This window comes from Mytilus edulis, chromosome 3 (genome assembly GCF_963676685.1).
Source record: "Mytilus edulis chromosome 3, xbMytEdul2.2, whole genome shotgun sequence".
Lineage (NCBI taxonomy): Eukaryota > Metazoa > Mollusca > Bivalvia > Mytilida > Mytilidae > Mytilus > Mytilus edulis.
The window spans coordinates 82,566,754-82,847,417 of record NC_092346.1 but is presented as its reverse complement, the minus strand read 5'-3'; the positions used below and the strand labels follow the sequence as shown (position 1 = coordinate 82,847,417).

Genomic DNA, 280,664 nt, shown 5'->3' with positions numbered 1-280,664 from the left:
AACAAAGAAATAACATGATGGGTGCCGTATACAGTGAAGGAAATTCTTACCCTTCCAGACCACCTGATTTCACTCCCAGTTTTTAGAGGACTTCGTGTTGTTTAATTAATATTTATAACTGCTGATGTAAATGTCTTTTGGTTTTGTGAGTCTTTGTTCATGTTGTTTAGGCCATAATAAATAATAGGTTTGTTTGCCTAAACGCTACCTACCCAGAAAAAAGCTGCCTACTCAAATTCTTTTATTGTCCTGATTTGAAGAAGTTTTTTTTAATCAAATAGGCATGAAGACTAATAAACATCTGATACGTAAATTTCTTTTTTTGAAAAGAAAAAAAGAAAATGCCTACCTACCTAGCCACTGTCTCAACCTTAGGGTAGGGTTTGGGCAAACCAAAATATTTTTAAGTGTGGCCTTACTTCTTGGTTTTGATTGTTATTCAATTCTTACATGTACATCCACTCATTTAAACTTTGGTGAATTATAAGCTGTCTCATTTACTAGGAATCATATCTCCTTATTTTATATTGGTGTTACAAAGAATTGTAGAAATATGAGCTGAGGCTCAGTGGCGGATTCAGCCATTTAAAAAAGGGGGGTTCCAACCACATGTCCCCATTCAAATACATTGATCGTCCAACAAAAAGCGGGGTTACAACCCTGTAACCCCAACCCCCCTGGATCTGCCACTGGAGCTTGTATGACCATTTGATTCTGACAATGTCTGATGGCAGATTCTGGAAATAAATATTCTGTCCCCCATTATAAGCAATTAGCAAATGTTAAGTTTGAAAGAAATAATCTTGTCTTATCACAAATGAAAATAATAAGTATTCTGGCCACAAAAAAGAAAAAATTATAAAATAGTTGTCTCTGTCTGCTTGCCATATATGCATATAATATTCACACTTATTACTATCATGATTAATAGAATAGTAGAATAGAATACAAAGAGAATGTGTTCATATAACACGGATGCCGCAATCGCACTATCATTTTCTATGTTAAGTGGACAGTAATATTGGGGTCAAAACTCTAATTTGGCATTTAAATTAGAAAGATCATATCATAGGGAACATGTATATTAAGTTTCAAGTTAATTGGACTTCAATTTCATCAAAAACTACCTTGACCAAAAACTTTAACCTGAAGTGGGAAAGACGAACGAACAAACAGGCAGAACGACGAACAGACCCTAAGACCAGAAAACATAATGCCCCTCAACTATCGTAGGTGGGGCATAAAAAATGAATTGCTAATCACAGCATCCAACAGTCCAAAGCTTTCAGAGCTGAATAATTAAATTAAGGAGGCTCAAGGGTATAAAAATTTCAGAAAAAAATTAAACATTTGTTTTTCATTACAAATTTTATTTATTACCTTTTGTAGTTGTTACTTTATCATATGGTACAAAAATCATTCAAAACAATTCATTTGTGTTGGCCCCAAATGACTTTTAAAATGTAAACATCATTGAAAAAAATCCAAATTATCTCCCTTTGATGGAAAAATGTCATTGTTTGGCTTTAAAATTGAAATTTCATATCTTTTTTAACTCATCCTGTGACCTATATTTTTTAATATAATTTCCATATATGCTGAGCTACTTAAACTAAATTATTGTAAAATGTGAGCAATATCTGTAATAAATTTCTTTTTTTATTTTGATATTACCTTTATGTCTCCTATTATCATGATTATTTCAACAGAAAAAAAACACCATGCTTCTTTAGAAAGCAGATTGTGAGTGCAAATGAACGGTGACCCCATTTTTTTATTTTCTTTTTCTTTAAACCGCAAACAAGAGGCGGATTTAGGGGGGACCCCAGGCCCACTCCTTTTGAGAAAAAAATTTGGTTGCTTATATAGGGAATCACTGTCACTGAAGCCCGACTAAATCGGGCCCCCTCTAAGGCAGCCAGTGGGCCCCCACTTGTGAAAATTTCTGAATCCATCACTGCGAACCCCCTTCCTAAATTTAAATGCAATGATTACAATGATTGTTTTTAAAAACAATTGCAGAAATAAAAACTAAATCAAATCATTTATCAAACTATTCAATTAAGACCAGCATTGGCAGCAATAGCAACCAGAATAAAACATTATTACCTCAACAAAATTAACATCACGCCCCTTTTTTCCACTCAGGTAATCCCCTATTTTTAAAACTTTATCCTACCAAAGTTTGATATCAGTGGCAGATCCAGAAATGTTCATAAAGGGGGGGGGGTACTGACTGCCCAAAAGGGGCCTGCTCCAGTCTTGCTACAGTGATTCTCTAACCAATTTGTTTTATGAAAAGGGGGCCCCTGCCCCAACCTCAATCCGTCCGTGGATCTGTACTATGCAAGCTGGGATTTTACAAGGGTACGACCATTTGGGGGGAGAGGGTTGCAGATTTTATGTCACTTTTTAGAGTAGCAGAAAATAAATACGCTGGTCCTGGTCTGGCCACCTTCAGTTGGAAATAAATATTCTGACACTCAATGACCATGTTTCTACATTCTCAATCTGTCTTTAATTTCTGATATTTGTGCAAACTAGAAAAAAACCTGCTAAATAAAAAATGCCACTTAATAAAAATAACTATGTTCCCAAAGGAGATCACACCTTTGCATACTTATCAGATTAATATTTTTTGTTTGTTTGGCCTCACCTGAATATTTTCGTCTGCACGATTTTTTGTCAAACTACGTCATACCGGAAGTGAAAGTTACAGCAACACTTGTGAAGAAGGAAAATGTTACCAGTGGCAGTGGAAACGCATCTTGACCATTTTCCAGAGTTAGATAAGGATATATATGATAGCATCGTGGAGAAGAACGAAGAAAAGGTAATTTCTTTACAGATAGAGATATTTTATTACCACCTTTCAATAATGTCATGCAGATAGAATCCATGTATAACAGCTCGCCCCATTGGAAGTCGCCCCACTTTTTCACCAACTCGTCTAGTCCGAGATTACAACTCGCCCAACCTTCTAACACATCACCCCTCTCTTGCACACCAACTCGCCCCATAAAGAGTGGAAAATGCGATTGCAAATAGTTCTGACAACTCATTAAACAATGTTAAATGGGTTACGTAAGGTTCATCACAAACGGACAAAAGTGGCTGTATTCACACTGTTTTACACCTCAAAAACTCTTCTGTGTACAGACTTATCTGTGCAGTTTGAAAGGTTTTAAGGCCTTGCATCCATAATTTAGATATTAAAAAGTTAAATGCATTTTGTGTTTCAGAAAGATATAAAAAGTGATATGGCATGACTGAGACTATATAGTAGTCTCAGGGCATGGTATGAGACCAAATGGCGCTAAATAAGAAAGTATAGGTCACTGTCAGTGGCGGATCCAGGAAATTTCATAAGTGGGGGCCCACTGACTGACCTAAGAGGGGGCCTGCTCCAGTCACGCTTCAGTGATTCCCTATATAAGCAACCAAATTTTCTCCAAAAAAGGGGGGCCCAGGCCCCCCTAAATCCGCCTCTGACTGTCAGGCCTTCAACAATACACCTTATCGCTTATCCCGGCTGACCTGGCGGCTTGAACTTTTGACGCATACAACAATCACTTTTCCATTGTGGCGTCAGATATGTTTTATGACGTCAAAATATTATGGGAATCTGTGTGATATCCAGTAATGGCGGACAAATAGCGTTAAGGTGTTTGAGGACCTGTGTTCAAGTTTGGTTGCTTCTGCAGGCTTCAAATTGATTTATTTGTGCTATTAACCATGATTTATAGGTTCCTCGATCCTGTAAGACCCTTTAAAAAAAAATGATGTTTTCATCTCAAAATTTACTATCAGTAATACATTGTACAAGCTATAAAAAAGAAGATTGATTGATTGCAATGAGACAACTGTCCGCAAGAGTCCAAAATGACACAGACATTAACTTCTAAAGGTCACCTATTAATCTGGAAAACTCTTAAGGCATTACATGTATTACATGCCATACATGCATGGAATAGATATATATATATGTTGTGTACAAGATGTAAGTTTGTACAAATTATAATTTGTACAGGGCAGTCAGGGGTACTACTTGTACAAGTGTATTTTATTTACTTGAAGAAGTAAAAAAAAATATACATGTATAAGTAAATAAATAATGTTTGAATAATCTCCCCTTAATTTTCTAAAAAATTTACTTGTATAAGTAAATTTTTCTTACAATCCCACAAAAATCCTCAAGTTTTGAGATGTAAAATCATGCCTTTAATGATTTTTCCCAGGTTTGCTCAAATTTTTTCATTAAAGTTCAATGTTTCATCTCATTAATTCATCAAAGAAACTGATTGAGCAAAGATCTTGTATATTTGCGCAAGGCAATCAAAAATTGCTCCTTTGGGGCTTGTAAATAAGCAGTGTTATGAAGATAACAGACAAATAGGATTTTCATTGTCCATGAAATTACACTTAAATGATTAGTAAAGACATCTGTAAAGGGTACACAATTTAAAATTCTATTAGAGCAAAGAAATCTTAAGAATTCAAGAAAAGAAGAAAGGATGATTTTTTTACTTATACAAGTAAAAAAATCTGAATGCCTAAGGGACATAACTAAGCCATTTTTTTTTTACCTATACAAGTAAATAAAATTCACTTGTATAAGTATCCTATAAATTTACTTATATGTGTATATTTTTTTTTACTTCTTCAAGTAAATAAAATACACTTGTACAAGTAGTACCCCTGACTGCAGGGTTTTTGTACAAGTTATAAGATTTTTGACACCTACCTTCTTGCAACAGGTGATACAGGTTTAACTAATTATGTACCAGCATGACCAGTGTAATGTTTTAAATTCTAAAAAATATACGTCAACCTAACATTTAGTGCTATTCTCCTTGCCTTCAAACTGGAAATGAGGATACCTGAATGGTTTAAATTCTAATTTTATTTTTTTCCTTATACCATATTCATATCTACATGTATACAAAATCTTTGTGAGGTCTAATAATGTTTTTGTATCAATGCTCAGTATTAGACTGTATCATGAAGTTGTGAAAAATTTACAGAAATATGCGGAGCAAAAGACTGTGCTTGCATCATCCATTTTTGTTCAGCAGGTCATAAAACACTGATAACTTGTACAAAAACAAATTGTAATTTGTACAACATTACAACTTGTACACAACATATATAAAAATAAAATTAAATGTGTATTTTTATTTTTAGAAAATTAAAAACTTAAACCCAGCAATTTTAGCCCCCCCTTTTTTTTACAGTGCTGCAACATATTAGGTTACTGTTAATGCATAGAATATTTTACATGTTCTACTCTAACATGTCCAAACATTGCCTAGTTTCGTAGGCCTCAGGACCCTCTTTTTGGAAAATCTTGGATCTGCATCTTGAATATATACTTTAAATACATGTAAGTTTTAAATACATGCAAGTTGACATCTTGTGGTTAAACATGATATCATTTGATGCTGATATGTTATTGGAAGTATGTAATATATATATACTTTAATAAAGAATTTTTCTTAAAAATAGTTGTTTAAAATTCAAAAATACAATTAAGTTTCCTAGAATCCGGGTCTGTTCATGCCCAATCACCTTTGTGCCCACTCATGTTCGCCCTCTTTCGCATTCGCACCCTACATGTTGTCGCCCCTTTTTTTTTTTTTTTTGTGTTTTTATTTGTTATTGAGTTTTGGTAAACGTGGTAAACATGGTAAATGTATTGCTATAAACATACCTTTTTTCATAGTTTCCAAATAAAGTGAGATTCTGATAAAAAAAATTGTGTCATGGTATTTTAAATTTATTGCTTTAAACATGATAAACATTTGTTTTTTTTATTGTTTTTAAATAAAAGTGAGATTTACATTTATAATTAACATTTAATAATTATGACATCAAATTAATTTAAAAAAATCTTTATTATAATTCCTCACATTTTATTTAAGAAAATATGATTATTTGGTATAAACATATAGCTGAAATGAGAATAAAAATTGGGCGTGAACGTGTAGGGTGCGAACAGACTTCGGGGGCGAACATGTGAGGTGCGAACGTGAAGGATGCGAACAGACCTGATACCAGTTTCCTTGCTGAACAAAAATCAACATACATTTGTAATCAATGAACATGATTGGAAAATATTTGCGACAGATAAATTCATTATAAATGATAATTGATTTTACTTATTAATAGGAATAATTAAAGGAATTATAGAAGGGAACACACAACTATTATTTTAATATTTCATTTCTACTAGGATTCACAAGAAATGAAACATTTGGCAAATTGCCCCAGGACTGGAAAGGCTAAAGGAGTAAAATGAAATACACAAGAAATAAGAATTTAGACATGTGCTGCAGCTAGAAACAGATATGTAAGTATTTATAAATAAAAATTATCAGTGTTCCCAACATGCCCAAAGTTGGGATTGGGGGTGAAGGTTTACTGCTTATCCTGCTACATTTTTGTACCTTAAATAAATGTTAAGAAGAAAAATTGCTTACTCTTTATGTTAATAACTGTATAATAAATTTGCTGTTAATAAAGAATCTTGATTTTGTTATTTGCTTTTAATTAGTCCCCTACCAATGAAGTTGATGTGGAATTAAGTTTGCCCTCCGTCTGTCTGTCTGTCTGTCAATTCTCAGTCAGGCAAATCAGTTTTCCACACTTTTTTCTTCCTTCTTGAAGATATTGATTTAATGTTAGTTATAAAGTTGTATCATGACACAAGTTATAGATCAAGTTTGAATGGTATTTTGGTCTGATGATTATGTCCAGAGTTATGGTCCAAAAAAAATTTGATATCTATAGCTATAACATTATTAGTTTGGGTGAAAATACCATGATTACCAAACAATGTTGGGACATTTTTTAGCTCACCTGTCCCGAAGGGACAAGTGAGCTTATGCCATCACTTGGCGTCCGTCGTCGTCTGTCGTCCGTCGTCGTCGTCTGTCGTCGTAAACTATTTCAAGAATCTTCTCCTCTGAAACTACTGGGCCAAATACTTTCAAACTTTAACTGAATGTTCCTTAGGGTATCTTATTTATAAATTGTATCCGAAGTTTTGATCTATCAACAAACATGGTCGCCATTGCTAAAAATAGAACATAGGGGTCAAATGCAGTTTTTGGCTTATAACTCAAAAACCAAAGCATTTAGAGCAAATCTGACATGGGGTAATATTGTTTATCAGGTCAAGATCTATCTGCCCTGAAATTTTCAGATGAATCAGACAACCCGTTGTTGGGTTGCTGCCCCTGAATTTGTAATTTTAAGGAAATTTTGCTGTTTTTGGTTATCTTGAATATTATTATAGATAGAGATAAACTGTAAACAGGAATAATGTTCAGCAAAGTAAGATTTACAAATAAGTCAACATGACGGAAATGGTCAGTTGACCCTTTTAGGAGTTATTGCCCTTTATAGTCAATTTTTAACCATTTTTTCGTAAATCTTAGTAATCTTTTACAAAAATCTTCTCTGAAACTACTGGGCCAAATACTTCCAAACTTTAATTGAATGTTCCTTAGGGTATCTAGTTTGTAAATTGTATCCGAAGTTATGATCTATCAACAAACATGGTCGCCATTGCTAAAAATAGAACATAGGGGTCAAATGCAGTTTTTGGCTTATAACTCAAAAACCAAAGCATTTAGAGCAAATCTGACATGGGGTAATATTGTTTATCAGGTCAAGATCTATCTGCCCTGAAATTTTCAGATGAATCAGACAACCTGTTGTTGGGTTGCTGCCCCTGAATTGATAATTTTAAGGAAATTTTGCTGTTTTTGTTTATTATCTTGAATATAATTATAGATAGAAATAAACTGTAAACAGCAATAATGTTCAGCAAAGTAAGATCTTCAATTAAGTCAATTTGACCAAAATTGTCAGTTGACCCCTTAAGGAGTGATTGCCCTTTAAAGACTTTTTTCACAATTTGTTCATCATGTTGACTTACTTTAAAAAATCTTCTCCTTTGAAACTGCTGTATCAATTTCAGCCAAACTTAGGCTAAATGAGTTTCAGAGTATCTAGTATAAATTTTATATTTTATTTCCTTGTATGTCAAGAAACATAGCTCCTATGGCTAAAATAGAACATAGGAGAAAATGATTATTTTTTTGGCTTTTGAAGAAAATAGGACGATCCAAAAAACATTTAAATAAATTGAAAAGCCAAAATAATCATTGATGAGAGATTTAACCAAAAGAATTAAGGTGAGCGATTCAGGCTCTTGAGAGCCTCTTGTTCTGACGTACATTGTATGTTTTTCTATATAGAATGCTTTATAATATTTGTGCATTTTAGCTGGATTTACTATATTGGAAATACAATTCAGTACCAATTAAAATGTACTTATTTATGCATTACTACTATATGACATGTACAACAAACTACAATATATATATATGTATAGCAATTGCAAAATTTCTTCTCAACTAACTAATTCAGTAAAGTCATTGAGTTCCAGCTGGCAAAAACATGTAGTACATGTATGCACTGGAAGTTGGTATCCCTGAGATTAATAAAATAGTTTTTGTACATGTACACAAAATATATATTTATTGTGAAAGAAATGAAACTTTTCTGCAGAATAGTATCCTCTTGGTCAAAGTACATGTACATGTATTTATAATAAACATTAATAAGTAATGCAATACATTTGTTTTCAATGTCATTGAGTTATTCAACAACATATTAGTATGCATGATCACATGAATGAGAAATCATATATTTTTTTTTTCAGGGGAATATTTTGCATATAAAATCCAGAGAATGAATCAATGGCAATTGGACATATCTTATTTACTAGAAAGTGTTTCCTGACATGCCTGAGGAACAAGCCTGTGTGTTTAAGGTATAAAGACTTAACCATGTTAACAATTAACATATATCTAAATAGATATACATGCCCCTTGGAAACAATCATTATATGGAAAACTGCCTTACACATGTTACAAGTGCTCTAATGTGTACAATTTTTACCAGATTTTTGTCGAGCCTGCAACTTTTGTCGCAGAAAGCTGGACATAGTGATAGTGATACAGTGCCCTGGTGTTGGCAGCGGCAGCTAACTCTCAAAAGCTTCATATTTTAGAGGGTTGAAGACTTGGATGCATCATACTTTGTATAGATGCCTCATGTTATGAAGTTTCCATCAGTCACATGTCCAATGTCTTTGACCTCATTTTCTTGTATATTCAGTGTATGGAAGGACTGTAAGGTGTACATGTCCAACTGGCAGGTGTCATGTGACCTTGACCTAATTTTTATGGTTCAGCTGTAATAGTTAAGTTTTTGTTGAGCCTGCAACTTTTGTTGCAGAATGCTCGACATAGGGATAGTGATCTGGCGGCGGCGGCAGTGTTAGCTAACTTTTTAAAAGCTTTATATTTTAGAAGGTGGAAGACCTGGATGCTTCATACTTTGTATATAGATGCCTCATGTTACGAAGTTTCCTTCAGTCACATGTCTAATGTCCTTGACCTCATTTTCATGGTTCAATGACCACTTGAAAAAAAATTTCAGATTTTTTGTAATGTTGAATTCTCTCTTATTATAAGTAATAGGATAACTATATTTGATATGTGCGTACCTTACAAGGTCCTCATGTCTGTCAGACAGTTTTCACTAGACCTCAACCTCATTTCATGGATCAGTGACTGTGAACAAGGTTAAGTTTTGGTGGTCAAGTCCGTATCTCAGATACTATAAGCAATAGGGCTTGTATATTCGGTGTATGGAAGGACTGTAAGGTGTACATGTCCAACTGGCAGGTGTCATCTGACCTTGACCTCATTTTCATGGTTCAGTGGTTATAGTTAAATTTTTGTGTTTTGGTCTGTTTTTTTCATACTATATGCAATAGGTCTACTGTATTTGTTGTATGGAATGATTGTAAGGTGTACATGTCTAGCAGGCAGATGTCATGTGACCTTGACCTCATTTTCATGGTTCAGTGGTTATAGTTAAATTTTTGTGTTTTGGTCTGTTTTTTTCATACTATATGCAATAGGTCTACTATATTTGTTTTATGGAATGATTGTAAGGTGTACATGTCTAGCGGGCAGATGTCATGTGACCTTGACCTCATTTTCATGGTTCAGTAGTCAAAGTTAAGTTTTTGAGTTTTGGTCTATTTATCTTATACTATATGCCATAGGTCAACTATATTTGGTGTATGGAAATATTTTATGATCTTTATGTCAGTAGCGCAGGTTTCTTTTGACCATGACCTCATTTTCACGGTTCATTGCACAGTGTTAATTTTTTGTGTTTTGGTCTATTTTTCTTAAACTATAAGTAATAGGTCGACTATATATGTTGTATAGAAGCATTGTTAGCTGTACATGTCTGCCTGGCATGGTTCATCTGACCTTGACCTCATTTTCATGTTTCATTGGTCTTTGTTTAGTCATGTTAGTTATCTTGGTTAATGTTAAGTTTATGAGACAGTTGTAATAAAGCTTTATACTTAGGAATATCAACATAATATCAGAGACATATATAGCAAATGATTAGTATAGAAGGCGAGACATTTCAGCGTGTGCACTCTTGTTGTGTTTTGGTCTGTTTTTCTTATACTGTATGCAATAGGTCTACTATAATTGGTGTATGGAATGATGATAAGGTGTACATGTCTAGCTGGTAGGTGTCATCTGACCTTGACCTCATTTTTATGGTTCAGTGGTCAAAGGTAAATTTTTAAGTTTTGGTCTTTTTAAAAACTATATGGTCAACTTTTTTATAGCTTTTTGTTCGGTGTGAGCCAAGGCTCCATGTTGATGGCTGTACATTGACCTATAATGGTTTACTTTTATAAATTGTTATTTGGATGGAGAGTTGTCTCATTGGCACTCACACCACATACTCCTATATCTAATAATTATTTGGTGTATGGAAATATTGTATGAACTATATGTTAGTCACACAGGTTTTATTTGACCTTGACCTCAATTGGTAAATGTTAAGTCATTGTGACAGTTATATTTAGGACCATCAACATAATATCAATGATTAGTAAAGAAGTAGAGACATTTCAGTGTGTGCACTCTTGTTATGAAATTTATGTTAAGTTTTATGTCATCAATATTTTAGACAAGTTTGAAAATCATTGCAGAACAAATATTTTTAAAAGAATTGTTTCCTTGAATGTCCCAAATATAAAAAAAGAAGATGTGGTATGATTGCCAATGAGACAACTCTCCACAAGAGACCAAATGACAAAGAAATTAACAACTATCATCTGACATGATCATGACTATAGTTAATCGTACAACCTTCAACAATGAGCAAAGCCCATACCATACAGTCAGCTATAAAAGGCCGTGAAATGACAAATGTAAAACATTTCAAACAGGAAAACAAACCACCTAATTTAAGTACAAAAAATTAACGAAAAAAAATAATATGTAACACCATGAACACATCAACAAACATTAACAACTGAATAACAGGCTCCTGACAGGCACATTTGTACAGAATGTGTGGGAGTGGGGTTCAACATGTAAGCGAGATCCAAACCCTCCCTCTAACTTGGGACAGTGGTGTGAAAGTACAACATAAGAATAAACTATAAAAATCAGTTGAAAAAGGCTTAACTCATCAAATGATACAAATAGAAATACAACACAGAGTAGACATGGCTGGGTACTTGTTTATTTATCCCAACAACAAAAAGACAGCTAAGTGCAGATCTGAGAGTACTCACAGCTACTGGCAGCTAGTTTAAAGCCACTATCATCTAATGAAAAAATCTCGATCTTGGACTAAATTATCAATCCGTACACATCCAACATCCAATGGATTTAGTGTAAAGAAGTAATTTAAACAGTCAGAGGAAAACATGACTGTATATATAATGCCAAGATACAAGTTTAGACAGATTATAGATCTTTGAATCTGTATATGTATATAACAGTTATATTTAGTTTGCTTTTAATTTTCTGATAACAAAATCAATATTAATACCAGGAAAAACAATATTCAATGATCAAAATTGGTTTCCAATCTCTAACTTTAGTTTTGAATAACTTGACCAAATGTTATAAAAACATATACAAAATGCTTAATAGCACAAAACGTGCGTCAAGATTGAATTTTGGTGGCGTCATTTTAATCGTTTTAGAGTTATGCCCCTTTACAAATGGAAAAACTGCTGAATTTTCAGTTTTCTGTTTTCTAACTTAAGTTAGCTTCAACCAAAAGTAATGAAACTTGTACACAATTCTTATTACCGCAAAAAAAAGAGCAAGATTGAATTTGGGTGGTGTCACTTTTAATAAAAATGTTTTCTGATTTTTTTTACATAAATTAGACTGTTGTTTTACCCTTTTGAATGGTTTATCACTAGTCATTTTTGGGGCCCTTTATAGCCTACTGTTCTGTGGGAGCTAAGGCTCTATGTTGAAACCCATACTTTGACCAATAATGTTTTTTTCTTTTTCAAATTGTGACTTGGAGTGAGAGTTGTCTCATTTGCACTCATACCACATCTTCTTGTAATATATCTTTTATCTTTCCCTTTAAAAAAAATGGAAAAATTGCTGAGTTTTTCCTTTTAGTTCACTACCTTGAGTTTGCCTTCGCAAAATGGTATGAAACTTATACACCATACTTTTTACCACAAAACTCTGATCAAGTACAAATTTGGGGAGCATCACATTTACATGTTCTTCAGTTATATGTCCCTTTATAACTTTATATGATATTTGTGTCACATGAACACATTCACCATTCATTCAGTTATTGCCTTTGTGTTTAATAGATAAGATATGTGCAACATGGGGAACATTTGAATGCATTTATTGTGTTATTGCCCTTGTATTTAATAGATAAGATATGTGCAATTCTGTTCTTTTATTGATTTTCAATTTTGCTTTAGTTCAGTTATGCAAAGATACTACAGTGTAATACTATATGTTGGAATTCCTATCAAGAACAGATAATACACCTATGAGTAGATACTGTTGTGAATTTTTAGCTCACCTGGCCCATAAGGGCCAAGTGAGCTTTTCCCATCACTTGGCGTCCGTCGTCGTTGTCCGTCGTCGTCGTTGTCCATCGTCGTCGTCCGTCGTTGTTAGCTTTTACCAAAATCTTCTCCTCTGAAACTGACTGGGCCAAATTAAACCAAACTTGGCCACAATCATTATTGGGGTATCAGTTTAAAAATGTGTGGCATGACCCGGTCAACCAACCAAGATGGCCGTCACGGCTAAAAATAGAACATAGGGGTAAAATGTAGTTTTTGGCTTATAACTCAAAAACCAAAGCATTTAGAGCAAATCTGACAGGGTTATAATTGTTTATCAGGTTAATATCTATCTGCCCTGAAATTTTCAGACGAATCAGACAACCCTTTGTTGGGGTGCTGCCCCTGAATTTGTAATTTTAAGGAAATTTTGTTGTTTTTGGTTATTATCTTGAATATTTTTATAGATAGAGATAAACTGTAAACAGCAATAATGTTCAGCGAAGTAAGATTTACAAATAAGTCAACTTGACCGAAATGGTCAGTTGACCCTTTTAGGAGTTATTGCCCTTTATAGTCAATTTATAACCATTTTTCGTAAATCTTAGTTATCTTTTACAAAAGTCTTCTCCTCTGAAACTACTGGTCCAAATTAATCCAAACTTGGCAACAATCATCTTTGGGGTATCTGGTTTAAAAAATGTGTCCGGTGACCTGGCCATCAAATCAAGATGGCCACCACAGCTAAAAATAGAACATAGGGGTAAAATGCAGTTTTTGGCTTATAACTCAAAAACCAAAGCATTAAGAGCAAATCTGACATGGGGTATAATTGTTTATCAGATCAAGATCTATCTGCCCTGTAATTTTCAGATGAATCTGACAACCCTTTGTTGGGTTGCTGCCCCTGAATCAGTAATTTTAAGGAAATTTTGCTGTTTTTGGTTGTTATCTTGAATATTATTATAGATAAAGATAAACTGTACACAGCAATCATGTTCAGCAAAGTAAGATTTACAAATAAGTCAACATGACCGAAATGGTCAATTGACCCCCTAAGGAGTTATTGTCCTTTATAGTCAATTTTTAACAATTTTTATAAAATTTGTAAATTTTTATTAACATTTCCACTGAAACTACTGGGCCAAGCTCATTATAGATAGAGATAATTGTAAGCAGCAAGACTGTTTAGTAAAGTAAGATTTACAAACACATCACTATCACCAAAACACAACTTTGTCATGAATCCATCTGCTTCCTTTGTTTAATATTCACATAGACCAAGGTGAGCGACACAGGCTCTTTAGAGCCTCTAGTTTTTAAAGCTGAAATTATCAATAAACAAACTCATAAATGCCATGTAAATTAATATTTTATTTCAATCTATATTTACAGATAAGAAAACAACTTCAGCATGCAAGAAAGAAGATACATAGTTTGGAATCAAATATTTGACATTAATTCAATTCATTTTTGTTGCTTATACAATTCTATTTATTTGAAAATTAAAGTTGACTAAAACATAACTGAAATGTTTGTCATCTGTGAATATTTGTGAGGGGAGAGAAACATTTATTTTGGAAGGTATATGGCTTTGAAAACATATTACAACTAAAGTCATGGAAGTGTTCATATATTTTCGATAATGATCAATACTAGTTTAAATGCATGAACCACTGTATCAGGTTGGGGTGAAGGTTAGTGCCAGATAAAATGTTTAAACCCAGTGCATTTGTTTGCACCTTCCCTATGTCAAGAACCTGATGTTCAGTGGGCTTATTATGTGTTTAATAATTGTTTCTCAATTTTAATATACATGTATCTTAGACCATTGGTTTTCCTGTCTGAAAGAGGTTAGACTGGAAATTTTTGAGGCCCTTTATTGCCTGCTGACTGTTTGGTGTGAGGTTAGGCTCTGTTGAAGGCTGTACTTTGACCTTTAATGGTTTACCTTTACCAATTGTGCCATTTAAAAATCATGAGGGTTTAGTGAAAAGGGAGAGACATTTTGCCTTGCAAAAGGCCACCTACGAAATTCCTTATGTTGCAATGGTTCTTAACATGCAGAGGGTGTCACTGTCTCTACACAAGTAATGGAATTAAAAATCCCATTCTGTCTGCCTGCTTGTACATCCTGCACAGTCAAACAGATGGCTCACTTTGGCGATGGTTTTACTGCTGGTACAAAGAAGACCAAGAGTAACCATACTTCTATTCTCAAAGTCACTACTGGAGGTTCAATAGGATATGATCATGATCTAGGACCAATGTTTTCTAGAGATGTTAACTTTGAATGGATTATTTGTGCAATGTGGAGCAACATCCAATTATCTCTTCAGCAAAGTATACCAAATGCAATCCTCCATGACATGTTTTGACCCAGAACATCAGAGGAACTTTGAATTCTAGTTTTACCTTAAAAAAACATTAATCTGGAAGCATTGTTGATCTCAGAAGAAGTGAAAAATCATCAATTTTATTTAAAAAAAATTACAATGTCATAAAAAAAAGTTTTTGCCATTATTCACAATTACCTTAAATTATCTTCTGTCAGTTAGATGTCTTCTTACAAAAACCATTTTGCATATAAAAACGTTTAACAGGCTATTATTTGAACTTGAAATTATTTTTAATTATGGAATTTGCATAATTTCTTGTGTTTAAAATTTTTAACAAATTCCAGGTTTATTTGGTATTACAATCTTTTGAGCGGTGAATAACACTTTCCATAAAATGTATTTTGGTTAGATAGTGTTGTGCGCGGCACAGTACATTCTATTGAAAATAAACTATTTTCTTTGTAATAGAAAGTGTTGTGCGCAGCACAGAACATTTCAGTACAGAATAAACATGGAATTTGTAAAAAATTTCAACAACAAAACAAGCAAATTCCATAATTAAAAATAATTCCAAGTTTTTTATGTGTTTAGAATATATTTTATGGGCCACTGGTATTTTTTTGTTTCAATGTCTTCAAGACACCAACATTTTTTTTCAAGACGTCTTGGATGAGAGGATACAATTTTTGAAGTTTCAAAAATGTCTTCAAGATACATGTCTTAAGACATATATTCCATGTCTCAAGACACATCTTCAATGGTTTCATGTCTTAAGACGTATGCTCTATGTCTCAAGACATAATGTGTATGTCTCAAGACTGTCTCGAGACGTCTTAAGACAATGAGGTTCATTTGCTATGTAGTTCTATACATGTTTTGTGATGCCAGATGTTACAGTCATCACAGCATACTCCTTCGCAGTTCCATGTGACTGGGTGTTCACAAAGTCCACATGGGTAGATACTTTGTTGTTTTGTTCTTGGTCCCGGGTTTTGCTCTATGTCCCCTGCAAGGAGGAGAATTAGTATTGCCATTGAATAGTTCTTATTTGGCTTAACAGGTAATGTCATTGGTTTACGGCCTGCTGATGACCATTTGTTGTTTAATAGATTTGTAAGTAAGTGACGATGGTCCCATGATTTTTCATTGAAGATGGATTGCCCAATATTATATATCAGAGTCACTGCTATTATCAAAGTAAATATTTTCATCTTGTAGATTTTTCTATGAGTATCAAGCTTTTGTAAATGTTGGGTTACAGTTGAGGTCTTCAGTTTAGCTCAGAAGAGCCCGTGCTGACTGAAACAACAACAGCAATTACCAACAGTTAATTTGTGCTTGCTCAGCGATCTTCTTTAACCAGGTTTTTGCTAAAAGGTTGTCTGGGTGGATTCCGTCAGCGTATAGGTTATAGTTGTATTGTGTCCTGGTTGTTGATGTTCTGTGGTCTCCTTTTTTAAATTTAGATTTTGTCTGTAAATCGTTTGAAAATTTTGGAGAGTGACTATTTATGTTGGTATTTAGTTCTTTGATTTTGAAGTTTAATCTGATGACTTGATCTGTAAGTATATTGTCCTGTTCTTTAAATTCTTCAGGTGTTTTGTGTTTACGGTGGCAGTTCCAGCGGTAGATTGAGTATACTGGTGTTTCAAGTATTGTTATTTTGCAGCTATCGTATTGTTGGACTAATTCAATAATTTTATTGTAGTAATCTATCAGATGATCTATAGTTTCATCAGTGTAGGTGTTGATTGAAATATATTTCTTGTTATAAGATGTTAGGTCGCAAGTGCCTAGCCAGACATATATCCATATAGCTCCTAATTCTCTAGTCTTAATATTTAGGGTTGTTTGTAGCCATTTAAGTCTGTCATGCAGCTATTTTGGCGCCACTCTTACACCACCAGATAATTTCTTTTTCTACTGAGTGTGATCTATTTACGTGGTTTTTGAGCCAATTTCCTTTACTGTCCGAAAATACTACAGGTGTAGTTTCATAGTATTACAGCTTAATATATATACTTTTCATACACTCACTTTTACCATTGACAGCCATTTCTAAAAGAATGAAAATTCAATTTCATCCCTTTCTATGTAGACAGAATACAAGATTTGCACATTTAAGGAAACCTTGTTAATTACCAAGCATTGTTTCAATTATAATCCATACTTTGAAAAAAACATATTTATTGCAATGTTTGAGTGAATTGTTAATTTCAAATGTTATACATTCATATTGCTGATCATTGCTAAATAAACACCTATAGAATTGAAAAGGCTGATTATTGTTACATAAACAAATCTGCATTCTAATCTGAATAATTACTTACTAATTAGTGACAGTACATATACATGTACATCATTTAAATGTAATTTTTCTACATGTAAATGTTAATTCTTAATAGGAGTTAAATTTATTTAAAAAAAAATAATTTTGTTTTATATTTACAGTTTTACCAATCCAGACAAACAAAAAAAGGTTATATATATATCTTAAATGTATAACAATGGTGTTTGATCATTGGATCCTATATAAAATTCAGACCAGTATTTTATATTACCCAGTATTACATGCCCAGTATATTACCCAGTAAAACCCGGTTTTCCCAGTATTTCCCACTGGGCTGGGCAATACTCATAAAACCCAGGTTTTTGCCAACCCTGGCTGGAATCAATTTATTACATTTTGGTCTGTTTTTGAAATTGCCATTTATAACCAATCATTCATCATTATTTTGTGTATGCCAGTAAATTGTATATTCACTGGTGGTAAGCGGATGGTCGTAACTTAAAGTTACGACCATCCGAAGATGGGAGACAACTCTAGTAATAAAGTTTCCTTTTCCGATTTTCGTGCAGTAAAAAAAATGTTTCAGTCAAACCGCTTGTCTCATACATACTAATCGTCAGTGTGTTGATATTGAAACAAAATTTGATACATAAAAACATTCCAATTTTCGTAAAATGATCATTCAATAATTCGAGCATGATGGTCGTAACTAAAAAATCAAAAATTGTTCAGGATGGTCGAAACTTAAAATTGTGATGGTCGTAACTCTTTATTAAATAGGACCGAATAAGACAAGTCAAGAGTTTTAAATGTGTCTATTGTTTTATGAATATATTATATGATATATTTGTGAAGTTGATTTCACTAAATGATAAAAACTAAAAGGGATGAAGAGAGGATACCTGTAAAGTGCGAAAGGAAAGAAAATTGGAATGAATCGGAAAAAAACCCAATACAAAATGAAATGACCAATCACTGTTTCTTAAAATATAATGTATAAAATCGACCAAGAGGCAACTAATTATAAGCGGTTAAGTTTAATAACAATATAAATTTCTCAAAAAGGGAGAATTCATTTTAAAACACAGCTCTGGTTATGATCATTCTTAGTTACGAATTAAGAAAAGGCGCTTTTAACAAATTTGACATCACATGAAATAACAGTATCCTGATTTATTTTCTTTATATTTTGCATGTATTGAAAAGATAAACTTTTAAAAAACTAGTATGTACTTACTAGACGGAATTCAAAAGAAAAATCTACAATTTAAAATTGATACTTTTTAAGTCGAGATAGCATAAGTAAGGAATCAAAATAATGTAATGGAGGTCGTTATCGAGACAAGACCATATCCGCGAATTCGCAGGTCCATTATCGAATTAATTAAAAGTCGTATTGTCTTTGGTATATTGTCAAGCTGATTATAAGGTGCAATTTCGAAGTTCAGGTATAATTATTACCCGTGGTTTTAGAAAGTTCTGAATACGCCATGCTATCCGCTATACATCTTTGTGTTTCTTATGGAAAATACCATGAACCCTGGACCACAGGTTTTTTATTCCAAATTCACAAAGGGAATGATGCATCCGATCTTAATAACCATCGAGGAATTACAATTACTGATTCATTGGGGAAGCTTTTTTAATAAGATACATGTCTTTGTAAATTCTTAAATAAATATTATATCATTGGTGATAGCCAAATTGGGTTTATCAACAACAAAAAACACGACCATCTGACCATATGTTCATTCTAAAAACTATTATTAATAAGTATTGTAATACAAAAGAAGGTAGAGTGTTTGCCTGCTTTATTGATTTCCAGAAGGCTTTTGATACTGTCATTCTCCCAGGGACAAAACTTAAGCTATTGAATATAGTTAAAGAGTATGATAAGAGATCTCTTTAGAACTAAAGTTGGAGTAAAACAAGGAGACAATTTGACTCCAAATTTGTTTAAAATTTGTATAAACGAACTTCCTGATTGTATTAAAAGTTCCCCTGCTCAAGCTGTTGTTTATTCACGACCAGTTTATTCTTTACTATATATATGCTGATGATATTGCCATTTTTTCAACCTCAGCAAAAGGACTTCAAAGTAAACTTGATGGATTAAGATCGGTGTTTGAAAATGAATCCCATTGAAACCAAGGTGCTTGTATTTAACAAGACAGGCAGACATATCAAACATGATTTTTATTTTAATAAAAGACTCATTGATTGTGCTCAACATTGTAAATATTAAGGAATAACTTTTAGTGCATCTGGATTTTTTTCCTTCACTCAGAGAGAATTATATAATAAGGCGTTAAAAGCCTACTATAAGCTACGCAAGGACATTCTGTCACTGAATCCAACTTTAAAAAACAGTCTTCATGTTTTTGAGCATACAATAAAACCTATTCTCTTATATAGTACTAAAATTTGGGGATATTTCAACCCTTTCAAAAAAAAAAAAATAATCTATGACTACAAATGTAGATCAGGCTTATCCTAAGATTCTTTCAGAAAGACTACGCATGAAATTTTGTGAACATTTACTTGGTGTTACAAAAGAGAAACACATTTTGCCAATCTTTCTTAACTCGGTAGATTCACTCTGTATTTTGACATTGCAAAGTTTATGATCATATACTAGCACAGGCTTGACAATTTGGGATCATCTTTCCACTACTAGAGGAGCCATATTTAGAGTCAAAATAACTACACAATTAAAAAAAATCCTTCACTATATGAATCCTTAATCTTCTTTCTAAAGAATATCAAAGGGGTTAGCAATTTACATTGTTTGCTATATGCTGATGATAATGTATTTTTTTGAATTTCAGCAAACAGTATTCATACATAGCTTGTAGCCAGGATAATATTTAAAATATAGAACTTTATGCTTCAACTCAGCGTGCTGGTCTTTTAAATCTAAGGACATTCATACAATATAAACATATAACATAAACATTATTTTCAACCTGCATATGTATGTGATAGTTGCCGCAGTACATTTAGTTCTACCTTGTAATATTATCCTAGCTACAAGGCTGGCTATAAACTACTAATATGTGATCTAATTCTTAAATTCAAAGCGTGTAGCATTGTAAAATATTTACCTGCATATGTATGTAATATTTGCCGCAGTACATTTAGTTCTACCTTGTAATAGTATCCTGGCTACAAGCCTGTCTATAAACTACTAGTATTTGATCTTACTCTTAAATTCTTTTTATTCTAAACCAATACTTAGAACAAATATCAATGATGTACCGCAAGATTGTCATGCAATCGATAAAAAATAAAGACAACACGTTAAAAATACCAGGCATTTGTGGATTTTCATTAATCATGATTCACCAAAAGCCGAATATTTGAAAGCCAATGGTTTATAAAAACTGCAATAGCTAATTAAAAATTAAAGAAGATTGTTCAAAATTGTACGTTCAATAATTTCATCTGCCGACATGATTGCAGGTAATAAAAAGTCGTAAATAACAAAAATCTGAAAGCAAATATTCAACAATGTTATGCCTTAACGTACAGTAAAAATATATATTAATACTCAACCCTAACATACTATTTGGCTTAATGCGAGTTGATTAGTTTTCAATGTTTCTCCTAAATGGTGGTCGTTTGGAACATATCAAAAATGTAATGTTTGATAATTCTTTAACTTAATTTCTGCATACCATTATCAGAGTAACAATTGAAAATATTTTTTGTAGTAAACTTTATATAACAACTGAGTTTATTAACATGGTTATGCATGTGTACAGTACTTTTAAAATAATTTGATAAAAGTTCGTCTAAATACTTGAGTTACGGTCATCTTTCAAAGTTACGACCATCTTTTGTCGGTTACGACCATCATCCAAAATACTATAGTTGACATTACGACCATCACAAGTTAAAGTTACGACCATCATGCTCGAATTTTTGAATGACTATTTTACGAAAATTGGAATGATTTTATGCGTCAAATTTGGTTTCAAAATCAACACACCCACGATATGGGTATGTGACACAAGCGGTTTGACTCAAATTAACCTTTTACTGCACGAAAATCGGAAAAGAAAAACTTATCCTTAGAGTTGTCTCCCATATTCAGATGGTCGTAACTTAAAGTTACAGTTACGACCATCCGAAGATGGGAGACAACTCTAGTAATAAAGTTTCCTTTTCCGATTTTCGTGCATTAAAAAAAATGTTTCAGTCAAACCGCTTGTCTCATACATACTAATCGTCATTGTGTTGATATTGAAACAAAATTTGATACATAAAAACATTCCAATTTTCGTAAAATGATCATTCAATAATTCGAGCATGATGGTCGTAACTAAAAAATCAAAAATGTTCAGGATGGTCGTAACTTAAAATTGTGATGGTCGTAACTCTTTATTAAATAGGACCGAATAAGGCAAGTCAAGAGTTTTAAATGTGTCTATTGTTTTATGAATATATTATATGATATATTTGTGAAGTTGATTTCACTAAATGATAAAAACTAAAAGGGATGAAGAGAGGGATACCTGTAAAGTGCGAAAGGAAAGAAAATTGGAATGAATCGGAAAAAAACCCAATACAAAATGAAATGACCAATCACTGTTTCTTAAAATATAATGTATAAAATCGACCAAGAGGCAACTAATTATAAGCGGTTAAGTTTAATAACAATATAAATTTCTCAAAAAGGGAGAATTCATTTTAAAACACAGCTCTGGTTATGATCATTCTTAGTTACGAATTAAGAAAAGGCGCTTTTAACAAATTTGACATCACATGAAATAACAGTATCCTGATTTATTTTCTTTATATTTTGCATGTATTGAAAAGATAAACTTTTAAAAAACTAGTATGTACTTACTAGACGGAATTCAAAAGAAAAATCTACAATTTAAAATTGATACTTTTTAAGTCGAGATAGCATAAGTAAGGAATCAAAATAATGTAATGGAGGTCGTTATCGAGACAAGACCATATCCGCGAATTCGCAGGTCCATTATCGAATTAATTAAAAGTCGTATTGTCTTTGGTATATTGTCAAGCTGATTATAAGGTGCAATTTCGAAGTTCAGGTATAATTATTACCCGTGGTTTTAGAAAGTTCTGAATACGCCATGCTATCCGCTATACATCTTTGTGTTTCTTATGGAAAATACCATGAACCCTGGACCACAGGTTTTTTATTCCAAATTCACAAAGGGAATGATGCATCCGATCTTAATAACCATCGAGGAATTACAATTACTGATTCATTGGGGAAGCTTTTTTAATAAGATACACGTCTTTGTAAATTCTTAAATAAATATTATATCATTGGTGATAGCCAAATTGGGTTTATCAAAAAAAAAACACACGACCATCTGACCATATGTTCATTCTAAAAACTATTATTAATAAGTATTGTAATACAAAAGAAGGTAGAGTGTTTGCCTGCTTTATTGATTTCCAGAAGGCTTTTGATACTGTCATTCTCCCAGGGACAAAACTTAAGCTATTGAATATAGTTAAAGAGTATGATAAGAGATCTCTTTAGAACTAAAGTTGGAGTAAAACAAGGAGACAATTTGACTCCAAATTTGTTTAAAATTTGTATAAACGAACTTCCTGATTGTATTAAAAGTTCCCCTGCTCAAGCTGTTGTTTATTCACGACCAGTTTATTCTTTACTATATATATGCTGATGATATTGCCATTTTTTCAACCTCAGCAAAAGGACTTCAAAGTAAACTTGATGGATTAAGATCGGTGTTTGAAAATGAATCCCATTGAAACCAAGGTGCTTGTATTTAACAAGACAGACAGACATATCAAACATGATTTTTATTTTAATAAAAGACTCATTGATTGTGCTCAACATTGTAAATATTAAGGAATAACTTTTAGTGCATCTGGATTTTTTTCCTTCGCTCAGAGAGAATTTTATAATAAGGCGTTAAAAGCCTACTATAAGCTACGCAAGGACATTCTGTCACTGAATCCAACTTTAAAAAACAGTCTTCATGTTTTTGAGCATACAATAAAACCTATTCTCTTATATAGTACTAAAATTTGGGGATATTTCAACCCTTTCAAAAAAAAAAAAATAATCTATGACTACAAATGTAGATCAGGCTTATCCTAAGATTCTTTCAGAAAGACTACGCATGAAATTTTGTGAACATTTACTTGGTGTTACAAAAGAGAAACACATTTTGCCAATCTTTCTTAACTCGGTAGATTCACTCTGTATTTTGACATTGCAAAGTTTATGATCATATACTAGCACAGGCTTGACAATTTGGGATCATCTTTCCACTACTAGAGGAGCCATATTTAGAGTCAAAATAACTACACAATTAAAAAAAATCCTTCACTATATGAATCCTTAATCTTCTTTCTAAAGAATATCAAAGGGGTTAGCAATTTACATTGTTTGCTATATGCTGATGATAATGTATTTTTTTGAATTTCAGCAAACAGTATTCATACATAGCTTGTAGCCAGGATAATATTTAAAATATAGAACTTTATGCTTCAACTCAGCGTGCTGGTCTTTTAAATCTAAGGACATTCATACAATATAAACATATAACATAAACATTATTTTCAACCTGCATATGTATGTGATAGTTGCCGCAGTACATTTAGTTCTACCTTGTAATATTATCCTAGCTACAAGGCTGGCTATAAACTACTAATATTTGATCTAATTCTTAAATTCAAAGCGTGTAGCATTGTAAAATATTTACCTGCATATGTATGTAATATTTGCCGCAGTACACTTAGTTCTACCTTGTAATAGTATCCTGGCTACAAGCCTGTCTATAAACTACTAATATTTGATCTTACTTTTAAATTCTTTTTATTCTAAACCAATACTTAGAACAAATATCAATGATGTACCGCAAGATCGTCATGCAATCGATAAAAAATAAAGACAACACGTTAAAAATACCAGGCATTTGTGGATTTTCATTAATCATGATTCACCAAAAGCCGAATATTTGAAAGCCAATGGTTTATAAAAACTGCAATAGCTAATTAAAAATTAAAGAAGATTGTTCAAAATTGTACGTTCAATAATTTCATCTGCCGACATGATTGCAGGTAATAAAAAGTCGTAAATAACAAAAATCTGAAAGCAAATATTCAACAATGTTATGCCTTAACGTACAGTAAAAATATATTAATACTCAACCCTAACATACTATTTGGCTTAATGCGAGTTGATTAGTTTTCAATGTTTCTCCTAAATGGTGGTCGTTTGGAACATATCAAAAATGTAATGTTTGATAATTCTTTAACTTAATTTCTGCATACCATTATCAGAGTAACAATTGAAAATATTTTTTGTAGTAAACTTTATATAACAACTGAGTTTATTAACATGGTTATGCATGTGTACAGTACTTTTAAAATAATTTGATAAAAGTTCGTCTAAATACTTGAGTTACGGTCATCTTTCAAAGTTACGACCATCTTTTGTCGGTTACGACCATCATCCAAAATACTATAGTTGACATTACGACCATCACAAGTTAAAGTTACGACCATCATGCTCGAATTTTTGAATGACTATTTTACGAAAATTGGAATGATTTTATGCGTCAAATTTGGTTTCAAAATCAACACACCCACGATATGGGTATGTGACACAAGCGGTTTGACTCAAATTAACCTTTTACTGCACGAAAATCGGAAAAGAAAAACTTATCCTTAGAGTTGTCTCCCATATTCAGATGGTCGTAACTTTTAGTTACGACCATCCGCTTACCACCAGTGTATATTGTAGTTGAATTGATTGTACATTTCTGTCTGTCACTATAATCTGACCTTGACATCAATCTGTCAAGTATAATCTGACCTTGACCTCATTTTCATGTGTCATTGGTCAATAATTCTTATTTAATTTTGCATATCAGGGAACATGTATATATATACACTATTGGCCTGTATTGGGGGGCTTCTGGTAGTCGCTCTTGAAGTTATAACTTTTTCAATAGATGACATCACGTTGATAGTAAAATTGAGAATGGAAATGGGGAATGTGTCAAAGAGACAACAACCCGACCAAATAAAAAACAACTGCAGAGGGTCACCAACAGGTCTTCAATGTAGCGAGAAATACCCGCACCCGGAGGCGTCCTTCAGCTGGCCCCTAAACAAAAATATACTAGTCCAGTGATAATGAACGCCATACTAATTTCCAAATTGTACACAAGAAACTAAAATTAAAATAATACAAGACTAAGAAAGGCCAGAGGCTCCTGACTTGGGACAGGCGCAAGAATGCGGCGGGGTTAAACATGTTTGTGAGATCTCAACCCTCCCCCTATACCTCTAACTAATGTAGAAAAGTAAACGCATAACTATACGCACATTAAAATTCAGTTCAAGAGAAGTCCGAGTCTGATGTCAGAAGATGTAACCAAAGAAATAAAACAAAATGACAATAATACATCAATAACAACAGACTACTAGCAGTTAACTGACATGCCAGCTCCAGACTTCATTTAAACTGACTGAAAGATTATGATTTCATCATATGAACATACTTTCTGTAACAAATGTTAACATGATAGCAGCCAGCTGAACGTTTAGTTTTTCTTTTACTTCACGTTTGTCAAGGATTTGTATAGTCTCACTTGTAGTGTAAAAAACAGATAGGGAATAAGGGTTTAAACAGAAAGATTTTGAAAGCAGAGAACAATGTACAATAATCAGCACGACTTTAAAAGATTTAAAAAAAAGATGCAGATACTTAGAATCAGTGACAAACCTTTGTGTCGCAGTTGTGTTCTAGTTGGATGAATAGTTTTGATTTTTGCACTTTTTTTTCGGTACACACACGTTTATTTTGATATTGTGGTTATTAACTATGACCAACAACACCATGTATTTTAACAATAATCATGATAAAGAATCTAGACATGAAGTGAAAAAATGGGATATATTCATAACAACTTAACAAAAATAGTAAGTATAAATTCTCTTAAAACCAGAAGTGAAATATTTGTTTCTGTGAAAAATACATTTTCATACCCTTACTAATCAAGCATTTGATTTCTTTTTCAGAATGAAGTTTTCATCTACTGCAGGTAATGGGGATGACGTAAAGGTTTCTCCTTATCCTGGATTTGACTTAGATGGTGATTACAATACACCTAGAGCTCCACCCAGAGTTAAACCAGAGGCACAGGAGTATGCTGATAAGAATAAAGGATCACTTCAGCTGTTTGGCAGTGGTACTCCAAGACCAATTGTTCAAACACCAAGACCTGAACCAAAATGTCCATCAACTGAAGGTATGAGAAACTATGAACTTGGACGGCATGGAACAGTCTCAAATTTATTAAATGGTTCTGCCACACCTAGACCAGATCCAGCACCTGCCCCTAAAATGCGTCCTGAAGCAATGGGGATCGCTGGAGGTCATAATGGACAATCAACATCTAATCTGTTTACTCAGTATGGTAAACTCCCTATGAGTGCAAGGGCTGCTCCTAGAATTAAGCCAGAGGCAGAGGGGGCTTATGAACCTCACAAAGGAAATAATATGAAATGTCTTCTTCATGATCCAAAAAAGTTGCCTGCATCAGCTCGAGCAGTTCCTAGAGTCAAGCCAGAGGCTGCAGGTATTGCTTGCAAGGAAGGAAGAGGAATGATGAAAAATCAGTACAAGTTTGCTTCTGGTGCCTTGTCTGATAGACCTGAACCCCGTGTCAAACCAGAGGCATCTGGAAATGCAGAGAAAGGAAAAGGAAATGCAATGAAAGCTTTACAGTATGATTATGGTCACCAGCGAGCATCTCCAAGACCAGAACCAAGGGTTAAAGAAGAGGCATCAGGAACTGCAAATCTTGATAAAGGAGGGCGTATGTCTCGGCTCATGCATGAAGGAAGTAAAATGCGAAAATCTCCTAGACCACCACCAAGAGCGACAACAACTGAAGCTAAAAATATTCTTAGAAAATCTCAAGGTCAGATGTCTCAAATATTTGCAAGCTCAGCTAAAATGACACTTGTTCCTAAAGCTGGAAGATGATTTGTCATATGATATTATACCATTACATGTCCACATGAATTTGTTGTCGTGTACAGTTTCAAATATTGTTTAAGGATAAACAGAAAACAAGGCAGACACTTTACATTGTATGATTTAGTCAGGAAATACGTATTTAATGTAACTTTTTTCAGAAAATGTTTGAACAAAAGCAGCACACTAGATTGTCCATTGTTCATAAGACGTAACTGATATATTTAACAGCTACGTTATTTGCATAAGTTACATCCCTTTAATGTCAGGCTCTCATTTTCTTATTCTATCATGGTTGTGGATAAATTAAATAGAAACCATTAGGTATTGCATATATTATAAGAAAATTAACATGAAAAAAATGCATATAATCTTAGTAAGGACCATTAAAAATGTTTGTAGTTGATCTAAGATATACTAGTATTGCACTTAGTTTTAGCTAAATATAATAACTTAAATAAGCTTGAACAAAATATTCTTTGACATATATATATATATATATATACCCTTTCACAGTTTTTGAAATATTTTAAATCATTATTTTCACATATATCCACAATAGGTCTTCATTTCAGACATATTTATTGACCACAAGACAAGCCATCTGAATCCATCATAGGTTTCAAATTTATGTATAAGCAACCAAGAATAAGATTATTAGCACTGCTATCTTAATCAGGCAACATTATTTTAGCCAAAAAATTATTGATAGTGTACTTACTGATAATTCACCATTTAACATATTTTCCATTGTCAGATTATATTACAAAATGTATTACTTCCATCATAAAGCTACAGATTTGTCTGATGTGTTTTGTGTTTAAGGCCTAACTTTCAGATTCAAAATTTTGACAGATATATTTTCTGAGATTTGTAAATACTAAAGTTCAATACTGGCTGTTCTTTCTTTAAATTAATTCATTCAAAGAGAAAGAGTCACATGATAAGTCTGAAATATAATTTGTAATTTGTTTTCATTTTGAATGAACAACATTCTGTATAGTAGAATTATTGTGGTGCTTTATTTTTACACTTGCCTGTATTTAGAAGTGTCATTTGTCACATGTTTTTATTCTAATAAAATATTTTTAAGTTATAGAACTGATAATTGTAATTTACTAAAGTTACAGATTATTTTATAAAGTAATTGTCATTAACATAATCATTTATTCTTTTTGTTTTGAATAGTAAAAATAACTATACATTTGCCAAAATAGGTTTCATGGTATTTGCTCAAATGTTATGGGTAATTATTATATGTATGAGTAGTTTTAGAATTATTCTATAAAAACTGACTTTGTATGAACAATTATGTACAGTATATGTTATTTGTTTCCTAATAAATACAAAGTTTTTAACATTGCCTTATAATTTTGTCACTCTTTTTATTGACAAACTGGTTTGTTGAAATTCAATCACTATTGTTGTAAAAATCAAGTCATTTTTGGCAATACCAATCAAGTGTTAGTTTAAAAATCAGTCTCATAATGAAGCTTTTACTGTCATACTTTTAACAAACATTATTTGTCTAAAACAAATTACTCAGACTGAAAAACTGATAAAATAATGAAGTTTTTAACTTGTATGGGATAAAGGGACATAACTCAATGTGAATTTACTCTGATTATCTCAAAAATATCATATTCCTATATACATGTAGGTGCAATAATATTTTCTATTTATTTTATGAAATAAATAAACATGTCCATAGTTATTTTTAGTACCAATTTATTTATATTTTTTCTACAATTTTTTTTATAACAACTATATATTATTGTGTAAATCTATTTTGTGATATTAATTGTCTGTGATGTTCTTGTATTTTTTGTTTTATTTTTATACACACATTCAGTAGAGTAATTTGCTTACCTGTAAATGTTTTGCGACATACACATTACGGTATATTATTAAAATAAATTATCATTTCTCTTCTACATTTTTTTGTAATTCATATTTGTTTAAAACATAACTTGTTTAGAAAATGTTAAATACTCCTTTGTTGAATAACTTATATTTTTGTGACATTTTTTATGTTTTAAAACATAATTTTATCAGTTTTTCTTTTCAAAAGTTAACAACGTTGATGTTTTTTAAAAATTTACAGATTTACAATTATTCTCGTGGTCAATATACATGATATAAGCAATTGAAATCCTGTGTCTTCTAGGAATTGAACGGAACAGAATGTTTTGACTCACTTGGTATATATTTTAATTAACCATCATAATTTATATAAAGTTTTAAGTAAGAAAGAGTAGTAATTTGTTTAGGCATTCAGGTATGTGTATGTAAATTCTTGTAATGTCTAATAACATCTAAGATATCTGTAATGGTAGTAAAATATACATTGTAACCTCCCTTTAGAACACTAGTTACTATTAGAACACATTTTGAGTCAATTTGATGTTTTTTGTAGTCTCTGGTTCCTGCAGACACTTATCAGTTTTGACAACTAGAATAAATTGCAATATAATGGTTATTCTAGAAAACAAATTTCAAAATCATTACAAAACTTTTCATTGAACTCATGAACCTGACTAAAATTGGAGCACTATTTAAGTGTTTAAACACTGTAAATTTTCCTATAATATTTTAGGTTTATATGACTAGGTTAAATGATCATATTGGCCACAAATATGACTGGATTTATCAGATGGCAAATGCATATTTATAAAAAAAACAACTTAAGTGGTTTTATTTGTCTATTACAATTTTGCAATGTGTAAACCAGTTTGGCTGCTTGGCAAGGAAAATAACTTGCCTCAAATAAAATTTTCGATGTCAAAATCATGCTTCTAGAAACAGATTTTGATAATGGCTGTACTGATTCCCTGTATCATGTTAAGATAATTGTCACTAGGATCAACTTTTAAAGGTCAAATCTTAAAGAAAACTTACTTCACATCCATTTAAGAAGTTTTATAAATTTGTTGTTATGTTGATTTTAAACAATGTTTTTTATTGTTTATTGTTTGTTTTATTATTATATCTGTAAACGAGAGAAATAAAAACATTAAAATACTTTTTATTCTTTCAGTTCAAACAAAACTTCCGTTTTTAATATAAAAACCCAAAGTTGAAGACCATTATCACCAATGGGCCTTCCTGTGAATTGAATATACCTACATTCCTTCTACATATATCTGTGTCAGAGTATCTGTATCTACTCAGTAAGAAAAGTGCCAAGTGATCTTAACATCAGGTGTACCTATCTGGTTACTTCATTGTATTTGATTAACTGTTATATTGTATTTGCAAGTTTTGTCCATTACAGAACTATTAATATCTTGAGGTAAATTAAGGTTACATGGTATAATTATTGCCAACCATAAGGTATTGTGCCACAAATAAGATTGGAATGTCTGCTTGCAAGATTAAGTTCAGTCAAACTTCCCAAATTGTCAATTTTACATGCTCAAATTGGTAACTGATTTATTCCCACATACACAAAGAGGTAACTGGTTATCCTCTCTGACATACACAAATGGGTAACTGGTTATCCCCTCTGACATACACAAAAGGGGACTGGTTTATCCTCGCATGCACAAAAGGGTGACTGGTTTATCCCTGCATACGCAAAGTGGTTACTAGTTTATCCCTGCATACACAAAGGGGTAACTGGATTAACTCTGCATACACAAAGGAGTAACTGGTTTATCCCTGCATACACAAAGGGGTGACTGGTTTATCCCAGTATACACAAAGGGATAACTGGTTTATTCCTGCATATGCAAAGTGGTTACTAGTTTATCCCCACATACATAACCTGGTTTATCCTAGGATACACAAAGGGGTATCTGGTTTATCCCAGCATACACAAAGGGGTAAGTTCAACTCGTTTATTCTCGCATACACAAAGGGATAACTGTTTTGTTCCTGCATACGCAAAGTGGTTACTAAGTTTATCCCCACATACACAAACCTGGTTTATCCCTGCATACACAAAGGTGAAACTGGTTTTTCCCTGCATACACAAAGGGAAATACTTCCCAAATCTTTTAATAATAAAAGTATAAATATTATTTAAATATACTTGAAATGTCTGAAAATGGGTTTCATTTTACTTGAGGTATATTGTCTCAGGAACACTTGCCTCACTTTTATTACAAGACAGTAACGCCTCATGTAGGAAATCTTAAAACGAAAAGCTTAGTGTCTGGCAAGAAGCAAGTTTTGTTCTCCCTCGGACGTAGCCACTGTATTTTTTCTGGATCAAGATTTCTTATTTATTTGTATTTTGTTCAGTGATCGCCCTTCTGTATTTTGTTGGTATTGCATTCATTACAAGACAGTAACGCCTCATGTAGGAAATCTTAAAACGAAAAGCTTAGTGTCTGGCAAGAAGCAAGTTTTGTTCTCCCTCGGACGTAGCCACTGTATTTTTTCTGGATCAAGATTTCTTATTTATTTGTATTTTGTTCAGTGATCGCCCTTCTGTATTTTGTTGGTATTGCATTCCTTTTGTAATTTAGTAATTTTGTTATTAACTTGATCATGAGTTTAAAAAAAAAACAATCAGCCACATACCTAACTATGTGAATTTGTCCTACATATTGGTTGTTTTATGTTGTGACTAAAACTTGTCTTATACTGAATCTACACAATTTGCCTTGAGACCAAAATATTATCAAACTAGAGGCTCTAAAGAGCCTGTGTCGCTCACCTTGGTATATGTGCATATTAAACAAAGGACACAGATAGATTCATGACAATTTGTGTTTAGGTGATGGTGATGTGTATGTAGATCTTACTTTACTGAACATTCTTGCTGCCTACAATTATCTCTATCTTTAATGAACTTGGCCCAGTAGTTACAGTGGAAAATATTTTGTAAAAATTTACAAAAATTTACAAAATTTATGAAAATTGTTAAAAATTGACTCTAAAGGGCTATAATTCCTTAACGGGTCAACTGACCATTTTGATCACATGACTTATTTGTAGGTCTTACTTTGCTGAACATTGTTGCTGGTCACAGTTTATCTTTAACTATACATGTAGTTAGATTCAAGATGAATCGATAACCAAAAGCTGCAAAATTTTCTTAAAATTACCAATTCAGGGGCAGCAACCAAACAACAGGTTGCCTGATTAGTCTGTAAATTTCAGGGCAGATAGATTTTGAACTAATGAACAATTTAATTCTGTCAGATTTGCTCTAAATGCTTTAGTTTCAGATATATGAGCCAAAAATTGTACGTTACCCTATGTACTATTTTTAGTCATGTCAGCCATCTTGGTTCACGGGAGGGTCATCGGACACATTTTTTAAACTAGATACCCTAATGATGATTATGGACAAGTTCGTCTTAGTAGTTTTAGAGTAGAAGATTTTTGTAAAAGATTACAAACATTTATCAAACATTGTTAAAAATTGACTATAAAGTTCAATAATTCCTTAAGGGGTCAACTGACCATTTTGGTCATTTGACTTATTTGTAGATCTTACTTTGCTTAACATTACTACTGTTTACAGTTTATCTCTATCTATAATAATATTCAAGATAATAACCAAAAAACTGCAAAATTTCCTTAAAATTACCAATTCAGGGGCAGCAACCCAACAACGGGTTGTCAAACTCATCTGAAAATTTCAGGGCAGATAGATATTGACCTGATAAACAATTTTACCCCATGCCAGGTTTGCTCTAAATGCTTTGGTTTCAGAGATATAAGCCAAAACCTACAAATTATCCCTGTGTTCTATTTTTAGCCATGGCAGCCATCTTGGTTCGTTGGCCGGGTCATCGAACTCATTTTAAAACTAAACATCACAATGATGATTGTGGCCAAGTTTGGTTAAATTTGGCCCTGTAGTTTCAGAGGAGAAGATTTTTGTAAAAGTTTACGGTCGACGGACGACGGATGCCAAGTGATGAAAAAAGCTCACCTGGCCTTTCGGGCCAGGTGAGCTAAAAATGATTAAAACAGAACTTCAGATAAGAGAGGGTCTGGGAAACTCTCAGAAAGCATGATTTTGCATCATTTGTTCTATAGCTTCTTGGGCCCTTCAGTGGCTCCAAAACCCCTCAAAATAAATTTTGCACCGCTCCACTCGGCATACAATTGTGCAATACTTTTAAAATAATCTATATATATTATAGTTACAACCAAACTTTAATACCATGTATATATTCAATACATGTCTATGCAGTTGGGAATTCAGAAGATTCATTTCAACAGAGGATGATGATTAATTCTGATTAAATGGTACAATGACTTGATTATACATGTATTATTTATATAAAAAAATTAATTCAAAAATTGTATGCTTGCTTCAACAGTGCAGAAAATAATAAATAATCTGTCCTCTTAATTTACACAAGAGTGCACACACTGATATGTCTCACCTTCTTTATTATAATCATTGATATTATGTTGATAGTCCTAAGTATAAAGCTTTATTACAACTGTCACATAAACTTAACATTAACCAAGATAGCTAAACAAAGACCAATGAACCATGAAAATGAGGTCAAGGTCAGATGAACCATGCCAGGCAGACATGTACAGCTAACAAAGCTTCCATACAACAAATATAGTTGACCTATTACTTATAGTTTAAGAAAAATAGACCAAAACACAAAAACTTAACACTGTGCAATGAACCATGCAATTGAGGTCACGGTCAAATAAAACCTGCGGGACTGACATATAGATCATAATATATTTCCATACACCAAATATAGTTAACCTTTGGCATATAAAATTAGATAAAAAGACCATAACTTAAAAACTTAACTTTGACCACTGAACCATGAAAATGAGGTCAAGGTCAGATGACATCTGCCCGCTAGACATGTACACCTTACAATCATGCCATACAACAAATATAGTAGACCTATTGCATAAAGTATGAGAAAAACAGACCAAAACACAAAAACTTAACTATAACCACTGAAACATGAAAATGAGGTCAAGGTCAGATGACACCTGCCAGTTGGACATGTACACCTTGCAGTCCTTCCATACACCAAATATATTAGCCCTATTGCTTATAGTATCTGAGATATGGACTTGACCACCAAAACTTAACCTTGTTCACTGATCCATGAAGTGAGGTCGAGGTCAAGTGAAAACTGTCTGACGGGCATGTGGACCTTGCAAGGTACGCACATACCAAATATAGTTATCCTATTACTTATTATAAGAGAGAATTCAACATTACGAATATTTTGAACTTGTTTTTCAAGTGGTCACTGAACCATGAAAATGAGGTCAAGGACATTGGACATGTGACTGACGGAAACTTCGTAACATGAGGCATCTATATACAAAGTATGAAGCATCCAGGTCTTTCATGATCTTTCATCTTCTAAAATATAAACCTTTTAAGAAGTTAGCTAACGCCGCCGCCGCCGCCGGATCACTATCCCTATGTCGAGCTTTCTGCAACAAAAGTTGTAGGCTCGACAAAAAATGAACAACCGATCCAAAACAAATCCTCCTGCCCCCCCCCCCCCCCTTTTTACAGAATATCAAATGGTCGTCCCCTTAGCTGACCTGGCTTGAACGTCAAAGTGAGCTTTTCTCATCACTTGGCGTCCGTCGTTCGTCGTTGTCATCCGTCCTCTTAACTTGTACAAAAATCTTCTCAGAAACTACTGGGCCAAATTTAACCAAATTGTCCACTTTCATCATTCGGGTATCTAGTTTTAAAATGTGTGCGATGAACCTGCTGCCAATCAAGATGAAATTGAGAATGGAAATGGGGAATGTGACAAAGAGACAACAAAACGACAAACGAGAAGAAAACAGTCGAAGGACACCAATGGGTCTTTGATACAGCGAGAAAATCCCACACCCGGAAGCGTGTTTCAGCTGGCTTCTAAACAAAAATGTGAACTACTTGTCTTCAGTGATATTGGAAGTCAAACTAAACTCCGAAAAATTTAAATGAAATAAAATTTTAAAAAATCATACAAGATTAACAAAGGCCAGATGCTCTTGATTTAGGACAGGCGAAAAAATTCGGCGGGGTTAAACATGTTTTTGAGATCTCAAAACTCCCCTTTACCTCTAGCCGATGTAGAAAAAACACACACACACAGCAATACGCAAAGTTAAACTCAGTTCAAAAGAGTATGGTTGACATTACTAAATAGATCATACAGGTAAAATGCAAGTTTTATCTTCTAAGGTGGCTCGTGGGTACAAAAATTTCAGCCAAAAATTAAACCTTTATTTTTTCATTATACATTTTATTTATTACACTATAAGTTATTACTTTATGATATGGTACAAAAATCAACCCAAAAACCGATTCGGTTTGGTCCCAGATGACTTTTAAAATGTTTATATCATTGAAAAAGCTCCAAATTATCTCCCTTTGGTGCAAAAATGCCATTTTTTGGCATTAAATTTGAAATATCTATTTTAACTCATCGGTGACCCATAATTTTTATTATTGTTTTCAAATAAACTGTACATAAAGTAAATAATTGTAAAATTTAAGCGATTTCTGTAATTAGGTTATTTTTTTATTTTGATATTAATACCTCTATTTCTCCTATTAGCTCAACAGAAAAAAAGGACAACAACAAAAATGTATGCTTCTTCCGGAGGCAGATTGTGAGTTAAATGAACGGTGACCCCATTTTTTTAATTTCATTTTTCTTTTAAGTATATGATAAAGTTCGTTTATAAAAAAATATAGCTCATTTTGACTAAATTTCACCTATCATCTATCAGTAGTGTTTTCAGACAGACATAGTGCATTCAATTATTCCAGATTTTGTCGACGATTGTTGTTGATCTCATGGGTTGGGTTTTTAAGTTTTGCAAAACCGTAGTCTTTTGGCTAAGCCAATTTTCCACTCACTAACGTTCATGATTTTATTTATGTTCTTATATGAAATTAGGTATTAAGAAAAAAAATCACTGCCGAAATTCGAATTCGAGTATTGACTTCTCTAGATGATTAATTTTGTGTAAATTGACATATCTTTATACCAGGCAGAAGATACTTTATTCTTATAAAATTGAAATATCCATTTGCTATTTTATTTCAAGCAATAAATTCGGCAGCTCAGAAAATATAAAAACAGTAAGCTAGTCTACAAACATTTATTTGTGTTTTAATTGACTTTTTTTCTGTTAAAATGTGGCGTAATTATATAAACATAAGGTTATAAAGAAAACAATAAGTTGTCTCTAATTGAAAGAATTGTACATGTAGAGACAAGCTAAAACACACTTAATTAAAATTGTTACGAAGTCGTAATGGTTTCAGCAGTGAAAATTGACCATAGGCTATACTGTCGTCAGAAACGTTACAGTTGGTAACCCCGCTATGTTGTTAAATAAAACAAACTGTCAAAAGGCGAGTTTTTTAACAAAAGGGGACTATTTTCTTTAATTTACAATTTACATGAACATTGTTTTTCGCCAGAAGGAAATATAAAGTCATAAACTCGTATCTACATCGACAATCTACGAGTTTGTCTTGTTATAAATTAGTTTTATGGATCTGTAATTTTTACTTTAATGGGTTTAATCCAATACTAAGAATATAAATGTTGATGTCTCAAGACTAACACTTGCATTGCTTCGAGGTAATTTGCTCTCTCCCTTATGTTTAATAAGGTTCTACATGTGTATGATCATAATTTGTCTACGGCAAACACTTTGAAGTTAAAAAATCTTTACGAATTGATAAAATTGATTATTATGATAAAAAAATCGTAAGGGTTCCGAAGTGGTTTATGAATCTAATAAATGTTTTTAAAACTTTAACTGCAATATTAACTGGGAGAAACACTAAGTCCGAAGTTTTTTTTAAGTAATTTATACGGAAAAACAGAAAATACATTTTTACAAATATTCCTTTTAGATGCTAGCTTTTGATAAATAGAAAAAAACATGCTTCTGTCCATGTTTTATACAAATCCATGATAGTTTTAGAAAGTAAATGAAGTTTTAAGCACAGAGTGAATGTAATGTTAACTGGCTGAACAACCAAGTCCATTTATAAGTAAAATACGAATAAACAGGATTATGTTTTTGGCAAAATTTACTTCTGGATACTATCTTATGATCCTAAACAAGCTTCTGTCCAAGTTTGGTAGAAATCCAGGATAGTATAAGAAAGTTATTATATATAAAATTTTGAAAAAAATAACGACTTAGTGAATATTTGTGGACGCCGCTTCCGACGACAACGATAGAATGCAGGCTCGTCAAAAAATATTCACATTCTTTTCGACTTCCATACCTTCGAACACTGCAAACATAACAGTTTTAAAATAAATTCTTAACTGCAAATGGTCTCAAACTGCATTTGTCAATTAGCTAAAAATCAGTGCCAATGTTCTTCATCATTGAAGATTCTGGAGTATATCTTTAATATTCTGTAATTACAATACAAGGTTTGAGAAAGTTAAACATGCATGTGTTGACCTGCTGATGTCTTTTGATATTTGAATCATTGGACCCATACCCCTTTTTGAATTTTTAGTTTTCTTTGCTCTCCCACTTCGATCACACTGGTGGCTGTTATGGTATGGGTTTTGCCTCACTATTTACCGGATTTGAAATAACATAAGAATCACGACTGGTGCCACATGTGGAGCAGGATCTGCTTACCCTTTTGTTGGTGTTCGTGTTGCTTAGTCTTTATTTTTCAATGTTGTGTCTTGTGTTCAATTATTTGTCTGTTTGTCTTTTTCGTATTTCGTATTTCGTATATTATCCATGGCGTTGTCAGTTTATTTTCGATCTATGAGTTTGACTGTCCGTCTGGTATCTTTCGCCCCTCTTTTAATGTATTGTGTTTATATCCTTGTTGATCTCTGGTCGATAGTTGTCTTATAGACAATAATTAAACATCAATTCTCCCTATTTTTAGACAAACATAAAACAAAATATTTGTAACGTGTTCTCTCTAACTATGTAATAAATGTAACTATGTTGCCACTTAAAATCTGACACATTTAGTTTATGGTTCCAATGTTTTCGTGTCTTTTTTTTTTTTTTTTTGTTGTTGTTGTAAGAGAGGTTACAGCAATCATAGTTGAACGTTATAGGCATACTGTCTTTATATATTTTTTAGATGAAAAAGATCAGAATATTAATATAAAGGTAGGTAAACTTGAAAGAGTAGAATGTGTCGTTTGTCTTGGAAAAATATCACGATCAATTCTGAAATGGTTCAATAGTTTTTGTACGGTTTATTTATTGAAAAGAAACTATCAATACTTCATTAGATAATCTTAGCCAAATTTAATCGAAAAATCATTTTACCAAAACGAAAATATTATTCATCTTGGTTTATTAGTTCTAAATATTTGTTTAGTTGACGTCACAAATTCGATTTATAAAAATTTGCTTTTTTGAAACACGTCTATTATCGTGTTTACATAATACTGTCTATTTAATCTTTCAGATGACTGATTTGTTTTTTTAGACCTTTCAATATCTTACATTTCCTTTAACAAGTGGCCGTTTCAAAGACATTCGTTTTCCTTTCATCTGCAACTAGCCTTCCCATCTTTCTTTTATTTTAAATAACATTTAGATTTTACCTTTGTATAAACAAGTTATATTCGGACAAAAATGCAAGAAATTACATTATTTGTTCGTCGGGAATCGTATCCGACCGGTGTGTTATTAGAGGAAGAAAAATGTCAATTTTGGTATATCTGATTTTATTCCTGTTTGTATTGCCTTTATAAATACGTTTAATATAGTATAGAAGTTCGAGATCCTAGTAGACTTTTAAATCCAAAACAAATTTTCATTCAAAAAAGCCGATTGTGGTGGGTGCAAATACATTTGGATAACTAGTAGACATAAGCATGAATATGCCAGAATAATAAAAGACTGATCTATCTAATGCATTTATTTGCATTTCTGCCTCCGGCAACCGAATGAAATTCCTATAAGTGGAATAATAATTTTACCGAATATAAAGTCTGGTACATTTTTACGTTAAGCGTGTTCGAGATGACTATTTGTCTTGTAAATGTTTGAAGCAGAAGTATTTGATACACTATCTCGCTTAAGGTTACATTTAAGCTATATTTTGATATATAATAACATTAAAAATATACAAAACCAAAACAAAAATGAAAAATATAATATGAGGCAAGTGAAGTACCTTTTTAATAAGTAAAAACAGCAGAGTACGTGCGTTTCAATATTCAGACAATATGCATACATAAATAACATTAAAACATTCTGTAAATACAAATTGTAAATTGAAAAGTAAGACTTGCTTCAATCAAATATGAAAAATAGACCCATAATTGACAACGACAGTTTGAATACAAATTGGTCAATGTTCAACTATCTCTCATTCTGTAAAGTATTTCATTATGATTATTACTTACAGACGGTGTAATTTTGCTTTTCTGTTGCCATATGGCAAATTTTTCTGTTGCCATATTCCTATGACTGCTCATCTGTCTCTGTCGCTCTCTGCCAGTGCTTTGGTGTCTTCAGATTGTTACAACATTCACCAGATGTGTCGACCCTCTCTCCTCACATTCATCCGGTTTTCGGGTCAGTAGAGATGGGCAAACCTCTACTCATCAGCACTCGGCTTTCAGTTCAGACCATCTCGACCATGCCATAACCAGCAAGATTAACGGTAAGCTGCCTCCTCTAACTGTCTAACTGTTGTATTCCTTGCCTTTCCGACAACTCAAATGGCCTGTAGCAAACTGACTGTATATAGGAACTCCTCTTCAAACGTCTTCTACAGAACATCCTCGCTTTACAACCTCTCTCTAAAAATGTTGTTATAAGCTCTGCATACGTCTCCTTTTTCCGCTGGTATGATTCTCCACGTCTCTCTTCCAAAGGTCCTGTTTGTTCTACTGCTAATATAATCTTTGGCTTCTGTGACCAAACTAAAATGTCTAGTCGTAGGGTTGTCTGCACGCATACACTGAACATACGCTTCTTGCCAATGTCAGCCCTCATCTGCTGTTGTTAGTCTTTTCTTCCTTCTCTCAACATCAAAGATCTCTGCCAGATGTTTTAGTACCTTGTCGTTCCTGTGACAGACAGTTAGAGTAGGCAGCACAACATCACAGCATGAAAGTATGTGTTTCATCGTACCTTTTTCTCATCATAACTTGCAACCTGGTTCTACTATCCTTCGATACGGATGTAAATTTGAAGGGGAACAAACTATATCGTAGACTGACCTAAGCGTTAATGAAATTCTCAATATGGTTCCATCCTCCTTAACTCTGCCCATGTGATCTTTCTTTCTGACAAGTTTAACTTCATCCATTCTACTTGACGGCTGAGCCCTACTGCTTTTGTCCTTCTTTGTTCTTCTACTCTGGTCAGTATTTCTGACTGTACTATACTGCTCTTCTCTCCTTGTTTTGCCATTGACCACTGTTGGAAATGTGTCATTCCTAAGTCGTGTCTACCAGTATGTCCTCTATGTCTTTATGATGAAGAATACTTTCTGCTTGATATATTGCTGTTCTCGCTGACCATTTTCACCAATTAAGTGTCTGGATTCCAGCCTTACTGATCTTGCTGTCCTTTGAGTCTCTGAAAGTCATTACAAGTCTACTCTTTGATTATTATTTTTGATTATAATTAATTTCTGACAAAATATGCATCATTGTTCGCGATCATTTAAAAAAAAAGTATAACTATTCATCTTTTTACCATATTAATCTAAGAAAACGATAGTCCTAACAATATGCCAAACTTTTGATTTTAGCACAAATATAATACATTGAAACATTTGTTCATTTGACTTAATTAACACATATTAAAGGTATCAAGTTAGATAGGTAAAGTTTGTTCTATAAAAATTTAAAAAATAAATGATGAACAAATAAATCGTAACAAAATGCTCATTATTATCTTTTTATTTATCAACAATAAATAACTTAGTTCACCTACTTATATATTTTTCTAAGTCATACAAAACGAGTGACTGGTGAAAAATAATGATTATCCAATTCTTGAACCAATGCATGTAGATATCATAAACATGTCTTCTGTGCACGATTTTATCATTTTTTACGCACCTATATCGTATAATCGTCAATTTATTTTCTCTGTCTGTTATGAGGTGAAAAAATGGCAACTACTTCATATAATAATTGTCGTATTTTGATGTCGTAGTTTACCAGTTGTCAATTGTCTATTGTCTCCTTATATCAAACAATCAAAAAAGAAGCATGGATATTGAGTTCGTGGAGATAAGCCCATGGATCGTTAAAATGAACTCAAAATGGACTTTCATAAAAAAAAAGATATATATATATTTAGGACATAGGTGGAGATGTTGAGTGATTGCCATTGAGTCAACTATCCACTTTCGTCGAAGGCGAGACAAAAACGAAAAAATAAAACCGTATAAAACACTATCTAGAATTCTAAAACTATTCAACATGAACCCTACCAGGGGTGGGGACTAAAACTATTCAACATGAACCCTACCAGGGGTGGGGATCTCAAATGCTACGGAAGATTCAGCAAGTCTATATGCCTTTTGGTGTTACTTCGAAAACTTGATTGTTGATCGTCTTTCATTTTTGAGGGCTAGGGAATCCTGCAATAGTGTATATCAGGAGATGATATCTAAAAGTGCCATACAAGGATATCAAGTTACAAACCAGGAGTCGGTTTCACAAAAAAACTTAAGATTAAGATTGATCATAAGTCATGAACAATTCAGTATACTTAGGATACTTAGGATAAATCTCAGTCGTAAGAGTGTAACCGACTGCAGGACTGCAGGACACAAAATTACTGCATGAACATGAAAAACAGAGCTGTTTTATTTGGTGTTCTTCATCTTAAAATCACAAATTAAATTGTTTGTTGTAGATGTCTATGTTGAACTTTTCTTCCAATATTGCCCTGTTCCTTTAACGATAACAAGCAAAGAAAAAAAAGTTTACCAACCAATACGGAAAAGAACATTAAAGCAAGAATTTGTCCCCAGTACACGGGTGCCCCATCCGCACTATCATTTTCTATGTTTAATGGACCATGAAAATTGGGAGAAATCTCTAATTTGGCATTAAAGTTATAAAATCATATCATAGGGAACATGCGTACTAAGTTTCAAATTGATTGGACTTGAACTTCATCAAAAACTACCTCGACCAAAAATTTTAACCTGAAGCGGAACGAACAGACGGACGGATGAACGGACCGACGCACAGACCAGAAAACGTAATGCCCATAAATGGGGCCATAAAAATTAAATTGAGTTTAAATATTCTACCAGTAAGTTTCCATTTCAGTTACATAATAGTTTTTCTCGGATATTATCTTTTCAAAAATAAAGTATTTTGCGCGAGATATGGGTTGCACTTTTTGGTGCAGTCAGTATATGCAACTGTGAATATTCGCGTTAAATGCGATGGATGACTTTCAGATGTTTTTTGTAATAATATTGGTGTAAAACAAGGCGAACCGTTGTCTCCTCTACTTTTCATATTTTTTATAAATGACATTGCTGATGATCTACGTATGAATGATAATAGAACTAGTGATTACATAAGCCTTAATGGATATTTGATATATTTGTTGTTATTCGCTGATGACACTGTGCTATTTGGAAAAACACCGGAAGCTCTCCAGTTTCTTTTAGATAAATTATTCGTCTACTGTACAAAATGGAAAATTGGGGTTAATAAGGATAAAACAGAAGTTGTAGTTTTTCGTAAAGGATGGCAAAGAGTAAAACATTCATGGCATTATGACAATACGGAACTAAAAGTAGTCGATCACTATGTATACCTTGGAGTTCTTCTACATTACAACGGTAAATTTCAACAAACTCAAAAACGCCTAGCGGGACAGGGAAGTAGAGCGCTTGCAGCATTGTTAAACTCATTCAGATCTACTTATATTTCATCAGAACAGCAATGTGCTATGTTTGACAGTCTAGTTATGTCTATTAAACTACGCCTCTGAAGTATGGGGTTTTCATCATGCAAAAGAAATTGAAACTGTACATAATAAATTTTGTAGATCTGTTTTAAAAGTACCCCAAAACACGCCTGTCTGTTGTATTATTGGCGATCTTGGTCATTTACCTATGTATGTTACTAGGAAACAAAAGTTGTTGAAATACTGGGTTAAAATTATAAACAAGAAACCAGATATTTTATATGAAATATATCAAGTTCTAGTTGCTGACTGTAATAATGGTAAAGAAAATTGGGCCACAAATGTTCGTAATTTACTTTTTCAACTTGGATTTAATTATTTATGGTACGCACAAGAGAATATTAATGTAAACTTTGATATTTTGAATGAACGTCTGTTAGATCAATTTTATCAGAGCTGGCGTGAGTCTGTAGAGAGCTCTGAAAAACTAATATTGTACAAAATGATAAAAACAGGTTTTAAGATGGAACAATATATATTGAAAAATATCAATGTTAAAATGTTGTCTTTATTAAGATTTGGTGTATTAAAACTAAATATGGAAACTGGCCGTTACATAAAACAACGAAGGGAGGATAGAATTTGTAAATGTTGTACTATGCAATATATAGAGAACGAATATCATTTTATTATGGTTTGTCCAGCATATAGACAGTATAAACTTAAATACTTCTCAAAACATTATCAAACATGGCCAAATATCAACAAACTGTATTCACTACAAGTTCAAACAAAAACTGTTATTTACAATTTGATGTGTTTTTTGCGTGAATGTTGGAAACTCAGAATTTTCATATTAACGTAGTTATATATATACATCTAATTGTCTTTTTCATTAACAAAATGTTCATATTGTTAAATTATGTTCTCTGCAGTTTTGTATACCTATGTATTAATATAAATTTCATGTTGCTTACACATGATAATGTTGTAATTTAAATGTGCTATAGCATAATTGTGCTTATTGCAATAAACGTATTTATTTATTATTTATTATTATTTTTGTATATACGCCCACACAGGGAGTCCCTGTCCCACATATCGTAGGTCAAGAACAGTACATGCATATTTTAGCCGAAACTATCAATTTCATTTGGAGCAACATGCTTTTTTTAGTAAAGCTATAGAAATCACGATTGTTAGACGTCATGAACTATTGGTTACGTCTGAAGTCTCTAGATGACCACTACTACAATGTTCTGGTCATGAACTACCACTTACGTCCAAATTTTACGATAATATTTTTGTTACTGGTTGATAAAATCTGACTAGAATAAAAATCATGTCAGTTTTAACTCAGGTTTGGTAGTGGCCAAATTTATTTGAAGTAACTGGCCAAAACTACGTGCGTGGTGGCGAGATATCCCTATGTTTTCACGGATATGTGATACGATCTTTATCTACAATTTAAAACTAAATCAAGCAAGCGAGAAATTCGTAATGAAATTAATAAAAGCCGATAACTGACCAGGCGAGAAATTGTCCGGAGGTAGCCACTATAAAAACGTATTTGTTTCGGACTGAACAACACTCAAGGAACAATTTACTACTGGAATAATCAAAAAGGTAAGTTTATATATGTAATTAAAGGTTATAAACATAAAACTGTATTTTCTAACCATTTTTTAAATATTCTTTAAAATTGAGAATGGAAATTGGGAATATGTCAAAGAAACAACAACCTGATCAAAGAGCACAAAACAGCAAAACGGACTATTAGGAATAAAACGTCTATTTTAAAACCGTATTATCAATGATTTCATTTTCTATTTTTCTTATATTCAATATTTCAAAATCAACAAATGTTCAATCATTTTACTATTGTAAGAGGTCTATTACTAGACCCATTACTAGTCTAGTAATGGACTTCTGCTATTATGTATTACTTTTCAAATTTACATCTATTATATTTGTCTTATAAAAAAGAAGATGTGGTATGATTGCCAATGAGACAACTATCCACAAGAGACCAAAATGACACAGACATTTTAACAACTATAGGTCGCCTTCAACAATGAGCAACGCCCATACCACATAGTCAGCTATAAAAGGTCCCGATATGACAATGTAAAACAATTCAAAAGAGAAAACTAACGGGCCTTATTAGTATAAAAAAAAAATGAACGAAAAACAAATATGTAACACATAAGAAAAACGACAACCACTGAATTACAGGCTCCTGACTTGGGACAGGCACATACATAAATAATGTGGCGGGGTTAAACATGGTAGCGGGATCCCAACCATCCCCTAACCTGGAACAGTGGTATAACAATACAACATAAGAACGAACTATAAAAATCATTTGAAAAAGGCTTCAACTCATCAGATGGACAAAAATACAAGTGGACGTGGCCGTGTACTTACACATCCCGACAACAAAAAGACATGAAACAGTAGCTTGCTACAGTAGATCGAGTTATATATAATACCTTTTCCGTTAGTCAAAGTCCCTTGCTGGCTAAACTAACGTAATGATTACATTCGTGATAAACAATCTTGAATCTTGCGCAGCACCGCATCAACACCATACTGGTTATGTTCTAATCTATAAATCCATACATGGACTTTTTGCGATTCCGTCGCTAATCGTAATACCAATCGATACTAGATCAAGTCAAGCACAAAATATCATTTCGGCAATATCTACCTTCAAAGTCAGTTATAAATGGTCAAATTCAAATTGTAAAAAAAATCAAACTCACACACTAGACATTTATAATTTATACAGTTGTTGGTATAGTGATTGTTTCCGGCAGTACCTGTTGTAGTTTTAACTTATAAAGGATTATAAGTTTACAACTTCTTAAATTTAAATTATATTTTTACAGATTTTGAGAATGATTGGAAGAATAAAACTGCTCGTGCTTTTATGCATTTTTGGTACAACTTTATCTTTACGTATACCATTCAACAAAAGACAGTACTCGAGTAAGACCAGTTTAAAAACATTTACTTTTACAATTGATTTCATCCTTTATCATTTCATGAATTCTCTGAATTTGATTTACCTAAGCATTCTATAACAATGAAAACAAATAATTAAATGATTGTATATACTCATTTGCTATTCCATGTTTGTTCTTATTAATACAGAATCCTACTTTGATTATTAATAGAAAATATTTTTTTCTGACAAATTTGCGATAGTTAGTAAAAACGGAAAGGTAAACACTTTCAATAAGTATAACACAACTACAAAAGTTACTTAACAATAGTACACCAGATTAAATGAACCCACAAATTATGTAAGTTATAAAATCTCATTATATCAAATTACATGGGCCCTTAATCGGGGAAAAAAAATCTTATCTTAAAAGTTGACATTGGATAACATCGTAAGTCTTGTTTCCAGTAATTTTTTCTTAGGTCAGTTTCGTAGTTTGCCTTGTTTTTTTTTGTCACAACCAAAGAATGTCATTACAATTGTTTAACACTCGAAGCCATTTCTTAAGCTTCTATTGTTCCATCTTTTATTGAAATTCAGAACAATGTTTTCTTTTCTCTAAAAAAAATAAAACGTCGAAAAGATTTGATTAAATTAATTTGATTTTGTATAAGCAATTTAATTATTTTAAATGATTGTTTTGATTCCAAATTGATCCGTATAAGTCCCAGGCAACAACTGCTTATGACAAAGGAAACATGATAAAAAAAAAGAATTAGATATGTAAATGAAAACGTATAACTGTCCTTTTTCCTCTTTTTATAACAATAGTATTTGAGTAGTCAACACATTATGGTGAATTTTCAATAAACGGCGTTAAAAAAAGTTTTTATTTTGGTATTCTGAACAAATGACTTACCCTTTTATAATAAGTGATGATTCAATAACAGGAATTTCTAAAGGGAATAAAAAATTGTGTCAAACTATTTACATTTGTGTCGAGCCTGCGAGATTTATTTCGCGAAAGTGAGATCCTAGATTCCGTCGTTGGTGTCGCCAACTTTCAGTCTGTGGTTAATTGTTTTTTTTAGACATCAATAACTTTGTCAAAACCTACATGAAAGTTTATGAAAATTAAACAGAAGGTTGTTTATGACAAAAATACAGAATTCAAAGCAAACTTTTTAAAATTTCCGTTTATTACCAATAAGTGGACTTATATTTTGTAAAGTTAAACATTCGGACTTGGTCGGAAGTTAAAAGTTTTTTCAAGACACCAATAACTTTTATGAATTTCCATGGAATCTTGACGGATTTTAGACAGAAGCTTGTTTATTACCAAATACAATATCCAGAACAAATGTTTAAAAATATTCATTTTCATTTTCAGCTTTTTTTTCTGATAAACGAACTTAGTCTTTTTACAGTTAACAAGTAGATACAGTCTGGTGTTAAAGTTTTTTACGCAATAATTACTTTGTCAAACCTTTACGGAACTTTATGAAACTTTGGCAGAAGCTTTTGATGATAAAGAGATAATGTCTAAATCAAAACTTGGGCATATTTTTCTTTCTACATTTTTAGTACCTTTCTGATAGATGAACTTTGTTTTTTACAGTTAGCATACTATTTTTTTGACATGATAAATTTGTAAACTTTCGTGGATTGTTATGAAACTTGGACAGAAGCTCATCTTCAACATCGAGAAGTATCATTCAAAGAAAATGTTTATTTCTTTTCAAATTCTGTATTTTTGCGGATAAATGGACTCACTTTTAAAGTCAGCATATATTTTTTTACACTAGCAGCAGCAAACTTAGGCGAGACACAGGGTTCCCTCTTACGAATTTTTCATTTAACATTGTCCTGCAGCTTACTGAAATAACTTACTGCTTAATGTCAGACGGTTACTAATTGAGGACAAATATTTAATTTTAAAAAATACTATAACAATTTTATCAGTTAAAGTATGAGTGATCAAATTACAGGTTACTTGAGATTTGTAGGCTTACAATCCACTTACCAAATTATTTAACGCACCTCTATTTCATAGCACGAACAATTCAAACGTATATATCATGCACTTAGCCACGTTCATTCCATCAAATATATCTCTCATGTGCTTCACCATCCACTAATTCTGTGTAGTTGATGAGAGAACAAAGAAGTGCTACAGATTATAAAAGTTATAAGCTGAGTGGGGACCAAAGAAGTACAAATGTTATATTGAAATAGGCATATTTCTATTTTGAAGCATGTGCAGACATAAGCATTACAACAGACGCGACAGGTGGTTATACAGTCTTATCCGACTATGGTATAACTATTGACGACTCGGAAAATATCAAAATTAAGTTGAGGATCAAGGCCAGTCATGATGCTGAAATCCTCCTTATGTCAACAGACAGTATCAACGACCCCCTGTATAAGATTATTTTAGGGGGATCAGACAACACTGTGTCAATGATCCAAGATGGTCAAAATGGGAAAATAAAAGCGGTATATTATGGACAAGTTTTAGAGAATGGATTTACCAAATTTATGATAACTTTGAAAAACGACAAGATCAAAGTCAAAGATGGAGATAAAAATAAAATCTTGAAATGGAAAGATAATAAAAATCCATTGAAAGTGGTTAACGTTGGTATTGCCACAAAAGACTCAAAGAGTGGAGTATGGTTGTTCCCTTGCAATCAAGGTAATACAAAATGTTATTTCCCTTCTGATTTTTAAAGCATGAATACAGTCCTGACGCATATTAACATTCTAACTAAATGCACAAACTGTTAGAGTTATCACATGTTTTTGGGTTGGTTTTTTTTTGGGGGGGGGGGGGGGGTAAAAATTCCAGTTGTACGTTTTGTTAAATGCGAATTTTTAAAGCATTGTTTTCATTTCTATCCCTGATGTCACCAAGGACAGTGTGATGTAGCAGCTGAATTTGAATGTAAAAAGGGTTCGACATGTATTCCTGTTAAAGAAAGATGTGATGGTATCGCCAATTGTTTGGACGGAAGTGACGAATGCGGATGTGATGATAGTGAGTTAACCAAAACTTTTGAATGCGAGTTCGATGATGAGTCAAACTTATATTTTGAATAGTTATATACGAATTCGCTATATATGAAAAAAGAAGATAGACACGTAAAACACGAGGTAATGAAATGAGATTTGGACTATCTGTCGCAAATACGAGGTTTGAAAGTTCATTTTATTCATTTATTATACACGGAGGACCATTTTCGAAAGTTCATTTTATTCATATATTATACATGGAGGGCCATTTTTTGAAAGTTCATTTTATGCATTTATATTCTTTTATTCACAATATATATATATATGTGTTTTTGGCTCTGATTCCGACCAATCCTTGAGAAGACTATTTGGATAGTCGCTAGTCTTTACGGATAGTTTTCTCGTTGACAGTCATACCACATCACCACCTTGTTTAAGTTTATATAACTTTTTGAATTCCCGTATCTCGTGTTTGAACTTTGTGTAATTCCTGTGATATTGGCGACTAGTTCCATTATATTTTAAAATGTTCGGAAATAGACAAAAGTAGACAAATTCTACTAAAGCATCATTTTGTAAACATACGAAATATTTTAAAATTTCAGGGTCTAATAAATAGCAACAACCCGTCGGAACTAAACAAGCAGTGCAAGTTTATAAGAATAATTATTAAATGCCTAGACTCTCCTGGGTAACCCCTTTATGTCTATACTTTACATTTATATTTACAATTTATACTATGTATATGTTAATTTATTTATTTCTCTATACAATTGCACTTTGATCTACTTTGGTTAACGAGAATAAAGATATATATATAATTTTTCCTACATAAATGACAGTGCATCATAAGCCTCTAAAGGCTGGTTGGTATAAATATCGTGACATGTTAATTGACTGCTTATATGTTTAAAATTGTAATATATTGTATTTCATGTATATGAACCAAGTTGTACTTTAATAAAAAAAAAAAAGAGAAGAAACTTCGGAACTGTAAGGAATGTCATGTTATTATGTTGATTTTCATATGTCTTTTGGCAGCATTTTATTTTGTGTTATGAATTATAAAAAAAACATATTCCATCCCTTCAATATTTTTTAGTACGACCAAGTGTTGGGTTTATAATAATTATTCTACAGCTATATATCTGTGATTTTTCCTTTCAGAACCGAATCCTAGCCCAAGCCCATCGACATGTACTGATAGTGACATAGCATGTGATAACGGCGAGGGATGTTACCCTTCGGAGTGGAAATGTGATGATATCCAAGACTGTGATGATAATTCTGATGAAGAGAATTGTGAAGGTAAATATATATAGCTACTCTTTCTTTTCTTAAAAGTACACATATATGTCAATCATGTCATATATATATATATATATACACACACTCTTTCGTTTAAAGGACATATAATATCCATACTCTTTCCTTAAAGATACACACACATATATGTATATATATATACTATCTTTCCTTAAAGGACACATAATATACATACTCTTTCCTTAAAAATACACACACATATATGTATAATATATACTCTATTTCCTTAAAGGTTTACTGTATTAGAATCATCTTTCGTTCAACCATGGTTACACATTGTTTATAATGAACTATGCTTAAATACACTACAGTATCACTAACTTACTGAATAGTTTGGTGCAATGGTATATTCGTGTATGACTTTTTCATTCTTTCTGTTTGAGACTCGAGGTTTGAGATTATAGAAAAGGGGCGGGAAGTGTATGGCTCTACGTACGGGAAGTATATGTACGCAGTCACGTCTGTCTGATACTAGATGTGCATGTGCATGTATTCAGACAAAAAAGTCATAAAGTCTCAACCACTGTTATGTGTACAAAGAACAGATACCTTCACATGATTGAGATGAATAATAACTTTTACATAAATTATTTATCCCAAATGAACAACTTTGTAGCTGAATCAATCTAAACCTTAAGAATGCATATAAATGCGTTATTCGCCATCTGTTTGCTACTATACTTATATACTCTCAAAGCGTGACTTGGTATTTTAAAAGCAACATAAACTCAAGACACTTTTCATTTAGACAAATCAACCCCAGCCCCAACCAGTGCTCCAGGAGGGTGTTCAAAGGGAGAATTTAAATGTGACACGACAGATGAATGTTATGAGAACTCTTGGAAGTGTGATGACATAACAGACTGTACTGATGGATCTGACGAACAAAACTGTGGAGATGACGATGGTAGGGGTTGTCTACAAAACTTCAAACACAACAAATAAAAACAATATACTTTCATCATCAGAAAATGTATAATTGACTTGTACTCGCTTTCCTGTATCTAAAACTCGGACACATTTGTTTTACAGCAATATTGTATATGCACAGAGTATATGGACTTGAATACATTTATCGAAAAAAAACTATTATTTTCACCGTTATATTAACGCAACAAACACATCATTTCATTTATAAAAATTCTAATTTGTAAATTTTAGGATTCAAATCGGATGAAAATCGCGGATGTCACAAAATCATGAAATATTTTTAAAAATCTTGTAGGATAGTTTTCAAAATATAGTGATATGGAGAATTTATTGTCTATACATTAGCCTCATCTCACTATCAACCAAAATGAATTAAGAAATAATTGATGCAAGCTATACTTTATTGAAGTTTTAACATGGGTAGGCATTATATTCGTGATTATTTTTGCCCGAGCGATAGAAAGGGATAACATATGTCTACCCATGTTAAAACTACAATAAAGTATAGCTTGCATCAATTATTTCTTAATTCATTTTGGTTGATAGTGAGATGAGGCTAATTTCGGAATGCAACACATTGCAATCATAATAAACGAATTAGTAGCAACCGGTGCATCATTTAAAAGTATAGAAGTGTTTTAAGTTAATGAAATATATTAAATGCATGCCAATTTAATAGAATTCACTATTCTGCATTAGTCAATATACGCATGTGCAAACACATTTTATTGGATTTAGAGCATGGCTTTGTTCACATTTTTAGCGAAAGAAGCACAGCATATTAGAATCCATAGTCAAGTTTTAACAAGACAAATTTTGAAGTGAAAAATATCAACATGGAGTCAAACTGTTTATGTAACTCAAGTTGAAGCCAAGTTATATGAATGTCGTAAATAAAACAATAAAACTAAAGACAATGAGCCTATATAATTGGTGTTTGATGTTTGTACTGTTTTAAATGTTTGAAGTCCCTCGTGAATCGAAAAGTAAAACACTCTTACATGGTCTAATTTCGTAAATGCCTTTCGAGGAATACGAGCCACATGGTGCCCTTTTTATTGGCTTCATCATCAAGTTCAATTTCTAAGGAAATGACCTTGATGACAAAATTACTTCTATAACCTTATTTGCGACATTTGATAATCTATAAAAATGCTTGAAAATTTTGGAGTACACGAATGATGATTATGAAAAGACATGAACAATATCATTTTAAACTCAAGACACTTTTCATTTAGACAAATCAACCCCAGCCCCAACCAGTGCTCCAGGAGGGTGTTCAGAGGGAGAATTTAAATGTGACACTACAGATGAATGTTATGACAACTCTTGGAAGTGTGATAAAATAACAGATTGTACTGATGGATCTGACGAACAAAACTGTGGAGATGACGGAGATGACGATGGTAGGTGTTTCTACAAAACGTCATATATTAAACACATCAAATAAAAAAATAAAACAATATACTTTCATCGACTATCTGACGAGGAAAACTGTGGATCTACGGAAAAAAATAATTTGATGGAAAGTGTGCAGGAGATAGTTGATTGTCGAAAATACGTACATATTGTTCAATTCCAGCAATTATAATTTTATGATTACTAGTATTTTTTAAACCAATAATCTTTTATATGCTTCCATTTTTTTGCTTGTGTAAAAGAGATAATATAAGTTTACTAGTCTTATACCATTATACAGATAAATACTGGGTGCCGCCAAACAAATGTCGTATCTATAGATTAGAACACATCGGTTTTTACCAATGGAGCAGGATCTACTGATCTTTTCGAGTCCGTTGTGCTCGCTAAATCTTCAATTCTCCGTCCAATGTTTCAAGACTCTTTGTTTGTTTGTCTGTTATTCGTTTCTCAGTTTTTTTTTTGGTGATAATCTTGACTTTCAAATTTGTATTGCCCCTTTGTTTATTGGTTTATTTGAACTGTATGCGAACTTGTTAAGATAAAGATGTAATTTAAAAAAAAAGCAGTTTAGAATTTATTAAACTTAGAATATGAGAGGCCTAAGTCTTGCTCAATCCTTTGAAAATCCAAAGTTTAAGAGGACGATCACTCCCTCTAAAATTTACATTATCATTCAAGTCAGTATAGCCTGTATTTCAGTGGTTGTCGTTTTTTGCTGTTTTTGTTTTTGTTTTTCGTTCATATGTTTTGTTCATAAGTTAGGCCGTTCTTTCTCGTTTAGATTGTTTTACATTTGTCATTTTGGGGCCTTTTATAGCTGACTCTGGTGTGGGGTTTGCTCATTGTAGAAGGCCGTACGTTTACCCATAGTTGTTAGTTGTCATTTGGTCTCTTGTGAAGAGTTGTTTCATTGGTAATCAGTAATTAACCACATTTTCAATGATTGATTTTTTAGTTCATTAACCGTTACTACAATTAGAAAATTTGATAGTTTCATTAAAATCTGACCAAAAAGATTTTTGAAAATGTGGACAAATTTCAACACCAAATAACATTTTTGGCAAGCCTTGCGTTGATCATTCAGAAACATTAACGGATAAGACGGGATAAATATCGCATAAAATTTGATCCAATGGTAAAATTTATATTTAAACATCTGTTCTCTTTTTTTCCCCCAGAAAAATCCACCCCAGCTCCAACGTCCGGACCTACTAGTGCTCCAGGAACATGCAGTGATGGAGAATTTAAATGTGAGACCGGAAATGAGTGCATTGTCAACTCATGGAAGTGTGACAAAATTAAAGACTGTCAAGACGGATCTGATGAAGAAAATTGTGACAGTGAGTTATTTGTCTTGGTTTTGTTGTTGATATATGTGTATTTTTTTTAAACCGCTTTGCCTAATGCAGGTACAACAGTTTAAATTATTATTATGTCTTATGAGTTTACAAAAACAAAATTAATTTGATAAGCCATTCTTAATGCAATAAATCGAATAACGAATTAGGTATACTTTGCCTTAAGATTTGAAAATGAGATGTTGTACGATTGCCAATGACATGAATGAGGCGGTATATTTCAAAACCAACTTGGACACATATCTGAACAATTACAGGTCACCGTCTTGCCTTAAAAATGAGTTAAACTCGTATAATAGTATAATAATATATAAAAGGCCCCCGGAAAACAATATAAAAAAACAATTCAAGCGAGGAGAAAAAACCTACGTCTGGATAATTTCTAGGTAAAATAAGTGATAAAGAATTATTAGATACATTGAAGTTGAATGTAAACCAACGTACAGATTTCATGACTTGTGACAGAAACGTGTTGTGGGGTTAAACATGTTTAGATTATGGAGTGCGTGTCCGAGCGAGACCTATTGGTGACCTTCGGCAGTTGTCTGTTATATGGTCGGGTTGTTGTCTCTTTGACACATTTCCCATTTCCATTCCCAATTTTATTGTGAGCACTCAATCATCCCCTAATATAACCTGGGAAAATGGGGTTATAATTTAAGATAGTATTATTGTTATTGAACATGATTTCACAATTCTGTTTTGTTTTACAGCTGCACCAGTTACTCAAGCACCAACAGGTAAGAAAACAAATATAAAACAAAGCACTTCATAGATTTTCCAACGTAAATAATGTTGAATCGAAAAACTATAAACTGATAGGACAGTTTATATTGAATTCTGACGTCCTATATATATAGGCACTAAGAAAAAGATATTACAACAGCCGCTGACCATCATAAAGTTCCCACTATATATTGAAATAAATTATTACATTACTGAATGCAATAACTGTACCAATCAGTGGCGTAGCCATGGTTGAAATGATGTGAAATTTTTTTTGGACCTTTTTATGAAAAATATTTTTTATTTAAGCACATGTACTCCCCCAGAATGATCAATCCGACACTAGTTAGATTTTTGTTTAAATTCAAAATACCCACCAATTCATATATTTTAACCAAATTTTATTGTTTCCTCGAAACTACCATTCATTCAATTCATAAATATTTGATGTACAAAGTTTCCCACCCAATCTTATATTTGACATATCAAAAACGGACCCCATTACAGCGGCACTTCTGTATAATTTAGGAACTTCGGAATATAGGAACTGAAGTGACTTCTCTTTCCAGGAATTTGAGTCTACAACCTTGGGTTTTTGATTTTTTATTACTGAGCTAAACGCGTTGCAGGAGACATAAAATACCGGGCGTCCGATCGTCTGGTCTTGTTAGCACTCTCATGTGTACAATTCTTGTTAGATTAAGTGAAACTCATATCATAAGCAATGTCTTTGACAATTTGGAAAATAAGTCTTAATCAAATATTTTTAACTAGTTATGACCCTTTGAAATATAAATTGTAATGGAAATCACATTTCATTTGCATGCTGTGAAGCTTTTATTTCTCTTAAGATATTGAAAAGAAAAAAGAAAAAGAAAAAAAGTGCTTTTTTAGTTATGCCTTGTTCCTTGCCCTTTGATAGATAAAATATGACATATAATGTGCATGGCGGGGAACATTGGATCTTTGTTCTTTACTGATTGATAATAAAATTAGTATTTGAACCTAGATAGAAACTGGAATTCATAAGCCTCGGACTTATCACGATCTATTACAAATTGATTTTATTTTTATCACGTCGTTTACCATGTCGCAAGAAACGATATCATGATATGGTGTTTTATTGCGTAAACCCCTGAGGGTTTACTCGGTATATATTGGACGAGTGATGTAGTCTTTCGGAACACCGGATGTTAGTCGGAACACTTCTGGTCTTTCTATGACCACCTTTCAAATACATGCGCAATAGCTATGACCACCTTTCAAAGGCATGCGCAATAGCTTACTAATCTGTTGACTATGCATTAGCATCTTAAGTTGCTATAGAGATATTTTACGTATGATCTGAAATTTATTATGATATAATATTTTCTTGCACACGATTACAAGCTGCTAATATTAACCTACATGCGTAGTATTTTAATTAGTCAAACGATGTAACCAGCTGTGTTTAGATATGAGATAAGATTTCATGTAAACAATTCGCTTTATATTCTGAACGAGAATAATTAAAAATAAAATCTTTAGAAAGAGTTTTAGTAGCATTTTATTTTAGATTTTACGTTTAGTGAAGATGTACATGTTGTAAAAAGCAAGCTATTTATTTTTTTATACTGAAATTAAAGGGAAGTCTTTCTTGCATATCATTAAATTACAGTTATTTTTTTTGGTTAAATATTGCAACTTTAATAAAAAAAAAAATGGTTATTAAAAATAAAATTAAATAGATATTGAATATGAAAAAATAAAATATTTTGAACGAGAACAATTAAAAATAATATCTTTAAAAAAAGTATTAGCACTTTTTGAAATTTTACGTCTAGGATAGACCAAGGACATGGAAATATAATCATAAATACGTGCCTCAAATAGGTGTAAAAACGAGGATTTAAAAAAAAAAATCGTTTATTGAAAATAACGTTAAAATTAATTATGAAAGTTATGTCCGTATTTATTTTCATTAATATTGCAAATTTAAAGTTATTTTCTTTGTTTAAATATTGCAACATTATTTACTTTTTTTAATAACCTCTGAATCCTTTTCGTCATTAAAATGCGACTGATAAGTATAGATATTCAATATGAAGGGGGAAAAATAACCGTGACTGAAATCTAAATCTAAAATTTATTTTAAAAAAATACACATTTGACCATGCAGATGTAAGAAATGATACTTCAAGCAATGAAACAACGAATTAAATGTGCCACTTTAATTACGACTGATAACCTAAAAATGAATCATGCATGCATTTTTGGCAGACTTAACCAGGTCGGCGATAAGATATCGAATATAAAAAAAGAAGATATCGGGTTTGGTGTCAATGAGACAACTATCTACAAGAAACCAAAATAACACAGAAATACAAACTATGGGCCACCGTACGGCCTTCAACAACAGACAAAGCACGTACCGCATAGTCGGCTATAAAAGGCCCCGAAATGACAATGTAAAACAATCAGTCAAAAAAGAAAATTAACAAAGTCCGTATCATCGTATGCGTAACTTAGTTGCTCACCAGAGGAACTCTACGCAAGCGTTTAAACACGCGTTCCATAAGTTTGAAGTACGTCGAAATGCAAAGGTATACGCTTGGTGAACGCTTTTACTTCAGGAAAATTTTAATGGAACATAAAAAAAATCATTCAGCTCAAGCGTTTGTCAAACGTATATACCTGTAAACTGCACGCACATAATATACACGCTACACGAGCGTTGAAAACGCTACAGATAAGTTTTAGACACGTTAAGGGTACATTGCATACAAAAATACTCGTCGCCTTAAAGCTTTCATTTAGGAAAAGAAGTCCGATACGGGTGAAACTTCATCAAACCTACAGAAGATATTACACCCTCTCCAACCATGCAACATGGGACTAGACATAGAAGTACAGGAACTACTCACATTAGTTTGAGCTGTACAAGATCTACAAAAATATCCCGCCTGCCTCAAAGGTGCATATAGGATCGACCATGGTCCAGCACTAATGATACAAATACCAACCAGAGTTACAATGACGTGGTAGTAAGTCTTTAAAGGCCACCGAGCGGCCTCCAAAAATGAAAAAAACACTATTTAGTCGGCTATTAAATGCCCCGACCATTAAGATTTAAAAACAAAAATCAAACAAAACTAAACAGCCTTATTGATAACAAAATAATTTACGAAAACAACTTGACCGACATGAATTATGAACAACAACCAGTGTACTACATGTTTCTGGCTTTAGAATGGACATTGGCACATAAACAATGTGGTGGCCATAAACCCAACCCTCCCAAATGAACCAAACCTTAAGGACAACACATCGCAAGAAAAAACTGTAAAATATCAGTTGCAATTCGCGTCCCTAAAATTATGGGTACGGTGCACAATAATCACTTACATAAAAACAATAGACACAAATCACTGAAATAATCGCACTTACCGAAAGCTATTTCAAAGCTAGTGAACATGTAGACGAACCAGTGGACATGCATAGACGGACTGGTAAACATGTAAACAGACGGGCGAATGTGACAGACTTATTGACAAACATTCACATATAGACAGACCTGCAGTTAGGAATGTAGGAAGACTAGGAGAAACGCTAAGGTACGCTTTACGCACACCCAATACACGCTTTAAGCTCGTTGTGCACACGATACAGATATGATTGACAGGTTGAATGCATCAAAATTACTAGCGTTTTGGTAGCGTGCATGATTTTTTTTACCTCGGCCGACGTACGTCGGATCTATACGTTGATGTGTGAAGCCGGTATTACATTATTTAAACCACTAAACAGGCAATGTCAGTTTCTTATTCTTATGCACAACAAAAGTAATATAAGACAATACATCTTTATTTAACAATTATCTAATATATATATAATGCCAAACAAGCATTTGGGTTTACGATTGCATTTCTTTTTTTAAAGAAAGCAACTTGTTTGTTAGTTGCTATAGTCAAATGAGAAGCCATCACTCCACTAGGTTCATGATTTTAGATGAAACATGTCCACGGGTCTGCGTATCAGTCCTTTCCGCTTGCCTTAGCCGATGACGTAGACCTTTTTACGAACAAAAGTTAACTTGGAACACTATTCTGCGATTCAACTATCTTGTTTACATAAACTAAATTATCCTAAATGAAAGACCAGACATACTGCTTCGAAAATGACTGGACGTTATACTCATATCCTCAGTCTTGTTACATTTGGATACTTTAACTTAAACTGCTGCTATTTTTATTTTATTTTTGTCAAAATGATGTGGATGCTTGAGCATCCGAGCATACATGCAAGCTACGCCACTGCCAATATTTCTTCATCAGATGCATTTTGACAAATACTTAATGTCTCTTCTGAGTGAAGAAGCTTCATGCCTAAATTCTGAAATTCCATGTTGAAGAGCTTTAAAAATAAAAATCAAACGCAACGTGGAATCAGATTTATTCATCATAACAGGGAACAGTATAATCTGTTCCTGATCATAAGGAAGTTATATTCCTTAGCTTGATAACAACAAACTTTAAGCATACAATATCCATATTATTTATGTCAATATCAAAGTACTTGCTACTGGGTTGTTGACTAACAGTCCACCAGCTGAAACTCGACACGGTGGTAGTAATATCAGTAACGGTACATATTTCTTCGGTACAAGATGTGCACTTCAACAATTAATGTCTTCAGTAATTACCAAACTATTTGAATATCCAAAACCAGTTACCTAATATAACCCTGACAAATAAAATGAGTGTAAGTCTGTACATACAATGTCATAACTGTTGTTGTTGTTGTTATAGATTGTACATCTGAAGCAGACAAATGTAATGGTTATGCAGACTGTGCTGATGGATCCGATGAAGACAGTACAATGTGTTCAAGTAGGTTTATACATTTAGGATTTGAATTGGGTATACCTGTCGTGTACAATATTAAGGATTTGGATTGGGTGGTACCTGTCATGCATGTATAACATTTAGGATTTGAATAGGGTATACCTGTCGTGAACAACATGTATGATTTGGGTGTACCTGTTGTGTACAACATGTACAATTTGGATTGGATGTACCTGTCATGTAAAAAATATAGGATTTGAATTGGGTATACCTGTCGTGTACAACATGTACAATTTGAATTGGGTGTATCTGTCATGTACAACATTTAGGATTTGAATTTGGTGTACCTGTCATGTACAACATGTAGAATTTGGATTGGGTATACCTGTCGTGTATAACATTAAAGATTTGAATTGGGTATACGTGTCATTCATAATATTTAGGATTTGAATTGGATGTATCTGTCATGTACAATATTAAGGCTTTGGATTGGGTAAAATACCTGTCGTGTATAACATTTAGTATTTGAATTTGATGTACCTGCCATGTACATTAATGATGATTTGAATTGAGTGTACTTGTCATGTATAACATGTAGGATTTGGATTAGATTTTTCTATCGTGTACAACATGCAGGATTTGGATTGGGTATACCTGTCGTGTACAACATGTAGGATTTGTTTCAATAATCTAAATGAAGACAATTTTGTAATGTTATAACTTATAGAGTTTATCTAACGTATAATTCTAAATTTACAGTAAGATGTGGTCTATTTGTACATACTGCTGTAAATTTTCATTGCTTTGTTTTGTTTCAACGCTGAAGATAATAAGAGAACTCATATTCTGTAAAATTTAAATCTTTCATTGCTATATTAAATTTCTACTGCATATTGTCTATACTCACTGAACACTCGTGTTTTTCTCTTCAGCATTCAATTGCCCTTCAGGTAGTAGCAAATGTAGTGACGGAGTGACATGTATTTCTGACTCGGCCAAGTGTGACGGGTATCAGGATTGTCCAGCTGGAGACGATGAAGCAAACTGTGCCGGTAAGTGTTCAAATAAAATATGGTTAACATGAATTCTTCTGATCTCATATAAACTTCTTATGACACACAAGTAAATGAAAAAAAAACAGGCAGATGTCTTTGTTCTTCTTACATTCTGAAAACATAAATTTTATTTATTTGCTTACTTTATATTACGGAAAACGCCATCACAATTTTACCGTGTAGATTTTAATGATGATGCTTTCTTTATAAATACAAACCGAGAATGGTTTATACACTGCTTTGATGTTTTTAGCTGCTACCTGCTCTAATAACCAGTTCAAGTGTCCTAACAGTTTCTGCCTTGCTAAAAGTGGTAAATGTAATGGAATTCCAGAATGTCCCAATGGTGAAGATGAGAATGGTTGCTCTGGTAAGTTTAGTTTTAAAACTAGTACAATGTATCAGCAGACGAACGTGTGACATAAAGTACATTGAAAAATTATAAATGTAAAATGTGTCATATTTTAATGCAAAAGAGGTGAAAATGTGATAGGAGCCATTGTTATTGTCATAAAATTGCTAACAATTTTTTAAGTGCCTTTTGTCAAGTTTGTAACATTTGGTCATGGAAAGGAGATTGAATGATCCTTCTATCTTTTGTCTTCAGTGGCTTCAACACCGTTAAGACTGATGTTTAATAAAAAAAATTAATATTAATTAATTTTTCAAACGTTCATTTGTTTTCTCCGTATTTTTGCTGTTATAAATCTCTTAAATATATTTTGAAAAAACTTTCGAATGAAAAATCTTCTCAACTTGTTGGTCACAGATTGTATCTAATATTTCATATCGAAGCTAATGGTATTTTTGCAGTTTTCATTGTGTTCAGTTCCGTTTCGGGGCTTTAATCAAATTGTATATGGGTCCTATGTCCAATAAATGTAACTAGTATATGATGCCTTATCCGATATTTTACTTTCTTGATACCAGTATATGTGACAGTGAGTGAGAAAAGCGCTTGGAACGCACTAAATTTACAAAGTGTCATTCTTATTTCTAATTGAATAAGAAAACATCTTATATTCTATGCATATTTTTTCTTGAACAGGATGTCCAAAAAACACACAAAAAAGATGTGATGACGGTTCAATGTGTATACTTAAATCTGAAAAATGCGATGGAATTACAGACTGTTCTGATAAATCAGATGAAGCTAAATGTCCAAGTAAGTTAATAATAATGCATAACATCTAGTTCTTATTTATTACCCTTTATTTAGCTGTCGAAAGCATTCTAGAGAATACTCCGATATGAATCAACAAAAGAACAAACCACAATTTATTAAATTATGCAGACAACAGCGGCGGATACAGCTATTTTTAAAAGGGCGTTCCAACCAAGGATAAAAAGGAGGGTGTTTAGATTAAAACATGACAATTTACTAAATTGATATATTTGGTCAGTAAATTTCTAGTTCATAAACGTTATGTAATTATTATAGAACTCAAATTGAAATATTTCCCGATACGAAAATAAGAAAATGTGATTTATGATTGTATGATTGCCAATGAATAAATTATCAACCAGAGTTAAATGACGTAGATCAAAGTAATTATAGTTATGCACCAATGAGAAAACCCATGCCATTTACTCAGCTATTTAAGTCAGCTCTGACTTGAATGTTAACCAATTCAAACAAGGAATACAACTGCCTAATTTGTAACAAATATGACCCGTCACCGATATGAACCAACGATAACCACGAAATTACGCAGGCTCCTTTTCAACACGTTATTTACGTGCCATGAATCAATGACGATTGTACATAGTATGAAATTCAAAACAGTGTAGCTGTGGCCATTGATTGACCCATCAAAATCATCCATTGACTGGGACAATTTACGTGAACGTTTGTCTGTAACAACCACTGTTCATGACGTAACTACGATAGACATTTAAACTGTGGGGTCAACAAAGGTTTCTTAACGCCTTTAATTATAAAATAATTCGAAAAAATAATCAGGAATAACCTTTGTGTTTTGATTTATATAATTGATATAAATCAAAATATCGTGTTATTTCTGATTAATTTTTCGAATTACTTTATTTAGGTGTTGAGAACCTTTGCTGACCCCATAGTTTAAGTGTCTTTAAAAAGTACATAGTGAGCATTGGTCGTTACATACAAACGTTCACCTAAATTGTCCCAGTCAATGAATGATTTTAATGTGTCAATCAATGGCCACAGCTACACTGTTTTGAATTTCATACTAAGAGGCAACAATAAATTAAGATACACGAATTTTAGATAAGTTAAAAATTGGACAAATAATCATAGTAATAAACCATTTTTAGGCAGAAGAACGACATTGACAAGATTCCAGAGACTTTTAGATCATTTGAGATCCAGAAATAAAAGATCACCAAATCACGAGACAATGGCACAAAAAGCTGTAAGAAAGATGGACCAAGTAAAGAGGAATTTCAGCGAGGCACTAAAACGAGTAAACAGTGATGAGGGTGTAAAGAGACACCAGAGAGCTATGAAGGCAAGACATGAGTCACTTCAGAGGCAGTTGGTCGAGAGACGGAGAAACCTAGCTATGACCAGTAGGCATTCTAAGGAGAGGCGTCATAGTCAGGGTTAATTTGAATCGATTTGATCTAATCACAAGTTAACGATTTCTGCTTCTTTTCTGTAACCTTATTATTAAAGATTATTATTTGAGTAGAATATTATTTTCCTTTTATTTGCCTGCAATTTACTTTTATATTATGTTATGGAATCAACACTTGCTGTAAGGGGTCATCAATAATTGTCAACCTTTTCCAAAGTGTGAAAATATCTAAGTTTTCTTACCACCATTCCCTCAAGAATTGTACCATTAATAATTTGTAGTCGTCCGGACTAGAACATGATCAATATACTAGTGGGGTTCTATTTCATTGTTTTAGATGCTGCATTTTAAAATATATGAATATCTTGTGGTTGACATAGATACTCATTTCAGATTAAAGATATTATCTTGAACCTGGAACTCCATATTCATGTATGGTATATCAAACTGAAACAAAACCCTAGTAAAATAAATTCCAAGATCATGGCAAAAGATGTTGTATTACAACTTATAGTATTTCATACTTGGTCTGATATCCACATAGGATCTCCATAGAGTTTTATATCTACAGACGATAAAGATTACCAAAAATACGATTAAATTAAACATACTTTTCTAAATTCAGCCATCTGACCTGATCCTAATAAATCAAACGTTGCAGTTTCATAGACTTTCACTTTTCATTTCTTTGATGATAATGATTTTCCTTTGGCTTCTTTTTATCAACAGTGTACATTTCTCAGTTGGTATAATAATTACGTGTCTAGGAGGGTGACTCTGCAAGTCACAATGAAGGTTAAAGACATTGATCAGACTTGACAACTCATAATTCATAAAAAACACTAACCGTCAATTTTTAGTAACCACACGTTAGAGATCAGTACGGCAAAATTTGAATCTCAGTAGCCAAAGTACCTTAAGCTTGCTATTTGTAGCTGTTACAGAATAAGAAGGTGTGCTAGAATTGTCAACAACTCCGATGAGTAGACTATGATCCACAAAAAAGACGAGAATGTAATTTTTCTGAACTAGTATACATTATTGTTTAGGGGCCACGTGGAGCCTGCTTCATTGATGGCCAGTTGTGCGGTTTCTGATCTTTAGGTGAGTTATTATCTCTTTGATACATTTTTTTGTTTCCATTCTCAATTCTAAAAGAACGTTTCCAAACTTTGTGTATGTGTCCTGTAGGAGATCTGTTATATACCTCAAACCCAAATAAAGAGAACAACGTACAGGTCTTAACAATAGACAGGTGTCTATACAATATTAGTAAGCTTAAATCGTCCTTAGTCTACAAATTTAATAAACGGATTGAGAAAAAAATCTACCATCATGTCCATTATAGAACCAGATTTACGTATGAAGTAAGTACTAAAAGTTTAGTCCCGTTTTTGATATCGTGATTAAATTGAGATTTGTTTTTTGTCCATGCGGAAAACGACACAAATAACCAAAAGACATGTAGACTTTTATCAGCATAAAGTTTCAACAATAGACATTTATCGGGAACTTTGCCAATGCTTTACTCATATATCTGCATATAATTTTTTTATTCATCTGATATTAACATAGCAGCATTATGGTATCTGTTAATTCTATTCTCAACTGTCTAAACTCTGGGATTAAGAGATAGACTTACCGTTCAGACTATTTTTCATTGCCGAAGACGATGTTGACATCGCTTTACAAAAAAGTATAGTACGAAAGACTTTGTGCAATTTTACTGTGCCAGACAGTCCGGATTCTAATTCGTCAAAATTATCTCCCCATTACGCCAGTTGATTTTCACAATCGTAAAAATGGAAGCCATTGTAGGGATGACGCGCTGCCAATTTTGCTCTTAAAAAACCGATAAATTTATCCGCATATCACTATTACGATCCTTATATGTCATTTGTATTTTAAAAGACAAATATGTATACTAGCTAATGAGCATCAGTTTATGATCTTGTCTGCATTGATTCAACTTAAAACTATTGTCTAATCGGTTGTCGGGTGGAATTTTTGAAAATTCATAAACATTTGAAAAAATTCTACTGATTAGATATTTCGTGGAAGGGCAGACTAGATTTTTTTTTTAGTGGTTGAAGACTATAAACCTTAGTTATCACACAAAATATGCATTTTCATCATCCAACTTGAGACTGTCGTCAAGTACTTTTAGTAAAACAATAGCTATTTGAACACACCTACTCTGTTTTTATGATTCATTAGAAAGGTATTTTACTTGACCCATATATTTCGTCTTTTAGTACTGTGATTTTTTTATGTTATAAAGTCCACTTGTAGCTTTAATATATAAAAATGATAGAATTTGAAGCTAGATGATTTATCAAATATTCATGCTTTGAACGTTTTCAAGACAAAATATTCAACTCAAACACACCCTAACATAAAAAGGTGCACTCGATTTTCTCTTTTGAAACAATTGTTTCCCATTTTTTAGAATTTTTTCTTGAGTCACTCACATAATGGAAGGGCAGACACGAAAATTACTGAACTAATAGATTAATATGTTCTTCGTCCGTGGTATTTTTTTTCAAAAAAATCGGAGGTTATGCATTTTCTACATCCAACTTGAAATATACCCATGTCGTCGACTTGATATCTAATTGTTCTGCTTAACTATGTAATAGATAAATTGAAACCTTATGCAAATGGTGTTTATAAAATAGAACACTTTGTAATTGTGAAGAAAATTGTCATTTTATTTGTTTCTATTAACTTTTATTTTTTGGTTACTATAGTAAACATTGGGCCATTCCAGTTAATATCTGTTAAAGGGGGTTGGATGGTCCCTTCTGAGGGGTGTAAAATTTATACATCTTAGGGGTGAAAGTTTTGTTTTTTTCATCTGACACGTTCACTTATACGCAAAAAACTTCTGAGGGTCTTGCAGCAGTAAATAATTTAAAATAATTACATCTTAGGGGTTACAAAAATGCCTATGTCAGATCTTATGGGTGCTTTTGAATGCACACAGTAACGTATCATGCATTATCTGGTATTGTATTTAAAATTCTGATGGGTACAATCCTTACAGTAAAAAAATTCTGATAGGTCATTTTTTCCCATGAGAGCCCATCCACACAATATGAACAGAAACTCTACATCTGATAGGTCTTAATTTTTAAATCTGATGGGTAGTTTTTCATGACGTTTTTTTCTGACACGTATAAAAAAATTCTCCCCATCCATCCCCACCTGTCAGAAACTAACTGGAATGGCCCATTACAGTAAGCATTTATCGCCTTCTCTAACAAAGAGCTTCGATTCTTTTGTTCTGTTTCAACCGGGTTTCCGCCTGCAAATGCTCATAATCCATTTCAATCATAAATTTCTCAAGATTGAAGGTAAAAATAAAACACTTATTACAAATTCATAGCTGATATAACTAACAAGGACAATAAAATACAAGGCAAAGCCGGACTACGAATCAGAACAATGCACGAAGGACTGAGACATTTCCGTAAGATATATGTCTAATATTTATAACAGCTAACTTCAATAAAATAAATAATTCCGAAATGTATGGATTAATACAGTTTATCTAAATAAATAGCTACACATGTATGACGTAAACTTTGTGATAGTGTTCCAAAAATGAAGTTTGTTTGTTTGTTATATTTGTAATATTTGTAATGTTTAAGAAAAATAAAGTTGTTGGAAATATGACGAAAATATTACCAGACTTAAAAAAGTTTTTTTTAACTGAAATGTTGCATAATATTTTGGAGCGACTGTCAATCGGCCATTCGCATATAAGTGCAAATGGTGACTATATATTATTAGCGGGAAGAAGAAACTGTGCGTTTAAGCAATAACATGTCGTAAATGTGTGCACTTCCACATGTAGCAAACGCCGACACCATTTAACATAATGATAAAACTATTCAAACGAGAAAACCATTGATTTACAAAACACTATACGACAAACAAATACAGAAACAAACAACAACTATTGAATTACAGATTGAAACTCCGTTCCTGACTTATTCGTATGATTATCATATATAATATTTAGCGCGGTTAAACATCAATTTAGAATTTCAATAACGAAACCATCACTCAAGGATTATTTGATTTGATAAATTTCTAAACTATTCTAAAGTTTCGAGCATATAAAAAAGAAGATGTGGTATGATTGCCAATGAGACAACTATCCACAAAAGACCAAAATGACACAAACATTAACAACTATAGGTCACCGTACGACCTTCAACAATGAGAAAAGCCCATACCGCATAGTCAGCTATAAAGGCCCCGATAAGACAATGTAAAACAATTCAAACGAGAAAACTAATGGCCTTATTTAAGTAAAAAAATGAACGAAAAACAAATATGTAACACATAAACAAACGACAACCACTGAATTACAGGCTCCTGACTTGGGACAGGCACAGATTTAAATAATGTGCCGGAGTTAAACATATTAGCGGGATCCCAACCCTCCCCCTAACCTGGGACAGTGGTATAACAGTACAACATAAGAACGAACTATAAAAATCAGTTGAAAAAGGCTTAACTCATCAGATAGACACAAATACAAGTGGACGTGGCCGGGTACTTATACATCCCGACACAAAAAGTCACAATGAACAGATCTGAGAGTACTCGCAGTTATCTGACAGCTATTTCAAAGCCACTAACAACTAATAAAAAGTCATGCCTCTGAGACTTAACGTTCGTTTAAGTCTTTGAATATCCCATGTATTCTACAAATTGGTGTACGTACACCATTGCTCACACGTTTGAGGATGACAGACTAACTTACGACCAGAATGAATAAGAATTAGTCTATATAACAAGATCTAAAATATTTCTAGTGTAAAAGACTCAACACTTGCTGTAAGGAGTCATCAATAATTGTCAAACTTTTCCAAAGTGTGAAAATATCTAAATTTCTTACCACCATTCCCTCAAGAATTGTACCATTAATAATTTGTAGTCGTCCGGACTGGAACATGATCAATATACTAGTGGGGTTCTATTTCATTGTTTTAGATGCTGCATTTTAAAATATATGAATATCTTGTGGTTGACATAGATACTCATTTCAGATTAAAGATATCATCTTGAACCTGGAACTCCATTTTCATGTATGGTATATCAAACTGAAAAAAATCCCTAGTAAAATAAATTCCAAGATCATGGCAAAAGATGTTGTATTACAACTTATAGTATTTCATACTTGGTCTGATATCCACATAGGATCTCCATTATATATAGTTTTATATCTACAGACGATAAAGATTACCAAGAAAACGATACAATTAAACATACCTTTCTAAATTCAGCCATCTGATCTGATCCTAATAAACCAAACGTTGCAGTTTAATAGACTTTCACTTTCCATTTCTTTGATGATAATGATTTTCCATTGGCTTCTTTTTATCAACAGTGTACATTTCTCAGTTGGTATAATAATTACGTGTCTAGGAGAGTGACTCTGCAAGTCACAATGAAGGTTAAAGACATTGATCAGACTTGACAACTCATAATTCATAAAAAAAAATTAACCGTCAATTTTTAGTAACCATACGTTAGAGATCAGTACGGCAAAATTTGAATCTCAGTAGCCAAAGCACCTTATGCTTGCTATCTGTAGCTGTTACAGAATAAGAAGGTGTGCTAGAATTGTCAACAACTCCGATGAGTAGACTATGATCCACAAAAAAGACGAGAATGTAATTTCGCTGAACTAGTATACCATATTGTTTAGGGGCCACATGGAGCCTGCTTCATTGATGGCCAGTTGTGCGGTTTCTGATCTTTAGTTGAGTTATTATCTCTTTGATATATTTTTTGTTTCCATTCTCAATTCTAAAAGAACGTTTCCAAACTTTGTGTATGTGTCCTGTAGGAGATCTGTTATATACCTCAAAACTAAATAAAGAGTACAACGTACAGTTCTAAACAATAGACGGGTGTCTATACAATATTATTCAGCTTAAATCATCCTTTGTCTACAAATTTAATAAACGGATTGAAAAAAATCTACCGTCATGTCCATTATAGAACCAGATTTACGTATGTAGTAAGACTAGTACTAAAAGTTTAGTCCTGTTTTTGATATCGTGAATAAATTGAGATTTGTTTGTTCTCCATGATGAGCAAAACGACACTAATAACCAAAAGACATATAGACTTTTATCAACATAAAGTTTCAAACGCATGACAAAATGAAAATATGAGGTTTTTAGATTTATTAAGATGTCTATCAACACCGGACAGCGTACACGCCGCCCAAAACAACATTCATACCCATTGACCGAATAAAAGGTAAATTTGAACTTAAGGGTCTGTAATAAGAACCATTTTAAAATTTAAATGTCACTTTTTTAGGCACATTCTCGTGCGGCAACTGATTTTGTAGGAGTTTAACTCCACGTACAACAGTAAATGATACATGTATCTTTTTGTTCAAGTATTCACCACAGCATAGCATTCTCCGATTTTCAATATTTTGATCAGTCGAATAAGAAAATTGCGATTTAGAAATGTATATACCTTTCGAAACGGTGACAATTACTCCACTCAAGCACAACCGGAAAATCCTCTCACGGTTTTCATTGCAGAACCAAATGTTCTGCGTGTGTAGATTACCAGCCGTGGAGATTGAAGGTCAAAAATAAAACACTTATTACAAATTCATAGCTGATATAACTAACAAGGACAATAAAACCCAAGGCACAGCCGGACTACGAATCAGAACAATGCACGAAGGACTGAGACATTTCCGTAAGATATATGTCTAATATTTATAACAGCTAATTTCAATAAAAACAATATCCGCGAATCAGAACAATGCCCGAGGGACTGAGACATTTCATTAAGATATATATGTCTAATATTTATAACGGCTAACTTCAAAAAAACAATATCCGTATTTTCACTCCAGTACTGTAATACTGACACATTGGGCTGACTAGTATTCCCCCGGGAATAGCTGTCTGATGACAGGTATCAACCCAAAGAGATTTTATCTTTCGGAAACACAAAATTTATTTAACGTTAATATATCTAGTGGATGCCAGGCATTAAAACTTTTCCAACTGCACAGGTAAGTCTGTACTCGAAGTAGTTTTTGGCATGTAAATACGACCATATTTGACCGTTTGTTATGATGAACATTAAAGTTGCATTGTAGTTGATGGCAAGTAAAATCAACATTTCTTAGAACTTTTTAACAATAATTTTAAAAGTACGCAAAAAAAAAAAATCAGCCTGATCAAATTACCGAACTTGTCAAAATTAATAACTTGAATTAACTGCATTCAGTGTTGTATACAAAAAGTATGATTTATACCAGGCATACGCTCACGTTCCAGAGGAAGGCAACTCCTGACTGGAAAACAAACAAAACGAACTGACCAAAATTTAATATAGCATTATTCATTCAAATGCATTTTAAGCCCAAAAAGTGTGAGAGTGGCTTTATTAAAGATCAACATTATGAAACAATAACGTTGACCAACAAAGACATAATCTTTAAATATTACCTTATTTGTTTATATATCTTTCAACTTTCATACACACTGACCATCAAACTGACAATTATCACCGAGTGTTATCTCAAAACTTGATACTATTATTTGTGCATAGTCTCAATCATAGACTTGTACATATTTATTTAAAAGCTTAAATACTAACTTTATGACCAAACTTAATTTAGTAACTTATCGAATATTAGTAGTTTAAAACTGTTCCGGGGTTAGAATCGGTTGGAATTTTCTTCTACCATGCACTGGAAAACAATAGCTCAACTTTATGTAATTCTGGTTGGAATAACAACAGCATCACGTTTGCCATATTACGGTAAGAACGCCATTAATTTTCATCCTAAAGTTATTGGTTTATTTTCATAAAGTCGTTTGTGATGGTACCTTTAATAACTATTGTTACATGAAAGACAATATTTTCTTCGATCTTCGAGTGAGGTAACGTCTTTTATTTATAGAGGAGTGCATTAGCTGAATATTTCACTATCGTTGAACGCTTATCAAATGTGAAGCGAAGAATAGGGGAGTGCATTAACTTATGTCTCAGAAGTTGTAATTGCTTTGTCCAACTCCGACTCCTTGGATTTGTAAGTAATGGAAGATAAAAACAAACAAAACTTTAAAATATCCTACAAATCCGAATAAAATTTGCAAACCAAGCACATTTAAAAAAATCGGAATGAGAGACAGGGGAGGAGGAGAGAGTGTCTTCAGAGAAACTCTTTCATAACACTTGTCACACTCCTATTACAATTAAAACATGATAACCAAAACCTGAGTCAAATGAATACGAGAAGGCGAGCTACAAAAACAAGTAAGATGAGCTATAACTGAAGAGGCGATCTGATAATTTTTTTTTATCAATAATTTCTACAAATGCCTAGTCTTAATACCGATAATTACGTCACACATACCTCATAATATTGTTAATGCGAAACTATATCCTCGTTTTTCTCACTTTCATGAAATACCCCGCTATATGCATTATTGTGTATTATCGTATAAGAATAAATATCCGAGAAATACAGGGGCTGATATAACCATTTTTTAAAGGGGGAGGGGGTGCACAACACAGGAGTAAACGGGGGGATTCAAACCATATATCCCCATTTAAATGCATTGATCGTCCAAAAATAGGAATTTTAAACCCCCGGACCCCCCCCCCCCCCCCTGGATCCGCCACTGATATATATACATGTTACTGGGGGTTCAGTAATTTCTTCCAATTTACAACAACAACAAAATATTGCTTGAATTGAACATGCTTAAGTCGATGGTTTCGCAATCAGTTAACCGATATTATCCCTACAGTGTACCTGTGACATTGGAAAACAATATCTTCACAAAATATGAATAAAAACGTTTTCTTTTTATCACTGCTCTTTTACACTTTTAAAACTTCACGTGTTTTTCAGGCTATGAAAGAAGGTATACATCTAATCAAATTTTGCATCTTTTCCCTTGAATAATTTTCGGGCCGGGAACATTATTCAATACCGGCAAATAAATCGCTTTTGGGTCTGGCCACCTCAATGTAGCTCACACAACAGTCGCGTGAATCTATTTACATACATTTATTTGAAATACAAATCCTACTGAAAACATTTTCTCCGTGCATTAATTTTCTGAAATCGAGAGATTTTTAAACAAAGTTTCATAGCGTAGTGAGCGCGCCACTATTTGACTGGCATATCAAATTCACGAAAAGCACAACAAAGCTGCATTGGTCAGAATGTCTCCTTTGGCATGTGCCAACGTGAGTTAAATATACCGGTAGCCATGACTAACTCATTTTCATATTTAACAAACTCATAACTACGCTTTTCGCACTTTAAATATTATAAATTGTAAAATGCGGGCTTAGTAGACTATATCAATAATTCTAATCGTATGGAATAGTAATATTATTTTATATATAATTCAATTTACTTTTTTGTTGGACAAAAACTTCTCAAACATCATTCAACCTTTCAATTAAATGGAATCATTTATTTCTGACTGTTTAAATTTCACATTGAGTAATGTAGAGTATTATCTAAATAATATACACTCTGGCTTTTTCTACTAGCTAAATCCTAGACCACTCTATACACTTTTAAGTTGAAATATGTTACTCTATTTACATCTATCTACATCTATTTCATCTAACAGAAACGTCCTGCAACCCATTCACAGAGTTTCGGTGTGATTTAAATTCTTGGAGCGGAACCTTCTGTTTACCTATCAGTCTAAGATGTAATGGGAAGTATGAATGCATTGATAGGAGTGACGAATATGGATGCCACGGTAAGCCGAAGAAGTAGTTCGAAGATATAATTTATAGATTATTACATGGTATTTTCCGTATCAAATTCTAAGTCAAGAGTAAGGGTATATTTTAAATGTAAGAAAAATATGTAGGCCTATACTTATTATAGTCCGGCGGCTACAAGCATATTTAAGACGAATTGTGCACATCCTGCTACAAGCATGAAATTTGTCATAGATCTTCCTCAACTATTACTCTTTCATTTCAGATAGGGAGGCATTTGAAAAGAATGTCTCACTTCCGGTAAAATCCAAAATGGCGGACATCATTCTTAAATCAGCCCTATATCGAAGGCTATTAAGTGAAAAGGTGTTATTATCATGCTACTAACATAATATTTGGTATCAACCTTTGTTTTGTACTACTTTTGGATATATGATATAGATCAGATGTCTTCAAAAACCCTACTTCCGGTAAAATCCAACATGGCGGATATAGTACTAGAATAAGCTTTTTTTTAGGGAGTGTAATTGAAATGTGTTTTAATGTATTGCTACTGTCATTACACTGGGCAGGAACCTTTCTTTTGTGCCTCTCATGGATACAATGTATAAGACATATCTCTTTAAAAACCTTACTTCCGGTAAAATTTAGACTGGCGGACATAGAAATATCAATTTTCTATTTTAATATTCAACTTTTTTCAAAATGAAAAGAAAATGTTTTTTGTTGGTTTTTTTTTTTGCTTGTCATTAAACTATTGGCTTCTAGTTTGCTCAAAACCACTAAATTTTTTCTAATGTAAATTTTTAAATCACACTTCCGGCATTAAAAAAACCCAATATGGTGGAAATTTCAAAAATGAGTCCTTAATACATATCTTTGATTTAGAGTTTTAGATAGATTGGTTAAAACAAAATAAAATTACTGAAGTACTAAAACATTTTTCAAATTATTACTATTTGACTGAAAATACATGTTTATTCACAGTCACCACCACATGTAAACAAAACGGTGCACGAGAGACCCGATTTTCCACATTAACAACGACCGCGACATCCTCTGTATCTGTATCTGTATGAATGCGTTGTCAATACCAATTCTGGCTTTAATATCACGGTTTGAGAGAGCACCGCCGATTTATTGACAAGGAGTAAGAGCAGATTTGACGCTCCATACGCTTGATGTGCGCACTACAGTGTCGTCTTGCTGATTCGACGCGATCACTGTCTTTACAAAGAATGAGTTTGAGTATTTTGGTGTTTTGCTTAGTGGAATGTCAAAACACTTAGAATGATTCTTTACTTGCTTTTCTACAATATTTGTTGCGTGGTATTCTTCGAATGTTTCTCTTAGGAAGTGCTTTTTGGAGATATTCGTCTGATTCAATAGCAGGAATCAGCTCCTAAACCACTTTGTACATAAATATCAACTTCTAGCTTGTTCGTCTTGCAGTTGTCTGGAGGTCTTGTAGTTCCAGTTTGTCAAGCATATTGGAGACACACCCGTCCTCTCCTGACTTGTAACCTATGGTGATAAATCTTGCCGCTTGACTTTGTACCCTTTCTAGCTTATTTATGTTTGTTATCATGTTGGGTCCATTGTTGATCAACGAGCGAGATGTAAGCTGTTTTTTGCAATCTTGTGGGCAGTATTTCAAGTTTTTTCTTTGAAAGCCTAGTGTTGAATTTACTTTCTTTGCCACGTTTAATATGTGGGTGGTCCATTTGAGGTCTTCCAAGATTAGGTACGGGTTATGCTCGACTTGTTGTAGTATGTGTCCAATTTAAACTGTAGATTTGATGGCTTTTGTTTCTGATGCTTATGATGTAGCATGTTTTGGCATTGAACCGCATTCCCAAGTACATTCAAAATGTACAAGCTTCTGACAAAATGATGAGGCCTTAGAAAGAGTTATTTAAAAGTTATCCTCTCTGTCCCTTCGCCATTCATAAGCACTTGAACTGGGTATCATAAGAGTCAATTCCAAGCTCGTCCCCCTAAACACCTGCCTTAGTATATTGCACGTTTTACTCTCAATTACTAGTCTTCCTTTTTGCGCAAAAGTTCTTTTCTTGATTCGTTAACCATGTTTACCCCATCTGATAAGTTTGTGTGATCTTACAGTTAAACCACGGTGATTTAGGCTGATCAATATTCATTCTTTATGTCAAAGTCACATCTTCAAATGCCATCAATGTCTCCCACGCAGTCTTATTTTCCTTTTCAAGCAATCAGAGAACCATATCACAACTGGTAAATACATGGAGCACAATAAGTGTGTGTAATAACTCATTGCCAGGTGCATTTGTAAATATATTTATCCAAAGCTTTTTGCCCTCCAAAACACAATCCATAGTTCGTCTACCCCTGTCACGGAATAGCGAAACAATATTCGTATCATGACTCGTGCAAGTTCGTGGTTCATTGCATCAAACACATGCACCATGATTATATTGTCAGCCTCTTAATGTGAACATGGTGATAAACTTGAAATACATCTCAAGGTAGATAAGATAGAATATCCTCGGCATTTGTTATAAAAAGCAAGAGCTACATTTAGGGGAAAGGGAATACACTGACGAATCAAGAGTCAAAACAAGATTACGACAATAAGAAAGATCTTTTAAGTTTTCATTCGCAACAGCTTGCTCAATAGATTTTGAGGGTGGTAGTTGTAGCAACAATTACTCAGGATGTTCTGTGCTATCCATCACATGGTGATGTTTCAAGCTTAGCATCATGTTCACGTAAAGAGGCTGACACATGAATCAAGATGCATGTGTCTGATGCAGTGAAACACAGACTTGACTGAGTCATGACTCGAACATTCGATACTGATGTTGCTGTCATTGCGGTTTCGCTTTTCAGTGACCTAGGGGCAGACACACTTTGGTTTGCATTTGGAAGTGGGAAAAGCTTCAGATATATATCTATCCATGACCTTTCAAATACACTAGGCATTGAGATATTACACGTTTGCTGGAAAAGGAACTGCGTTGGTGACATGGATGGTGTTTAAAGAATGATGATTGATCAACCAACATCACCGGATATGGATTTGACAATGTCATTGATAGAACGATACATGGTTTTGTTGTACGATCGAAGAAACTTATCAAATCGGTTAGCGAAGCAAGAAAAAATGTGTTTTTGGAAGAGGAAATACTTATTGAGGCTATTCCCACGACTCGGTCTTGTCTTTTTCAGCAAGTAAAACGTGTAGTATACCATGGCGGATGTGAATGAGTACCAAGCTTGGTATTGGTTCCTTTTCTAACTAGTCCATCCCTTATGAATGGCGAAGGGGAAAATATTATCCATGGCACCCTTTTCAACAACTCTTTTGTGAGGCCTCTTAAACTTATCAGGAGCTTGTACATTATAGATGTAGAAAAAAATACCACGATTTCTGTAAATTTGGAAAACAAGCTCTCCGATTGTGAGTAAACATGTATATGCGGCCATAAATAAGTCATTCTAAAGATGTTTAACAACTTTAGTGATTTTATTTTGTTTTAATCAATCTATCCAAAACTCTACATCGACTATGTGGATTGAGGACTCATCTTAGTAATTTTCGCCATATTGATTTTTTACCGGAAGTGTTAATTTTGTATTTAATCATATGCAATTGAATAGAATTAGTGGTTTTGAGGATGACTTAAAGCAAAAAGTTTAATGACAACCCCAAAAATTCATTTAATTTACAGTTTGAAAAAAGTTGAATATAAAAATGAAAAATATCAATATTTCTATGTCCGCCATATTGGATATTACCGGAAGTAAGGGTTTGAAAGACATATGTCTTATACATTGTATCCATGAGAAGCACCAAAGAAAGGTTCCTGCACAATATAATGATAGTAGCAATACTTTAAAACACATTTCAATTATCCTCCCTAAAAATAAGCTTATTGTAGTACTATATCCGCCATGTTTGATTTTACCGGAAGTAGGGTTTTTGAAGACATCTTATCTATATCACATATCCAAAAGTAGTACAAAACAAAGGTTAATACCAAATATTATGATAGTAGCATGTTAATAACACCTTTTCACATACTAGCCTTCGATATAGGGCTAATTTAAGTATGATATCCGCCATTTTGAATTTTACCGGAAGTGAGGCATTTTTTTCAAATGCCTCCCTATCTGAAATGAAAGAGAAATAGTTGAGTACGATCTATGCCAGATTTCATGCTTGTAGCAAGATGTGCACAATTTTTCACAAAGCCGCCGTACAATTATAACCTAACTGTTATTTAAAAGCATATCTAATTTTCAACATCCTTTCAAATCATCTGATTTAGAAAAGTCAGCATTGAACTAAAATGACTGGATACAAAACAAATGCTGTTTCTTTTTGTAAGATTTTGTAATTTTCCATTTATATTTTTATCTCATTACCAACGAGAAATTGTTCATATAAGCTTCATTACACCAATTATTAAATAGCAATTATTTATTAATACTAATATCGTTATATCCTTAAAGCTGTACTATTTTATATACTATTAGTTTCGATATTTATCACAGACCGGGTACGTGAAACTTCTCATTGTGGTGAAGAAGAGTTCCTGTGTGACAATGACAAATGTTACCCAGATTCGTGGAGATGTGACGGTATAATGGACTGCTATGACAATACAGACGAACAGAAATGTCAAGGTATACAATAGTATAGTCATGATTTACCACCGGAATGCTAATCAAGACAAGATGTCTTTCTCTTATCTTTGCACTGCTTAAATTCATATAATAGAAGAAAAGTCTCCAATGTGTGATAGTTTCGACCATTTTTCATAAAACTTAGTCTCTTAATTCAGACAATCAGTCAATGGGATAATTTAGGTCGTCAATCAATGACCACAGCCACACTATTTTGAATATGATTCTAGTCTCTCTGGCATCGCTTCCGCTTCTTTCTTTTACACAGGTCGTTCCGGGTATTTGCCATTAATCGCTGTGGGTCAGTGCCATGTAGACATGATAGGATCTATCGAAGAAGCTATTAAACCAGGTTTAATCCACCATTTTCATAATTTTTAAAATGTATGCTATAAATCATATCCGTATCTAAGTATTCGTTATAATTTGTTATATTTTTTTATATAAGAAAGTAACATCTTTGAAAGCGATTTTTAGGTACCACACTGAAAACAACTCCAACGACAACAACGACAACTTCTGCTCCGAAACTTTGTGCTAAAGGAGATTTTATGTGTGCTGATGGTGAGAGATGTTGTCCAAACACATGGAGATGTGACGATATCATCGATTGTAATGACGGGTCAGATGAACATCATTGCCGAGGTGAGTGTATATCAGTAAATAGGCACTGACAGGTTTTTTTTAGACTGTTGTTATGAGAAATATTTCATGATAATTAGAATGTGAAAGCATTGTAGGAATTAATTTTGAATTTTGTAACATTTCTCCATTTTTGTATCAACTCTATCTACAACATTTGTTTTTAAATCAGAGCATGAAAAAGTATGTGAATATATCAATGCGAGACAATTTTGTCTATAAACTTATGCTGCTTCTGCTTGTCTGGTATTACTAAAACTATCAATTCAGCTTATTAAGATTTACTATTCTCCTACTACATTGGTAGAAGCAAGAAAACACAATCATGCTAATATTTGAAGACTAAACATTATAACACCCAAAATCCCATACATGAACACTATAAAGCCATATAATTTAATCTAGCATTTAGTGTATGTATATAGTTTCAATATAAAACACAAACTCACATAGTTTGCGTATGAATACATCAAATGGTATAAAATTTGATAAATTTTAAGTTATTGTTGAGAAGAATAACACGCATTTGTTTATAAAACCAAAATGTTTACATAACGATTAGTCAAATAACAACCCGAAACTAACATCACTCCCGTCACTCCCATCACTGTCATTGCCATCATCTTTGTCATTAGGCTTTTCTTTATCTTCTCTAGACACTTCTGAAAGAAAAATGAAATCTATTTACAATATCTGTCTTCGTCATTATCATGCATTATTGTAATACCCGCAATGCATGTTTTTATTTAAATACTATCATCTATCTCATTGACCAGCATAATGTAATAGAAGATGTTTTTTCTCACTAAATTAAACACTACATTTAAACCATTGTATTTTTGTATTTGTCCTTTGTATTTCCGCTGACAAACAACCCATCACTTCTGCATTTTTAATAGGTACCGGTTACAATTACACACAAAAAAGTAGCAACAAGAAATCATTTATGTTACTTAATGAAGCCAACCGTATACCGGTGTTTGAAACACATAAATCCCTAGACTTTTTTTAGGTAGTTACCCGATTTCACACGAATATGGCATGTAAAAATATGGTGTTTTTTTTTATTGTGACCGTTATATTTGCAATTTAAGTCTTTTGTTTTATGTGTAGCATTGGGATACTATGAACTGTCTTCGTGTCATTACCTCTCATTCGTTTTTTTTTATATATTTCAACGCATTTATGTGAATTCCATTTGTTTTAATGAACATAGAGGTATGATTTGAAAGCCCGTTAAAACAAATTTTAAATTGTTTTCACAGACCATGAATTGGACATCATTCTCATTAGTACCAATATTTTAGAATTATAGTGAATTGATCACCTATGACAAAAATGAAAGTCATATTGGTCAACGCATCTGGAAGCCAAACCAGGTTACCAGAGTTGAAACCTTTATGTTTAACTAAAGCTTGTTTTGTTGAAGGTCTTGTCGATTTGTTTTTCCTTTCTGTTTGATTAATTGCCGAACCTCAGGTTTTTCCGTCTGTTATTTTCTTAATTGAATTCACAATAAAATGTATTCCTTACAAGGATTGTGTTTTGTAAACATAGAAATGATACATTTGGTCTGACTTTCGTAGGTTGTTCCACTCTAAATGAGAGGAAGATATGCATAACTGATTCGGAACTTCCTGTTTATATAAAAAATATACAATAAACGATGACCGATTGAGTATACCTGAAGACCGTATCTTCATTATGTATAAAAAAAGAAGATGTGGTATGATTGCAAGTGAGACAACTCATCACAAGAGACCAAAATGACACAGAAATTAAAAACTATAGGTCACCGTACGACCTTCATCAATGAGCAAAGCCCATACCGCGTATACTTCTATATGTGTCTAGTTTTTCATGGCTTAATTTCCAGTTTTTATCGGTTATTCCTTTATTATCATTTGATATTAAGAACTACTTAAATAAAATATACCTTTTACTTGAGGTGTACCTGTCTGATTACAAGTTGATTCTGACCCGCCACATACAGATGCCAGAAGACCTTGACCTGTAATTGATAGCAGAATTAAATGCTGTGGAAATTTATTCGAAATGAAAGCGAAAGTATTTGCCAAAATGTTATGGCCACTTCCTTTCATTTCGTATAACTTTTGAAATCAGCTGCATTCAATTCAATATTTGAAGAAGACGTTACTAAGAAGATGTGGTATGAGTGCCAATGAGACAACTCTCCATCCAAGTCACAATCTGTAAACGTAAACCATTATAGGTCAAAGTACGGTCTCCAACACGGAGACTTGGCTCACACCGAGCTATATAAAGGGCCCCAGAAATGACTAGTGTAAAACCATTCAAATGGGGAAACCAACGGTGTAATTTATTAGATTTTAATCTATATTAATAAAATGACTCACGATACTTAGTAAAGATATGATAGTTTTCGCACTTACTTAAAGCCAGTCAAAGACAATAATAACTAATAATGTGTGATATGTGCACAATTTTGTTGAACAATCTTCTACATCTGGTACTTTTTGTGAGTTTAAACGAAATATTCTGAATCATTAATACTGAAATTGCACTAGTTGTCGTCAACTTTCATTGTTTTTACTTCATTCGTAAAATAAATTTCTATTGGAATTGAGTTTATCAATTAAAAAACGTATGTTTCAAACATATCTTGCAGAATTGTTTCTGTCATTGTAAACAACGCTGAGTGTTAACAGTTAAGAATTCGAAATAAATCTTTAACAGTAGGTTATTTCTTTAATAGAATTGTAGAAGCCAAACTCTAAAAGTAAATCTCTAGAGAAATATACTCACAAGAGATAGTGCCAAAAATATCATACCGAAAGTTCTACCCTCCAAAATCAAGTGAAGACAGAGAAAATACAACATACAAAAACATACACAGTCACAAAAATTGAAGCTATTTGGTTGAAATACTTACTTTTCAAAACCAATTCTTCTATGTTCTTTCCTTTTAACTTAGATATTACAAGATTTATCTTCTCGTTATCCGAATCAATCCCGACACTTCCAATAATCCTCTTCAAATCGTCGACTGATGGGTTTTCAATGCCACCCATCACAGCCAACATGTATGCTGCTACATATCTCATGCTGTGGGAAAAATGTGAAATTCCAATATTTTATACATAATTCAATGCAACTTCATTTCATTTTTTCGTATAAAAATACATAACAATAGCAATAGTTGAAAAATACTAATTCAATGCAACTTCATTTCATTTTTTCGTATAAAAATACATAACAATAGCAATAGTTGAAAAATACTATTTTTTTGGTTTCATTAGTTATGCTGTCATGTGGATTTACCATTGCAACCTTTGATAATGATTTCTTAATTTTACCAGAGGCTGCATGTTGCAGAGTGACCTTTGAAAGTTTTTGCTTATGAAAAAAAAAGCCATTTACTTATCTAAAACCAGAATTATTGATATTTTTATTTTCTGTAAATTTACTGTTGATAAAATATGGAATAGTTTGAAACATTAAGGGATTTCTATACTCCTATGTATATATTGCCTTATTTGGATTTATATTTTTGATGCTCTTCAAATTCGTTTTTGAAAGTGAACTTTAACTGTTTGGATTCGAGCGCAATGATTTAAAAATATGTTGAAAAAAGTACCAAATTATAACCCTGGTATCTTTGATGTATTGTCATGGTCTAAGGGTGTGGTAAATGTCATCCAAACTAAGAAAACTCATCTTCAATTGTATTCAACCGAAAATGTGACCATGTTTTTGAATGATAACATCAATATTTGAACATTTCCCACATTTTTTTTTATCAGAAACGGGACAACATCATTAACTTAATTATTAAATATAAAATAGATATTAAATATATAAAAGAAAAGTAAAAATTATAAATTACCCGGACTCAAACGAAAATTCAATTCAGAAAGTCCCTTCTATTGACAAAATCAATCACCCAAACACACCAAACGAATGGACAACTGTTATATTCCTGACTTAAAGTTTATAAGTTGTAATACATACTTTTTATTATAATTATACTGCTGTTTTTCAAATGTTGCATATCTTAATCATATTTTAATCAATTAGTTTGCAATAAGACACACATGGCTTTATTTTATTTCTTGTTGATATTATGTACAAATTTACTTTGAGAACTTGAGGACAGTTCAAGAATCTCATCAATTTTGTCCTCTCTCCCTTTTTGTTATCTCTTTAGTTACATACACTACCGTAAGGACACCCCATTACCAAATTTCATTTTCATTAATGTTGACAACAAATTATTATAGTACTTGATAGTTCTTACACGACTTTAGTGAACCATGGAAGTTTTATGTCGACGTTAATATTGCCATTGATATTACTCCCATGTGTAGACCAATTAGATTTTGAGTTTCACATGGTTCATTGGTATTCTTATGTTTTTGGAAGACAGAATAGTTATCAATGGTTCCAGGATTATAATTTAGTACGCCAGGCGCGCGTTTCGTCTACATAAGACTCATCAGTGACGCTCATATCAAAATATGTAGAAAGCCAAACAATTGCAAATTTGAAGAGCATTGAGAATTTTAACTTTTAAATGTTACTGATAATAATCTTCACATTTTGTACTTTATCTAGAAGTGGTAAACAAGCTAAATACGGTGTGTACTATCAACTTCAAGAACTTTTTTTATTTGTCAAAAGTAAAATAACAAAAATACCGAACTCAACGGAAAATTCAAAACTAAAAGGAACTTATCAAACTGCAAAATCAAAAGCTTAAACACATCAAACGAATGGAAGACAGCTGTCATATTTCTGGTTTGGTACAGGCATTTCCTTGTGTAAATAATGTTGGATGAAGCATAGTTTTGTTGCTTAATATTAAAACCTCAGCCTTTTGTACCAGTCGTATACAATTCAATTATCTACACAAAAATGTGTGAACAAAACAAACAGACATAATTAGTACAAATATCCAAAATAGTAGTACAGCAGTCAACATTGTGTTATAATCTTAATCACTATAGATAAAGAAAACAGTAGTATGCCGGTGTTCAAAAATCATAAATCGATCGAAAGAAACAATTCCGGGTTACAAACTAAAACCGAGGAAACACATCAACTATAAAACAAAGGAACAACAGGAACACTGAAGTGCAACAAAAGCAAACGCCATCATACATAGAAACGAACTATAGGATACAATATATAGAATACAAACAAACATGTTAAAGTAAAAAACAAAATGGCATCAACTACTTAAACTTTTTTATGTGCGTCTCTGTTAGATTTATTTGTACTTTTGTTTGAATTTTTGATCAGTTGTTGTGCATGTTAATTTAGTTTTGGCTGCTGCTTCCCAATAATAGTTGTTGTTTCTGATGGTTGCAATGATTTGTATAGTAACACTATAGAGGTAACAGTAGTATACCGCTGTTCGAAAGTTATAAATCGATTGAGAGGAAAAAAAATCTGGGTTACAAACTAAAACCAAGTGAAACACATCAATTATAAGAGGAAAACAACGAAACAACAGAAACACTAAATAAACTCATCATAGATACCAGGATTGAAGAATGGAAGTTTTATATTTGCGCCAGACGCGCGTTTCGTCTACAAAATACTCATTAGTGACGCTTGAATAAAAAAAATATGTTAAAAGTCAAATAAATTACGAAGTTAAAGAGCATTGAGGACCAAAATCCCTAAAGGTTTTGCCAAATACAGCTAAGGTTATCTATTCCTGAGATAGAAAAGCCTTATTATTATTTCAAAAATTCAGAGTTTTGTAAACATTAAAGTCCTACAAAAATCCAAACGACAATGTAAAACTCAGAGAAACGAACTATAAGATAACAACTGCCATTTTCCTGACTTGGTACAGGACATTTTAAGAAAACATTGTGGATTGAACCTGGTCCTTCTCGTCTAATTTTGTCGATATTGGAACTATAGACAACTAGTATACAAATGGGAGGTTAAACTATATAAAGGTATAACCCACCAATGTCGTCGGGAAATGCCAATTTCAAGTCAGGAATATGACAGCTGTTTTCACTCAAATGACTGTACCAAGTCAGGAATATGACAGTTGTTTTCACTCAAATGACTGTACCAAGTCAGGAATATGACAGTTGTTTCCACTGAAATGACTGTACCAAGCCAGGAATATGACAGTTGTTTTCGCTGAAATGACTGTACCAAGCCAGGAATATGACAGTTGTTTTCACTCAAATGACTGTACAAAGTCAGGAATATGACAGTTGTTTTCACTCAAATGACTGTACCAAGCCAGGAATATGACAGTTGTATTCACTCAAATTCTGTACCAAGTCAGGAATATGACAGTTGTTTTCACTCAAATGACTGTACCAAGCCAGGAATATGACAGTTGTTTTCACTCAAATTCTGTACCAAGTCAGGAATATGACAGTTGTTTTCACTCAAATGACTGTACCAAGTCAGGAATATGACAGTTGTTTTCACTCAAATGACTGTACCAAGCTAGGAATATGACAGTTGTTTTCACTCGTTCCGTTAATTCATGTGATTAATAACATTTGATGTTGTCAGTTTTTATTGACTTCCCCCTATTTATCTTGGACATCGGTATTTTGTTTTATACATTTCTACCTCACGTGAATATTATGGGGTTGTAAAGACGGTCTATAAAAATATCATTGCCAAAATTCTAGTTGAAGACTTTATTAATGTAAGATATAGTTGTATATTACCATATAGTAAATAGTTATCGCATATGTGCATCAATGCGTTTGAACTAATTAACTACCTCTGTTTAAAGAGACGATAAACATGCAGTAGCTGATACCCTATTTCGATATAAGACACATAATTATTAAAATGTGATTGTTTATGCTTGGCGGTTAGTATTCAAAATGTAAAAAAAAAATCAGAAAAAAACAAGACCTTTCATCCAATTAATAAAATGTTATCAATAAAACGAAAGTAGAAATACTAGTTTTGTATGAAGCAGTCAAGCTAATGCCATTAGAATATCCATTCAATCATATTTATCTATATACATTGTGTAAATGTAAACTAGATGAACAATTCTTTTCATGCTATTTCTAATTAAGAAAAGGGATGTTCAATTTTATCATATATCTAAATCTGTTATTATTAGGACATACACTTGCTGTTCATTTTATTTATAAAGTGTAATTCTAATTTATAATATAATCTTCATATTCCGTTAAATTATACTTACTTTGGTAAAGCGTCTTCTTCTTGAAATTGTCTTTAAAATGGTATATTTCACAACATGAAGAAAATTCGATATTAATTCCAGGTAGTTTAAACCTATAATATTGATTGCAATATTTTATGCAATGTTCATTGTTTCCCTTATGACGTGTTTGTTTATTTTATCATTTAAAATTTGAACACGTTAAAAAAAAAAATAGTTTTCTATCCTCTTTGAAAATTCACCAAAAAAAAAATCCAAAATAAACCGCATTAGTTGGAGGCAAATTCAACAGGAAAACTGTAGATGAAAACTATTTTGCCAAAAAAAACAACAACTTTAAAACGTTTATCTTTATCATTTTTTTTGTTAAACAATACATGAGATAGAAAAAGAAAAAAAAAGATGAAAAAGGGTTAAACTATGTTATTCATAATAGACACTTGGTAAGAAACATATGAACACACAGCATTTCATTTTTTTTTTATTGTTTTCACTTGTTCTGTTGATTCGTGTGATTGATAACATTTGATTTTGTCAGTTTTTATTCGACATCCTCTTTCTTAATTTACCTTTGAAATCGGTATTTTGTTTTATACATTTCTTACTCACATGAATATTATCGGATTATAAAGACTGTGTATAGTGTAAAGACTTAGGTCAGAAGAGTATGTGTAACGTATTTACGGACTTCCTAAAGCCAGAATTTTTAGTAAATTTATGATTATGCAACTGAAAAGATGAAAGCAATTGCTTTCTCATAATCAAGATATTAGAGGTGGGGTTTTTGTGCTTTCTTGTAAATGATTGTATTTTTGAAATTGTAACACAGTGACTGATGACTGATGTACCAATATTTTGACTTTTATTTATTATGTCTGTTTTGTTCATGCATCGTTGTAAATATAACGGAATTTGATGCGACTGTCATATAAGTGAGAGGTTTAGCGCTATAAAACCAGGTTCAATCCACCATTTTCTACATTTCAAAATGCATGTACAAAGTCAGGAATATGAAAGTTGTTGTCCATTCGTTTGATGTGTTTTGTCATTTGATTTTGCCATTTGAATAGGGACTTTACGATTGAATTTTCCTCGGAGTTCAGTACTTTTGTGATTTTTCTTTAACAAAAATTTCCAGGACCTTTTTCATGTAAAACGTGATACACTTTAAAAATTTCCTAAATAAAATAATGAGACAATGTTTCCACCTTCGTAAATTAGAACTGTGAACCTACGACCCGATGCTGCTCGGACAATACAAGGAACATTATTACACAGACATATGAATAATCGAGTTTACAACACGCTGATTTTCCATATTGTATTGTTTTATATAGCTATAGGTTTTCTGTTCCCCTTTTCCTGGAAAAATATTTGAAAATTTGAAAATTATTTCCAACTCTGTGGCTGTAGCGTTTCCCTCATTAATGTCGCATTTCTACCACATTCCAGTGTTCAGTTTCACAAATAATCTTACGACTAGAGTATATAGAATTGTTCAACTTTAGATGTAAGACTTTTTGTGAAACTGATCACTAGTCTACCCCCTTTATGTAGCAGTAGGCGAATCATTTCTGCAAATAATACTGAAGTTCCAGTGCCAACACACGTCTGCATTGCTAATATGAGAAAATTCCAGCATCAGCCCCTTTACTCAAGTTACGAATAACCACGGGTTTGATTGTTAATATTATCATCTGAAATTATACCATATTTCATGGTTTATACATCAAGGTTCTGGTAGAAAGGTACTTTTTTCTTTTTAGAATATGAATGTGAAAGCAAATTTTTCATTGAATGGTTCGTGCAAGTTGATAGAGATACTTTACCCGACCATAAACGCTGGATTCACAATTGTTTGTAGAGAAATCAAGTTTGAACAAGCCACGATGTGATTTTTAAATGTTAATATACAATATGTGAAATATAAAATAAAAAGAATGGCCATCAAAAGATGATCAATATATAAGTACTAATAATAATTTCAAATTTCTAAGAAAATAAAATAAAAGCACAAATGCTAAAATATAGATGTACCCTTTCCAAAAAAAAAGAAGACTTGAGATGACTAGTATAGTATATGATAATAAAAAAAAATGAATACTGTTTATTTTAAAAAGTTTTTACCATCTACAGTCATTTAAAAGTTTACTTACGTAATATAATGATATGATGTCTTAATTCTGTATCAATGTTTATGTTACAGTTACAACTAAAGCACCAGTAATACGCATACAGTGTGCCACAGGTATGGTCTCATGTGATCATGGAAAGAAGTGTGTGTATACAGCATGGATATGTGATCGTATTGTAGACTGTTCGGATGGTTCTGATGAAAGTGATTGTCAAGGTACTATAACTGTACTTTGTCTAGTATCTCGCCCTTTCGATTGGAGCTCGGATGTATTTGTAATGGTTTAGCTTTTGCGAATTTTTGTCACCAGAGGAGCTCGTATTTTGTTGCTGAATTAATTGTTATTTAAAAATAATGTTTATCAAAAAATTAATTGTCCAGTAATGTTTTCAAAATTCCAATTTTCATGTAGAAGTAATATTTTGGTTTACAAATATGTGCTGTTGATCTTTTCTTGGCAACTATTATTTTGGTCTTCTGAATTTTAATCTTAGATCAAGCTTTTTCTATAATTTAATTAAATACATTGTCTTTGACCCATGAGATGATTGATGTCTAGTAGAGTAAATAAGATGTTCTTTGCCATGACGCAAATGCCAATCTGATGAATGCGTTTTCAATTTTCGGTCTATCATATTTACTTTTCTTTCTTACTCTCTTTTTAATCTTTAACCGTGTATAGCATATATTGGGCTCTTTAATTTAGTTGCTTTGTTTATCATAATGAAGAATAGAAAAAAATACGAATAGGCTTAACTCTGCCAAAATGTTAATCATCAAGTCCGGAACCATCAGCAAAATAAAACAAAAACAAACAAACAAACGAATCGTATGACTTCACAACAGTTACTGCTATGATCTACTTTTACTTTCAAAGCTTGCTATTTTCACATACTTTCTGATGATCTCTGATGGCACTAATTTACTTTATCAACTATTTATTTGTCTGTAACAGCGCATTGATACATGTTGTGTAAAGAAACATGTTACTTTAGTGATGTCGTAATTTAATACATTACTTATTTTAGAATTATCCTTTGTTGACCTAATAAAAATACCATCAGATTGAAAGACACTTTTGTGAAACGAGCTCTCGATATATGCACGTAACTAACTTTTGTAGGTTAAATATTTTTCAGGCCATGTTCCGAAAACGGGTAAGTTTTAGGCATGATGTATTGCATTTTACTAGAATGATCATACACATATTTAAAAGTTCAGAATTATCATAATATCATAATATGATAAAAGTTGTATAAGTTAAAAGCCAATTAAAGATGTTGCCTTTCCCAGACCAGACACACATTAAGACATTTTAGGATTCCAATCTGCAATACTGCAGGTCAACATTAAAATAATGAGAATAACACTTTTTTTTATTAACGATTACCAGGCATGCTTGTAGCCAAATTCTTGAAATTCAATTAAGAATGTATAAAAACCGAAATAATTGGAGAGCTTTAGATATCTGTAACAGAAATCACTATACTTTTTATTTTTTTTTAATGAAAAGCGGTGTATTCAAACCATCCATGTTACAGTGCACCACTTTTAGTCAAAGTTCTTCGAATTGATGTATATACAAATACAGTTCGAGTGGTTCAAATAAACATCTTTACAATAGTTTATTGATGTTTAAAACTAAATAATAATGCAAATAGCATTTTAGATAATGAACAAATTTATGTTACAGACAAAACAATAGTGATGTCATTTGAAGATCTCTTACATAGACACAAACAAGAAACAAGAAACAAACGATCAGTAGAACTGTCTAATAGACCTAGATTATCTAATGTCAATGGAAACAATGAAACGGAGGATAGTGAACACTGAAATGAGCAACAATAGAGAAGATTCAAATAGTGAAAATAGAGATAAAAAGACAAATTAATCATTTTTTTTTATATTTTATATATATTGATATAAACCTTAAAATTTCAAAGAAATTGTTGGTGGAAAATATTAAAAAAATGTATAAGCTTATCGATATGCGTATGAATACAATTGTATAAATATTAAAGATTTTAGTGGAATTTGACAAGTGAGTGCAACATTACACAAAACGACTTATTCGTATGAGGCATCTTACGAGAATCAAATATTGAGATTTTGCTAACCATTACTTGCTCTATATAAAAAAAAAGAGTGTAAATTTTAAAAGTGACGCCTAAAGATCTGTCATTTACACAAGGTTTTTTCGGGAGCAACACTAAAATATTCTCTAGGACAATGTTGAAAGAATTTCATGACTTGGAATATTCACATGATGGAGGGTTAATTATGTAGGTACATTAGAGGGTAGGTAGGCTTTCTTTATTATACTGATTCACAGCGAAATCTGGTTTTGGCTCATTTATATTTTTCAAGTGGGACATGAAAAAAGATATAGCAACACCAAGACTGTCTTCATTTGAATTTGTTTCTTGTTCATTAGTATAAAATTGCCAATGTTTTTTGGCTTTTCGAAAATTTTAGTTTGAATTTCACCTGAGAGTCTTATCATATACAAACGAAACGCGTATCTGAAAAACTATGTTAGAATCCTGCAATATTTGATTAGTTTTTAACACTGGGTCGATTCGATTGGAGGTGGACATATTTTTCCAGTGAAACATAAGCCCATTAGTCCGCGTTTGTGATGGCATGACATTATTTGATATCTTTGATTAAGTATATAGAACAAGATGATATTTTGGTCAGTGGTGGCTTGACTGATTCAGAATATATACATGTATTATAAATGATTGGCACTCATTCATACCTCTTAAAATAGATGAGAAAGCAGACTCTTACAACTTATAAATAAGTCGTTCTTTACTTGTCTACCTTTCATCTCCATATTCCGTTGATATTCCTACTTTCTCATTCCTGGTGATGTCCACGTCAAGCCGATTTGGTAATCGTTTTGTGTGACCATCCTCAGGATGTCACCTATCGGACTCTATCTCCTGGTCTAATTAGTGTTGGTAATGCTGCACATATTGGCTCTTTGCAGCAGTTCTGAGTTTGAAAATATAGCTGGCCAAATATCCTGACTATTTTCCAGTTGCTAGTGTTAAAGGTGTTATATATTTCTCCATTTCTCTTGCTTATATTCCAACATTCTGTCCAATGTAATAACACTGATATTAAATTGATTTTATAAATTTTCTTTTTGATATTTCTACTGTGTAGGTTTGATGCCCATATTTTTCTTAACTTGTAGTATGCTGCTCTTGCTATTTTTTCAATTCCATTTGCTATGTCGGTTGTTGCATTGTCGTTGGTATCTATAACAGCTCCAATGTATATTTAAACTGCCTACCATCTCTATTTCGTCATTGTCCGGTGTAATAGGCAACATGGTGTATTACATCTATGCTTATACACATTGTTTTACTTTTCTTCTTTTATGATATCTGCTTTGGCTGGCAAATGTGTTCTTGATTGACAGAAGAACATTAGCATCTGCAAAATCAAAATCTGGTAATACTCCTAATCTTCCCAGTTGATACATCACATTTCCGTCATCCATTTTTTTTATTCTTGTCTATCGTCTTTTTGTTAATTTTGTTTTATCAAACATCAAAAGGGTAACCAGTTTAGCGTCTGACCGTCACTGATGAGTCTTATTTAGACGAAATGCGCGTCTGGTGAATCCAATGATAAGCCTGGTACATTTGATAACTATATGCACCTGTCGTGTTGATCAATCTCGTAAACATTCAATAATGAGTCACTTTCGGTAACGTCACAATCAAGGATCAGATGGGGAAGGGATTATGAGTATGATAGGTGGAATATTTCGGTAGTCATATATAAAACATATACTAATAGTCCATAGTGGTTAACCAAATCATAGTGAGGTCCATGAAACTTTCGAGGGGATGACTTACACTATTGTACTTGAAAGTGCTTTAATTTTATGACCAAACAAAGAAAAACGTTTCAGGTTTTCCCCCTTATCACCCTTGCTGCAATATCTTCATTGTAGTCATCTTCCATTAAGCTCGGACATCATGATTGTCAGGCCCTGGAATAATGTAGCAACTATGAGATGAAAACCCCGTATACGGGCACTGTAGGAATGTTACTACATATGAAGGCGTAAAAAATAAAATCACAAAAATACCAAAGTCCGAGGAAAATTCAAAATATAAAGTCCCAAAACAAATGACAAAATTAAATTAAGAAAATTGTGGATTAACCCTGGTGTAATATATAGCATGCTCGAGGTCAAACTATGTGATAATTTAAAGCTAAAATAGCCTTTTAAATACCGTAATAATCATGATAATTATTTGGACTAGTATTGGGAAAATAATAATTAATTTTTCTTATCTCCTTCCAATTAACTGTACGTCTCAAAAATACATCACTGTTTGTGGAGTCCAGTGTTGTCTTTATTGGGATATGTTCGTTTTTATTCTGTGGGTTTCATGTTACTAATGTACTATTTCACTATTTATTTATGCGTTTTTCTGTATTCTTGCGTTTGTTTGTACTGTATTCCTGTCACGTGGCGTTGTTATTTTAGTGTCAGAATCAACATTGCCGTGAAAGCAGAAAGTTTGGCTAGCCGTAAAACCAGGTTCAACCCGACAAAATATCCTGTACCAAGTCAGAAATATGGCAATTGTTATCAAATAGTCTGTTTCTATGTGTGTTTGCGTTTGGTGTTATTGCACTTCAGTGTTCTGGTGTTCCGTTGTTTTCCTCTTATAGTTGCTGTGTTTCCCTCGGTTTTACTTTGTAACCTCGATTTGTTTTCTCTCAATCGATTTATGACTTTTGAACAGCGATATACTGCTGTTGGCGATGTTCCTTTAATTCCACCATACGGTGTTTATATACACTTTGAATAAACTCGTTCGTCATGCCCGTCTGTGTAGTGATGTCATAGATTTTAACGAACGTAGTCAATGCATCACTGGTAAATTAATAAGTCGTGGATTTCGTTACCATATAAAATTAGATTTGATTAGTAAATGTGGTTGTACCTGTAGAAAACTTATTAAAAAACGGTATTTCTGAATTACGGTGGTTGAGTACTAAACGCGCGGAAATCACTGTGATCCGTGTAAAACTCATCGAACCTTTAAACAAACTTATTAATAAAGGTTATCCTGCAAATTTTGAAATAAGATCTTTGAATAAACTTTACATTGGCACACCAGTCGATTTTGTCATCAGAAAATTAAAACATAACTAAATTTGGTTTTTTTCGCGATGGCTTTGTAATGCAATTGCCTTTTTTCATTTTTTTTTAACAATTTAAAGTTTTAGGACGGAGCGCTTCTCCGTTTCCTCTTTAATAATGCCCACTGATCTAAACAGTATGCGATGGACAATATCATTGATAATAGATGTAAGTTTAAATTAAATACAGCAGACATTTGTGACAGGGGTTGTTCCTATCATATGTATGTTTTGTATTATTACGATTTTATTGAGCAGTTCTTAATACAATATTTATGTTTTATGAATATTCATTTGCTGGTTTTTATCGGCAGCATTCCAGGGTATGCTTTATTATTACTTTATTTTGATAACCTGAACAAGGATATCCTACACACACCCAGTCTATGGAAGAAGCGTATCGATAAAAACTTTTCTTATATCACATAGCGATATTGTCTAATATCAATTGTAAATATGCAGACATTCCAGGCGGAAAATGTTGTTTTCGGCAACGAAAAATTAAGAAAATACTAATTTTAAAACTTATTGTTCAAATATAAACAACAATTGAGTCTAAATATACATGCAGAAGTTAGTTAGAAGCTTAAGTTTATGTCAGTGTAAAATTTGAAGTGCTGTGTTTTTCTTATATACATAAATAAACAATGCGATACTTTTAAAATATCAATGCGATACTTTTAAAATATCATAGCGGTGTTTTTGTTATATCAATTTTAGTACCGATTAGTATTAATATTAGACTGCTGTACCAATATTTTGACAATTTTACCTAGTATGTCTGTTTTGTTCACGCATCGTTGTAAATATTACAGAATTTGATGAGACTGTCATACACGTGAGAGGTGAAGTGCTATAAAACCAGGTTCAATCCACCATTTTCAAAATTTGAAAATGCCAGTACCGAGTCAGAAATATGACAGTTGTTATCCATTCGTTTGATGTGTTTTATCATTTGATTATACCATTTGATAAGGGACTTTCTGATTTGAATTTTCCTCGGAGTTCAGCATTTTTTAAATTTTACTTCTTAGTAGTATTGTATGTAAATAAGCAGTTTTAAGACCATTGCTTTAATTCGAATTGTTTTTGGTAACATCTTACAAATTTCTCAATTGGTTTTGGAAGCAAATCTAATCAAATAAGAGTTTAATAAACAATGCCGTAATCAAATAATCAAATAGCTAAGTATCAAAATGATTGACCTGTACTTTTGAATCTTCTTTTTTTTTTTTTTTTTTTTTAATTAGACCGTTGGTTTTCCTGTTTGAATGGTTTAACACTAGCAATGTTTTTGTTCCTATATAGCGTGGTGTTCGCTGTGAGCCAAGGCTCCGTGTTTAAGGACCTACTTTGATCTATAATGGTTTACTTTAAACAAATTATTACTTTGATGGAAAGTTGTCTCATTCGAACTCATGCACCATCTTCTTATATCTATAAATCTTTAAAATTTCCCCTTATAAATAACTGCTTTCCAGTCCTCCAACTGAACAATCTAAATTTATGAATATAGAAAAGAAATATAGATATAGGAAGATGTGGTGTGAGTGCCAATGAGACAACTCTCCATCCAAATAACAATTTTTAAAAAAAGTAAACCATGATTATAGGTCAATGTACGGCCTTCAACACGGAGCCTTGGCTCACACCGAACAACAAGCTATAAAGGGCCCCAAAATTACTAGTGTAAACCCATTCAAACGGGAAAACCAACGGTCTAATCTATATAAAAAACGAGAAACGAGAAACACGTATATATTACATAAACAAACGACGACTACTGTACATCAGATTCCTGACTTTGAACAGGTGCAAACATTTGCAGCGGGATTAAACGTTTTAATGGATCGAAAGCTTCTCCCTTTTTCTGAAACAATAGCATAACATCACAACATAGAAAAACACACGATAAAATATCAATTGGCAGACTTAACTCAATCAAAAAACGTAAATTAATACACAATGAACGAATGAACGAATATACACATTTCTAACGTGAAAAGACATTTACATCTTATTTATTTGTGTTCTAAACATTTTTAGCTCACCTGGCCCGAAGGGCCAAGTAAGCTTTTCTCACCACTTGGCGTCCGTCGTCCGTCGTCGTCGTCGTTAACAATTTACATTTTGAACTTCTTCTAGAGAACCACTGAATGGAATGAAACCAAACATGGCATGAATGTTAGTTTAACATAGGACCCTATGGGAAATGCATACAAATGACTTCTTTTAGAGAACCACTGAATGGAATGAAATCAAACATGGCATGAATGTTCCTAATGTGGTGCTGACCAAGTGTTGTTACTTTGTAGCCGATCCATTATCCAAGATGGCCGCCAGCAGGGACTTAGTTTAACATAGGACCCTATTGGAAATGCATACAAATGACTTCTTTTAGAGAACCACTGAATGGAATAAAACTAAACATTGCATGAATGTTCCTTATGAGGTGCTGACCAAGTGTTGTTACTTTGTAGCAGATCCATCATCCAAGATGGCCGCCAGCAGGGGACTTAGTTTAACATAGGACCCTATGGGAAATGCATACAAATGACTTCTTTTAGAGAACCACTGAATGGAATAAAACCAAACATGGCATGAATGTTCCTTATGAGGTGCTGACCAAGTGTTGTTACTTTGTAGCCGATCCGCCATCCAAGATGGCCGCCAGTGGGGGACTTTTGAATGAAATTAAACATGTTCCAAATTCCTTATCAATGAGGTTGTGTTGTCACTTTTAGCCAAATTTTATATTTTTTCATATGATTTCAAAAACCCAAGTAGAATCAGGTGAGCGATACAGGCTCTTGAGAGCCTCTAGTATTTAGTACTCATTGAAGAAATGAATTTATAACAAGCGATACGGATTGTTATTTTGTACTAAGAAAAGTTCGCGTATTTATACGATCGGTTACTAGCCAAAAACGAAAGTCAAATCTCTGTGGCAACAATATATTGGAATACCCTCACGGTCATCGCGATGTAAAAGAGTGTCCACGCGGCGAGCTGATTATGTTCATAGAGATATCGATTTACCAACGGGGAAAAGTCTTTGATATCCAAAAAGAACTGTCTTCCTTCTCAATATCTTTTGCTATGTTAATAATAAATATATTTTCTGTTTGACAAGATTTTTGATTTTCGTTGTATCTGAAGTTGTCCAATTTATAGTCTGAGGCTACTCAGTTGGTATCTTCAAAGAGCGGGACACCAGCATTTGTACATTTTAATTTGTTTGGATTATTGATTTTACCATTTGAATATTCATTGTAATTTGGAGCTGTATCGGATTGGATTGTTTGAATGAATGTTTCTTTTAAGTAATGATATTTTTTGTCTATTTCGATATTACCAAGGTGGGTAGACTATAGCAGTGTGACCAGTAAATTAGAATCTAATAGGTCGCTATATTAGAAAACTTTAGCAGTTATATTAGAAAAGTATCGCATTCATAAATTTTTGATATTAAAAAATCATCGCTATGTTATAAGACAAATATCGCATTGATATTTTAAAATATAGCAGTATCGTTGACTTATAGGTGATTTTGGCGTAGCAAACAATTGAATTCATCTCAATTGCATTCCACTGAATTTGCTACATGATATTTATAGAATGTGTACATCTACAAATGATAAATCGTGCATTTATGTTTCATTTATTCAATAATTCAATTTTCTCGTTTAAATACACCTTACTTGTTATTACATAAAATAACTCATGAAAATTATACACCAGACGTATGTCATGTTAAATGTCACCCTGTTTTCAGAAAAGAATCATTACTTTATACCGAGAAATATGCCTTTCTTCGTACAAATGCTAACATTCGTCTGAAATTTCCCACAATGCAACTCGTTGATATAAGACAATATCGCTCGTTGATTTAAGAAAAGCTTTTATCGAATCGCTTCTTCCATAGACTGACACCGAGATGATGATTTTCATAGCCATGTGTGAGGGTTTGGATGGGGTTAAATGATTAAAGAATAATGCCCTTAAAAAATGAAGATTAGAGAATAATGAGCCAAAAAATAGAAGATTAGAGAATAAAAGGGTTAATTTTTGGAAGATTAGAGAAAAAAGGGGTTAATTTTTTAAAGATTAGAGAAAAATGGGGTGAATATTAAATGTTTACAGAATAACAGGCCCCCCCATCCATACCCTCATGTGTTTCATAGACAATAATCTCAACAACAAAAATATTACATGTGACTCGATAGAACTTCTCCAAGTTGACGTACAAAGGGAGATAAACAAAGCTTTATTGATTTGGTATTGTTCTCCCTGCTCATGTTACTAATGTACGTACAGTTAAAGTCAATGACTTTTATATATGTCTGGAATGACTTATATACATATGTTGTAACGATCCAGCTCCCTTGTAAGAAAGATAGTTGTCTCGTTTTGTATATAGATTAGATCGCTAGTTGAATTGTTTTACACAAGATATTATTGGGCCCTTTATAACTTGCTGTTTGGTGTGAGCCAGGGCTAAAGTGTTGAAGATCATACTTTGAACTATTAAAGGGAAATTCCGCGATTTTTTACTTATCATCTAATTATGTTCATCTTAACATAAAAAACACATTTGCAAAGTTTTAAATTTATATTCCTTCTAATAACGGAGAAAATCAAGTATTTGTAACTTTTTTGGTTGAATTCTCGAGTGGGTCGTGACGTATTAGCCCGATTTATTGAATTCTGGGAAAAAATAAAATCTGTTTAACTCTTATAGCTTATCGACAATATACGTAATTAAAAGCGCACAGCTGACGAATGGTCGAAGTTATTAACCACAATATAAGAATGAACGAAAATGAATATGCATATACCGTTTTGTATTGATTGAATTAAACTCCTATAAAATTATCTCTAGTAAATGTTTTTGAATAAATTTAATTAATTATTGTTGAGATTTTTTTCATAAAATATTTATTGAACATTTTTACTGATATTGAACTAAAAATATTTCAGTTCTATTTACCGTTATTGTTTTGATAATCATTTCAATGCAACTAATGTGTGAGCAGAGTGTGTATATTATTTTGTAAAGGTCACTGTATATTTCCCGGCTTGAGGTCAATTCGTTTACCTTGTAGCTATTTAGCCGCAGGTGTGAGTTCAAGCGTACACAGGTATAAATGTTGTTATTTGGAAAGGATAAACAGAAAGGATTAGAAAGAGTATGCTGTCACCATGTTAATACACTAAGATTTAATACACGATGAGAATAAAGATACAATAATTAAATTGTGTAAATTAATTGAAAATAAAATTCAGATTCGTGTAATTCCGAAAGTGTATAAAAATAAAAGGAAACAATTTTTGATTACTTTCTTAGCGGCAATTGGCGTAAAGATTCAAATATGAAGCAAAAAATAGTAGTTTTAATCTTTAATAAAAACTAAATGCAATACTACCCAATTTGATATACCATTGTACATCTGTTTGATATCATTGACTTAACCGGAATTTCTTAACTTGTATTCAAATCTGACTGTGTTTAAATGCTAATAAAACTATTGCAATTTTAAAGTTTTTAATTGACAAAAAAATACAACATACAACATGCATGATTTTTTTTAGTTTCTTTTTAACATTTTATTCTTACATAATTAAATTCATTTGACAATCATTTACACGAACTTTTTGTGAAAAGAATATCAATTATCTAAGCTAAGGCATTATTTCTTTTGAGGATTTTTGAGGATTTTTTTAAAAATTCTATGATAATATTTGTGCAATGTTGAACATGATAGCCGTCATTAATCCAAATAAGTAATACAGTAGTTGTAATAAAAGTTATATTTTAGTCATGCATAACTGATATTGACGAATTTATAATAGTTCGTCCATACATCGTTGTTCTTGAAACAATCATTATTAGTATACATGTAAGTTTCCTGACGTATAAGAGCCATTGAGGATGAGCTCCAGAAAAATCAGACTAGTGGCGTTTCGTTCGTTTGTTTGTTGGGAAAGGAGAGGAAATGCAACCGCTTGTACAGATAAACGACAGAATTACCATACAAGCATTTATAGTCAACACAATCAGAAAGAGTTCCCATCGTTAGACGGGGAATATGAAGGCTTCCAAGAATGAACAAGTGACATGTCTAACTCTGAACAGTTAGAAAACAGACTATCGACATCGACCGCTTGTTCTTAATATTTGAAACTGTATGCATATATATACGTATACGTTTATGATATATATAGTGATGAGTTCTTGCGTCTGACAAAAACTAAATTCCTTCATGGTTATATCTTGCCATACGTTTATATTGGTTTGTAAGGTGATTACTCAAAATCGTTATTTGAAAATCCTGTTTGTGAGATGTAGATTCATTTCAATACAGAAATTTCGTCTATATATTTCACAAGTGTATAACACGGAGAAGCTCTGAAGGTCCATTACTCCCATTTTGTTTGGGTGTGAACCATCGATGTTTACAGCAATATCACAGAATATGATGATGATGGTAGAAAGAACTATGGGCGTCATGTGGCAAATATTACATGCATATCGGACAATGAGTTGTCAATCTGTATGAAAAGATTTCCAATACAACCATATTATTGAGAAGGAATGTTTACATGCTATACTCTCGTACTAGTATTACAGGGTTCTTGTGGCGTTCACCTTAGACACACATCTTTTTAACGATGTTTAAAAAAAAAAAGACAGAACCAATTTAATGTCATATTTCCCTATTTTTTAAATATAACTAAAAGTCTTTTATCTGACAAGAATACCCCTATTTAGCGGACAAGTAATTTATTCTTTTTTCTGTTATTGAATACCAAGAAAGAAAATAAATCCCGAAATTAATTTGAAACTTTGATACTCAAAAGTTTCCCAGCAAAATATTCACATCCCCTGGGGATAATTAGTGTTCGTCCAGTGGCATATATAACCATATTTTGGAAATTGAAAGGGGTAGATACAAAAATATAAAAAGGGAAGAACGTTTATGTCAACATTGTTGTCTAAATAAAATAGATGATGAAGAACATTTTTTATTTACATGTATTAAAAATAAAGATTTGAGACTTCAATTTTTGCAGAAAGTTAGAAATACCTATTCTGATATAGATAATATGGATGGTGTGGATAAATTGGTTTTATGTCTTTCGTGTCCATCAATTATGCAGTATACGGCTCCATTTGTTAAAAAGTCATGGTCACTGAGGAGAGTGGACTCAACAACTGCATGATAGATACTTATATGTATATAATGTTTGTTCTTTTGTTGTTATTTTTGTATGATGTATTGTGTTCATTTATATATGCCTTCAACCCCATTGGGGTATAAATGTGCATTTATTCAATAAACAAACATTTATAACAATTGTGATGACGAATTCCTTCCTTTGTTCGAGAACAATCTTATTGAAATATCAATCTGTGATTTTACTAGGTCCACAGCTTCAATGAACCAAAGCAAAAGTTATACATCGACCTGTATTTAAATCAAATTGGTTCTCTTCTTCTTCTTCTTCTTCTGGTATATCTTCGACATTCGATGATTACATACTGTTGGCATACGTGGACTAGTCTATTTACAACACTTTTACCCCTATTTATTCAAAATATATGTTTTTTTCTTATGTTCAATGTATACATGTATATATTTTAAATTGCGCTATAGTCCCGCAACTTTCTATCCAGTCGTATAAACGAATCGTCGGCAAGTGCGTACATTTTTTTAAATCAATATTTCTGGTCTGTTCCAATCTGTCCTTCACTATTGACAATGACTATATATTACATTTTCCCAAATTCACCCTTGGAAAAAATATTTAAATAGATTTTAATTTCATCAAATCTTATTTTTTGGGTATTATTTATATGTTTATGAATTATATTCTTTACACCAGAAATGTTATTTATAAACAAGCGTATGAGTTTAGTAATGACAAGTAAGACAGAGTTGTATATTATTCATCTGATAGTTCGAAATGGAAAGTTATAAGTTATAAGTTATCAGCCGTGTACACTGATCAATACCTGCAGAAGTGAAACGATGCATGAACTTGCAAGCCCGACAGGAAATCGCTTGAATACCTGGACGTGTCACCTCACACCCCTCACAATACCTTTGGAAGTAATACCTTTAGCCATGCTGGTGATCAGATGAGGGAAGATCAAAATATATTTGAAAATTTTTTATTACTTTAAAGAATTATGAACAAATTAGATTTTCGAAAACAATTTTCACGGAACACTTATTTATGATTTCAACTTTGACTGTTCACCTAATTCCAATATCAACAGTTTAAAAACAACAGACCATGGTAATTTAAAAAAAGTAAGAATATTTTTCGTATCAAGTTAGTTAGTCGGATAAAACAACCGTACGATTGACAAGATATCGACACGCAATTACGACTACATCAGTTACTGTAGTTTTGTTTCTTTGTGGTTTATAGACATATCGTTTTTATTAATCGGGAAAGAAGACAAAATGGCGGATCGCACAGAATTGATACTCTAAATTTAAAATCGATGGTGATCGCTTATCTAGCGGAATAAAACTTTAATATCTATGAATTTGAGCATTTTTATACAGAATGAACATAATATCAATTTTTGATTTTTTTGCGAAGTTTCCCTTTAAGAGGGTGTCTATGGGAAAACCAGGCAGTGGGTGGCACATGACATATTTTGTTTTCAAATTTTGTTCATCTATTTCATATCACAAATTCATTCTATCTCAAAATTAGATTTTGTTTTTTTTATTAACTGCAACAAATAAAAAGCAAAAAATACATAGAAAGGACTGAAAATTCATTGAAAAGGGGAGATAACTCTTCATTTTGTACAAAATTTTGTTATTGTTAGTGAACTTTAAAATCATTTTCTGAGCCATCCACTGTTGATTTAAAAATATCTTTGACACATATATATCCTTTGTATGATATAAACATTGCATTGGAACCAAAAATTCAGTGGGAAAAAAATATGTTGTGCCACCCATACCATAGGATTTGCCTGTTATTTACTTGGACAGCTTTTTAATTGTTTACTTTTTAAACATTGTGACTTAGATGGAGAGTTGTCTCATTGGCACTCATACCACATCTTCTTATTTCTATTGATATATAAAGGTAAAAGAAGGCCCGGGTTAAATTCGTATCTAACTATAGTTTAACCAGATAACATTGTGTTCTTGCAATTAGTAAGGCTAAAAGGACTATGTTATATATAGTAACTCCTTTAAAGGATAATCTTTATATATGATTTATATTGATATCACTTTCTTTTTTGTTCTTGTGACAAGTCAGTGAGAAGGTTAGGTCTAAGAGTAAAATGCTGAGTTTATCGTCCGATTCAAACTAGAGTTTGCTAATTGGACCGGTTGTGGGCTCATAAAGCATTATAAACAAGAAACATATATAATTGATAAAATCGAGAAAGTACAAAAAAGGGACCAAAACCAATCAATGATTAAAAATAACTTGTTGTGAAACCGGCTGTCGTCATAACTGAGTCAAGAAAACCAACCAACATTAAGCTAACTTGAAGATTAATGGAAGATTATGAATGATAATGTATTGTGTATTGTTGTCATTATGTCCCATCAGTGACCCTTAATTGGAAAATAAAGAAATTTGAACTTTGAACTTATAACAGTGAGCAAAGGGATAAACAAAATCATAAGTCGAAAATAGGTGACAAAATGATGATGCCATGGGAAAACAGGAAAAAGGAAGAAAAAACAAACAACAGTTCACAAAACACAATATAGAAAACTAAGCACCTGAGATCATCCCTATGTTTTGGTTGGGTTCGTGTTGCTTAGTCTAACTCGTGTTGTTCAGTCTAACTTCAGTTTTCTATGTTGTGTTTTGTGTAGTTATTGTTTGTCTGTTTGTCCTTTTCTTTTTTAGTAATGGCGTTGTCATTTTTTTCAAGTCGACTCATGAGTTTGAAAGTCGCTCTGGTATCTTTCGCCTCTCTTTTAAAGACTCAACAACACGAACCCATGCATTCTAAATTCGTGGGTGATCTCAATTGCTTCGAAAGGTTAAGCAGATCCAACACCACATTTAGTAAGTACAAAATCGGTGATAAGTTAACTCGGTAGGTCACATTTGATGTCAAATTGCCATGGTTGTGGTTACGACAGTTGGAACACTTTCGCCGTCATCTTTGAAACAGGGGTGTCATAACGGTCAACCAACCGTCTTGATAGCGTCAATCTGGCACTTGGAACTCTTGGTTCAGTAGCTTCCTTGCATGAAAGCAATCCTAAAAGGAACTGCAAGCTCTGGAATATCGTATTAACTTGGAGATTCAGTATACTTCATATGCAGGCACTGCCTAGATTGTTGCTACATAAAAATGGAAGGTTTACAAACGGGGAAGATGAAATCATCTCTTTTGTGGTAAAGCTTTGTTCTCAACCAGCCCCCATTGTCAATTTCTAGATATAAGATAAGATATGGGCATACTTAACTTTATATGGTGTATGCTCTATATTTAGTGGGAGGACATGAATAACTATATAGCAGAACGTGAACAAGTCACAGGCACTCATCTCAGAAAAAAATTGCTTTATACCTTGTTATATAAAGGTATATAGCAATTTTTTTCTGAGACGAGTGCCTGTGGAACAAGTCCAAATAATAATTATTTAAACTAAACGTGACTACTTAAATGTAAACTTTTGAAAAAAATATGGGAACTTTGATACAGAAACAGCATCACATAATCAGTATATGCATAGGAAAATGACTAAAGTTAAGGTACATCACAAGAACTTGACAAACTATAACCCTACACATGGCAAGAATAGTCTACAGAATAGTAGGGGAAAAAAACACACTCAGAAAAAAAGTTTTGAAAAATGCAATAATTTCGGGAAAGTACGGATTACTAACGGTCTTGATTCCGAAGTTGTAAATGTTTTAATAGTTTGCATTGCAATCTCCCGCGGGAAATTCAGACTCTTCTTTGATAAAGTTATAAAAACAGATCAAAGTTTACCTGTATAACGAAAAAACGATATCTTAGACAGAAATTGAAATTTTGAGTGATTTAAACCCTTTTCAGTATAAGTCATGAATTAAACTTTGAGATCGTCCCCAAAATCAATAATGAAGTGCCTCAGGTGAAACTCTCAATTATAACTTCAGTATTTACGCGGAAATGGCGAGTGCAAGTTCGTTTACAAAATACAGAAGTTGGAGTACTGTGTCGGATGATCCTAATGATGTAGGGAGAATTTATACACCTGAAACTCCAGCCCAAAAGAAACTTAAAAGAACTTTTAGCACATGGGCATTTTCTTTGATTATTTTGAGCTTAAGTGTTATGTTTTTAGTTGGATTAATGGTTGGATATTTTTTGAAAGAATCTCATGAAGATGAAAGCAGTTTTGGAAAAAGAAGGGATAAAATTGACACTCACATGCTCCATTCTGTACATGAAAACATCATGTATTTTATTTCAAATGACAATGTTCGAAAAATATCAAGGTGAGTTTTTGAATATTTGAAGATGAAAAAGCAAATCATTCAACACAATCCCTTAAAAAGAAAATAACTATCCCAAATAAGTGACTTCATTGGATGATTTGTATATACATGTATAGTATATGATACAGTATTCTATTTAAGTAATACTAATATCAGAGACATATGTCTGCTAATATTTATTATGGACCCAGCTTCAAATTTAAGATACATCTTTTGTAAATTTTAACTCTAGATCTGCCAAACAGGTCCTCAAACATTATTATGGATATTTTTCTAACTTGTGTTTACAATTTTTAATAAAATTGAGAATGGAAATGGGGAATGTGTCAAAGCGACAACAACCTGACCATAGAGCAGACAACAGCCGAAGGCCACCAATGGGCCTTCAATGTAGCGAGAAACTCCTGAACCAGGAGGCGTCCTTCAGCTGGCTTAACAAATGTGCATACTAGTTCAGTGATAATGGATATTGCATGGTAATAGTGTCACAATGCATAAAAATGCCATTGTGACACTATTCCTGCGCCATAGTTGCGTAAATGTAAAGATATTTTTGCGTTCGCATAAATAGATTTATACCATCGCATAAATAGATTTATGCAATCGCATAAATAATAATGCAAGTCCAGAAATACAATTATTTAATAAATAGATTTATGCCATCGCATAATTCATTTATGCAATGGCATAAAAACGCCATTGTGACACTATTCCTGCGCCATAAATGGACAGCATACTAGACTCCGAATTGTACACAAGAAACTAAAATTAAAAATCATACCGGACTAACAAAGGCCAGAGGCATTTTAATCCATATTTTATATACTTCAAATGGCACATATTTATTAAAAATGCAGCAAAAATTTTCTAAATAAATAGGTGGATCACTGTATTTAATTGTGTGACATGTATGTACTGAGAAGATACATTTGTACAAGTCTAAGAAAAGTTTGATGAAAAAAAAGTTTAAAAAGGCGACTAACTTTAGATTGAAAAATCAAAATAGCAATATATACATTGTACATTTTTTGTACATGTAGTTAATAAGAAAAAAACATAAGAGTCTAAAACAACTTTAAATATTTTTTTTTATACAATTGTGGATAAATGTTGTACATTGTACATGTATATGATTCATAGATACATGTACAATGTATATTATATGCCATTTATAATTATAGATAAATTTGTACATGTGCATTGGTTTTCCCGTTTAAATGGCTTTACACTAGTAATATTTTGGGGCCCTTTATAGTTTGCTGTTTGATGTGAGTCAAGGCTCTGTGTTGAAGGCAGTTTTTTTTTTTACCTACAATGGTTTACTTTTGTAAATTGTGACTTGGATGAAGAGTTGTCTCAATGGCACTCATACCTCATCTTCTTATATCTATTTATCTTACAATGAATGTAATTGAAGGATAGATTTTGATATTGTATTTTCATTTCAAGATTATATTATAGAAAATTTATTACAAATCTCGAAATGCAAAAAATTTCAAGATTTACAGAACAGAATCTATAGCATAATCAGACATTAAAGTAAGTCTAAAAATTTCATTACAACTTTGTAAAAAATGCATATGACTTGCTCCAGCTTAAATGAGGGTGGTAAAGGGTTATTTTCGTGCAACATGTTATGCCATTTTTATTTCACACACAGCCATGAAAAAGGTTCATTATTCACCATGTTTCCTGAAATCTGTAAAAAAATCAACGTGCAAGAAATTTTTAATTGTTTGTTCATAGTGAAATGAAAATTTTATTTCTCGTTCTTCTTCGCAGATACTCCTCCTTAACGCCCCTCTTAAAGTAAGCCTTCCAAGATTCAGAATTGGTTTATCAGTCTTGTCAGAGCTCTAACTTATACATGTTATACATTATTCAGCATGTACAGTAAAATTGCTAAATGGATTTTAACTGTCAAAATTTGAAAACTTTAAACAATCCTTACATGCCTCAGATTACATGATAATATTTTAATTGTTTAAATATTAGTTATTACACTTGTCAATTTTCAAGACGAAATAATCAATCCTAATTCTGAATAGGATTTATGATTTCTTTCATGTGTCAGTATATATATAAACTGTCTCATAGATCAGTGAATAATGAAACTAATTTTTATTGAGAAATGAATTTAACAACAATGAGTTAAATGAAGGCAATCAGTATGAATTAGAAAATTATTATCTCATACCATTCACCAAATTAACAAAACCAACATGACCAATGGTAAGGCTCAGGTTTACAGAAGAACAAATCATTCAGCCAGATAATGAATAAAATAAACTGAGTTATCTCCTCTACTGGAATTTAAGTTTTAAGTGTGATAAAAGAACTATTGTGCAACTTTCTACTATTTGAGAATCACTTGTGTTATTAGAAATTAAAAGAAAATATTTATTAAGAGATAACATGAGACACTTCAAACTTAGACAACATTGTAAGCCTTTGACAGAGATTTTAAGGGTGGATTTAGAAATTCTTTTGACTTGAAATACGAGGTTTATGTTGTCTTCTCAAATTCATGACTATTTCGTAAATTTGTTGAATACAATATTTACAAGTACTCTTAAAGGATCATACAAAACTTTGAATTGAGTAATAAAAACCTTGATTAATATCATGAAATTGAACAATAGGTATAGATAACCCTAGCTGAAAATATTTTGTTCCGTCATGAAATACTATGTACATGTACATATAGTTATAATGAACATGGTTTACCAATCATTTATTATTAATTAATTTTGATTTTTTCTTCTTCAAAAAACATCTTCCCAGACATTTTAAAAGTTCTCAGGCCTGTCAGGGCTGCACTGTTATTTGAACAAATAATTAAAAAAATGTTTATTAAAATATATATATCATGTATATATATATATAAATAACTTTTAATTTATTATATATTGTACTCTAAATTAAGTAATTTACAAAAAATAAAAATACACAATAGCAACTTCATTTATGCATAATGGAATATAAATAAGAATAAGAAAACACGTTGTGCATATACATCCATCAGTAAAAAATACTTAAAAGATGTATACATTTTGTGGGTTCAGGTTCACATGTTAGAAAGTTTCATTTATGTTCAATATATAGTACATGTAGATATGATATATAAACTTCTATAGTGAATATATACATTAATTGTACATGGATATTAACATACATGAACATGTACATAACATGATCAACATGTACATGTACAAATTATAATAAAAAAAATTGAAGAAAAGAATGCTTTTATATCTGTTAAGCCTCCAAGGTACAATTTATACAATGTATCTTTAACTGGTAAATGTACTTTTGACCATCAAACCGCAGAAAATAAGATTAATTATTTTAAGACGTATACCAGTGGTGCTTCCTTTGATCTTAGGTTAAAGCTTGGAGTCTATACTGTTACTTCCTTTCACATGTTTCACTAAGTTTCATAGGTGAAGATTTTAAAATTTATAAAGTCATTCATGACTTGTAAATGTATTCATATGAATGTCCTCTCTTCATGCTGAGAGTTATTCCCAACTGTGTATAAAATAAGATTAAAGATGTAGTGACCATGTAAGGGTCAGTATACGTAGATCATCACTATACAATCGAAATGGACAGCTGTTCCTATGTTATTGATAGGGGATAAATTGGAGGGATTTTAGGCTACTTTCTCCTATCTTCAATAGTGAAATGAGTTCAGAGATTTAAAATGAAAAAGTTGAGGACAAAACCTTGATGTGAAGTCAACTGTTGTCTTGCTGGCTTTATTCAAAGTAACATTAGCATACTTACAATACAAGCAAGCTTTCTCTGCAGGACAGCATTCATAACAATAATTATATGGAAAAATCTATTCAAAACGCAACCACTTTTCTTGTTTATACTTTAACCATTTTCTAACATACCTTGTAATTTGTATAAAAATACAAAAATTCATTATGTGCTCAGTGAAAATGACTTTTATGTGATGAAACAGAAACCTGTTAAGTTCTTTTCAATGATAAAAGCTGTAACGATTAAAGATAATTTTTAGAAAGCTGTGTTCATCTAATTTATGTGGACCATTTACCACACATAATGCCATTGAGATCACATTTTGTTTAGACAGAGATTTCATTTAAATGTCACTTTGATCACTAAAAAGTTGTAAAAACAAGTTTATTATGGGTTATAATTGTTAACAGTTAAGAAAAATTATCAGGGCAGTTATCATGGTTATAATTAACTTGTCTAAAAACTGATTTACAAATAGAGATACACAAGATATGGCGCGCTTATAATTATTAACAACTAATAGTTGATGTACTGGATGCTTTTGTTATTTATTATCTTATACATGTAAATGTAAGAAAGTTAAGTCGCTCTAATTCAAATCATAATAAACTCTCTGTTTAAATTCTTACCACCCAGTTTTGGTGAAGTACATGTAAAGTAAAATTCTTCAATACATTTAAAAATTATTTTTATTTATCAATGAAGTTTTATATCAAATGCAAGATTTAGTTTGAAGTCCTGTCAATTACCATTTTAATACAAATTCGACAGAATAACTCCTCCCTAAAATGTATGAACTTTTTAAGAATGCTATTTTTACAAATATGTAACAATATATACTAAATGAATTTCAATTCAATGGACCTAAAAACATGGTCTTACAATTCTTTCTTCTTTAGTATAATGGTTTAACATGTAGTGCAGTCATAAACGGTAGCATCTATTTTGTGTAGTTTACAGGGGCAGATACAGCCATTTTGAAAAGGGGGGGGGGATCTAAAACAAGGATTAAAAAGGGGGGGGGTTCAACCATATGACATCCTCATTCAAATGCACTGATTGTCCTTAAAAACCCAAGACCCCCCTTTATCTGCCACTGGTTTAGTTGTATGTGTACCCTACCCATGATGGAAATGAGGATACATGTACATTAACCTGTTATTTGTCTTCAACTCTCATCCCTGGAAACTTTGCAGAATGTGGACACCTTTTATTTTAAAAGTTTGAGCTATCTTGAGTCATCTCTTATCAAAATGCTAAATACAACCTACGTGCACATTTGTTATTTGTATATCAATTTCTACAATCTGCTGTTTTAACTGTTCATACTATTGTACTAGTATACATGTACATCATGTACATGCGTATATGCGTACCTTTTAATTCTTTATAAATACTTTTTCAAATAATTGACTATCAATTTCATGTAGAGTAAATGTTATTTAATTAAGATATATAAATCTTGGTCTAATAGGATTAGGAAAAGAATGTGTAAACTTGACTTGATTTAACAATGTTTGAATAATACATTTACTTCTTTGAGATCACCCCTTTAAAAGTTTATGCAAAGGATTAAAGGTACCTTCTGTGGTTTAATGTATGTGTAACACCCACAGGACAAATATGGTATATTTACTCTATAATGAACCCAGTGATATTTGTATTAATGCTTTGATTTTTATTACTTGCATTTTTTGGAAAATTAAAGGTGATTTTCTACAACAAACCAGTTCTTCTTTGTGATACTTTGTGATAAAATTGTAGGTTAAGAAATAATCGCTTATTATATTGGACAGTGACAACAATAATATACAAATTATCTGTATAGGATTTAATAACTGGGTTGATGTCTCATGCTTTGAGATAGTTCTTCTCTATACATTAATATTTCTTAAGAAATAATTGTTTGATCTTTTCAAATTATAAATTGAACCTTATTAAAATATTATAAAATTTTGCCTTGGTGAGAAATTATAATGATATTTACTTGACAATACTTGAGTTGATTTAAAATAAAATTATCAATTTTTGTATGGTTGAATTTAAAAATAAATTATGTATATATATTGATAAAATATAAACTTTGTTTTCATTTTGAATCACATAAATTAAATTTTAATTTTTATAAGAGTATATTTTTTTTATAAGATTTAATTGTAAAGAATTCGAAAATAATTTCAAAATTTATCAAGTTTGACATAAATTGCCTGTCAAAATTATAAAATTTAATCTTTTTTTTTTTATCAAAATTATATTCTGATACAACAACAATTAAATATTTGTATGATAATGTAACTAGCACCAGTGATAAATTTAATTTTCAGATAATCATTACTACATCAAGCAATTTTCTTCAATTTATTTGGTACAGAAAATACCATGTACTCGGTATTATGATGTTGATCATGTTGATATATATCTGCTATGATCTGAGTGCATTGACTAATTTGTTGTTTTTGTTACACAGAATAGTGTCATTCTGTGCTTATTTGTGAAATTAAAAAAAAATTACAAACTTAAGTCTAAGATAATGTTCTGGTTTAATACATTTCTTTTGTTACTTTAAATTTATTGAAATTTTTCAGCACTTTATAAAATCAAAATTCATGATCTCAAATTGATTTAAAGAAGGGATGAAGGGTGCTCAAAGATGATAAAATTTTTGAATATATTTTTGTCAATAAACTTTGAAAAATAATGTTATGGTGAAATGGATGTTTAGAAACTACTAGCCAGCAGTTTTTGAGAATCCAGAAAACCCAAAAGAGATGGATGATTGATTGTTGGTTGTAAACACCATATAACTTACAGCATCCTTGATTACAGTGTATTTTGAGGCGGTCAGTTTAATTGGTAGAGGAAGCAGGAGAACTTAGAGAGAACCACTGACCTTCGGAAGGAAAACTGAGACATAATTTGATGATGATGATGTTTAATGTCCAGCAGTAATTAAATGCATATTCAGGAAGAGAACATGAGCTTTGCTCATTGTTGAAGGCCATACAGTGACCTTTAGTTGTTACTCATTTGGTATGTGTCATTGACAAATTTTTGAGATGAGAACCCTTGCAAGAAAACTGTTCATTGTAGGTATGGTTATTTGAATATAGGTGAGGATTTAATTGTGTTCATTGTAGGTATGGTTATTTGTATATAGGTGAGTATTTAATTGTGTTCATTGAAAAAACAAACACAATCTTTGAAGGAACTTAATGCAGGGGTTAATATTCAAAAACCTGACCCCCTGAGAAATATCTATGCAAATTGTCATTCCTTGCCAAAGTACATTAAACCTGTTTCTATTCACTATTACAGAGATTTGAAGTTACTGAAAGATGTAAGACAAACAGAATATGTGAAGAAAGAACTACAGACATATGGATTGGACAGAGTAGAAGTCCAGGAATATGATGTAGTGGTAACATACCCCGATCCAGATAGACCAAATCAGCTTGTAGTCATTAATTCCTCCGGCCGGGTGGTGAAGAATGTGACCCTGAGTAAATCCAAGGTCACCAATAAAGTAGAAGAAATAATTGAGGATGGGAGAGGAGGAGATGTTACAAGGCTTTCACCAAATGAAGTTGAGGTATTACAGAAAAAACAGTAAAATAGTTGATACCAGTAGATAAAAGTCTTGACCAATGTTTGTATAAATATACATCCCATGCATAAGTCACGATTTTCAAAATATGAAGTTTTTGAACTTGACAACGTACAAGAAACATATATGTACAAATAGCTTGATTTCTAATGCGTAGAAATCCTACATTTTTTCACCATTGTCTCCTGGTCTGTTTATTGGGCCATTATACTAGTATAATGTGGCCAGTTTGTTTTGATGAAAAGATATACCTTAGGCAATAAACATTCAATTAATTTACAACACATCTAAAGTTAATTCAATAAACAAATAATGATTATTTCACAACTGCCCTGTCTATTTATTTCAATTATCTCAGGTACTTAAAATTAAGAGAAAGTGGTCTTTTACCATGTTTACATATCAAAACTATTATACATTAATTCACATACAGGTGGTAACTGATTTTTGATTCCTGTTTTATTGTACCTGTAATTAACCTGTAGAATGCCTGAGGTATATCCTTTGATCCTACAGGTGTTCAGAGGTAGGCTAGACCGCTGTCATAATAAAGATATTATCATATGGTCAGGTGTAGGTCAACCCTAAGTGGACAAATGTTAATCTCTAATGAACAATAAATTTTTTTAATTCAGTGACTGACTTTGAAATTTCAATTTAAAAAAACATTTTTATCTAGAACGATTTATTCAGATTAATTTTAACTGTGGTACACAAATACCAACATTAAACTGTGTCTTAATTGGTACTTAAATGCTAATCTGTGTGGATATAGATCAGTTTATTTGTAATAAGCTGTTTATTTACTCTAATAATGAATAATATACAAATGGATTACATTGATATAGTCATCATGATAGTCATGATAGTAGTAATTAAAGTGTAATGCTCGCTTCTTTTCTATTTCCCATCCCTCAATATTCCTTCTGACTTAAAATTTTACAAATATATGACACAGTACTGCAATGTACTGCCATACTGTTAACTCCTGCTGACTGAAAGATTGACATAGAACTGCAATGTACTGCCATACTGATTACTCCTGCTGACTAAACGATTGGCATATTACTGCAATGTACTGCCATACTGATTACTCTTGTGACTGAAAGGTTGACATAGTACTGCAATGTTCTGCTTCTGCCATACTGTTTACTCCTGCTGACTGAAAGATTGATATAGAACTGCAATGTACTGCCATACTGATAACTCCTGCCGACTGAAAGATTGACATATTATAAATACTTCAATGTACTCGCGGACTTTTACAAAAAACGTATTACTCCTGATGATAGAAAAAGATTGACATAGTACTGCAATATACTGACAGACTCATTACAGCTGTTGACGCAAGCAATGACATAACACTTTGATATACTAACATACTTATAAAAGCTGTTGAATTAAATATTGACATAATATTGCAATGTACTAAGATACATGTACATATTACTCCTGCTGAATCAAAGATTGACATAGTATTTCATTTTATTGACGTACTAACATACTCATTATATTATTGCTTGTTTGCTGAAAAGTCACATTATTGCTGTTTGCTCAAAAGTTGACATTGTACTTCATTTATTGACATACTCATTATTGATGCAAAAGTTGACATAGTACTTCATTTACTGACATATTCATTATTGCTTGTTTGCTCAAAAGTTGACACATAGCTATATATAGTACTTCATTTACTGACATACTCATTATTGCTGTTTGCTCAAATATTGACATAGTACTTCATTTACTGACATACTCATTATTGCTGTTTGGTCAAATATTGACATAGTACTTCATTTACTGACATACTCATTATTGCTTGTTTGCTCAAATATTGACATAGTACTTCATTTCCTGACATACTCATCATTGCTGTTTGCTCAAATGTTTACATAGTACTTCATTCACTGACATACTCATTATTGCTGTTTGCTCAAATGTTGACATAGTACTTCATTCACTGACATACTCATTATTGCTGTTTGCTCAAATGTTGACATAGTACTTCATTTACTGACATACTCATTGCTTGTTTGCTCAAAAGTTGACATAGTACTTCATTTACTGACATACTCATAATTGTTGCAAAAGTTGACATAGTACTTCATTTACTGACATACTCATAATTGCTGCAAAAGTTGACATAGTACTTCATTTACTGACATACTCATAATTGCTGTTGATATATAGCTGTTAGCATTCAAGTTTATTTGTGGGAGGCTTGCATTCAAATTTATTTTCAGCAGACTTGGGTATGAACCTTTCTAATATATAGTTTTGCTTATTCTTATTGAAAAATATCCAAATCTGTGCTTTTGTTCAATAGATTTGTTTGCTGACTAGGATTTATAAGAATAAGTTCAAGAGGACTCCTTTCTCTCCCCTCAGTCACTAATGAACAATGGTGAAATGAATTTTAAATTAAATTTAGACAGAACAAAATATACATTTAAAAATAAATGAGACAGCGAGGAAGATCTCCTGTGTATATAAGTGGACTTTTATAGACCTTTTTTTATTAGAAGTTTAAAAATTATTTTGTTATTTAATGCAAAATATGTAAATTATGACATGCTTTTGTGTTGAGAAATAGACATGTTATCCCATGGTCACATTTCATTGTACAGAAACTTGATATTCTATTGAAATATAAATCATTATCTACAAAATTGTTTGAATTAAATTTGAAATGAATTCTGTTTAAATGGTATGATTTATGGCAAGCTGTCTTGACAATAAAGAGACAATGATTATGCTTGAAAAGATAATTTGAGGTGTTAATTTGTTCTTAATTTTGTAAAATTCAACAACGATTTACAACTTAAATATTTTAAGAATCTAAACTTTATTTGTTAAAAAGATATTGTCATCATGTCAATTTTTAAGACTAAGTAAAATTACAGACTTTTTGCAAATGAAGCTGTTACAATAAACTTGCTGTTATAGCTTATATAAACAAGGATTCCTGTAACAGTTAAAACTGTAAGAAAGGTAGAACGCTTTGTAATAAAACTTGGTTTAACTTAGCTATATAGGTAAAAAAATAAGATTTAACAGCAACTATAACTGCTTTTCTAACCAGGGTCTGTTAATAAATTGAGAATAGAAATTGGGAATGTGTCAAAGAGACAACAGCCACTAATGGTCTTCAACACAACAAGAAAATCCTGCACCCAGATTATGGCTTCAGCTGGCCCCTAAACAAAAATGTGTACTACATTTTGTAGCTAAGTAAAAATGAATGTCACATTAAACTCAGAAAATTAGAAATGAACTAAAATTTATAAAACATACAGGACTAACAAAGGCCAGAAGTTCCTGATTTGGGACAGGCGCAAACATTTGGCCTGGTTAAACATGTTTTGTGAGATTTCAACCCTCCCCCTTTACCTCTAGCCAATGTGGAATAAACAAAAGCACAACAATATGTACAGTTAAAGAGTATTACAGAATTTCTTTTATGAAAATTTTACATACAGAAACTTAACTGGACATGCTCTGAGGCTCTCTCATTATTGAGAGGATCTTACTTCTGAAAATACCTTGTTAATAAAACAGTAAAAATTTATCTTTACGTTTTTAACTCTCGAAATTTTGAAATCACAACAACCTTCTTAGAAAAATCAATTTTGTCTGTTTTCACTAGAGTTTATTTAAAGCTTCAATCAGTATTGACAGAAGAATGGTGTGATGACATGCACATTTAACACCTTTTTATCAAAGGAAAGATAATGCACTTTCCATTAATGTAATAGATTGATTACATAGACATAGATATTGTCAGGTCTATTGCTTATGTTACCTGGTGAAATAAAAATGCTACAGGGTCTAACATGGAAATGTCAAGTATATTATGAAGAAATCAAACTAAGTGATGTGGGGGACCTATATGTTTATAAAAATGCATTGATTTTCATGTTTCTCAATAGTAGTCCATGGTTGACTTCACTTTACCATATATCTGTTGTGTATGGGAGACCTTAAAAGTTCTTATCTTTTAGCTAATGCATATATTTTTCTAGAAGTTATTCATGACTCAGGACATGCAGGAGTACTGCCATTAACATTATATACATTTATGAAGCCAAAGATATTATAAAGTTACTTCTGCATATCACGGTCTCATTTATGTTAAGAAGATATTCTAATATTTGTGGTTCTTATGGCTCACTGCCTCAATTGTTTTGGATAGTTTCTGTTAAGCTTACTCCCAATTTTATTAGACTTAACAAATTGTATAGACACTTTGTTTAAGACTGTGTGTTGACCTTAATATATCTTTTGGTTATTTGTTCCATTAGGCTGCTGTAACATTGGTATATACCCATATCTCATTAATTCACATCTCATGTACCGGTACTGTAAAATTAGATGCACTCACTGAAACTAACTTAGACTTCACATAAAACATGAGTGGGATGTTGCAAGGACAAATTTCTGCTCCTTTCCAATATCCCTTGTTTTCCACTGCAGTCCAATTTCCTCCCTTCATATTAGTTGACCTACCTTTGGAAACATACTTATTGTAATGATGTTTTATTTGTTCTTGTCCTGAATTCATGGCCATGGAATACTTCAGGGGACATAAGGCAAGTAACAACAATCTGTCAATCATTGACATATTAAGACACCTTGGTTATTGGTTCCATCAGGCTGCTGTTAAATTGTATATACAGTGGCGGATCCAGAACTTTTTATAAGAGGGTTCCCGCTACAGTCATGTCTCAATGATTCCCTATATTATCAACGAAATCCCCCACCCCCCACCTAAAGAAAGGGCATGCAGCAACAATATTGTTTTCAAGTTTGTGATTAGTTTAGTTTAAGGGGAACCATAATACAGGTTTATTTGGTATTATATTCACACTGGCACATCTCTATTCCATGGATATTATTTTTATCTGCACCTAAGTCTTGCTCCATTGTCTTTGAAACTGTGGCATAGTTTGCATTTTAAATTGTTGCCCTTAAAAAAAACACATTTGCATAACACTATCAAAATTACATAAAGGCGAGAAGTCTCTTAACACCTTATTGTCTATATATTGCTAACTGTTTTGCTAATTTTTCCACATCCAGGGAGAGCTAGTATATGGTGATTATGGTAGAAGTATTGACTTAGTGAGGAAGAATAGATCTATGTCTCTCCAGGGCAAGGTGTTGATGATCCGACAAGGAGAAGTATCCATAAAGGAAAAGGTATGTATCATTGACAATTTGTACTAACAGGCTAATTAGCCAGGCAACTTTCATTAAGACACTATTTTACCCACAATAAAGTTATAACCAGAACAGATTATGCTTTCAATAATCAAAATAATCGACACAATGTATTACATGAAAGTCATTTTAACTTATTATATTTGTTCAGTTTTTAGTCAACTACAGGGTAATCATATGAGAATTTATATATATATGTAATTAGGATTCTTTTCATTGATCAAATTGTTTTCCTTTCTCCAGCTTTAATAGCATTCTAATCTATCCATATATGATAAAATAGAGAATGGAAATGGGGAATGTGTCAAAGAGACAACAACCCAACCATAGAGCAGACAACAGCCGAAGGCCAACAAGGGGTGGTCAATGCAGCGAGAATCTTCCCACCTGGAGGTGTGCTTCAGTTGGCCCCTACCCAAAAATGTATACCAGTTCAGTGATAATGGACGTCATACTAAACTCCGAATTATACACAAGAAACTAAAATTAAAAATTATACAAGACTAACAAAGGCCAGAGGCTCCTGACTTGGGACAGGTGCAAAAATGAGTTTGGACCCCTAAAAATAATTTACATCATGACTACCAAACAACCAATGCAAATAAAAAAAACCCCAAAACATTCTATTTACACAAAATGTGCAGCAGCATCAAATTTTATTATAACAAATCTTTGAAACATAACACAAAATAGCAGGAATTATCATATACTGGAACTACTAACAACTTCTTTATTTCAAAAGAAACAGTATATTGTATACAGAGAAAATAGGCTAATTTTGTGTAGAATTAAAAATGAAATAGGGTTAAATCTAGTTTTGTGGGGTTTAGTATGAAGATTGAAGATTTTTGCCATATAAATGATCCTAAACAAGATTTTAATCCTTGGATTGACTTGTTTTCATAATACCATTTAAATCAATTTTGAACCTGACAAAACAATCTTATGTCATTGATACATGTTTTTAGAACCAGATTTTATTTTAAACAAATACTAGATCATTATTTAATGCCTGAAACTACAGATATTAATAATTTTACAAGAACCCTTAGGAGAACGAAATGACACAAGTTTATGAACATTTTCCTGTTGTGTTTGCCTGTAGCCTTTGCTTTTTAAATTTTCATATAGAAATTGTTTGATGTACATTTACTTAACGCTTATGCTTGACTACAGTAGTGGTTGAATTAAAAAAAAAATCTGTGTTTCTGAATGTAAAGCATTCTTGGTCATGTTGGTAATGATTTATAAAGTATATATAAACACACAGAAGTTATGATAAGTTTACACATGTATCTTGATAATAGCCAATGTTATAGTATTTTTATGTTTGTAAGGGACATTTGTGTATTTTTTCATAAATGTTTTATTGTAATAATGCAAGGATAAATTTTGAAGAGGTTTGAAATTAGTTGTCCACAACCTTGGCAAGGAATAGGGGGGGGGGGGGTCAGGGGATTTGTACACTCTCTCCCCTTGAAAACAAATAAGCACTGTTAAAGTCGACAATCTGTTGAATTGTAACTGTTAAAGTTGAGTTCCCAATTCCATGTATTAAACCCCTCCTTGGAAATTCCTGGCTACGGAACTGTGGTCCAAGTAAATACAATCATGTTTCTGCTAAATGAAGGAAACAAAAACAAGAAAAAAAGAATCAAGAAAGGAAGGCATAATGGCTAGTAATGGTTGACAGGTACTTCATTTCACCATGGTTAAACATTTGAGCATGCAATGTTTCTAATTTGTTGAATGTGAAGAAAATCCTTAATTCTATACTATAACAGAATGACTCAATGTTTTGAGTGACAAACTACTTTGATAAGTAAATAAAACCCTATGGAATTCTCAAGGATCTTCTATCAGACCATAAAGTTTATTGAATTTAAGTTTATTATGACTTTATTCTTGAGCATCCTTGTTGAGTCGACTTCATTCTTCACACTTTTTAAACACTATTTTATAGGTTGGTTTTGTATTTGCAGACCACGCCAAATATGCTCAACTATTTAAAAAGAATTTGACGTTTAATATAAAACAAATATCTTTGCGTATCTCCCTACTTTTTACAATACAGAATTATTGTTAGACAACTCTTTATGGCAATGATAACTATAATCCTTTATTATTTCCCTTAACAGAGGAAAGTAAACATGGATATTTACATTGTACGGTAATATAAGTCGTATTTCTGACGTCAGAGATAGCAATATTTATGTTGAATTTTCAATGGAATTCAGACTCAGTAGACATAAACTGTGATAAGTTTTTGGTGGTTTGTCATTATATTTTGCTAATTGGTATTAATTTAGATGTAAAAAGCATAATAGCAAAAGTGAGGAAAAATAGAAAAAGTATGGTGTAGTTCATTCTAAGATTTGACAGATGTAAAAGAATATATAGCTTTATACCAGTGAGGTAAACACTTGAAAACAGACAAAACCAAAAAAATTGTGGAATCTAATTACAAATCTTATAAAATTGTTCGCACTAATTCATATTTGCATAGACTTTCCATTATTTGAATAATTATGCCCCAGCCATAACAGTGGGGGCATTAAGTTTTACCCTTGTTTTATTTCTATATTAAAAAAAATACTAAGCATTCAAGTTGTCATAGATGATCTTTTGCAGAAAAATGATTAAAATATTAAAAGTGTCAGCGTTATTAAATCATTATTATATATAAATTGTCAAGATATTTTATGATTTTGAATTGCATATGACATCATACAATGTTACTACAAACTATGCTGAAAAAATCTTGCCTTAATTTCTTGAACCCGTTGACAAATAAAAAATAGGTATTGTATAGATTTGTAGCAACAAGTGTCTTTTTGATGTTTCAGTGACACTTTGACTATTGTAAGAGTTGCTTTTGAAGTTAAATTGGATTACATATTTCAGGCCTTTTATTTATTTAAAGATACTCATGTACTTCTATGTTAAAATTCAATTATATATTCATAATCTGAGGAAAAAAATCTTGTATACCTACACAAAACAAGCGTTTACAAAAAAATAAATTCTAAGATCTAAGAAAAAAATTATTTAGAAATTCAAAATATAAATTATTAAATATAAATTAAATTACACTTAGGATTGAATGAATTTGCACTTTTGACCCTTGCAGTCATATGAGACATTTATTACTATATCATGTATATAATGTGCAAATTCATAGATTATTATTGATTCAAAATTGATATATTAAAGAAGTAATTTGAAAAGGAAGTTACTGCTTGATTTGATCAATGTAAAATATTTTATGATACAGAAAACATTAGAGGTTTAAAGTGGTGCTGATCATTTCTAGAGGACTTACCATAGATTCTCTAATAAAATTGTCACTTTAGAGATCTGTTTATAAGGTCTTTATTTTATATTCTGGGAAAAATTCAAATTATCTCTAATAAATTTGACAATTTGAAGATCTCTCCTTTATTATGTATTTTGGGACAAAATTCAGATGCCAAGATCCCGGGGTTAACAGGATCTTTTTTCCATACATGAGGAGGAATCATAACAAGGAGCAAGCACTCACAGTGTTAGGTTTTGTTTGTTTGTTATTTATTTACAAAAAAAAGATTAGGGATTACACCAGACCAGGGGTTACTGTTCAAACCTACTTATCATATCCAATACTCTGACTTAAGTTAGTCGCAACCAAATGTTATATACACAATACTTATTACCACAAAACATAGATCAAATACAAGTTTGGATATCATCACCTTTACTTTTCATCAGTTATGTCCCTCTTTAACTTCATTATAATATGCTGTTGATTATGCAAGCGGGGCATCATCTGTGTCCCATGAAACATTCCCCATTTATTTTAATTGGAGGTACCTTGTTAATCAATTTCTTATTCACAAATCTGATTTATATATATCACAAGAATTTTTTATCATTCTTATTCACAAATCTGATTTATATATATCACAAGAATTTTTTATCAATTTGAGGTTCAAAGAACAGTATTTGACAAGAGTTTTTTTATTACAGTAAATATTTGGTTTGTTTATTTTCAAATTATAAGCCGTTACAACTTTTGAAAATATAATATTATGTTCTAGATAGCATTAACATTTACTAGAATATTTACGGTATTGTGAAAAGGTATGCTGTTTGATTTGGATGGTAATAAATTTAAATTAAGTATAGTGAATTGATTGTAAATTGAAACAAATTTAAGTTAAATGCATTGATAGGGTAGAGAATTTTATTGCTTAGTAACAAGTTGCTTGTCTTACTGGATTATATTAAGTCCTGTTTTGTAATGTTGGTAATAAAACACATAATAAATTCAAATATTTCACAATCATTTATAGCATTGTGACTTTTAATCTATTGTTAGTATGTTTTGTTATATGTGAATATTTGAACAATAACATTTTATATCCAATAATATTAAAATATTTCATGTGACCTGTTTGTATAGAGTTAACTTGACATAATTTATAAGATTTCACTGCATTTGAGTTTATTGATAATGCCAGTTAATGGGGTATATCCATGGATAAAATCTTAATATTCAATTTAAACAACTATTTCAAAAACCCATTTCCACAAGAAACATTTGAACTTCTGTGTATGATTTTAAAATATTGAAATTGAGACATCTGAAGATTAAATTGATAGTAATATTTAGACTATTATCTGTCTTGCAGTATTCAACTTTGTTAAAAAGTTTAACTTACAAAAAAACTCCAAACGGTAATGGAGGTTAAATACTTTATGATTCAGCACAAATATATTGAAAAAATAAATAAAAACAACACGTTACATGTGAATAATTTCTATAAATTTCATGCATCAAAGTTATCTATACATGTTATGTGAGTCAACTAAAAGCATAAGAATGAATCATAATAAGTGAAACTCTATTTAGTCATTCTGTTCTGCATTGAATTAAAGTCATTTAAAATACATTATATGGGAAAATATGGAATTACACATTAATAAAATGAAATAAGAAATACTAGTGCATGAACGAAAGAAAATCTTATTTTTACGTCACACATTTTGTGGAAATAAAATTTTGGGGTATTAATTGAAGATATCAAAAGGGTCATAAAAAAGAAGGTCATGATCAATTTAACCTTTCATTTTGAGATCTTTGCAGTTTTGTGATATAGTGTCTGTGCTAGTCTTGGTTGATGCCATATAGTGTCTGTGCTAGCCTTGGTTGATGCCATATAGTGTCTGTGCTAGCCTTGGTTGATGCCATATAGTGTCTGTGCTAGCCTTGGTTGATGCCATATAGTGTCTGTGCTAGTCTTGGTTGATGCCATATAGTGTCTGTGCTAGCCTTGGTTGATGCCATATAGTGTCTGTGCTAGCCTTGGTTGATGCCATATAGTGTCTGTGCTAGTCTTGGTTGATGCCATATAGTGTCTGTGCTAGTCTTGGTTGATGCCATATAGTGTCTGTGCTAGCCTTGGTTGATGCCATATAGTGTCTGTGCTAGTCTTGGTTGATGCCATATAGTGTCTGTGCTAGCCTTGGTTGATGCCATATAGTGTCTGTGCTAGCCTTGGTTGATGCCATATAGTGTCTGTGCTAGCCTTGGTTGATGCCATATGGTGTCTGTGCTAGCCTTGGTTGATGCCATATAGTGTCTGTGCTAGCCTTGGTTGATGCCATATAGTGTCTGTGCTAGCCTTGGTTGATGCCATATAGTGTCTGTGCTAGCCTTGGTTGATGCCATATAGTGTCTGTGCTAGCCTTGGTTGATGCCATATAGTGTCTGTGCTAGCCTTGGTTGATGCCATATAGTGTCTGTGCTAGCCTTGGTTGATGCCAACGAAGGTCAAACCAAAGACTTTAACTTGGTATTTTCTACCTCCAATCAAAATTGTGAACCAGAGCAAAGGATGATCAGCTCAAAGTCAAAATAACAAACATGTCAAAATGTAATAGTGATTGAGAAATTTTAAGGGGAACACAAAAGAAAGAAAAAAATATACATTTGAAAATATATGTTCTGTTACAGATTAGAAATGGGATAACCTTTGGTGTGAGAGGTATATTGATACAAAATGCAGAGAAAGAAAAAATGTCTGACATCACTGACTGTCTAGGTAGGAAGTCAACAGTTTACATACACTTTAGACTATAGTCAAAGGCAAAGAAGCCACAGCAATAATGTAGTGAAAACTTTGTCTACTGACAATATGATTACACTAGTATTGACCATACTTGACAATAATGTAGTGAAAACTTTGTCTACTGACAATATGATTACACTAGTATTGACCATACTTGACTGTTAAATAGCTTAATTAAATGAAATTTTTACAACAAAGTCATGATAAGTGGTAGGACATATCTGTGTAGGATGTTTTCTAGTTGTTATAAGTTGTAAATGACAAAGAACACACCATCAGCAACAACACTCTTAATGTATACATATACAAGATTATTCTCTTCTACAATCAAATCAAATAATTTTATTTTGTAATATTTTATTTAATTGTTAATAACATTGAGTTATTAGACTTCTGAATTTACTCCGATTTGCCTTGTCTGTTGTCAGGAACTTTTGATTTTATACATGCATTACAATTCCTTTATTTTAAATGCTAATAGGTAGAAATTATGCTGAAGAGGTAAATACCCCAAAATATACTAAATGAAATAAAAAACTAAGATATGCAGACAAACCAATAAAACAACCAAATATAATTAAAAAGGGTATTAAGCTATCAGTCTTTCTGTAATACTCTCATGTAATTCTTTTTTAAATATAGATACAAGTCAACAGTATCCATTTCCAGTACAGATGTTATCCAGAAATATTTCTGAACAGTTACTGATGTATTATTCAACACACAATAGTGAGTTTGTTTACTTAACAATTGTTGACTACAGTGACTGTGGTGGGGTAGTTGGTTGACATTACTATGTAAAAGTCACCTCAGCTTATCAACATGGAACGCTAATTAAAACTATGTTCAAGCCATTTACAAAAAGTCAAAGTTTGCTTGATTTTGTAGGCATAAAATATCAACAAAAGAAAAAAAAAATATTTGTTACTTTTCTGCACTTTTACTTGAGTAATGAGTACTGTAAAATAAATCTTCTATACAAAGATTTGTCTTTACCAAAATGTGTAGAAATAATGAATCATAATTAACAAGATTTCACTTTCCTTAACCCTTTCGCCGATGAGTCCCGGTTTACCGGGATTCACGCTTCAGACAACTGACGATGAGTCCCGTTTTACCGGGATCGGAATACATCTTTTATGTTTCCCGCTCAAAACAGTGCAAACATGAGTTATCTTTCTTTGATGAATACCTGGATGAAAGTCAAAACATGGCGCTTCCGTTTGTTGAAAACCGTGTCAAAATCAGACGAAATTTACGGAATTTACGAGAATTTGAAATGAGGGAACAATTTTTTTGAAAGAATATGGAAGAATTGAAGCCAAACTAGTATACTTTTTTGACATAAAATGTCGTTTTATGTACAAAACACTTGGAATGGACATCGTTCAGTGTGAGGAATTTGTACAGCCTCATAAAATTTTTCAAAAGTTTGCCGTTTTGGGTTAAAAAATTACGATTTGGGGTCAAAGAGCAGAATTTTGAGAATTTCACCTAGATAATGCCGAAAATTTGAAAATTTGAATATTTTATGAGGAAAAAATTATCAAAACATGAATAAAACTGTTAACATGGTGTTAGTGAATGAAATAAATACACAAATAACTACAAACAAGTTTTTATTGACATTTATTATGAAGATCTCCCACTTGAGCAATAGTAGCCAGGGAAGCCATCGTCTCAGAGTAGCTTCTGTCTGGGCAGCAATCGGTGAAAGGGTTAATAAGAATAATGAATCATACATTGTATTCACACATCTGAATAGGAATAATGAATCATACAAACCTTATCTTCACAAGACTGAATAGGAATAATGAATCAAACAAGCCATATCGTCACAAGACTGAATAGGAATAATGAATTATACAAACCTTATCTTCACAAGTCTGAATAGGATTAATGAACCATACAAACCTTGTCCTAACAAGTCTCAAAAGAAATAATGAGTCACAAAACCTTATCTTTACACGTCTGAATAGGAATAATGACACATACAAATTTTATCTTCACAAGTCTGAATAGGAATAATGAATCATTCAAACCTTATCTTTACATGTCTGAATAGGAATAAGGACTCATACAAACCTTATATTCATAAGTCTGAATAGGAATGAAAAATCTTACAAACCATGTCTTTACAAGTCTGCATAGGAATAATGAATCATACAAACCTTATCTTCACAAGTCTGAATAGGAATAATGACTCATACAAACCTTATCTTCACATGTCTGAATAGGAATAATGAATCATACAAACCTTATCTTCACATGTCTGAATAGGAATAATGAATCATACAAACCTAATCTTCACAAGTCTGAATAGGAATAATGAATCATACAATCCTTATCTTCACATGTCTGAATAGGAATAATGAATCATACAAACCTTATCTTGCAAGTCTGAATAGGGATAATGAATCATACAAACCTTATCTTCACATGTCTGAATAGGAATAATGAATCATATAAAGCTTTTCTTCACAAGTCTGAAGAGGAATAATGAATCATACAAGGCTTATCTTCACAAGTCTGAATAGGAATAATGAATCACACAAAGCTTGTCTTCACATGTCTGAATAGGAATAATGAATCATACAACCTTATCTTCACAAGTCTGAATAGGAATAATGAATCATACAAACCTTATCTTCACATGTCTGAATAGGAATAATGAATCATACAAACCTTATCTTCACATGTCTGAATAGGAATAATGAATCATACAAACCTTATCTTCACATGTCTGAATAGGAATAATGAATCATACAAACCTAATCTTCACAAGTCTGAATAGGAATAATGAATCATACAATCCTTATCTTCACATGTCTGAATAGGAATAATGAATCATACAAACCTTATCTTGCAAGTCTGAATAGGGATAATGAATCATACAAACCTTATCTTCACATGTCTGAATAGGAATAATGAATCATATAAAGCTTTTCTTCACAAGTCTGAAGAGGAATAATGAATCATACAAGGCTTATCTTCACAAGTCTGAATAGGAATAATGAATCACACAAAGCTTGTCTTTACATGTCTGAATAGGAATAATGAATCATACAACCTTATCTTCACAAGTCTGAATAGGAATAATGAATCATACAAGGCTTATCTTCACAAGTCTGAATAGGAATAATGAATCACACAAAGCTTGTCTTCACATGTCTGAATAGGAATAATGAATCATACAACCTTATCTTCAAAAGTCTGAATAGGAATAATGAATCATACAAAGCTTATCTTCACAAGTCTGAATAGGAATAATGAGTTATCCAAACCTTGAATAGAAATAATGAATCATACAAAGCTTGTCTTCATGAGTCTGAATAGGAATAATGAATTATACAAACCTTATCTTCACAAGTCTGAATAGGAATAATGAATCATACAAACCATGTCTTCACAAATCTGAATAGGAATAATGAATCACACAAAGCTTATCTTCACAAGTCTGAATAGGAATAATGAATCACACAAACCTTGGGTATGTAAGTCTGAATAGGAATTTTATCCTTATCTTTTGCTAGGAAGCAATGTCTCAAGTGTTATGAATTGAGATATAACTGTATCTTTTCAGGAAATATATCTGTAAGATTGGTGTCAAATTATATACAGATTACCCAGAGTGTCAAGAATGTGGTTGGCAGTATAACGGGAGATTTAGAAAGAGGTAAATATCAAATTAATAGATATTTATAAAACGGTAAACATCAATTAGATAGCAACCAAATGACCAAATTTAACCAAAAGATAATAACCAAAATACATCCAGTTTGCAGCATACAGTCTTGTAACAAGATGCAGGTTTCTATACAATTTGCCAAGCTTTTAATTTTTCCAGAATCTATAAAAACTAGGAATGAACAGAAACAATAAAAAATACCATAACACCCATATTTTCTTATTTGTACATGTATAACTAAATTTTGTTTCATAACCAAGTATTTTACACAATGTCACAAATTTTGTGGAATGTGTTTTTATGCCCCACCTACGATAGTAGAGGGGCATTATGTTTGCTGGTCTGTGCGTCCTTCCGTTTCATCCGTCTGTCCCGCTTCAGGTTAAAGTTTTTGGTCAAGGTAGTTTTTGATGAAGCTGAAGTCCAATCAACTTGAAACTTAGTACACTTGTTGCTTATGGTATGATCTGTCTAATTTATAAGCCAATTAGTCTTTAAACCCCAATTTCATTGTCCACTGAACATAGAACATGAAAGTGAGAGTTTCAGGTTAAAGTTTTTGGTCAAGGTAGTTTTTGATGAAGTTGAAGTCACATCAACTTGAAACTTAGTACACATGTTCCCTATGATGTCATCTTTCTAATTTTAATGCCAAATTAGATTTTTTACCCAATTTCACGGTCCATTGAACATGGAAAATGATAGTGCGAGTGGGGCATCCATGTACTTTGGACACATTCTTGTTTGAATTTGTTACAACAAAACTTAGTTACTATCATCATGATAAATACATGCAAACAATTTCTCAATGGAAACCTCAGTTAAATGGAAATGTTTTAGATTTATTCAATCAGAAATAACCTTAAAAAACTTTCCTTGAAACAATTTCAAACACAACTTGAGCAGACTGATCCCATTGTCTATCAGTGAATTAAATATTTGAGACATTAACAAGTAATAGTTAATGCTATTTAATTTATTTTTTATATATTTCTTTATAGATGAAAACATTTTTTTCATTCATAACATTTATGTATTACAGATAGATTTATCCTGATTGGAGCCTCTAGATCACATCTACAAGTAGGTACCAGCTACCTGTTAGAGCTAGCCAGAAGTTTTAAAGACATGCAGAGAGGAAATGGATGGACTCCATGGAGAAGTGTGAAATTTTGTTCCTGGGACCATGATGGCATCTCAGATTTGGGTTTTAGTCAGTACCTAAAGGTAAAGAGACCAGTTTATATCAGCAATCAATACAGAATATAAAGTTGGTGAGATTATTGGGGTAACCAGGTGTCCATTAGGGCTTCTGCCACAACACCCATTTCCCTGAAACTAAAATTATATAACATATAGATATTATAAGATGTGGTATGAGTGCCAATGAGACAACTTTTCATCCAAGTCACAATTATATGTTTATATGTTTACCAAATGTAAAAATGTCACAATGTACAATTTTTAATATGATTGAACAATATTTGTAGTTACTAGAAGTTGATGAGATAATTGAGGTATATTGGTGTCCAATAGGGTTTCTGCAACAGCAGCCATCTCCTTGAAACTAATGATAATACTTTATACATTTATAAACTTAAAATTGTGGGTACATAATACAACTTTCAACATAATTGAAGCATGTTTCTAATTACTAAAATCCTAGGTAACTCTAAAACTTTACACTTAACATACTGACATACCAATAAAAAGTATTATATACAATTAAATATTTGACATGCCTGCACATTCAAAATGTAAATGAGAGTATTCAATCATAAAGACACTTTCATATTCTCTATAGATGCAGACTATGTCCACTCAATCCTCAGCTGTAGCATACATTGACCTTGACCTTGGACAGATCAATAATGGATCCCATTGGTTACACTTAGCAGGAAGTTCAATGTTCTCTGATCTTGTCACCAGTGTGGTAAAGGAGGTAAGGAAGCAAGGATAAAACATGGTCACACATACCATACTGGTAAATCAGATATATGTGTGACAAATTCTCCATTTCAATGTGGAATGTGCTTGGATACATAGAAAAGAACTTTAACATAGTAAATCAAAAAAGTCTTGCAAAGTAAGCATATTCCTAGTATATGCATGTACTAAGTGTTGACACTGAATTTTCAAAAAGAGACATTGTATGGAAGTGTTTGTGAAATAATAAATATAACTCATAGCCTCCTTGATTTCTAGGACGTTAAGCAACCCACAATCAATCAATCCTTGATTTCTAAATTCATTTCTACAATTTCAAGCATTCATAGCTGTTTGGCTTTAAGTTCAAATGAAGGAGCATTCCTTTTAAATCAAAAACGTACCTTACTTCAGTGTGCAGAAACTTACCTTTTATTGCATATTATAGAGCCCTGGTTCTCTGAAGTATGGCAGTTCTGAAACATATACTCTGAAGTATGACAGTTCTGAAACATATACTCTGAAGTATGACAGTACTGAAACATATACTCTGAAGTATGACAGTACTGAAACATATACTCTGAAGTATGACAGTACTGAAACATATACTCTGAAGTATGACAGTTCTGAAACATATACTCTGAAGTATGGCAGTACTGAAACATATACTCTGAAGTATGGCAATACTACTGAAACATATACTCTGAAGTATGACAGTTCTGAAACATAATTATGCTTTGAAGTATGGCAGTACTGAAACATATACTCTTGGTCTGAGTAACAAGGAAAATATGCACTCCTATTTAAAGGAGTAAGTTTGGTAACAATCTTTTTTGACCCCAAATATTAATTCCATTGTTTGAAGATAAAAATGTTTCAAATGGATGATTAAAAGACATGTAAGGAAATGAATTAGAACTTATTTGTGTAGCTTTTCTTTTAAAGCATTGATATTTACAACCGAAAAGTTGAGGTTTTCATGAAAATTGACAAATTCGTTAGAATTACTACCAAATTTAAGGTCTAAGAAACATAGAGTGCAGGCTCAAATAAACTGTATAGTCAAATCAGATAAGTAAAATGTTTCAATAGACATTGGTTAAAAGATCTTCTTGTCAATGCATGTGGTCTAAGTTTCCAGTCCAAAAAACAATGGACATTTTTGGTGAAACTTGGATCCAATATGTTTTTATCTAGAACACAATTGTACAATTTATTTTTTATCTGACATGACAGGTTCCAGATCCAAATAACGATAATTTAGTATTAGAGAACACATGGGATGGTTTGCTACACAGTATGAAAACAGAGACAAGGATCCAACAGTTTGGGGTACCAGTCTTTCATGCTTCTGTATCACAGACAAATAACCTTACTCAGGTAAATAACCTTAATGTTCAGAAAGATAATGTTAGAGTTACAATAAAAAACTTAACTATATGTGTTATCTGCCATGCAATAAGATTTACTGAAAACAAGAGATTTATGACTATGAGATGAATAGTTTTAAATATAGGTTGAATGTCATTAGTTTTAAAAAGGAATTACATTTTGTTTTAGTATTACTTTAACTTTTCCAAAAGAATTACTAGATATTATATTCACGAGCAGTAATATTGTATGCATTATAATATATTTGTTATTTCCACAGACATCAGACGATGATCATCATCACATGTACAGTCTAGCAGCAGCAAGAGTTGCTTCCCTTGTAACACTAAGACTTTTGGATGAGGAACTTCTTCCATTCAATATAACCTTCTTTACTAGTAAAGTTTATAATGCTATAATTAGAACTGTGATGTTGATAAAAGAAAGCAGTTCAAAACTTTTAAGTACAGGTAAATATAGTAGTTTAATTACATGTTTTTAAAAAATGTCTGTTTGAATCAAATTGATTTTGATTGATGTATAAAGAGCCCTAATTTTTTTTTAGTTTTGCTATGCAACACAGTCATTACAGTAAGCTTTTAAATTTTAGTATATTTCTTTTTTTTAACCTAATTTTTTTTCACAAAAAAAAACCCAAAACAAATTCAGTGAATCTCTTAATATAATGTGAACAGAATTTTGAAATTTTTTAAATTTTAAATGAACTTTTCAGTCATTTCTTTTAAATTGTATAGATCTATTTGATTGATTATTCTTTTGCAATAATAAACACTTTATGTATACTATTTTATATGCTCATCATAGCTGGTATGTATTATTGTTAACCATTGTTTGTCTGTCAGTTCACATGTCAAACAAAAATACAAAAATGGTTTGTTTAAAAACATGAAAATTGCATGAAATATTTGAAATGGTGGAAAAAAGACTCCTTTATAATTTTAATTTTGAAGAAATGGTTTACTTTTTGTTTTAGAGTTATGGAACTTTTAACGTCAGATTTATACAATTTTCACATATCATACACTATAAAGTATGCTGTGCTTGTTGGTATTAATAAAAGGAAGCTTCTTTTTTATTTTCATAATTTTCTGATGTGGTTTTCTATAGTTACAGAATGTTAATTGTCAGATTTAAGATAATAAAAAAGCTGTATATTTGAATTTGCTCAGATTGATTTACTTGAAACATTGGCCAACTGTTGCAATGAGAAAGTAAACTTTCTTTGAAAATTTCTTATCGACTTGTCTTTCAAGAGTTATAAGACTCAATCCTTCAAACTTCTGGTAATTTTTTACGTTATGTTCTAGTTCTTGTACAGTGGCTGATCCAGAACTTTTATAAGTTTATTTTAATACTGAGTTGCCCTCTAATTGATGGCTATGCTGGTTTTCTTGTGTGTGCATAGTATAAAACTAATCAAATAAACTAAATTCCAATTAATGATAATAAACCTTTTCAGATATTATAGTAGAAAAGGTGACTGAATTGAAGAATGCAGGAAAGACATTTACCGAATACATTCCACAACTTTTAAAATCCAAGGATGGTTTAGCAGTGAGAAGAATTAATGATGCAATAATGAAATTACAGAGAATTTTATTAATGCCAAATAAATACAGGTAATTAATTCAATAATATTGAAGAACTCATATTTTGATAGATGAATAATTAAGTGCATATATTGAAATTGGTTTCCAGTTGAAGAATCACCAAAGATTGTGAAGCCATGTAATTTTATTACCCGCATTATCAACCTTCTTTAAGAATATTGAACTGATATTTGGTTATAATTTTTGGTTATAATTTTATGAATAGCTTTTCTAGATTTTATACCAGTTTATTTTAGTTGCCTTTTTTTTCTTTTTAGTTACAGTGATTTTGTAGAATGATTAGTTTTGGGTCATATATGACTCTGGTTTCTTTAAATCATAATTTGTAATCAATACACAACACTTCCTAGGACATGACAAATAAACCTACTAAGAAAGATAACTCTATTTCTAAGATCAGATTTGGTCCTCAAATGTTCTTCAACTTTGTACTTTATTTGGCCCTTTTAACTTTTTAGGAATTGAGCATCACTGATAAGTCTTTTGTAGACGAAATGCATGTCTGGGGTAAATACAAAATTTAATCCTGGCATCTATGATATGATGAGTTTACTGATTCATATATACACATGAGGTCCCAGACCACAATTGTCGTCCCTTGATTTTCGTTGTTCACAAATATAGTCCCTAGTGTTGACAGTGGGTTACTTGCCATTAATTTTTATACCCCTTCCAAATTTATTTCTCCATGTTTAATGCCTCAAATTGCAAGTAGGGGGGTGAAATTACATTGTAAAAAAATTTGGGTCCAGAATTTTAAAGGAAAGTAGTGATTTGGTCCACCTGAAAAAGATTGAAAATTAGCACTTCAGAAGCTGTCAAAAGATTTCAAGACGCCCTAAACATAAATTTGTCAATATTTTGAGTTAGAGACGATGAAGTTTTCTATAATTTTGATATAATTTGTCCCAAAAGTAGTACAACACACTGTAAAAGTTTCTTTGAGAAAGCGCAAGTGGGATTTTTTTAATTTTTATTTATGTTCTAAAAGAAATGCACTACAAAATAATTGTGTTCTCGGACCATGAGAATCAAATTGAACTAATTCACTTTCTTAAAAGTCTTAGTTATTTGGTACAGTAATAAAAATGGTAAAAAAAACTTGCATGAAAGAGAAATGTAAACCTGACCTTACTATAAAGGTTTTTTTTTTCCATAGATCTAAAAGTATTTTTCTGTATTGAAAACTATAGGTCAATCAACACATTCTCTGTATATGAAAATAGAAAGAGTATAAAATATCAAAGTTCATATATAATCAAAGCATTTTCATACTGTTAAGTCTTTCCCAGTCATTCACTGTTTATTTTAAGGATTATTTTGAATAAATGAATTCAGTCTGTTCAAACGACATCAAAGAACCTGTATATAGTTTTCTGCTCTGTATTCTTACAACCATGGGGATAATGTGACTCAGTATGAAAATGAATAAAAGGAGATGTGAGGTAAATGTTAAAGCACAGCAGCCAAATGAAACAAGAAATAACTAATACATCCAGAAAATATCTCAATTAATTTTGATGAATATTAAACTTAAAAATCTAAAGCCAGTAGGTAAATAAAATGAAACAATAGTAAGATAAGAGCAAAAACCATATTATATTGTTTTCATTAATTAATTTTTTCCTATGAAGATATTTTCAGAAAAAAGATAGTTCATAAACAGATTTGTGCAGTCAAATTATAAGCATGAAACATAGCTTGTATCATTCATTGTTACCTCTCACATATAAAGAACTAGCACATTGCTTGAATGCACAGTAAGTATTAGGTAGTTGATGAAATACGTTTAAAATTGAAACTTAAAATGTTGTTTTGTTTCTTTACAGATCTCATTACTCTATTTTAAAAGAAAGTAATACAGAGGAACTTCCGTCTTCCATTAAAAACTTGTTACCATTAGCAACTGTAACTAATGACTACAGCCAAATACAGTGTTTATTAAAAAGCATTGGACTTATTTTACATGAAGCCATATTTTGTTTGCAAAGTATTTGATGTATGTTTCAATATTGTGATTTTAATTGTATGAATGGTGATCAAAGAATGCATGAGTTGTAAAATGTTTTCTTTCCAGTTTTTGTATGCATTAATCTACATATTGATATATACTTGAATTTCTGAGAACTGTAATAGAGGACTATTGGAATGACTTCTTTGGATTCGTAGATGTGAATTTTTTTAAGAAGAATAGTTGAATAATGTTCTTTTTATTTGCAATAAAAGACAGTTCACTAAAAGTTTTAAAACTTGTATTGGAATAAATGTAAATTGTAATAATTCATAAAGCCAGTGTAACAATTTCAAATGCTAGCAAATGATTTTGTTGAAATCTATAGACTTTTGTTTTATTTAATAACTCTTATACCAAGTTGTGCAATCATTTATAAATTTGATGCAGTCTTTATGGACAAAAATATATGACCAAATTGATTTTAAGAATTCCAACTTTAGTTACAAACTAAAAAAAAATAATTATAAACAAAAAACATGTAAATGTTTTTATTACCTGTTGATAAAAGATTTAGTTTCTTTAAAGTCTATGAATAAATTCCAATTCTTGCAATTGTAACTCTTACTTAGAACATACGGGAACACTACCAAAGCAGCTAGAATTACAGATTGTCACAAGGTCTGTAATATGTTGTTTTTTTTTATTCAATTTTCATCAAATAAAAAGCTATTTATAAAAATACATTTCATGTAAATAAGGAAGAGAAAAACTATCTGCAATTTATACATTTTCACTTTGATCCTACTTCCTTATTAGATTGTTAGATCAAGGATAGGAAGTTATACAGGAAAATATCAAGTAATAATGTCACATAACAATGCAACATCTTTACATCTTCATGTCAGTCCATGTCAATTTAACAATGAAAAGTATGCATCTTCATTGATTCAACCAAACAATTTTAACAATGCTTTAAACTCTCCAAAACAGTTTTGGCAGCTATTTCATGTAGTCTCATATTCAAAACCACACCAAATCATGAAGTAATAATTTAGTTTTGGATGTAACGCGTCTTCTGATTGGCAGATGTTATTTTGTTATCAGCCCATAGACATAATTTAGTCATGTGACTGTGACGTCATCAACGGTTTTTCATGGTTTTCTACGGTTTAAAATGGAATTTAATTACAAGAAATGACTAATATTTTTTCTGTCTATTCGAAATAACATAAAAACTGTGGTGCACACTGTTAAATAACTCGCTGCACGCATTATTCAGTGTACACCAAATTTTTTATGTTATTTCTTTATAGACAGAAAAAATGTTACAGTCATTCCTTAAATGACCAATGATTTATAAAAATAAAAATGTTTTTTTTTTCACTTACTTCATCAGCTAGAATATCAGCTTGCCCCAAGGCTCAATATTCATGATGATTAAGTCACTATTAATTTTTTTTATTGTATTTGCTAGCTGCTGTGGTCATTTCATGTTGTCCTAGGTATAGCCCTTTATTTGAGTGTTCTATGGAATATTACATTTTTTTTTGTTCCTCAAGAGTTTTGGACTGTAGAAATTAGTGTTTTACTATAAATTGTCAAGATGTATGTATGAATGTCTGTTGAACTCAAAGTATGTTTGAAAGAGAACTTAGACATGTGTGAAAAGGAAAGAATGAAAGAATGAATAAAATAATAAATTTTATATTCATGAAAGGCAGCAATGTTTTTATCATTTGAAAAGTTACAAAAATGTAGCCCAATTGTTTTGTCCATGCATCAAGGTAGAGGATTTTACGGAAAATTTAGAAATCCTAACAAGCCATGAATTCTTGAATTATTTTTGTCCTTGTAAATTATATGTTATTGTATTATGGTCAATAAAAGTTTAAATCAATGATAGTTAATTTTAATACAAATGTGTAATGTGTGTTTCTTGATATACAAATTGTATGTTTTTCCACCAATTGGTTATGTTATAATAGATTTGATCAAACAATTGATTAAGATATTGTCTATTTTTTTCTAAAGTGAATATAATGTAGAATATGCCAATGAGATTTGTTAATAAGTTTGATTTATCTTGCCAATTATTTCAAGTTGAGATGACTCTTCATTGCTATTTTCATATGCCAATTTATCTTATATTTTGTGACTTGTATGATTTTTATTTTTCCTCAGCATGTTTTTTTTTTTCATTTTTGTGAAATACATAAATTGTCTGAAATGTAATATTCTGTGTAAGCTGATTATGAAATATTATTTGGGTTGAAGATAAAAATGGATATTAAACATAGTTTCTTTCATGTTGATTTGTATATGGTAGAATAATAACCATTGGTCTTAAAACTAATGACTTCTGACAGTGAGGTTGACTTACCAGCACCTTCAACTTATTTTTCAATAGACTATCTCATAGCATTTTTTGACATTTGATATATTTATCAAATATTGTATATTGAATTTAATTCTAAAGATAATTTTTTATTCACAAGGAAAGAGGTAAATTGAAAAATTGATACCAAAAAAAAAAATATATTATTTATGAATGCTAGAATAAAAATATTGTTTTATTAATATTTTGAGTGGCTGTTCAACAACCTAAAACATTATTCTTTATTTATCTATATTTACTGTTTCTTTATCATTTGATCTCCGTATTTTCTCATTCATATAGGTCAGAAATCCATCCATAAGCAGCCATTAAAGCCACAAGTCCATAAAAGGTTGTCACTTAAAAGCCACAAATCCCTTATAGGCAGCCTATAAAGCCACAAATCCATAATAGGTTGTCAATTAAGCCACAAGTTCATTAAAGGTAGCCATTAAAGCCACAAATTCATATAAGACTGTCACTTAATCCACAAATCCTTGTAGGCAGTTGCTAAAGCCACAAATCCATTATAGGCAGCCACTAAAGACACAAATCCATATAAGACTGTCACTTAAGCCATACATCCTTCTAGGCAGCCACTAAAGACACAAATCCGTAATAGGCTGTCACTTAAGACACAAATTCATTTTAGACAGCCTATAAAGCCACAAATCCATAATGGGCAGCCATTTAAGCCACAAATCGTTGATCAGATTCACCCAAGCCACAAATTTATAGTAGGTAACCAACAAGGTCACAAATCCATCAGTCATTGCCATTTATTTAAAAGTTTTATTGAAGAGTGCAAGGAATGAAGGTCAAAGCAAATGTAGAAATTATTTTAAAAAGTTAGAATTCTCATCAACCATGCTCAACATTTTCAAATCTATTTGTCTGATGGAGTTTAATTGTTTCACATAACTCTACCATATTGATACCATTCTGTAATTTAGCACTTACTGTGGATTCATTTATTTTCGTTGGTACCAATTTTCGTGGATTAAGAAAAACTTGCATATTCGTGGATATTTAATTTCGTGGTTTTGCTGAAGTCTGCATACAAACCTATAGAAAAATTATCATTCGTTGAATATTTAATTTCGTGGTTTGACTGTGCCCACGAAATCCACGAAAATTGGTATCCAACGAATAATAATGAATCCACAGTACATTCACATTTCTTTCTTATATTATGTCTAAATGATGGTCTCACTCTATCTTAACAAGGATAGGAATATATACCTGTTTACACACTGTCCATTTTATTTGTTTTTTCCATTCATGATTATATTTACTGATCTCAAATGGAAACAAAGTTTGTTCTTCCCATATTATTAATTTGTTGTTTTTTTTGTCGTTTGTGCCAAAACCTACTGGGTTGTGCAATGAGATGTTGAACCTGAAGTAAACATTGTAAATTTTGTATATTATGTTAGTCACTATGTAGTTAAGGCAAAACCAGATATATTCAGGCTATATTATTTTTTTAAATGAGCAATTTTTTTTTAAAAATTTATGCATCCATAAATTTGATTCATAGTTCAAAACATTATTGTCTTTCGGCTAACAAATTTTGTTTATTAAATTGATTTTTTGTTCTTATGTGATAAATCATGGAAGATAGTTAAAAACAAAAGGATAATTAATTATAGGAAAGGAATAGGTATGATCTGTTTTGAAACTATTTCTATTATAGTCAAATATGTTTTTACAGTCTATCATCATATGAATCTATAAATGTGTCATATCATTATAAATTTTAATCTGAAATTTTTAAATAGAAAATAACATGAGCCCCAAAAATGTTTTAAAAAGTTAAATGGAACATATTGTAACATACAACCATTCATTCATTCGACCATTTACACTTTGTACAAAAAGTGAAATCTTATGACACTGTTAAGAATGGTGAAGTAAGCGCCCTTTTGCTTTTATGGAGATTGTCTGATTTTGAATAACAGTGTTACCTGTGTTATCTGAAACATTGGGGGATCAGGAAATAATGTTGGATTAAGCAGTTTGTCAGAAAATTCAGGGTTTTTTCTGCAAGGATAGGCATATTTTGGCAATCATGAAAATGTGTCAATTAAAGCAGGATGTTGGAATACTCAGGTGTTGGATTATGCAGGTTGTACTGTATATGACATTGCTTATATAAAACAACTAAACAAATAGTGTTAAAGATTTAAAAAAAGTACACGTTCACCATGTTCACTATACAGTCTAAAATTTGACAGTTATGATTGCGCTGCTAAAGGTAACTTATTTCATCAATTTAATGAAATGGTGATTTAGTAAATGAAAATGTCGTCCCCCAACATTCGATTCAATAAGGATTTTGTATTTATAGATTTAAAATTTCTTACAATTTTTTTCTTGGTGACATTGACAGGGCAGGATCACCTTTTTGGTAATTCTGTAATACAAAATTCAAAAGATAAAAGTAAACATTAATTCAAAACCATGTTTTAATTTAATTTGGACATATAAAGAAAGAATAGATAAATCTTTTTAATTCCTTTAATATAGTTATATTCATTTTTGATGACTGATTATTCACCATACCTGCCAACTGTCACTATTTACGGGGGATTTCCCCCATGGAGGCTCCAAAATAGAAATTTTGAAAGTGTAATTTTGTCCAAAATTGTAAACAAACAATTAATTTTACAATTGCTATAGGCTTGTAAAATTATGAAGAAGCCAAAAAAAACAACATTAAGATATTTTGAGGGCCCTCTTGAAGGTTTTGTAGGACTATAAGAACCATCTTGCACGTAAAACCCCCATGGGCATTTTGAAAAGTTGGCAGGTATGATTCACTCATTTGTGTTTTGTTGTCATTGACATTTTGTTTCTCTGTTAAGAGAAAATAAAATATATTTAGATGCATTCATGCCTTTATTATTGTGCATATAATATAAAAGTTTATTATTCAGTCAAGTTCAGACTGCTTTCAAAAGTGTTAAATGGTGAGATGCAGGGGAAACTTAATCTTCAATTATATGCTTTTCCAACGTGTAGTCAGCACTTTAGTGTTGACATGACTATCAATTACGTGGTCATTTTTAACCTGATTTTTGTGACAAAAATGTTGGTTATTGATTTGGGGATGTAAGTCGGGCGGGCGGCAACCAAATGTTGTCCCTGCATTTACTCATGAACTGCTCAACCAAAGCTTTTAAAATTTTAATATGTTGTTACTGACAACAAAATGAAGGTCAAGTTTAATAATAACGATTTTGACTTTTACCGTTCAGGAGTTATGGTTCTTGAAAGATTGAAAAATGGCGTTTCCAGTCGTGTCCGTTCATTTACGCATGAACTGTTCAACCAAAGCTTCCCAAATTTTGATATGTTGTTACTGATGACAAAATGGAGTTCAATAATGACGATTTTGACTTTTACTGTTCAGGAGTTATGGTTCTTGAAAGATTAAAAAATGGTGTTGCCAGTCATGTCCGTGCATTTACTCGTGAACTGTTCAACCAAAGCTTTTCAAATTTTAATATGTTGTTACTGATGACAAAATGGAGGTCAAGTTCAATAATCTCGATTTTTACTTTTACCGTTCAGGAGTTATGGTTCTTGTGATATTGCCAGGACACAAATAAATGTTAATAAATCCGGTTTGCTGTCGTTGTGACAGCCTCTTGTTATAAATTTTCTGTTTACAAAAATATTATTTATTTCGAAATACTAAGGATTTTCTTATCCCAAGCATAGATTACCTTAGTCGTTTTTGGCACAACTTTTTGGAATTTTGGGTCCTCAATGCTCTTCAACTTTGTACTTATTTGTTTTTAAAACTATTTTGATCTGAGCGTCACTGATGCGTCTTATATAGACGAAACGCGAGTCTGGCGTATTAAAATACAAGCATGATACATTTGATAACCATTGAATAAGGTATAACACAATGTTCACATTGTGCAGGAGATTTGCCTGAAAAGTATTTATGAAAGGTTTGACCTTTCTGGATAAATTCACATACAAATGCCTCTTGGTTATTATAATTATATGATGCTTACTTAAGGTGACAGTAGTTTTCTCATTTTCAAATATTGTCAACTAATTAGGGAAAAGACAATTCAAGGTAGCAAACAAAAACCCGGGGAAATGCATAAATTCCAAAAGTAGCAAGACATGGTGAATTGATATGGTAAGCATCTCCTACTATGCATTCAGGATCTGCCACTTAAATTCACACCCAAAAGTCATGATTGTATACATGTTGAGTTGAAACTATATCAACTATTTAAATATTTTGATAGAAAAATATTGTAAAAAAATCCAGTCCTATGAGATATCAGGCTTTTGATTTGGAGAGCCTAATGCAGGCGAGAAAATTTTCTATTATATGTATTCATTTATTAAAATTTAGAAAGTCTTATAACAACAGCACTTTAGGGACTGCTGCAGAAAATATATTTGATCTTCATGTTACGGTTCCTAGTGCTCCTTTACAGGATAAAACTAATACAGAAAATAATTCAGTCTGAGGAACAAAATCGTTCAGAATATTCAGGGATTACACATCTTTGTTTCACATCAAGTTGAATAATTTTGGGGTAGGTTTTTTTTAAAACGGAAATATCCTTTTCCAAAATTCTAGTCGCGTTTATTCTTGTTTTCAAGGAGTCATCTTCGATTGTGTTTCTTGGATTTAATCTTCGTTGTTTCCTTGGTCCATAGCTGCGGGTGGCTGGGAAGTTCAGTGCTGCTGGCAACGACGGTTCTAAACAGAATGCAGGGGTTCACGATAAAAAATGTAATAAATTACAAAATGAACCAACGCCTGTGAATCTGTAGTACGGTAGAGTCCTTGAAGTGGATACCGCGGGTATGCAGTTTCGTTATGAAAAAGCACATAAAATGTAGAAAGTCTTATAACAACAACACTTTAAGTACTACTGCCAAAAAATTATTGATCTACATATGGCACCGTCAACATGATAAAACTGATACAGCAAATTGCGTCTTCAGTACAAAGTTGGGTATGCATGAATTACACCACAGAGTAACCATGGTGAGTATATTAAAATAGAAAGTTAAAGTAAAGATGAATGGACTTGAACTTAAACGAAAAGTTGAATAATTATTAATTATTTTTTTTTTATTACATGCATGCATGCTCTAGGCACTTAAGCATGTAGATCAACAAATTTTCCTTACAGTGTTGTTGTTATAAGACTGATTAATAATTTCAACAAATGGTGATTATGGACTTTCCGAATTGATTTTCCTCCAAGTTCAGTATTTTTGTGATTTTACTTTATACAACTATATCCCTCATGCTATATGTCGATGACCTGGTATAAAAATTTGTCTTAAAAAATTATGGAATTTTTTTTATTCTTGTCTTTAATTATTGTTAATATGTTTTGTCTCTATGCCTTTGTGTGATTCTTTGTAACATATGTACTTATGCATCCCGTCATTGAGTTATTTAGCCATGGTTAATGGTAGTTAATATATTTGTTTGTTTCTACAGTTATTAAGATGATAGCACAATGATGACTGCTGTATCCCTATTATTGACAATTTGAACTATTGTGTCTGTTTGTTTTGTTCACAAATCGTTGTCAATATAAATGAATTGCATGCTACTGGCATACAAGTGAGAGATTTCGCTAGCTATAAAACCAGGTTTAATCCACCATGTTCTTCATAAGAAAATACATGTACCAAGTGAGGAATGTGGCAGTTGTTATCCATTCGTTTGATGTGTTTGAGCTTTTGATTTTTGCTATTTTATTATAATTAAACTTTACTTTTTGAATTTTCATCGGAGTTCAGTATTTTTGTGATTCTGCCTTTTCTTATCGGTGAAACCAGAACATTCATTTCAATATCGGACTGTTTTCTGTTATTGGTATTTTTTTATACGTACGTGATTGAGAGATTCTATATAGATTGGTTATCATAGCCGTGTTATAAACAAAAATAGAGAATAAGATCTACTCTGTTAGTTGACAAAGGAAGCACAACAATGTATTTAAAAAAATGCAAATATGTTAACGGCTTTATTCTTGTCGACTACTATCATTTATTTTGCATAAAAAGCATAAGATACAAGCTAAACAAATGTATCATCGTCTTTATAATATTTTGTTCTATAGTTACGGAATAATGGCGGGATCGCTTTCGTTACTAGAACGGATTTTTTTTCTTTTGAATTTTCCGAAGGTAATGATTTAGACACAGTTATTGATAGTAGAAATACCCTAAATAGTTGATTTTCCCTAGTAGAAGTGAAGCTAAAAGAGTTGCATTTATGCTCATATATGATATGTATATACATGATAGATAATACTATAAAATAAAGTTCAGGTTCTGTGCTGTTTGTAAAATGCATTAAAATCAAATGGCCCTACGGCTTCATGTAGTGTTTTACTCAATTTACTCGGGTATTTTTTTTTATTTCAGACAAATAAACAAATATATGACAAAAATCTGGAACTAATTTTGATTACCACGAAATTCAAGTAATATAATAAGACAAGTAGACCTTATATACTTTTCCATTTAATCTCAGCAGCCAATTGAATTTGACTTACCGTATATTTTCAACAGGAAGAAAACCTCACAAAAAAGAAAGTAAAAGCAGTTAAGCAAATACGTCAGTTGTACTAAATATTTTATAGAAAAATTTAAAGACATAGATTTGTTTTTCATGAAAAATAAAACAAAACCTAATGTATCAAAAGTAAAGATCATTGTTTTCATACAATTTATTTAAATGAAAATATAAAATAATCTTTGTTCTGTTTATAATTGTTTAAAAAAAAATTCAACTTTTAAATCAAAACAACATTTAATGAGCAACTTTTTCAGATTCAGAATGAGAAAATCTTGCTTCAATTTATAGTATACATACTTATTTCTCACACTGTGATTACTCAATTTTATAGCATTAGAACATACGGCTTCCTACATTAACAGGTAATTAAAACAGTTTATACCATTCATTCAGAAAAGTAAAGCAAGATTGAAACGATAAAATCTAGCAGAAAGATATGTGATATATATGCTTAAAACTATAAGGGAGAAACACAACGAAACTATAAATATGTGACAACTCGTATGACAGAGATTCTCCATCGGATAACATTCACTGTTTATCTGCACTTTTTTCAGCTTTCTTCAACACTAGGTCAAATAGTTATCAAAGGTGCCAGACGTGCGTTTCGTCTACATACAACTCATCAGTGACGCTCATATCAAAATATTTATAAAGCCAAACAAGTACAAAGTTGAAGAGCATTGAGTGTTGCTTTCTTAATGCGAATTATGCTGTTCTCTGTTGTCTTTATATAAGACTGTAACACAGAACATGATGTATAGGGCTTGTAGATGGAATGGTTTGCAGTGAAGACATACCAATATTAGTCTCATACTGGTCTAAATATGTGACTTCTTAAAAACAGACAATTCCATTTGAAAGCCTATGGTTAAACAGGCTTAACTAGACATACTTTGAAATTTCGCAAAACAATGTAAAAATACAAATTTGTGAATGCAAATATTTGTCCAAAATTCAGAGTCATATGCAACTCAGCTTACTTAGCTTTAAAATAGCATGTTCTTCTAAGATCGAAAATTAAAAAAAAACGTTATTTTGACGGAGGAAAATTATGTCTCCAGGGAAAATTGTAACGATTCTGCAATATGATGTGATTTTTATGTTTGATTTATTTAATTCATTAAAAAATAGTATGCACTACCAACAAGGAATTGTGCTAATTCGAAACAAAAAAAATAAATCTTCAGGAACATGTTTTTGTATTGTTTCACGTAGTATGTCATAGCTCCGCTTCCAATCGGTGCGCCATTGATATACGGACTTAATAAATTCATTGAAAGTTGAAATGGTTGATAATGAATTATAGTTTTAAAGTAAATATTATATTCATTGTTTAAATGTACGCTAACAGTTAAGACAATAAATAAATATGTAAGAGTTATAAGTGTGGCATTACTAGATTTGTGTAAAGTTCATTACAGATGACAGTGATCAGGAAAAGAAATGTAGAATATTTTGTGTTAATTAAGATATCTACATAAATTTCAGTTCATTTCACTCTAAATAAAGTCACCAGTAGTTTACCTCTGTTCAAGAGTCGAACATCGACTAAGCGAAATCAAATCCGATCACAAACAAAACCCAAGGGAAACGCACCAACTATAAGAAGAAATCAACAGAACAACAGAAACATTGAACTGCTACAAAAAAAACCCACCCCAACAGCTTAGAAACGGACTGTTTGATAACAACTGCCATATTTCTGACATGGTAAAGGACATTTAAAAAAAGTAGTGGGTTGATAAGAGACTTGAATTTTCCTCGGAGCTCAGTATTTGTGATTTTAACTTTTTTGATCTTGTCTCATTGCTAGCTGAACCTCCTGCGTATATATAATGTTAAACCTACCGCTTAAATGACATCAATACTTGGCAGGAATAAAGTAGAGATAAACGCAATAGCACTAAAGAAATAGAAATACATAAATAGTTAAATTATACACCACTTGAAATAGTCAACCGACTCTCGAAACCAGTTTTAGACTTCTGACAAAAAACATGAGTTGTTTTAATGACTGTCCCGATTGTGATAGTAATCTGATAATAGATAGATGCTGCAGCAACAAGAAGACTTCGTGGAAAATTCGTATGACTCTTTGATTTTTCGTTAATGTAATAGAATTAATTGTAAAATGTGGTATCAATAGTAACAACTATTTGGAAGGAAGTACTTGCAAAGGTTTATTTGGATTTATGATAGTTTACATAATTCTAGTTTACTCTGTTCTGACATACTTGGCAGTGGAATATGTTAGTGCAACTAGTGTCAGGATTTACAAAGTACGTGACATGATATATGACGCTTTCCTTGTGACGTAAACATACATTATTGTGACGAGTATTTCTTAATAAAATAATTTTCTTTATTAATATTCATTCGTTCCGTACAAGTATTATCTGAACACTGATAAAATACACAAAGATGAAATTTGAATGATTTGAATCTGCGCATTTACCAATATGTTTGTTAAGTGGGATTTTTATTGTGCTCAGGACTCGAATTTAATGTGTATGTACTGTCATTCGTTTTTGTTAACCTTAGCAAAGGCATTCGATTTTATCAATTATACAATACCCCGGAGTACACTTCTAGTCTTGAGTGTACTCAAAAGAGCAAATAGCAGCATGATCATCGCTATCAATGTTTATTGAATGGTTTCGCAAATTTTTGGTTCTTCCCTCGCCGGGATTCGAACCCATGCTGGTCGTGTGGTCTAGCGGGAGGACTGCAGTGCAGGCGATTTGGTGTCACGATATCACAGTAGCATGGGTTCGAATCCCGGCGAGGGAAGAACCAAAAATTTGCGATGACAAATTTACAGATCTAACATTGTTGGGTTGATGTTTAGACGAGTTGTATATACATTATGTACACAGCCATGTATCACCATCATTGATGGCGATCCGATGGATACATCTGTTGTAGAGTTGTCACTGACTCAGACGTACATATAGATATACTTATTTTCTGTGACTGTATATTACATTAATTTGTAGGATCCTTTACTATAGATAATTTAGCTGATCTGTAACAATAATATCTTCATGCCTTATATATCATGTACTGTAGTACGCCGCTAGATTAAAACTGACGAAGAAAGGTAACACACGGCCAGCGAAAGCTCTTTTTTGAGAGCCCAGGTGGTCGTGTGGTCTAGCGGGACGGCTGCAGTGCAGGCGATTTGGTGTCACGATATCACAGTTGCATGGGTTCGAATCCCGGCGAGGGAAGAACCAAAAATTTGCGAAAGCAAATTTACAGATCTAACATTGTTGGGTTGATGTTTAGACGAGTTGTATATATATTTAGCTGATCTGTAACAATAACATCTTCATGCCTTATATATCATGTACTGTAGTACGCCGCTAGATTAAAACTGACGTGGAAAGGTAACACATGCCCACCGAAAGCTCTTTTATTGAGAGCCCAGGTGGTCGTGTGGTCTAGCGGGACGGCTGCAGTGCAGGCGATTTGGTGTCACGATATCACAGTAGCATGGGTTCGAATCCCGGCGAGGGAAGAACCAAAATTTGCGAAAGCAAATTTACAGATCTAACATTGTTGGGTTGATGTTTAGACGAGTTGTATATACATTATGTACACAGCCATGTATCGCCATCATTGATGGCGATCCGATGGATACATCTGTTGTAGGGTTGTCACTGACTCAGACGTACTTATGAATATAATTATTTTCTGTGACTGTATCTTACATTAATTTGTAGGATCCTTTACTATAGATAATTTAGCTGATCTGTAACAATAACATCTTCATGCCTTATATATCATGTACTGTAGTACGCCGCTAGATTAAAACTGACGTGGAAAGGTAACACATGCCCACCGAAAGCTCTTTTATTGAGAGCCCAGGTGGTCGTGTGGTCTAGCGGGACGGCTGCAGTGCAGGCGATTTGGTGTCACGATATCACAGTAGCATGGGTTCGAATCCCGGCGAGGGAAGAACCAAAATTTGCGAAAGCAAATTTACAGATCTAACATTGTTGGGTTGATGTTTAGACGAGTTATATATATATATATATATATAGAGTCTATAAGAATCTACCAACCAGTAAACTTAATAGGTATTGGATCATCAAAATTGACAATACTACACAAACAGGAAAAATTATATGAGTCTGAAAGATTGTGTAACAATACCGATAAATAGATGGAAAACAAAACACTAAAAAGTGTTGAATATCATTGCACAAAGATGGAAAAACTGAACAGATGATATAAATTATACAATAATTGCAAATATTTCGGCTCAACAAATGGCCTTCTTCGGTGACAAAAGTTTTAACAATAATGAGATATAATGTATAAGGTGTAAACATAGATCACTAATAATACAGGTAAGTTTTGGTCGATTGATTTTAATCCAAAATCCTGAATATAATAATATTAACACTAGACTGTAAATTTAATTATTTCTTTCTATTGATTCCATCTGGATGGAGGACACCCAGTGTTTTTATCCAAAACCTCTCCCGATTTTCTCTTTGCCTATTTTGCCATGTACAATCCTGTTCGATCACAAGGATCTTCATGTGATCAAAATCTTTCAGGTTGTGATCTGGTAACCTGAAATGTTGGCTGACAGGAATGTACGGTTTTTTTGTGAGGTCACTCCTGTGGCCATTGAGGCGTTTGTGAAATGGCTGCATAGATTCACCAACATATTGGAGACCACATCTAGGACACTCAAGAACGTAAATCACGTTTGAGCTTTTGCAGTTGACATTGCAAAAGATCTTGTATGTCTTTTCTGTGGTCTTACTGTGAAATGTTGATGAATGCTGCAATTGGTTGCAACACTTGCAGCGCTTGTCCCCACAAGGCTGACAATTACCTACAGTATGGTTAGGTTTGGAAAGGTCAGCACGGACAAGTATATTTCTCAGGCTGTTAGGTTGTTTGAAGGCAATCATGGGAGGCTCAGGAAAGATTTTGGATAACTTCGAATGTTTCTCGATTGCTGTCCAATGATCACGAATGGTCTTGAAACTATTTCTCAGGCATGGATGGTAGGTGAGCACACATGGGATTCTTTTACTTTTCTGTTTATCTTTGTAAGTTAGCAGACTGCTTCTGGGGATGGATTCCGCTTTTCGAAAACTATTTTTGATGTTTTTGTGTTTATATCCCCTTCTTTTTAAATGTCCTTTAAGCTGCCCCAGACGTTGTTTTGCAGTGTCTTCAGAGGAGCAGATTCGCCTTATTCTGAGAGCTTGGCTGTATGGAATGCTCTTCGTGCAGTGTGGAGGATGGCAACTTTCAGGCGACAAGTATTGATGAGTATCTGTAGGTTTAGAGTATATATCTGTGTTTATTATACCTACAGAGAGGGTGCTAGATGTATCAAGGAAGTTTATGGTGGAATTAGATGTTTCATGGGTGAATTTGATGGTAGGGTGTTGATTGTTAGCATTTGTTATAAAAGTTTGTAATTTTTGGTCTCCCTTGTCCCATTTCATGTCAACGTCATCAATAAATCGATACCAGGAAAGCGGTTTTTCGATGGAGCACTCCAGCAGTTGCTTTTCAAATTTACCCATGAATATATTGGCATAAGATGGAGCCATTTTTGTACCCATAGCAGTGCCATTTGTCTGTAAATAGTGTTCTCCTTGGAATGTGAAGTTGTTCTTTTTCAAGACCATAGTAAGCATTTCAACTAAGCAATCAGTAGGTGGAATTTTAGGAGATCGAGAGTCCCAAACTTCTCTACATGCTTCAATACCATCCGCATGGGGAATATTCGTATAGAGAGAGGTGACATCCATAGTGACAAGAGTAGTATTGGCAGGTAGAGGGTTTAAATCCTGCATCTTTAGTAAGTAATCTGTAGAATCTTTAATAAAAGATGGCAAGTTGTCTACATGTGGTCGAAGATAGTAATCAACGAATTCGGATATTTTTTCGGTGGGATGACCATTAGCTGAGACGATTGGTCTACCTGGGTTACCAGGTTTATGAATTTTAGGGAGCAGGTAGAATCGCCCAGGTTTTGAATTTTCAGGTTTTAAATATTTGAAAGTATCTATATCAATGATGTTATTGTCACACATTTCCTTTAAACATTCTGTTATTTCCTCGCTGAATTGGAGGGTGGGGTCCGAATTAAGTTTTTTGTAAAATCGGTCATCATCTAATTGGCGAATGGCCTCTTGGACATAGTTAGATTTGTCCATGACGACAACTGCACTCCCTTTGTCTGCAGGTTTAATAACAATGTCGTCATTATCTCTCAAATTTGTCAAAGCCACACGTTCATCAGGTGTTAAATTATCATAGGTCTGATTGTTTATTTTTACATTTGTAAGTATATCCGTTTTAACATTGTCTATAAATGATTCTAAGGTGGTGTTTTTGCTTGGTTTAGGGACCCAGTTGCTTTTCTTTCTAAATCTATATTCATTGGAGTCATCAGAGTCACTATCTGAGGTGGTGCTATCGTCCTCTTTCGATGCAAAATGTTCCTTGATGCGGAGGCTCCTGGCAAAATAATCCAGTTCCTCAGACAATTTAGTATCATTCACTGGACCAGGGACTGGACAAAAGTTTAGGCCTCTGGATAGTAATGACGTTTCGTCCTCAGTAAGTTGTTTGCTGGAAAGATTAACAACGGTATTGATCTTGTTGCTGAGGACTTGAGGTCTACGTCTAAAATGTCTGTTTTTGGTTTTATTATTCTTTTTTTCTTTTGTACTAATGGATGGGAAAGAAGTACCATCCCGTTGAAATTTGCATCTTTGTCTGGAGCGGAGAGTGGCGGTCTTAGTGTTGGTATTAATATTATTATATTCAGGATTTTGGATTAAAATCAATCGACCAAAACTTACCTGTATTATTAGTGATCTATGTTTACACCTTATACATTATATCTCATTATTGTTAAAACTTTTGTCACCGAAGAAGGCCATTTGTTGAGCCGAAATATTTGCAATTATTGTATAATTTATATCATCTGTTCAGTTTTTCCATCTTTGTGCAATGATATTCAACACTTTTTAGTGTTTTGTTTTCCATCTATTTATCGGTATTGTTACACAATCTTTCAGACTCATATATATATATATATATATATACTAGTATGTCTGAATCAGTGACAAATCCACGACAGATTTCATCCACCAGATCATCAGTGATGGCGAAATAAGACTAAAAATACATTCGGTATATATCATTTATCTAAATAACATCCAAACAATATTAGATCAGTACATTTGCAGAGGCAAATGTTTTGTTCTTCCGTGGACAGGATTCGAACTCCTGCTACATGATATATATTTATATATATACTCTATAACTATCCGATATGAATAATTTTAGTCATCCAGTTACACAATATTCTATGTAACATTGATTTGTGAAATGATGTTGTTGAGAAGGTAACAATTTCCAAGTTCTAAATAATTTGGATCTTCACAAACAGTCTTGTGTGATCCTAATGTAGTGTTGTCATATAAGTATATAAAATAGACAAATTTTGATAAAAAAAAGCTAAATTTTAAATGACAATGAAAATAGATATAAACAATCAAAATACATGTTTTTACTCTTATTTAAAAGGTGCAAAATTATTTTGTTTGCTTTTATTGAAAATGTAACTTAAAAACTATTGAAGCACAAATCTGTTTATAAACTGTTTTTTTTTAAATGTTGTTGACATAATTTGTTATATTTTATTTGCATTTGTTTTGTGAATAATCCCTGATTCTTCACTGATAATATTGCTTACATCTTCGAGTTTTCAGTGACAGAATTGTGAAATAGAATTCTATGAAGAAGGTAGAAGAAACAAGAAAGCGCAACTAGTCATAGAAAAATTAGAGACTTTTTTTAAGCCGACAGCTCATTAACATTCGCTGTTTCTGAATACCAAATTAAAAATTTTGCGCTTTATTCACCACCAGGACGCTTTTGTAACTTCAAAGGAAATCGTTCTTGTAACTAATGATAACAAAAAACAAGGGATAAAACTAGAATTCAATATAAATTAAATGTTATCATTTTCATTTTAATATTGCTAGCAATAAGATCAACCAGCTATAGATTTATGTAAAATTTGTTTGAAAAGTTGCTCTGAGAATAAATTACAAATATAACAACCTCATCTCATTTGCTAATACTGGATGTATACGTAATTGGAACATGGTTATTTTCTGTATATCTAAGCCACTAGTCCAGAGACATCCTCTTGATTCGTGAACACAAGCTAGCGTTTGTTAGGTGATAGTATAGGGCAATAACATCGATGAAAAAAGAACCAGGAACATTAAACAATATTTCCGATCAAATTTTTATTTCATCAAATTTCGTTCAAACTTGTCTCAGAATAGGCTTTAATTTCACTTGCAGTGAGATTTTGATGACTGGATTGTGTTACGTCAGGTCAGGTCCGTATGTAAGTTTTATGCAAGCTGCTTAACATAATGGGTCTGTAGGTATGTAGACGTTTATATCATTTGTTCTAGGTTGCGAGGAAATGCGTCTCTCATTTACAGAAAAAATAGTTGGTATTAAAGAAATATTTTAAACCTAATACTGACATAACAAAAGAGAAAAGAAAAAAATAATGAAATGAAATGTTTTATGCCTCATTTGGAAATCCGTCGTGTTTGGTGTGATATCTTTCAAGTGATTTTTTGATCTAATATTTTGACATATTACAGCTTGAAACATTAAGTTTGTCATTTTTATTTGGGATGTACTTTTTTCAATAGCATATAGTAGTGCATTTAGAACTTTTAAGAATTTGTTGCACTGACTTATCTTAGGTTTGAAAATCCACATAGCTAAAGAGTTTTCCCATAATGCAGAGTTTTGTAAAATTGCAATCAAGTGTGAGATTTATATAGATAATTGATAACTGTATAGATACATTTGTATAGATATATAATACTTGTTAGATATATGATATTTGTATAGTTACACAATACTTTACAAATACATTTGCATACATACTTGATTCTTGTGTAGATACATTTGTATAAATACACGATTCTTTTGAAGATACATTTGTATATACATAATACTAGTATAGGTGAAGTTCTATATATCTTGCTAGATTCGTTTATTGTTCCGTTCGTATTACTTTTTGTATTTAGATGTTTAGCGCAACACAGTTGTTATTTTATGAACAAAACATTGATAACAAAGATTGATCATATTTCAAATGTTACAACGGTACGAATCAGTACGGAAAATGTGAGGCATCCTATTGTTCTGAAGATTGTTTTAGAAACGGCTCTTTAGAAATACGTTAGTACATAAATACTCGTCAATTAACGGTTTAGAACATCAAAATGTGTGAACTTTGTTTTGACACCACATCTATTACAGCTCTTCACTGAATTGGAAGTAAATTGTATTTTCAGCACCGATTTGATAAGTATGAAAAGCAAACTTAGAAAATAGATATTGAATAATCAGCGGTTAATTCAATCGTCCAGAAAGTGAATTATGTAGAAAAAAGTTTTTGATAAAACGAAGCACTTAAATTTAATGAATTGTTTAAATCTTCGGACATTTAATACACAAAATGATAGATTGGTGCAAAGAAATCAATTCAAACATAACAATTTTGGAACAACTGCAGTATTGAAACAAGGAGATTGTAGTAAAAGAGTTAATTGCTTAACATTGAAGTTAGTATTTCGAGTTCAAGTGGCGTTCAATGAAAATCAAATAGTCAATACTTGAATTCAATTTTATCTGAAACGAACGTGTCTCCTGGTAAGAGACGAACTGTTTTTGGACGATTATCGTTCAAATAAAATACATTTTGTACTAAAGGAGACTAAAACGTAAAAAAGCAAAATGCATTTGCAGTGGCACAATAACCAGTCATAGTATGAAAGATCAACAAATGAATCTGGATCTTTTTAGCATACATGTACATCACGTGTTCATACGCAATTTGACTACCAGATAGTTACAAACACAGACGTGCTGGAAGAAATAATCTGAATAACTAATTTGAAATACATAAAGGAAATTACTTTACTTTTAAAATTTTGAGTAAGGAACATCATTATGTTGAAATATTACTTTTCAATAAATAATTTTTTAGAGATAATCCGATATGTTTCATAACTTTTCAGTAACAACGTTATGTTTCACAATCTCTGTGAGAAAGTTTTTTCTTTAGGATTGTTTTCTATATACCACTGTTTTCATTAAGACTATCAGAATGGATATTCAGATTGCAAAAAGTGAGTTATATTTTGAATATTTATTTGGGCAAATACGATTTTTAAAATACTTTAGGGAAAACAAAACACTTTAAAATAGTTATTTTAAATACTACGAAATTAAAAGCGTTTAATTTTAAATGAACAATTTACAATTTAATTGTTTCAGCCAATCAAAATTGACTACCAATAACGACTCATCAGGAAGCAACTGTCACCCGAAAGGAATTCATCTGCCAAGCAAAGGAGGATATCAAAATTGTAAGTTAAATAATTGCATTATTCAGGAAAAAGTATAAAATGAATATCATCAGCAGTCGTAATCTATCAAAATAAAATCCAGACTTTTGTTCTAAATGTGTGCAATTTTGAAAATTATTTGAAAAGACAATTTGTGGCGTTATACACTTCTTATATAAACGTATCTTCAGCTTCATTAGTAATGTTATTATAGATAAAAAAAAAAAGGGGGGGGTAACGTTATCCTATTCTGCTACAATATAACTCTTAGACTTTTCGCAAAGTATTTTTTTCTAAATTTCGTTCATTTTGTTTTTTTTTCAACGTAATTTGCATTACTCTTACTAGTATACCAAGAAATTATAGATATTCAAAAGCAAATTAATACAGCGAAAGGATTTTTATAGTGAGACTACATAACCCTTTTTACCTTGTCATTAACATTGTTTTATTAAGATATTTACAATTGTAAGATAGTAATGCACCAAAACGTTTATAGTTTGTTCTTATGTTGAACTGTAACACCACTGTCCCACGTTAGGGGAGGGTTGGTGCTAATTAAACCCTGCTACATTCTGTATATGACAGTCTCAAGTCTGGAACCTGTATTTCAGTGGTTTTCGTTTGGTGCTATATATTTTCGATTATTGTTTTGAAAAAAAATTCAAGCCATTCGTTTTCCCGTTTGAACTTTTTTTACATTTGTCATTTTGTGCCTTTTATAGACGACTATTCAGTATGATTTTGCTCTAAAAGTCTTGACTTGCAACAAAATGCACATTTTATTTTAATGCAGTAAAAGAATGAATATATTTTCTGAGGACCACGTTTCCCTTTTTTTATATACTGTTTTCATATTTTTAGGATTTTGAAAGTTTTGTTATACAGCGGCTTGCAGGACTATTACAAACGATCTAGACAATAGCAATAGGTTTGTCATACTTCATTGTTTTGATAATATAAAGTAGATTTACCACATACCACGTTTTAGTGGGATAGATAACTTCATATTCGAAATCGAACGGAAGTTTGCGACTGGGTGACATTTTGAAAATATTCGAGTTCGATACCTTGTCTTATATTTCAGTATATAGAAAAATTAAATTCAGAGGCAAGGGCCTTTGTTGACCTCCCGTTATACAATAAATGACCTAAAATTCTTTACAACGATGATAAATAACTAAAATATCCTTAATGGTCACAATCATGCAATATGGAAAACCTTATCGATTTTAAGCAGCTATAATGACAGGGTGTTATCTATATAACAGCTACCTTTTGCGTAGAATTAGTTCTTGCGGAGTAGAGTAGTTAATACATGTAATTGGTAATACCAATGCGATATATGTACTATAAAAACCTATTGGAAACCATGCAGTAATATAATATTGCCTGGTGGTGTATTTTGTATTTTGGATAGCTTCTTACCTCACATGTCACATGTTTAGATGCAAATATATATTTTTGATATGGTGACATGGTTAGTAACATTATCATCTTAATTGGCAAACAAAACATAGCTAATCTGAAAGGAACATAATCATATACTGGCATGCACTTACAGTAAATACAGAGTTTGCTTTTGTTATGATTTTAGCAGTGTGAACCCAATCTCTGATAACATACAAGACTGATTATGGCAGGAGATCTCATGGAGTAAGTACAGATAAATGAGAAGTGGGAAATACCCAATGGAAGGTCGACAAAAAAAAACACATTGCACGTTGTGAAACAGAAAAGTAATCTATAACCATGAAAAACAGAGCACCACGACATTAAATGGGTAGTATCTTATGTGTACCGGAATGATCATCATTCATCGACTTAAAGTCTTGTAATTTATACTGTTTTATTTTATGTATACCTGTGCTAATTTCAAACGCGCAATTTTACACCAGTACTGAAAACCTTCCATCCTTTACGGGTAGACTTTACGTAGATAAATAAAATCGTATAAGATAAGCAAAATGAGGATGTTAAATTTGATGTATACCTTTTTGTGCTTCTTCGTTACATTTGTTGCTTTTATAGTGATTAAGATGATAGCACAATGTTGACTGCTGTACCCCTATTTTTGACATTTTTACTCTTTGAGTATGTTTGTTTTGTTCACGCATCGTTGACAATGTAATGGAATTTGATGCGACTGTCATACAAGTGAGAGGTTTAGCTAGCAATAAAACCAGGTTCAATTCTCCATTTTCTACATTAGAAAATGCCTGTACCAAGTCAGGAATATGACAGTTGTTACCCATTCGTTTGATGTGTTTGGACTTTTGATTTTGCCTTTTGATTTTGGACTTTCCTTTTTGAATTTTCCTCGGAGTTCAGTATTTTTGTGTTTTAACTTTTTATTAAGTACGTTTAATCTGTACCTTGAAATAGTGTTTATTTTTAAGCATTAAATCACATATCAATTTTCATAAAGATAAATTTACAGCGTTTTAGCACATATGTTTTCATGAACAATACATATGTTTCGTTATATTGTTTTGAGTTTGTGTTTTTGTGTTGTTGTTGTTTTTTTTTTGGGGGGGGGGGGGGGGGGGCGTCCCCTATACGTATATCCAACACTTTTATTGATATTGCTGTATCTATATAAATCGATTTAGATTGCACAATTTGAAATTCAGAAGTTCTAACTGGAATCATTACTCAAGTATTTCAATATTTACTGTACTAAGTTATGCAACTCAACTAAACATGTTAATAGAAGACGTAAACACTAAGTATTATATTCTATTTACAGGCTACCCAATACTGATGGTTGGGGGTGTATCGAATGGGTTTGTTGTATATTCCTAGGAGTCTTGCTGTTGCCATTCTTTTTGGTTCTATTTGTACGTAATGAATGATTACATTGATGAGTTATATTGTATACCCAAAATAAACACCGAACGCGAAAAAAATCAAAGGACTATAATGACATATATAAACTAAAAGCGACGGTTGATAGCTTAATGAAAATTTGAAACATGAAACGTTGTAAAACAAAAAAGAAAACAATAAGTAAAATCTTTCGATTACAGGTTATTTCGTACTATTCGTAAATTCAACAGAAAGGAAGAAAGAACATAAGAAATTAGAAAGAAAAAAAAACCTACAAAAAAGTATGAAAATTAAACAAAGAAACTGAAAATAGAATATTCATTGTATTTCCTGATATGGTCTATTGAATTCGATGGACCATACCAGATCAATGATATATCTATAGATCACATAAAAATAAATAATGGCGAGGTACATCTAGTTAAATATATAAATTGTAAATATTATCATGTTCACATATTTTAAAAGATAAGATTCATAACGACTTACAATTGGATATCAGATCATGTCAACTGGAGTTATTTATTTTCTATAAAAAATACAAAAACCCTTTGCCAGTAAAGTGTTGGTCTTTATTTCGAGATTAAATGTTACGATATAAGACCACCTGAACAGAGTCTGTGTATCTTTGGTACCTTTTGTTTCATATTCATTGGAATAAAGGCTGATAACACAGTCAGCAATATTTTCTTAATAAGTCTGTTTCGTTTGAAGAATGAACCAAGTCGGCAAGAAGAAAGCCCAGCTGGTTTGTTAAAAAAACATATACTCAAACGTAACAAATATGTCAATCAAACAATCATACGTTATATTTTTTTGCATTATCTTTTTAAAAAATGTACAGTTGGGATCTGTCAGAATACTATCTTTTATCATATGACTATACATTTTCTGTGATATCATAGGCTAAAATCATAGAAACACATGAGGTAATTCCACGGAAATCCTCTGTAAATTTCAATTTATTTTCTTTTTCTTTTTCTTTTCAGTGCTTTTTTTGTTGTCATGTTCTTGATTTTTTAATATTGAACCTAAATCAGGCCAAATTAGCAATTGCAAAAGCAGATGATATATTCAGTATAAAAACAGAGAGCAGTTTTAAAAGTGTCCTAAGCAAATACAAGAAAATCGGAGAAGTATAGAACGCCATAATGATCAAACAATTTTCTCTAATTCTATGAAAATTTGCTGGTGATCTCAGAAAATGATTGTATGCTTTTAAGGGTCATTACCTTTGTAAGCTTAATTGATGAATCAAAGTATGCTAACAGTGTTAATGAAATTGCCAACGTTGTGGAATGTCAATTCATAAATCATTGTATCAACCTCATAAGAAGTCAAAATTGTATCATAGAACTGGTCCTAGAACTGTTCGATAGTTCGAGGCTCGAACTGACAATGCTTTATGGTAGAATAGTCCTATATTTTGCGTAAGGGAGCATTATTCTGAACGTAAGTTTTAACAAGGGCAAATAGTTAGATTTCCCATATCGCATTTTAGATAATTAGTTGAATTGTATTAAGCCGGGGTCACACATTCACGATTTTTACAGCAGGCCTGTACAGGATTACAATTTGTCAAATATCTAGTGAATCGTGGCTGGAAATTCAAACTTTAACTGAAATTTGTAAAATCAATTATTATCTAAGCTGTATTTGGCAAAACGTTTAGGAATTATGGTCCTCAATGCTCTTCAACTTCGTCCTTTATTTGGCCTTTTTAACATTTTTGGATTCGAGCGTCACTGATGAGTCTTTTGTAGACGAAACGCGCGTCTGGCGTATATACAAAATTTAGTCCTGGTATCTATGATGAGTTTATTTATATTCATCACGACAACAATCATATATTGTTCAGGAAACGTCCTAAGTCAGCCGTTTCCAGCCGAATGTGTCCCGACTATTCCTTTTCTCATTCCGATTTTAATCCGAATTGTATCTTTCGCATGGTAAATAACGACAGATTCTGTCCTGACGGCGTCCCGAAGCAACCGGAAGGGATCCGACAGAGATGAGACAGTGACCAGAAATTGACCCTTATGCTGGCTGAAAATATCCGATGCAATCTGCCAAAAACAGCATATTTTTCCAGATCATGCCCGTTCTGCAGGACACTGTATATAAAACAAAAAACTTTGATTTTGATCCGATACAGCAGAATCTGTCTGTTATCACGATAGTAATCTGACGAAACAAAATCGGATGAGTTTTACAGAATGTTACGAGACGCACCTAACTGTTTGGGTGCTTGGAATCTGTTACGATTCGAATGTGTTCCAACAATGATAGTTAATTCCAGATCATTAAGAATAATTATCCGACTTTTTGATTTTTTTGTATCTTAGCGCAGTCTGATCTCAAACGGGAGCTATGAATGACATTGTGTGAACACAGGACTGGTTTTCTTATTTCTCCATGTTCATAATATTTGTTTTTAATTAATACAAAATAATTTTTTTGTGTATAGTAAAGTTCACGTATTGAGAACATATACTTTTAGTAATTCCGTTACAATTATCCAAAGTTCACTTCATGTATTCGGTTTTTATAAAAAGACATTTGTATTGATACAGGTCGAATTTCATTTTCCGGGTGATAATAATTGATAAAATGTTTTGGAATGCACAGGCACCGCTGTTAAAATTGATTTCGATATATATTTTTTGCGCAAATGCTAGGTTGGCGACATTTTGTTCTCAAAAAACGTAGTACCATTTGAGCAAATTGAAGTATGTTTAAAAATAAGAATAAAAACAATAACTTCCTTCCCGCCTTATCCTGACTAGGTAATTGCATTAGTTGAGGTCTCATCCTGTATCCTTTTAGTATTTTTATCTGCAAATGTTTCCTTTCCTGTGATATTTCGGCTGTCGACTGCTAGTGTCCAAGTACCAGTATTAGTAAATAATTGTTTGATTCGACACTCAACTAAGTCGAACAAACAACTTTACAGTTGATCTTAGCTGCGTATCCGCTTAAGCATGCGACTTCAAGAGTAAAAAAAGACTGGTCATTTGTCCGAGTAGGGCGATATGTCTTCATGCATATTGTTACCTTGTGAACTAGCACATTTGACATCAAGCTTAGCGTGTAGGTTAACTAGTTAAGAAGGGTACAAATGAATAGCGTATTCGTATTCGTTCTGAATTTGAATTAATGTTATATGATAAACATCCATCCATCCATCAACATCTGAAATCAAGTGTTTATCTAGTTGGTACTTATGATAACTATTGTACTACAACAAAACATAAAAATAATATAGACTGGTTGACAACCAGAATTCCATACGCATGCTTAGTTTTTTTCTTTGTTGACATTGGTTTTAAAGATTAATAAAAACACAATTTCAACTTGATGTTTGACATTTCACCTGCTATGTCTGTAACATTATTGTCAGTATAATGAAAGTTCGTGCAATTACAAGTGAGAGGTTTATAAACCCAAGCCAACTCCACGATTTTCCACATAAGAAAATGCATGTACCAAGTCAGGAATATGCTTTCCATTAGTTTGATGTGTTTTAGCTTTTGATTTTGAAAGGAACTTCCAGTTCTGAATTGTCCTGTTCGGTATTCTTGTTATATATACTTATTTTGCAGACAAGCTGTAACAAAATCGATCGATGAAAAATAACTAAGTATGTATTTTGCAGATTCTCATGTGTTGTGCATCGATGTGTACAAATAATGCTGTTGGTACTGGTTAAGAATTTACAATAAAGTAAGTAGCAAGTATGAGAAGAAGATAATAATGGTTAAGAAGTAGTATCTTCATATAATAAAAAGTCAACAGAAGCAATAACGATTAATAAACTCGTTATAATGAATCACTAGTCGATCAGTAGCGGGTTTCCAAAGCCACTAATCATTCACAACCAGAACACATTCATAGATAAATTCAAAGACATGCATATATGTCTTTGCTTTCATCTCAATCCGGAAAAAAATTAATCAACAAATCTAAACAAATAATAGTCAATGTTTGCATTATTAGCGAAATGTGCAGTTCAGACTAGCTGCCTTGAACATTCGCTTTGGATGCATGCAATTTAGAAAGTGTTGTAACAGTTTTAATTTTTACAGCACTTCGTAGAAACTGCTGCTATCAGCCTCGATAGTATCATCAGTTCAGTTGTCAGAACCTCCGTACCGATACAATTTTGAATTTTTTTTCTTTCTTAAATTGTCCATTCATGAACTAGAAATAGGTAAAAACTCGCTTAGGCAAAGCTGACCTTAGATTAGATTGACTGTTATTGTAAGTCTTTCATTGTCATATGGCTCTTCAAATGTTTCGATTCTTATATATAGTTAGCTTTCTAGTATTCGGCTTTAAGTGTACTGATTAAGGTAAATCCGAAAAGCGCTTCGGACGCACGTAGTTTACAACTTGTTGTTTTCGTTGATTTTTCGTTCAAAAAATAAAAACACACATTCTATGATATAGAAACAAAGAAATATCATAAATTATTATTTAAAAAAAAATATTCAATTTATTATTTTTTTTCAGGTGTCTGAAGAAGCTGTGATATTTCTCGTCTGTGATATACCAATTTGATTTTACATTTTACATGTGTTTTGAATGTATAATAATGAAAAGTCTGTCTTCTTATATAGTTTGTTAAAATAATTTTTTTTCTATTCTTATATAATCTAGCACTAACATGACTTTTTGTGAGTACATACACACATACACGTACGTATACATAATGAGAAAAACCACAAATCGATAGACCATTGCTCTCTAAAATTCCTACTTTTCCCGAAGTTCAGACAAAGTGGCAGTCACTTTATTTAAAACTGTACCTTTTCCGGACTTACGATGAAAAAAAATTACAAACCTGCAATTACATATTAGATCGCATGGTTCCCGGAAGTTTAGTAGAACAATAGCAGGTGTCTATGCGACTGCCATTAAAAGTGATAGTTTTTGATAGCGTTGAAACCTGGTTTGACCCACTATTGACCCACCATTTTCTACTTATAAAATGATTGTACCAAGCCCGGGTACAAAGTCAGTAACATCCTTCAATTGATGTGTTTTAGCTTTAGCTTTTGATTTTGACATTGACCTCGGGACTTTCTGTTTAGAATTTTCCTCGGAGTTGGGCAGTTTTGTTTTTTCAATTTGTTTCTTATATATGAACAATAGGGGAAGTGTGCCTTCCTATTATAATTTTATACATTTCTTTAACCATTACAAAAAACGTTCTAAAGTGGACTCAAGTCAAGTCCTAAGCTTTTGTTTGATACCAAAATATGTTACTTATTGACAAAATTACTCTTATATATGCGTTTGAACTATTTTGTTTAATATATGTAGTGATGTTCTTTCTGAACGGGCCCGAATTAGTGGTTCTATACCATATATGTGATACTGCTAAAATTGTCCTTTAAAGCATGTTTTGTATATCCATTGAAGAAAATTGGGAATGTTATTTATGTTAAACAATGTAACACACCGGGAAATTGACTTTTTGAAATTTGAGGTAGGGCCAATTTGCCGGGGATTTTTTTCACAGAAGGGCAAAATTTCAAAAAGTGCCGACAGAATAGAATTTACTATACAAACAAAAAATAAAAATGCTTTTTGATCAATATCTCGATTTACATATATTATGATATGTGTGATCAATAGTTAATTTAACCCTAAAAAAGGATGAAAGTCAAATATATGCGGCTTTTCGGGTGATTTTAGGTGAAAAAAACAGGGAATCCCCCCAGAAGGACATTTCAAACCAAAAAAAAGTTATGCTTTTTATGACTGTTGTTATTCATACTACTTTTCCCCTCAAAAATGAATTTGGTTTAGTGTGTCCTTATTACATAAAAAACAACTTTTTAAAGAAAAAATTGCAACATCGATAAATTGTACCGATATAGCTTCAGTAGAGCACAGAAATACTAATAATTGATGGTTTTGAAGAAAGGGTTCGAATCTCGCTCAGAATATTTGCATTTTTTGTGTTGTTATATTAAATTTAAATGTTTCTATTATATTTTTTCGGATGTTTGCTTAATTCATAGAGTCATTCTGGTTCATTTTGACTATATAGTTTACTAGTATATCATTTTACATGTATCAAAGAAAAAAATAATGTATCGCTTATTGTGTGCAATCCTATGACTGTCCATACTCTTCACTTACTTTCTATTCATGTGTTTACATTTATTAGATATATTCAAGGGACAACTGCCGTCAAACTGATGTAGGTGCCTGTACATAACCAATAACACGAGAATTAATTCTATAGAAATGAAGCCTACATGTAGGGGTGTAATATACACATAACTTAAAATGAGGGGTACGACATGATCAACACCAAACAAAGATGGCGGAATGAGTAGATGTCTTCGATAATCGAGCTCCAACTAAAATGTAAATAATGTTTGTTATGGACTGTGTAAGTGACCAATACTAGTAATTCTCCCTCGGAGGATGACTGGTTGTGTTAAAAAGATAACTTTATGGGTAAAAATAAGAGAAAAAGAAGGAGAAATCATATGAGTAAAGAAACATCGAGTGTGAACAAAACAAAAACCCCACCCAAGATGGCTACCTATGTGAAATGTGTACCCGAAACACCAAGTATCTCAGAAGTGATTGGCAATGCTAATGAATCATTGTATGGGATGCCAATGAACATGAACCTACCACAAAATGTTTCGACACCCATAAATAATCTACAATTTCAAGGGATTCAACCAAGAACACTCGCTTCGCATAGTGGTTTTGTTTCGGGTATTCATCCCCATCGTCATGAAAACATGAACTTTACTATTGCTTCACCTCCATCTTATATGCAGTTACCTCAACCTCGAACCCAATTCCACAATCAGTTACAACCTCAGCAAACATATGAACAGCAACAACATAATATACAGACAAGTACCAGTCCTGTAGATATAAATCCTATGACAATAAATATGATCATGAACACAATCCATGAAATAAACATTAAGTTAGAAAAATTAAACTTACTAGATGAACTGAACAATAGAATGTCACATATGGAGCAAAAATTTGAAAGATTTGACAATGAAATAAAGGATATCAGGAATGATCTCAAACACCAGTCAGAAAGGTTGAAAGACGAGGAATTTCAAAATTCTATTATTGAAGACCGAATGTCTAAAACTGAAAATGCTAAGGAAAGATTAGCATGGGAAAACAATGAACTAAGAGAGGAAATTTTGGAGATGAAGTGTCATTCCATGAAATACAACTTGCTATTTTCTGGAATCCCAGAGTCTAGTAGCTGGAAGGATGAAAATACGGAGGAAGTTGTGAAGGAATTCATACAAAAGGAACTAAATGTTGATAGCACTACAATGTCTTTCCAAAATGTACACCGATTAAAACAGAGAACGGATGGTAAACCTCGGAGTATAGTAGCACGATTCACAAGCTATAATGATCACGAAAAGGTCCGACGTACCGCTATTGAAAAACTTAAAAACAATGTCAAATACTCTGTATATCAACAGTATCCTATGGAGATTTCAGAGAGACGCAAATATTTACTTCCCAAGTTGAATGATGCTAAAAAAACATGGCAGACGCGCAAGGCTTCAAAATGACAAACTTTTTATCGAAGGACAAATGGTAAACAGGCGCCCACCACCTCCCGGACCCCCAGTAGAGATTCACAGATTCGATCACCCACAACCACAACACTTCCATTCGGATGAAGAAACCCCACATAGACCACGATACGGATAGGGGGCTGACAACAGGAGTTGTAATATTCCATCGAACAGTAATTTAGATGTAGTAGGTGGTTTTCTATGCGTTAATGAATAACACCTAACGAGAGCTAAATGTTCTGATTCTTTATTGTACCAGTATATAAATACAAGTCTGAAATAGCAACACAACATATATAAATAACAAGCTATTTCATATAACATAAATATAATACTTTTACGAATATCACAGGTTATAATACAGAAATATAGTAAATAATACCTTTAACTGTTATTAACTAAGTAGCAAGTAAAATGTATTGCAAGTAGAGAATGTTCAATGTTTACATTCAATGAAATTGACATCGGGTGTCACGTGTACTTTTACAAATGCTTGACCTTTAACTCTACACTAAATCGGAGAATGCTTTGAAATTTACGTGTATCTGTGTGTTTGTATTCCATACTGGTTTACCTTACAAACGGTATATAATAAATGTTACTTCTACATTTATTAATAATGACTTCATTAAAATATATAATACGTATTATAATTAACTACATAATATCATACAACAATCATAAAGTTGCAAATATAATAATCATAAAGACTTATGATGTCAATATTATCGATTCGTTAAAAGCTCCAAATTAACGGGAGGTAAGTCATGTTTACAAAACAATATAAACAATGCTAAACTATAAATAAATATACTCTTACCACTTGTGGAGTGAGTTGTACTGATACGGTTAACGGCACATCATATAAACATCACCACCATCCTGAAACCAAAATACGAACATAAATACTCGGACTCTAATTATAAAAATATACAACGTAACAAATATTCTTTACTCATTCATATTTGTACTTGGTAAAAACTATTTACTACAAAACTATTACTTTATATAAATGGAAACACTTTTCCGTCTTGCACTTAATAAGCCGTCATTTATAAAATATAGACTATTCATGACAATAATCAAATAGTAATGTACGCAAATTAACAATACAATTCAACCGTGGCAAATAAACCGTAGATTATAAAATCATATACATATAGCGTAATAAAATACTCTCTTGTACATCTCGTGTACTTGTGTTACATACATGCGATATGAGGAGAACGTTACAAAACAAAATAGAAACTTTACTAGAATATCATTTACGTGAAAAATATAAATAATGTTAATAAAGAAGTAACTTACAGTATTCTATAATAATGTTGTCCAAAATATATAAGGTTTACAGGTAAACTATGTGGTCAATATAAGCATATAAATTCAATGGACTGTCATGGCTATCGTCCCGTGGAAATGTACAGGTACAAAACAAAGGAAATTAAACTTGACCGCGAAATATTAACAACCAATCAGATACAATGATTTAAGTAAATCCCTAATGAATATTCATAGAAAATAACGTGAATATTACTATACATAAAAATAGGGTTTGCAAGTAATAATTTAACCAAAATACAATATTCAAAATATGTAATTAAGCTTTATAATAACTATAGTAATTAAATAGAGTAATTAAATAGATGATTTTTACAATATATAAAATGATCATAAAAATCACTCTGCTACATAGACAATTTAGACAATGTAATAAAAATCTTATCTCTTAATGTATGTGGCCTAAAATCAAAACTTTTGTATCATGATTTCAATGATCTTATTGTCAAAAATGATATTTGCCTTTTTGTTGAGACGAAAACAGATAAATATGATATATTGAATGTTCCCAATGGTTATAACTATTTTTGCAAACACAGAACTGCTTTTGATAGAAAATCTGGTGGCATAACAATTGTATATAAAGAAAATTTGAAGTCTTATCTAAAATTTCATAAAACAAAATCTGATTTTGTACAATGGGTTTCAATTTCAAATGAACTATTACTAGATGATAAAGAGTTATTGTTAGGGTGTGTGTACATCCCACCTGAAAACTCCAAATATGCATCAAAAGAAGTTTTTACTGAAATTGAAGATGAACTTCTTCATTTACAAGATAACAGTTGTAACATTGCACTATTAGGAGATTTTAATGCAAAAACAAAAACATTAGATGACTTTAGTGTACCTGATGACTCTCTTTTTGAAGTTTTGGATAATTTTAATGATAACGAATTGCTAGTATATCTGTATGACTATCAGAAACTATTGTTACATAATATATCTTTACCAAGATTTTCGGAAGATACGTCTTCGGTTAATAACTATGGATATAAATTGTTAGATTTTTGTAAAAAACTAAATATTTATATTGGAAATAGTAGATTGAATGGAAATGATAAATCTGTTGGTAAAAAGACATGTAAAGATGTATCACTTGTAGATTATTTCTTATTATCCTCAAATGTTTTTCCAACTGTAAAATCTTTTGATGTATTAGATTTCAATCCCCTATATTCAGATGTACATTGTGGGCTAAGTGTGTATTTGCATTCCAATGTAAAGAAAAATACTACAAAACAAAATGTAGGTCATTGTAGTAAATCCAATTATATTAAATGGAATGCTGCCAAACAAGACGAGTTTGTCGAAGCTATTTTTAGTAGCCAATTGTCATTCGGTGAACTTGATACTATTTTTAACGATGAATGTGAAGGCAATCAAGTGAAACATATTATTGATAAAGCGGTGAACAAAATTGGTGAGATATTTAGAAACACGGCAAAATCTATTTTTGGCTTTAAAAACTCGACTCGAAAAAAAATAAAACCTGACAATAAGCCGTGGTATACTAAAAGTTGTCATGAAAAACGAAAGCAGTTTAATATTAACCGTAAAAAATATAATCTGCGAAAGTCGTCTGTAAACAAACAGATACTCACGAGATCAAGTCGAGCGTATAAGAAGGAAATGAAAAAATGTTATAGTGAACATTTGAAGAAATTTGAGACGCAACTTCGGAATGCCTCTAAAACTGATACAAAAAAATTTTGGGGTATTTTGAAATCATTCTCAAAGTTTCAAACTTCTGAAGAAAATAATATTACACTTGATCGCCTATATGAATATTTTAAAGACTTGAATAACAGTAATGAAGAAGCCAGTGTGGATGATTTTTCAGAAATTTATTCTCAAAATGACGTTGAACTTCTTAACTCTGAAATAACAGAGGATGAAATCGTTAAAGCCATTAAAAATTTGAAAAATTCAAAAGCACCAGGCATAGATGATATTGTAAATGAATACATGAAAACAACTTTGTGCAAATTTTTACCATACTACCATAAATTGTTTAATTTAGTATTTGATAGTGGTGAAAGTCCTGAAACATGGACATTAGGAATTATTAAAGCTATTTACAAAAATAAAGGTGACCCGAAGGACCCCGACAATTACCGGGCGATTTCTTTAGTGTCATGTCTAGGTAAAGTGTTTACTTCAATCTTAAACACAAGATTAAATAATTTTTCAGATGAAGAGGGTCTTATATCTGGATCACAAGCAGGTTTTCGAACTGGATACTCTACGCAGGATAATATTTTCATCATTTATTGTTTGATTACACTATTTTTATCAAAGAAAAAAAAGTTATTCTGCACATTTATAGATTTTAAAAAAGCATTTGATACAATTTGGAGGGCAGGGTTGTGGCAGAAATTAATTAAAAGTAATATCCAAGGGAAGATGTTTAAAGTGATCCACTCATTATATAATAACATTAAATCTTGTGTCAAAGATGGTGATAGATACTCTGAATTTTTTACATGTGATATTGGTGTTAGACAAGGGGAGAATTTATCTCCATTTCTTTTCGCTGTTTATTTAAACGACTTAGAAGAATATCTGTCTGAAAACTGTGAAATCGGTCTTGACACTCTAAGCTCTTTAAGTTTTGAGAACCTTGGTATATATATGAAACTATTTGTATACTATATGCAGACGATACTGTTATATTTGCAGAATCACCACAGGAATTAAAACAAGCACTTAATATGTTTGAAAATTATTGTAACTTATGGAAACTCAAAGTTAATGTATCAAAAACAAAAGTTGTAATTTTCTCTAAGAGAAAGTGTACTGTCGAATATGATTTTGAAATATTTGGTGAAAAAATATATCAGCAGGATGATTATAACTATTTAGGTATTTTGTTTAATTATAATGGTAGTTTTTGTAAAGCAAGGAAAAAACTTGTGGACACAGAAATCACTATATTCATTGTACACGAAAATTCGTAATATTAGTATACCTATAGATTTGCAACTAAAACTTTTTGATGTATTGGTGTCTCCTATATTGACATATTCATCTGAGATTTGGGGTTTTGAAAATAAGAACATTATAGAAAAAATACACTTACAGTTCTGTAAGAAAATTTTAGGAATTAGATCAAGTACGCCTACTTTTATGGTGTATGGAGAACTTGGGCGATACCCTTTAGAAATACAAATAAAATTAAAAATGCTGTGTTTCTGGAACAAACTAGTTGGAAATACAGACAAATTATCTAGTAAAATGTACAAATTACTTTTCAAATTAAATGAAAATGGCAATAGAAATATGCTCTGGATTAATTATATTAAATCCATATTTGATGAAACAGGTTATAGTGAAATATGGAATAACCAAGAATATGTTAATCCTGAATTTTTAAAAAATGTTGTACGACAGAGATTGCACGATCAATTTATACAAAAGTGGTTTTCAGATGTGTCTAATTCTTCACGAGGGAAATATTATTCTGAATTTAAGACAGAGTTTGAATTGGAAGATTATCTTTTAAGGTTAAATCCTGTAAATAGAAACTATATATGTAAACTGAGAACATGCAATCTCAAATTTCCGATAGAGACGGGACGTTTGGCTGGTATACCAAGGAATGAAAGATTGTGCAATCTCTGTAAACAAGTTGTTGGAAACGAATTCCATTATATTTTTTGCTGTAATGAATTGAAAGATATTCGAACTAAATATATAACGGGTTACTTTGTTAATGTACCCAGTGAGTCAAAAATGAATAAAATGTTGAATATAGGTAATACACAAGTTCTTACTCACCTATCATGGTTCCTCCAAAAGATTGTAAAACTCTTATAGAGTCAAACTGAAAAGTCACATTACTTCACGATCTAGTACTCTCATGATCTAGTACTCGGATGACATATTTATTTACATTCCATAAGGCAGCAACCATTTGATTTTCTGGGGGGGGCTATGGTTTTTTTTTCTGTGCAAACTTTTTTTTCGCCTTCAGCGAAGAACAATCTATTTTTTTAGCGACAAACCGAAGACAATTTTTTTCTTTCAATTTTAGCATTACATATAGTGGCAGCTGAGGGTGAAACAAACAATTTTTTTTACTCAGGGTCCAAAACAAATTATTTTTTTCACCAAAACCTGGAAACAAACTTTTTTTTCCAAAAAAAAAACATAGCCCCCCCCCCCCCCCCCCCAGAAAATCAAATGGTTGCTGCCTAACACAACACTCTATTTACACGTGGTGGCGTGACGTACTGTAACCGAATCGAGTACACTCAAAACAAAGATGAAGCATGAACTTGTGTATTACCTTTGAAATGTGTATTAATAATTATAATATATATATATACGGTAATGCTACTACCTATATTTACTTTGTATATGTAATACATTTGTATAAGTTCAAATAACTTGAAATCATATAATTTAATATAAACATGTAAGATAATTTCTATACTCATTCTGTCATCTGTAATTATAATATACTATACATATGTGATGCTCCCGTAGCGCAGTTACTGCGTCTGAGTTTGATTAATAAAGTTTGAAAGTTTGAACAGCAATTTCCCAAATGAGTGCCACCGGTTACGGTTACGGTTATATGTTTTTGGTGGACGACTTACCAATTGGTAATTGCGCCCTGGTAACTAAATTTGGAATTAGTCCATTATAGTAATATTTTATTTTAGAGATAATTCCATTTAATTAAAATTAAAGAAAATAAATATAAATTCTAGGCGACCCTTTTTGTTTACAGGTGGTGCGCCTTATTAACCTGTACTAGTTTAAACTTATTTTATTAAATTTAAATAGAAATAAAACTTATAAAACAAATGAATGTTGTTTTTTTTTAATCTTTTATAAGGGGTTAAGAAATTTGGTTTTTGAGACTTCGGGTTTTGCCCTATACTTTTACATCTATTTTTTAACTAGAAGAAAAATGCTGTATGTTTTTTGTTTATGTTTTTGGTTTTTTTCTCCATCTGTGGTTGTTAGTGTTTTTGTTATAAATAACGTATTGTGTCACTTAATTATGTTTGTTTTAATTAAGATGGTCAGTTGCTTTGTCGTATTTTTTGAATACTATAAGTAGACTATGTTTGATCAGTTGCCCCAGCCAGTGGTCCCGTGAGAATCGTGCATACGCACTATCTCACGGAAGATACAAACCATGATAGTGTAGGTTAATTGCAACCTGGAACAAGGCATCGTCGTGTGCTCTGACTGATGATCAGTCAGGCAGAGAACAAGCCCATGTCTAACTCCCGAAATGCAATAACTGTTTCATGATATACCCCCCCCCCCCCCCCCCTGAAAATCCAAATTGTATAGATAGAGTAAAAAAAAATAAAAAAAAAATAAAATAAATGAAACTATTACTTATTTTAAAACAAAACGGGGCATTCTACTTCTAAATTAATTACAAGGGTTTCAGTTTGAATTGTACGGGCTTTTTTGTCATTTCAGTACAATCGATGTACTTTGCGCTGACTCCACTGTTTTCTAAGCTTCGTACATGTCAAACTGGATTTAACTTTAACTTAATTTCATGCCCTGTATGTCACGACTACCATGTCTGGGGGCGACCACTGGCTGGCACTGCTAATCTACATACGTGTCTACAAGTAATGCATACGACTTTTTAAATAATTTTGTTTGTTAGTTAAGTTTTATATTTGTATATGTTAGTTGTAGCTTTAGCCTTTAAATTGAAATCTGAGTTGAGAAATTCGGTTTGTTGGTTTTTAAACTTAAATGCTAAGGGTACTATAGTAGTACTACCGATATGCTTAAAATGTTTGCTATTTTATAAAATCGTAAAGGCACTTATATATTAATACATCTTTTACCCTTTCTGTGTTCCTTTATTTCACAATTGAACTATTTAATTGACCTTGTAGTGTTGTTGTTTTATACTTATGTAATCAAACAATAAAATTGTGGGTGTGTTTGATTGGGTGTTTGGTTACTAAATCACGTCCTTGTACCTGGGTGTGTATGTACTAGCACTGTAGTGTTGTACATGTAACACGTGTTTGTGGTGTGGCATTGGTGTTATTGAAGAAGTTGTGTAAGTTTTGTGTTTACATGTTTACTTTATAACCTGTTATTTCTTCATATTCTTATTTCTTATTCTAGTTTTTTTTTGTTTGTTTTTTTTTAAATTTATTACGGATATTATCCTTTCAATGAAAATGTTTAAATATATATATATATTTGTCTTTGCATTTCATAGCTTACTTGGACTGCCATTTATAGAAAAGTTTCTGAACTTATGTATCCCTACCTAGTTCTGTTGTTTTGGGTTTTTTTTTTTTTTTTTCTTTCTTTCTTTCTTTCTTTTCAGAGTTTAATTGCAACTTACGCATTGTTTTATACTAATGTCATATGTTTATATGTCCCCTTTTGTGGCATGAATAAAATTAATAATGGGTAGGACTGATTGTGCTTTTTCACTAAGCAGACTTTGCATCGAAAAATTTGTAACTCCCTGTGCTATTAACTCTTGGAACATAACATTTCTGTTATCGCTATATGTAGTGCACTCTAGCAGAAAGTGTTTTGCTGTTTCTGGTGCTCTACCGCAATTTTCGCACATTTCAGAATTTTTAACTCCTATTTTGAATACATGTAGATGTTTATTTAGTTTAGCATATCCAGTTCTAAGTCTGTACATAATAGTTTCTTTGCGCCTTATCATTTTTGGTAAGGACACCTTAAATGATATTTTTTCCTTTATTTCATACAAGTGTCTACCCTTTTTGTTGGAATCCCAGCTAGTTTGCCACATAGTTTTAAGTATATTTGTACATAAAGTTTTTATATCTTCTTTATATAGTGGGGTATTTGCGTATATAATTTCATAATTCAAAGCATGTTTTGCTTGCATATCAGCTAACTCATTTCCCCAGATACCTACATGGCTAGGAATCCATTCGAGCACGACATTTATACCTGCTTTTAGTAGCGTTGTTATACTATAGTAAATATCATAAATAATTAAGTTATTGACCTTTGATAGAGGTCCCTGTATTGCCTGTAAAGCTGATAATGAATCAACGAAAATTACAACATTTAATGGTAGGACATCTTGTATCCAATTGAGTGCAAGGAATATTGCCATAAGTTCGCATGTAAATACTGATAAATTGTTATGCAGTCTATACCCTTTTTTTATTTTGAATTCTGATATTACATAAGCACAGCTACTTTTTCCACTATCTGGTTCTTTGGATCCGTCAGTATATATTTTTATATAATTTTTATAATTACATTTTAGTATCAATGAGGATATCGCCCTCGCTTTTGATAAGATGTGGGAGGTCCTTTTTTGTTATAATATTGTGTAACTGGGTGCTAACATTGGGTTTAAGTAAGTGCCACGGGGGCTGTGGGCATTCACTCTGTTTATATATAACTTTTGTATCAATATTAAATGTTTGTATAACATCTTGTGCTATGCAATAGAATGGTTTTTGCTTCGTTTTAATACGGTTTTGATAGTATTGATAGTCAAAATCGTTTTGTAAACTAATTTTAGCTGGATGGAGATCATCATAACTCATAATATTTAAATATGCTTTTGTAATTAAAGATTTTCTTCTGTCCTCGTAGGGAGGGTCACCCATTTCGGCCTGTAAACTTGCAAGTGAGGCCCCTTTAATGACACCTGTACAAGTACGCAAGGCCTGCGTTTGTAAACTATCTAGGATCTTTTTTGTCGAGTATGATGCGGTATTATAAATTTGACATCCATAATCTATTTTGGATCTTATTAACGCTACATATATATTTCGTAGTGTGTGACTGTTAGCACCCCATTTGGTCCCAGATATTACCCTCATACAGTTCAACACTTTGGTGCATCTAGTATGTATGTACTGAATGTGTTTATTCCAAGTTAATTTGCAATCAAATATAATCCCTAAAAATTTAACTTCTTTAACTATTTGCAATATATTGTTTCCAAATTTAAATTTGATATCAGGAATATTCTTTTTTCTATTAAAGGGAAATTCCGCGATTTTTTACTTATCATCTAATTATGTTCATCTTAACATAAAAAACACATTTGCAAAGTTTTAAATTTATATTCCTTCTAATAACGGAGAAAATCAAGTATTTGTAACTTTTTTGGTTGAATTCTCGAGTGGGTCGTGACGTATTAGCCCGATTTATTGAATTCTGGGAAAAAATAAAATCTGTTTAACTCTTATAGCTTATCGACAATATACGTAATTAAAAGCGCACAGCTGACGAATGGTCGAAGTTATTAACCACAATATAAGAATGAACGAAAATGAATATGCATATACCGTTTTGTATTGATTGAATTAAACTCCTATAAAATTATCTCTAGTAAATGTTTTTGAATAAATTTAATTAATTATTGTTGAGATTTTTTTCATAAAATATTTATTGAACATTTTTACTGATATTGAACTAAAAATATTTCAGTTCTATTTACCGTTATTGTTTTGATAATCATTTCAATGCAACTAATGTGTGAGCAGAGTGTGTATATTATTTTGTAAAGGTCACTGTATATTTCCCGGCTTGAGGTCAATTCGTTTACCTTGTAGCTATTTAGCCGCAGGTGTGAGTTCAAGCGTACACAGGTATAAATGTTGTTATTTGGAAAGGATAAACAGAAAGGATTAGAAAGAGTATGCTGTCACCATGTTAATACACTAAGATTTAATACACGATGAGAATAAAGATACAATAATTAAATTGTGTAAATTAATTGAAAATAAAATTCAGATTCGTGTAATTCCGAAAGTGTATAAAAATAAAAGGAAACAATTTTTGATTACTTTCTTAGCGGCAATTGGCGTAAAGATTCAAATATGAAGCAAAAAATAGTAGTTTTAATCTTTAATAAAAACTAAATGCAATACTACCCAATTTGATATACCATTGTACATCTGTTTGATATCATTGACTTAACCGGAATTTCTTAACTTGTATTCAAATCTGACTGTGTTTAAATGCTAATAAAACTATTGCAATTTTAAAGTTTTTAATTGACAAAAAAATACAACATACAACATGCATGATTTTTTTTAGTTTCTTTTTAACATTTTATTCTTACATAATTAAATTCATTTGACAATCATTTACACGAACTTTTTGTGAAAAGAATATCAATTATCTAAGCTAAGGCATTATTTCTTTTGAGGATTTTTGAGGATTTTTTTAAAAATTCTATGATAATATTTGTGCAATGTTGAACATGATAGCCGTCATTAATCCAAATAAGTAATACAGTAGTTGTAATAAAAGTTATATTTTAGTCATGCATAACTGATATTGACGAATTTATAATAGTTCGTCCATACATCGTTGTTCTTGAAACAATCATTATTAGTATACATGTAAGTTTCCTGACGTATAAGAGCCATTGAGGATGAGCTCCAGAAAAATCAGACTAGTGGCGTTTCGTTCGTTTGTTTGTTGGGAAAGGAGAGGAAATGCAACCGCTTGTACAGATAAACGACAGAATTACCATACAAGCATTTATAGTCAACACAATCAGAAAGAGTTCCCATCGTTAGACGGGGAATATGAAGGCTTCCAAGAATGAACAAGTGACATGTCTAACTCTGAACAGTTAGAAAACAGACTATCGACATCGACCGCTTGTTCTTAATATTTGAAACTGTATGCATATATATACGTATACGTTTATGATATATATAGTGATGAGTTCTTGCGTCTGACAAAAACTAAATTCCTTCATGGTTATATCTTGCCATACGTTTATATTGGTTTGTAAGGTGATTACTCAAAATCGTTATTTGAAAATCCTGTTTGTGAGATGTAGATTCATTTCAATACAGAAATTTCGTCTATATATTTCACAAGTGTATAACACGGAGAAGCTCTGAAGGTCCATTACTCCCATTTTGTTTGGGTGTGAACCATCGATGTTTACAGCAATATCACAGAATATGATGATGATGGTAGAAAGAACTATGGGCGTCATGTGGCAAATATTACATGCATATCGGACAATGAGTTGTCAATCTGTATGAAAAGATTTCCAATACAACCATATTATTGAGAAGGAATGTTTACATGCTATACTCTCGTACTAGTATTACAGGGTTCTTGTGGCGTTCACCTTAGACACACATCTTTTTAACGATGTTTAAAAAAAAAAAGACAGAACCAATTTAATGTCATATTTCCCTATTTTTTAAATATAACTAAAAGTCTTTTATCTGACAAGAATACCCCTATTTAGCGGACAAGTAATTTATTCTTTTTTCTGTTATTGAATACCAAGAAAGAAAATAAATCCCGAAATTAATTTGAAACTTTGATACTCAAAAGTTTCCCAGCAAAATATTCACATCCCCTGGGGATAATTAGTGTTCGTCCAGTGGCATATATAACCATATTTTGGAAATTGAAAGGGGTAGATACAAAAATATAAAAAGGGAAGAACGTTTATGTCAACATTGTTGTCTAAATAAAATAGATGATGAAGAACATTTTTTATTTACATGTATTAAAAATAAAGATTTGAGACTTCAATTTTTGCAGAAAGTTAGAAATACCTATTCTGATATAGATAATATGGATGGTGTGGATAAATTGGTTTTATGTCTTTCGTGTCCATCAATTATGCAGTATACGGCTCCATTTGTTAAAAAGTCATGGTCACTGAGGAGAGTGGACTCAACAACTGCATGATAGATACTTATATGTATATAATGTTTGTTCTTTTGTTGTTATTTTTGTATGATGTATTGTGTTCATTTATATATGCCTTCAACCCCATTGGGGTATAAATGTGCATTTATTCAATAAACAAACATTTATAACAATTGTGATGACGAATTCCTTCCTTTGTTCGAGAACAATCTTATTGAAATATCAATCTGTGATTTTACTAGGTCCACAGCTTCAATGAACCAAAGCAAAAGTTATACATCGACCTGTATTTAAATCAAATTGGTTCTCTTCTTCTTCTTCTTCTTCTGGTATATCTTCGACATTCGATGATTACATACTGTTGGCATACGTGGACTAGTCTATTTACAACACTTTTACCCCTATTTATTCAAAATATATGTTTTTTTCTTATGTTCAATGTATACATGTATATATTTTAAATTGCGCTATAGTCCCGCAACTTTCTATCCAGTCGTATAAACGAATCGTCGGCAAGTGCGTACATTTTTTTAAATCAATATTTCTGGTCTGTTCCAATCTGTCCTTCACTATTGACAATGACTATATATTACATTTTCCCAAATTCACCCTTGGAAAAAATATTTAAATAGATTTTAATTTCATCAAATCTTATTTTTTGGGTATTATTTATATGTTTATGAATTATATTCTTTACACCAGAAATGTTATTTATAAACAAGCGTATGAGTTTAGTAATGACAAGTAAGACAGAGTTGTATATTATTCATCTGATAGTTCGAAATGGAAAGTTATAAGTTATAAGTTATCAGCCGTGTACACTGATCAATACCTGCAGAAGTGAAACGATGCATGAACTTGCAAGCCCGACAGGAAATCGCTTGAATACCTGGACGTGTCACCTCACACCCCTCACAATACCTTTGGAAGTAATACCTTTAGCCATGCTGGTGATCAGATGAGGGAAGATCAAAATATATTTGAAAATTTTTTATTACTTTAAAGAATTATGAACAAATTAGATTTTCGAAAACAATTTTCACGGAACACTTATTTATGATTTCAACTTTGACTGTTCACCTAATTCCAATATCAACAGTTTAAAAACAACAGACCATGGTAATTTAAAAAAAGTAAGAATATTTTTCGTATCAAGTTAGTTAGTCGGATAAAACAACCGTACGATTGACAAGATATCGACACGCAATTACGACTACATCAGTTACTGTAGTTTTGTTTCTTTGTGGTTTATAGACATATCGTTTTTATTAATCGGGAAAGAAGACAAAATGGCGGATCGCACAGAATTGATACTCTAAATTTAAAATCGATGGTGATCGCTTATCTAGCGGAATAAAACTTTAATATCTATGAATTTGAGCATTTTTATACAGAATGAACATAATATCAATTTTTGATTTTTTTGCGAAGTTTCCCTTTAAATATAATACACACTGTTTTATTGGTGGATAAATTGAATCCCCAAGTGTTACACCATTTATAAATATTATTTAAATCCTGTTGTATTTTTTTCTGTAAAAAAGAAATACATTTTCCCGATAACCAGATAGCTCCGTCATCTGCAAACTGTGACATTTCACAATTTTTAATGCAGTCAGTGAGGTCGTTTACCATAATATTAAAGAGAGTAGGGCTTATGCAGCTACCTTGGGGCGTTCCATTTTGAAGTATATATATTTCTGAGAAAGTGTCATTAATTTTGACTTGTATAGTTCGATTTGTAAGGTAATCACTAACATAAGCAAGCATGTTTCCTTTAATTCCTAGTTTGATCATTTTTTTCAACAAGCCATGTTTCCAGAGCATATCAAATGCTTTATGGAAGTCAATAAATATACCTATAGTGACTAACTTTTTCAAAAAACTCTTTTGGATGTCATTGTCTAATCTAATACACTGTTCTAATGTGCTTCTGTTTTTTCTAAACCCACTCTGGGTGGGTGCATACAACTTATTTTTTTCTAAATACCATTTTAAGCGATTATTAACTATTTTCTCCATAATTTTATTGAAATTTGAAATTAAGGAGATTGGTCTATATGACAAAGGGTCGGAGTGGGGTTTACCAGGTTTTATATGTGGGATAATAATTGCATGTTTCCATGTTTTGGGTAGTTCCTGTAAAAACCATATTCTATTAAAAAATAATAATATAATACTTAAGGATTTGTTCGACATGTGTTTAAACATGTTGTAACCAATTTTATCTTTTCCTGGTGCACTGTTATTTGTGTCATTAATCGCATCTTTTAGTTCATTTAGTGTGAACTCTTCGTTATAGCAGTCTGAGTTATCTTTATAGAATTGTACTAAATTAGTATCATTTTTTTCTATATCTGCTTTGTGTTTTTTAAATTCTTCGTTATAGTTATTTGTACTGCTTATAGTGCAAAATTTTTGAGCTAATAAATCTGCCTTTCCCTTTGTTGTTTCATATATATTATTATTATCTATTAAGGTTTCTATTTCCTTTTTCTCAGTTACCTTTCCTAACATTCTTTTTATATTGTACCAAACTTTTGATAATTTTGTATCAGTATTCATTGAGTCACAGTATGATTCCCAATATTGTTTCTGTGAATCATTTAGTATATTTCTGCACTTATTTTGTTTCTCTTTATAGTTTTTAAAATCCTGCCCATTACCTGTATGTTGAGCTTTATTTCTGGCTTTATTTCTATCTTTTACTGCTTTAGTGTAATTAGTATTCCACCAGGGTACAGATGGTTTGTTACTTTTGCTATTATTTTTTCTGACTGGAATGAACTCCCCAGCGATATTGGTTATTGTATCAGTTAGTAAAGTACATGTTTCTTGAGTGTTACAAGTCACCATGTCTTCACATAGTATTTGGTCACACTTGCTGGAGAATCCATTCCAGTCAGCTTTAGCGTAGTTCCACTTAAAAACTGATTCATTTTTATAATCCGGTTTTTCATTAAGTGTTAATGAGACCACAAAATGGTCACTTCCATAAGTTGAGCTATGATCTACTGCCCATGTGGCTTTGTGGCTAATATTTGGACTAACAAGTGATATATCTATACATGACGTTTCTAAATTTATTGGATTTAGTCTGGTACCACTTCCATCATTAAGAATGACTATATTGTTATTGACTATGAAATTATATAATTCTCCCCCTTTAGTTTGGATACTGTTACTACCCCATAGAGTATGATGGGCATTAAAGTCTCCACACATAATTATATCATTTTTAACTTGTTTGAATATGTTTTCATATTCTGCTTCTTTAGTATTATTAGCACTGTCATATATATTTATTATAGTAGTTGTTTTGTTATCTATTTTAATATTAATACTACTATTTTCCAGTTTAGATATTATATTTACTTTTGTGTAATCTAATATGATCTCTACAGTAAATTGCTGTACCACCCCCTTTTGTGTTTCTAACTGAAAATGTAGCTAGATTATATCCTTTTATTTTAGTATGCTCTTCTTCATTATTATACCATGTCTCTTGTAGACATATAATATCAGGTATTTTGCTTGTTTTGCTCAATGACCATAGGTATTCTGGACCATGAGCATTGAAACCTTGACAGTTCCAATGAATTATATTTAATGTATTAGTCAACATTTGACTAAGCAGCATAATTAATTTTATTATAAGATACATTTTAGATTCTTTTTGTATAACTGTATATATATACTACTCATACTTTTCTTAACTACAAGTTCAATAGCTCAGTATAGCTGTGCAATAGTTCATCAGTCTTCAACTTTATACCTAATATTTTATCAAATAATCTGATCATTAAATCACAACATTCTATTGGGGATTCTAGTGCTTGTAGCCTAGTAAATGCTAGTAGTATTAGCAGTGCAAAATCATTTAGACCTTGTTGCTCTGTTATTTTATGGGTATGTATTTTTGAACCTTTGGATTTAGTTTCTGTTGCAGCCTTGGTGGCTTGACTTGCCCTTTTCTTTTTAACTTCTACAATGGCCTCTTTAATTGTGATTTTATCACTGTAAGCCTTTTTTAATACCTTTTGTTTTTCTGTCCTAGTAGGACAGTCTTTGCTATTTGCTGCATGTGCACCTTTGCAGTTTATACATTGCACGGTTTGGGAGGGACACTCATTAATGTCATGTCCAAGACCACATTTTCTACAGATAACAGCATTTCTGCATTGTTGGTGCATATGACCATATTTTTGACATTTGTAACATTGTACTGGTCTAGGTATAAATGGTTTGACTTTATACCTTGTAAACCCTATATTTATGTTATCTACTAATTGTGCAGTGTTGAAGAATATCTTCAAGGTTTTTGATGGTTTTCTTGTTTGCGACACAGAGTCATAGTAAGTTAATCTATTGACCTTAGTCACTTTGTAGTCTTTCAACACTCCCAAGACTTCTTCTTCTGTCAAGTCTATAGGAGTGTTGTATATGCAACCTATAGATGATTCCTGAGACTTGGGAACAGTACATTTTACTTGCCAGTCCCCAAGTCTCTGAGTAGCTAAAATACTTCTAAATTGGTAACTATCATTACATTCTATGATGATACCTCTTCTTGTACCGTTTACCCATTTTGGTGTACCATAATCTAGACTCTGTATAAGTCTTTGTATTTTGATTGGATTTTGCTGGCCCAATTCTACCTCTTGGGCTTGCATAATGACTAAGTATTTTTTAGGTTTAGGGGGTGGGGTTTTAGCATGGACCACGGTTTTAGGTTTGCGTTTCACCGTAGACCTTACTGCTTGGCTATATGATATATTAAATGGTGGAGTAGACCCTATCCTCCTTTTTTTGGAAGACTTTTCTGAGACAGTATCAAGTGATTCCATATCCGAATCCTGACTAGAAGTCTCTACCATTGAGTCACTTGACTCAATTTCAGAGCTAATCTCTTTACCCTTTTTACGGTCGTAATAAACAACATTGTCTATAAAGTCATCAACATCAAAACCTTGACTAAAAGCCATGTTTATCTTTTCTTATTTTATTAAGAAAACAATAGATAAACTTTCAGAGTAGGTATATTTGTTATCAACTATAAAACAAGTGCCTAACAGGATTGTGTGAGGTAGAGAAAGATGACTTTTAAACGATCGTGTTGAATTATGACATACAAAAATTGGCAGATCGGACATATTTTGACTTTAATTACTCACAGCTTTTGTTGGGGTTTAATTGGAATTGCAATATTGAAATTAGAATGAAAAATGTGTTTTTTGGTCAATATAAATAAACATTTTACCTGGCGAAGCCGTGCGTAAAATGAATTTCGGCGCTTCTCATCTAAAAATGACTTCTTTAGTGGAACAAAACGTTTTATTAGTTAATTTCCAGTAATTTCTCAAGAACAGGCTATCCATGAATAATTTATTTGCTCCAAATAAGTAGCATTTTGAGAAATATAAGAATTCGCAATTACGACCTTTCATACCTTTAGTTTCATTGATAAACATAATATGGACTCGTCCGTTGTCCAGTTTGAAGGTCATTTAATTTACTGTTCACTCATCACGTGTTCGTGTATAAAGAGGAAAACCAATTATATTATTAATTTTATATCAACAGGAGTTTCTCATACATTTCTTTAAAATTGAGAATTGAAATCCTTTGCACATTTTTAGTTTAATAAATCAATTAGGCAACTGTTCATTTAAAGGGGTCATAGGGCTTTTCTTTTATTTTCTTTTTTCATCTGTAATAAAACAGTGGCGGATCCAGCCCGCTGATTGATCTAAGAGGCGCTCCGCTGAAATGATTTAAGGGGGGGCTGCTCCAATCATGCTTCAGCGACTCGCTTATAAGTTTTCCAACAAAAGCAATAGTTGGGCCAGACCGTCCCCTCAGGTCCTACTGGAGTCACCTATGACAGAGATGATTTATTGATATTACACTTCTAAAAAAAATTCTTTATTAATTCAAAATTAAATAATTTTCGAAAGAGGCACGTAGACGAATGACCGATTTCATGAGACATACTATTTAATTGACACAAAAAATTCATTTTACTTTCCAACTTATATATTATTCAGTATAATAAAATGATAATCATATGAAACAAAAATACAGTGATAATTATGCACTTTTAATCTAAATCGTATGCGTCCGAGTCATTATCAATGCCTTCAGATATAGCTTCCGAAATGCTTATGCATTCAGATGAGGGAATATCATGATTTTCAATCTCTGCATCTTCATCTTCGGAATCAGAAGAATCACCAACGCTAAATACCAAAGAAGGATTTTCTCTTTTGAATTTTTCCATTTCGTCTTCTTTGTGGGTTCCCTGAAACAAATACCAATCTTCCCAAGTGCGTGCTTTTTTTACTAAACCTTCCCATTGTTTTTTTAGAACCAAGTCAATGCCTTTCTCAATGAGAAATTTCAGCATTTTAAATGTGTGATTGATGTTGTTATTGGCGACATAATTTTTTACCAATGCCCATGCCATTTCAATAGGGTTCAGTTGAGGATGATATGGTGGCAAAAAAATAACTTTATGTCCATATTTGGCAGCTATTGATGACATCTTCAGTTCTCCGTTAGGCATGTTTGCAAATATAACTTCGCGTATTGCCTTCGCTGTTTTCGGACAGGGCAATATTTAGTAGTCTGACCTTGAGTGTCTTGTGAGGGGCGTTTTCTGCATTTCCTTCTGTTATGACCCTTTTCTCCACATAAACTGCAGTGTCCATGGTGGTGTCTGGAATTATGGCCATTAGCTCCACAAACTGAACAAATCAAATACAAACAAAGAAAGAAAAACACTCGAACCTGGTGTACATTTCTGATAGACGCCATCGCACTTTTATACTGGTTTTGTTTATTTATTTTTGAAATAAAAATAATATAATAATTGGCGTTTTAAACATTTTTTTTTCATTGTCGATTCTTTCTGTCAATTGGTGTATGCGTACTCCCCCCAAAAATCAAAATTTTTATAAATCAATTAAGTAAAATTTTATATTTTTTATTCTTTTTTAAAACATGCTCGTTTACTTCAGAGTTACCATCCCTGCTTTAGGCAGCAACCATTTGATTTTCTGGGGGGGGGCTATGTTTTTTTTTGGAAAAAAAAGTTTGTTTCCAGTTTTTGGAGAAAAAAATAATTTGTTTTTGATTCTGAGAAAAAAAAATTGTTTGTTTCACCCTCAGCTGCCACTATATGTAATGCTAAAATTGAAAGAAAAAAATTGTTTTCGACTTGTTGCGAAAAAAATAGATTGTTTTTCGCCGCAGGCGAACAAAAAAGTTTGCACCGAAAAAAAAACCATAGCCCCCCCCCCCCCCAGAAAATCAAATGGTTGCTGCCTTAAAAACAATTCTATTGTTACATTTATTTTTACATGGTCTGATTTAATCAACATACATGTATACACTTTAAAGGTAAACTTATCATAACATTACTTAAGCCAATCAAATTGCACAACTGTCCATAACAATGACCGGTCCGAATCATTATCAGTGATAGGGGTAATTTGGGTAGGGAGAAAATAAGAGAAATTTTAAGTTAATTTTTTGTTAAAACGACTAAAAATTTGTGAACCAAAAGATTTGCTATTATTTAAAAAAAACATGCCGCTTTGTATCGGTACAATTTTCGCATCTCTCAGTTACGTATTTCGTGCAATAAAAAGTTTGGTCTCCAAAAGTCAACATAATTTTTGACTTTATACAGAAAATTAGCTCTATTAAAAGATTTACTTTTTAACAAATTTTACCATTATACAACGCAAAATCATTTCTCAACACACTTTAAAAAAAATCATTCTGATTGGTTCAGTAGTTTTGTGAAAAAGTGCAATGAAATGAACTATGGTATAGCAAACATCGAATTCCCTCACAGAATGTTATCACACACTATAATGTATTTACTAAACAATGGTGGGAACTTTTATATATGAAAAGTACTCACTATATGTGTGTACTTGAAAAAAAAAATTCTTATTAGTACAAATATTAGTTACTGGAACCAAATAAAGTATTAATTTCTATCTATTAGTATTACATATTAGATATTAAAGATATTAAAGATGAAAATAAACTATACTTATAACAATAACGTTGTTTTGTGAACACTGGTCGGTGATTTCGGAGCTACGAAAAAACACGTCTATTCAACTGGAAATCTCACTACTATATATGGTAGAATGAGTGCTTTTTATAAAGCAAGGTCGGTACATCAAAAAAACTGCTCAAACAGCTTGTATTTTTACAAGAATTTCACTACTATGTATGTTTTCACTCCGCTTGAACTCAGCTTGGGAGTTGTGTTTTTATAGTGATCTTGAATTGTATTTCCTTTACAATTTCTTGACAAAAGCATAATTAATACTTGTGTTCATCAAAGAAGTAATAATAAGCAATCAACAATCTTCTTAAATTTCCAACTTAATCATTACTTGATTACAGCTGATTACCTTGTTTTATATTTCAAAACTGAACTCATTGTTTTAATTATGACAGAAATTAGTCTCCCATTCGGATATAGTCATTGTTTAACAGCTCTTTATGAAATTTTTACTAGCTTCAGAGTTTTATCATTTTAATTTTACCAGGAAAGTCAGATTTCCACAATTTTTATATATATATATTTATTGAATTTAGTGATTTTTTTTTGATTTTTGTATTTCAATGGTGATTTTTTTGTGACTTGTATGTTTTTTACGGAATATATTTGAATTTTTATAGAATTTTAAGCTTTTTAGTGTCTCATAAGTCGTTTTTATGGCTGGATATTGATTGTTTTATGTGTATATATTTATATAATGTTGCTTATATTTATGTCAATCAATATGTGACACTTTAATAAACTATTTACTTACTTACTTATTAATATTTATTCATTTTGTTCTATTTGCTACACAAGATATCAAACAATCATCTAGAAAACAATAAGATATTTTAATATTTTATTAGATTAAACACATTCATTTACGATAAATATATAATGAGTAAACAAATGATATAACAAAAATTAAGATGAAAAATAATGTAAAAACAGTATAGTTTATTTAAAAGTTATAATAACCATGTATAAGTATCAAAATAATTCATCTATAACATCTAAAAAAAACAAAAAAAAAACATGGACGATACGTCTTTTCAAAGTATGGCCGTTTTTGTACTAGGGCCGTTTCATCTTTTCGGGGTATGGCCGTTTCATCCTATGGCCTTCATGGTAGTATGGCCGTTACGTCTTGCATCGAATGAGGCCATTGTATACAAGTTTCAAAACAACAAAAAACAATTTTTCGAAACCTTTTTTGAACATGGTATTATATGTAACAAATGCAGTCAACAACAATTTTGTCGCAAATTCACAAATTGTATAGATACTAGTACTGAAATTTTTACCACCGTCCCTACACCGGTAAATAAGTCATCAGAAAATAAAACAACACAACAGAACAAATCAGTTACACTACAAATCGTGATTGTAGGTAAAACAGCAAGAAGCTGTTGTATCTGTATCACAACGAAGGGTCGATTTGTTAAAATGACAGAAAAGGCAATATAACATGTGTTAGTAACACAGGGTGATCTATGACCAACTGATGTAAGATGTTCTCCGGTTAAAATATATACATGTATTATCTTATCTTATCTTATCTTATAGACGATAAAACCTTAAAAGACCAAGACAAATACCGATGTACATATATTCAGAATGATTAAATCACGATTTGAATTTGTTCGATATTATTTGGTCCTTGACAAGTTACACGGTATGGCACCTTGCATAAAGGATGTTAATAATTATATAAAATCAATATTAAAAAATCAATAGTCTTGGCCTTGTTTTTGTAGGAATACCTGTTCAAGGTATGAAAATAGATGATGTGACGTATTTTCCTGTACTATAATTAGCATCTATCGGGCTATTTTAAAAAAAAAACATGATTTACTTATCTTATCGAATGAAACAAATTGCCGGCAAATTGGCTCTACTTCTTTGAAGATATATAAAAAGAAATGTAAGCAACAGGCGGTCAGTGCATAGAGTAATTTCACTTACTAAAACATGTATATATATCTAATTCAAATTTTAAAAAAGAAATAAATTCTGACACGCTGATAAATTAAGGAATAGCAGTACTGCAGTTGAAGAATTGACATCGTCAATTGCCGATTTGACGGTCGCAAATGCAGATGCTTCATGTGTTTGTCATCTGAAACTTGATGAGATATTTTGGTGACTAAATTCAAATTTGAAAAAAATGCAGGTAAGGTATTTTGAGTAAAAATTAAAGGCAGAATGAGCAACTTTGCAAAAAAGGCAGAACCGAATAGAGTGGAAAACAAAACAGGCAGGACAGAGATTACAAACAAAATAAATGCATGACAAATGTTTTCATCCTAGCCAAAAGAAAATTCAAATGGAAGCTCCTTTAACAATATCTTGGATTATACAAAAGTTCATATAATAAGTCTTACATGGCTTAGTAGGATCAGATCAAATAAAATAAAGTAATTTCGGGGTAATTCGTTTTTTCACTGAATATTGAACATGATATTGAGGCGCCTTTACCAACTCTACCATACAGAAATAAATATTTAATTCTCTTTTTGAAAGTACGGCATTCAACACGGAGCATTGGCTTACACCGAACAGCAAGATATAAAGGGTCTCAAAAAGACTTGTAAAAAAATAATTCAAACAGAAAAAACAACGTTTAATCTTGACAGAGAAAACCAGATACACATATGAACCACACTTACAAATGACATTTCAAATAGGGTTAACAAATTGTCGTTTCGTTTTAACCCAGGTTATCTTTTATTATAAGTGCAAACTGATTTCGGTTCAACGGATTGTGATATTATTTAAATTTCATATTTTGTTCAAAATAACATTTATCTTTCACACCGTAAAATTGTAATTTGTTTTATTTTGATCTACTTTTTCGCATTGGTAAGACTAGTTTAGGAAATTTCGCTTACCTGTTTTTTTTTTAAGACGCAAAAAATAAAACTCCATAGCAATGCATTATCAACGTTTTAAAGTCATAAGAAACGAGTGAGTGGTGAAAAATAATGTTTATCCCACAAGATAAACTTAGTCTTCTAGGCAGGATTTTATCATTTTTTTACGCAAATACATCGTATAATCGACAATTTTTTTTCTCTCTGTCTCACGGTGGGTATGGTTGTCCTGCGAGAGAACGTTCTGTGCTGGTGATTTGGTCCTGTCAGGTGCTGGTGGGTCCTGATTCTGTGCTGGTGGGTTTGTTTACGTTGTACCAGAACGGCAATAAAACGACTGTTTTGTTGCTTAATTTTTCTCTGATGCGTCATAAGTACCATGCAAAGTATATTACAACAATATTATATTGCAAAAGTCGTGCAAGTTCGTTAAACGGAATTGTCCTGACGCTGTGCTGGTGATAAGAAAAACGGTCCTGGTTCTGTGCTCCTATGTCCTGGTTCTGTGCCTTTATATTTTAGTTAAAAGTGGCATATATTCAAGATCATTGATGCTGCACTGTTATTGACTAATTAAACTGTTGTCTGCTTTCTTGAAATTGACATTGTTGTGAATCTGTTTACTGTTATTATGAGAGAAAAAATAACCCTTTTTTTTTAAGATAAGAAAATATGTTTACGATTTTCGGGATTACGATCATTTTGCAAGATCACCAAAATACGTTGTAATTTATACAATACTTATATAAAGTAGATGATGTGGTATGTTTGTTGTCAATGGACAAATTCCCATAAGAAACCAAAGGAAGTATGTGTTAACAACCATACGTCATCGTACGACCTTCAACAATAACCCATAAAATAAAAAAGTAAAAGGTTTTGCATAAAAATGGAGAGCAAAAATATAGAAAAAAGGACTTTCTGAGCGTTTGAATCATATGTCTTTAGCAGCTTAAAACACATTTGTTTGTGAACAATTTAGTGCTGACTAAAAGAATGACAATAGTATTGCGGGTTTGTTTGTTTTTTTTTGTTTTTTTTTGGGGGGGGGGGGGGTGGGATAAGTTAGAGCGAGGTTACCAGTGAAAGTTTTAAGCTTGGAATAGTTTCCCGTAAGATTTAAAAGTTGTATTTTAAAAGAAAAATGTATCTTATAGCTATTAAGAATCACTTGCTGTATCTGTAAGATTTTTTCAACATAATTTTTGTCTGAACGGTTATCAGGTATTTTTTTTTTCGAAAGTTCGATAGAACACTAAAAAAATCACTATTTTATGAAAGGGCAGACTAGAATATGTCAATTTCAAAATTTAAAATATCTCGTAGCTTCATACTACCAATTGAGTATATAAGTTTAAAAAAGAAATTCTTAGATTAAACACCTACATTTAACTTTAAAAGGTCATAACAGTTTATAACAATACAAATCTACACACACAAAAAAACTGGCTTAATTTCAACTGGTTATCAACCCGAATCGCTATAAGATCATATATAAGATCACCTGTGTCAATGGGTCGTGTGAGGTTCATGTATTGTCTTGGCGTCCGCAATTACAAAAAGATCTTTTCTGAAATTACTTGACCAAATGTTACCAAATGATTTTTCAAGAGTGAATCTAGGAAAAACAATATTCATCAACAAACATGACCACTGTCTGTCTGTTAAAATGTATTCGAGTTCTTAGTTACAGCCGATTCCATTGAGTATGTAGGCAAATGAAATATCTTTGGTTAGCTTACGTGTTAGCTAAACCGTGAAGTCATTGTTAGGTAAGGTATACTATCCTCCTTTCGAAGTAGCCTGGTCCTACAGACAGAAAGATGTGTCAGTTGTCGGGCTAGTCTACTCTTAAAGTAGGGTAGTTTACATAACCTAACAACGACTTTTCTGTTCAGCAAGCAAGATAACCAAAGATATTCCCTTTGTCTACACACTAATTGAAATCGGCTTTAATATTGCAAAAGTTCAAGAAATTAGGGCAAAACTTACCGAGTAAAAAAAATCAAAAGGCCAATGTCTATCTACCTTGCACATTTCAGAAAATTCAGATCAGATAACGAAACTGGGTCCAGCAACATTTATAAGCAATTTAAGATTTTGACCCTCACAGTTTCCATTCACCACAAATATTCTCGTTACAACGAATCATGTTAAATACAAAAATACCAGTTACAGCCTTTTGTTTATCTATTAATATATGTATACGGATAAAGTTATGAAAGGCAGCAGGGTCACCAGGGTGAGGAGTCCATGTCATCTGAAATAAATGCTAAGCATAGATCTAGAAAGCGACAGATTGAGTATGAGCTCGGTAAAATATTTCAAAAAAGAAGATGGAAATGTGAAAATTTCCGTGCGTCAGGTGCAACAGCATACGAACAGCTAACATGCCTCGTCAGGGTGGAAGCTAAAAAGTCCACGAAAATTTAATTTAAAACCTTTATTCGTTCCAACAAAGTTATTGAGATTTTGTTGAGGATTTAACCATTTACGACAACAAGAATTTTTTTTTTAAATTAACAGCTCTTCTATAAATATATGCAAAGCAAACCATTGATCAAATTGCTTGCTATGACTGTTTGGATGTTTGTAAACGACAGGTAGGTAGTCTGTTTATTATATACTAGAATTTGTTTGGACAATAAACATTAACTTCAATTCCTGTCAGTTTGTATTTGTCCAATCAAATCCCAGTATGTATTGAAACTCCGCCTACCTATTGTTTGAAAACATCCAAGCAAACATAGCAAGCAAGTCAATCAAAGTTTTTTTTTGCATGCTTTTATAGAAGAGCTGTACTAAATAATGCAAAGAAGCGTTTAAGTCTTTCGCCAAAAAATACTATCAATTTCTTTTTGTCCTATGTAAACTTCCATACCATTTCCTTCCATTCATGATCATTAAATTGAACTGTTAAACATTTCTTGGTACCTTCTTAATTCCTTAACAATAACTGTTGTTAGCACAAGATTCACTGCACACTTTTAAAGTTCTGCTTCATCAAACTTTAAAATGTGAACTTAAGTTTTGAACTTTTTTTAATCGACACGATTGGGATTTTTGTATATGAGAACATGGTTTATCTATTAGTTGAAAATGCGGCTTTGAACTAGCTTTCAGTACCTGCGAGCATTCGTTGTTCAATAATGTGTGTCTTTGTGTTATTATTTTATGTGATAAATTGTTGTGTTGGTACACCACTGTAACAATGAAGGAGGAAATGAGGAGGGTTGGTTGGGTGGAAGTGGGGAGGGGTAAGCGGAGCGCTAACAAACATGTCTATGCGGCATGGGCTTTGATCATTGTTGAAGCATCAATGTAAGGGGCATTTAATATCTTAACAAAACTATTCTTATTTTAGATACTATATACATTGTTATCTGATATTGGACCAAAGATGTTGCCCTTTTATGTAATTATGTAATACAAGTTACGATCATTTGAAAACACATATACAGCCAAATGGATGCACAAGAGCTAAAATAGTAGTCATAGATCCTATTGACCACAATTATCTGCCCAATTTTATTGATTTTGTAACATTTGTTTCAAATATGACCAACTTCTTATCCAAAATCACCAGCACCGTATCAGGACCCACCAGTACAATGACAGGACCCACCAGCACAGTATCAGGACATGAATAAATTGTGAAAATGCTAAATTTTAATAAATTGCAATGTTTTTTCCCAAAATAGTTTTGTCGTGTGGATTGCGGTATAGAAAGCGGACTCTATGAGCATTTTTGTTTTATTTTTTCAGTTCTAGATTTTCTGAAAATGAGCATTTTTGTGTTACGCTTACTGAAACAGTCTAGAGGGTAAACTTTTTAATGGTTTACATATGAACCCATAAGAAACAAAATTGAAGAATTTCAACTGTTTTCTTCCATTTTTTATGAGTGAAAACGTCAAAAATCATCATTTTCGTCTTTGTGTACATTTTTTCATTGATCACCAGCACCCGTCAGGACCGAATCACCAGCACAGAACGTTCTCTCGCAGGACAACCATACCCACCGTGTGTCTGTTATGATTTAACAAATATGGCTGCTCATTAAATGCCGTATTTTGAAGCCGAAAATTACCGATTGTCACCTTATAGTAAACAAATAACAAAAAGCATGGGTATTGAGCATGACTTGTGTTTAACATGTATACTCAGATAGTTTATTTTAATGACAGATCCATGCGTATTGCGATCACCGGATTTTTACGAGGAGGGTCACACTCAGGTCACTATGCATACGGAAAATATGTCGGCGAATTGCTTCCTGGAAGCAAGCAATTAAAAATAAGTAAACTTCTTCTAAATTTTTCCATAGATATAAAGATTTGGTTTTGAAGTTTGGTTGTACCTGTAGGAAACTTATTTCAAACTTATTTTTACGGAAATGTTGTTAACCGTGCCCGGAAATTTAGAAATGATCCATGTAAAATTGTCGCTCCTTTAAATAAACTTATTTTAAAAGGTTACCTATTCAACACTGTAATAAGATCATTAAATATTGTTTTCATTGGTATAAATATTTGATTTTGTTATCAGTAAATTAAAAGCTAACTAAATATTACTAGTATGTTATATACATATACATATTCATGGATCTACAATCTGTCGATACCTGTAACTTGGCATTGCACAAAGTCGTGTTTTTCTCTGGCTGTTTATGACGTCTTTACACTAAATCCATTGGATGTTGGATGTGTACGGATTGATAGTTTAGTCTTAGATGCATGATTTTTTTATAAGTTGTTAATGGCTTTGAACTAGCTGTCAGATAACTGCGAGTACTCTCAGATCTGTTCATTGTGTCTTTTTGTGTCGGGATGTATAAGTATCCGGCCACGTCCACTTGTATTTTTGTCCTTCTGATGAGTTAAGCCTTTTTCAACTGATTTTTATAGTTCGTTCTTATGTTGTACTGTTATACCACTGTCCCAGGTTAGGGGGAGGGTTGGGATCCAGCTAACATGTTTAACCACGCCATATTATTTATGTATGTGCCTGTCCCAAGCCAGGAGCCTGTAATTCCGTGGTTGTCGTTTGTTTATGTGTTACATATTTGTTTTTCGTTCATTGTTTTACATAAATAAGGCCGTTAGTTTTCTCGTTTGAATTGTTTTACATTGTCTTATCGGGGCCTTGTATAGCTGACTATGCGGTATGGGCTTTGCTCATTGTTGAAGGCCGTACGGTGACCTATAGTTGTTAATGTCTGTGTCATTTGTGGATAGTTGTCTCATTGGCAATCATACCACGTCTTCTTTTTTTATAAATTAAAGAATTTTCCTCAAAAATAAGTATATGTACATAAGTTGTATAATGAAAACTATCCATTTAGTTATAAAAAACATATGCATATTTTTTTTTAATTTGAGGTTTCATATGACTTTAAACAAGGCAATATCGGGTCTCTGGATGTATATTACAAATGATTATACATTAAAAGCAATTTGACTACGCAAATATCACAGCTGTAGTATATAACATAATACATTGTCATGTAATAAGAAACTGATTTTTTTTTAAACTTTGTTAATTCTAGTGTGCCTATCCAAACCAGGAAGCGATTCAAACGCCGTGATATTTTTGTGAAGTAGGATGTCTATATTATTGATAATCAGTTTGTTAGGATTACTTTTACTTCCAGTATGTTATTTGTCTGTTGATCATATGACAAAAACGTGTGCAAAATGTGACTGCAATCGTATAGTTATAAATTGTGTAAACCATGGATTAAACAGATATCCAAATTTCAGTTTATATAAAACAGTCAGAACAATTAACTTTAGCCACAATAATCTTGAATATATTCCAGACGCTAATTTGTTACCTGACCAATTACTTATTTTGGATCTTTCATTTAATAAAATCAATAGATCTGAAAATTATTCATTATCAGAGTTGAAAACTCTTCAACAACTTAACTTGAGAAATAATGATTTTCACACAGTCTTGGACGGTAGAAAATTACCGGAATCAGTTATTCATTTGGATTTGTCAGTGAATAAGATCCATTCATTTGGAAGATACCCCTTTGCAAATTCTAGAAGGCTTCAGGTTTTAGATCTTCACAAAAACCTACTGAATTACACTAGAACGGTATTCCAACAAAATGTCTTCAATAATCTTCAAAAATTAACTGATCTTAATATCGGTCAGAATGGATTTGACACAACTGAACCCGTCTATCCCGATGAAGTTTTTAAACACTTAAAATCTCTCCGTACCTTAGTTATTGATGGCTTCTTGACAACATCATTCGGACAAGTATTTGCAGAAATGAAAAATCTGCAGGCGTTATCTATTAATAATCTAATGCTGCCAAATCTCGGAATTGAGACTATCACAGAAAATTATTTTGAAAATTTATCTCAAATAACGTCTTTAGACATTTCATTAAATCGATACATTCAGATAAACACATCAGGAAGCGAAGTACACCTGAAAAGCATTGAGTCAGGAGCATTAGCTAAATTGACAAAGCTAAGGAGTTTAGATATATCATTCAATTCGATGTTAGGATTTTGTGGTTTGCGTAACATCACACAAGATTTACCAAAGACAGATATCAAAGTCTTGAAGGCTAACCAAATCTATTGTCCATACGGATTAAGTACTATTCTTTTTGTTGATGACATAAAACCACTTAAAGACACAAATCTAACGGAATTGTATTTGGATGGGAACAGACTTGAGATGACAGAGGATCTAGCCCCGACTTACTTACCAAAAACATTAAGGGTACTGAGTCTTATGGGCAACCGATTACGGTTAGAAAAATATAAAGTTGACGGAATTTTCACATTAACTGGTATTCATTCCTTATTTCTGAGTTTTCAAGACCAAACCCAGTCACAAAAAGTACACTCTGGATGGTTCGTTTGTAACGATTTCATAGATACACTTCAATGTTTATCAGACCGAAAATCTTGGATGTTACAAAAACAAAATGTGGGCTTATATGCACAACAACGTCAGGAACCTTATAAATCGGACGAATTAGGTTTAATAGCTGAAACATATTCTTCGGATTCTGTAAACTATGAAGATTCTAAGAAATTTTCAAAGATTCGATATATCCAGTCGTATCCACATATAACAGTTGCAAATATCCAACCATACCAAACACTAGCGATTTTAGATATCCAGTCACCTCTACCTGTAACGACTACAGACACCAAACCATATCCACCTCCCGACTGCACATTCGATCCCCTTTTCTCCTTTGTCAACGCAATTCCACCAAATACAAAACATATATTTTATGAAAGTTCTAATCTCGGAGACATTATCATTCCATATTGGATGAGCAATGATACTTTAGAACACATTTCTTTACGTGGAAATAATTTTCAGAATTTTCAGGGACCCGTTTGTAATGTTACAAAAGTTAAGATTTTAGATTTGTCTGAAAATATGTGTTTAAACATCTTCGTACATTTTTTCATTGGATTCATTAATCTAGAAGAGCTATATATACAGGGAAATTTACTTGGAGATGACATGGAAACATTTGAACACGGGGAATTATTTGAAAAGCAGCTGCAGTTAAAAATTCTAAATATATCTTCAAATCGGATAACTACATTACCAAACAATTTTTTCGCTCATGTTTTAAATATTAAAACTCTTGACATCAGTCATAATCTTCTGACTGACTGGAATGTTACCATTTCTCATCTATGGAATCTTAATGTTTTAGATTTGTCATATAACCAGATCACTTTCCTCTCAGATAAGGCTATGCAAAAGCTTGACAAAATTACGTCACAGAGTATAGAAATTAACATGATGCACAACCCGTTTGAATGCTCTTGTGACTCTCTTTCTTTTCTTCTCTGGTATAAAAAAAATCGAAAACGAATGGCATCGTATTCGAATGTCACTTGCAAGAATAGCAAACGAGAACTTATATATGTCAAAGATGTACTGTTAATCTTACAGAAGCAGTGTAATTCTAAGGTGGGATTACTTATAGGAGCTAGTTTATTTTTATTTGTAGCACTTGGAATGATTTTCGGAGCTATTGCCTATAGATATAGAATAAGGTTAAAGTATTCGTTTCATATGTTCAAAAGACAATATTTTGGAGGTTACGAACCACTCCATGTCACCCAAAATTATGCATTTGATGCATTTATTTCATATGCCGACCAAGATCGACATTTTGTAATAAATCGTTTGATAGAACTAGAACAGAAAAAGGGAAAGAGATTATGCATTCATCATCGCGATTTTATACCAGGGAATGAAATTGCCGAAAATATAATAAATGGTATTCACCATAGCAGAAAGACCATTTGTGTAATTACACGTGAATTTCTGAAGTCTACTTGGTGTAATTATGAATTTAACATTGCTCTCACGGAGGGAATTTGCTCACGTGAGAGGGAAAACATTATAATTGTTATATTAATGGAAGATATTCCATTCAAAGAATTACCCATCCGGATAATGGAAGTGATAGGACAAGAAACCTATTTGAGTTTTGCAGAATATCTCAATGATGATGATACATTTTTGGACTTGCTTACGACGGCAATTGAAAACTAAACCTGAAGTAATGCTAAAAGAATCTCGGTTTTAAATAGGATACAAGCATTAAACTGATATAAAAACCATCTTGTAATATTTAAAGAGCTTTTTAGTGTTATGATATGGATAATAATACTAATTTGATATGGACGACATATCTCGATGTAACAAATATCATTATTTTCCCTCTGATTCGTAAGTTAATTATGTAAAATATAGATTGTGTTTGAAGAGTGATGCTAAACGGAACTTTTAATCAATAGTTCGAACTCTGATTAAAAAGAAACTAAACTTATAAGTGTACACGACCGAAAACACATATCATATTCATAATAACTATTTGTAATTTTCTTGTCTGGCCTCGAACACATGATATTGAGAAATCGAGACAATATCGCCTGCATTTTGTTCTTCGCTTTAGGTGTCATACCACCAATTAAAAGTCCCTATCTGTTCAACCAAATTTTACAATTTTCACAGCTTTCTAAATATTTTACCTTACGTTTAACTTCATAGAAACCAGGTATATCCTGATCGTACAGATATCACCTTTCTACATACCAATTTTCAACAGATGTTTAAAATCATATAAAAAAGAAAAGGTCTTCCGAAAAGAGGTACCACTAAAAATAACCCCTGGTTTTCTGGAAATCTTAAATTAGTATACTATGAAGTGCATTAATCCTCAATTTTGAATGCAAACTCATAAACAAGTAAATTTTAGCTCAAAATGGTCTTAATATATTTCTCTTTCACCAAAAGTTTCATTTCTGTCAATTTGTTGGTTAGTTTAAGTAAACACTGACATCAAATGCACTATTTTTTGTCCGAATAGGCCTACTTTCACATACGTTCTAAATTTGAGGGAGTAATTGGTGGTATGACACCTTTAGACTACTTGACCAACTAGACTATACATATAAATTCACTTTTTATTAACATAGATTTCAACATATTTTCTTAAGCAACAAGCTACTAACACGACAAATACGCATAATAATGGCCATACATATATGCCATATACATTTCCAAGTAATTTGAAGATACTGCGTATTATATATGAGGGTGAGGAATGTTTATTTTCGTTTCTTTTATTAAGTTACGCTTGGAAATGCAGATGAAAGGAAACAACACCAATCATAAAACTAAACATTAAAAGATCTAATTTCGAAATTTATATATCTCGTTCAACTAACCCAAAACATGCTGTGGTTTCCTATTACGGTAATATATCATTACTATTGTAATCAGTACTTAAAGGTTAAGATTTAAAATACGTATTTGTGAAAGTATAAAATATAGTTAACAAAGGAAATAAACATCTGATTTACTGTTTGGTTTTTAAAATACGATATTTTACATAACAAATATACCTCATTTTTGTCGAGCTTGATACTTTTGTCGCAGAAAGCTCGACATAAGGATAGTGATCCTGTGGCGGCGGCGACGCGTTATCTAACTTCTTTAAAACCTTTCTAGAATGGGTACGTTTCATTCTTTGTATATAGCTGCCTTATGTTACGAAGTTTCCGACTGACCATTATCCTTGATCTCATTTTTATGGTTCAGTGACTACTTGAAAAAAAAAATTTCAGATAATTTTCTGATCATGAGTAATAGGACAACTAAATTTGGTATGTGCGTACCTTGCAAGGTCCTCATGGCAGTAAGACAGTTTTCACTTAATCTCGACCTTTTTTCAAAGATCAGTGAACAAGGTTAAGGTTTGGGTGGTCGAGAGTCCATATCTCAGATACTATAGCAATAGGTGTAGTATATTTGGTAAATTTAAGAAATGTTAGGTCTGCCTGGTATGTTTCATCTGACCTGGATCAAATTTTTCTGGTTCATTGGTCAATGTTTAGTTTTCTTCTTTAAGTCTGTTTCTTAAAAAACTTTAAGAAATAGGTCAACTATATTTAGTGTACTGAATGATTGTAAGGTGTACATGTATTTTCCCATCAGTTTATCATGTTCATTTTATGTGATAGTAGTAAAGCTTCATATTTAGGAATATCAACATAATATCAGTGATAAGTAAAGAAAGCGAGACATTTAAGTGTGTGCACTCCTGTTAACTATATTATACGACATTGAGGCCCAAAGGGTCAAATTTCATAAAACAAACTGATTTTTTTAGGTTCTTTGATATGCTGATTCTAAATTTGTGTTTACATCACTGGTTCCTGGAAAAACGTTTGAGTTATTTCCTTTTGAACAGAAATTGGTAAATGAATTTGAGTCTATCAATGTCTCTGTTTAATTGATTTTAGTTTTTAGTTGTCCAAAATTTCTTTATATAGCTATTCTTAAGTCGTGTGTGTTATGGAGGTTCAAAAAATGTTTATGTTATAGTTTTTATGCGGTATTCTATATTGTTGTGTGTGTTAATTTTTTGTAACATTATGTTACACTATGTAACGAATTTATCTCACCCACTATCTTAACGTGTGAAATTTAGACTAGTGACCTATCAAAATGAGCAAGTCTTCAATACTGTTAGCATTCAGAAACTACTTCCATTGATCCTACAAAAACAGATGCCAACTTGTTAGGTTTAAATGTGTTTTATGAATTTATTTTAATCTTAACCATCAATTTCTTCGTCTGTTGAAACCTTTTAAGATTTTTTTCTCAGGACCGTTTTGTTTTCAAAAAGGGACGTAACACCACTACTAACCGTGTATGAAATAAGCCCCGCCTCCTTTCTAATTTAATATGGACTTTAAAGGGACGTAACACCACAACTAACCGTGTATGCAATAAGCCCCGCCTCCCTAAAAACCTAATATGAAATATACACGGTCTCCACGCTGACGCTTTTAACCAATCATATTTCTAGAAATATATAGGAGGTAAGATAATATTAGTTACATAGTGTGCTAGTGACCTGATACGGTATATATGGGGTCAGTAAATTCCATATGGGGTGAGAGCAAATCTCGAATTCCCATATGGAATTTACTGACACCATATGTACCGTATTACGTCATTAGCAAACTATGTAACGAATCTTTACGTGTGAAATTTAGACTAGTGACTTATCAAAATGAGCAAGTCTTCAATACTGTTAGCATTATAAGAAACTACTTCCATTGGTCTTGATCCTACAAAAACAGTTGCCAACAATAACAACTTGTTAGTTTTAAAAGTGTTTTATGAATTTATTTCCCTCTTAATCATCATTTTTTTCGTCTGTTGAAACCTTTAAGATTTTTCTCAGTACCGTTTTGTTTTTATAAAGGAACGTAACACCACTACTAACCGTGTATGAAATAAGCCCCGCCTCCCTTCTATCTAATATGGAATAAAAAAGGACGTAACACCACTAGTAACCGTGTATAAAATAAGCCCCGTCTCCCTTCTTACTTAATATGGACTGGATTATTTTTAGACATACACAGGAATGCTAAAATATGTAATATGGTAATTTTTATAAATGTCCTGTTACAAAACTTTGAATTCTAAGAAAAACTAAGGATTCTCTTATCCCAGGAATTGATTACCTTAGCTGTATATGGCACAACTTTCGGGAATTTTGGGTCCTCAATGCTCTTCAACTTTGTACTAGTTCGGCTTTACAATTATTTTGATCTGAGCGTCACTGGTGATTCTTATGTAGACGAAACGCGCGTCTGTCGTATTAAATTGATAATCCTGGTACCTTTGATAACTATTTACACCACTGGGTCGATGCCGCTGCTGGTGGACGTTTCGTCCCCAAGGGTATCACCAGCCCAGAAGTCAGCACTTCGGTGTTGACATGAATATCAATTATATGGTCATTTTTGTAAATTTCCTGTTACAAAACTTTTAATTTTTCGAAAAAACCAAAATTTTCTTATCCCAGGAATAGATTACCTCAGCCGTATTTGGCACAACATTTTGGAATTTTGGGTCCTCGATGCTCTTCAACTTTGTATTTGTTAGGCTTTACAACTATTTTGATATGAACGTCACTGATGAGTCTTATGTAGACGAAACGCGCGTCTGGCGTATTAAATTATAATCCTGGTACATTTGATAACTAATATGAGCAACTGTAATTCTGTTGAAGATGAATATCATTTTTATTTCAGAATGTATAATATTCAAATGAATTCGTATGAAATACAATAAAACCATAGTACTGGAGAAAATCGATCAGTTTTTAAACTTACACAATTGTTATATGTCGTAACATAATAAAAACTTAATAATTTCGGAAAGTATTTTAAAAGCATTTCCGAAAGAATATGTAATTTTCAACGTGTTTATATGTGTTACATATCAATATTGTTAATATATATATCAATTAATATATATCATACTCTTATATTTGTTTTTTATTGCATTAAATTTATAAATGAATTGTCATATTTTACTATGTTATGCCTCCTATAATTGTAATATTGATGTTGAATAATAACCATAAGCTGTATTGCTTTAGAAATAAAGTATACATATACCATTCCGAAACTTTATTTATTACCTCAATTAATACAATTAATTCAAAAATCCTTATCTTATGTCCATTACTTGTAGAAACGCTTATTTTATTTTCATTAATCAACTTATTAACGCGAAGATGAATTACATACAATATTTACGAAAAACTATATGATAACTTTTACTTTTAAAACGCTTAACTGATAATAGTTGTTTTGACCCATCCTTGGTTCTACCCACAACTTCCAGCACTCGAGAAGAATTAGCTACAAAAAAGATCACGATGCGGGAAAAGAAATGTAAACCATTTGTAATCGCAATGATTAATAAATATCTTTCAAACACGCTCTGAGATACTATAACTTTTGGAACTGGATTCAAATTTATGAAAACATATAGACTTATAACATGTATAACGATTACTTAAAAATACGGACGCACATGTAATAATGTTCTTGACACAGTTATCGTACAAAATAAATGCATTCAGTTTCATAACAGTTGTGTTGATTTGAAGTGAAACCGATCGATGATGTAACGTATCAGATTTTTTTTCATTTTGAAAGGTAGATAGATACTAGATGAGAGCTCGCTTCCTGGCTAAAGTAAAAACGCAAATGTGAACAGTTTTGGTTTTGAAAAAGTATAACGAAATTAATAAAGTTTTTTTTTTAGTTTTTGTAGCCAGCATATTCTGGAAAACCAATAACAATGGTTTTACTATTTTGATGGTTTGATCAGTGATGATCCTATTCAGGATATGTTGATAAAAAATCATTAACAGACAATAATTATCTTCCTGTTCAAAATAAAATTAGAGAATTTCTATATCATGTATATTGAACTGAGAGAGTTTCGTTGTATGTACATAGGTTATTGTAAAATAATTGCATATTGTTGTGAATTTTAATAAAAAAATATATTCTGAAAAATTGTTATGCATAAATGCGGAAGGCTTGCTATATCATTGTAAAAATAATGCATTACCATCTATAATGCAAAATTTATTATGTTACACGCAATGTTTTGAGTGAAGATGATCTGAGTCGAACAGTGTGTTACTGATTTACATCTGATGCAATGTCTTTAAAAATAAAATCATTTTAAATGTTAAACAAACATGACATTCATTGCTTGCAGTTTTTCCTAAGTAGACCTGTAAATTTAAGATATAAACCATTAATGAGAAAGTATGGTTCACATGCACAGAACTTGAACATTGAAACTAGATTTTTTTAAAAATTATAAACAAAAACGCTTGAGTATGTAACATGTGCAACTGTAACTCTGTTCAGGATGAAGATAATTTAATTCTGGAACGTAATTAGATATACAGATATTCGTATGAAGTAAATAAAACCTACGCACTGGAGAAATCTACCAGTATCTCCATTTATGTATTGCCTAAATAATTTGTAATGGTTGAATGCGTATATAAGTGTTATAATTCAGGATTGTTAAAATATAATAATAAATATCATGCTCTTACATTTGTTTGTTAAATTATATGAATTGTAATAACGAATTACCATATTGTATATATTGAGTTTGCTTACTATATTTAACGTAATTTTAATTGCAAGTGATACCTACAAGCTGTATTGCTTTGGGAATAAATAATATCTACCATTTAGAAAATTTTATAGATATTGGATATTTATTAATCTCAATGTTTAGGGAATCATTATTGTATCCCCATAACTATTGTTGGAAGGCTAATTTCGTTTTTATTGATCAACGTATTACCGCGCTGATGAATTGCATACAACTTATATGAAAAGCGTAGGATTACGTTTACTATTAAAACGCATTGTAGATGTAATACCACTTATAATATCGTTTATGTAATACAAGACTGTTACATTCTAAGATTTTCTTGCTCTAAAACTACTGTCTTCTTGTGACTGCTTTTAAAGTCTTGCATGCAAACATTTAATTCCTCCTTAAAGTTTTTTTTATGTTGTGTTATGTGTACTATTATTTGTCTGTTTGTCTTTTTTCATTTTTAGCCATGGCGTTGTCAGTTTAGTTTCGATCTATGAGCTCGACTGTTCCTCTGATATTTTTCGCCCTTCTTTTATCAAATGAGTCAAAGAAATCCATTACCAAAATATATGTTTGTTGACCGTTTTCAATGTTAAGTGAGACATCATAAATAAATTCAAGTAATTGTGCTGTACAGGATCGAATACTGCGAAATCCATTCAATACGGTATAAAAGATTTTTTAGTAAATGTTTCATGATGTGTCTAACTGCCAAGTGTCCCATAAATTTGCAATAAATACATGTGAGGGATGTAAGCAGTATTTAAGAGTTATTTTTTTTTGACATTTTGTTAAGGTTAATTAGTTGTGGATCGAGAAACTATCAAATTTATAATCAATGCTTCCCCTAACACACACACACATGCTTACACACATACAATTTTAATATAAAATGCAGCAGAAAACAGTTACATATAACGGCGATCCATACCCCCATATTATACAGAAAATGACTCTTCCTCAGAGCAAGACCTTGCATGGGGGCTTTATTTCTGGCAAATTACAAACGAAATATAGCCCAAGCTAAGCAACTGAAAGCATTAAGAAATACATATGGTTCGACCATCCACATGCGTCCTTGTCATTCTGAAACAGTCTGCATGATCACCAGTATTTCTTAGTGGGAGCGTTTAAATAGTGAGATCATGTTCCTGGAATGGTTTTACGTGCAACAATAGGTTAGAAATTACCCAATGGATTGACTCTGATATGCGTGTATTATATATCTACACTAATACCAAGATATTATAGTTTATACCTTTGTGTATATCATTATGAAAAGTGATGTGACTATAATATAAACTCTTCTTTTTACTGAACTGACACGCTAAACCTTATTCTTAACTTGACTTTTTTTTACAAGGGAATAGTCCACAGGTTTACATGTCACCCTAAGCGAACATATTATTCTGACTGCAAGTCGAATAGTCTATACCGTTACTCCTAGATGCCGCATGCCTAGCAGAGAACCAACCGAGACGTATTTCCAAGACTAGGCCGGGGTTGGAACCCACAATTTCTAGAACTCGATGGGAGTAAGCAACAAAAAAAACCACGAGGCGGAAAAATAAAAATAAAAATAAAGAAGAATCAATTGTTTTGTTAGTACGTATAATGACCCTAATATCAACTGAATATTTTGAAAGTTCATTTTTTGACACCCCTGATTTAAACAAAATATGGAAAGAAATATGGTTTTAGTTCTGATTTCTTAACGTTTACCTGAAATGATCGATTTGATTTATGTTCATAAACATCCCTTTAATGAAATGATATTATAAGAAAACTGTGTATTGGACTCTATCATATGGTAATAAATAGATATTAAAATTATTTATAATCATGAGAAGAAAATGTATGAATTGTAAGCCTTTTCAAACTTATATCGTGACGAACCTAATGCATCGATCATAAAGTATATCATTTAAGGGAAAAACAGTTGTGTGCAGCATACACGGTATAGTTAAGCTTACCAAAGTGTTAAGGACAATATTCAATCATTTTCTAATTTGTAAATATTTTTTAGTTTCTTATGTAGTTAATGATTATTCTTTTATAAAGTTTTATTTAGACGCATTTATTACATGAATTCTAAAATAAATAAATGAAACGTTATTCCTACAATGTCTTCCAAATTTGCGATAGAAAAATCTAGGTAGGTAATGGGGCGATAATTTCGACGAAGGAGAATCCTGACTGAAGTAGAAAGTTTGTTTTAATCAGATATCAAAGAATTTAAATGACCTTTCATAGAATAATGATATATACTCATGTAGACAATTATAACTTGTTATTAACATTTCCCACGACTTCTCGTTATCTGTCTATAAAAGTATTGTTTACTGTCATCAATGAACAACCTTTTACCATTTCGGGAAAATGACCCGTTATAAATACAAACAATTTGATAGCTAAAATGACATATTTTCTTAATTTTTTACAAACTTGCTGGTATATAAGTTCTTTGTTACCTTTTCTTACATCGGATTCGGTCTCCTTTTGAACTGAGTTTTACAGTGTATTTTACTGTGTGTTTGTTTTAGACGCATTTATAACATGAATTCTAAAATAAATAAATGAAACATTTATTTAGAAAAGATCCAAAATGTTATGTTAAATATTTGCAAAGTTTATTACTGTATCCAAAGATATTCAATACAACTTAAAATTTCATTTGGAACGCATACTATACACACTTGGTTTATGACAGTAATATATTTAATAAATGTAACTGAATGTGAAAGTACCATTATTTTGAATAACGATTTAATCACATTTTTTCTAGACCAAGAGGATACAAGAATAACACCGAGGTAGTTTTTATCAATGCAATACAGAAACTGAAGGTAGAAATAATAATTTTCAGAAAACGATAAAATGATTAACGCTTGTCCGTTGCACATTGTAACTGTATAAGTTTCTTTTTAAATTTCGTACTTGAACTAAATTAATTACATAACAAAATATTCCAAATCTATTAAGTGCATGCGAGTTAAGTACGAGATCAAACTAGTTGCAATATCTTGCTTCAAATTTGTCAACAACTTATTTATTACATATTATAATGGCAAATTATATGAATATTACTTCAATCTATTAACCTTCCATTAAAATGTCTTAAAATTTACTTTTTTTTTAATGCTGCCTCATTGAAGTTAACCTTCATATTTAAGTCAATATGGTCATCTGGGTGTCTGTAAAGTCCAGTTAAATGAATGGTTAAAACAGATTGCTTTTTTGTCTGCCCAATAATATTGTCTAAAACTACGACGCTAAGATTAACTTCAGTAAAGGAAAACAAAGTATATCCATTGAACCTTGATCAAAAGTAAAATGACGATAAGACAACAAGTAAGTTATATCGGTTCATGTAGTTTTATTACTTTATTCGTGATCTCAATTGTAACAGTTTGAAATGAAAACAAACTTTTCAGGATGGAGAAATGTCGAGACTGTTTCCCTGATTGATTCTCATCAAGTCTTTTAACTTTATATGAATAAAAAAACCGAACGTATTCACAAATAAGATTTTAATTCGTTACAGTAATAAAATATCTAAAAATATTCAAAATTCTAAGTTATCTGCAACCCTATACAAAGACGTTTAAGAAAATTTATGCGTCAGAAGCACTTTCCTGGATTCACATTCACAGTTACTAAAATGTCTATTAATTGTTCTCCAAGTTTCAAATTCCCTTCTTTGAGTCTTCCATGAAAAAATGGAAAAAATGATTCATTACTGTTACAGTGAAAATAATAGGTCAGGCTGATATCCAGTTGAAATTAATCAATAGAATTGAAAATCTTTTTGATATAAGATAAAGATGACCAAGTTCGCATATCATATATTAATTGTGAATATTTTGTTAAAACTTGTTTCTATGAGCCTTAATAAAGTTTAATGTAGCCAAGGTGTTTAATTTCTGATTTGTTGCATCTTTTAACGTGATTATATTTAACTTATATTGCAGAGATTCAAAATATTTGTATCCTTATAAATTGAAACATTTTTTTTCTAAACAGTCGATCATAAAAGCATTACTAAAATTCCGCCGAAAAAGATCAACAAAAAGATAAAAGATACATTAGTTCGCAACTTTTGCCCCGGCAACAGTTTTTCGGAAAAAGATCCCAAAAAAGACAATAATCTCATCGCAAAGAGAAAGTCGGTTACACCTGTATATGTTTAGACGTCTTTGCGTTGACTGTCTTGTCTTGAAAACGTATAATGCAAAAATATTGCTTGGTTCAGATTTAAATCTAGTTCATGATTTACGTTAGTATATATAATTTTATGACAAACGTTTTTTTCCCCTGTAAGGTTGAAACCTTCTAACAGGCCAACTGCAAGCCACTCATATCTTTTGAACGACTTTTCGTAAGACAATAATTATCGTCAAATTCGTACTTTCTTTTTTCATTTTTTTTCATTTTTTTTTTTAACTTTTTCTCATTCGTGCTTCAAGGGGGAGTCTTTCGTAGACAACACGTGCGTATGGCGAACACAGTTTGAATCCTGGATATGATGAGTTATATATACCCATGCAGTCAATTTTCACTAAGAAATGTGTTAGTGAAGTAATTTTTTCGGTCACAGAGGTAAAACATTGACAAACTTATCACAACATATTCTACAAATCGAATTGTGAGTCATACGGGGATTCAATTTAGGACATGATATACTAATTACCCTTTATAACTATCCACGTAATTTGAGTTTTAATTTTATATTTGTGTAATTCCTGAACAAATTATACGCTATATGCGGATGTTCATGAAAGGGATTTAGGATAACATCAGTTTTTAAAATAGAGCTCGAAAGTTTTTTTCCGAAAATTTTGTTCATATTTATAATTTATTTAAAAAACGCATATCACACAACCTTCACTTATCTTACACAGGTAAATGTGGGTTATTTGATATTCAAATAAACCAAGTGAAATATGCAACAATTTAGACTATGAAAAAAACTATTTCGCAGATCAAATTTAAGAAATCCATTATTCGAATAAAATTATATGTGTAATGTTTATTTGCTTAAAAACCAGACAAGATATCAAATAGAAGTAATGGAAATATGATCAAATTACACCATATAGCAACTACAAATACAAAATATAACACCCACTTCAATAAGACAGCAACCAAGCAAATTAAGTCGACGGCAATTGACATTTAGATATATAAAAAGAAGATATGGTATGATTGCAAACGAGACAACTCTCTACAAGAGACCAAAGGACACAGAAATTAACAACCATAGATCACAGTACTTCCTGCAAGCACACACGGCATAGTCAGCTATAAAAGGGCCCAAAATGACAATGTATTTACAATTAAAACGAGAAAACTAACGGCCTGATTTATGTACAAAAAATGAACGAAAAACAAAAATGTAACACATAAACAAAGGCCTACAACTGAATTGCAGGCTCCTGACATTGGACAGGCACATACATACATAATGTGGCGGTGTTTTACATGTTAGCGGGATCCCAAACCTCCCTTAACCTGGGACAGAGGTGTAACAATACAACATAAGAACGAACCGAACTATAAAAATAGACAAGTATTTTTCACAAGTCAAGGTATCATGGTACGAATAATCCAACAGAGATGGGCGCATACTTTATTTTTCTTCAGCTTTTGATTTATTTGATGCCGTAAACATATAGAAATAGTGATATTGATTAAACGGGTAAGTAACCATTTTTTAGTTTGTTTTGTATTCCAATTAGTTGCATGAACATCTAATTTGATCAAATTTTACTGTTGGATTTGAGAAATACGGCATACTAACCTTATATTGATATGTTACATATGGATAGCATTCTACTGTTTTCATTGGATATGACGATCACGTGTTTCAAAGATTATTTTACGTATTTGACGCCTTGTTTCTATTTTTTTACGTATATTGACGCTATGTTTCTATTTATACGTATATTGGTGGTCAATACGAAAATGTTACTAAACTTAGATTTATGAAGTCCTTTTTTTTAATTTGTAAATGTTATTTAGTTTCGTATGTAGTTGAATGAAAAGTCTTAATTCACATTTAGATCTATTACCTGAATTATAAAATAAATAAACGAAACATTTGTTAAGAAAAGATCCACAATATTATGTTGAATATTTTTGGAAGTATTTTACTTGATCGAAAGAAATTCAATATGACATAACATTTCCTTTGGAACACTAGCTATAATCAGTTGGTGTACGACAGTTATATATATTTAAGACATGTAACTAAATGTGAAAGTAAATTTATTTTGAATGACGATTTACCACATTTTTCTAGACAAAGAGGATACAAAAATAGCATAGCGGTACGGTTTGTATCAATGCAATACAGAAACCGAAGGTAGAAATAATAATTTTCAGAAAACGATAGTGACTTTTAACGCTTGTCCATTGCACATTGTAACTTTTTCAATTTCGAACTTGAATTAAATTAATTACATAATAAGATGTTCATAATCTATTAAGGGCATGCGAGTTAAGTTGAATTCAAACTAGTTGCACTATCTTGTTTCAAATTTGTTAACAACTTACTTTAATAATTATAGAGACAAATTACTTAAATATCATTTCAATCTATTACCCTCCCCTTATTATTTTTTTTGAATTGGTTGCTATTTCATTGATGTTACCCTTCATATATAAGTCACTATGGACAAAAAAATATGGTTTCTGAAAAGCTCAAAATAATTTAAATGTGAAATCAGATTGTTTTTGTCGTTTGTCAGCATACTAATATATAAATATATTATCCGTCGAATAACTTGGAACAAACTATTATCATTGAAATTATACTATGTTAATATATATTGAAAAGTTATAGTTTTATGGATTTTTTCCAATAAGACGGTATATTTGCATGTCACCCATCACCTTCCATATGAAGACTAGGTGGAACGTAGAAAATTTGCCGAAAATATATAATATAACATGACATTTTTTTCTAGCTGTGAGATGACCATGATGTTATGAGGAACTTTTGAAAATAAGGAATGTGCGATCATTATCCAAGAGAACAAAGAAAATTGCATAATCATTTTGGAATCATTAATGTTTTTGTTTTAACATAATTTTTTCATAAAAAGTTTAATTCATCTGAAAATTATCTTTTTGTTAATATTTACATTTTTATACGCCCGTTTACGGGACTTATTATGGTTGTCTCTCTTTCTGTCCATGTGTCCGTGTGTTCGTCTGTCTGTGAAAGTAATATTATTTTGAATGACGTAATTACCACATTTGGTTCTAGACCAAGATGATACACGAATAGCACCGATGTAGTTTTTATCAATGCAATACAGAAACCCGAAGGTACAAAAAATAATTGTCAGAAAACGATAGAAATTAGTAACGCTTGTCCATTGCACATTGTAACATTACTGTACAAGTTTCTTTTTTTTAATTTCGTACTTGAACTAAATTATTTACATAACAAAATGCATCTGCATGTAATACCATTTAACCAATATGTCACCCATCAACTTTTATATGAGAAGAATAAGTGCAATCAAAACTTTACTTTTCTAAATATCAGGCAAATTTTCCATAGAACCAAATCTAAAATTCAGAATAAAATGACTTGCATCTCTATGAAATCAATATCACCCTGCGTGTTTAAAAATAAAACCATTCATATCACCAATTCAGATTTTGTTTATATCTATTCTAATTTCTTTTAGAAATGAAAATCATTCAAAGGTTATAGCTTACTTGTTTGTGCCATTTCCAGCTTAAAAGTTGAAAAAATAATATCATACCTTTGAAGCAATCAACATTGTTTAAAAAAACAGCAGACATTTATATAGAACAAAAATACTGAGGTATATAATAAATTTTAATCGAGAGTTGAACAACTGGGTCCTGATTGTTATATTATGCATTCAAACGTGAATAAGACTTTTCAACAGTTGGGGATATGAATAAACATCGTCATTTATCAGGTGGAGTCTGATGTAGTGATCACATCCAATTATCCTCTATGAATCATTGGGTATGTAAAATGTCTTTCCCATGTATAATTATTAATAATCTCTCTCGTATTTGTCTAATTTGATGACCTTTAAGAAATATATTAAGGTCTCATTGTTTCACTGTGTCTGCTTTTGAATAAATGATGACAGACATTTTTTGTTTTCTGTTTTTGATTGATAATTTGCATCGACTCCATATTTGTAAATGGTTAACAGCAACATTCCAAGCACCTTTGGTGTAACATTTCACAACTCGTTCGCTATACCCGTGCCTGTTCTGACGGTTTAGATTTTAACAATGGTAATCTATGTATTACTGGTCAATTATAAAGTCAGGGATTTCGTTACCACAAATTACCCAGACATTTACGATATTCTTTCATAGATATGAAAATTTGGTTTTGAAGTATGGTTATACATGTAGTAAAATTTGATATTTCAAACGAGATAGCACATCCTCATTTTTTTTCGGAGATATTGTTTACAGTGCCCGGAAATTTATGAACGATCCTGGTAAACTTATCGATCCTTTAAATAAACCTATTCTAAAAGGTTATCAATTCAACACTGTTATCAGATCTTATAATATTGTTTTTATTGGGATTGATATTAATTTTGTTAACAGTATTAAATTAAAAGCAAACTAAATATTGTTGTTAAGCACTTTCATGGATCTATACATTCGGTCGATTCCTGTATCTTGACTTTGCACAAGGTCATATTTTCTCTGACTGATTATACCGTTTTTAGACTAAATCCGTTTAAATGTTTGACGTGAACTGATAGACAATTGAGTCTTAGATGCAGGAGTTTTTTTTTATTATTTGTTATAGCTGCCAGTAACCGTGAGTACTCGTATGTCTTTACTTAGTGTACTGTTACGTACACCACTGTCCAAAGTTAGGAGAAAGGTTGGGATCCTTCGAACAAGAATAACCCCGCCACATTTTGTTAGTATATGCCTGCCCCAAGATCGGAGCCTGTAATTCAGTTGTTGTCGTTTATTGTTGAGTAACATATTTGTTGCTCGTTCATTGTTTTTTGTACATTAATTAGGGAGAAATTATTGTATGTGCGGTACTAGCGTATACTTTTATAAGTTTACATCACTAGGCACAAGACACGTGACTAACTTTATAGCGGGAATTTTATTTCCCTGAGACTATCACTTTCTACTGAGCCCGCCGCAAACAGGGCAACATTCAGGTTCCATTCATACAATAAATATCCTATGACACATGTAATAATATGTTTTCAAAACAATACACGTCCGATTATGTCTCGTGAGACGACTTGTCGCATTGGGTCGGACCCCTATTTCCAGTTGATCCCATTATTTGGTTTGTTTGGATGTTCCTAGTCGGCGAGGTCGTTCATGATCGAGTTATTCATTTATTCATTTATTCCGTTTACATTAATGTCAACCATATAATAGCTCGTTCTTATAAGGTACATACCTTTCGAAGCGGTGACAACTCTCCAACTAAGCATAACCGGAAAATCGGTTTTCATTGCAGAAACCAATTGTTCTACGTGTGTAGATTACCAGCCGTGACATTTTGTACCAAACATTTCTCCTATGCAACCCAAGTCGAAAAACATGTTATATATATATATAAGCATTTCAGAGAGCATTATATTTTTTTAAGAATATTAAAGCAGAAAATATATATAAATATATTAAAGAAGTGTACAACTTTGATGTATACGCATGATCACGTATATAAAGTGAAATCCATATTTTGAGGGAAGTCCGGCATGGGGGACTGCACGGTAAAGATTTGTTTCACATAATTTTTATGATAAAATTCATGCAGTTGCAAAGAAATTACTCCTACATTACGAAAATAAAATAGATTTAAAGGACAAATAGCGCATGATATAAATAGAACATTATGAAATATATAGGTCAGATATAAAACTGGGAAGTCCTAGCTATCAAGATTTTCTGAAAACCGGAGATCGATCGTATCCTCAGAGTTCGTGTCAAATGTTTACATTAAATACGCCAAACGTATTTTTTTGGCATTTATACTAGACAGTTTAAAAAACATTTACAATATATTCATATGTATTTCAAAATTTTGGCCGCTAACAATGGTTTTGTTATATGTATATATAAATATAGATAAAGTTGATCGTATATAAAATGAATAAATGAAACTGAAACTGAAACTGAAAGTAGAAAACTGCATTTTCAAAAACTGCCAAAATGCGTGTCATATTGAGGCTTTTGATACGATATGTTGCACTTTCAGAATCGGAGTAAAATTATGCTTGTTTCTACTTGAGAAGTTTGATTATAAAACCATAATGCTAGGTCAACTACTTCATTTATTAAAAACAGTTGTAAGAAGGTTGCATACTAAAAGGCAAACTAAAAACAGCTGGATTTATTACAATGGCTACGTGGAAACGCGCAAAATGGATATAGAAAATTGTGAATCGTGTGAAGAAAGGAGGTCTAAAGTAACAGATCATTCAGAACTTAATCATGTTAAAGAGGAGTTATGGACAATTCCAAAATGGTGTAACCTCGAATACTTAAAACTACTGTTTTCGTGTGTCACATTACTGATCAATTTCATAGTTGTTACACTTATGATATATGATCTTAAACTGTTGGAAAGCAAAATGTATAGCAAAAGTGAAATGCAAAAATATCAACATAATACAAAATCCGACTTCTGTATTCACTTACCTAAAGGCACTAACAAAGGGAGGGAACTCAATAGCTGGACGTTTCATTGTTTAAAGAATTCACAATATTTGCGGCATTTGTTTGATATGGTTAGTAACTATCTTCGAAAGAGAAAGTATAGCCATGAATTTTTTTACGAGATTATATTGAGATTCTTTACCAATCAATGTTTCATTTTGCGATCAACTTTTAAAGTAGTGATCCGTACTAGTCTTACACATGTTGCCAGCTTTACTTTGTGTTTTTACTAACATAACAATGTTTGAATTAACATTCTTCCTAAAAATCTATAATATGTGACTTCACATTCTTATTATATTTTCAGCGTTTTTACACTGATATGTTCATCCTTTTAGTAATATGCTCGGGTGGCCGATTGCTAGTAACAAAAAACTATTGGAAAAAGGCCAAATGAGTAAAAAGAAAGTATTACAAAATATATTAACTAGAAATGGTAATTAATGCTCCCGAGATCTAGTTTCTAAAGAAAGAATGCTCTTGACCTTTTAAAAATGCATCCTTTTCCATGACGTAAAGTCAAAGGACAATAATCTTTCTACGTATATTGGCAAAGAAACTATATTCTCTCGCATGTTATGTAAAACTGTAGGAGGTGTAGGTGAAAGTGGCCAAACAATAAGATTAAATGCTTGTTGCATGCATATATACGATGAGAACAAATTAAATTAATAGAACAAATATGTTTTGCAGAGCAATATAAAATAAGTAGATGTAGTATTAAACAATTATCAATCAGAAACCAAATGACATTATACATAGCAACTAGAGGCACCGGTAGTCATACGGACTTCAACAATGTGCAAAACCGATACTGCATAGCAAACTTTAAAGTGATTAGAATGAAGGCTAGGGCATTGGGAATTCATCTGAATGGAAAGAGAAGCTATTTTTTCTTTAAGTATAAAGAATAGTGGTAGAGATTTTGCCTTGCATCATGCAATCTACGAATCTAAAAGAGTTGCTGAAAGATTCTTTTACTTGAAGACAGCTAGGCACTTATCCTACATTATATAAACTTTTTATTTTATTTTTTTATTGCAGATGACGCTAAGTTCGAAACGACGATTAGTTCCACATTCTGACAATATCAATGTACAACAGAAAACCGTTTTCCATGAGTATATACAAGGACAGAGTTCCAGTAAAAACGGTAAATAACTAAGGCAAAACGTGTTTATTTTTCATGTCTTCCTACATGTACATTGGATCCGCATACGTACATTTTGTACACTAGGTTTTTTTTCAAGTTATTAAAACGAAATAGATATATGTATTATCAGGTCATGTCAAATAATACAAAAATCTATTTACTTATTTCAAATAGATGGCGTTGTTAACGGTAGTTCTGTCTGTTTGATTGCTTGAAGAGTGTTGAGAGATAAAATTAAATGTTCAAAGTTCACAGAGGAACATGAAATAAAAAAAAACTTTGAACCGATATCAATTCACGTGAGAAAAAAATGGTCAAGTATAGTGTAAAGGAATTTATAGGTTCTGTGATAGCAATATCTAATCAGTAATTCAGTCAAAATTAAGCCCATACTACTGTTTAGGAGTCGCCATGTAAGCATAACTAACAGACCAGAAAACAAATACGTAAAAAAACTGGCCGGAATTTTTATATTTAAAAAAGTCAAGCTATATTATTTGGGTTTTAACTGCTACATATGTTATATATAACTGATAGAACATACGCAGAATTAAACATCAAATTGCTGTCCTTTAAATTTTGAAAGTAAAGTGAAGCAATTAAGATGTGGACATACATATAAGACCATTAACAGTATTCCTCAAATTTAAAAAACGATCTTTAACAAACATAAAACTAGATCACGCCGTTTCAATTTTGTTGTTCCTAAAGTTAGCAGACTGGACTCAACATCTTGGTTCCGAATAACATAAAAAAAAAAAGACATGACAAAGACACATCCAAAGCTGCAGTTAAGAAGAATCTAACGATGATCAGTACATATGTATTTTTATTCGTGATTTCAATTCAATAATTGTCATTAACCCATTTCATTTCTATTTTTTCCTTCTTTCTTAGCGATTTACACATCATTTAAAGTAAGCGGAAACACTTTTATGGGTAATCCTTTGAATATCAACTGAAGAGTGCATTCTAGAATTAGAGCATTTGTTTTATTTCAAAGTTTTGATATCACATATTTATAACTAAGTTTTTATATATTATTGATTCCTAAATGAATTTGATCTTTTACCTTACCAGCTTAATTATGACTGTTCTATATCTTGACATAGCTATTCTGAGGATTTTAGGGGAAAACAGTTTATGCCTTATAGCAAGGTAAAGTGGACACAAGCGTCGACTTCAGCATAACTCTTTCACATTCATCGAATATTAATATCTTATCAATATGTTGTCTCTAAAATATCAAAGTTTTACTTTATTACAAAATGTAAAACAAGTATTAAGTTCAGCAGTATGACGGTAGAGAATTTTGAATTTCCACTACACGAACAATTTATTTATTGTGGATAGAGGTAGAATATTTTGTCTTTTTAATTGGAACACACATAATTTTATATCAAAGTAGCGCTGACAATAATGGTGATCATGTAATAATAAACTTCTTCTGTTTATAAAAAGTAACTTTCTATCATATGTTAATATCGAAGCAAAAAAGAACAGTGAGAATATAATTTATCTTCTATACATTTCTAAGAATATGATTGGTTAAAAGCGTTGCGTAAATATTTCATATTAGGTTAGTAGGGAGGCGGGGCTCATTTCATACACGGTTAGTAGTGGTGTTACGTCCTTTTATATTCCATATTAGGTTAGAAGGGAGGATGGGCTTATTTCATACTCGGTTAGTAGTGGTGTTACGTCCCTTTATAAAAACAAAACGGTACTGAGAAAAAATCTTAAAGGTTTCAACAGACGAAGAAATTGATGATTAAGATTGAAATAAATTCATAAATCACATTTAAACCTAACGAGTTGTTATTGTTGGCATCTGTTTTTGTAGAATCAATGGAAGTAGTTTCTTAATGCTACCAGTATTGAAGACTTGCTCATTTTGATAAGTCACTAGTTTAAATTTCACACGTTAAGATAGTCGGTAAGATAAATTCGATACATAGTGTGCTATGTTGAAGGCCGTACGGTGACCTATAGTTGTTAATGTCTGTGTCATTTTGGTCTTTTGTGGATAGTTGTCTCATTGGCAATCATACCACATCTTCTTTTTTATAGTTACGTAATACGGTATATATGGGGTCAGTAAATTCCATTTGGGGATTCGAGCTTCGCTCTCAATCTCTCGGTATTAGGTCACTGGCATACCATGTAACTAATTTTATACATAGCTATACTCTTACAGGGTTTGTATCTTTTGCATGAACGACGATTAAAAAAATAATGATTTGATATTTCTTTCATTTATTTAGAAAATGCAGAGTGTCCAAAGTTATCAGGACTAGTAAAGCTTCGAAGTTTATTAACAAACAGGAATTCTAATACCAATGAATTAACCATTCAAACATCTGGACTTTATATGATTTACGTACATGTAGAATTTCGAAGTCTAGACCGTTGTTCAAAGTCGCGGAATGAAGTTAACATTCAAGAAAAAGGACATTTAATCGTTTCTGATTCAATAGGACACAAAGAGGGACCTCTTGTTTGTCAGCCAAAAGTATATTCCGTCTTTGTAAAGCTGAAGGAATCAAGTTCTCTTTCGGTTAACATCCCAGACACCAGCTTTCTTGAGTCACATTGGAAAAGTAACATGATAGGTGGCGTTCTTGTTTCGTGATTAATTAGATTCTCTGTACATAGTCATGTTGGTAATGAAATGATTTATGATGTACTTTTCAAAGGCAGCAAGGTAGTTCGGAATTGGACAAATAGTTTAGTTTCGTGTGACTGTGACATTTGTTTGTGTGACTGTGACAATTGTTTTTGTGACTGTGACAATTGTTTGTGTGACTGTGATAATTATTGTTTGTGGTGCTATCTGTAAATAGAATGATTCTTGTATATATGATTCTTTCATAAAGTTTGGTATCTGGATTTTTCCCCCTTTTTAATCAATAATTGTAATATGTCACCAATTTTGCGAGCACGGAATACGTGCAGTGTAAGTATAAGCAAGGTTTATGTTTAAATTCTAGTTTATTTTTCATTTTAAGACGCCATGACATTAGCAAATAAAAGGGGTAACACACGAGGAGTAATGGTAAGGTGGAATTGATCGACACGACACATTATGCAGAGGCCCGTACACATATATTTGAGTAGTCAACCTCATACGTATAGACCACTTTTTTCCCGCGTTTTTTTTCCTTTTCTTTTTAGATTACGTAATAATGCATATTACTATTATTGTGTAATAATACATATTGCTAATTACTTATTGTGTAGTAATGCATATTGCATCAATTGCGTTATATTGATAATTGACTTATTGCATAATAATGCATATTATAAGTTTTATGTAATACTATGTTTTTTTAATAGTATTTATTTGTAATATATGTGCATTCTGTAGCTAATAAAGACATGATAATGAGATGTACGCAATAGTGCTATGTAATAAAGTATGATTTGCAATTGTAGCGGCAAAACAAAAAAGCAAATCAGTGTTGCAAACGCTAACTAGCAAAAATGGTGCAACATGTACATATGTTTTATATGAGTAATTAACCTGATTATTACATTCATTCGACCTTTGCGTCTGTTTACCGTAAGATAATTATTATCAATTTGATATTGATGGATATGAATAAAAAATTGTCATTAAATAATCAGGCAACAATAAGTTGGATGCTTTGTGTTATTTTGTTGTACTGTTTTTCTTCCTTTTTTACCGTTTCTGTATAGTTTTCATTTTTGGCTTATTTATAAAACACAAGCAAATATATATATTTTTATTATATTGAAACGAACATTCTACAGTCATCACATTCCATAAGGAACTGTTGTGTAGTTGTCCTTGAGCACTCTTTTATCAAAAACTATTCTATAGTCCTTTTCCTCCACACATGAGATGATATCAATGGATTTGACGTTTCTACGAATTTTGTACTCGTCTGTAACTGTTACCGATTTCATTCTACCTTTTACCATCTCTTTTACTATTTCAAAGTTCAGTTCTAGTGAATTTTTATAGTTCAATGTGATGCAATCATTTTACAGCATGTTTGGTTTCCAGCTTTGTCGGGTTTTATTAATTTAAACGCATAGTTCTTAGGCCCACCACTTACAAAAACTTCAATGTTATTGTTTGGTAGCTCATCAGTCAAATCACCCAAATAATCTCCAGTCATTGGTCGCCAATCGCCTGGTTTTGAAGAAAATATTATTGAATCAGTGTCACAATACAGTGATCGGTCACCAAGGTTTTCAAGGTATTTGTACAACTCTAGTCGAGCTTGAGCCGTAGTGTATGCAGCAATTACTACATTCGTTTTTCCAGATTCTTCAACAAATTTTTCGTTATTTATCCATTGAAGACGAACCATCTCTTCTGATACAAAGCTAACATCTTTTACTTCCTGTCCATCGCTCGTCAGTATGTCAAAATAAGTTGCTGCATCTTTAATATATGTCGTCTTAGGCAGGTTCAAACGTTGTCCAAATTTACCTCAGAAGCTTGAAAAAGAAAAGAATTAAAATACAAATTTAATATTTAAAAAATATGTTATCAAATATTCATTAAAATGTTTTTACATTTGAAACATGGTTATCTGTATTTATTTTTAGTTTTGATGTATATCTGACTTCAAGTTTACAAATTCGTAAGAAGATAAAAAAAAATAACTTACCTATTTAATATCAATTTGGCAAGTTGTCGCAAACCTGAATTCTCTTTAATGTTTTTCTCTTCCAGCCAGATTCCCTCCTTTTCGAAATAGTTCTTTATATATGTGTGTTTATCTTGGTCTGTCAAACACCACTCGGGCCAACCACTTGCCTCTTGTTTAATCTTCAAAAATGTATTTACGTATTCTGTGAAGATTCCACCTTCTTTGGTATCAGGATTGTATTGTGATACTTCGTCAAAATGCCACACTTCATAAAGTTCTGTTATTAAATATCCTTTTGATACAGCTTTTTTTATTTCGTCAGTTACCCAAGTTCCGACTATTGCTCTTTCCTCATCAGTATGCTTACATTCGTCAGTAAAGTTGTTTTTCATGCATGTATGACACAACCCAAACAAAAGTTTTCCATTGCATTTTAATGGCAACACTGGTAGGAACAATCCTCTGGGTGGAACAATTTTACATTTGATTAGCCCCTCATATCTATTGATGTCCTCAAAAATTTCGGTGATTATTTTGGGGTGACCCAAAGGAATTTTCCCCGTTTTATTAATAAACGGGTATAATGATGTTACATCATAATAATCAATTTTATCTTCTTTGGCCTCTTTGTAGGTTGTAAATGCCTCAGTTCGACCTCCATAAAAGGCGTCCCGAGGTTCCAATGGATCTTTAAGGCACAGATTTTCAACAAAATTCCTCATCTGTACATTACTCTTTAATTCATTGTCAAACTGGCATTCCCAAATCGATATATACTTGTAACCATCTTTTTTCAAGAAATGTCCTCTTGTCCATTGTTCGCTGGATAAGATCAGCCATGGTATAACCAGTTACCGGATTTATGGTAGATCTTCCAAAGCATTTGTCGCAACCATGCCAGAAACAACCATGAAATTCGTATACTTCTCGTTCACCTGCTTCTGTTTCCCTATACCCATCTACTAAAAACGAACCAATTTGTTTCTCGCTTCCGTTTCCTGCATGCATAATGTCGATAGTGTCTTTTTCTGACAGATATTTTAACCATTTCAAAGCTTTGATGGACTGCTTATGTTCAAATCTGTATCCATTAGCTGGTATGATACCGATACTTTGATGCTCCAAGAAATTTCTTCTAAAAACCAGGTTACACGCTGATGCTATCGTGATGCAGCTTTCGAAAGGGTCAATTCCATCTAAATCGCCTTTCGTTGTTATATCCATAAACATTTTTCTGAACTCTAAACAACCTTTTCGTAAAATATCGACATCAGATCTACAATATTTCAACAGCTCTTCCTGGAGGTTAAAATGATCGTACTTGTGCTCTCCATACCACTGCATAAACGTGGATCTTTTGTCCCTTGTCATTCCATCTGGATTGTAGAACTTCAAATCAGGAAGATTTGGTAAATCTGTGTGCTGATTTTCTTGAGTATTGAACAAGTGTGGGAAGTAACCTTTAACCATTTCCTTTAAACCAAATGTTTTAGGAAATTTATCTAATGCCATTGGTAGAAAATTAATCGAATCAATAAATCTAATATTGCACTGGGGAACGTCGATTGACATAAACTTGGACCCTGTAACAATTACCTCTGGCAATATAGCATTTTTGTAAAGATATTGCAAGATAGGATAACTATCATAACCTTTAAAGTTGTGACACAGTACTTTTGATCCGGCATTTTTTCCCGTAAACAACCAGCGGCAAAAGTCGTCTCTTGATGATTCTCCACTAAATATATGTTCATGTTTTCCACATGAATCGCAATAACTGGTCTTGTCAACCTTCGTGTCTTTGCACAATTCGCATATCTTGTGAGCAATACATAGATTTGGTATGTGCTGACTAGTTCCACACCAAGACTGCTTGCAATGTTTACATTTACGCCCTTCGATGTTTTTTTCGAACCCCATGTCGCACTGTAAGACTTTGTTTTGTGTACATTCAAAGTCAAAAAATATAAAAGTTTTTGTGTGTTTTTTCTTTAGTTGTTTAGCATTTTCGCCAGGTTTGACGTCATGCTTCAAAGTATCTATATTGTCAGGACATGCTGGTAACATGTAACATTTGTGTTCTTCCGGGACATAATCTTTACATGTCTTGCAATAATGTTCACCGCATTTATGGGCTGTTTTATGTAGCTTTGTATATACAGACTGATTACACTTTCTACTTTCTGAGCGTCACTGATGAGTCTTATGTAGACGAAACGCGCGTCTGGCGTATAAAATTATAATCCTGGTACTTTTGATAACTATTTACACCACTTGGTGGATGCCACTGCTGGTGGACGTTTCGTCCACGAGGGTATCACCAGCCCAGTAGTCAACACTTCGGTGTTGACATGAATATCAATTATATGGTCATTTTTATAAATTTTCTGTTTACAAAACTTTGAATTATTTGAAAAACTAAGGATTTTCTTACCCCAGGAGTAGATTACCTCAGCCGTATTTGGCACAACTTTTTGGAATTTTGGGTCCTCAATGCTCTTCAACTTTGTATTTGTTTGGCTTTTTAACTATTTTGATCTGAGCGTCACTGATGAGTCTTATGTAGACGAAACGCGCGTCTGGCGTATAAAATTATAATCCTGGTACTTTTGATAACTATCTACATCTGAAGTTAGTGTAACAGGTTGATTTCCCTGTTGAAGTTTCCTGCTTGTGCATTTCATAACATTTAGCACTTTTAAAGTATCTGTTACAATCATTACAGTATATCCAATCTTCATCACCAGACTCGTGGGTTTTGTAACATTGGTGACAGACATTGTTACAGGAGTGATCTACTTTATGATCGTACCCCTTGTTACATTTTGTGCAAAAATAATTCCGACTGAGAAAAGCAGGCATTGCTGTTATAACGTCATAATGATGATCGTGGAGGTACAGGTACATTTTCTTTTCTGCAGTTGGTCCTTCGTATATAATGGCATTGAAATGCTCTTTAGAGACTACATGTATTTGGTAGCCATCTAATATTCTTTGGAAAGACTTGATCTCCTCTATCCCACATCTGCGAAATGGAAAACCAGCTTTATTGTGCAACTGTCTGGCTAGTTCCCCTTGTATATTTCTGCCCTGTCGGATTGAATTCCATTTTTCATGGCCATCTAATCTGGCTTTGGCTGTCATTATCGCTCTGGCACAACATAAATCATCTTTGTTTTGAATTTGGAGGAAACATCTTTTTTCATTTAATGTCTTTTCCAAGTCTACATATTTACAACGCTTTCCAATACCACCAGATGGGAGACTTACATGAATCAGTTCAATTTCAAGTGTTTCATCAAGAACAAATTGTTCGTATGATTGAAGAACTCTTTCTATTTCTGAGAGTAGGCGTTCGGTATGCAGTTGAGATAATTTCATAAACGGCAAAGAGATTGGAAAGTCCAGTTCTGGACATTGAATTGACAGTCGAACGAGATCAGATTGATCCATAAACTCTGTTATGTTCCTTATAATGGAGTCGAAAAGCACTTTTAAACTCTTTAAAATATTAGGGATCCCTCTGATATCTAAATCTTTAAAGGTAACTTTGTACCGTGTTGACGTTGTGTTAAATTTTGGCATTCTATGCTCCCCTATGACCATAATGGTATACATATCTTCAGGATTGTCGAAGGTTGTTAATTTTCTTTTCACGGGGGGTCCATAATTTTCTTGTCCCTTTCGCTTTTGACCTCTTCCAGTCTGACCATGATGGGTATGTACATGATGTAACTCTAGAGATTCCGGTTCAGAATAGTGTTGATAGCATATATTGTTGATTTTGTTGTGTTTCTTTTTATGAGTGTCCAAGTTATCTTTTCTGTAAAAATTCTTATGACAAACATCACAGGAAAATAAGTCTCTATGCCCAAGTATTCTTTTGTGCTCCTCTAAAAAACTCCGCTTGGAAAAGACTGCCCCACAATGCAAACATTCATACTTTTGTGACATCTTCCCTGATTGACGATCCATTCTTAAAAAGTTATCAAAGGTACCAGGATTATAATTTAGTACGCCAGACGCGCGTTTCGTCTACATAAGACTCATCAGTGACGCTCATATCAAAATATTTATAAAGCCAAACAAGTACAAAGTTGAAGAGCATTGAGGATCCAAAATTCCAAAAAGTTATGCCAAATACGGCTAAGGTAATCTATGCCTGGGATAAGAAAAATCCTTAGTATTTTGAAAAATTCAAAATTTTGTAAACAGGAAATTTATAAAAATGACCACATTATTGATATTCATGTCAACACCGAAATGATGATTTCCTGTAGATTAAAGGAATATAAATAAAATGAATACACAGATCTATAAAACAAATATGTCTTGATAAAAACTGTCATATGAATATTTGATTTCAAAGTGGAAAGATGTACCAGTGTCCTTCTTGTTTAATATCCTTTTCCAGAAAGGACAATATGCAAAGACATATAAATAATAACCATGGGAAGAATCAACCATACCTTGAACAGAAGGAACATTCAAATACAGAAATGCTCTCTCCGTCAACATTGACACTTGTTGACAATGTCATTTTATGTCACCCATTTACCATGATGTTGGCCGGACCTACAGGCTCGGGGAAAACATTTTGGATGAAAACGCTTTTAGAGAGAGCAAGGAGAATGATAAAACCAACACCAGAGAGGATAATATGGTGTTATAAACGATGGCAGCCATTATTTACTGAAATGCAACAGACGGTAAAGAACATTAATTTCGTTCAGGGGATTCCCGATGACCTAAACAACGATTCATTTATAGACCCTAAATACCCTAGTCTTGTCGTAATAGATGATCTCATGAAAGACGCAACAAATAGTAAAGATGTGTGCGAATTATTTATCGAGGGAAGTCATCACCGTAACTTGAGTGTAGCGTGTATTATGCAAAATGCTTTTTCGAAAGGAAAGGAAAATAGAACGATGAGCATTAATAGTCCGTACATAGTTCTCTTCAAAAATCCACGTGATCAAGTAACACCTGCTGTATTTGCTAGACAGATGTATCCAAACAATTCAAAAAGATTCATGAAAAAATATATAGAAGGAGTTAAAAGACCATACGGCTACCTGTTTATTGACCTCAAGCAGAACACATTAGAAGAAGAGAGATTAAAAATTGATATATTTAATGAACAAAACCAAAAGGTAGACAGTTCGGATGTCATGATTGGTGGCGGTATGGCGCAGTATAAAAACGATGAAGGTAAAAATATTGACCAGTTTGAAGTAAGAAGAACAAGAGAGCAGTCGCTTTTAGGAGACTATTCAGAACTGTTTGAAACTAAAGAAGAAAAAATGCCTTCATGTGATGAATGTGGATTGATGTTCGAAAACGTATCTGATTTAATGAGGCATGTTAAGACATGGTGTCCAGAAAATAACGATTTGAAGCGTAAATTCAACGAGGAATATGAGGATATTCCTTCAAAGAAATTCAAAAAAGAAATACAGATTGAAGACGGGGAAGACGATGTTTTTAAGAAATTAGCTAAATATGCAAGAGACGAGACAGAAGACATTTGGGAAGAGAAAGTTGACAAGTACTTGAAAAACGGAATGAGTGAAACTGAGGCAAAACACAGAGCTAACCGAAAACTTCGAGATGATGAACTTGACAAGTGTATGTGGAAATATGCAAACTTGGTACATTATATTTTACAACTTAGAGTTGGTAGACTGCATTTAAAGGTAGTAAAATTCATTGAAAAACTGGTTCAAGAAGGAACTGAATATAAGAAAGCAATAAAAATGGCGATAAGAAAATACAAAAATGAACTTGATAATTATCTTGATGAAGTCATTGAGGAGGAAGAAGGAGAGGATGGGGAACAAGAGGATGGTGATGATGATGATGAAGGTGAGGAGGAGGGTGAGGAGGGTGATGATGACGATGATGAAGAGGACGGAGAGGGAGAGGATGACATTGATGATGACGAGGAAGAGGAGGATGATGATTAGAACTATTAATATAAATCATTTTGTTCTCTCGTTTTTATGTTCGCGTGAGGAGGAGGAGGAGGAGGAGGAGGAGGAGGGATTATAAATTGAAAACTCAATTTATGTTTCATTTTGTTTTTGACATTCAACCAGTGTACATGGCGACGTTTACAGAAAGGTCAGAATTACAGAATATTTACAGAAGATTTATAATGAGCCATCAAATGCCGCTAGTTTTGCAGGACCAGATAAATTGTTCGCATTCGTAAAGCGTGACGGAAAATACAAACTCAGTAAATATAAGATAAGAAAATGGTTACAGAACCAAGAGTCTTATTCAATGCAGAAAGGTGTTCGACGACCTAAAAATCGAACTCATATAAATGTCGCCGGTATAGACGACCAATGGTCTGCAGATCTCATGGATATGGTGAAATTTAAAAAATATAACGACGATTACTCTTACGTTTTGGTCGTAATTGATGCCTTTTCCAAATACATATGGCTGCGAAAATTGAAAAACAAACAGGGTGAAACCGTTGCTTCGGCATTTAAAGACATTTTTAAGGAGAGTCGTAAACCAAACCGAATAAGAACCGATAAAGGCCAAGAGTTCAGATCAAGAAATGTACAACGCGTTTTTCAATCCGAGGAAATTAATCATTTCTATGCCTTAAACGAGGTGAAAGCAGCTATTTCAGAAAGAGCAATCAAAACCATTAAGACCAGGATATATCGTTACTTTGCCTATAAAGAATCTTACAAATACATTGATAAATTGCAAGATTATGCTGAAGACTGTACATAGAACCATAGATATGCCACCGAATAAAGTGTCTAAACAAAATGAAGAAAGCGTACATCTAGCTACATACTTTGCACGGGAACCTTCAAAGAAAATGCCAAAACATTTGAGATTTAGATTTTCAATAGGAACTCGTGTTAGAATAACATATCTTAAAAATGTTTTTACTCGTGAATATGAAGAAAAATGGACCGGGGAGATATTTACAATATCTGGTAGATTTTGGAGAAACAATGCTGCAATCTATCGTCTCCAGGATTACAACGGAAAAGAAATAGTTGGGACCTTTTACCAGAGTGAAGTCCAGAAGGTTACCATGAAAGATGATGATTTATGGAAAATCGAAAAAATTGTGAAAACCAGAGGAAAGGGCCCTAACAAACAATATTTTGTGAAATGGCTTTATTGGCCAGAGAGATTTTCATCATGGGTTAACACACGCGATTTACAAGACTTGTAAATACTGTATTACTGGTTTAATAAAATATGTTTTTCTCGAAAAGGTTTTGTTGTCTTTGTATTTGAAATATTTGATATGTCAAACAACTTATATAATAAATCTTACCTTAAGCAATAAATTGTCCAAGTTATCCCATACATCAATTCCCCGTGTATGTCGTCGTTTATTACACGTTTAAATGTGGCGCAAAAATAAGGAGGCATGCGCATTTATATGATTCTAAGGAATTCAAATAATCTAGCAGAAGAATTCAAATAATGTTGCAATGAGAATTCAAATAATGTTGCAATGAGAATTCAAATAATTTAGCAATAGGAATTCAAACAATTTAGCAATACGAAGTCAAGTATGCTTGAAATATTTTGTTTTCAAACTGGTAATAACAAATGCAGCTGGTGTATTTAACTAGACATAATTAAGTGGCTTAAGAGATAATCATCTGTTCATTGGCTTTTATTCATAGGAACCACTCAATTTTGAAACATGACCATTGATGTTAATCATGGCATGACCCGCTAGTTATATGGGTGATTAAGGACATCTGTCTTAAATAGCTGCAGTTGTGGGAAAATATCTACTTTAATTTTGCTATGAGTATATACGACAGATTTTAAATGTTAACTACAAAGAGGTTTTGTTTTTAATAATGTTTAGAAATAATCAAAAAGGATTATCTAAATTGAATAACGGTAGGTTATTCGTTCAAATAAAATTCCTATATAATTCAAACTTAAAAAAGTATCTAATTATTTATTAAATTAAATACGAAAATTAAAATTAAATGCACACAGTCAATTTAAAAGATCAATTTATCGGCTTTGATAAATATTCAACTAATATTCAAAGTTTGATTATATATATATACTGCTATTTCTCTTGTCAGTTACAAAGCTTCAGGCCAGATGACCTCAATTCACAATACAATCGTGTTGGAAGCTGCAAGGACAGATGTTTTCATAATCAATTGTGAAACAAATCATTTAAACCTTTATCGTCAAGCTACAACGAAAAACATTGAATTAAAAAAACAACCATTAACTATAACAATTTACACCTAATTTAATTCAACAGATCATTATATCTTTACATGTTTTTATTTTCTTTTAAGTATGATATTCTTCTTTCAAAATCATTTAAATATTTAATTCATGATAATTATCTTTAAAAAAAACACGCGCAAAGGTCAAGTGAAAAAAGGGCATATATAAGGTACTAATAAGCCTAATTACTCACCATGCATATATTACATATTTATCCTACTAAAAAAACATAGTATTACATAAAACTTATAATATGCATTATTATGCAATAAGTCAATTATCAATATTACGCAATTAATGCAATATGCATTATTACACAATAAGTAATTAGCAATATGTATTATTACACAATAATAGTAATATGCATTATTACGTAATCTAAAAAGAAAAGAAAAAAAAAACGCGGGAAAAAAGTGGTCTATATGTATGAGGTTGACTACTTATTTGTATTGTTAAGTCTATTTATTTTCTTCTAAAACTCCGTTTATTATTTTTCGTTTAAATAAAATGAATTGTTTTTTTCACAAAATTGCATTTGTTATAAATAATGCTTTATTCCAAAAGCAAATACAGCTTATATGATATACACATAAGGATTATACTGTTATATGCACCAATAAAAAGAATTTTTACAAAATATTCTTGACCTACATAATACATACATATAATGTGTACATGAAATAAAATATAACGAATAATACAATATACGAAATACGAGCGGAGAATGATATATATAGATTGTACCACTGCATCGAGTGTAATACAATATTTATCCACTCGAAACATTTAAATTTTCAATTTTAAAACACGAGGCTCGCCGAGCGTTTTAAATATTTAAAATTTAACTGTCGAGAGTGGATAAATATCGTATTACACGAGATTTGGTGGTGGAATCTGTTTCTCTAATGATTTGCAAACATAATACATAAATATAATGTGTACATGAAATAAAATATAACGAATAATACAATATACGAAATACGAGCGGAGAATGATATATATAGATTGTACCACTGCATCGAGTGTAATACAATATTTATCCACTCGAGACATTTAAATTTTCAATTTTAAAACACGAGGCTCGCCGAGCGTCTTAAATATTTAAAATTTAACTGTCGAGAGTGGATAAATATCGTATTACACGAGATTTGGTGGTGGAATCTGTTTCTCTAATGATTTGCAAACAATACGCAGGCAAATATTATCCTTCTTTTCGAATGATCTAAAAAATAGATGTGTTATTTCTATGTGATGTTATCAGACATGGTCGCATTTTTTATGCCCTCGCAATAGGAAATTAAGAGTAAAACAAGAAAAATCGACGTCACAATCGAATTTTAACCAATGAAGAACTGAGAACAAACGAGCCACACGTTGATTAATTTTTTTTATACAATGGGTGCAGAAAGGGATATATTGACAAAGAATTAGAAAAACTTTGATAAACATAAAATGTCAAAACAAATTCTATATAATTGCAATCAAAATTTAAGTTTTTCCTGCTGATTTTAAAAGTTTACCTAATTTATTTAATTCTTTAATATTTCTGACATATGACAACTGGATAAGTTTGTACGCATTTGTTTGACTATTTTTGATATTAAAAAAAGTATTTTCAGTTTCCATTCACAATTTTCATTTACAATTTGTACATATTCTAATATTGTTATCAACATTATAATACGGCTACCTGTTTCTATGCTTAAAATATGAGCTGATTTACAAATATATGAAATTTACAAATGTAAGATTTGTATACATAGTTTGCAGGTTTATCTAAAGAAAAATTGCCAATCATGTGTACTAAACATATATGTATAAGAATTTAGCAATTAAACATTAATCGAATTGAGTTAAGTTCATTTGTAAGGTTTTATCGATAGAAGCTTCAAGGAACTATATCCTATGTCATTGTACCGATAGATTGAATAGAGATGTAAAAGCTTAGAACATGATTGTAGGAGAAGCTATATATTTTGATTTTTTCCAACGTAGTTAATGTAATTTTAGCTCGGACAGTCAGTAGGATTTCAACAATCACGCATGAAAAGTGTCAATGCATATGTTAACAACCTACGGTGAAACAGGGGATATGTTACTACTGATGGATGGGAGGTTGACAATTATAAAACTTAATTTGTCATGAGTATAAGAAAACTTAATTAAAAGTCCCTTTTCTGTGCAAATTTATACAAGAAAAAGCTCCAACTATCTAGTTTTAGTAGTCTCCTTTATTTCATGATTACTAGAGCATAGTCGATTCATGACTTGTTTAAAATATGAGCCTTTGCGTGGCTGATCATCATTGTCTTTTTAACGTGAAAATTAGGCACTTGTAGTCAGCTGATTGATTTTGGTTTCTGAAAATGTTTTGTGTATATTATCCAAGTCTACCTGTAGGAAGGGCACACATCAACTCATTTGCTTACCTACTGATTATTGAAATATCTGTAACAGAAACTTGTAACAGATCCAGAATTATAGGTGTATTTTTAATGCTGATCATGGCTATTGCATTTACTACGAAATATTTATTTGGACACCATGCGGCGTTCATAAACTATGAATTCTAAGGGTCCTTAAATATAAAACCAAATAACTGTTTCATCAAATTTGAACTGTTTTTAATTAATCAATGAATGCTGTTATTAGGGAAAACATGTAATACACAGTTACCAAACAGATCTGTTATACGCAAAAATGATTGTTCTGTCCGCGTAAATCAATTGGGTGCAATAGTCCGTTTGCCAATTACCGATTTGATTCTGTTATTACACACTTTTAAAACAAATAACTTCCCTTTGTCAATCGTAGATTGGTTCCATACCGGACAAAATTGGCTTTTGCCGATGTAAAGTTTGATGAATTGAAAGTGAGGTATAGGCGAGTTAACTAATTTTTCATGAAAGATAATTTCTGATGTCAAAAGTTTTCAGAATAACAAAAAATTAATGTAATTAAAAGATTTGAAAACTTTAAAGATTACTCACATTACGCACAAGTACATTTGTTCGTTCTGCTAGCTCTCCATTATAAATGAAAACAAGAGGCTGTCACAACGACAGCAAGCCGGATTTATTAATATCTATTTGTGTCCTGGCAATATCACAAGAACCATTACTGATGACTGGTAAAAGTGAAAATCATCAATATCAAATTTGACCTCCATTTTGTCATCAGTATCAACATATTAAAATTTGAAAAGCTTAGATTGAATGGTTCATGAGAAAATGCAACGTGAATGGAAACCCCATTTTACAATCTTTCAAGAACCATAACTCCTGAACGGTAAAAGTCAAAATCGCCATTATTGAACTTGACCTTCATTTAGTTGTCAGTAACAACATATTAAAATTTTAAAAGCTTTGGTTGAACGGTTCATGAGTTAATGCACGAACAACATTTGATTGCAGCCCGCCCGCCCGCCCGACCTCCCGCGCGCCGTACATCCCCAAATCAATAACCGACATTTTTGTCACAAAAATCCGGTTTATTAATGTTCCACATAAGGGAGACAACCGAAAGAGGGATCTCTAATTGCAGGGTCAATTATGGGAATTGGCAAAAAGCCTATTAATATGTTGCATTGAGATAACTTTTCAAATGTCTATAGAAGGAAACAGGAAAATCGGTGTATATGGAGTGAACATGTATGTTTCGACCTAATGTTGTTTTTTTAAAAGACAACTTAATGGAAAAACAAATTCGTACTTTGGAATATTCTTCTTTTCCTACCACAAACATCGTTTTCAATCAGTCCATTTAAGGTGAAGTGCACTTAACGTTTAACGTATTTTAATTTATATCTCTGAGTTTTAGCACAGTCAAATATAAGCCCTTAAGATAGAACAGACTTAAACAAATTGCAAGCAAAGACTGTGGAAATTACATCAAAGACAAAATTTAAAAGTAAATAGTCGAAAGACTGATTTTGATTGCTTTGCATGCATAATATGTAGGTCAACCTTTCAGGATATTTTCAGATCAGAATGTGTGTTTCCTTTTAAAAATGTTTACAAGTGGGGTCCACGATTCCACATCTAATAATTTAGTTCGTCGAGACATCAAGGTAGCAAATTTCTAAATTGCACAGCTTATAAATGAGTCAGTTTAATTTTCGCTAGCACTTAACATTGAAAAATATCTTTAAACAAGTTGAAGAAAAACGGATGGACAAGGGATGTAAAGCTGTTAACACAAACAGAGATTCTTTTGCAGTTTCACTAAATTGATGAGTTCTCGACTAGATTGTAAATATTCGTTAACTATGTTGTGTAATGTTATTATAATTGTCCCTTTCTGAGTTTTGCAATGCATTTGATTCCATTTCTAGATCGCATAACAGCTGCCATGTTTAGGGTCAAGTTCTTATGTAAATCTACAATTACAATAACACTTATTTGAACAACAGTTATTAAGTCTTGTTGCATGTAACGAAACATTTGAAGGCCAAGAAAATTTAGAATTGCCAATAATGAAATCTACAGCAAAGAGGTAAGATTAAATCAATATGAATATATTCGTTAAACATGTTATCTCGTGCACGTTTGATGTGCGCCATTGGTTGACCATATTATATTTACAGGAGAAATGTTTACAATACAATAGATAATAACTCCTTTATACTTCTTGTGTTACCTTTTTTGAAAGTTTCTAGACATGATATTTGTGTTTTGATGTGATTAAACGGCTGGTGAATTCATAGAGGGTAATGCTAACATTTATTTCCTTTGACTTCCGAAATAAAGATATTGTATATTACAGATACCGAATAAATATTTAAAATTATGATAAATCAAACATCAACTTTCAAGTATTCTGGTTAAAAGAGTCTTTTCTTCGTTCATTGCAAAATGTTGTCCAATACAATTCCTAGAAAATAATATATATCCTTATCAGTAGAATAAACATTAAACTGTTATGCTTTGTTTGTGCGGAAAGAGTGTCAAACTAATATCAATTATATGTAACCACTTATAAGAAAGACTTGGTATTTGTTTATACATAAAAAAGACTTGGTATTTGTTTATACATAAAAAAGACCTGGTATTTGTTTATACATAAAAAAGAATTGGTATTTGTTTATACATAAAAAGACCTGGTATTTGTTTATACATAAAAAAGACTTGGTATTTGTTTATACATAAAAAAAGACTTGGTATTTGTTTATACATAAGAAATACTTGGTATTTGTTTATACATAAGAAAGACTTGGTATTTATTTATACATTAGAAAGACTTGGCATTTTTTTATACATAAGAAAGACTTGGTATTTGTTTATACATTAGAAAGACGTGGCATTTGTTTATACATTTTTGTTTATACATAAGAAAGACTTTGTATTTGTTTATACCTAAGAAAGACTTGGTATTTATTTATACATTAGAAAGGCTTGGCATTTGTTTATACATATGAAAGACTTGGTATTTGTTTATACCGACTGGGGTCAAATTTTATCGGATCTGTCCAGACATCAGGGTTGTGATGGAGACCATATATATTGATACGAAAAAAAGTTTCAGGAGGAAAAGTAGTTCCATCAATTGTGATTTCCTTTGTAGATTGTCTTGCAACTAAGGTGACTGTTGAGTGAAGCCTCATTCCTTCCTTTATACACTGTGTTAGAAATTCGAATTTTCCTAAATCTACCCTGTAAAAATGACAATATCCTCAGAACAATTCACAAACATGTAGATAACATGAAACCAATTTTGAGTCGAATTGCTGTCCTCTGACAGTAAGCATTTGAGTTGATAAATGTGGTGAATTTTGTTTTGATAATCAAAATAGGGTTCGGTTGTTGTGGTTGTTTTACATGTTTAACCCAGCCATATTCTTTATGAGCCTGTCTCAAGTCAGAAGCCTATAGTTCCGTGGTTTGTTCCTATCTGCCATAACTGTTTTTTTTGTAAATTGTTTAGTAATAAATAAGACCGTTTGTTGTCAGAGTCTTTTATAGCCGATTAGACGGTATTGATGTTTCAATGTTGAAGTTTGTACGGTTGCCTATAATTGCTTAATACATGCACTTCATTTGAATTTTGGTGGATAGTTCTCATAGGCAATGATGCCACATTTCCTTATTTTTATATTCGTGTAGCCTAGTCTTCAGTTTTTATGTAATGTTTTGTACATTTTTTTTGTCTTTTCGACGTGTTTTGCCATGTTTTTGTTCGGTCTTTCTTCCGATGCGTTGTTCTGTTTGCCTCATATTGTTCAGTTTTTATTTTCAAGTTTGTTACTTTTCAGAGATTTTAAATGTATAGACAAACGTTATATACTACATTGGTTAGAGGTATAGGGGGAGGGTTGAGATCTCACAAACATGTTTAACCCCGCCGCATTTTTGCGCCTGTCACAAGTCAGGAGCCTCTGGCCTTTGTTGGTCTTGTGTTGTTTTAATTTTAGTTTATTGTGTACAATTAGTAATTGGTATGGCGTTCATTATCACTGGACTAGTATATATTTGTTTGGGGGCCAGCTGGGGGACGCCTCCGGGTGCGGGAATTTCTCGCTACATTGAAGACCTGTTGGTGACCCTCTGCTGTTGTTTTTTATTTGGTCGGGTTGTTGTCTCTTTGACACATTCCCCATTTCCATTCTCAATTTTATTATTATCTATAAAACGCACCATTTTAGAAAGCCAGGATTACATTCAAGTGCTTTGTCGACCTCATTCTGACACATTTTCTGGTATTCTGGATGTTTTGCTAAATCATACAGGATCCAAGATATAGCACTTGTGGTGGTGTCATGTCCTGTTATCATAATTCATGTCGGTTAGTACATTGTTTTCGTGGTTGTATTGAAATTTACTATGTGTTTTAATTCTTCATTAGTATCACATGTCAGAAAAAACAAATTGATGTGGTATAATTTTCAAGTACATAACTATAAATTCTTCTATAAAACAAAAAAACCTAGCTGACTGGATAAATGTGCTCTGTAGACCCCATCAAAAATATTAAGAAACTTTGAATACTGCAGAATATTTGTTTGGGAAATAATGAGTAATAATGAGTGACCGATAGAAAGTAAAACAAACCTCAGCACCTATATTAAGTAAAACATACCTCAAGTACCGGTATAATAAAAAAAAAAAACCAAACAACCACCATTAAGAATCTATCTCAGCGACAGATATATATATATATAGTAAACATACCTCAGCCACCGATATCAAGTAAATTAAACCTTATTGAATGATATTAAGTAAAACAACCTTGGCGACGAACAATAAATGAAACCTCAGCCACCGAATAAAAGTAAAACAAACCCCAGAGACCGATATAAAGTAAAACATACCCCAGAGACCGATATAAAGTAAAACATACCTCATTGACTGTTAACATAAATTAGTCCGTTAATTTTCTCGTCTGAATTTTTTTTACATTGTCATTTCGGGTCCTTTTATAGCTGACTATGCGGTATGGGCCTGTGTCATGGTTAAAGGCCGTACGGTGATCTATAGTTGTTAATTTCTGTGTCATTTTGGTCTCTTGTGGAGAGTTGTCTCTTTGGCAATCATATCACATCTTCTTTTTTTTTTTTTTATATATGATAGTAAAATAAACCCAAGCGACCGATATATTAAAACAAACCTCAGCCACCGATAAAGAGTAAAACATAACTCGATATAATGGAAAACAAACCTCAATGTCTGATATAAAGCGAATCAACCTTTTGCAACTGATATAGAGTAAAACTGACGTCGACGAACTACGTTATATGTAAGACGAAACTCGACGACAGATGTAAAGAAACTAACATCCCTGCCGATCTATATGTAGTAAATAATATATGATATTAGAATAAACCCAATTAAAAGTAATCATCATTCTAGGCAACCGATGTTAGGTAAAAAACCATCAGAATAATCAAACAAACTAATAAATATTGTAAGTTACTAACTTGTACTGAAAAAAATGAATTAAATGAAGTATTCTTGGTAGGTCCAAGAACACAAGTAAGAAATCCTTTTTGGCAGGAGGTTTTTAATGCTTGGACTGAACTACAAACAAAAGTAGCTATTAAGAATGAATATGATTTTATCACAGTTAATCTTTGAAATAATAAAGAAATTAAAATTGGTAATCAAAAATGGACTGAAAAGGGCGTCTGGCTAATAAATGATTTAATTGATAATGATGGACATTTAATGAATTGGCAGTAATTTATAAAAACATATGATATTGATACCAACTTTCTTATATTTCAAGGAGTAATGTCAGCTGTTTATTCCTTTATGAAAAGTCTTAATATTAAAAGTAATCAGCTTATAAAGCCTTATGGGCCAATTATACCAACTACTATTTCTATATTTATGAAATCTACAAAAGGATCAAAAGATATGGACAATGTTTTAAATGAAAAAAATAACAAATATCACATCACAGGAAAAGTGGTCATTAATCCTAAATAGCCATAATATTATTTGGAATAAAATATACAGACTTCCATTTTACATTACTAAAAACTCAAAATTACAGTGGCTCAAATACAGGATCAATCACAGAATTTTGGGAACTAATAAATAACTCTACAAAATTAAAGTCTCACAAAACAATAAATGCACTTTCTGTACGGACTCGATAGAAACTATTGAACACATATTCTGGACATGTCCAAAAGTTTTTGATGTTTGGGAAGAACTTAATAAATGGATATACTCAAATGTCCAAATTGAACTACCACTTAATTTAGATATTGTCTTATTTGGGATATTAAAGAAAATTTGTTCATTGAAAAAATAATATTTTACAAAAATAAACCATTGCAAAGAGCGTACACCTGCTGGAACCCCTGGCTCCAACTAATAGAATGATTTTATAAGTTAACTTTCACGTAATAAAATTATCTACCCAATCCATGCTACCTCGATTAAGATTTTTTTGTTCTTTTTTAAAATTATTATTAATAATATTATACGTTTATAGAAGGATTCAAAATATCAACTTTATGTACTTGTCTCGATTTTGCTGATGTACTATGAACTTATTTACTATTGTTATTATATGTGTAGTTCTTTGCCAATAAACACATTACAAAAAAAAAATCCATCAGCTACCAAAATATAGTAAAATATTCATCAGTGACGGATATAAAATAAATAATTTCAATAGTAGTATATCGCTGTTCAATAGTCATTATATGATTAAGCAAAATAAATTCCGGGTAACAAACGAAAGCCGAAGGAAACACATCAACTATTAAGCGGAAACATTGGAACATTAGGAACACTGAACTACAACAAAATCAAACGCCAACATACATAGAAATGGACTGTAGATAACAACTTCCATGTGCCTGACTTAGTAGAGGACATTTTAAGTAACACATGGTGGATTGAACCTGATTATATGGCTATCCAAACCAACTGATTATATCACAATGTTAAAAGTGTGAGAGGAATACAGTACAAACAAACGCAAGAACACTCAGCACAGATGAATACAAACATATATAATGAAGTAGAGCATTTTTAACATTTATACCGCAGATTAACAAAGTAAATCTCCCGTGAATTTACGCCAGAGCACCAGGACAACACAAACGATAAAAAAAAACCGCGTTAGACAACATTGGCATCAATTTTTGGAGACCTATAAATAGTAAAACAACCTTAGTGATCGACATAGGATAGAAGAACAAACCACAGACACCTATATAGTTGAATAGAGTTCGATGGCCTATATAGAATAAACAACATCCTCATGGACTCATATAAAGTAAAACAAAACTCATTTACCGATATATGATTGCAAAACAAACCAACTACGACCAATATAAAAGCACACACATCATCAAGCGATAAAATGTAAAACAAACCTCACACACCAATATTTAAAGACCAAAACCCCGGTAACCTATATAGTATATTAAACCTCGACGATCCATATTAAGAAAACAACAGCCAGGAGACCAATATACAGTCATAGGACAAAAGTGAACAATAAAACTTCAGACATTTCTGCATCTTATGGTATCTATTTTATAAAAATCGCTCAAAAAGTTACTTGATAATAATTTTTTGAAAAATATTGATTTAAGTTGAAATGATGGTACATTTGTGGAGTGGGAACTCACTTTTGTCCAACGACTGATACTGGAATAACTGTAAATGAATAATTTACCTTCAAACATATACGTGTCAACTTCGGCTCTTATATCAGTGTTGCTCATTCCGATCCCATTTTCATCTTTAGCAGAGAGGAGAATATCTAAAGAGTCTAAATGTTTCTTTACATCCTTTTGTCCACTTTCCTGTAAATAATGTATCAGCTATATAAGGATTATTTGTATTTGATCACCGCTTATCAGCTTTTTCTCTAATATTCCAAGGCCAAATCTTAATTCATGTTACAGTATAAAAAAGGAAGGGAAGATAAGAAAAGCTACATTATATATAAAAAAAATGGATTTATTTCGATCTCAGATTAATCAACATACATAAATTTCAATGGCATTTGTTCAAACTAACCTATATAGCCGCTGTTTAAATGCAATGGAGTGTTAATTCCAAATTAAGTTAACACAATCAGAATATAAAGCATAAACATTCTTTATTCAATGCTTATAACAGTAACGATTGTTAATTGACCAATCCATCAAATTTATTGAATTACTGGATACACATTGTAGGCCAGTTTTCCAGTTTAGCACAATAACAGATATATGACTGGTGTCAAAACACCTTGGTGTTTCCAAGAGGAAAACAATAGAAACTAAGTATGTATAATAAATTATCACATATTTGTTACGAATACGTTCAGTTTTGCATATGTAATAACCTCAAAATTTCCCGAGGAAAAATAGGTTATTGGTTTTTGTGCCTTGATTCAAAATGACGTGACGTAATTGCATCATTAACGACAATTGATAACACTTTTTAGATAAAAAAAAAATTTAAGATTTTACCTGTCATTTTACCTGTTATGTTTCATTAAATTGTAATAAATGTACTTTTTTTCTCTTTTCTGCAGAACTGAAATATGTGATAAATAGATTATAACACGTCTTTTCCATAATTGCCCTGGTATCATCCCTCAACCCATATCGGCTAAAGCATCGATGCCGAAATGGGGATGATACCATGTTATAATTTATACTTATTGATTTGTAAAGTAGCCCGTAAAGATTCCAATATGTCGTTTCCAAATCTAGACTAGAATCATAAACTCATATTGATATACATCTACATCGAAAGGATTATCAATAATATTACATTTACAAGTATTTTCTTTCTATTATCAATCACATTATCTGCCACACTATGGATATAGTCCAAATCTTTTCTGAATGATCTCCCGTCGGAACTCATATTATAGATGAAATCAAAGATGATCAATGGATTGTTGTTAAAAAAACTAAGTTTTAGTAAACTAAGGTTGTAATCGCAGTCATTGTAAATCTAAGGTTGAATGAGCGATTTCTCTCGTTTTCAGTAGTTATATATCCATAGCTTTCCCATGTGTACGTGTTAGCGTTCCGGATAAAGCAGAGCACTTCAGAAAAAAGTAAATTGTGTCCATGGAACAAAAATGATACTCCCGCTTGCAAACAAACTAATAAAGGGGTATACATCTAGAAGAGCCCTAGAACGGTAAAAGTGACACAACCGAAATTAAAATTTAACTAGAGTTTTATTATTAGATCATTGTGTTTCAGTTTCATAACATTTGGTTGAGGCAAACTCATGTGATAGGACGGAATCGAAAAAAATCAGCAACTTTCTACTTGTAATACGGTATAACTCTAGACTGACGGTTAAAGAAATGCTATACACGTTAGAGTTTGATCTGTGCATATAACACGTTAAAAAAAATTCGCAGACACATTCGATGAGTGCAAAATATTTTTATATGAAACATAGAAAACAAAAAGCTCATTGTTCAACTAGTGTCAGTCGTTTCAAGAATGTTTCTACAGAAAATATGACCATTAAAACAGAAAAGGTTTATTGGAACCTTTTCAGTGGCGGATCGGGGGGGGGGGGGGGGGGGGGGTCCAACCCCCTTTTTTGGACGATCAATGCATTTGAATGGGAGCATATAGTTGGAACCCCCCCCTTTACTCTGGGTTGGGAACCCCCTTTTTAAAATGACTGGATCCGCCACTGCCTTTTCATTGTGTGAAATAAATTTACAAGGTGAAATGAATATGATAAATTAATTAATATTCATTGTGAAATAATACTGCAATTAATAATTAAGGGAAAGGGAATAAACAAAAAACGATTATAAGCAATGCCCTGAACATGTATCAACTTTTTGTCACAAGATGAAAAACAAACGTAAATAATAGGTAGATCTACGTACTTGTTTCGTCGAGCCACACGTTTTGTAACCTCTGTAATTGCCTTACAATATGGATGTTGTAGTCTACAAATAATGAAATATTCATTTATTTGAAATTGATTTGAAATATATTATTACCAAATAATGCAATTTGATTCCACTCTATGTGTGATTTGAATGAGAGCTTTACAGAGATGTTAGTTTAAAGACAACGTTTCAGCATACATCTTTGTGTATAATATAATTAATAAAATGCTGTTTAGATTTAGGATCTTGAAGTATACGTTTCCCTAGAATCTGTCCACGAAATTTAGCGAATATTTCAGGATTTAATATTTTATCAATTGTTTGATATTATAAAAAAAATTGAACAGTACTTTTCGTCGAAATAGAGCTTTCTTACAAATTGACGAAAGGTACGTATGCTTGACGAATCATACGTAAGACTCGTTTAAGGGATCCTTTCTTTTGCCATATTTAAATAATTATAGTCGTGGAACTTCGGACAATTATCCTACATGCAACGACACTTATTAAATTGGATTTTTCTTGGGATAAATTTTATATTTAGGATTTCTGGACGTATGATAGGTTAAAATATGATACCACCAGGTTGGAGGAGATAACACTTCAAAATATCCTAAATATAGAGTAGTCAGACGAAAACATTTCCCCTAATAGACTAAAAACCGGCCCTCTTCAATATTACAATGTTGCACTGTTTAACCTAAAAAAAAAAGCCAAAGCAAATACATTGTCTTCTTCCCTTACAGAAAAATGAGAAAAATCAAAGCACAAATACTTCCTTGATTCAAAATTTACAACGATCAAAATAATAAAATGAAAATGAAGAAAACAAGATGATCTTCAAACTATGCCATATGCTGGTGCTCGTTTAATAACTTTTGAATCATCGCCTCTCCCCTGGTAATATTCATTGCTTCCCCCTTAATGTGTATATATGATACACTGGAGCAATTGAAGGGTTGTTTTAGTGTATAATTACGTTTTGCCTATTGTCCTGAACCTTCATGAAATATTAGCCACTGGACGATAAGTGACAACTTTGCGTCTAAATCCAAACATGTGTACTGTTAAATCGTCATCATAAAATCCACAAAATTGTAGATTTATTTTCTTGATATACAAAATCTGTTGTTCTAGATTTATTTAACATTTTTTTTTTAAACATTGTAGCATATTTTTTTTTTAGCAAATCTCGATATTCCACTTTGACAATTTGCTGAAAGTTTACTGTAAAAAATAAAAATAAATGTGAATCTTGTCGTTAAATTTAGACTAACGTACTTCAATAATGCCATTGAAATGTTAATCGTGAAACTCGTGCTTAAAAAAATCCCGCGGAAATGTGTGTACTCGTGGTTTACGTCAGTAACGTATCGGAGATAACTCTATAAAATATCCTAAATATAGGGAATTCAGAAGAAAAAATGCCCCTAAAAACAAAACAAAAAAACCCTTAAGCTGGGGTCACACATTCACGATTTTTACTGCCGTCCTTGACAGGACCGTTCCCGATTAAAATTTGTCAAAAGTATGATCAAGATCCTGTGAATCGTGGATGTAAATTCAAACTTCAATTAAAATTTGTAAAACAAATAATTTAAATAATTTAATCACAAACACATATTGTGGTCATGCAGATTACAAACAAAAAAATTCTGAATCCAGATTTTCCCTTAACCCTATAGTGTTAAAATTTTGAAAAAAAAAATCAATAGCTTTATAGCGTCGAAAAACCAAGAAAAGAAAAATACATTACCCCTCCTCTTTTGAAGTTGGTTGCTCCCATAACTTGTTTTTCCCCCATTTTATACTTGTTTCACAGTGTGGACTTTGTAACGTTCATATTTAACTAAATTTGCAATCATAACTTAAAGTTATAGTTTCAGATAGAAAAAAAAAATTGATCACAATTCATTTCACATTACTTTTTCAAAACAATGCAGCATTATTGTTTTGCAAATCTCGATATTTCACGTTAACAATTTGCTGAAAGTGTAATATAAAAAATAAAAACAAATGTGAATCTTGTCCTTAAATCCACTGGGGTAAAGCTGATGACCGTGACTGCATTCACGGTCATCCCAAGATGTCGGATAAAAAATTAGGTCAGTTTCTGTATTGTCTGTTAAAGTGTTTCTATATCATTTTCTTTACAAATCATACATTGAAACGATGTAAATTTATAAAAGAATCACTCGGAAATCACTAATTACTTCTGAGAAATGTGCATGAAACGGGAAATTCGATTTGAAAAAATCGCCAAGATGACCGTAAATCACAATCGAGATGACCGTAACAGAATCAGCGATTCATAACAAGGCTGACCGTAACTGCTTTTAAGATGACCGTAATTTGTAAATGATGACCGTAACTTTTAAAGGATGATCCTCAATTCTAAGAAATATCCGTATTTATATAACTATCTTTTTGTATCAAATGATTAATCGTGTTGGTATACACATATTAATATGAAAGTTTTATCCTATAGGTAGAAGAAAATAAGACGTGCTTCAAATGCAAAGATTACCATATGTATCTTTTTTACAGTAGAGGGTTCAATTCTTAAAATGAATTTGCCAAAAGACATGCGGTGCACAGCCTTCAACTGCTCGACAAAATTTTTGTTTTGTTTCTGGGATTCCTATTAATGACATATAATAAATACACATTTTTAAAAATGCCAAAAAATTGCATGTACACACATTGATATTATATCGTCTTTCATTTTGTCGTGCAAAAAAAATAACAGAAATATTTTGAAAATATCATTCGAATAAACTAGTGAAGGTGAGCTCCAGCAAAGTAGATCCTTAAAATAGTCTTGTACGAAAAGCGTATCACAAGGCGGAACGTTGTCAATTTGTATATATACAGAAATGTTATTCATACATTCAGGATTCTACTTCTTCAAAATTATCTCCCCATTACGCCAGTTCATGCTCACAGTCGTAGAAATGGAAGCCATTGTAGGGATGACGCTCTGCCAATTTTGCTCTTGAAAACTGATAAATTTATCCACATAGCACCATTACGATCGATCGTTATATGTCAGTTATATTTTAAAATACAAATGTATCTACTAGCTAATGAGCATTAGTTAATGATCTTGTCTGCATTGATTCAACTTAAAAATATTGTCTGTTTGGATGTCAGATGGAACTTTTGAAAATTCTTAAGCATTTAAAAAAATTCTAATTAAATATTTCGTGGAAGGTCAGACTAAACATTTTCAGTGGTTGAAGATTATAAACCCTAGTTATCACACACACATTTTCATCATCCAAATTAAAAGACTGTCGTCAAGTACTTTTAGAAAAAAATAGCTATTCGAACACACCTACTCTGTTTTTGCGATTCATTAGATAGGTATCTCAATAAAACCATATATTTCATCTTTTCGTACTGTCATTTTTTTACGTTATAAAGTCAACCTGTAGCTTTGATATATAATAATGATAGAATCTGAAACGGATGCTATATAAAATACTCTTGTTTTATACGTTTTAAAGACAAAATATACACCCCAAACATGCCCTTACATAAAAAGGTGCACTCGATTTTTCTCTTTTCGATACAATCGTTACCTGTTTTGGGGAATTTTTTCTTGATTCACATAATGGAAGGGCAGACACGAAAATTTCTGAACTAAAAGATTGATATGTTCTCCGTCCGTGATAAAAAAAATCGGAGGTTTTGCATTTTCTACATCCAACTTATAGATACTATATATAAAAAAGAAGATGTGGTATTATTGCCAATGAGACAGCTATCCAGAAAAGACCAAAATGACACAAACATTAACAACTATAGGTAACCGTAAGGCCTTCAACAATGAGCAAAGCCCATACCGCATAGTCAGCTATAAAAGGCCCCGATAAGAACCATGTCGTCGACTTGATATCTTATTGTTTTGCATTACTATGTAATAGATACATTGAAAACTTATGCAAATGGTGTTTTTAAAATAAGAAAATTGTCGTTTTATTTGTTTCTATTAACTTTTTAAAATTTTGTTACTATATCAAACATTACAGTTAACTTTTATCGCTTTCTCGATAAACACAGAGCTTCGATTCTTTTGTTCTATTTCAAAAGTGTTTTCGCCTGCATATATCAAGACAAATTAAGATTTTAATCTGCTTCCTCTGGACCCATACACATGGGCTCGATTACCAAATATTCGTATGTATTATTAATGTTTTTTATGCTCCATTTATTGGCATTATGTTTTTCTGGTCTGTGCGTACATTCGTCCGTTCGTCTGTTTGTTTGTCCGTTTGTCCAGCTTCAAGTTAAATAAAATTGAAACTTAGTACACATTTTCCCTATGGGATGATCTTTTTAATTCTAATGCCAAATTATAGTTTTATCCCATTTTCATAGTCCACTAAACATAGAAAATGATAGTGTAGATGAGGCATCCGTGCACTAGGGAAACATTCATGTTTCTTCAAATTTTCGTCGTATCGCTGTAAATTTGTGTTAAAATTTTAACGTCGATATCAATAAATATTTCATTGTTTACGAGAAATATGCAATTTACTATCATTGTTATAAATCCGAAATATGGCCAATTATATTATAGTTTAAAAAAGGAAATTTATGAAACATATTTATATCCGCTAACCGAGCCCCTATTGAGATCGACAAACTCAACAAAAAAGCTTTGAATACAATACGGATATTTCTTAGAATTGATGGTCATCCTATAAAAGTTACGGTCGTCCTATATAAATTACAGTCAGTCTTTACAAATTACGGTCATCCTTTACAAGTTACGGTCATCTTTTTACCAATCACGGTCATCCTTGTTTTATGTTACGGTCATCTTGAAAATATTTTGATTATGATTTACGGTCATCTTAACGATTTTTTCAAATCGAATTTCCCGTTTCATGCACATTTCTCGGAAGTAATTAGTGATTTTCGAGTGATTCTTTTATAAATTTACATCGTTTCAATGTATGATTTGTAAAGAAAATGATATCGAAACACTTTAACAGACAATACAAAAACTGACCTAATTTTTCATCCGACATCTTGGGATGACCGTGAATGCAGTTACGGTCATCAGCTTTACCCCAGTGTAAATCTAAACTAACGTACCTCAATAATGCCATTAAAATTTTAATCATGAAACTCGTGCTTAAAATAATCCCGCGGAAATTTGTGTACTCGTGGTTTACGTAAGTAACGTATCGGACGTAAGTGTATTTGACACTATTTTCCTTTGTTTTATTATATTAAAAGCGTGTATTATTTGCGATATGCTTATTTTTGAAAGATAAATTTGATCCAGGAAAGAACGCTGTTTTACCGGATAAAGTAAAGACTCTAAATTGTTATTGTGGAAATGAAATACGTGCTCCCTTTACGTTCGTTCGTACCTTTCGTCATTTTGTAAGAAAGCTCTAGTAAGCGTACACGACATAACCAACGTGATGTGTAACAAAATGAAGATCATGTACAATGTATTCCTAACTTGGGCTGATTGAGAAATGGTCATGTTGATATAAGAAGACAAAAGACCTGTAGTATCGAATCAATTGGGGAAATGTTTACATTATATTTATTGAAAAACTGGTCATTATCGTGATATATAGCCTGCCCAAAGGACAGTGGTATCGACTAAAACAGCGATTATGGCTAAGCCGTAGGCGATGTTATTATCGCTGTCGCAGTAAATACCACGGACTTTCGGGCGGTCCATGTATCATGATAATGAACAGTTCTTCGTCATTAACTAGTATGTTCATTTCATTCAGGAACCATGTTAAATACTTTTTTAAAAATTTCTTCTAAACTCAATTTGTTCAATACTAACTTTTTTCTCATAAACATGTTTAACCCCGCCGCATTTTTGCGCCTGTCCCAAGTCAGGAGCCTTTGGCCTTTGTTAGTCTTGTTTTATTTTTAATTCTAGTTTCTTGTGTACAATTTGGAGTTTTGTATGGCGTTCATTATCACTGAACTAGTAAATATATTTGTTTAGGGCCAGCTGGAGGACGCCTCCGGTCGCGTGAATTTCTCGTTGCATTGAAGATCTGTTGGTAACCATCTGCTGTTGTCTGTTATATGGTCGGGTTGTTGTCTCCCCATTTCCATTCTCAATTTTATTAGTTGTTGTACGATTTCTATAGGAAAGAATGAAGACCAGTCAAAGTGATAACCTAAAATCACTGCCATTCATTTTAGTGCATTTTTTCAGGATCTAAAAACAAAAAACAAAAATCTATAATTCTATAATAAACGGAAACATATGGCAAACAATTCAACAACCTCAATATAAAATTTAAAATAGGATAATGTTTTAATAAAGGAACATCTCTATGAAAAATGAAAAAAAATTGTTATCCAATACTTATTTTAATGTTGACATGAATATCAATAATGCCGTCATTTTTACAAATTTCCTGTTAACAAAACTTTGAATTTTTCGAAAACTAAGGATTTTCTTATCCCAGGCATAGATTACCTTAGCCGTATTTGGCACAACTTTTTGGAATTTTGGATCCTCAATGCTCTTCAACTTTTTACTTGTTTGGCTTTATAAATATTTTGATATGAGCGTCACTGATGAGTCTTATGTAGACGAAACGCGCGTCTGGCGTACTAAATTATAATTCTGGTACCTTTGATAACTATTTACACCACTGGGTCGATGCCACTGCTGGTGGACGTTTCGTCCCCGAGGGTATCACCAGCCCAGTAGTCAACACTTCGGTGTTGACATGAATATCAATAATGTGGTCATTTTTACAAATTTCCTGTTAACAAAACTTTGAATTTTTCGAAAACTAAGGATTTTCTTATCCCAGGCATAGATTACCTTAGCCGTATTTGGCACAACTTTTTGGAATTTTGGATCCTCAATGCTCTTCAACTTTTTACTTGTTTGGATTAATAAATATTTTGATATGAGCGTCACTGATGAGTCTTATGTAGACGAAACGCGCGTCTGGCGTACTAAATTATAATCCTGGTACCTTTGATAACTATTAACTGATATGAAATAAATAGAAATACTGAATTCCAAATAGACCTTCAATCGTTGAAACACAAAATTAGTAAAATTATTTTACCTATCAAGCTGGCAATTTATTTTATATGAAAATGCTGACTGCAGAATAATATCTAAGGCACAGTTACTAATGAGTTGGAATAAATCAAAACTTTCTCCAGTTTCTGCATACTTCTCGAGTATATCCTGTGAAAGATACAGAAGATAAATTACGTGAACTATATTCACTATACATGATATAAAATCAATACACACATCATCAAAAACCAAAAGCAACCGAATTGCACTTTAATATCAGTTCTCAATATTAATATATGATATTTGCACATAATTTGTTTGTATTTAACAGTACAGTGAACAAACGTAAATTTATTAACCAAAAAAAAAAACAAGAAATGAAACTACAGTCCAATTAATACTAATTTTAGTATTGATTTTAATTCGATATGACGATAAAAAATTAACAGTATGTATTTGTGGCGTCATAGATTTAACAACATTTGTAACAATATTGAAATTTTTCATATACTTGTTTATATTTTTTTGGGGTTAAAATCTTTTTTGAAGGACATTTAAATCGAAAGTGAATCCTAGTGTATCTGAAAGACAGAGTAAAGCTTTACTTTCAATAAAATTATTGTTTTAGTCAAGAATGTACTTCTCATACATTCTTGTGATACATATTAAATTTGGCCAATTTGATAAATGAAAAATAACTTACTATGAGTATGTCTACGCACTGGTTGCTGATTGTTTGGTATCCTTTTAAAATTTCAAAATGGAAAGCCGGTGTAAGAAGTCGACGTGATCTTGCCCATTTGGGCCCTCCTGCTGTAACCAATCCTTCACCAAGCCATGGAATCAGAGTTCTGTATGTTGGTCCGTGACCAACAGGTTTTGGCTCTTAAAATCAATGTAAATAATTTGCAAAAATAATTTCATTATTTTACTTGACGACATTATCTACGTGAAAATATATACTCAAGGAAGTTTCAGTTTACAATGTGCTAAAGTTTTTTTACGAAAGTTTCCGATAAGGCCACACCAATTTGATTCCTTGTTCGACGGACCCGCCCGCACCTATTTTTTTCAAAACAGAATTTTTTTATTTTTTTTATATTCCTGCTTCCCGCATCCGGAAATGTAATCATGTCTATTTCCCGCACCTTTTTTTTTGTAAATATTATAAAAAAATATCAACTTTGGTTTCTTTCCCCTTTACTTATTTTCCTTATCAAAAAATGTTCGTTGTTAATAGAATAAAGTACAAAGAACTTCTGAAGGATTTGCCTTCAACTGCAATTATATTGTATGCTGGCAAAACAAAACTATCTATAGCCGCTGCATGTTTATGCACCTGTCCTGATTGATCCAGGGGCCTGTCGTTCAGCAGTTATCGTTTGTTGATGTTATTCATTGGTATTTTCCCGTTTGGATATATAAATTAGATCGTTTGTTTTTCTGTTCGAATTGTGTACGCTTATAATTTTTGGATCCTTTATAGCTTGCTGTTTGGTCTGTATCAAAGCCCCGTGTAAAAGGCCGTACTTTGACCTGTGTTTGTTATTGTCAGGTTGAGAACAACCCTCCCTCATACAAGGGGTCATTTTACTGATGTAGAAAAGAAAATAGAAATACCAAGGATTTGTATAGTTCTTCTATACAAAACCTTTGAAGATCTTTGAAAACTTAGAATTTTGTACTCAAAAAGAGGAGAGTTACATCATATTTTAAACAACTTTTTCTAAAAGAGGGGTCCACTTATTTTGAATAACATTAATCTGTTAAAGTAAATGTGTTAATTTAACATGGTTAAAGTCCAGGAATATTACAAAATTCTTGGACATGTTTTGACCATTTAAAACTAGATAGATATATAGTTCTTTGAGAAAATATGAGCCCTTTTGTACAAACAAATATATTATAACTTATATTGATCCCTCATAAAACATGTAAAAGGGATATTTATAACATTAAGGGGTTGCCCCCAAACTGATTATGACTTGGATGGAGAATTGTCTCATTGTAAGTCACACATACATAGACCAGATTTAATTATTTCTTGGTGAACAGGGAAAAATACTTCAGAAATTAAAGAAATGTAAAAGTACAAGTTATAAATCAAGTTTTATTATTGTCAAAACCTACTATTTTATTTTTACCAAAAAAATATATATAATCGCTCGCCTTTACTTTTTCGAGCTTCGCCTAAAAAATTTGCAATTTAAATATTTTTTTATTAAAATTTTCAAATCACTCGCTCGCCCCAAATTTTGGAGTCCAAAAATTCCGTAGAACAAGAAATTAAATTGGTGTGGCCTAAGAAATAAATTAGTTTAACTGTATGCCGGTAAGTAGAGATATATGCTAAACAAAACATGCTTTCTTTAAACCAAAAGTATTTTATCTAGAGCAATCATTTCTGAATGGTTGTACAAACTTGTTCACGGAAACAATTTCTAAAACAATATTCACAGCGGTTGTTGACTTGATGACTTTTTTTAATCTAAAGTTTCAAAAAGCTCCCAAGGTTTATTCCAAGGTTTTTGGCGGGGTTCTTGTCGCTTAGCCTCGAGTTTCCTGAGTAGTACTTTGAACTGTTGTTTGTTTGCTTTGTTTCCTTAATCTTGGTGTTTATCCTTTAAATGTGATCTTGCATGTTTTCAATATTAGTTTTTAAAATTCTAAAATTTTAAATCTAGGCTTTATCTAAATGATAATGAAAAACGTCAATTTAACAGTAAAAAGTAAAATCACAAAAATACTGAACTTAGAGAAAAATCAATTCGGAAAGTCCATAATCACATGGCAAAATCAAATAACAAAACGCATCAAAAACGAATGGACAAGAACTGTCATATTCCTGACTTGGTACAGGCATTTTCAAATGTAGAAAATAGTGGATTAAACCTGGTTTTATATCGCTAACCCTCTCACTTTGATGACAGTCTCATCAAATTCCGTTATATTTACATTGATGCGTTAACTAAACAAGAGAAAATAAATAAAGTAAAGAACAATTAAAAAATGGATTGTAAAAATATGATTTTTCTTCCGATGCTATTTCTTGAGCACAAAAAGTCTGGCAAAATGTATAAGTTGACTCTTAAACCTGAAAAGCTTCTGTCCGTGTTTTGTGAAATTCCATGGTACTTTTTGGACTTTTGGGTCCTCAATACTCTTCAACTTTGTACTTGTTTGGCTTTTTAACTGTTTTGATATGAGCGTCACTGATCCGGATTTTGGCAGTTTTTATCTATAAGTTCGTTTTTATGTATGTTGCATTGTTGTTTTTGTTGTTGCGCTTCAGTGTTCTTTTGTCTCGTTGTTTTCCTCTAATTGAAGTTGAGATTCCCTCGGTTTTAGTTTGTAACCCGGATTTGTTTTCTCTCAATTGATTTATGACTTGAACAGCGGTATACTACTGTTGCTTTATGTATAAAAATGTCTCAAATCAGAACTTTGCTTTTTTGGAAGATAATTCCTCCTGGGAGTCTTGATAAATACAGCTATCGAATTATCTTTTGATATCTAATTTTATCTACAAATAATACTTGAAAGGATTATTGAACTGGTGTGTACACCTATCCATAAAGCTATTCAAAATAGCAAGTCCAATCTCAAACACTGACCAGTATCTTTTGGGCTGATGTCTTATCTAATATAATGCTAATTTGTTGTGTGACTCGGATCGAGAATTTGTTTTCAAAAAAGATCAAGACATTAACTAAGTACCCACATATTGTCAATTCTGAAATTATCGTGTCCATTTATTATTGCGATTGTTACACTATTGACACAAATGCGAGTTCAAATGTTGTTGTTTCGTGAAATGCTGATTTTTGCAAAACAATTGCCGAACTAAAAGTACAAAATTTTAAAAGGGTAAATAAAATAACTAAAAAAATAACAGACTATTTCATTCTGCAAAACCTATTCGATTTCAGTAACTGTTGGATGGTTTCAATCTGACAAACTATTCACCAGAACAGAGAGTCGAATTAAAAGCTAGACTGATCTTCTTCAAACTGTTGTAAGCAATACGGAAAATATCTCCTTCCACAGATATATTGACCCAGAGTTAATTGAAATGAATATTCACGTAAAATGTGTACATTAGCGCGTTAATCAATTCCATTGTACTCTTCATGATGACAATGGCTAGTTTCATAAGCATATAAGGTCAGCAGGAACAGCCTGACAAATATTCCAAAATGATAGAGTTGACTTAATATTGTGTTTTGCTTGTATTGAAAGAAACTTTATAGTGTACAGTTACTATTTGATGTGAATTATGAAGTTCCTGTATGTAACAAGACACCCGAAAAGCTATTTCCGTTTTCACCAGCATTCCATACTGAATCCCCGGAACTTGCTGATTTACAATATACCCAGACTTTCGCTCCCTTTAACAAAATAGTAACTCCACTAGTGGAGATACATGGACCGTCATCATGGCTGTTTTTCTGATTAAGAACCCCAAATGTGTTGCTATTCGTTCTCAACGTCATCAGCACATTATGATTCTTTTCTGGACATATTTGTAATATAAACAAATATGTTCCAGACTGGGGAGCTGTAAATTTTCCAGTTGATTTGTCATATCCACTTCCAGAATTGATAGCCACAATAGGAAATTTAATTATTGTGTTCGAAAGACCTGAGTCTGGCGACACATTTCGAGCACGAAATAAAACCACAGGAACCTTTCCTATAATAAAAAAAACATTGAGAGTTGTTGAGCAGATATTTATTTTTGCCATTCATAAAGTTCTAATTTAACCTGTATTCAAAAAGTCATTCAACTGAAGAAATACGATATTTTTTCTTTGTTACTTAAAATTGAGAGTAAAATGTTTGTTTACTTCCATAAGGATTTTCAAGTATAATCATTTTATAGGTAAACATATCAAATATATGTATACTTTTTATTTCAGTTAAAATATCATTGGTACTGGCATGAAAATACGTTTTTGGCTTTTTTTTTTATTAAACTTTGCTGTTACAAAATGTTAGAAATTATTATAAAATAAGGAATGTATCTCCCTCAAGCAAAGCTCTGATTCCTTTCACGGATTTGGCTATACTTTTTGGACCTTTTGGATTATAGCTCTTCATCTTTTATATAAGCTTTGGATTTCAAATATTTTGGCCACGAGCATCACTGAAAAGACATGCATATATGTATTGTCGAAATGCGCATCTGGTGCAGGAAAATAAGTATCGTTAATGTTATTACTACCACTGGGTCGATGCCTCTGCTGGTGGACTGTTAGTCCCCGAGGGTATCACCAGCCCAGTAGCCAGTACTTCGGTACTGGCATGAAAATACGTTTTTTTTGTTTTTTTTTATTAAACTTTGCTGTTACAAAATGTTAGAAATTATTATAAAATAAGGAATGTATCTCCCTCATGCAAAGCTCTGATTCCTTTCACGGATTTGGCTATACTTTTTGGACCTTTTGGATTATAGCTCTTCATCTTTTATATAAGCTTTGGATTTCAAATATTTTGGCCACGAGCATCACTGAAGAGACATGTATTGTCGAAATGCGCATCTGGTGCAGGAAAATAAGTATCGTTAATGTTATTAATAATAGTCAACTGTCAACCTTTAAGGCATAAGCATAACTGATTATCGTCGACTGAATGATTGGTTGTTGGTGTTAAACATCTAATTCGCCGCCAGGGTTTTGTATTAAGAAATAAATAAATAAATAACAAATAAATAAATAATTTGTTTAAAAAAATGTCACATATTGATTTAATAAAAATACTTCCTACAAAATATAAATACATAATAAAACAACCAATATCCAGCCAAAAACTGACTTGCGAGACACTATATCCTTACCTGATTCACCAGATGACCCTTTCAAACCTTTTTCACCATTAGCACCTTTGTGGCCGGATTGACCTTTGCTGCCTGGTTCTCCAGTGGGACCTATGTCACCTGTTAGACCTTTGTCGCCGACAACACCCTTGTCACCAACTGATCCCTTGTCCCCAAATTTTCCATTTCCACCTTTACTTCCCGCAATTCCATTATCGCCTCTTTGACCTTTGTCCCCGATAGAACCTTTCTCGCCAACTGGACCTTTGTTACCTGTCTGACCTCTGTCTCCATTTTTACCTTTGTCACCGATTGTACCTTTGTCTCCCCTTTGACCTTTGTCACCGATAGAACCTTTTCCGCCAACTAGACCTGTCTGACCTCTGATCCCATTTTCACCTTTGTCTCCTCTTTGACCTTTGTCACCGATAGAACCTGTCTGACCTCTGATTCCATTTTCACCTTTGTCTCCTTTTTGACCTTTGTCACCGATAGCACCTGTCTGACCTCTGATCCCATTTTCACCTTTGTCTCCTCTTTGACCTTTGTCACCGATTGGACCTGTCTGACCTCTTTCTCCATTTTTACCTTTGTCACCGATTGTACCTTTGTCTCCCCTTTGACCTTTGTCACCGATAGAACCTTTTCCGCCAACTAGACCTGTCTGACCTCTGATCCCATTTTCACCTTTGTCTCCTCTTTGACCTTTGTCACCGATAGAACCTGTCTGACCTCTGATTCCATTTTCACCTTTGTCTCCTTTTTGACCTTTGTCACCGATAGCACCTGTCTGACCTCTGATCCCATTTTCACCTTTGTCTCCTCTTTGACCTTTGTCACCGATTGGACCTGTCTGACCTCTTTCTCCATTTTCACCTTTGTTACCGATTGAACCTTTGTCTCCTCTTTGACCTTCTTCGCCGATGGTGCCTTTGTTGCCGTTTGGTCCGTTGGCACCTAATTTTCCCTTTGCACCAAGAAGCCCCTTTTCTCCCGATTGTCCTTTGCTGCCAACTGGCCCCTGTTCTCCCATTTGACCATTTTCGCCAGTGTTACCAGATTGTCCTTTATTGCCTTTCGTTCCTTTCTCGCCATCTTCACCTGTAATGTGTACAACTATGGCAATAATAGTATTATATATCTGTCAGTTTTATATGCATGTTTAAAGATGTACTATTAGTAAGCTTTTGTAAAACAAAATATGAAGCAGCAATGACCGTAATCATATCTTAACTTATTTGTTAATCGAAGATTACCACGGATATTCATTTTCATTTTCGAAATTCTGAATTTGTTTTTCAACTTGACTGTAGCCGTAGAATTGTAAGAAGTATACTCAAGGAATAACAGAAATGTTTACAAGATTAAATTCGAGTCGGGTTTTGATCATCGCCTGCTATTAAAGAGGGACGAAAGATATCAAAGGGACAGTCAAAAAATTAATCTTCATTGTATTCAAAGTTATCGCTTACGGTCTTGTTCTACATAGAAATAAACTCATCATAGATACAAAGATACACATTTTGTATTTGCACCAGACGCGCATTTGGTTTTAAAAAAAGACTCATCAGTGCATGACGCTCCTATCAAAAAAAAAAAAAAAGAAAAAAGAATGCATTGACATGGACAGTGAAAAGTAAAATTTAATTTTGTTATAATAATTATGTAATAATATCTTTAGTGGATATAGCAGAAAGTATATAAGATATAGAGAGAAAAAAAATGAAAACAATCAACGCCCACATATGGAAGTCGAATCGTAAAAGGAATATCAGTGTCTGGATGGAGGTATAACATGTTAAAATCAAAATGAACTAAATTATAAATGTAGGTTAATCATTTTTAGCTCACCTGGCCTAAAAGGCCATGTGAGCTTTTCTCATCACTTGGCGTCCGTCGTCGTCGACGTCGTCGTCGTCGTCGTCGTCGTCGTCGTCGTCTGTCGTCGTTAACAATTTTTCAAACATCTTCTCCTCTGAAACTACTGAATGGATTTGAATGAAACTTAACATGATTGTTCCTTAGTATATCCTGCACAAAATGTGCGCTTCGATTTTTGATCCGTCAAAAAACATGGCCGCCGTTACTTAAAATAGAACATAGGGGTCAAATGCAGTTTTTGGCTTATATCTCAAAAACGAAAGCATTTAGAGCAAATCTGACATGGGGTAAAAATGTTCATTAGGTTAAGATCTATCAGCCCTGCAATTTTCAGATGAATCAAACAAACCATTGTTGGGTTGCTGCCACTTAATTGGTAATTTTAAGGAAATTTTGCAGTTTTTGGTCATTATCTTGAATATTATTATAGATAAAGATAAACTGTAAACAGCAAAAAAGATCAGCAAAGTAAGATCTACAAATAAGTTAATATGACCAAAATTGTCAATTGACCCCTTAAGGGGTTATTGTCCTTTAATGACAATTTTTCACAATTTGTTCATCATATTTGCTAACTTTAAAAAATCTTCTCCTCTGAAACTACTGAATGGATTTGGTTAAAACTTAGCATGATTGTTCCTTAGATTATCCTGCACAAAGTGTGTGCTTTGATTTTTGATCCGTCAAAAAACATGGCCGCCGTTACTTAAAATAGAACATAGGGGTCAAATGCAGTTTTTTGCTTATATCTCAAAAACGAAAGCATTAAGAGCAAATCTGACATGGAGTAAAAATGTTCATTAGGTCAATATCTATCAGCCCTGAAATTTTCAGATGAATCAAACAAACCATTGTTTGGTTGCTGCCACTTAATTGGTAATTTTAAGGAAATTTTGCAGTTTTTGGTCATTATCTTGAATATTATTATAGATAAAGATAAACTGTAAACAGCAAAAAAGATCAGCAAAGTAAGATCTACAAATAAGTTAATTTGACCAAAATTGTCAATTGACCCCTTAAGGGGTTATTGTCCTTTAATGACAATTTTTCACAATTTGTTCATCATATTTGCTAACTTTAAAAAATCTTCTCCTCTGAAACTACTGAATGGATTTGGTTAAAACTTAGCATGGTTGTTCCTTAGATTATCCTGCACAAAGTGTGTGCTTTGATTTTTGATCCGTCAAAAAACATGGCCGCCGTTACTTAAAATAGAACATAGGGGTCAAATGCAGTTTTTGGCTTATATCTCAAAAACGAAAGCATTAAGAGCAAATCTGACATGGAGTAAAAATGTTCATTAGGTCAATATCTATCAGCCCTGAAATTTTCAGATGAATCAAACATCCAATTGTTGGGTTGCTGCCACTTAATTGGTAATTTTAAGGAAATTTTGCAGTTTTTGGTCATTATCTTGAATATTATTATAGATAAAGATAAACTGTAAACAGCAAATATGATCAGCAAAGTAAGATCTACAAATAAGTCAATTTGACCAAAATTGTCAATTGACCTCTTTAGGAGTAATTGCCCTTTAAAGACTTTTTTCACAATTTGTTCACCATGTTGACTTACTTTAAAAAATCTTCTTTTATGAAACTGCTGTATCAATTTCAGCCAAACTTAGGCTAAATGAGTTTCAGAGTTTCAGAGTATCTAGTATAAATTTTATATTTCATTTCCTTGTATGTCAAGAAACATAGCTCCTATGGCTAAAATAGAACATAGGAGAAAATGATTTTTTTTTGCTTTTGAAGAAAATAGGACGATTCAAAGAACATTTAAATAAATTGAAAAGCCAAAATAATCATTGATGAGAGATTAAACCAAAAAAATTCAGGTGAGCGATTCAGGCTCTTGAGAGCCTCTTGTTTAATTTTCATATTAAAGGATGTTCGCTTGTCAAGTTTAAGGATTTTTGTCAGATTTTCGGTATCCTCTGGTTTTTATCCATTTGAATGCCTTAAAAAATTTGCTCATTGGCCCCCATTTTTCTTTTTTTAAATCTTTTACATGTATACTTATAAGCTACTGCAAAAGTTTTATAAAATCTTTGTAATTTTTTTAATATTTTTTAACAAATTGAAATGATAAAGCTATGCAAAAGCAAGAGAGAACATTTTCCCCCAAAAATTTCAATTGCTAATACATGTATCTCGAGAACAAGCACATTGACCTAACATATATTTTTTTTTTTTTTGCTTCCTTTATTTACCCGCCATTAACATATACTAGTGTTATAAAACGCTTGTTATTTTAAAGCAGAGTAGCAAACTTCCTTAAACACTTTTATTTATAAAAAGATGTAGAATCAGATGAATTACTTTGTACATCTTAACATGATACATATTTTTGACATATCACTTAAAATTCTCACGTTATTAAAAGATATTGTTGCTACTTAAAGTCATGTGTTTTATTCTATACATTAAATAATAATACTTATGAATATCAGATTATCTTCCTTCTCCTAACATGTCAGGATATCAAAGAACCGATGTTTTCCGAGGTCAATGTGTTTTTCTCATTTTACTTGTCATTTTGCACGTACACACCTTAATCATTTAGGTCAAAATTGGAAATTAAACATTTTACTGTGTAAAAGAGAAGCGAAAAATACCAGAGGGACAGCCTAACTCATAGATCGAAAGTAAACTGACCAGAAGTGCATTTAGTTTAAAAAAAGACTCATCAGTGCATGACGCTCATATTAAAAAAAAGAATGCATTGACATGGACAGTTAAAAGTAAAATTTAACTTTGTTTTAATAATTATGTCTTGAGTGGATATAGCATTAAGTATATTAGATATAGAGAACAAAATGAAAAAAATCAACGCCCACATATGGAAGTCGAATCTTAAAAGGAATATCAGTGTCTGGATGGAGGTACAACATGTTAAAATCAAAATAAACTAAATTATAAATGTAGGTAATTAGTTATCAAAGGTACCAGGATTATAATTTAGTAATATTTTTTTAACTTTCATATTTAAGGATGTTCGCCTGTCAAGTTTAAGGATTTTTGACAGATTTTCGGTATCCTCTGGTTTTTATCCATTTGAATGCCTTAAAAAATTTGCCCATTGGCCCCCATTTTTCTTTTTATAAATCTTTTACATGTATAATTATAAGCTACTGCAAAAGTCTTATAAAATCTTTGTAATGTTTTTAATAGTTTTTGACAACTTAAAATAATAAAGCTATGAAAAATCAAGAGAGAACATTTTCCCGCAAATATTTCAATTGCTAATACATGTATCTCGAGAACAAGCACATTGACCTAATATATATTTTTTTGTTTTATTGGTTACTTTATTTATCCCCAATCAACACATACTAGTGTTATAAAACGCTTGTTATTTTAAAGCAGAGTAGCAAACTTCCTTAAACGCTTTTATTTATAAAAATATGTAGAATCAGATGAAGTGCTTTATACATCTTAACATGATACATATTTTTGACATATCACTTAAAATTTTCACGTTATTAAAAGATATTGTTGCTACTTAAAGTCATGTGTTTTATTCTATACATTAAATAATAATTCTTATGAATATCAGATTATCTTCCTTGTCCTAACATGTCAGGATATCAAAGAACCAATGTTTTCCGAGGTCAATGTGTTTTTCTCATTTTACTTGTCATTTTGCACGTACACACCTTAATCATTTAGGTCAAAATTGGAAATTAAACATTTTACTGTGTAAAAGAGAAGCGAAAAATACCAGAGGGACAGCCTAACTCATAGATCAAAAGTAAACTGACAATGCCATGACTAAAAAATAAAAAGACAAACAGACAAATAATAGAACACAATACACAACATAGAAAACTAAAGATAAAGCAAGACGAACCAAACCAAAAAACGGGGGGGGGGGGGGGGGTGATCTCGAAGGGAAAGCAGATCCGTCGACTTTTGGTGTAAAAGCTTCCTTGTGAACAGCAACCTTCCATCAAAGAAATCATGATAGGACATATATGCTTGGGAATATCATATCAATTTGGAGATATATACTCCATATGCAGGCGCTGCTGTAATATTGCTACATACAAATGAAAAGTTCACAATTGAGAGGCTAAAATTATCTCTTTTGTCGTAACATTTTGTTTTCAACCAACCCTCATTGTCAATTTGTAGATGTAAGTCAAGATATGAGGCAGACTTAACTGTATCTGTGGTATCCTTTATCTCTATTTTGAGGGGATCGATGCGTTCAACATAGTCATCAAATTTTGAATAACTTAGTGTGATAACATATTCTTTACATCAGAAAGTATAGTTAAAGGATTTTTCTAATTTCTTATCTGCCTTCCTAAGAAGTTCTTGTATGAATTCAGTCTCATACAAATGAAGAAACAAGTTGGCAAGACGAGAGACTAATTGGGCCCATACCACCCCTTTTGAATATGATATATCAATATTGATGTTAAATTTCAGAAGGAAAAGCAAACAATTAGGAAAATACGTTTATCAGGACCAATAACTCCTTGTTAACTCAATTAAGAGTTTTATAAATGAGGATTTGGTTTTAACTTTAATTTTGTATTATTAGATCATATATACATAGAGAGAGATTTTCTTTTAATAGATGCTTATTTATTTTAAAGTCCTGTTTACAATTTCTTCGTCAGGAGTCCATTGTTTGCTTCAGTAAAAGAGGGACAAAAGATACCAGAGGGACAGTCAAACTCATAAATCGAAAACAAACTGACAATGCCTGACTAAAAATGAAAAAGGACAAACATACAAACAAAAGAACATATGACACAACAAAGAAAAATAAAGAATAAGCAACATTTGGTTTGTTAAGGGTGTAGATCCTGTATTTTTGGTTACTTTTGCTGTTAATTGTTTCATACATTAAAAACTATTTTTAAGATAACTTGAAGACATGCAGCATATTAGAAATTAACGTTTACGTCAGTTGATTTTTGGCATTTCTGTAGTTCAAATAGTGCTGATCAATTGTTGTTAATCGATTCTGATAGTATTACACCCAATTTACAATCACCTTTGCCAAATCTCACTACTAGCCTTGTTTGTAGTCTGCTCGACTGTCTTCCTTACTACTTGATTGTCTATTAGTGTTCTTTGTACCCCCAATGAATTCTTTAGAAATTTATTTAGTAACGCTTCGAATACCAGATAATTAGTTAATTTGGCCGTATAAACTTTTCAACAAGTTGATAAGTCATTATAATATTATAAATAGCCTCTGACTAAATTTTATTGTATCTAACTGGTTTGGTCATAGTAGTATTCACCTCATGTCAGATTTATAAATAAGCAATCATACGAAATCCCTTCACCCTATGATACTTTAAATGAACTCCAATAGCCTAGCTATGTACAATCGCCCTTCCCCTTAAAAAATACATTTCAGAAAAGAATCACTATAAGCACTATTGTCCGGTTTTGACGTGCAAACATTACTTTTTACTTATTTACTCCGTTATTTACTGAATTGTGTTGGGTAAAATGTACATTTTCATTCGGTTTGGGTGAGGTTATTCATTTTTAAGTCCTAACCATAAATCATAGTTAGTAATCCGTCAACCTATAAAAATTTAGTTGCGAGAAAGAAAAGGAGCTATGTAAATTAAATAATAATAACACAATTTGCAAAATTAATATAAAAAATAGTGTAATTTGTATAATTAAATTTATGGCTATCCTAAGACCATCATAAGACACCTCTCGTATAGTCCTAACTTTATGACCAATTTAAAGAGATGTATAAGTTAGAACCGCTTTGTGAAACCCACTTATGACTTAGATGTGTCGTAAGACCATCCTAAGAAATGTTTTAGTCCTAAGACAGCTTTGTGAAACTGGCCCTAGATACCTTGTAATCAGTTATAAAGGGCCCGATATAACATTATGTGAAACATTTCAAACGAAAAAATACACGTGAAACAAACGTGTCTTCAAGAGTTACATGTGATTCCTTAGCAAACAAGATTAGGCAACAAAGAGTTCTTAATCAAGTAATTGATGAGATTTATACACCAAACAAACTAATTTCCCGGTATTCGAAGCGTTACTAAATAAAGAATTTATTAGGGTACAAAGGACAATAATAGACAATCAAGTAATAGAGAAGACAGCCGAGCAGACTACAAACAAGACTAGTAGTGAGATTTGTCAAGGTTATTGTAAATTGGGTGTAAAAAGTAAAATCACAAAAATACTGAACTCAGAGGAAAATCAATTCGGAAAGTCCATAATCACATGGCAAAATCAAATAACAAAACGCATCAAAAACGAATGGACAAGAACTGTCATATTCCTGACTTGGTACAGGCATTTTCAAATGTAGAAAATGGTGGATTGAACCTGGTTTTATAGCTAGCTAAACCTCTCACTTGTATGACAGTCGCATCAAATTCCATTATATAGTCACCGATGCGTGAACAAAACAAACAGACATAATAGGTAAAAATGTCAAAAATAGGGGTACAGCAGTCAACATTGTGTTATCATCTTAATCACTATAAAAACAACAAATGTAACGAAGAAGCACAAAAAGGCATACATCAAATTAACATCCTCATTTTGATTATATTATACGATTATATTTGTCTATGTAAAATGCACCCATCAAGGAAGGAGGGTATGGGTACTGGTGTAAAATTGCGCGTTTGAAATTCGCACAGGTAGACATGAAATAATTTTGTCGTTCAAAGTATGACGGGATGCATAAATACAGTCACGCAAAATAGATATAACAAACACTGACTTAGCAGTTAAAGTAATAATAATAAATATAAAATAATAGTGTGGTTCAAAGTATGACGTGATACATAAGTACAGAGTCACGTAAAATGTATATCACAAATAAGTTGGTTAACAGTAAAAGTAATATTAATGAATAAAATAATTTTGTCATTCAAAGTATGACAAGATACATAGGTACAGATTCACATCATAAAATAATTTTGTCATTCAAAGTATGACAAGATACATAGGTACAGAGTCACATCATAAAATAATTTTGTCTATTGGAAAAAGTGTTGTTATTTATGGACCGCTACTAATATCAGGCGATGCTGATATGTTTCTCCATACTGGATATAGAAGATTAAATAGGGACTCTACTATATCGAAGCTATGTGCAAATAGAAATAATTTAGACTGAACTTAAACCTGTAATGCTGTACTTAATGCTCTAACTGTGAAAAAAAACCAATCAAATGATGATCAGTGTTTCGATAATTTACTTGTATTTACATTCATAATCAAATAAATGAAATTATTCTTATTTTACACACCCACCTTTTTTGCCTGTCGCTCCCATAATACCTGGTAGTCCATTTTCATCAACATCTCCTTTTTCTCCCTTAATGCCTTCTTGAACGTTACCGCTAACTGAGCCATTTGTTCCCATTGTTTCATTTGTATAGTTTCTGTCGAAGAAACTTTTCAAAAAGTGTTCTCCCGAAGTGTTGAGCTCTGAAAATTATGTATAGCAAAAAGTAAGCATTCTTATTCGAAAACGTATTTAAAAGCAACGACTGATGACGGTGTTGGATTGGAACTGGCATATGCAATGTATAGGTTAAAAAAATACCTTTCTTTAAGATTTCAAATCTTCAACGAGTTGATGTCTGTGATGGGATACTATCTTACTTCAACAACACTTATGCAAATGTCATATCTAAGTCAATATCAGAAGCATTTATGATTTCTATATCAACTTAATTCAGACGCACCATTTTCATGTACATTAACGGTTTATATGCCACTGCTAGTAGACGCTAGTCCTCGATAGTATCATCAATCCTGTAGTCAGTACGTCGGTACTTCTTAAGGGTTGTGATATTTTTCTTAAATTTGGAAATTTGTAAGAAATCAATGTTCCATTTTCATCTGTCAGATCGACCTTATTGGTCTCGTTTGATGGCATATAGCTCATTACAGTCATATTCAAGTAATTATACATCCTTGGTGTTTCTAATGAAGGTAAATCCGGAAAAGTGCCTCAGGCACACCAAATCTTTTGAAAATCTGTTAAATATTTTCACATTATGGCAAGACCAAGCACACAACTTGAGCAGTCGACATATAGACTTCAAATAATAAAATATGTCAAGCTCAAAATCACCCGAGTTTAGAAATATGTGAATTAATTTCGATTTTTTATCTAACTAATCTGTGTATTAGATTTAACGATATGAATAAAGGCAACAGTAGTATACCGCTGTTCAAAACTCATAAATCCATGGACAAAAAACAAAATCGGGGTAACAAACATAAACCGAGGGAAACGCATTAAATATAAGAGGAGAACAACGACACATTACTAAAATGTAACACACACAGAAATGAACCAAGCATCAGACAAAATCCCACGAGAATAACAAATATAACATCAAAACCAAATACATGAATTTGGGATAGACAAGAACCGTGACACGTATGATACTTTTATAGCTAAATGACAGGTGTCATTTATCACAAGCCCAGTAGTCAGCACTTTATGTGCTGACATGAATTATCATTGATATTATTATATTTATAAATTAGCTATTTAAAATTTTTTGAATTGTTTGAAATAATAAGGCTTTTCTACCTCATGCATAGATTATCTTAGCTGTATTTGACAACACTTTTAGGAATTTGAATCTCAATGCTCTTCAACTTTGTACTTTATTTGGCTTTTTTGGATTCGAGCGTCACTGATGAGTCTTTTGTAGACGAAATGCGCGTCTGGCGTATATACAAAAATTAGCCCTGGTATCTATGATGAGTTTATTTACATATTTGTAGCGAGTGTTGTTTACATAACAATAGCCGTAAAGTATGCTTGCTTCAGATGTCTTCCGTGTTAATTAAATTACTGACTTGAGTTAAAGATAGGACTTATAATGCTTAGTCCGTTTGTGTGTGTGTGTGTGTGTGTGTGCGTGCGTGTGTGTGTGTGTGTTACATTTTAATGTTGTGTCGTTGTTCTCCTCTTATATTTAACAAGTTTCCCTCAGTTTTAGTTTGTTACCCCGATTTTGTTTTTTGTCCATGGATTTATGAGTTTTGAACAGCGGTATACTACTGTTGCCTTTATTTCTAACATTGCTTTTCATTTAGAGATACAGTTATGATTTGAGGTATAGATGTGTCATCTTTAAAATCATTGTTATATAGTAGTCCTCTGTGAATTCTATTCATATACGAAGATATAAGAAGAAGTGGTATGAGTACCAATGAGACAACTCTCCATCAAAGTCACAATTTGTAAAAGTAAACGTTTAGTCTTCATTTTATGAAAAGAGTTTCCTTGAAATTTTCGCGGTCGTTTTACTTTCACGTTTCAATTCTTACCAGGAAAATAGCGAAAATAAAACTGCCGCGAAAATAGCGAAAATAAAACTGCCGCAAAAATGTCCTTGTTTACAGTATCAGAACCACTTCAAGAGATTCCAAGTTTCAGTATAAAAATTGTAATACGAACAGAGATATAATCTGGACCAAGTTATGACATTTGTATCCTTGTTGTATCGTACCTTTTTTTACCTATTTATTTTGGTTATAGTAGTGATACAAGGAAGACGTTTAGCTAGTTATAAAACCAGGTAATCCGCAATTTTCTACATACGTAAAAGCCTGTACCAAGTCAGGAATATGACAGTTGTTATCTTTTCATTTAATGTGTTTGAGCTTTAGATTTTGCTATTTGATTTGGGACTTTACGTTTTGAATTTTTCAAGGAGCTATGTATTTTATTTTGTTTTTTACTTTTTACAGTATTTACGTGGTGTTGGACGTTGGACAGTAGATGTTTATATCATATGAGGTTTAAATACGTTCTTTGAGTTTTTAATTATCCCTCGGTTCAATCTTGAACTAGGTCTTACAAAAAGGTATATAACGTAACATACAATAACTTTTACATATTATAAATAGTAGTTATATATCAAATAGTGGTAAATGGGACGTATATACCGAGCAGCCCAATATGTTTACGGGATTATTGATATAAATAAAAGAAGATGCTGATTATAACAACAAAAACAAGACACACAGAGGACAGCATGCAATCTTAAACAAACACCGATGTCTTACTAATATGGAAAACTTTAATGCACCTTACAAAGCAAAGAAATATCAAAGAAACACTTACACTCAAAGCTTTTGTTGGGGTTCGTATTCCTTATTCTTTGGTTTTCTCTGTTGTGTCTTTTGTACTATTATTTGTCTGTTTGTCTTATAAAGTTTAAGCCATGACGTTGTTAGTTGTCTTTTTTTCGATTTATGAGTTTGACTGTTCCTATTATACCTGTTGTCCCTTTTTTAGTATTGAGCTATATAAACAAAATTTGAAAACATTTATGCATGTATCCCAAAGGAGTAGGTCCAGTAAGACCCCTTTTTGGCCCCAAAATATAGCAGTTTTACAAAATTGTTAAAATGTAAACTTTTAGTTATTTATTGTACAGAAGAATGCTGCTGCTACATAAATATGGGCTGTTTTTGACAATACAATGCACATATATCGGGTATTAGCACCATTAAATCATGCTAAATTACTAAAATCTTCACAATTCTAGCATTTTAGTTAAATTTAAGACGGTTTTCGTGTGAAACGAAAGTGGCCGCATTCGTGTTCATCCTTAATATTGAAATATAAGTTGTACTTTATAATAATACATTACATATATAAAGATTGAGGATGAACACGGATGCGGCCACTTTCATTTTTGACAAAAACCATCTGAAAAGTGACATTTTTTGGCATTTTGGTAGATTTTTCATATTTGAGCTTAAATCGGGACGTTTTTAATGACTAAATCAGTTAAAATCTTTCACATAAACTAATTGATTCAAATGAAATAGACACTTAAGTGTTTAAAAAGTGGTCAAAATCTTTCGTCAGATGAACCTGAAATTTGAGGCCAAAACTGGTCCTTACCGGACCTACTCCTTTGGCGTATACCATATTTGGCACGGTTGACGGTCAGTGTCATTGACAACGAACAACCGATTGCGAACCGACACTTGAAGGGTACTCGAAATGGTTGGTATTTTATGAGTTCTGAATATAAATGACAGTACTGTATGATAATAGTTGTCACCAATTATGTTTTTATTTGACAGTCGTAAAGTTCTTTTTTATTGAATCCACTCTACGTCTCCAGTAAAGATCAATAAGTATTGTTGACTGTCAAATCACAATGGACATTGATAACTTTAAAAAAAAACGTACATAACAGTTCTTCCTCAATAACTGCAAAACGTCGAAGCGAAGATCGCTTTTCAAGAAATTCCTGCTGGCGGAATAAAACTTCCATGATAAAAGATCTTTGTATATTGATAACATAATGTGAAATTTACCACACATAGCAAAATGTAATAACCAATTACAAATTTGTACGTTTTGAATATTGTTTTTAACATTTTCTTATACTTCTTGCATTTAAAAATAAAACATTATTAGTTCATATTGACAGAAATTACTTTTTCATCACCTTTTAATAGTTTCTTGAACATAGTGAAATTTTAAAAGATAATGCAGACGTTAAAACTAATGGAAATGTAATACATTTATATTCAAACGAATACTGAAGTTTGCACAAAAAAATGGTTTGCAAGAAATAAACAAATGAACCAATAATGAGTTACCCAGTCTGTTGGTTTCCATTAGATGAACAGTTACCACTGCGGTTACAGCAGAAACACATATAACTACCAATATCGCCAGTATAGAAACTCCTATCACTTTAACACAAGATGCAATTTTTTCATTTTTTCTTGTCATTTTCCATTTTGCATCTGTTGTTTTTTTTAAGAAAAATACATCTGTTGACATATCGTTTCCTAGGTATATGTCATCAGACATTATTATTATTCCAGGAATAAGAAACTTTAATCAAATATGAAAGCGTGCAATAAGTTTCAGTTCTTACTTTAACAAGTGCATACTTGAAATGTCATTGCTAAATATGGAGATAACTTAATAAATTGTAATTGTAACTTATGTAATTACCTTAAGTAGCAGATTTATGCATACTTACAAACCTGCTCGTGCATTTTCTTTGTTATTCAACGCGAAATAATTATCTAAGAAACCTAGGACGATCTTATCTCACAAAGGATTTCTATTGTCTACTTTTTGTACCTCGAAGTTACATCCAAACTCCTTTGTTCTAACAGGGGTGGTCTGAGCCGGATCACCCCTACCAAATCACCCCAGTTTGAGTGTCTTTGTTATGCATGCTTTTCTTTGTTCTGTAACATTTTGGCGGGAATGTCAAATCCACTATAAAACTTATAATTAAACATACAATTAAAAACCAATTGTTCAAAGAACAATTGAAGGTCTTTCAACCAATAAGGATCGATTTTGATATGAAAATTTTAAAATTCAGTTGAAAATGTCAGTTCCTATGGCTTTTTGATGAATATGAATTTCGAGCAAAGGGCAAAATCTAGAACGTCCAATTAACCTATGACCTTGACCTCAATTTCAAGGTCATAGACTAAACAACTCAAATCAAAAGACACTAGTTCCTTAATATGTTTGGTTCATGAGTAATATCACTTTACACATAATTCTAAATATAAGAGGGGCGACAACTCCCATTTATTGTCTACGCACCCTTTCAATCTAAATTTATAAGTTACGACATGTCGCAACTAACAATTTAGTAAAACTAATTTGTCAATATCTTATAAGCTTAATGAAAATAAGTAAAAATAAGCCAAAATCAAAATTTATAATTTGACCTTGACCTACTTTTCATTTTTTTGGACAAAGGCTCTTAAATCAAAAGACCCTAGGTCTCTTTCACTTATGATTTACTAGTTAGAAATGCATATCACTTATATCATTTACAAAAGGGGGGATAACTCTCATATGGAGTCTCCGAATAGCTTCGGTTAAAACTAAAATCCTAATCCTGAAGATAAAACGAGCAATTTGGTAAAATAAATCTGTTGTAATCTTTTACGGTTGCGAAGGAGTAGTGGCCACAAGAAAAACAGTATTTGGGGAGATAACTCTTACAACGTAAAGTTTTTGGGTATGCCTCTGTCAATTTTTAAAGCGTATTAACTTGACGATATCATATTCCAAATATCGATGATCAAGATGGCTGCCGAGCTGAAAACACTGTAAAAAGTCAGCTCCCAGTTTTTTGCAGTTTTTTGTGTTTTATATGAATTGTTGAATGATGAAAAGTGGATAGACTGATAGATAACAATTTGCTGAATCATTGGATGCCAACTTATGAGAAAAATTTGGTGGAACTTATGTGATATTCACAGAAAAACATTTTTTGAATTTAAGTGTTCACCTATTATTGATTATATTTACTTGATCACAAAGGATTTAATACAACATGCCTGGAGGCAACAGCCTTACAAGTAACAAATCTGTGAATAAAAGTGTAAAATGTGGAAACACTGTTCAGACTTTACTAGCTGCCAAATTAGATAAAGTTGACAAAGAAAAAACTGAAAAACCTAATAAACAACCACAAAGGACTCACTCTGAAGTTACATCCCAGCTCCTTTGTTCTAACCGGGGTGATCTGAGCCGGATCACCCCAGTTTAAGTTTCTTTGTTATGCATGCTTTCCTTTGTTCTGTAACATTTTGGCGGGAATGTCAAATCCAGTATAAAACTTATAATTAATTATACGGAGAAGACTACCTATCAAAATTCACGTAGAAAAAATCCAGTGTGTATGCTGGGATTCGAACTCAAGACCTTCAGCATATCAAGCCACGGCACATACCACTCCACCAGGACAACTGGATACGAACTATCAGAAATTTAACATACTTAAAGGAAGCAAAATATTTTTTTATAACTTGGGCGAGTTGGCAGACCTTTACTCAGTGGGGTTTAAACCCTTTTCGTTAAATAAATGAGTTGTCAGACTGATTGTTCAATTTGATTTTACACTTTTACAAAGTTGGGCGGGTCGGTTACAAGAGTGGGGCGATTTTTTTCATTAAGTGGCGATATAGTGAGGGCCGATTGGCCAGTGAGGCGAGTTGACATTGTTTGATATCTACTCATCGTGTTAGGGGTTCATAAAGGGTATACATCATATAGTAATATATAAAGTATATTAGAATGGTTGTGTGGTGTTCTAAACTAGATTTTATGAATTGTAAATGGTTTTCGGTCTAATCTAAAACAGCTGGGATATAAAATAGTTATCCCATTCGGACTTGGTGTGTCAGTGTAAGATCATCCTCTGGCCTCTGGCCTTCGGGATGATCTTACACTGACACACCGCGTACTTATGGGATAACTATTAATGTCAAATGAATCAAATACAAGTGTTGATCTGACTGGTATAATTAGTATACAAAGGGACATAGAAGAAATTAAACAAAACCTGGAGGGTGGATTAAAAAAGATAGACCTTGAAAATGCAACAAAAGACCTTGTTAAGTCAAGTGATCTGGAAGTCATTGTAACTACTATAGTGAAGAATTTATTTAAAGAATTTACTTCATCCATAGAGACAAAAATTGATAAAAAGTATCAGAAGTAATAGAGGAAATGCAAGAGAAAATAGATGCATTATCAATAGAAAATGAGAACTTGAGGGAGAAAGCGGAGGTAGCTATGAAAAGCCTATCTGCAACAAAGAAAGAAATACACCAAAATGAACGACTGACAAGAGAAGCTATTACCAGCAGCAACTACAATGAACAATATTCACGCAAAAACAACATAAGAGTTATAAACTTTCCATGGCGAGAGCGACAAGATCTGCGTGCGGACTTTATTAGTAAAGTGAAAAGGGACATGAATGTAGAACTTGAGGAAAGAGATGTTGTCGCCATCCATAGAATTCCATCTGACAAATTAGGACCAAAACCTCTTATTGTGAGATTATTTAGTAGTGATGTCAAACGAAGAGTGATGCGAGAAAAGAAGAATTTACAAGACCATGTAAGATTTTATGATGACATTTCCAAAAGAAACCTTGAACTGATGAAAAGACTAAATGAGACTGAATGGTTCAGCGATGTATGGTTCTTCAACTGTGGTGTATATGGAAGGATATCTGATGGTCTACAGATGAAGTTCAATATATTTGATGACATTTTTCTTAGATTGAGACAAAGGAAATAAGTAGTTAACTTAGAACTAGACTTTCATTGTTACATGTACATTATGTCTTGATGAACTTTGATTTTTTTTTTTAAACTTGCTAAAAGTGCTATTCTTATTTTCTTGGGACAAATCTTAATACTATAAAAGTTGTCTCCACTTTGTAAAATAGTGACTATGTCATAACTGATAAATCATATACAGGATATATAAAATTGAAAGAACAATTATACTGCAAAAAAACTATAATTTAGTTTTTTTACATTAATTCAATCATAAATGTCTGCCATTTTGATGCTTAATTTTTGTTTTTATCTCTTTCTTTTTCTTTCCAGTCCTTTATTCTTTTTATTAATTATTGCATTTCTGCAATATCATTCCATTACATTTTGTTTTGGTCTAGTTTATGGTGAGTTATCCTGTTTATCATTTTTATGCATCTTTGTGTTGGTGAAATGTTTTTCTCTAGTATTTTTACACACATGGAGAATAATCAGATATTACTGTTAGATTTTTTAAGGTCATGTTATGTGATAGTGTATTTACTGACATCATATTATGTGTGCCCTGAAGGTATTAACTGTTAACTGCCAAGGTTTAGGAGATAGTGTTAAAAGAAGAGATGTTTTTAACTATTTAAGAACAAAGAATTACAATATTTACTGTTTACAAGATACTCATTTCATGTGAAAATGAAAATAATATAAGAGCTATGTGGGGATATGATAGTTATTTTTCATCTTATAGCTCAAATTCAAGAGGTGTAGCAGTTATGTTTAATAACAACTTTGAGTTTAAGGTCCTAAAAGAAAAAAAAGATGTTAGTGGGAATTATTTAGTATTAGACTTAGTTGTTGATACTTTACATTTTACATTTGTAACTATTTATGGACCAAATATAGATACTCCAATTTTTTATGATCAAATTATGTCAATTATAGATGATTTTGGTAATGATAGCTATATGATATGTGGTGATTTTAATCTTGTTCTCAACCCTGATATAATAGACAATTTTAACTATTTACATGAAAATAACCAAAATGCTCGGGAGAAAGTTTTAAAAATCATTCAGGAAAGGTGTCTCATTGACCCTTTCCGTGAACTTTACCCAGATTTGAAGCGTTTCACATGGAGAAAAAGAACCCCCTTTAGCAAGGCTAGATTTTTTTCTTTTATCTGAAGATTTACTATGCTGTTTGAAAAATTGTAATATTGAGCCAAGCTATCGCTCTGATCATTCTATGGTTGTATTAAATCTAGAATTTAATCCTTTTGATCGAGGTAGAGGATTGTGGAAATTTAATAATTTATTATTGTATGATCCAGAATATATAAAGATTGTTAAAGAAAAAATTGTAGAAGTTAAAAAACAATATGTAACACCTGTTTATGATATACTAGATAGAATTGAAGACATGGATAATGAAGATCTCCATTTTAATATTAACAGTCACTTATTTCTTGAGACAATGTTGATGGAAATTAGAGGTTAAACTATATCTCATTCAAGTTATAAGAAAAAGGTAAAAGAAAAACAAGAGAAAGATCTTAGAAATGAAATTCTTATTTTGGAAGAAAAGGTAGATGAAGGTTCAATACAGATTTTGGAAAATAAAAAATGTGAATTAGAAAATATAAGAAAAGAAAAAATTAAAGGAAAGATAATTCGATCAAGAATACAATGGGTAGAAGAGGGTGAAAAACCTACTAGCTATTTTTGTGGGCTAGAATCAAAAAATTTTACAAATAAGATAATACCAAAAATAGAAAAAGAAAATGGAGATGTAATTTCAAAACAAAAAGATATTTTAAAAGAAGTAAAATCTTTTTATAAAAATTTGTACAAGAATAAAGACAAGTCAAAGGAGATAAATTCAGTAAACTTAAAGAAGGATTGAAAGATATAAAATTTAAAAAACTAACTGATGATGAGAAAAAAAATCTTGAAGGTGAAATAACAATTGAAGAAGCTGGTTTGATATTGAAAAATATGAAAAATAATAAAACACCAGGATCTGATGGTTTCTCCACAGAGTTCTTTAAATTTTTTTGGAAAGATTTGAAATTTTTTGTTGTAAACTCCTTGAACTACAGTACTGAGATTGGTGAACTATCTGTTACGCAAAAACAAGGAATCATTACATGCCTGCCGAAAGGAAATAAGCCTAGACATTTCTTAAAAAATTGGCGACCTATATCTTTATTAAATACAGTATATAAAATTGGCTCTGGAGTTAAAGCAAAACGCTTTAAAACAGTTTTAGATAAACTGATAGATTTCGATCAAACTGGATTTATTAGTGGGAGATATATTGGAGAAAATCTTCGTTTAATTTATGATATTATGCAATTTACTGAGGAAAAAGATATTCCAGGACTTTTGCTGCTCATAGATTTCGAAAAGGCATTTGATTCGATTTCTTGGGAATTTTTAACCAGTGTCTTCAATTTTGGAGAATCAATAATTAATTGGGTTAAAGTTTTTTATAACAATATCAAATCAGCTGTAAACCAGGGAGGACATCTATCAGTATTTTTTTCTATAGAACGAGGCTGTAGACAAGGTGATCCCTTGTCGCCTTATATTTTAATTCTCTGTGCTGAGATATTAGCACTAAAAATACGAAATAATGATAAAATAAATGGTATTACAATTACGCAAGTTGAGCACAAACTTTCACAATTTGCTGATGACACATCTCTTATTTTAGATGGTAAAGAAGAATCTTTGAATGAAGCAATAAATGAATTAGATTGGTTTGGAAATATATCTGGTTTAAATATTAATTTTTCTAAAACACAAGTTATTTGGATAGGAAATAAAAAGTATAGTAATGAGGTATTATGCCAAAATGGAAACCTTACATGGGGAGAAACATGTTTTAAGGTATTAGGTATAAGCTTTGATGTTAATCTTGATAGAATTGTAAAAATTAATTATGATGAAAAAATTGTACAAATTAAATGTGTAATTAGACAATGGTCAAAACGAAATCTTACTGTTATTGGTAGAATTACTGTAGTAAAGACATTGATATTGCCTATTTTAAATCATTTGTTTATATCCTTACCAAATCCAAGTGATGATATTTAAAAAAAATGTTATTCAACTTATGTACAATTTTATATGGAGTTCACCAATTGATAGAATTAAGAGAGATGTTTTACAAAATGATATTGAAGATGGTGGACTCAAAATGATAAATCTTAGTGCATTTATTTTAGCACTGAAGTGCACATGGATAAGGAGATTATTTAAAACAGACAACAAATGGCAGAATGTTTTTTTGTCAAATGTTCATGTAGAACTTGAAAAATTTTATGGTTGTGGAAGTGTTTATATCCAAAAATTACAACAACATATCAAAAATAATTTTGGCAAGATGTTCTGAAAGCATGGCAACTTCTTAGAGAAAAAGATGAATATGACAGTTGGGAATGCTTTCCTGCTAGTCCAATCTGGCTTAACAATAATATAAAGGTAGCAAATAAACCTATTTTTGATAAAGATTGGTTTGAAAATGGTATAAGATTTATAAATGATATTGTAAATGAAGATGGGACCTTTTTCTCTCATCAAAAGATAGAAGAAATGTATCAGATAAATGTGAATTTCATGAGATATAATAGTATTATATCTGCTATACATCAAGCATCAAAATCATTTGTGGGAAAAAAATCACAAATTAGAACTACCTTTAATTCCATCTGCTATTAAAAGACTTGTTAAAAGTTCAAAAGGATCTAAAGATATGTATATTGTTTTGAATAAAAATGGAAGTGTTCCCACTAGTCAGTTAAGATAGACTGAAATTTTTGGCTTTGATCAAAATCATTGGAAAAAAATTTATAAACTGCCATTTGTTGTCACAAATAATAATAAGTTACAGTGGCTACAGTATAGATTCAATCATCGAATCTTAGCTACAAACAAATTTCTTCATAAAATTAAGATTTATGATAATCCAAATTGTACATTTTGTAATAGAGAAATTGAAACATTAGAACATTTATTTTGGGAATGTGAACATACACAATTATTATTAGAACAGATTGAACATTGGTTTCTAACCAATGGAATTCGTGTACTTTTTACAAAAGAAGTTTTTTTGTTTGGTAACACTGCAAAAATATCAAAAGGCAATGCAGAAAATACTCTTTTTCTTACCATAAAGCAATATATTTATAATTGCAGATGTTTAAAAAAAAAACTGACAATAAACTCAGTAAAAGAAAAGATGAAATACGTGTACGCAATGGACAAAAATATTGCTATGAAAAACAAATGTGAACATCAGTTTCTCAGAGAATGGAATGTTATTGATATATTACTTATTTAAGTACAAAAATGTATATACTTTACATTTAATATTATACATGTTATAAATGAAAATGCTGTATTTACTATACTAAAATAGTATTCAATTTCTAGATGAATTATATTGAAAACTCACCACACTATTCTCTCTCACTCTCTTTCTCTTTCTATCTCTCTCTCTCCGGTGTTCAAACTGCTTTACTCTTTATCTTATATATTCTTACAATAAAAATTAAAAAAAAATATTCCAAATATCTAAGCGACATCTTTTGAAACATCAATACTACGCAAGAAAAAAGTTAGGCGGAAAAAAAAGAAAGAATAATAATAACTAGAATTGCTATTGCAAGCAATAGCGGATGTCACCCTTCCCCCCATAGCCACTAAGCGGCAGCCATTTCAAAAACTTTTAACAGTGAATGCACATATTTGCATGGCTATACATTTTTCTGTAAATTTTCAGTACATTTAGATCATTTTTATAAAAAACATGACATTTTTGCTGTTTCAATGGCAACGGCAGTCATTTTGAAATTTTCAAAGTCAAAAGTCTCATCTATACATGCCAGTTTACAATAATATTAAGTTTCATTAAGTTTGGAGCATTTCGAAAATATTTGACATTTTTCCAGTTTCCATGGCAACGGTAGCCATTTTTGAAATTCCAACTTCAAAAGTCTCATGCAGACTTGACAGTCAATAATCCTATTAAGTTTCATTAATTTTGGAGTATTTTGAAACTTTTGAAATTTTTGACATTTTGATTTGTTCCTATGGCAACAGAGACCATTCCCAAAAGTTAATGGCATATACCACATTGGTACATGGAAGAGACCATACCATCAAAGTTTCGATCAATTTGACCTACCATTTTAAGAAAGTAAATGCCACTTTAAGGTTTTTGAACCATTTTGACCTCTTTTGCATTGTTTCCATGGTAACGGCAGACATTTTTGAAATTCTAACGCCAAATTCCACATCTACCAATGTTACTTATCGTTACTGTAAAGTTTCGTTAAATTTGGAGCATTCTGATATTTTTGAAATTTTTGGTGTAGTTTCCATGGCAACATAGTAGTTCCAATGATTGCCAAAATCCTCCAAAACCAGTATATAGTGGGCACCTACATTGTATCAAAATATAATGATTCTGAGTTTAAGCATATCCAAATAATTCATTAAAACCAAAAACTGGTTTTTTTTCACAATTGTTCTGTTTCCATGGTCACGGCAGCCATTTTTTAGTTCCAAAGTTGCACTGCAACTCGAAAGTCGGGGTTCCTTGTTATAGTGAACTATCATTTAGATTGGATACTTTGGTTCCGAGAAAGCGGTCGGACAAAATTAGGTGGAAGAAAAATAATAATAATACGGAAAAAGAAACAGAGGAATAGCAATATGTCACCCGACATTGTCGATCGGGTGACATAATAATCAGAACAAAACCTATAGGTCTTTCAACCGAAAAGACCTAATTATACGGAAAAGACTATCTATCAAAATTCACGTAGAAAAAATCCAGTGTATTTAATAGTTATCCCACGATGACGCGGTGTGTCAGTTTAAACCCCACTTAATAAAGGTCTGCCAACTCGCCCGACTTATAAAAATATCTTGCTTCCTTTAAGTATGTTAAATTACTGATAGTTCGTATCCAGTCGTCCTGGTGTAGTGGTTGTGTCGGTGCTTGATATGCTAAAGGTCTTGAGTTCGAATCCCAGCATTTATAAGTCTTTAAGTTGAGGTTAAATTTACTTAAAAGTTTATCGGGCATGACTAATTAGATACGCCCTCTTAAAATCAGGTGGTCCGAAATAGGATCTGGAAAAAACACCCAACAAAATACCTTAATTTGCAATTTAAGAATTTGTTTGATTCAAAGTGCTTTTGGTTGCTTAAATATCTCCAACCAATAATCAGGCGGTATTTTGTGGAAATAATAACCTGTCCTGAACCGGGAGATGTTGGACACAATAGGAATTTATTTTTAAAAAAAGTCCTTATCTCATTTACTTATAGTGGCCGTTATTGATTGTAAATTCATGCCGTTTTGTTTATGGCATTCGTCTATCGTGGAGAAAAAGAGGAAAAGAGGGCTAATAGCTTAACTTACGAGTTCGATCATTAGGGTTCAAATCTATTCTATTACGGAATACGTTTAACCTCTACCGAACGCTCTGCCTTATTGTAAAAGGTGCCACTCTAAATTTGTAAGCATTTGCTTCAGATTGATCAACTTTGCATCTATGGTCGTGAATATGCATGACATATTTGCCACTGGACACAAAAGAGCAATAAATTAATCAGCTTCATTTAGTGAATTATAATCATATGTCCTCAGTTAATTAAAGTCTCAAACAGTTTTCCAAATTTTATACATTTGTATATTTTATTATTATTTACATTTGAATTTTTATGCGTAAATCTGCATTTTTCCGTCATTTTTCTCTTTGCATTTAATCCTTTTTTTTAACATTAAAAAATGTTGTCGTAGTACACATCAGGGATTACAATTGTATAATTTCCAGCAAAACTAATAGGGGAGGGGACTAGAACAGAAAAACAATCTTCATTGAGTGCAATAACTCATATATTGAAGCGTACAATGACGGCTGTCTCGTCTAGGTGACAACATTTGATGTTTCAAGTTTTTTTTGTATCTCAGACATTATAATAGTTGTCACAAAAGCAAAAAAAAATATAAAAAAGGTTGACAACAATTGTTAAAAAGATTCAACTTATTTTGGGCGTTTCATTTTTTTTATATTGTCTTGCTGATCGGTTTTGTTATATATTTTTTTTCATCTACTATTGTTCTAGCAAAAGTCACAAAAAATGCTGTTAAAATTAGCCATGCGACTTATTTGAAAAGATTTAGCTGACCTTCCTTGTTGTTTACACATTTCAATCATTCAACTCGTACGTAGATCGGCTTTCCCTCTGATGTTTTTTAAGGTATAGATAGCGTAAAATTCTCACTGCACCACTGAGGCATCGGATATGCATTCCTATTATATTTTGATCGGACAAAGCTGCGTATTTATATATCCAAAGAGCCAAACGAACGCACCCATTTAGCAAGGATATAAAGAATATTTCATACATCGTCTCGCTTCAGATTCTATCATTTTTATATATTAAAGCTACAGGTTGACTTTATAACACAAAAAAATCACAGTACTAAAAGATGAAATATATGGGTCAAGTGAAATACCTATCTAACGAGTCACAAAAAAAGAGAAAGTGTGTTCGAATAGCTATTTTTTTAACTGAAAGTACTTGACGACAGTCTTTCAAGTTGGATGATGAAAATGCATATCTTCGAAAAATTCGATTTTTTTTGTGTGTGATTACTAGGGTTTATAGTATTTATACACTAAAAAAATCTAGTCTACCTTCCACAGAATATTTAATTAGAATTTTTTTAGACAATAGTTTTAAGGTGAATCAATGCAGACAAGATTATTAACTGATGCTCATTAGCTAGTTGATGCATTTATCTTTTAAAATACAATTGACATATAAGGATCGTAATGGTGCAATGTGGATAAATTTATCGGTTTCCAAGAACAATATTGGTAGCGCGTCATCCCTACAATGGCTTCCATTTCTACGATTGTGAAAATGAACTGGCGTAATGGGGAGATAATTTTGACGAAGTAGACTCCTGACTGAATAGTTATACGGAGTTATTTCAATAATATTTTCCGTCAAATATTATATACCCAAAAAGGCACATTTGATTTAATGTTAATTACCGTCAAAGATACTCACAAGTGTTTGGTTGAAAAATTTCACCTGCCATATTTTAATTTATTTTTATCGTGTAAGTTCACAAGATATTAGTCGCAGGAAGAAAAGTCACCCGACCCGGACACATTTCCGACTCTGAGACGGCCAGTATGTGCTCTTACTCTATGATGCCACGTGTTAAGAGTTAAAATAGAATACCAATTTAATTAACGTCTTTGTTTGACCCGTTTGGGATACGAACAAATGACCTCCCGCTCTCGAGGCGAACACCCCCAAACGAGACCAACCAGGGGAGCGGTAGTGATCGGTAGTACATATTATCATACCAAAAACTAAAATACAATACACAATACACCTTCACAGAATTCTTACAGTTACAAAAGCGAGCTAAAAGTATCTAACCTAAATTGGATGCGTGAAATTATATTTTAACATATACGTAAACATGGAGCTGCAAATGTTTGCACCTGTCCTAAATGAGGAATCTGATGTACAGTAGTTGTCGTTTGTTTATGTAATTTATTCGTGTTTCTCGTTTCTCGTTTTTTTTTATATATATTAGACCGTTGGTTTTCCCGTTTCATTGGTTTATACTAGTAATTTTGGGGCCCTTTATTGTAGCATGTTGTTCGGTGTGAGTCAAGGCTCCGTGTTGAAGGCCGTACATTGACCTACTTAGTATAATGGTTTACTTTTATATATTGTTATTTGGATGGAGAGTTGTATCATTGGCACTCACACCACATCTTCCTATATTTATTATTGACTTGAGGGTAGATTTTATGGATCAACGCTCTCGGCAAATTAAAAACTCTTGCACCTATTTTTTGAGTGGTCCGAATATTGCCAGCTGTTTCAAGTCTAAATTTCTGTCCTTCAATATACCTTCATTTTTCAGTGGTATTTTAAAGTTTCACGTCCAACCTCACTGTCGACCTCCTATTGTACGATCTACCTATTGTATTTAAAATGTATGTGTTATAGTCACGAACATGCATGAAATATTTTCTACTGGACGTAAAGCAAACAAAAAGCAATCAACTTAATTGATTTCTGTGTACTAGTACTTAGCACACAAAGACAAGATCTTGTAAAATGCTATATTTTACAATTTCCATTCATATTTTTATGGTTTTTTTTTTTGTTTTTTGTTTGTTTGTTTTTTGTTGTTTTTTTTTGGGGGGGGGGGGGGTCTCTTCAGTTTATCACATAACTGACTGCTTATTAGAAAGTATTAAACATTTTTTTACTATGGTTCTTATCTACTGTTTTAATACGATTTATAACATATGATTTTTTTTTGTCAGGCAAGGGTAAAACTAAGAAAGATAAAAGTTTTTTTCATGTGTTTGTGCTTCATTTAGACTTGAAAAGGGAATAACGGACGACTATATTAAAGAGTTTGTTTTCATATAATGCATTGAACTTGCGAATATATCTCACCTCACACGTTTTGATCGGGCCAGTGAAACCGGGTGTTGCTAAACGGCGGAAACGGAATGCGGAACGGAAACGGAAACGGAAAGAAATGTTTTTTGGACAAGGAACAAGTTTGAGAAAATAATAGAGGCTCTAAAGAGCCCGTGTTGTTCACCTTGGTCTATGTGCATATCATAAACGAAGGACACAGATGGATTCATGAACAAATAATGTTTTGGTGATGGTGATGTGTTTGTATATCTGACTTTACTGAATATTCTTGCTGCTTACAATTATCTCTATCTATAATGAACTTGGTCCAGTAGTTATAATAGTTTGTAAAAATTTACAAAATTAATGAAATTGTTAAAAAATGACTATAAAAGGCAATAATTCCTTAATGGGGTCAATTGACCAGTTTGATCATGCTGACTTACAAACAACGGGTTGCAACTTGCCTGGTTGGTCTGAAAATTTCAGGGCAGATTGACCTTGACCTAATAAACAAATTCATTCCCGTCAAATTTGTTCTCCATGCTTTGGTTTCTGAGATATGAGCCAAAAACTGCATGTACTATTTTAGCCATGTTGGCCATATTGGTTCGCAGGCAGGGTCGTCGGGCACATTTTTTCAACTAGAAATCCTAATAATGATTGTGGACAAGTTTGGTTAAATTTGTTTTAATAGTTTTAGGAGAAGATTATTTAGTTAAAGATTCCAAAAATTTACGAAAAATTGTTAAAAATTGACTATAAAGGGCAACAACTCCTTAAGGGGTGAATTGAACATGTAGGTCATATTGAATTTTTTGTAGATCTTATTTTGCTGAACATTATTGCTGTTCACAGTTTATCTCTATCTTTAATAATATTCAAGATAATAATGAAAAACGGCAAAATTTCCTCAAAATTACCAATTCAGGGACAGCGACCCAACAATGGGTTTTCCGATTCATCTACAAATTTCAGGGCAGATAGATCTTGACCTGATAAACAATTTTACCTCTGTGAGATTCGCTCTAAATGGTTTGGTTTCGGAGATATAAGCCAAAATCTACATTACATTTAACCCCTCTGTTCTATTTCTAGCCATGGCGGCCATCTTGGTTGGTTGGCCAGGTTATTGGAAACATTTTTAAAACTAGATACCCAATTGATGATTGTGACCAAGTTGGTTAAATTTGGCCCAGTAGTTTCAGAGGAGAAGATTTTTCGTGTAAAAGTTAACGACGACGGACGCCAAGTGATGAGAAAAGCTCACTTGGCCCTTTGAGCTAGGTTAGCTTAAAATAAAATGATAATTGAATGAAATAAATAAATAAAGGAGATATTAAGTCTACTGTATGTTTTTAAGCCTGTTTGATTTTTGGGATTTTCTAAACAATTAAATGATTAAAAAGATGTGGGATAAACGTCAAATAGACAGCAACCAAACAACACACAAATATCTACAGCCGTGTCCTTAAGTATTATATTTGTTGATTGGGTTATTTCTGTTTGTTAAATGTTTTTGTAAAGTTTTTAATTAGCTTTGGTGGTAGGATATAGTCTCATATGTCTGTCATATCAATTTATTTTTGTGTTTGAAGAATTAATTCAATGGTATTGTAAATTGGTATGATTGTCAATGAGACAACTCTCCAGTCTCCTTTTTTTCTGTTAACTGTTCTTGTATAATGGAAAGAAAACGTAAAATAAACCCGATGAGACAATCAAGTATGGATAACCACAGATATGAAACCTGGTAACTAGACATAGAAATTGAATATAAAATGCATTTATCTTCGAATTACAATACATATTTACTTTGGTGTTATTAATGTCGGAAGATCAGTACTCTTTGCCTGGATCACCATATATGATATCGGGCAAGACTGGAATACAATACAAAATAATAACGTATTAAAGACTCCGATTCTTTACTGAACAAAAAAAAAACATAACACTACTGAAGTCATAAAATAACGAACTCAAAACCTGTAATCCATAATAAAGTTTGCATCAAGATACGAACGATGTAACGATGTTAGATTTGGTGTGACTGACTTTGGAGATTTCACTTTTTTGTTAAAGTCATCGTGTTTTTTTAATATACACTGGATTCTGCAGTGATAATGCACATTCTGTGGCTGCAGTGTGAGTTTTAGCTGTCCGTCCATGTTAAAGGTTCTGTACTCCTTTTGGCAAATAACAATGTCATACGGTGGCGGTGGAACATGTGGAGGCAATCTAATTGGCTGCCCACAACCATAGCATGAACGAATCTGAGTACCAATCAAGTATTTTAAGTAATATCCATCGTTATCATTATCGTCTTCCATGGATGCTTGTTTCACTGTGCTATGCTTTGAACCAAAGTCTCTAGTAGGTTTTCTTTTATTTGACCTGGGTTTTTGATTCGGTTTTTTTTGTGGGTGTTTTGGCATATTGACCTTTGATAACTCTTGAAGATTAGGTGCCGAATGAGTTTTTCGAAGATATTTTATAAGTTTTTGCAGCTTTCTTCCACATTCAGAGGCCGCCAATACATGTGAGCATATGCTTAAAAGTTTGAATTTTTCACAATTCCAAGTGCCCTTCCCGCTTTCTAAAAGACGTACAAAATGTGGATCTTTTCCAGAGGTACTAGCAACCATAAACCCGTTTTGGACACCAGGCGCTTTATTTACCAAACCAGAATTAACAAGCGACAATGCTTTTTTCCAAATCGGCTCATGAATTGTGGGATCAAGATGAGTATCTTCTAGTGAAATAGATAAACTTTTATGATGTGGTTGTGGGTCAAGAGATGTTCCTGAAGTTCCAGGCTGTTCACCAACGGAAATCCGTATTGACGACCTAATTTGCGACGGTTTAAGTGGAGCCTTTAGGAAGGCTGTTATATGCTTGCTGCGGGACGACTCGGAAAGTTTAAACCAAGCATGACTTGGCTGCACGTGTTCTATGTACTCGGTACGGATCTGATATGGTCCCATACCAATAATTGCCTTCTCTGTGTCCTTTTTCTGCTCGTCAGCAAGTTCTCGCATTTTGGTGCAGAATACGGTAACTTCGTTTTCTTGGTAATCCGTCTTTTGTTTTAATCTGTTATTCAAACTTTCGTTCGCATTTGTTGTGTAATGCGAAAAACCGAAACCACAACTAATTCTTAATGGAAGT

The 280,664-nt window shown here is 32.1% G+C and overlaps 12 protein-coding genes and 1 long non-coding RNA gene across 18 annotated transcripts in view; 8 read left to right on the top strand and 5 right to left on the bottom strand.

Moving 5' to 3' along the window:
* Positions 1-30,615, top strand: part of LOC139514546 (uncharacterized) — a 43,691-nt gene extending 13,076 nt beyond the window's left edge. The window contains exon 2 of the mRNA XM_071303918.1: positions 26,633-30,615. Coding sequence (XP_071160019.1) covers positions 26,634-27,602 — 969 coding nt within the window. The 5' untranslated portion in view covers position 26,633 and the 3' untranslated portion in view covers positions 27,603-30,615. The remainder of the gene's footprint in view (positions 1-26,632) is intronic.
* A 14,076-nt stretch (positions 30,616-44,691) lies between these two features.
* Positions 44,692-63,688, top strand: LOC139517613 (very low-density lipoprotein receptor-like). Of its 5 annotated transcripts, XM_071308849.1 has the most exons (14): positions 44,692-45,038; positions 46,304-46,403; positions 48,614-49,057; positions 49,277-49,399; positions 50,542-50,682; positions 51,449-51,607; positions 52,869-53,036; positions 54,231-54,392; positions 55,124-55,150; positions 59,924-60,004; positions 60,892-61,011; positions 61,268-61,384; positions 62,063-62,179; positions 63,310-63,688. In XM_071308849.1, exons 2-14 carry the CDS (start codon positions 46,313-46,315, stop codon positions 63,600-63,602), a joined length of 2,043 nt encoding a protein of 680 aa, XP_071164950.1. In that variant the 5' UTR covers positions 44,692-45,038; positions 46,304-46,312; the 3' UTR covers positions 63,603-63,688. The 5 variants fall into 5 exon arrangements, with proteins under 5 accessions (XP_071164950.1, XP_071164952.1, XP_071164951.1 ...); XM_071308851.1 differs by lacking the exon at positions 52,869-53,036 and having other exon boundaries at positions 44,693-45,038; XM_071308850.1 differs by lacking the exon at positions 49,277-49,399 and having other exon boundaries at positions 44,695-45,038.
* A 7,586-nt stretch (positions 63,689-71,274) lies between these two features.
* On the top strand, positions 71,275-89,984 carry LOC139517611 (low-density lipoprotein receptor 1-like). Its single transcript, XM_071308847.1, has 7 exons — positions 71,275-71,393; positions 73,229-73,363; positions 77,865-77,996; positions 78,474-78,641; positions 88,013-88,156; positions 89,080-89,097; positions 89,634-89,984. The coding sequence occupies exons 1-7, from the start codon at positions 71,318-71,320 to the stop codon at positions 89,774-89,776; spliced, it is 816 nt and encodes a 271-aa protein (XP_071164948.1). The 5' UTR covers positions 71,275-71,317; the 3' UTR covers positions 89,777-89,984.
* LOC139517612 (large ribosomal subunit protein P2-like) lies at positions 79,046-85,961 on the bottom strand. Its single transcript, XM_071308848.1, has 4 exons — positions 85,828-85,961; positions 81,553-81,725; positions 80,575-80,649; positions 79,046-79,300 (listed from the first exon to the last, which is right to left on the bottom strand). Exons 2-4 carry the CDS (start codon positions 81,722-81,724, stop codon positions 79,197-79,199), a joined length of 351 nt encoding a protein of 116 aa, XP_071164949.1. The 5' UTR covers position 81,725; positions 85,828-85,961; the 3' UTR covers positions 79,046-79,196.
* Positions 89,985-104,111: 14,127 nt separating the features above from the next.
* On the top strand, positions 104,112-135,781 carry LOC139517610 (N-acetylated-alpha-linked acidic dipeptidase 2-like). The gene is made up of 12 exons (XM_071308846.1): positions 104,112-104,611; positions 111,698-111,971; positions 117,066-117,185; positions 123,202-123,289; positions 123,959-124,045; positions 126,900-126,992; positions 128,047-128,231; positions 128,809-128,946; positions 130,167-130,310; positions 130,582-130,771; positions 131,782-131,941; positions 133,762-135,781. The coding sequence occupies exons 1-12, from the start codon at positions 104,283-104,285 to the stop codon at positions 133,928-133,930; spliced, it is 1,977 nt and encodes a 658-aa protein (XP_071164947.1). The 5' UTR covers positions 104,112-104,282; the 3' UTR covers positions 133,931-135,781.
* A 2,841-nt stretch (positions 135,782-138,622) lies between these two features.
* On the bottom strand, positions 138,623-151,005 carry LOC139515456 (uncharacterized). Its single transcript, XM_071305026.1, has 3 exons — positions 150,962-151,005; positions 148,189-149,458; positions 138,623-138,676 (listed from the first exon to the last, which is right to left on the bottom strand). Exons 1-3 carry the CDS (start codon positions 151,003-151,005, stop codon positions 138,623-138,625), a joined length of 1,368 nt encoding a protein of 455 aa, XP_071161127.1.
* Positions 151,006-152,146: 1,141 nt separating this feature from the next.
* Positions 152,147-161,077, top strand: LOC139514958 (uncharacterized). The gene is made up of 7 exons (XR_011662770.1): positions 152,147-152,243; positions 153,215-153,306; positions 154,150-154,216; positions 154,883-154,941; positions 156,035-156,125; positions 159,770-159,837; positions 160,627-161,077. It is a non-coding gene; the product is annotated as an uncharacterized lncRNA (long non-coding RNA).
* An 18,324-nt stretch (positions 161,078-179,401) lies between these two features.
* Positions 179,402-180,670, bottom strand: LOC139515455 (uncharacterized). The gene has a single exon (XM_071305025.1). It carries the CDS (start codon positions 180,668-180,670, stop codon positions 179,402-179,404), a length of 1,269 nt encoding a protein of 422 aa, XP_071161126.1.
* Positions 180,671-192,199: 11,529 nt separating this feature from the next.
* LOC139514536 (toll-like receptor 4) lies at positions 192,200-196,766 on the top strand. The gene has a single exon (XM_071303901.1). It carries the CDS (start codon positions 192,231-192,233, stop codon positions 195,183-195,185), a length of 2,955 nt encoding a protein of 984 aa, XP_071160002.1. The 5' UTR covers positions 192,200-192,230; the 3' UTR covers positions 195,186-196,766.
* Positions 196,767-211,330: 14,564 nt separating this feature from the next.
* Positions 211,331-215,892, top strand: LOC139514547 (uncharacterized). The gene is made up of 3 exons (XM_071303920.1): positions 211,331-211,921; positions 212,895-213,003; positions 215,268-215,892. The coding sequence occupies exons 1-3, from the start codon at positions 211,445-211,447 to the stop codon at positions 215,633-215,635; spliced, it is 954 nt and encodes a 317-aa protein (XP_071160021.1). The 5' UTR covers positions 211,331-211,444; the 3' UTR covers positions 215,636-215,892.
* On the bottom strand, positions 215,732-218,350 carry LOC139515454 (uncharacterized). Its single transcript, XM_071305024.1, has 3 exons — positions 217,681-218,350; positions 217,086-217,417; positions 215,732-215,836 (listed from the first exon to the last, which is right to left on the bottom strand). Exons 1-3 carry the CDS (start codon positions 218,348-218,350, stop codon positions 215,732-215,734), a joined length of 1,107 nt encoding a protein of 368 aa, XP_071161125.1.
* Positions 218,351-224,364: 6,014 nt separating this feature from the next.
* On the top strand, positions 224,365-224,841 carry LOC139515453 (uncharacterized). Its single transcript, XM_071305023.1, has one exon. It carries the CDS (start codon positions 224,365-224,367, stop codon positions 224,839-224,841), a length of 477 nt encoding a protein of 158 aa, XP_071161124.1.
* Positions 224,842-248,971: 24,130 nt separating this feature from the next.
* Positions 248,972-264,880, bottom strand: LOC139514540 (otolin-1-like). 2 transcript variants are annotated; one of them, XM_071303908.1, is made up of 5 exons: positions 264,559-264,880; positions 260,218-260,394; positions 251,936-252,160; positions 251,081-251,647; positions 248,972-249,937 (listed from the first exon to the last, which is right to left on the bottom strand). In XM_071303908.1, the coding sequence occupies exons 1-5, from the start codon at positions 264,773-264,775 to the stop codon at positions 249,519-249,521; spliced, it is 1,605 nt and encodes a 534-aa protein (XP_071160009.1). In that variant the 5' UTR covers positions 264,776-264,880; the 3' UTR covers positions 248,972-249,518. The 2 variants fall into 2 exon arrangements, with proteins under 2 accessions (XP_071160009.1, XP_071160008.1); XM_071303907.1 differs by having other exon boundaries at positions 251,081-252,160; positions 264,559-264,845.
* Positions 264,881-280,664: the final 15,784 nt, after the last annotated feature.

Bases quoted from the DNA above. Each gene is read 5' to 3' on its own strand.
- LOC139517610 (XM_071308846.1), top strand. From the start codon at position 104,283: ATGGCGAGTGCAAGTTCGTTTACAAAATACAGAAGTTGGAGTACTGTG. The intron at 124,046-126,899 runs GTGAGTTTGTTT...GTATCTTTTCAG, and splicing joins GTATTATTCAACACACAATA to GAAATATATCTGTAAGATTG. The intron at 128,947-130,166 runs GTAAGGAAGCAA...CTGACATGACAG, and splicing joins TCACCAGTGTGGTAAAGGAG to GTTCCAGATCCAAATAACGA.
- LOC139515455 (XM_071305025.1), bottom strand. From the start codon at position 180,670: ATGGCTTTTAGTCAAGGTTTTGATGTTGATGACTTTATAGACAATGTT.
- LOC139515453 (XM_071305023.1), top strand. From the start codon at position 224,365: ATGCTGAAGACTGTACATAGAACCATAGATATGCCACCGAATAAAGTG.
- LOC139517612 (XM_071308848.1), bottom strand. From the start codon at position 81,724: ATGAGATATGTAGCAGCATACATGTTGGCTGTGATGGGTGGCATTGAA. The intron at 80,650-81,552 runs GTAAGTATTTCA...TATCAATTACAG, and splicing joins AGAAGAATTGGTTTTGAAAA to GTCAAGGTCTTCTGGCATCT. The intron at 79,301-80,574 runs GTATATTTTATT...TTTTTCTTTCAG, and splicing joins AGGTACACCTCAAGTAAAAG to AAGTGTCTAGAGAAGATAAA.
- LOC139517613 (XM_071308849.1), top strand. From the start codon at position 46,313: ATGATTGGAAGAATAAAACTGCTCGTGCTTTTATGCATTTTTGGTACA. The intron at 46,404-48,613 runs GTAAGACCAGTT...TCTATTTTGAAG, and splicing joins CAACAAAAGACAGTACTCGA to CATGTGCAGACATAAGCATT. The intron at 49,400-50,541 runs GTGAGTTAACCA...TTTTCCTTTCAG, and splicing joins CGAATGCGGATGTGATGATA to AACCGAATCCTAGCCCAAGC.
- LOC139515456 (XM_071305026.1), bottom strand. From the start codon at position 151,005: ATGTTCCAATTACGTATACATCCAGTATTAGCAAATGAGATGAG. The intron at 149,459-150,961 runs GTTGTTATATTT...TAATCTTTCCAG, and splicing joins GTATTAGCAAATGAGATGAG to CAAACAACTTACTGAGGACG. The intron at 138,677-148,188 runs GTAGGTATAATA...TTTGTATTACAG, and splicing joins ATACATCTAGCACCCTCTCT to AATTACCAAAAAGGTGATCC.
- LOC139514547 (XM_071303920.1), top strand. From the start codon at position 211,445: ATGCTAGGTCAACTACTTCATTTATTAAAAACAGTTGTAAGAAGGTTG. The intron at 211,922-212,894 runs GTTAGTAACTAT...TTTTTATTGCAG, and splicing joins TGCGGCATTTGTTTGATATG to ATGACGCTAAGTTCGAAACG. The intron at 213,004-215,267 runs GTAAATAACTAA...TCATTTATTTAG, and splicing joins ACAGAGTTCCAGTAAAAACG to AAAATGCAGAGTGTCCAAAG.
- LOC139514540 (XM_071303907.1), bottom strand. From the start codon at position 264,775: ATGTCTGATGACATATACCTAGGAAACGATATGTCAACAGATGTATTT. The intron at 260,395-264,558 runs GTAACTCATTAT...CATAATTTTCAG, and splicing joins AATGGAAACCAACAGACTGG to AGCTCAACACTTCGGGAGAA. The intron at 252,161-260,217 runs GTGGGTGTGTAA...TACACATTACAG, and splicing joins GGGAGCGACAGGCAAAAAAG to GTGAAGATGGCGAGAAAGGA.
- LOC139514536 (XM_071303901.1), top strand. From the start codon at position 192,231: ATGTCTATATTATTGATAATCAGTTTGTTAGGATTACTTTTACTTCCA.
- LOC139517611 (XM_071308847.1), top strand. From the start codon at position 71,318: ATGCACTGGAAAACAATAGCTCAACTTTATGTAATTCTGGTTGGAATA. The intron at 77,997-78,473 runs GTATACAATAGT...AGCGATTTTTAG, and splicing joins AGACGAACAGAAATGTCAAG to GTACCACACTGAAAACAACT. The intron at 78,642-88,012 runs GTGAGTGTATAT...TTTATGTTACAG, and splicing joins AGATGAACATCATTGCCGAG to TTACAACTAAAGCACCAGTA.
- LOC139515454 (XM_071305024.1), bottom strand. From the start codon at position 218,350: ATGAGGAATTTTGTTGAAAATCTGTGCCTTAAAGATCCATTGGAACCT. The intron at 217,418-217,680 runs GTTTGCGACAAC...CATATATTAAAG, and splicing joins AAACATTAAAGAGAATTCAG to ATGCAGCAACTTATTTTGAC. The intron at 215,837-217,085 runs GTAAGTGGTGGG...TTCTATTTACAG, and splicing joins ACAATAACATTGAAGTTTTT to ATAGCACCACAAACAATAAT.